Genomic DNA, 285,891 nt, shown 5'->3' with positions numbered 1-285,891 from the left:
AACTTTTTTTGTATGGAGTTAAATTTTTATGTATCGCAATACTATTTGTTGATTCAAATGGTTCAGAAGCAGAGAAAAAAAACAAAAGGTTCTTAGCAACGCGATTGCTCAGAAAACCTGTGACAGAATGCCAGGTGGGTTCACTCTGATTCAAATGAACTGAGCAAAAACAAAGCTTCACATCAGTCTACATTTGTCCGGTGGGTGTCTCTGTTTGTTTAACATCTTGACAGTCTATCTGAGCAATAATTAACAGGCTTAAATGTAACTGACACATGCAGTTTGAGTCCCCCTTGTAACATTTATATCTCTTGTACTTTTTTTAATCAGCATGTCATCCGTCTAAATGAAGCTGACTCTGTTTCGGATGTAAAGCACTTCAAGAACAGGTTTAAGATGTATAATTGTGTAAATGTGCGCTCTATCCTCATCGTACCATGCCAGTTGTATGGGTATACAGTGTAATGGTCTGTGGGTGCAATTTGTAAAAGCTAAAAGTTATTATACTTACATTTAATAAAGCAAATGTTTATCATAGAATCTGACATTTAGCGCTAATTTGGACACTACCAGGATATTGGATACACAACAATTTGAAAATTAAAGAAGGAACATTTCATGCTTCATTATCACTGCTTCAGCGATACAAATGAACCCTTTGAAAAGTGAGGATGAATATGATAGGCTTGTGCAGATTACTGAGCTAATGTTAAATATCTCAGCATCCTTAAAGAGATCTCGTTCCAGGACACAGGACCCAAGTCATTATGCTCCTCCATTCTTCAGCTCCCATTGACCTTGAGCATAATGTTGCTTCCCAGTAGACTAATGTTGCCATTATCAACACACCGTCCGGCCAACCATCTGCCTACTTCACACAGGGCCCCGGCTCCCCTCTTCTCTGAACACAGACTATTCCCTGCGCTCACTTCATAATCATTACCACAAAAAGCCCGAGCCAGTTCAAATAAACATCAGCTTTCACTATAACACTCCTTCACATTATTAAAAGCTCAGTGCTTTGTTAAGCTATGTAAATTGAGATAGACTGTCTTGAAAAATGCCTGGCGGGAAATAATGCTCAAAATCCATCATAATTTACTAATTGGATATTGAGAGTGGGGGCATTTATGTTCAATCACAAATAGTTAGTTGGGAAATGGATTTTCTCCTTATCCTTGAAATGAGAGAGCCATACCCTGGGCAATGCAACAATCACAGCATGACCTCTGAGGAAGCCTTGTAAGATTTACGAAACTGAAGAAACTGATCCCCACTGTACCTTGTAGGCAGGCCCCATATCAATCCTCCAGCTCACAAAAGGTCTTATCATAGCAGAACAGAAGTCTGACAAAATTCTTTAGGGATAAGTTGATATCTGAAAAAGAAACACCAACACTTGTACACATTAAGTCTGTGCCACAATCCTCACTTTAAGCATTAAACATTAATTCTTGTCCTTCCAAGATTTATCCAGCTCCATATAATTAAATAATTAGACTTCATGCTCCTCATGTTTTTACAGTAACACACAATGTCTGCACATTTTTTCTTCTTTTTTTGTAATCGTTCTCTGCATTAGTAACAGGGAGAAATACTGTGAGACTGTGAAGAAAAAGCCTCCCCAAGCCTGACACAAATAGCTGTCCCTCTTTTTAATAACAGCATTTTGTGCAAAAAAAAAAAGTATAATTCAACTTCTTTTTTTTTACCCAGCTAGAAATCTACTTGGAGATTTACATTTGAAGCAAGAGGACAGAAGTAATTTCAAGATTTAGATGTAATGCGGCAAACCAAGCAAAGGAGATAAAGAAATGATTCATTCTGGATCATTGAACAGGTTTTGCAAAGTGACCCGCTGAGTTTTGGAAACCTCTTGTCATGCATTGATATCAGCCATTTCTTCAGGCTGTCGGTGTTCCTGCTGTACATTGTGGTTCATCCTCTTTCCTCTCTTCCTCAGTGGGCTTCTGCTGCCTGAGGCTTTTACTCAGCAGTTCATCGCTGGGGGGCATCTCTCTGTTGCTCTCCTGGATCTTGGCTGTAGATATTGGCTCTGACAGTCACAAGTCCCTGGCCTCCTTCCTTCCATAGAGTTTGTAGTCTCGCGGTGTTGGACTGGACAGGAAACCCCTTTGAACAATGTGAGGAGCCTTCTTGTCTTGACATTCAGGTCTTCTATCTCCCTGGTAGTAACCAAAGTTTTTGTTGCTATTCTGAACATCTGCTATGCCCTTAATATAAAACAATTTTACTTCAATTTTAAAATAATTGACCTAATTTATCTCATCATTAACTTTCTGATATTGCTGCTGCACATCCAAGCAGGGGGAATCAATCTCCAGTCCTGCCGTACAGCTTGATGCCATTCACGTAAAAGATGATTGCTTCTGAAATGGCATCCCTGGCCACTTTTTATTATGGTGGCTGAGGGGGTTTCAGGTCAATGTCGAACAGCAGTGAGCACAGTGCATCTACTATTTACCTCACCTGAGATGAACTTATGGATCTGGCTTTGAAAGAGTCTCAAAAGTTTTCCTCCACCAGAATATTTTGAGGAAGGGTCTTAGTGCCCCTTAATTCTAAGCATTCTAGTTTCAATTTGTGACTTTCTTGTAATTTTTTTTTTATTATTTATAATTTTTATTTTCAAAATGAAGACAGGGACAATAAATAAAAAAAAGGTTAACAAAACCACATTTCACATAATGAAAAAAAAAAAAAAAAAGAAACATTACAATAACAAAAAAAAAAAAAAAGACAAGGGGGTGAGGGGAAGGGTTGGTACAGATAAACTTTAAGAATGATGGTGCCTCTAGCGTCAGTTCAGGTCCAGCTCTAAAAGAAGAATAAGTAAAATAGAATAAGCTGGTGACCAACACAACAGGTCATATTATTATTACATTATTCTCAACGTGACTTTTCTTGTATTTAATCCAAGCACTGTAAAGATATTTATGTTGGATTTTACAGTCCTAAATGACCGCAGCAGGTGCGTGGTTTTTCTTGTGTTACTTCTAGTTCCATTCTGGGTCCTGTTTATGTACAGAGACATGTGCATAGTGCCACTATATATGTCTGACAGGAGTTCACGCATTGTTAAGAGGTCAATTACGGATCAGTAATTGGATGGAATTGCCTCCTCTTGAGATCCTCTATGATCATTACTGTCAGGCTTTGGATTAACCACTCTGGATGGTTCCTGTCTTTTATCTGCTGGTTTATTTGTGCTACAAGACAACTTTTACTATAATAATAGTGGTTGCTTACTCTTGTTCTGAGAGATCCCATTCCATGTTAGCCAAAGAGCAGGAGTGTTACGTGATGCCTCTTCATGCTCTTCCAGTATTGTTCAGCCTCACACATGTGTGGGTCTATTGTTATCTCATTACTTTTCTGTGAAAAATCTGGTTTGGATGGTTAAGTGAAGGACATCCTGTTTAAGTTCCTGGCTTCTGCTTCTCTGGTGTGCCTTTTGGGGCAGGTAGCAAGAGCTTTGAGTTTTTTACAGTCTTACGTGCCCTCAGTATGGACAGTTTGTTGTATTTCTTAGGAAGTTATTTCTTCATTGTTCCTTTTCATTGCTCTGATAGTCAGTTTGATAACATAGATGACAGCATTTTACTGCACAGGTTAGAGCATGTTATTAGGATTAAAGGGACAGCTCTAGACTGGATTAAATCATATTGTATACCATATCATACAAGTTTGTTCATGTTAATGAGTTTTCTTCTGCACAGGCGAGGGTCTGCTACGTGTCCTACAGGGTTCTGTGCTAAGGCCAGTCTTGTTCAGTTCATATAATCAGCCCTTGGAAAATATTATCCAGAACCACTTGAACAACTTTCCTTGCTATGCTGATGATACACAGCTGTATGAGGCCAGGTGTAACGGACCGGTTAGCCAAACTTCCGGCATGTTATAAGGACATTTATGCCGCGTTCCATTTGTCCTCGGAAGTGGGGATTTCCCAGTTCCCAGTCGGAATTTTCAACTGGAACGCCCTCGAAGTGGGATTTCCCACTGGGAAAGTGGGAGAGTCTGCACCACCCCCGAGTTCACATTCCAAGATGGCTGCCCCGGTTGTAAACAGTAGAAGAGAGCTCTGTATTCGTAGCACTTCATTCTAGTTTTGGTCACACTAAATCAGTCGTATACAAGTATTGTTTGGCATATATATGCTGCTATTGTGTAATTTACATTTTTCATGTGGTATATGCGAACTACAAACTTGTTTACCTACTTTGTAACTGGAACGCTGATAACTCAGCTGTGACGTCATTCCCAGTTCCGAGTTCCGACTTCCGAGGTAAATGGAACGCAGCATAAGTCCTCGATGTCTAAGACCTTTTGCTTCTAGGCTCCAAAACAACTGAGGTTATCGTTTTTGGTCCCAAACACCATAGAAAAAGATTCATCGATTTTGTGCTAGCCACTAGTACAACTTTGAGAAAACTTTGAGTTATTTTCAACCGGGATTTGATATTTAGGTAACATATTGTACTTCAGCAATTTCTTCACCTCCGCAATGTCCCAGAGTCATGCTGAAAAACTAATTCACATGTTTGTGAACTTTTATAGATTGCTGTAATGTATTGTTAGCAGGGTGTCCAAGTAATTCTCTGAATAGTCTCCAGCTGATCCAAAAAGCAGCAGCATGGTTACAGGAATCAGCAGGAGAGATCACATCTCTCCTGTGTTAGCCTCCCTCTATTGGCTTCCCAGAAAATGTAGCATTGAATACAAGTTTCTGTTACTTGTCCATAAAGTCCTTAACAGCCAAGCTCTCCGTTGTCTACAAGACCTGACCGTGCCTCATGTTCCTAATAGAGGTTTCCATTCTCAAACTGTAGGTTTACTTGTAAATGTAGATGGTGTTTGGAGGACTTGTGCTATCAGGCGCCGTTAGTTTGAGTTAGTTATGCCGTTGTACAAAACTGGAGACAAACACGACTTCACAAATTACAGACCTGTCTCTCTTCTCCCACAATTCTCAAAAATTTTGGAAAAACTATTTAATAACAGATTAGACAATTTCATAGATCAACACAATTTACTATCCGACAGTCAGTATGGATTCCGAAAAACCCGAACAACAGCACAAGCGTTAACTGAACTCACTGAAGTAACCACAAATTCCATAGATGAAAAGAAATACGCAGTTGGTTTATTCATTGATCTAAAAAAAAGCTTTCAATACAATAAATCATGACATATTATTCAATAAATTGGAACTATATGGGATAAAGGGGTGTGCATTACAGTGGGTTAGAAGCTACTTAAAGAACAGGAAACAATTTGTGAAGATGTGAGAAAATCAGTCACAATGTTTGGACATTGAGTGTGGAGTCCCCCAGGGGTCAGTGTTGGGTCCTAAACTGTTTATTATCTATATCAATGAAATATGTAAAGTATCACAAATCCTGAAATTCATACTATTTGCCGATGACACAACATATTTTATTCTGGCGAGAATTTAAAGCAACTTTTGGACAATATTACCTCAGAATTTGACAAAATTTAAAAATTATTATATTATTTTAAATATAAAAATAATAATTATTATTATAAGTTATCATTAAACTTAAGCAAAACAAAAATGATGGTATTTGGAAACAATAAAAACAATCAAGCACAGGTACAGATTGAGGGTGTAAACATTGAAAGAGTACATGAAACTAAATGTCTTGGGGTAATTATAGACAATATAAGATTAGCTGGAAATCTCATATTAAACACATCCACAACAAAGTATCTAGAGGCATCTCAGTTCTGGCCAGAGCAAAGCAATTCCTGGATAGCAAATAACTCCACATTCTGTTCTGTTCCCTAGTTTTGCCTTATTTACTGTTTACAGGTTTAGAGAAATACGTATAAATGTTCACTGCAACCACTATTCATACTGCAGAAAAGAGCCATGAGGATAATTCATAAGGCTGGTTTTCGTGAACACACCAATTCCTTATTCTTCAATTCTAAAATAATAAAATGTTTTGACATAGTAGAATTCCAAACCACACAATTCATGTATAAAGCTAGGAACAACTTATTACCATCTCACTTGCAGGAGATGTTTTATGACAGAGAGGGGAAGTATAATTTAAGGGGTACTCGAAATTTTAAGACTCGTAGAACAGGAACAAGTATGAAAAGATTTTCTATATCAGTCAGTGGAGTTAAACTATGGAACAGAATTAAAACAATGTCCAAACATTAACCAGTTTAAAAACAAATATGAAAACATGATTTTCATGAGGTACAAAGAGGAACTACTCCTTTTTTGGCACATGTAAATCAAGATAGCAAGAGGCTGATATCACCGCCATCTTTTAAAACAAATGTAAAATGTTTCTGTTTAGTTAAGCCTACAATTAGTCTCAGCTTTAATGTGTTAGTGCGATTTGTCATATCTGCAACTTCAGGACAAGACTAGAGAAGCTCGTCTAAAACATAGCGTTGTCCTAGTTATGCTACTATAGACTAAAACTAAAACTACAACTAAAAATCCAAGAGAACGTGTAGCCATGCACACATTCTCTTGGATTTTATATTGGAATAAACACTGATAAACTGTGACAGAAGCGTCCAAACCTTTATGTCCCAGTAAAGCAATCCCTTACAGACCTTTTGAGTAGCAATAGTCATCACACCTACGCTGCAAGGGGACACCGACATGATCCACTGAGCGTTACCCCTCATCCTTTGTTTCTCCTCATATTCCCTCTTCTTCCTTCAGCTCAATCCACACTAATTAGAAGTAGCTCATAAACCAAACTGCACACCAGTGTTCTTGTAGGTGGTTGTGCTGGTCTGTCCCCCTCTTTTTCTCTTCTGTACATGCTTGCAGGTCAGAGCTTCCAGAGCTGCATGCTGACCTGCAGCCCCGCCCTCTGACCATCTCAGTGTTTACCTCCACCTGTCTACATAGATCTCTCTGTAGGATATTGATATCCTGATCTGCTGTCCTAACCTCTGACCATCCCCAGGTTTTCCATCCATTGATCTATAGGCCTCTCTAGCATATCTACTAGCATGCTGACCTGTAGTCTGATCAGTGTCTGCTATCTACACCTGTTTCTATAGTCACATCAACTAACCATGTCTCAGTCGTAATATAAGAACATAGACCTCTTTGTTCAACAGATAATAACTACCGTATTTTCTGGACTATAAGCCGCACCTGTATATAAGCCGCATCCGCTCTATTTAAAAAAAAAAAGATATGCAAGCCGCAGATATTTATGTTGTTAGATTAGATATTTACTGCATGTACAGAAGGATTTTGAACTGTAAATGATGTACATGTTTGTACCTAAATAGATCCTTTCCTAACAGTGTCTTTTAACACGGCAGCAACTTTGCTGATTAAAACGGGACAGAACCAAGAGAAAATACCCGCTATTTATTTATCTGTTTATCTGTTTGAAATCTGCTTCTACCTACTTCTATCTGCTAAAGAAGAAGTAGCGTATTCTTCTTTGCATTTATTTTGTCTTAGTTTTTATTCTAATTCCGGTTAGAGCGCCCGAGCGGTGGAAGAAAAATCCACAGAATAGCTGCACCTTTCTATAAGCTGCATGGTTCAAAACCTATCAAAAAAGTAGCGGCTTATAGTCCAGAAAATACGGTACTAATATATTTTGTTTTATGTCATTTTGACAATATATTTGTCTCTCCTCTCTGTTCTTCATCCTCTCGGCTCTCCCTCCCTCATCTTTTCTTCTTGTACCCAGCTGGTGTTCGTCAGGAGGGTCCCCCCTTATAAGCAGGTCCTGCTCAAGCTTTCTTCCCTCTTGAAGAGATGTTTTTTTCTTGCCACGGTTTGGCTTAAAGGTTTTTCTCTCTCTACGGGAGTTTTTTTTTTTACCTGTCATTGTTTCTTTAATATTTGCTTGGGGGTCATGGTTTGAGTTGCTGAGAAGCACCTGGAGACCATTTGTACTGTAATATACGCTATACAAATAAAACTGAGCTGAAATGAATTGAGTTGAGTTGAAATGATAACAGACTTACTTTCCTCTATATTGCCTTTATCTTGGTTTCCAGCCTCGTCCTCCGTGAAAGATACTGCCTCTTGTACCCCGTGGTGTTAATGTTTTGTTTTTTGCCAGGCATCTCTACAGTCATTGCTGTCATGGTTCTACATCAATATTGGTCTCTGTGATGGTCCCAATAAGCAGTACTCGAGTTGTAAAAAAAAATCAGGGGGGATGGTGGATTTGATCATATGGGGACAGATAATTTGTGCTGATTACAAATAATATAATATATTACAAATAATAGCACTGACCAAAACACCTGCAGAAATACTGCAGGAATGACATAGCAGCAGTTAAATGCAGCCTTCTGTAAGCTTTAAATATCCACTGGGCTTACATCAAATACATCAAAACACAACAATAAAAAACACTTTTCTGAACTTATCAATATGAATCTGTCCTTCACAGGATAAGTAAAATGGATCACTGCAAAAACTCACAATCTTAACAAGAATATTTGTCTTATTTCTAGTTAAAATGTCTCATTTTAGTAAAAAAATCTCATTACACTTAAAACAAGATTCATCACTGGAAAAAAACACAATTTTCACCTGTTTCACATAGATTTTCAATTGAAATAAGTAGAAAAATCTGCATGTGGAACAAGATTTTATTGCTTGTAATGAGAAGATAATTCTTGTCCCATTGGCAGATTTTTCTACTTATTTCAAGTGAAAATGTACTTGAAACAGGTGGAAATAGTCAAATAAGTTATTTTTCCGGTGCTTCCTTCAAGGGATGGAAAGGGGGGATGATTTTAACCGTTTTTATTACAGGGGGGATGCCATCCCCCCTCATCCCCCCTCAACTCCAGTACTGCCAATAAGTGCATTGTATTCAGAAGCTGAAAATACAAGAGGTTGCACATAAGTGACATACAAGTTATCCAAACCACACCCAACGGATAAGGAAGAATTAAAAATAGACAACTTAAATGTCCCACTGGACACATTGACTTTGATTAAAAACTAAGTTGGCAGTATGTCCAATTAGATTTGAGAATGCTTTCATATGGAACACTGTTAGAGATAACTTGGAAAAAGCGATGGGAGAAAATTACCTTTAAAAATTTCTCGGAAGGGCAGGGCAAGGATTATTAGAATTTGCAGTGGTGATGGAGACTCTGCGTGACTCCAGTTTATCATTAAAATAAGATTAAAAAGAAACATTTCACAGTCTGTATCACTTTCAGCTATATAGCAATAATCGGGTTTACAAGGTGATCAACAACCTTCAATAAAACTCAGGGGTTACGCTGATTAACAGAGACGAGATTAGAATAATACTGGGCTCTTGCAGTCTTTACGAAGTCATTGTAGTGGATTAGTGGCTCCTTCATGGCCAAGCAGTGCACTTGAAAGACATATTTCTTCCACCTCTGCATTGCTCTCCTTTGCTCTGACCTACAAATAATGTGGTTTATTCAGGGTTGCTTCCACTGTTTCATGGATTTTTCTGGATACACAAATCTTGACCCAATATTCTGCAACTTTATATATATATTTCAAAAAAATATATTTTCATGTAAAGCAGCACTGATCAAGCACAGCAGTGACCCTTTGTGGCTCAATTTGACTTACAACATCCAGCCCTCATCTGTATCTATACAGGAACAGATGGATGCATATTATTATCTTAAGATGTCCTTTGCCTCATCATATTTGGGGAGATTATACTTATCACTCAAATGTTCTACTTTTTTCTGGATCAAATGGAAGTAAGAAGAAGTCAAATGATCTGGAACAAAGAACACGAGCTTGTGTTTCCCCCCAGATGCTTCAGCATGCCATTAGTCTAGATGAATGTGTACAGTCAGACGCATCTCCCTTGTCTGCTGCGTGAGGACTTACACTTTGTGAGGCAGCCGCTTCGCTGCTTGAATCAGGCCACATGCGGGCCTGTGAATTGATGAGTGAAACAGGACTACCCACTGTATTTTAAACTCATTCATCCACAGTGACGCACATTCTGTCTGGTATAAGTTTAGCCTGCCTGTACCGCTTCTCTGTCTGCCATTTGATTTACCCTACATGGTATATTTAGATCTAATTAGAAGAAACTTAAGAAACTTTTTGGAATTGTGTATGTGTGTGTGCAAGTGTGTTTGTATGTGTGTGATTGTCTGTGTGTGTGTTGAGGGGGTACGCTACCTGTGGCATAAGGTATGCAATAAATAGCTTGCCATCTGTTTGAATTTGTGCACTTGAGATTCTTCCAAGGGACTCACCAGAGGCTTAATTAAAGTTAGAATATTAGTGTGGGAGAGGGATGTTTCTCCAGTAAAATGACAACTAGCAAGAATCTTTTTTTTCTTTTTTTAATATATAGATCTTGCTCTGTTGTTGAACATGCTTCTCCATATAGTTTTTTTTAAAGTGAATGCTTTTAACATTGGTTTTCATTTATCGTGAAAGGTATGCCTTTTCAATTCACATTAAAAATATTCATATCTAAATGATTGTTATGAGATATTCATATTTGATAAAAGAAAAAAAAGGGGGGAAATTATCTGTTTATATAATTGAATTGCTAATTATTTTTGTCATACAAGAATCTTTTGGTTTATTCAATACCTGACATGTTTCGGCGATTCCTTTCGCCTTCAGAGTCAGTTATCTGTATATATACTGTAGGTCTTGGTCTTGCACCATTCCAACCTTATCCAGCACTTTACATTGTGTTTCATTTATACTTTCTCAGACACACACACACACACACACACACACACACACACACACACACACACACACACACACACACACACACACACACACACACACACACACACACACACACACACACACACACACACACACACTTCAGTGCGTCTGTTACATAGCCATCCATGAACAGCAGCGCTTTGATTTCTACACTCACACCCCAGTGAGTACACTGGAGAGCAATGTGGGGTTCAGCAGTGTCTTGCTCAAGAACCCTTTGACATGTGATGGGGCAAAAGCATTGATCCACCAATCTTCAAGTCAAGGAACATCCAGCTCCACCCACTGATCCACAGCAGCCATGAGAATTGATGGGAAATATACTGAATATAGGAGATACATGCTACTGGCTCTTTAAACAAACAAAAAACTATGAATAATTAGTGTAAATAAATAAAAGCATTTTTGGAACAGATAGGATCAATGATCGTGGGGTTTCCATAAATTTGTGTTTACATCAAAAGTTGACAAATGGATGTCACAAAGCAATCAGCAGAAAAAAAAAGGGACTTTAGGAAATAAATCTCCATGTTTCAATGATAATAATGACATTTGAAGAATATAATTAGAGCCTTCTCACTCTCATTTATTCTAGTGTTGGAATATCCCCTTCAAATAACAGGCCCTTTTCATAACAAACAGAATATTAATGTGTAAACAGAGCTTTAAAAGGCTCTGACAAACTCCCTTGCCTTCAGGGTGCCAGCTGTCTAAGCTGTGGGTGGACATCAGGCCTTGTCATTGGCCTCATTATCATAGTAATGCCATAAGACAACATCAATTTTCATTATTATCATTTTCTCATGTGAAAGTAGGAAGTTCATAAATCACATTGGTCAAAGAGGTTAGACACAGACATTGACTGCAATTGAAATGCAGAAACCTTACATACAATGAACTCTGCGTGGTAATCTTAATGGTCACTTTTTAAGTATTCCACTTTTAAACTCTGGTTTAGTGTGGAGACGGCGCTGTGTTGTGGTGGTTAGTGCTGTTCCTGCAGCACCTTGGTTAGACTCTCAGCTGGGGTTTGAACGTTATTATAAATCTTATAAATCTTTTTTTCTTTGCTTGTTTTTTTTTGTGTTTATTTTCCATCTGGGTACTCCAGGTCTGAAATACACTGCATCTAAAACTGTCTCGTTTGAAACAAGGAACGAATCACATCAAACTGAAGTATGCTCTGATTGTAAATCCACAGACGTGGATTAAGTGTGATATACACTGTCTATACGTCTGTTTGTAGAGAAAGCACTTGGAAAATAAATAACATACTTTAGGCCTTGTCATGGGGTTACATGGCACATTAGTTGCACATAACAGAGCTTTTCTTGATTTATAGGTCTGTTTTGGTCAAAGAGTGCATGACAGAAAGCAAAAAAGCAGAGACTAATCCATTGTGATACGAGGTTCAAATACTCGTCGTGGCTGTTGTCTTTATGATGCCAGTCAGTGTGATCGCTGGCCTCTGGGATTACTCCAGACCGACAGCTCAGTAAGACAACTGATTAAATAGCAGTGAGACAAGAGAAAATGTTTAATTCAGTCACATTTAGTATTCATGTGGTTACAAACCATACAAGAGTTCACCTTGAGGGGTCATCAGGAGAGAAGGTCTGGAATCCCAAAGAGCGGCTCGGCCGAGTTTCCTCACAACACGCGGAAAAAACACAACTGATCGGGTCATTAATTGCTGTGATTATCAAGTTTACTTTGTCTGAATTGAAAATGGTAACGCAACATGTAGAGAAGTGACACCCTGATGTGCTTTCAGAGGAGCTCTGTTGTGCAGCTCCGGCGACTTTGTGATTTATTTACCACAATAATCAATGCTGCACCTCAAACAGCGAATATGAATGGATATAAATCCTCACTTATTCAATCTACTCCATCATTACTGACAACTGAAATGTGCTCGTGCTTTATATTATAGTGTTCTTTACATAAACAGGAAAAACAAATCATTACAAGGCTATATTTTTATTACAAACTTTGTTAACCGTTTATGCCATTACATTTATATGAGAGTGCATCTAATGGGCTAGAATAATTTGTGAAGAATAGGTGTGAAACTATCTCATATAAGAAAGATATGTAAGCCAAAACAAGTAAATACAATTAGAATGATTGACTATTTATATATTTTATTTTACACAATACAGTTTTTTTTGTTACTCGCAACAATTCCAGGCGACTCCAACGCTGTTCAGCGTGGTATAAAACCAGTGTAAATCTTTTTCACGAGAACATCAAGTATATTTGGAAAGTGTTCATCAAACCTTCCGCTCAGTGTTTGCAGAACAGAAATTCAAAGCAATACTTTCAGACTGGCTACACAGACACGGTGAAATCCCTACATTAAAGTACCTCACCATGACATTCAAAACTAATTCAATTATAGGCATGAGCAGTTCAATAGACCTAAAGAATTTGGTTCTTGTCTGAAATGGGAAAAAAAAAAATTAAAATAAAAAAATAAGAAAGAAAATACCAGCAAATCATGATGGAACAGAGAAAAATGTGAAAATCATTTTCAAAAAGAGTTACCAAAATGTGCTTAAGGATGAATGGTTGACAACTGATTTCTGCAGTCATCAACCAGGTTATTCAGTGCCATCAAGCGAGGCCACATCTAACACGAAACCGCCAAATACATTACATTTCAGCATGACTAGTCAAATAGGGAGAAAAAAAACTGAAGAAAGAAATATCCACAATACATGCAGTATACATCTTTGTCTTTTAATCATCATCATCTGAATAAATCAAAGCTACATGTTAAGGTTCCGATCAGAAGCTCATGGCATCAAACATAGGATGGGAATCCATCTGTGGTGAGAACAAACACGCGATGGGTTTCTTAATTAAAATCAAGAGATTCCACAGATTTTGTTAGTGGGAAACAGTCTCACAGTGAAAATTAATTAATTCAGACGCCCAAAGTTCTTTTAACAATTATGATTGTGAGCACAGAGGAAACAAGAGCAAACAATAGTCTCACCAACAATCCCAGCCTTTTTAGTTACAGGCATTCTTGATTTTCATTGAACATGAAAAAAAGAAAAACCCAAAACATCTGTTGACTGTTGATCTGCTGAACCATCTGAATGACACCAAGCTATAATTCACATCATCACAGCAAGCACAGTAATTGTCCTACTTCACTGCACCTGTATGGGGTAATACTGTGATAACGGATCTTGTTGAAAAGAGGTGACGGTGATATTTGCAGTCACTTCGGTTCTGTACTTGACCTAGGATACATTGCTGACTCCGAGCTTTAGAAACGTAGTTTAACTACAGTTTTTATACGTGGCATATAAAAAAATGAACCATATAGAAATGTCACCCCTTTCAGGGTTTCTCCACAGGAAATAGCTAAGTAGAACTGATAGGGCCACTTAAGTGCTGACGAGCCTGTCACCGTGTGACAAGCCAGAGCAGTAATGTCAGTAATGTTGCATTGATGTGATGTGAATTGATGGGAATGCTGTGTACGCCATTGACTCTGCTCTCATACCCTGAATAATGCTGTTTGGTGTATATGACTTAAATGTATGGATAGAGGGTAGCTTTATAACATAAAACGTTTCTTAGTATCCCAACTCTTCCTACTTGTCACAATGATAATTCATTAGGCTGACACTTTTAGCTGCACTAACTCACAAGTAAGCAGGAGCAAAGTGGTTTAGTAGGACATTTCAGCTGATGTGGACTAGTAAGGACAGGGTTTAAACCGGTGTGCCCCCCCCCCCCCCAATCTAACCTCTCGTGGACTGAACTGTTTATTTGTCAGCAGTACTCGAGTTGAGGGGGGATGAGGGGGGACGGCATCCCCCCTGAAATAAAAACGGTCAAAATCATCCCCCCTGTAAAACTGTCATCCCCCCTTTCCATCCCTTATGTCATTTCATCAATGAATGTGGTTTTACTGCTATTTCAACATTTAGAGTCATCACCAGAAAAATAACACCAGAAAAATTTGACAATTTTCACCTGTTTCAGGTAAATTTTCACTTGAAATAAGTAGGAAAATCTGCCAGTGGGACAAGATTTATCTTCTTATTACAAAAAAAATCTTGTTCCACTGGCAGATTTTTCTACTTATTTTAAGTGAAAATCTACTTGAAACAGGTGAAAATTGTTGTTTTTTCCAGTGATGAGTCTTGTTTTAAGTGTAATGAGATTTTTTTACTAAAATGAGACATTTTAACTAGAAATAAGACAAATATTCTTGTTAAGATTTTGAGTTTTTGCAGTGATCCATTTTACTTATCCTGTGAAGGACAGAGACATATTGATAAGTTCAGAAAACTGTTTTTTATTGTTGTGTTTTGATGTATTTGATGTAAGCCCAGTGGATATTTAAAGCTTACAGAAGGCTGCATTTAACTGCTGCTATGTCATTCCTGCAGTATTTCTGCAGGTGCTTTGGTCAGTGCTATTATTTGTAATATATTATATTATTTGTAATCAGCACAAATTATCTGTCCCCATATGATAAAATCCACTATCCCCCTTGATTTTTTTTTACAACTCGAGTACTGTTTGTCAGTCAGGGAGTTTGGGTGGCTGTGACTAAGGCATGCGGCCATTTCTCAAGCCATAAATTGTGTTAAAGCTTTATGTAGAGCAGCAGTTATTTTGGGTGATGACGATCACACACTTAAAAAACACAAGTGATCTCACTCATATCACCTAAACAAAAAGAGAGTGGGCAGAGGATGTTAATCTGCAGCCGTAAGAAAACAAGCACTGACAAACTACCTTATTGTTTAAAAATCAAACGTTCATTGAAAATGAATTCACCGCATGCCATTTCTGCTATGTATAGACGGCTGGGCTTTTTCCATCTACAGCAAGATGTGAAATGTGTAATGAAGATCTGAAGGGATGTAAAAGAATAAAAAACAAAAATCAATGACCAATCTTGAAAGTCATCTGGGCTGAAAACAAGAAATGAAACAAGTGAAAGATGTGGAGGAAAAGCAACCCCGTCTTGTTTAGAGGAACCTTCCTAAAGGGTTTCTTAAAAGTGTTAGCCAGCCGTGCTCCATGAGCCGATGCTTTATCAAAGCAGTAGTGATGTAATGTGCATCACTGTAGAAGTAATAATCAGGTCACGCTGACACTAATTCAAAATAAGCAGAATAAAATCACGCCAGCTGTAGTTGCTGCGTGGTCTTTTGTATGACTAATGGGTAGGACAGCACAGTGATTATGAAGACTTCAGCTGATTGATTCTGGTAAAAAAGGTCCACCTGAGGCAACTGAAGCGATATTAGACTCTAAATACTGAAGAAAGGGTTGCACCGAATCACTCACAATTATTTAAACCATTAAAAGTATCATTCAGACTGTAGTATGTAGAGAATTTATAGTTTTAAGACATCCAATACAATAAATATGGATGCAGGTCCATCTAAAAAAATAAAAACATTATGCTAATGCAACGATAACACCAAAGATGAAAGTGAGAAGTCCTTCCATAACATTCATAAGAGCTCTCAAAGCAAAGTGGGGGCTGCTTAACATCAGCAGGCTCGCACTGAAGCCAGAAACCTTGAACATCAGGGAATCGTCTCCCTGGACAAAGCAGGTATGAAACCAAAATCAACTTTAAAACTCTTGCTGTGACTCAAGGTAAAAGATACCAACACAAATAATTTACTCACAAATGAAAATATTCATACTATTTCCAGGCACGTGGTGAAGACATGTTTTATTTATTCATCATAGTTGTTCTCATGAAACTCTAAAACCTGAAAGTGTATTTAAGAAAACTAATATTCTCCCAGGTGAATGCGGTCCGTTCTGATGACAGCCAAGGCTGCTGTTTGCATTCTTTGATTATCTAATGCTGCCATCTGCTGAGCCTTGCAGCTCAGGCTGGCTTAAAATCACATTCAGTCCAGTTCATATATCTATTTTGCACTGATGTTGTCCTGCTGGGTTGTTTATGATTAACATATTAATCTTCATCCTCCACAAGTCTTCTGGTGTCGCTGTATTGCTTATGTTTGATGGACAGTTTTTCAAACAAGGAATCAGAAAGAAAAGCAGAGACAGACTTTCCATGTTATCGTTATACATGCAAATTAAATCATTAATTCCAAAAACATTGCTATGGCATATTGTTGACCGTCTAATACAATTATTATTATAATATCAAACTTGAAAATCTTATTATGATCTGGGAGTAATAAACAATAAGGCCAGGTTTGATCTGCAGTATAGATTAAATCTAAAATGCTAATTTAAGTAACATCCCTGAGAAAATATTTCATTTTTTTCATTTTATTTTTATTTATTCCGTATCATGGAAATAGTTCACATACATGTTCCATTCCATGATCGAAAAGGGGCAAGAAGAAGAAGAAAGCCTTATCTAACAAGCCCCTTTCTCAAAAAAAAATAAAACAATTCGTATGAAGATGGTTTGTCCGTCTGTTCAACAGTCACTACTTATATAATACAAAAAAAAAAAGAAATAATGAAAAAACAAAACAAAAAAATAAGAAAACATACACACTAACTCACCAACAATACAAAAACAAAAAACAACAAAAGATATTTTACCCGTTAAATTCATATTGTCTGATTGTGTTGTCTTTATACAATTTCTTGAACTGGTGAATATTTTTACAATCCTTTAAATCAGTTGTTAAGGAGTTCCATAATTTTACACCACATACTGAAATACACATTTGTTTTAAAGTAGTTTGTGCAAACGGATGTTTAAAATCAAATGGATAACATTGATCACAACTATAATGCCTTGACTTCATTACTTATCTTTTTACCTTTAGTCTGTCAAATGTTACACTTGAAATGAATAATGAATGCATTTGCAGCTCATTTTTAGGCAATGTTATTTACTCTCTAGGTCCGATGACCTCCCTTCAATGCCAAAATAAATCTGAAAGACATCACAACAGCCTCTCTCATTTAAGAACTGGTAGAGCTGTCCAAGGTCCATGTGATTCCCTCTACTCCCATGCGGGTCAAACATCGCCTCCTCGAAGCCCGTGAATTTACGCAGGGAGTCCATGCTCTCAGCAGTCTCCTCATCCTCACCTTGATGCTCAAGCGTGACATCCTCTCTGTGTCGAATCATTATCTTCTTCCATGTCAAAACCTTCACTCTGAAATAGGGAACGGTTTTGAATTAAACATGAAACCTTATTGTTGCATCAGCTATTTAAAAAAAAAAAGCAAACAATAACAGCTCAACGAACCTGGACCAAAACTCCTCACATGCAGATTGAGGACCTTCCACACACACGATACCCGGTTTCCCAGGCATGCTGAATCCTGATAGGCCCAACTCCTTGGACCACTCCAAGATGTTCTTCCTCTTGGACTTGTTGTAGATGTGGTGGCTGTAGATCCACAGCCGGCTGAACGCTTGCGGTGCCCGTGCAGAGGTGGGCTGTTTCCTGGGAGCTGCTGCAGCTAATAAGCTCTTGTTAATGAAAAGCTGCAAGCTGTCTTTCACCCAGTCCAGGGCGGCGAGCACGCACACTTCCCCGAGGCAGTTTTCCATGAGGTGTTTATTGAGATGTGCCTGGAGCTCCGTCTGCTGGGCCCTGCTAAGGCTGGAGCACCTGAAGCACGAATAAAACATGCAGTGAGAGGCTTTAAGAAAAAAGTTCAAGGCCATGTGGGAGTGGAGATTTCACGCACAACTTGAGGAAACAACTGTGTCCTATTTACACACTGCCATGGCCTGCAAACAGTATCAGAAAGTCAAAATATTGATAAGCTTAAATTTTAAACGATTAAACACCCCAAAAAATTGTTTTAGGTGACTTTTTACACTAGATCTAATCAAAGCAAATTTTTTCCACCAAGTTAATTAAAATCGAAAATCACATGTTAAAATTAAATTAAAATTAGAGCTGAACTGAAATATGTAAGAAGGTATAATTATCTGTCGAAAAAGCAGAATTCGCTCCAGCGACGACAAATAACAGCCATGAATCTAGACAATTTGCATGTAAATCTGAGTTCTCCAGTAAATTAATCTTCTGTCCCGTCTCCCCCACCAGGCTGACTTTAGCTCATGACATCATACTGGCTTGTGGGTAAAATTTAATGATGTAGATCTTAATTTGATAAGTTGATGCTTATTAAATGGGAAGTGTTGAGAGTCATCAGCAACTACCTTCACTTTCGAGACTTGGCGAGTGCGTCCCTCCTTTATATAACGTAGTCTTTCATATAATGTATACAGTTTTAGCACAAACTGTTTTTGCAAAAGTCATTGCAGCCATGGCCGCAAGTCTTTCTTTACTTATACTATAGACAATTGCTGCATCCCTCTTCCTTCAGCACAGGAAAATGTTGTCTTGCTTTAATTTTACAGCCTTTGCACATTACAATTATTAATCTGTATGCAGTGTAACATTCAACCTCAGTTCAAACAGACAAAAAAAAACGACATAGCAGAAAGTGAAATTCAAGTGGAAGTCCCTTTAAGCAGCTCTTAGATCTTTATCTGGGGAACTCTAGAGCGGTGTGGTCTTATCTAGCGCTTCTCTCTTGACAACCACAGATCACCTGAGAAAGGAAAAGGAAGAGGGGGTAGTGACTGTGCTCCCTGATAAGGCCATAATTACATTAATATATCTTCACATCGGAAATAGCTTTTTACTGCTGTATTAAAAGTAAAGATATAATAATAATATATTTGACTGAATTTAGGAATTGATTTAATCTCCAGTGGAACACGTCTTCATTAAAGATTCTGAAAATACATAGCAATTACTTTAAATACTTTTAGATATGGGAGCAGTTAGGAGACTGCCTGTAGGAGGATGTGATCTTTGAGCCTTCACCAAAAAGACAGGCCGGGCTCGGTGGAGGAAATCAGCCCATAGTGCTCTTCAGGAAAGCCCTGAGGAAAGAAGTCACTGCAAGTCGGATGGCCGATACAGATGCTCCACATCTGTGAAGGGGCGTTGACCAACTGAGCTGCATATGCTGCCATTCAGATATCTTGTTCATGTTTGTTTTTTAACTTCAGCACGACAATGGCAAACCATATACTGCATGTATGACAAAGGCAAAGCACATTAATAATGAAGCATGGATGATGAACCACCCAGTCTGCAATCCAAACCGGTCTCCCGTTAAAAAAACATTTAGATCAAACTATGACATGAAAACTACAAAAACGGATAAGGTAAAATCATTTATCAAGCATTACTGGGGAATCGTTTGGCTTAAAATTGGGCCTTTTTTTTCTTTTTAAACATCTAACTAACATCAATTTCATCAGCCACATCATTAGGGACACCTTAGGAGCACCAGGTTAGACTGCCTGTAAAATACTCCTGTAGAAGTTGAAGTATCAACTCAAGTTTTTTACTCAAGTAAAAGTATAAAAGTACTGGTTTCAAAACTACTTAAAGTATAAAAGTAAAAGTAATGTAAGGGGGAAAAAGCCATTAAGGACAAAAGCCATTGAAAATGAATGCATCTTAGTATAATGCAAATATATTAAAGAACCATATATGTGTACTATTGAGCACTAACATGTGTTTCAGAGAGCAGGAGATATGATGACTAGTTGCCTATAAGTATTGTAATGGTGCAAAAAGTCAAACTTCAGAGGCATGTTATCATTTATCCTAACCTTTATTGGAATGTACATCCAAGTTTAGTTGCAGGAATCTGAGGGAACAGATGTAAGAACAAAACTGGACAAGAACATCTGAAACAACCACAACCAAATTCACTCTATCCGGATGGAGCAATTTAACTGGATAGTTTTTTTTTAAAGGCCGAAATGAAATAGAGTAACGATGCTGTTTTTAAAATGTAAGGAGTAAAAAGTACAGATAATTGCGTGAAAATGTAAGGAGTAAAAGTAAAAAGTCGTCTGAAAAATAATTACTCCAGTGAAGTATAGATTTCTACTTAAGTAAGGTAACAAAGTATTTGTACTTCGTTACTTGACACCTCTGTTAATGGCACAGATCCACCAAGCTGCTGGAAACATTCCTAGGAGATTTTGATCCATACTGACATGATACATTTGTGTCAGCTGCACATCCATGATGTGAACCTCCCGTTCCACCACAACCCAAAGCTGCTTTATTGAGTTGAGATCTGGGGACTGTGGAGATCCCTGGAGTACAGGTAACTCGCTGGCATGTTCAAGAAATCAGTTTGAGATGATTTGAACTTTGACACGGTGTGCTGTCCTACGGGAAGTAGCAATCACATAATGGGTACACTGTGGTTATAAAGAAATGGACATGCTCAGAAACAATACCCAGGAAGGCTGTGATGTTTAAACAATGTTTAGTCGGGATTAAGCGGGTCGAGGTGTTCCAAAAAAAAAAAAATCCCATACACCATTACACCACCAGCACCAGCCTGAACTGCTGATACAATGCAGGATGGATCCACACTTTGATGTTGTTCATGCCAATTTCTGAGCCAACATCTGAATGTCAGATGAAATCATGACTCTTCAGACCAGTAAGCGCCTTTTCTTCTATGGTCCCATTCTGGTGAGTTAATTGTTCCCCCTTTTTTAACTGAATGGGGTAGCACCTGGTGTGGTCTTCTGCTGCTGTAGGCCATCTGCTTCAAGGTTCAAACGGTTATTTGAGTGACTGCTGCCTATATCATCTCAAACATATCTGCCCATTTCCCCATGTTACCTTTGATGACAACATGGCATTTTCATACAGACAACTGCCACTCCCTGGATATTTTCTCTTTTTCTCAAAATCTGAAAATCCCAGTAGATCAGCAGTTTCTGAAATACTCAGACCACCTCGTATGGCACCAACAACCATGCAACGCCTTTCTCATTCTGATACTCGGGTTGACCTCCTGCAAGTCCTCTGATCTGATAAAGCACTCAAATGTCTGCTTACTTTTTAAAATTATCCAAAATGCTGCAGCTCCCCCCTTGAGAAAACGTGTTACTCTCTGCTCTGAGAAGTCAACATGTATTGTATTCTCATGTATTGCAATGACTCAATGGAATACTCTGCCAACCGACATTATTTCATGTACAAATCCCCAAATCTTCTCACATCTGGCCAAGCGTTGGTTACTGTCAAGACAAGTGTGTATGAAGTGTGTGTGTGTGTGTGTGTGTGTGTGTCGGGGGGGCAGCCTAGCTTTAATCTTAGGTGCCAACATCTGACAGATCCCATGCTCTGTTGAATCTGCTTCCATGTCTTATTTATCTATTTTATCTATGGTCTTTTTGCTTTGTTCTGCTATTTTACTTATTTTTTCTTTTTCTATACTAATTTTTATGTAGTATTCCATCGACCTGCCCAGTAGTACTACATGTGAAAAATAACAAGTTGCTACAACCTGGCACCAGGGGCGTCAATTGGGTATGGCAAGGTATGGCAGCCGCCACACCTTGGCTTCAAGGGAAAATGTAAATGTTTGTTTTTTAAATACATTTATGGAATTACTCTGTGTCTCTTTGTATTGATTATTCTAACATTTAATACATATAAAATAACTACAAATGCAAATCAGAACAACATGATCGATTTCCCTAGTTATTACACTGCAAAAATTCGAAATCTTAACAAGAATATTTGTCTTATTTCTAGTTAAAATGTCTAATTTTTAGTCAAAAAAATCTCATTACATTTAAGACAAGACTCAAAAACTCAAAAAACAACAATTTTCACCTGTTTCAAGTAGATTTTCACTTAAAATAAGTAGAACATTTTTTTTTGCTTGTAATGAGAAGATACATCTTGTCCCACTGGCAGATTTTTCTACTTATTTCAATTGAAAATTTACTTGAAACAGGTGAAAATGGTCAAATAAGTTATTTTTCTGGCGATGACTCTTGTTTTAAGTGTAATGAGACTAAAAATGACCAAAAATGAGACATTTTAACTAGAAATAAGACAAATATTCCTGGTAAGATTTTGACTGGAGAGAGACTGGATTTGAAAAAGTTCCAGTTTTCTTGACCACACAGATGCTACATAGCAGACTTCTATGATGAGTATTTGCTGGGCGTGTTGATTGATACTCTAGTTCAATTCTGTGACTTGTAACCTTGCCATACCTTAGCTTTGACTGAATTGACGCCACTGCCTGGCACAATGCATATTCTCTTGCAAAATATGAATGTCTTATTGTGCACTGTTTTGAAATAAATAAATAAATTACAAATTGTGTTCACATGCACAAATGCATAGTTGTTTCCATGTTACTGGCTGATCAGGAATTTGTGTTGACTTGCATCACAAACACACAAACATCCACTAAACTAACAGATGGGGATCTTACCGTACTGTTAGATCTGGTAACACACTTGGATATTCAGATGGGTAGGAACAGGAGAGGACGACCTCTGTCTACATAAGACACCAAAGAAAAACAAGTGCATAAGTTTATAATAAACCAAACAAACAAACCAAGATAAAGGAGTTGAATCACAGTGGTGTAACAGAACAGCCTGCCATCATCACCTCCGGGCCTGGAGTTGGGAGCTTGTGTTTGATGAGGAAGTGTGGTCTGCAGGGGGGCGGGCTGCCTGCTGGGGCTGCAGCCTCCACGAAGCTGCGCAGCTCCGCCAGCGCCAGCTGCTCGCTGAGCTGCAGCTCCGCAGCAGAGAACATGCTGCTGAGCAGCTCCAGCTCTGAGAGCTGACACTCAGCCCACTCCAGGTAAGACATGGTAGAAAAACACTAACTAAATAGATATTTGCTGCTTTGAATAAAAAAAAGAACCATTAAAATTGCCTTTTCTAGCTTTTGTGACCGTGATGTCAGAGTAATCCACGTTGTCAACCTAACAGCGAGCGTGTAAAGCCTGAATTATGGTTCCGCGTACGGTGTGCGTCGCCACGTACCCTACGCCATAACGTCTGCGTTGGTGTTACGCGGAACCATAAATCAGCTCTTTGGGCTCTTCAGAATCTCGCACCGAAGAGAACGGAGGTTTGTTTCCAGTCGGACCCTTGGCGGCGCGGCACGCAGGAAACTACTGCAGCACTGCATTTTTTTGTTCCTGCATGTGTCATCTGCTGCTTTCCTGCTAAATGTCAGGAGCGAAACTGTGATTTTTCTCCTATCTAAACCCCGTATTTCCTCATTGTGGGAAATATCACGACTGGTTGTAAGTGAAAAAGTTAAGGAAAGTGAAGGCGATAACTGTTTTAGCCTCCGCATGGGACAGTAAATCGACTGTTTTGATTATTTACCGGTGTTTTACATGTTTTTCTTGTTTTCTATAAATATACAGACTTAAACAGAGTCGTTTCAATGTGATCTAGTATTTGGTCTAACGCACGTGTTGTTTTGGATGAATGCTGTATCTGTTTGTCATTTATTCCTCAGGTGAAAATGGGAAAGAAGAGGGGCAAGAACCCCAGAGATGAAGATGACTTTGACCTGATAGGTATAAATATATATTATTATATTTCATATTATGTAAAAAGTTGTGAAAGGCCCTTTTTTAATTCAATGGTTTTCATAGTTCCATCTTGCAGACATATCAAGAAGGGAACAGACCAAACTCTTATAAAGAAACTTGCTAGTATTTTGGATTGGACGAGTTGTCAAGATTGTAAACCTGTGGAGAATAAAGAAAATATCAGCACAACTCCACCACCGGACGCTGAAGAGGAAAAAGAAACAATGGGACTATGGATGTGCTTGAAATGTGGCCACAGAGTGAGTATATTCTGACCATTTATATTTTTATTATTTCAGTTTATATTTTTTGAAATGGCTTATACATCTTTTCCACAAGGGTTGTGGGAGATATTCTGAAAACCAGCATGCCGTCAAACATTATGAAACTCCTCGGTCAGAGCCGCATTGCCTGGTGGTCAGTTTGGACAACTGGAGTGTTTGGTGAGAATGGTGCTCAGTTTTCACACTGACAGAATGTAACGCACGAATTCAGTGCAATTAAAGTGAACAGATTTCAACTATTTTTGTTTGTTTGTCTGTTTGCTTTATGCATACCCATCCTGTTCAGGTGTTACTTGTGTGATGATGAAGTTGAGTACTCCAAAACAGGGCATTTGGCACAGCTGGTGACCAACATCCAGAAGCAAACTACCACGGAAGCCATAAACAGACCACAGAAGAGTAAGAACTTCTCAGTCGTTTAATGCATCAATGGATTTATACTTTCCATCATCATGCCTTCCATGTTCTCTCTTTTGTTATAGGAGTGAAAGAAGAAGTGGATGAGTTGGAAGCTGAGGAGGTCGCACAGACTGTGAATGTAGAGGAAAGTGAGAACAAAGAAAACATCAGCAGAAATAATCAAAAGAATACGAAGAAAGAGAAAGCTGGGAAATCACAAAGCAACAGCACAACTGTGGGGAATGGTTCTGTTCCTGTAAAAGGACTGAGCAACCTTGGAAACACGTGTTTCTTCAATGCAGTCATTCAGGTAAGGCTGCCCCTGTCTCCAAACTGGAGAAAAACATACATTCATTTTAATGTCTGCTGTTATGTTTTTGCAGAATCTTTCACAAACGCAGCTGTTAAGAGAGACTATCAACAAAGTGATTGAAGAGAAAACAAGTGTTGACATTAAACCTGTTGCTGCTGTCAATCTGGTGTGTTGTCCAGCTTAGATTTATTTTTAATTCAATTCACAATACATATCTGACCATTTGTGTTTTGTTTTTTTTTACTGGATGTTTAAACTCTGTTGTTTTTCTCCTTATCATTACAGGAGCCTTTAGTTGTGCAGTTAGAACAGCCCGGATCCCTGACTTTGGCCATGTGTCAGCTGCTCAACGAGATCCAGGAATCCCAGAAGGGTGTGGTAACGCCACGAGAGTTGTTCACACAAGTTTGTAAAAAGTGAGGATTTCCGCGGTGTATGCCAGAAATTGTTCTCAAGATGTGTGTAATGTGGGCGCCCTTGCTGTTGTGCATCACATGCTCATAGTTTCATGTGATCCGTGCAGGGCTCCCAGGTTCAAAGGATTTCAGCAGCAGGATAGCCAGGAGCTGCTGCGCTACCTGCTGGATGGGATGCGAGCTGAGGAGCATAAAGTGTGCATTGGGTTTTCAACTATGTATTCTACAATATTGAAAAAATGTCCATGTATAACAGTACACATTTATAGTAGCTATCTAAATGTGTATATATATTGCACCCCATCAAATTATTTTGACAACCAAACTATTATGAGTATATTGACTAGAACTCAGCTGGTGTGATTTGCACAACAAAATGATTCTTTCTCGGTAGTAAAAAGTCAATGCCAAAATGTAATCACAGATTGTGCATGAGATGAAAAATGATAGATAAAGTGCTGAGGTTTTTGGTGCCATCTCTATCCCACTACCCCGCCTAGAGAAGTGGCTTTAATGAGCAAAATGTATTGGATGATAAACTGAAAGTAAGAGTATAAGATAAGACTTTATTGATCCCACAAAGGGGGAATTTCTGCGTTATGTTATGTGAGCTTCCTTTTATTCCATCTACATGGTCTTCTCATCTTCTTCACCAGTGATTGTTCCATCATTCTTATTCAAAGTTTATTCTTACAGAGAGTAAGTACGGGCATAATGGACGTTTTGAAACAATCCAGTAAATGCACAGATGGAGAAGAGCTGAAAAAGATCGTCAAAGGTAGATAATTAAACAAATCTGTTCAAAATGCTGTATCATTACATCGCATAACATTAGAACTGTGATTCTTTCCTTGAGAAACATGTCTGACAAAAAAAAAATCTGTTTTCAGAGTATGAGAAAAATGGCTTTCCAAAGAACTTTGTTGACCAAGTTTTTGGTGGAGAATTTACCAGCACAATAATGTGTCAGCAGTGCAAAACGGTAGGAGCTGCTACCCTAAACCCTGCAGACAAACCGGTCCTGTAGACGTCCCTCTAACAGTGCTTACTGCTTCCTACAGGTGTCGGTAGTGATGGAGATGTTTTTGGATCTTTCCCTTCCTGTTTCTGATGAGGTAAAGCAGTTGTTGTTGTTTTTTATTTTATCAGAGATTTGTTTGAGTTTACATGTCTTTTCCCTCTCGTCACATCCTTGTAAAGGCATACAGAAAGAAGGGCCAAAAAAAAGCAGTTCAGAAGACCAGTGAGTCGAGCCAGGATGGCAGAAACAGTCCTGCTTCGACCAGCACCAACGATAACGTTCCCACCGGGACAGGCAGCAAGTACCAACAGAAAAAGGCAAAAAAACAGGCAAAGAAGCAAGCAAAGGTATTGAAATGAATTAATGTAAATTAGGGCTGTTCGATTAATCGATTTTAAATCGTAATCGCGATTATGTAATTAGAACGATGTTAAAACATAAAAATCGTATAATCGATTTTTCACTTTTTTTTTTTTTCACCTTGTTTGCACACGTATTAATGATTGATACCATATTAATGATTGATGGAAATCCCTCTCAATACCTGCGACAAGTGCCCCATGGGAGAGGCTCTTTAGTGTAGGAGGGGGCGTTGTAACATGCCACCGGGCATCCCTCAAGCCAGATGCCGTAGACCGGCTCGTGTTCCTTGCAAAAAACTTGCAAATGTAATGACTGACATTACACACCTCTACCTCCTTCATGGGTTGCATTATTATTTAGCATGCAAAGACCCAGTTTAGTTTAATTAGAAAATGTCTTGTTTTATTTAATTGGAAATATAACTTACTGTATGTTTGCAAGTGCTGATTTGCTGATTTTTTTTTTTCAGAGATAAAACTTTATATTTTATGATATTTTTTAAAACTTTTTTTCAACTTATTTTACAGAGTTTTGCACTTTATTCATTCATTTTTGGTTTAATAAGAGCAAAGTTTGCACTTAAAGCCCAATGGGGCAAATGTTCAATAAAAAAACAGCATATTTGAAATAATTTCTTTGCCTTTTGTCAATTCACAAAATAATCGTAATCGAAAATCGGATTTTGAGAGAAAAAAATCGAATTTTATTTTTGGGCAAAATCGAACAGCCCTAATGTAAATACAATTTCATTTTCTGCCTTAATTCATGTTTTGATGGATGCAAATAAACTAAATGATCAACATTTAACATGACTCACAGCATCAAAGAAGGCAGCAGAAGTTTGATGGCAGAGTCACTTTGGACAGTCTGACGAGCAACGCAGACAGTGAAAACTCAGACGTTACTGCAGATGTAAATGACAGTGAAGCGGCCAACGACGATGCACAGGAGGAAACCCCACAGGGTGAACAAAATCCTGCGGCGAGCAGTGAGTCGGAACAGAATCAGAGCACGGAGCTGGAAAAAGAAGAGGGGGACGATTCAGTGACTGACGGAGACTCCGCGGCCACATCATCGGTCAGCAACCGTTTTACGGCCTTGTCAGACGAGCAGGAGTCGCAGGACAGCACCTTATGTGATGAAATGTCCAACGTAGATCTGGAAGGAGAGGAGGTTACGGAGCTGATGGATAAAATGGAGCAAGTGAACCTGGAAGATGCTTTCATCGAAGACTCTAATGCTGAGGAACAAAGTGTGGAGAGTGAAGATGAAGAGCCAGAGGCTAAAGAATACACAGTAATAAACCAAGACCCGGAGCTGGCCTTCCACACGCTGGCTACCAGGACAACCCCGGAGAAACAGGAGTGCTCGGTGCAATCATGTCTCTTTCAGTTCACGGAGGTAGAAACCCTCACACAGAGCAACAGCTTGCTTTGTGTTACCTGCACGAAACGGCAGAAGAGAGCAGACAAAGCTGGAGGTATAAAACTATTCTCAATAATAACAATAACTGACCCACTGTTAATATACAATACATCAGTATCCCTAAAATCAATTACCTTTCCATTTTAGGGTCAATAAATGTATTTATCTATTTTTTTTTTGCTTCATTTAGAATCCAAGAAGAATGTCTACACTGATGCTTTGAACCAAATGCTGATCTCCTCTCCCCCAGCTGTCCTCACCCTGCATTTGAAAAGATTTCAACAAGTAAGAAAGTCGGATAAAAATATAATTTTTCTACATTTTTTTGATCCAGTTGACAGTCAGGCAGATTAATTTTTTTTATTTGCAGAGGAGAAAAACAAATATTCTAAAGATCATGTAAACTTTGTGTTGTCAGTCAAAATCTGTGTTTGAAATCGTCATGTAATTTCTGTTGTTTTTCTCTAGAATGGATACAGTATTTGTAAAGTGAACAGACACGTCCAGTTTCCCATGATTTTGGATATTGCTCCTTATTGTACCACTAAATGCAAGGTTGGTTTAAAAAAAAAAGATCAACCACTTGTAACCTTTTTGTAACTTGATTTCTGAGGAGTAACATTTATTTTATTTTTGACCTACAGAATGTATCAGAGGGGGATACTCAGATTTTGTACAGTTTGTACGGTATGGTAGAGCACAGTGGAACCATGAGGTCGGGTCATTACACAGCCTATGTAAAAGTTCGTCCTAATTGTCCTAAACCTTCATCCAATGGACTTGCAACAGAAGGTAGGTCTACTTGGACACGACTGACGAATGAAAATGATCATTTGCTCCTGAAAGGAGTTTATGCAATTCTTCATTTCCCTGCAGGGGATGCAGAGCCTCCTGTAGGATCCTGGTTCCATATCAGCGATACAAGTGTTCACCCCGTGAGCGAGAGTAAAGTCCAGAGCTGCCAAGCCTACCTCCTCTTCTATGAAAGAATCATCTAACTTAACTGTGCCTATATACTCAGGAAATTACAAATCATCCAAGACAACCTGCTGCTTCAGCTCCAGTGCACATGGAATTTCAATCAAGAGCTATGATGAAATTGTATAAATTTTGCAGAAGGGACATTTGAAAGTGTTGATTTTTCTTTTCTTTTTTTTTTTTTTGGCCATAGTGACAATGTTTCAGGTGTGATGAGAAAATGATAGTGTATGTGCAGCTGGACTCCAGATGGTCTTTGAACCAACTGTGATATACAGTAGGAGGTAATAGAATTGTTTGGGATCAAACATGTATAAAATATATCCATTTATAAGTATATGCCTTTTTTATTTTAATTTCATTAAAAACTCGAGAAACTGGAAGATTTGTCCTAATGCATGCTTTCTGGCGCACTGGGCATGCGCAGTGAACGCGGTTCCTGGTCCTGATGTCACATGACAGAGAGGAAAGTAGCGCTTCGGACGTCCAGAAAAACTAACACAATTTACAAATGTCAGTGTCACTTAGCTAACATGGCAGGTCAGTGATCATTTGCTCTTTTTAAATAAACCTTTTTAACAATGAAGTAACTGTTTCTGGAAGATTTTTGTGCCGGCGGGACAGACGGACAGGCGTGTTTCCTCATTATTCCCAGCTAATGATCTCGCCTCGCGTAGATCTGATTGATTTTAAACATGTGTAACTATTTAACGCCTCAGTGTCAACGTTGCTCATCCCACATGCTGTTAAAGTCCTCGCCCTGCCCGGTTATGGTTATTATTATTATTATTATGGTCGTTTCTCCGCCAGGCCGAGTTGAGTAAGTTGCTAAACATGAGTCAGCAGAATCAGCGTTTACTTGATGTCAAAGTTAAAGCTTTAACATTTAAAACATGTTTTTGTATCGTAGCTTTTCCAAGTCTGGTGTTGATTATGTCAAACCGCTGTCTCATAATCTTTGAGCAAGGAGACAATTAGCAGCTTGTTTTTAGCATAAATGATCAAACTTCCCTTTTTTTTTTTTTTTTTTTTTTTTTTGTTAAACTAAAGTTGAAAACAATAGATGTTGTGTGTTGCTTCAACAATGGACCACAATTATTAAAGTCATTATTTGTTCATTAACTACGCGTTTTTTCAACTGGGAATAGGCTTGAAAGTGTTTAATAGCGGGATACTTGACTCTCAAATAATTATATAACAAAAACAGTTTAAGTCCCTGATGCAATGTTTTGTAATATTGGTTGTTTTGGGTTGTTCTTTTAAAGAATAATCTTCATGCTTTATATAATAATGAGCTTTCCCCTGTTAGGTAGTCAATGAGTAATGCCAAGAGGCTTAATCTGTAATATTTTTCTAGGGATCGTCCATGAAAAGTATGAAAATATAACACTTAACATGCAAAGTGAACCTGTTGTATCAACAGCTGAATATCTGTTTTATCTGTTAAGCTTTTATAATAACTAACAGCTACTAAGTAGTTTATAGATTGTATAATAGTTAACCTTTGGTCCAAAAATGTCATAAATCTGGATAACAATAAATACAGGACTGTCTCAGAAAATTAGAATATTGTGATTTTCTGTAATGCAATTACAAAAACAAATGTCATACATTCTGGATTCATTACAAATCAACTGAAATATTGCAAGCCTTTTATTATTTTAATATTGCTGATCATGGCTTACAGCTTAAGAAAACTCAAATATCCTATCTCAAAAAATTTGAATATTCTGGGAATCTTAATCTTAAACTGTAAACCATAATCAGCAATATTAAAATAATAAAAGGCTTGCAATATTTCAGTTGATTTGTAATGAATCCAGAATGTATGACATTTCTGTTTTTTTAATTGCATTACAGAAAATAAAAATCTTTAACACAATATTCTAATTTTCTGAGACAGTCCTGTACATCCATCACCTAATCCTTACTGTGTCTTTCAAATACATTATTTTGACTGACTGACTGACTTAGCGTTCACATTTGCATTAAAAGTTGTTTCAGACCTTTTCCTTCGCTTATTAAAATTGTGACTTATCCGTCTGTTGGTTAAACTTGAAAACATGCGACTGCTGGTCTACGTTGATGGTCGGTGTGGTGCGACTGATGCTGTTCTGACTCCGCCATGCTTTCCTTGTCAAACAGGCTGAGCTCATAAAAACCATGACGCTGCAAGCCCCCCGCATGTCAGCGTTCACCTTTCAGTCCGCTGTGCACAGCACCCACGTTCTCCAGTGTCTGAACGACCAGAGGCAGCAGGATGTTTTGTGCGACGTGACCGTGGTGGTGGAGGACAGGAGCTTTCGGGGCCATTGCTCCGTGCTGGCCTCGTGCAGCAATTACTTCCACAGCAGGGTGACCAGTATCAACCGACAGAATCCTGTCGTCACCTTGCCCGATGAGGTTGGTGCCCTGATGTTTGGTTATGTCGTTTTGGAGGAAATCATATCTGCAAATCTGTGCTGATTATTTTGGCTTGTGCATGAATCTCTTAATTCCAGTGTCGCGAGGCTTGACTGTAATTGTTTCTTCGTAGGTGACCGTGGAGGGGTTTGAACCTTTGCTTCAGTTCGCCTACACGTCAAAGTTAAATTTCACCAAAGAAAACATCACCGCAATTCAGAGGAGTGCCGAGTTTTTAGGGTTTCACAACTTGGAGACGGCTTGCTTTGATTTCCTCATCCCAAAGTTTTCAAAGGGTAAAAAGAGCTCGCAGGTGGTCAGGCACCGAGCGTGTTGTCAGAGCTGGGAGCACAGTGCCAGTTTTGGCTCCGGTGTAGACAGTAGCCAAGCCGAATCATTTGAGTCGCACGGCTCAGCACCTCCAGGAGGCGATGAGCAAACAGGCTTCCCATCACAGTGCCCTCCGAGCACACAGGGTCAGGCAAACAGTGGGAAGGAAGGCTTTTGTTTGGACAACTGCGGGCCACAAATGGCTCCCTTATCTCTTGAGTTAGCCGCAAATGGTGTATGCCCCGTGTTGTCTCTGCCGTGCCCGGGCTCTGACAAAGTGGAGCATCCCTCTCAGTTTTGCGAAAGAGATATTTTACAAATGGAAGACGCGTGTAATCAAAGTGAGCTGAGTTTGGCAGGTTGCAGCTTACGCTGTGAGCTGTCAACAACGGAGGGTGTGAATGCACCGGAAACCATTGAGCCGGCAGGCGGAGATAATCGACAAACGGTTGAGATACTCGGTGCTGAAAACGACTGCGATCCTAGCTCATGTCCACTCAAGACATCAGGGACACAAGATGCTGCAGCATTAGAGCTCAGAGAAGCTGGCCTGGAGCAGGGGGATACAGGGGACCCCCCAGACCCCGCATTAATGCCCCTGAGTCCCCAAGAGGGATGTGAGGACCGGAGTCGTGTGGAGAGGGAGGTGGCTGAGCATCTGGCAAAGGGGTTTTGGTCTGATCTGTGTACGTCTCAGAGCGCACCACAACCCCCTGATCCGGGGAACCAAAATAATAATCTGGCAAAGGCAACGGACTTCCACTGGCTGAAGCAGCTGGACCTCAGCTCCAGCGTGGGAGACTGTCCCTTCCTCAGGGACTTCGGATCAGGTGACGATCCAGGTACAAACGCCGACAGCTTGTCCCAAGCCGAGAAGAGCCCCTACATGTCGTCCTCGCTGAATTCGGGGGATGAATCCGAAATGGACACGGATGGAGATACCGAGGCCAACAACAAAAGAGCCGCAGAGGTTACCGTGATACTCAACCTAATGCTGCTCTTCATTTACTGTATTTTCTGGACTATAAGCCGCACCTGTATATAAGCCGCATCCGCTCTATTTTTAAAAAAACAATTAAAAAAAAGATATACAAGCCGCAAATATTTATGTTGTTAGATTAGACATTTACTACATGTACAGAACCATTTTGAACTGTAAATGATGTACATGTTTGTACCTAAATAGATCCTTTCCTAACAGTGTCTTTTAACACGGCAGCAACTTTGCTGATTAAAACGGGACAGAACCAAGAGAAAATAACCGGTATTTATTTATCTTTTTATCTGTTTGAAATCTTCTTCTACCTACTTCTATCTGCTAAAGAAGAAGTAGCGTATTCTTCTTTGCATTTATTTTGTCTTAGTTTTGATTCTAATTCCGGTTAGAGCGCCCGAGCGGTGGAAGAAAAATCCACAGAATAGCCGCACCTTTGTATAAGCCGCACGGTTGAAAACCTATGGAAAAAGTAGCGGCTTATAGTCCAGAAAATACGGTACTTTATTTAATGAAATGAAAGAAATGTAATTCCTGATCTTATTTGCCACAGATTCACCTCCCGTTCCCAGTGGAGCAGATCTCAGAACTGAGCAGGAGTGCGTTCCAGCAGCTTCTGAGGGATCATCGTCTGACTCCAGATCAGCACGACTTTGTCCACGACGTCCGTCGGCGAAGTAAAAACCGGGTTGCCGCACAACGCTGCCGAAAGAGGAAGCTGGACAGCATCCAGCTACTCGAATGTGAAATCAAACGATTAGTAGGTCCATCTTTATATCCCGTATCCTGTTGATTTAGTTAATTCAACTATTAGTATTTTAATGCGTTTATTATTCACCTTAAACAAGACGAGCTTGTCTATTCGAGCAGAAAAGGCTTAAAAAGAACGGACCAATAACCAGTTTCTCTGTTTGTAGTTGCTGGATATTTCTCTCTATGTTGCCAGCTGCACTTCATTTAAGCAGCTTTGCTCTTGTTCTTTACAAAAGTCACAAGAAGGGGGCACGGTGGCGCAGCTGGTAGTGCCGTCTCACAGCAAGAAGGTCCTGGGTTCGATTCCCGCCGGGGACGCTGTGGGTGCTGAAGTGCGTGTTAGTTCCCCCATGACTTCAGCGGCCACACCCTGGGTGGGATTGGTGAAAGGGCCTTTCTGTGTGGAGTTTGCATGTTCTCCCCTTGTTACCTTGGGTAGCTAATGTGAGCTACCCTCACAAAAACATGCAACAGTCCTGGGCTATACATGCCCCCTCTGGCCAACCGGGGCACCAGATGGGGTGGGGAGGATCCGGCTGGAATAACGTGATCCTTCCACGTGCTACGTTCGGCCGGAGAAACCCCACCCTATCTGGTGAAAAGATGTGGCCTGCTCACTCCTCAGGTTAAGGAGGAAACCTGAGCTCAGTGCAGGGCCCTCCCAGGGTTGGTAGAGGGAGCAATGCCCAGGACTGTTACTTAGGTATTTGATTTGATTTGATTTGATTTGATTTGATTTGATTTGATTTGATTTGTTTATTTGCACAACATAAAAAAACGGTACAAAAGTTTAAATGAACATAAAAAGCATGAAAATATGTGCAGGTGAGAAAGGAAGCCCTAAATGGGCTTATTCAAAGTTCTCACCAAGAAAATACATTGTATTGAAATAATAGCAAGAACAAAAAACAAAAAACAAAAAAAAAAAAAAAAAAAAAGGTAGGAGCACTGGGTGATGAAAAATGGGGAAAAATCGGGGATAAAAATATATTTAAAAAAAAAGTCACAAGAAAATGGTGTAAGAATTTATTTTGTTGCTGAACAAATAACTTAGTTGAACTTGAGAAATGTTTGGCTTGTTAAACAATGTTAAACAAGTATAAACTGTGGTAGTAGTTTGAACTGTTTTAGCGGGATCTGTCACAACCTCATGTGCTCTGACAGTCAATGAGACTAATCTAAAGAGTGTGATAGACTGAGATCATGGGTGCGTTAAAAGACTAATTCTGCTGCAGGTGGTATATTTTAAAGACTGCAGATTTAGTTAGGGTGACATACATGTAGTGATAAACATCAGTACTGGCTTTAATGCTTTAAATCAAATCTAAATGTGATATGTAAATACATATACATTTTTGATACAATTATAAAGTAAAATGTTCTTTCAACTTTTAAAAAAAATTACAAAATGAATCACCTGAAAAAAGTGTTGACTGAAGCAAAAAGTTAAATGCTTATTATTCTCACCAAACATCTTTCTTTTTTATCTCAGAAAGCTCTCCCTGTTCCAATGTATTTATTACTTAATAATTAGAATCTATGATATTCTGTACATAAATGAGTCTTAAATGAGCTTTTTTGCCTAATCAGTTTGGTTTGGTATTTTAAGTATAGTTTATTTTTGTAGGCCAACTTTTACATAAATAGGTCTTCAGAAACGGACATTTTACTGACTGAACAATAATTTTAAACTGCGGAAAAGCTGTATTTAACAAGACGAGTGCTTCTACTGCTGTTTACTGCTCCGTATGTGCTTAAAGACTTGGTTTGGGGTATTTTCATCAGTTATTTCTCGTAGTTGTATTTAATTATGGATCAGTCGGCCTGTCTTTCACAGATAATGGTCATTTTTTAGATCAGAAGGTTTTGGGCCTCTTTTTTTTTTTTTGAAACGCTAATAATCACTTGATTTGGGCTCGTTGTCTTAGATGTGGTTGATTACTTCTCTCTCAGGACCAGGCAACCCTGATTAACCAGAGAAACAGACAGTAATGGGGCACAATGGGGGGGGTCGGTGTCAATCGATACTTGGCCCTCCCCCCTCCCTGTTTTTATGGCATTAATCACACGCACTCAACACCAGGGGCGGGAGGGGGTCCCACATCACCCGCGTTCCCTCACTGGCCTGGGACAGGTGGGTCGGGTTACCCGGGCCTGGCGGGGCCCGCCGTGCAGCCTGGGGTGCCTTCTGGCGGTGCTGGACCCCCCCGGGGAGGGGGAAACGGTGCGTGATTGTTTGTCTGTGTCGGTGAGAATGCGGTATGGAAGGGTCCTGCCATGGAGGATTTGAGCCTCCATTGGCAGGACATCAAAACTTAATAATTTATGAATATTATATTATACAAAGATGGTTATTATTATTATTATTATTATTATTATTATTATTATTAGTATTATTATTATGTATAGTATATTATATTATTATTAGTATAGGTATCTGATAGGTGAATGGATGAATGAATGGGATGCCTGGGTCTGGGGCCCTCCGTTGTCAGGCCTGCACGGGTGTCGCCTTGTTGGGGGGTTCCCTCTCTCCGGGCCCGTCTCCGGTCCCCCCCGCTGCCTCTACGGCGGGGCGCCCCTCTGGTCTTGGAGGGCCACTTTCGTGGGGGACGGGTGCGCCTGCCCGCGTCGGCGGCCGGGGCGGCTCTGTCTCTCCGGGCAGGCTGGACCCTGCCGGGTGGGGGTCGTTGGCCTGAAGGGTGAGGGCCTCCTGGCCGCGTGTCCGGCCCGCGTGTCCCCGGGGATCACCTGGGTCGCGGTCCGCCGCCGCGGGATCCCTGGCTGCTTCTTCCCGCGCCGTGGGGGCCCTGCCCGCGGGCCCCCTCGGCCGCCGCCGGGGGGGGGGGGGGGGGGGGGGCCTCGCAGGTGGTGGGTTGCCTCCTCCTACTTCTCCCCTCTGTGGGGTTGCCGGTGGCCTGGGTTCCGGGCTCTTCCGTGTCGGCCTGTGGTCTCGCGGGTGGCGGGGTTGCTCCCCCCCCTCCCCCACTATAGATACACTTCAGGTGGAGCTTTGTTTGGTTTATTACACACACACACACACACACACACACACACACACACACACACACACACACACACACACACACACACATATAGTCACTTAGTCACATGCATTTATACACACACACACACACACACACACGCATGATCATATACATACACACACACACACATAGATATACACACTGGCTTGTTCACCTGCATGCTGGCTCTCTAGTTTTTGGGTTTAGGTAGCGGTAGCGATAGCTTAGCTCAGACTGCGATCAGATCTCAAGATTTAGGTCGATTGCTGTTCGTGTTTTGGTTGGCTCCGTGCCGGTTTCGTGCTTTGTTTGTGGTTTTTTGTTGCAGATTTCCAGTGCTTGACGTGTGTCTCCGTGTGTTCCTGCTTCCTGGATTGGCAGTGGAGGTCGTCACCCCCCCCCCCCCCCCCCCCCCCAAAAAAAAAAAAAAAAAAACACTGGGTTTGTATGTGTATATTTATGTATGTGTACGCATATGTGTGCGTATATATATTAAATATAGTAATAATGCACACATATACACTTTTGGTTTCTACCGTCATGGTATCAATCAATAATATGTGTGCAGACAAGGTTAAAAAAAAAAAAAAAAAGATTTCTTGTGGCCTCATCACATCACAGCGAAGGTAGTCAGTCTGCAATCAGCAGAGTAGTGCCAGCTTCTCGATTTGTTTTCCACAATATCCTGCCAGTGCTTCGAGTCATTGTCCTGTAAATGAACCCCAAAAATATAGATTTTAGACGACTTCCTTCTGTTAACAATGAAAAAAAATAGAGCCATCTAAAAGTCTGTGCTTGGTATGAATATGCTGATCAGTGTATCTCACGAGTTACAGCTTGTTCCCATCCATTTGTGACTTTAAGAAGAGCTACTTTTTTCTACGGACAAGGAAATGTGCTCTTGCGTGAAGGACTTGTGCTACCGTAGAGATGTTAGTCGACCCGTAGTCATAAACAGTAATAAAGGGTGTTTGTTGCTGTTACTCTGTCAACAGAAAAGTGAGAAGGAGCAGCTGGTTCAGGAGCGAATAGAGCTGGAACAAAACCTGGACGAGATGCAGGAGAACCTGTGTGGCCTATGGAAAAGCGTCAGCATCGAGCCCGGCTCCGATCAGGACCACTTGCAGCTTCTCGCCAAGCTTCCGTCATCAGACTTTCCCATCTCCTCCCTCAGCGTTGCGGAAAAAAATGAAGAGTCACAGATCACCCTGGAAGTGGTAAATTCCTCGTCGGAGTGTGATCGGAGCGGCCTGCCTTCGGAGTTGGTGGAGACTTCTGCACTACAGGCCTGCACAGAGGATGCAAGCTGCCCTGTTCCTGCGTCTTTGCTCAATGCCTGTTTGGACATGACCAACAGCTTGTAAGTCGGCTCGGGTTGCACTCTCGTTTGGAGTTACAGAGGACCACAGAGCGAACTGCTGATCGTTACTTTATACTGTAATCCTCTTTTTGTATAGCCTGCTCTTTCTGTGTATTCCCCTCAGTAATCTTTAAGGCCCTGACACACCAAGCCGACTGTCGGCCGTCGATGAGCGTCGGTGCGCGTCTGTCGGGCTAGTTTCCCCGGATTCGACATGTCAAATCGGCATCGGCCGTCGGGCAACCAGCTCAGCTGTGATTGGCTGTTCAGGTAGCGAATCAGTGCACGAGAAGAGAAACGGAAGTGACGAAAGCAAACAAACAGCTTCCGGTTTTCCCTTGTTTTTGAGTGAATACAGACTACCGCTGCCTGCTGGTATGGAGGGGAATTACCTCTCACGCATGCGCAGAACGTACGTGCTAGTCGGCCGTTGGGTGTCGTCTTTGCGGTGTGTCTAGTGCTTCTTTTTGAGCCCGACCCAGCCCGACACAGGCGACGCGAGGCAACACAGCAGTCGGCCGACAGCGGGCGACGTCGGGTTGGTGTGTCCCCGGCTTTAACCCAACAGGAGTATTTTAAACAGACACAACTGTCAGTATAATTTCTTTTGCTGTGTTTCTAATCTGCATTTGACTGTAAGACACTGCAGGATACTGTATTCATCACTTTGAAGGTGCAAGAAATTTTCAGGTAATTTTTTTAGTTTCATTGATAAATTGGGACTTTTTAAAATGTGTTCTTAAATTAGGCTAGTTTTTCTCAGGGAAACTAATAGCCTGACTGTACTTTATGTCTTACTGCACAATCACACTTCCCACATCCAAACACTTACGCATAAAGACTTTCTATTATTTCAGCTGACAAATGAATTGCTATCATCATCACAGTTTGTTTTTTCTTCTAACCACTGAGCTTTGTGTTTTATTGAAGATGCACAGAACTAACAGGATTTTGTACAACAGCTGATAATCATGTGATTTTTACAACTAATGTAACGTCATTCACTAAATGCATTATTTGAATTCACTGTGAGCTTCCCCTGAAATTTAAGGAATGGTTCTTGAGAGTTTGAAAATGTTACAGGTTAACATAGGAATTTATGTTTGTTTGATTAATATGTGCCTTTTACTGCATTATGAAGTGTTCAAAATGAATACTGCAATTCCAAATGAAAAGTATTATTTGCAAGTCTTTGTCTCAAGCACTGTTGCACATTAACCCAAAACTAATATTGATGGCATTATTCTCTCACATTTAGATCTGTCTGCATGTTGAGTATTTTTTATAAAAGTCCTCAGTTACAGATTTAAATAAACATTTTATCGTTTAGTGCTTTATTTCAATCCACGGCAAATGGTAATTGTTCACTCTGTTATATATGTGCAGTTACAACTTTTGGCCGCTAGATGGGAGCAAAGCTCTATTTCACAATCTGCACAACTTTGAATGGAATTACGTAACTGCATGATTCTTAATGTCTTAATGTCTTCTTAGCTTTCTTTTGGACATTTTTATGCAAATTTATACAACTCTTTCAGAACTTTAAAAAAATGACATGTAGGATTGTAGCTTAGTTGCAATCCTACATCGAAAAATTACATTTTAAAATATAAAATAAATAGTTTTTGAGTTAGTTTTACTGATCTGCTGGTTTCAGAGTGGTAGAGCAAAGAAGTGTAATTTAGGGTTAAAAATAGACTCAAAGATGTGAAAAAGATTCAAATGAAAGGTTAATTTAGATGACTGTGATGAGTTACCTAAATGATGTAAAAAGCAAAGGTGCCCTGTAATTGGGATGTAAGACTTATTGGTGGTAGCCTTGTATGCTTTTATTTATTTAGGAATATATACATTTCACGCACCTCACATGATTTATTCTGCAATGTACACAGATGGTGGCACTTGATTTTCCTTCATGGTGAATATTGTTAAAAATACTGTTGAGATACAATAAACGGTACATTCAGATGCTCCCAAGGTGACCCCATGTTTGGAGTGTTTGATGATATGACTCTGATCACCACACTAACGCAGCGTTTATGCAAAAACCCACACTTTTAATGCACAACCCCTTGTTGAGATCATACAAAGTCATGTTATATTTAACACAAAGTGAAACAAGAATATTTCAGACGCGACGTAAAATGACCACCTCAGGGATGTGTCCCTCTGTTAACGACTGAGAGTTTGCGGTTTGGAGTACAGCCTTGTCAGCTTTTCCAGAGTTATGGCATTGGCAAAAGAAGAAAAACAAACAGGAAATTGTGATTTTATCTGGAGGTAAATCTGTGACCTTCGAGATATGACGTTTTTGTTGTTTTTGTTGTGTGGTGGCAGTGACTTTAACTTGTCACCTCTAAATTGTGTTTATCGTTGAGTCCAAGTGAACATTTGTCACTGAGTTCCTTCAAGTTGTTCCTTAGATGTCATTTACACATAAGACAGAACATAAACAAACTGCATGTGGCTACAGCTTTCACCGGTACGAAGATGTTTAAAAATATTATTGATGCTTACACTATTATTACTTGTCACATTCCACACAATATTATCATTTTTCTACATATATATAATTAAATTTAAACCTCTGCACATCTACACATTCAGTGATTTTGCTTTGATTCAAAAGTTCATTGAAGAAAAACAAGATTGATGATATTAATACAAAAGGTTGCTGGTTTGATCCCCACTTTCCCAATTCAAGTGTGAAAATGTCCTCGGGCGAGATACTGAAGTCCCGTCGCCCGTCACGTGTGTTCCCTAAACTAGTATTGGTTACAAGGATCTGTCAATACAATGTAATGAGCCCATCAAATGATTATTAAATAGAGAACAACCTTTTTTTTTAGAGGTGGCATAGATTTGACCTGATATCAGAATACTCAAGGATAAAAGGATGCAGATAGAAGGGATGCTCTGTTGTGCTACTGTGACATCAATTTAAAAAAAAAAAAGATCAATTAAAATAAATCACCTTCAATTAGCTGGTCCTATCTATGGTTTTCCCTCCCTAAAGATTTCTCCCCAGTGCTTATATCTTTTATACAGTTTATGTCTTAGAGCATTGTAGTGCGAAAGTAAGATTATCCTCTTTTGCAAGCTAGACGGGGTGAGAGGCTTGATTTGAGGCGGGAGCAGCTGTGCAGCAAAGCAAGGTCAAAGGCCTGTAATCCGCGGCCTCATTCATGCTAGATTAAAAACCTGCTCCGAGTTTTGATTAAGAACGCAGGGTTAGAAGATTAAAGACCAGGAAACAAAATGAAAGCAGTTAAAGCCCAATCCTGGAATTCATCAGAATACCAAAACAGTTATAACGTGAGATTAATGCAAAGCCTGCTGTATCTGTCTTGTATCTTCTGTGTCAGAGCCTTCAAATTTATCTTTTTTTCCCCCACAAATCTGGAAAATCTTTCACCTCATAGTGCATTGTCACTATTCAGCTCCATCTCTTCTTTTTTTACTGCTCACTCATGAGTTTTGTAATTACAAGTTTACAGATGTTATTTATATATTTATGCTTTTGCTCACAGTAAACGATTTTGTTTAACCATTTACCACGCTAATAACCGTGTTTGGTAACTAGCATAAGCTTACATACTTAACAATTTTAATAGAAAAAAGAGTTTTCCAGTAATATTCTCCAATAATCATCATCTAAAGTAAAATTTTACAAAATGCAAGTGTTTTATTCACTGCCCTATAAAAGGTTAGGAATGTCACTTTTATATAGAATTTGAAGTGAATTGAATTGAAATGAATTGAATTGAACTGTATGGAGAAAATAATAAAATTAATAAATGAAAACATGTGGAAGTTTGTTTTGAAAAATCAATTCTCACTAAAGTTGAAAGAATGTGCGTGCTACAAAATGACTGTTTCACACGTTATTACCTGATGCGACACATGGTTTTTACCTTTCAAGTCTGGAATGATTCACACATTGCATCAACATTTTCAATTTTCAAGTTGACTCTTGACTTTTAATACATTTTGATTATCATGGAAAAGGCAGTAACTTACAGTAAAAGCAGAACCTCACAAATGGGTTTTAAATCTCATGTTCTTTTTCCCCCAGCGGCTAAAAAAACTCAGAACGTCTTCCAGAAAACGTTCAGGTTTCAGGATGCAAGGCCAGAGATTATTAAGGGTTATAGTGTCGCACTCATGAATTGGACTCACCATGAAAGCAGATATTTTTTTTACTGACCCAGATACAAGTGTTACCTAATATGTCCAGTTTAAGCTGCAGCGCCACTTTAAGATTGAGAAAAAGATTTTTCCTCATGTATCGCCACCTTATTGGGGAGGACGGGACAGACAGACTGACTCACTTACTCACTTTCTTTTTTATTCTCAAACTATGAATTTCCAGTGGCAAGGTATCAGGCACACAACATCCCCAAAATAAATAAATAAAATGTAAGAAAAACAAGTAACTATGTATAAATAAGTGTATTTGTGATCGTAGGAGTTTGCCCCTGGTCGGCTCTCCCTGAGCAGACCGGTTCTGGGTGAGATGCCAGACAAAGAGTAGTTCAAAGAAAAAGAAAAAGAAATTAAAACTAAAAGAAAAACCTTAAAATAAGTTCATCAAAGCACCAACATACTTGGCCCAGAGTAGGAAAACTGGAGGCCAGAACAGTGCTGGCTGGTTGGGTCTCTGCCTGTGAGGCCCGGCTAGGAACAGCCAGACCTCATGGATGGATAAATGGATTATGGCGCCATGTCCACTTTCATTTTGAGACAAGATGAAGAAAAAAAACATTAGAACAATATCAAACAATATTTGATTTCATAACATTGGCCTTCACCCCAGTAAATAGCAGATCATAGCCAGATACATCAGTTCCGTTTAAGTTGTTATACATAAACAGAATAGTTGCTTTTAAACCCTTGCAATACCATTCTCTGCAACGTGCAATTATGTAAATAACATCTGTAATTATCCATCTGTTATTCTTTTTATTCTTTTTATATACTAGTATTTTTTTATTACTATCTTTATTCTCCTTCTTCTTATTATTATTATTGTATATACTGTTTATAGTGTTTTTTATTATCATTATTATTATTATTACTGTGTGATCTTGATGCCTCTTGTGTTTTTGCACTCCTTTGCTGCTGTAATCTGGAAATTTCCTCTCTGTTGGACTATTAAAGGATTTCTTATCTTATCTTATCTTAGAATACTGAATCAAAAGTGGACTGGACATCCATATATTATTGACTTTTTTCAATAGTCAAAAGTCAATAATATATGATGATATTTCATATATGACCAGATTAAGTATTCATTTCCCATCCAGTATCTTGTTTAAGTTTCAGTTCACTTGTCCGCCTGGATCAAAATCCAAGTGAGGACAATACTTAGTCAATCTCTTCTCAACTTAAGTTCTGTCCCTTCCTTGCAAAGTCTGAGCTACTGTGTCCCTAATGACTGCTGGCCAAAGTCCCTATGAACTTCACTTTGGGGTAGTTCTGAGAATGGAGTTGTATCCCCTTGACAGGATTATACGAAGCAGAGCCACAATACTGTAATCTCCAAGATAAATGAGAGAAAGCAGGGGGCCGGCCGACCCCAGATCACTGGAACCCTGATCTGCAACCGTCGGAGTAGCAGCTGGCTGAACAGTAGCAGATTACACTCCCATTAATGTTCTTGTTTTAACAATCCTCCTTGTATGCCTATCTTGACTAAAATCTCCCGGAGTAGTCCTGCTCTATTAAAGTAGAATGACTTAACAAGTCATGTTCACATGGTTTGAATTCATCAGTATCAAAAGCGCTCTGAAAAAGTAAACACGATGCCTTCAGTTGCCAAGAGCATTAGTTTTAATTAAATTTGGTATTTTGAGCTTAAAAGTCAGCAGTGAATCATTTTTGTTTTCAGTTTAAAAGAAAAGAAAGAGAAATCATCACCCTTCAAACACAGCACTGCATAGGTTATTTGTGCATTCGCCACCGATTCCAGGTCCTCCATGATTGAAAACACAATAGAAGAATGTCTTTGTAGCTATCTGGGGTTCGGTAATATCTTCATCTGCAGGGAAGAGTTTCATTTGGACGTTTTCTGAGTTTTTCCTGGTGTAATAATGAACTCAGACAACTGCTGCTTGTCCGCTGCATATATTAAGATGTGAACATGCACTGAGGATTAATTGAAAGTTTAGCAGCAGATTAAGGTTTAATTTCAGGTCCATTTTCTTAATTGTTTCCTCTTCTTGTTGGTGGACAATCGCACTTGGTTACAATTAAATTGTGTGTTTCCTAACCGTGGCTGCAGGAACAGTTTAGCCCCTGACTTTAAACATAATTGTTTCTTCACCAGACTATACAGCACAAATACAAATATGACGATTGAAACTGCAGGGTCATTATGTGTCTACAAGAGATTCCTCGAAAAACTGATACAGGAGCAACATTCTTCTGGCCTTAAGATCCAACACAGCATTACTGTCTAGGAAAGCTCACCATGCTTGATCATACTTAACTTGCTTCACTGTAGTTAAAGCTCCAGCATGTCCATGTGGGCCCTGTCTGGATCCAAACTGGGATGTTTAGGTACAGAGTGGGTTTGGGCTTTTACATTTCAAGTGGAGCGATTCCCTTCTGGTTTCAGTATTATGGGCACCAAATGAGAAGTCTAGGTTGGGTAAATATAGGGGACCATTTAGGTACTAAAAGGTTATGGGCTAAGAAAAGGGCACATTGTGTGGAACCCATATATATATATACCACATATATATATATATAATATAGTCCATGGGCCAGACTCACTCAAGGTGACCAGACTTACTTATGATTTTTGAAAAGATCCACGTCTATAGATGATATTCTGGTATGATAACCTTCCTGAGTGGCAGCTGGATCATAGTTATCAGCTCATGAAGTTACCCACCCCCTTAAGGTTAATTGATGATTCTAAATTGGGTGTATTATACATTTCCTGAATCCTTATGGTCCTGTGAGTATTCCAGTTTTTGTATTTTTTTTGTTGTATTTTTTGTATTTTGTGTCTCTAATGTTTATAAAACTAAGCTGGTTCCTTATCTCATTGTTATGTCCTTTATGTTGTGTATTTGCATGATAAAGACCAGTTTGTGACATTAACCTAGTGGCTGTTATAGTTTCATAGGAGCCTAATGATGCTCTTCTAGTTTAAGGCTCACAATGACCTGTAACAATGATATAGTAGGGGTATATTATACATTTCCTGAATCCTTATGGTCCCGTGAGTATTCCAGTTTTTGTATTTTGTGTCTCTGTTGTTCCTAGATGACACAGGGATAAAAGATAGTATATAATTTAGGCGAAAATTGTGTAAAAATGTGTGTTGTTTATAGTTTAAAGAGCTGCAGTGACCTCTATGTTGGTCAGAAAGATTCACATCTTAGCTTGAATGAATGCTTCAAAGGTCCCCTTTAAAATGATACCAAAGACAATATTGTGAATATTGACAGATTTCCTGTACATGAGTCTAAACCAGGATATGCACCAGCATCTAAAATGTAATTTTCTGAAGGGGGTGGTAACTTCATGAGCTGATACCATGGACCCATTTTGCAAACTTCTCTTGGAGCTCATTTGGGCCCACAGATGAATGCTGGCCGGGTTCCTGTGCACTGAGGTGATGATTAACAGTCCTGTGTCACGGCAATACTGATTTCAGTCCTGGCGTTACCCTGACTGTGGCACAAATCCCAAACTATAACGAGAAAGATTTGCTCGCTGTTTTATAGGATAAACAATTTGATACAATTTCCAGGATTTTCTAATCTATTTGGACAGCTACATTTTTTACAGGTGTTCATAATGTGTGTTGATCTACTACCTCATGCGGATGCTTTGTGGAGGCAGATTAGATTGTAAGCCCGATTTTCATGTCGCAGACAAATTTGGAGGTCGCCATCAAACGGCCCAGATTTGAGGCAACACGGCGTCTGATCAGCGGCGGCCAATCACTGCGTGGGACTGCTTCACAGATGTAATTTGTGACCATGCTGACATGTTGCAGACCCTGACCAGATATTGAGCATGATAAGTGGATATTCTGGAGGAATCGGGGCCAGTAACTAGCAAGAACTAACAAGGAGGAAAAAGATGGAGTGAAAAAAAAACAAAGTAAAACCTCAAGACAATCCAGACAAACTAGTGAGAGGTGAAGTCTGGTGTATAATTTAGTCACTTTTCATCTTGCATCGTGTGAACTCACTACTGCTGCAAAATGTTATATTACAAGAAAAACCACATCATGTCTTGTGCAGAATACAACAACTGGATTACGTCTCTAGTTTGAAATTGTCCTAATAGTTTGAATAGTTGTTTAAATTAATATATAATTGTGTCTGAAATACCATTTACCATCATTTGCCCACAATATCATGACATGACAATGACATTCTTTCACACAGGACAATGTTTAATTACAAAGAAAGAAAAAAAAAAAAGCAAGGCCCAGGTGGTCAAGTGTCACAATGTCAGAAATCAATAACTATCACTTGTCAGAAAAAGGGGTTCGTATGAATTCTTCCAATCAATACTAACATGCTTTGTGCTCTACATTAAAAACTACAAACAAAACAAAAAAAGAAATTAATTCTGTGTTAAATGTTTTGATTGTAACAATGCAGTTTATCATATTCAGATTTGTATTGGCCCACCGGTTACTGTAGTCGAGATTGCAAGAAAACAGTAACACAAACGTGTAGCGGGTGCAGAAAAAGTCTCCGAGCCCCGTATTGTGTTAATACTTGTTGTGCCATTCGCACTGGCCGACGCTTACCTCTTCGATGTCCAAGTTTTTTCTGGATTTGTAAATAAACTCCCCGATTGCGACAAAAACCGACAGGACTAGTCCAGCTGCCAACACAATAAAGATCCCCCCGATGTTTTCCACACCCAGGGCACTGGCCTCCTTGCTGTCCTCCTCCGGGCAGCCGTTCCCTCTCCACCATTTCTCCTTCATCATGTGCAGTTTCCCTTCTTCCTGAAGCTGTAAGATAGCAATGGTGACCTTGTCTCTGTAAGGTGAACCTACAGCGGGAAACACCAGGATTATGATGAGGCAAGGGTTGTAGTTTGATGAACAGATGGAAGCAGCACCAGTCTTATATTGATATGGTCTACTCTGTTAATCCTCTGTCTTACCTATTGGAGTTCCCACACCATAGCCCTTTGAATCTATCAAGCCTCCAATCTGTGTGAGGTTGCAGTTGCGCTGGCTGATGTACTCAATGCTGGTCGACTCCATCAGAAGGGCATAATCTGTGGTGAGGACCCTCTGAATCCCCTCCCGATTGTTTTTCACCAGTGCCGTGTTTTTCCTGCTGCTCATAAATGCCCACATTTTCTCGTAAGTCGAGATCTTGGATTTCTGTTGAGTCAGAATTTACGTTGATTAAAAACTGTGGTCAGCACAAGGAAGGCATTATTAACTGGATCAGGGCTCGGCAACCCGCGGCTCTAGAGCCGCATGCGGCTCTTTAGCGCCGCCCTAGTGGCTCCTGGAGCTTTTTCAAAAATGTTTGACATTTTTTTTCCTTTTTTTCTTTTCCTTTTTTTCTTTTTCTTTTTTTCTTCTTTTTTCACTTTTTTTCTCTTTTTTTCTTTTTCTTTTTCCTTTTTATTTTTAGCTTTTTTTCTCCTTTTTTCTTCCTTTTTCCTTTCCTTTTTAATCTCAACATTTTGACTTTTTTCTCTACATTTTGACTTTTTTCTCTACATTTCGACTTTTTTCTCGACATTTCGACTTTTTTCTCGAGATTGTACTTCAACATTAGTCTCATCATTTCGAATGTTTTTCTTGACATTTTGACTTTTTTCTCAACATTTTGACTTTTTTTCTCGACATTTTAACTTTTTTCTCTCGACATTTCGACTTTTTTCTCAACATTCCGACTTTTTTCTCAACTTTTCACCTTTCGCCATTTGCCTTCATTCTAAGGCTTATACAAGACTTTTCATTTTTTCCGGCTGCAGACATATTTGTTTTTTGTGTTTTTGGTCCAATGTGGCTCTTTCAACATCTTGGGTTGCAGACCCCTGAACTGGATGATGTCTGTGTATATATATATCCGGCACTTGTTTTTTGAAAGTGAAACAGCGTTTGCTTCTGACTGCAGCCAGTGTTTTGATGCACGGCAGGAGACGTGACGTGACCGGTGTGCACAAATTGAGCCCATTCAATTTTCACCATGTAGACAGATAAGCTGCAGGACGCGCTTCAGGCAGGATAATAAATTGCCTGCAGCCTCTTATTAACCTGATGTATGTGAAATTGTCTGTACCACTAACTTTTAACCTTTCCTTTGTTTTAATCCTACTCCGTTTACTGTCAACCCATCAAGCCACGCAAGGCCGAGGACGGGTCGGTAAAAGCTGCCTTTTTAATTGAAATCAAAAGTAGATGTCTCGCTTGCATCCCTCCCCAACTGCTGTATCTTCACTATGCTATTTCCAATAAAAAAACTAAAAAAACAGGGTTACCTTAAAGAAGGTCATGGTGGATCCATCTCTTACAGCCCCATACTCTATTTTGGTTTGCTTGGCCAAGTCATCTGCAGAGTCTATCGGCGAGTCCATTCTCTCCACGGTGAGGAAGGCAGCCAAATTGGCAGTATATGAGGATATTATAATCAGTGTGAAGAACCACCATATTCCACCAACTATCCTCGTTGAGAGGGCCTTAGGCATCAGTTCAGACCCTTTAAGGAAAAAAACACGTGGTAGTTGAACGATGGGTACATGATTCGAGCCGCCTGCTTCACGTGTTGCCCTACAAGCAGTACTGGAGTTGAGGGGGGATGAGGGGGGATGGCATCCCCCCCTGAAATAAAAACAGTCAAAATCATCCCCCCTGTAAAACTGCCATCCCCCCTTTCCATCCCTTATGTCATTTCATCAATGGATGTGGTTTTACTGCTATTTCAACATTTAGAGTCATCACCAGAAAAATAACACCAGAAAAATAACTTATTTGACCATTTCCACCTGTTTCAAGTACATTTTCACTTGAAATAAGTAGAAAAATCTGCCAGTGGGACAAGATTTATCTTCTCATTACAAGCAAAAAAATCTTGTTCCACTGGCAGATTTTTCTACTTATTTTAAGTGAAAATCTACTTGAAACAGGGGAAAATTGTTGTTTTTTCCAGTGATGAGTCTTGTTTTACGTGTAATGAGATTTTTTTACTAAAATGAGACATTTTAACTAGATATAAGACAAATATTCTTGTTAAGATTTTGAGTTTTTGCAGTGATCCATTTTACTTATCTTGTGAAGGACAGAGTCATATTGATAAGTTCAGAAAACAGTTTTTTATTGTTGTGTTTTGATGTATTTGATGTAAGCCCAGTGGATATTTAAAGCTTACAGAAGGCTGCATTTAACTGCTGCTATGTCATTCCTGCAGTATTTCTGCAGGTGTTTTGGTCACTGCTATTATTTGTAATATATTCTATTATTTGTAATCAGCACAAATTATCTGTCCCCATATGATAAACCATCCCCCCCTGATTTCTTTTTACAACTCGAGTACTGCCTACAAGCCATAAGCAGGTTTGTACATTGCTTTTAAAGGTACTTTTGCCAGGTGTTAAAATGAGATATTTTTGTAACTGTGAAACAGCAATGGAGCCCACCTTGCTGCATAAGTGCTCCAACTCCAAACCAAACACTGTTGATTAGAGTGAAGTTGTTTTCCACCACGTCTGAGTCTGGGTTGCAGGGGTGAGGGTTGTACCACTCATACGGAGTGAACCTGGTGGGGATAAATGCAATGGTCATAATGGTTTAGAGAGAAAAAAAAAAGAAACAATAGCTCTGCGGGAACGACTGACATCTACTCATTCAAATGTGCAATTAGTGGCTTTTGTCGGCTCTTTTTCATGATATAATTCAAACATATAAATCCACTGCTCAGCTATCAGGCAGCCCGACCTTTGCTGCATTCCCAGCGCTACATCTCTTTTCCTACTGTAACATTATAATAAGGCCAAACCCACCCTAAAAGGGATTTCGGACTCATTTCTGACAAAGCCTAGAGAAAGTACAAGAAAGTTCACACAGAAGCCACAGTGCACTTGAACAGAAAAATGTAAAAGAAAAAAGAAGAAATATATTACAGACTTTGCAGGTCACAGGTCATGGTCAGCATGTCAAAGGTTAAAGTAGAATTTGAAAAAGTAATTTGAACAAAGTCTGGCCATACTGCACGGCGCCATGGTTCAGACGAGTCAAGCTTAAGATATCAGCACACCTCACATCAGTCAAGCACGTCAAGCACAGCGATTGAGGGCTGATAACTGGGCTTGCTCCGAAGCCTCAGGCCTTTGGCACCTTGCAGTGACTGAGCCGGCCATGAAGTCTGCTTCTAATCATTGCCCATTTTGTAGGACTGATCCAGTTTTATGGAAGCAGAGGCCATGAACTCTCCTCTTTTTGGGTCTGTTGACGTTTAAAACAGTCATTTATTTTGATAAAGCTCAATTCCACCCTGTGCTGAGTTGAATTGCCATTTTGCTGCAAACACATATCACACCTTCTCTAAATAATGGCCTGAGTCATATTTTCTCAGGTTTTTCAAAAAACAGAATAAACTGAACCAAATATTTGCTTTTAGTTTTAAAGGAGCATGAGGCTCCTTTTAAGAAATTAGACTCTATAGCGCCACCCTTCACCACGACGGCCGTTGGGGGTACTGCAGCCAACAGTGAAGCCGGCACGGGAGAACGGGGAGAACCTGCATGCAGCGTCATGTGACGTCACATCCGCAGGACAGCGCGGGAAATTCCGGCCCGGAATTGCAGCACATTTTGCAGCAACAGCCTGTTCAAGGCAATGGAGAGATACGCTAGAGGGCTCATTTGTTTTGGTTTGGAACGCTTCATCTGACATTATTACTAGAAAACTTAAAAGGTTTATGAATTTTCTTCATAAATCCTGCCTCAATCCTGCCTCAAGCTCCTTTAAGAGAGGGGCGATATTCTGTTCCCTCTAAAATTGGTTTGATTCATGTTGTTTTGGTTCCCAATGCAAGTATACAATATATACCATCCAATAATAGACCTGGGGTTGATTTTACTCTGGGATGTTCCTTGAAGAGAGCTGTGCATAAACAAATCCCTGCTAAAACCAATAAACCGAAGCAACATTATAAAGACGAGTGTGAGTTGTGTTCATGCAAATTTTCAGTAATTGCGGCTAATGTTGGTTCTGCAGGCCATTAAGGCTATGTACACGTTAATACATTTTACAATGAATACATAAACCTGCCATCCACACTACTCTGACGAAATCAGCCTTCAGAAATGAAAAAAATGTGACGCACTGCAGACCCGGCCTCGCTTTGCAAACTCCACTGTTGCAGTCTTATGTGGATCAGCTAAAAGCAAACATTTGGAAGTGACTTAGCTGTAGTCACTTCCTGATTTCTTTTTGTGGGTCATCCATATTTGCAAAGCCTATAACATGTGGCCATCGCCAGAGAATAACACATCCATGAGCCTTAATGATGGTGTAAACAACAATGTGGAGACGGTGCTTTTTTTGCCTCTTGTATCGGCTGAACCAAACTCTGTATTTAACAGAACTGCAACTGCTTACATGTGCTGGAGGAAAGTTTTTATATGAGCAATCTGAGTTTTCTACTGCTCAGTGAACATAGGTGCTTTTGCGGTGGTGTTCTGTGGATGAGACTTTTTTTCTGGCACAACAATAAACTTTACTCTCCTTCATTGTCACTTAGTCTTTGTTATTCAGTAAGTATTAAAAAGTCAGAGGTGTCAAGTAACGAAGTACAAATACTTTGTTACCTTACTCAAGTAGAAACTTTGGTTATCTATACTTCACTGGAGTCATTATTTTTCAGACAACTTTTTACTTTTACTCCTTACATTTTCACGCAATTATCTGTACTTTTTCCTCCTTACATTTTAAAAACAGCCTCGTTACTCTATTTCATTTCGGCCTTTAAAAAAAAAACTATCCAGTTAAATTGCTCCATCCGCATAGAGTGAATTTGGTTGTGGTTGTTTCAGATGTTCTTGTCCAGTTTTGTTCTTACATCCGTTCCCTCAGATTCCTGCAACTAAACTTGGATGTACATTCCAATAAAGGTTAGGATAAATGATAACACGCCTCTGAAGTTTGACTTTTTGCACCATTACAATACTTATAGGCAACTAGTCATCATATCTGCTGCTCTCTGAAACACATGTTAATGCTCAATAGTACACATATATGGTTCTTTAATATATTTGCATTATACTAAGATGCATTCATTTTCAATGGCTTTTGTCCTTAATGGCTTTTTTCCCCCTTAAATTACTTTTACTTTTATACTTTAAGTAGTTTTGAAACCAGTACTTTCATACTTTTACGTGAGTAAAAAACTTGAGTTGATACTTCAACTTCTACAGAAGTATTTTTAAACTCTAGTATCTATACTTCTACCTGAGTAATGAATGTGAATACTTTTGACACCTCTATAAAAAGTGAAACACCTTTTACACTTTTAACGCTAATTAAATTCATTAATTTCCTTCCCATTCCCATATAAGTTTACCTGGCAATAACAAACAGCACACAGCTGACACCAAGGCATGCCAGCAACACGTACATCCAGATGTCGGGAGAGAGCGGGTTGAGGAAGGAGAACACTCCTGGATTGGTGCCGTTGGGTTTGTGGTACAGGATGCTGATTCCCAGCGTCATGAAGGGCTTGGAGAAGTCGATTACCTTTTCCCTCACATATGTGATAGTGAGAGGCGCCACAGCAAGGTCAGCCACCTGGGAGAGAGCACAACCTCATTCAGCTGATGTCGTGGACGCCTTCAGTCTCCTCCGTTTAATAATAAGTGATCAGCCGTTACGTACTCACATGATCAATAAGTTCTCGCACCATGCCATTCCACTCCCCCTTGTCGTTCTGGGCTCCGTATTTCCCATCTGAAACCAGTTTTACCTCGTAGGAGAAGCCTAAAATGTTGGAGAGCTCTTTGAGCAGGTCGAGACAGTAACCTTCAAAGCGATCATTACCGTATAGCGGCTTATCGGACTTCTTATACATGACGTAAGGATTTTCCTGGTAGAACACAGAAGAGATGCAATATTTCAGTGCAACAGGATTCAGACATGCTGAGAGGAACTATAGCGCCAGTGATGAATTAATTTCTGTTCATACCAGAATGGTAGTGACAACAAGGGTCCTATTGGACATCGAGTCTGTGATATTTGTGGACGAGTCCTTGTTGGTTTCCGTTAAATTAAGGCCTGTCTGAGAGTTCCAGACACCAATCTGTAAAGAATAAAATATCCAGGTAACAACATAGACGGGACAAAGATTGATTGCCCGAGGGATCCTCTTGAGATCAAGGAAAGTAATACAAAGAAGGGAATAGAAACAGGAAGCACATTATTTGACCAGCAGAACAAACAGAGATGAGATAGTCATAAAAGGAAAAGCACAGGGAGGGGGACGCTGAAGCCAATACCTTATAAAAACTTTACAAGTGTATTATGAAGTGTTGGACATTTCTTCCCACCAGAACCAACACGCTATTTTTGAGGAAAGGGGGAGACGTCACAGAGAGCTGCAGGTATAGTAAATTACAAAAGTCCAGTATTCTTTTGAATGCTGGGCAGCTAAAATACAGACCTTTTTCCACACTTTGTTTAGGCGGTTGCCTGTCAATGTCTTGCAAAAAACAATAAGGAGAGTACATTTTAATCACAGAGTCCCGAGTTTAAATGTATGCACAACAATGTTGGTGAATCCTGTATTTAATGCATTTAATAGAATAACTCCTCTAGTTACAGCTCGGATTTAGTTTCTGGTTTTAGTTTCTGGCTTTTATTGATTTTTGCTCCAACTGTGTAAACTTGACTTAAATTTCTTTGTAGTGACGATAGCATCAACTCCCTGATAAGCTGCCAAAATGCAGCAGCGCTGTCAGTGTGATTAAAGGAACTTTCACAAGCCTACGACCTTAAATGACAGCTACAGCTACTGCAGATTTGTGTCAAAATGCTTACACAAAATCCCTTATTTGAGTTATTATTTGAACTCCAGCTATCACGATTTCAGTATTTCTCACTAAATTATACCAGTAGTAAAATAGCAGATGCCTTCTGGGTGCACAAGTTCACCTTCTCCAAGCCATCCTCCTTTAGGCTGATGACATCTAAATCAAATTCCTTCCGAAGGCCGTCCGTCTTGTTTATAATTATTTGCCCCGTCAAACCGCTCCATTGTGCCTGCAGTAAAGAGAGGACAAGAAAAAATATATATAAGACACTGCAAAATCAAATGGATGCCGAACAGAACTGAAAACCGTCCCTAGAAAATGAATAACAGATTTTTAATTAAAGAGGACCCTAACAAAAGAGACTAACTGCATATCAATGGATATTATCTGCATTGGGTGGATCCTGGATGGAGATATGAAATGCATCTAAATCTGTAAGGTTGTGGACGATGATGTAAATGAGGCAGGCAGACATGGACGCCGTCTGACTGGGGAGCAGCGGGTGGGCAGCTTTGCTCAGAGATATTTGAAATCACTTGATAATGAAGTGAGCTCAACTGATTAACAGTCACGTTAAATCTGTGTCAGAAAGCTCAGGGAACTGAGCTGCATAAGAATTCTGCCCTCACAAAGGATGCACGGAAACTTGTTCCTCCAAGAGAAAGTTGGATCTTTACACAACTATATATATATATATATATATATATATATATATATATATATATATATATATATATATATATATATATATATATATATATATATATATATATATACATATATGCATTTGGAGCGACAGAAATCCCACACTGTCAAGAATATCAGGATCAGTCAGTTTGTGATTCGAATTAATTCCTTTAGCTCTGCTGGAAACAAGATCAAAAGTATCATGTGAAGTAAAATGAGTAAAAACAAGATTAGTAAAGAATTTAACTGAAGAAATCACACTAAATCCCTGCAGAACTTAAACTAATAGTGTTACAAAGTGCTTAACAAAGCAGATAATTCAATTCAATTCAGCTTTAAAAAGCCCACAAAACACTGAATTAAACCCCATTAGTCCAATTAATATAAAGTCAACAAAAATAACAATAAAACTAATTGCCAAGCTAAGGAAACCAACAGACATCCTCACAGCTTTGCTCTGATCGATCCCCCAAAGGAAAAAGCCCCATAAATGCCCTTTGAAAAAAAAAAAAAAAAAGCTTCCATGCAAACTGTAAGAGTTAAAGTTTCACCTTAACACCTCACAAGGAAAGTCATTATCTTTAACATCTTTCTCAAGGTATCACTCTTTGCCACGGCTCTCTGATTAGACTGCTTCGCCCAATCTGCCTGCACACAGCTGTGAGATCTACTTGACCCCGAAGTCCAGAGTGATTCTTGTCATTAAGTCTTGTTTTAAATCCTCACCAATCAAAAGCCTCTCTTTCTTGACCATGTGTTGGCATCATTACCGCGCACGCAGTGATAACACGGATTTAAAATGGATAAGAGTCTGACTTGAACACACCACTGAAGCCTCGCTACCATCGATCATCATTGAGTTACATAACGGATAAAGATCACATTAAATAGCAGTAATTTAGTTTTTTTCTCTTCTCACTATTCTCTCTTTTATCCAAACACATCTTTCACATGAAAGTCGTGCAAAAAAAAAAGTTATTATATTTAGCTTATCTGTTGGTTCTTTATAAATCTTTCTTGACTTCAGATTGCAGAGCTTTAAATGATCATGCACCACCTTACATTAGAGACCACCTGCAGCCTTACGACCCCTACAATCACGTGACCAGGGTCTGCTCGTTGTGAAGCAAACACGGCTGAAAACTAAAGGTGACGGAGCCTTTGCAGCTGTGGCCCCCTCCCTCTGGAACTCCCTTCCTCTCTGAGATCTGTAAACTCTGCAATCTCTTTTGAAAAGCAGCTAAAAACACGTATTTTTAAACTTGCCTTTCCTTAGTTTTTAATTTTTATATATTTTACAATTTGTCCTTTGTTTTATTGTAAAGCACTTTGTGATTTTTATCTTGAAAGGTGCTATATAGATAAAATTATACTTACTTAATATGCACTTGAGCAAAAGTGGAAAAGGTGTGCTTATAAAAGGAAATTGGGATAGTAACTATCAAACAGATGAGATGTTTTTCCGTCCGTCTATAATTTGACATTATTTATTTGTCAGTGTTTTTGTCTCATCTCTTCTTTAAACAGTTTTGCAAAAACTGGAATCTGAAATGTGTTAATAAATTTGAACCTGCATTTAACAGACAAATGTACAGAGAAAATACATTTCAGTATCTTTATTGACCAGTTTTGCTATATTTAGAAAATACGGACAAATAAAGAATTTGATGCCGACAACACACCCAGAAAAACCTGAATCTTTACTAACCCCCTTTGTGACTCATTCCATCAGTTTGAAAAAAAAGCAACTCTCGGTACAACATCGCAAAGAACGTTGGTCCTTCAACATCTGTGGTTCATAATCATGCCTGCGTAAATCTCAGTGCATAAAGGCCAAGGTCACAAATCCCTGTTGTCCTTGACCTTTTAGCTCTCAAGCTGCACTGGATGAGAAATTGTAATTCCACAAGGGCTCTGAAGTACTGTGGAAAACCATTCTCAACAGAATCAGTTCTGGTATCCGGAAATGTTAGTCTGAGGCCATAAAGCAACAATGTGCTTGACGTGTGCGTGACAACGGCTCCACATGCAAGTTCATGTGCTTGGGCCTGCCTGGAGTTTGGTTGTGTCTCCTGATGAAAATCAATGATGCCTCATGATGAACAGAATCAGACAACAATGAAATCTTGCCTTCAGCAAGAACAAGCACAGGTCCCTCTTGCAAAACTGCAAAAATCTGTATTCTCAGTTCCAAAATGATTAAGTAGGGTCAATAAAATGGTAGGATGATGTAACATACATTAAATGTCTGTGGCTGGCATCAAATTCTAGTTCTGTTTATATTTCTGTTAACTACAATAGATCTTTTCAACGAAGATCATTATGGTATATATGTTTTCCTGTTAAAAAAAAAAGAGGTTCAAAGAGATGAACAAATAACAGATGTGAGTTTTTCTGAACATAAGCTTCCTATTTTTCATATATTTACTTTCAATTCAATTCAATTCAATTCAATGTTATTTGTATAGCGTCTAATATAACAGATGTTGTCTCTAGACGCTTTCCAGAGACCCAGAACATAAACCTCCGAGCAGTTATTACATAAACAATGGCAGGTAAAAACTCCCATAGTGGGAGAAAAGCCTTAAGCCAAACAGTGGCAAGGAAAAACTCCCCTTTAGGAGGGACGAAACCTTGAGCAGGACCAGGCTCATAAGGCCAGACTGGGGGAGTCGGGGACGTCAGCAGCAAACAGCAGGCAGGTGGAAGCAGCAGCGGGATGCCCAGAGGGGAGGGGGGGGGGGGGCGCAGGCAGGTGGATATCAATCATTTCAAAGGAACATTCTCAAACTGATTATTTATATCTTTACCAGGTTGCCTTAAGTGTTTTTACAAAAACCATTGTCGCTCAGTGGTCAACGCTCATATTTCACAACCCACTAATCTGACAAACCTCCAACATGCTGCAAATAACATCAACAATCACCCCCTCGTGAGAAAAATATGATGTCCAGACTTCATTGTTTTTACTGCCGTACCAAAGGAAACGACGGAGCAAGTAGGATGGATGCATGGATGGATGGATGGATGGACGGACGGACGGACGGACGGACGGACGGACGGACGGATGGATGGACGGATGGATGGATGGATGGATGGATGGATGGATGGATGGATGGATGGATGGATGGATGGATGGATGGATGGATGGATGGATGGATGGATGAACGGACGGACGGACGGATTGCCGCGTGCCACACATTCATAAACTTAACTCACGTCTTTCAGCGAGTTCATGAAGCGTGATCCGAAGCGCCAGGGTTTGTGTCGGTGGCACTGCAGGGAGCTGACAGTGATCGGGGAGGTGCGTTGTGAGGCAGCAGCCACCATATAAACAGCATCATGCATCAGAGCTGCTTCAGTCTGAAAGAAAAACACATTATAATCCCTCACAAGGATCACATTAGGACGGCTGATCTATGTGCACAGCACCATCCGGTTACTCATATCAGATCAAAAGTAAACAGTCCACATCACAAAATCAGTCACAGGCGGCATCAGCAGTCTTCATACATAAAGGAAACAATTTAGTCATCTTGAATGTCTATTGTTCTGTTCACAAACAGACATTTCATATCTTTGCACTTACTGAAATCACTTTGGTTTTTTTTTTTCTGAGAATTCAGGTGCTGCATCTGGCACATAAAAATAAGCCCTCCAAGACAAACTTGTGATTTGTGGTGTAAGACTGCATGCACAGCGCGTCCTAGAACACAGGCCTTAAACCTTTTGAAAAAACAAAGGTCAAATGAAACTCACAGTCATCATCCCCTCCATCATTCCCGTCTCAACTTTGGAGGGAGACTGCAGTCGCTCCATGGCCCACCTCTCCAGCACTGAAGCCACTTTAAGATTGTCTGTGTTGAGCAGCCTGAAACCCGTCATGTTGACCCCACTGTAGCGGTACGGCTCCAGGTCAAGGGCAAACAAGTCCTGTACAGATCAACGAGACCATCGGGGAAGAATTAAGGTGACCCTGGTTCCAATGGGCTCAGTGTAGTTATAACTTACATATCAAGGATAAAGGAATGTTTGATTAAACAGTGGAGAAATATGCAATGTAATACCATGGAATTATGCCAAGGACACTGGAAACATCCAGCAATCTGATTATAAAACAAACCACAGATCTTTGAATTCATCTGCATAATCTTTGCTTAATAGAATCTCCGGGTGAGCAAATATCATCACCGGCCACTTTCTTATATATCCATACTTGTGTGAGATGAAAGGAGTCTTACTTATGACCTAGGAATAGAGTGCAATTATTACAAACAGATATTTATCCTTTTTTCTTCCTCCATTATTCTTTCAAAGGGAATCCGTTCCTGTGCACATACCAATAAACTATCTCTCATGAGTTCTTGACAATAGAGATGTGCTCTTACCAGTGTGGTGAAGAAGTAGTGATAATATTCGGTCATCATTCCCATGGACAGGATCTAAAATGATAACAATAATAATAATAATGTAATAATAATAATTTAAGAATTTCTGAGCTTTTCTTCAGCCAGAATAAACAGTCCTCTCTCCCACTAAGACCAACTCATCACATCTTTAACCACACCCTGAGAGTCTTCCAAATTAGTTCTTCCATTCATTTTTCTTAATAATTTCATTTTGTATTGTTTGATTTGCATGAAAAATAATCCATAAATGCAACAACTTGCACAAATTACTGTTGTGTTTCTAATTAATCTCCTGCCATTGTTGTGGTTCTAATTGTCTGGATCAGAACTAGGCTCTGACTGGATTTGGAATCAAATACAGGATTATTTACCAGAAGCGAGGCATAAAAACAAAAAACAGCCTGAAAACTATTTTCCGTTAAAAAAAAAGTACTGCTTGAATTCTGGAAAGAGCAGTAACTTTCAGGTGAGAAGCTGTGACTGAAACGGCTTGTATTAAAACCCTTCTTTAATGCTACAAGCTGATTGTTTGTGTTCATCACCTGCTTGAGAACGTCAGCTGACGTTTGGTACGAGCAGTCGAAGATGACATAAAACTCTTTTCCTTTCTTCATCTCTTTCAGTAGGGGCCGGGCGTCTTTGCTTCCTGTCGGAAGCTGTCGGATCTTGATTTTGATGCTGTATCTGGATGGAGCTTTGATCAACTCTTGCAAGCGAATCAATCCTTCCATTGAAAGAGTAGAAGTTGATTAATAAAATTATTTGGTACAAGAAAAAAAAAAAAATTATAATTTTTTTCTTTATGGCTTTTAAGTGTTCAGTCTAAAATGGTTTATGATCTTTATATGCTTTTTGTAATCCCAACCAAGAGCACCTCATAATATATATCAAAGGCCTATAAAAATAACCCTGCACTCCCATTCTCTTATCCAAATACAAATGAATGCAGTGTGGCATTAGACAGACTGTATTTAAAATATTTGAAGTGTGTAATTGTGTCCACCTATTGTGTCCAAAGTTAAGTTATAAACTAAATTATGCTAGTTTCCTCATCCTGCCTTTGTTCATTAACGGTCAGCTGTTATAGTAAAAAAAAAACTGTTCAATAAAAGAATAAAATATTGTTGTCCAAGATTTAATTTATAATGGAGGGCCGACAAATGTATTACCTATCATAGCTGTAGATTCATAGATTGTTAAAAACAGTGGAAGCATTAGATCACATGACCCATTGGTTTCTGAACAGTGTTTTGAAGCCCATTTTTCTTCCTACAGGCCATATTTCTTGGGAAGCCGACAGGAACACACCTGCTGTATGTGAATCAAAGTTAGCTTTGGCTACCAACTCCTTCAGCAGATCCCCCTTGAAATAGCTCCAGAGCTGCCGGCTAGGGTTGCCACCCGTCCCGTAAAATACGGAATTGTCCTTTATTTGAGAAAAAAATGTTGCGTCCCGTATTGAACTAATACGGGACGCGATTTGTACCGTATTTTCATTAACTTTTACACCATATTCTAGTTGAATTATTGAAATAAATTAACTTTTACACCATATTCTAGTTGAATTATTGAAATAAATTAACTTTTACACCCTATTCTAGTTGAATTATTGAAATAAATTAACTTTTACACCATATTCTAGTTGAATTATTGAAATAAATTAACTTTTACACCATATTCTAGTTGAATTATTGAAATAAATTAACCTTTACACCATATTCTAGTTGAATTATTGAAATAAATTAACTTTTACACCATATTCTAGTTGAATTATTGAAATAAGTTAACTTTTACACCATATTCTAGTTGAATTATTGAAATAAATTAACTTTTACACCATATTCAGGTTGAATTATTGAAATAAGTTAACTTTTACACCATATTCTAGTTGAATTATTGAAATAAATTAACTTTTACACCATATTCTTCACCTGTAGCTATATTATACATCTGGGCTGATGTGGACATACGTAGCATAGGAGGATATTTCAGTTGCTAGTATGGTTGGCTGTCTGTACAGTCATGACAGTTCAATGCTATTAAAGCACTTTAAACTTTAAATCAAAGCATTTAGTTTTTTCATATAAAATAAACACCTTTTTATGCAGTTTAGAAGTTTTGGGGCTTTTTTTTTTGGCTCCTGCGCTGCTGAAATCAGGGCGTCCCTTATTTCTATTTCTGAAAGGTGGCAACCCTACTGCCGGCAGACGCCTGCCGTAGAATATACTATAACATGTTCTCAGTGGTAAAATCACGTTTGACCAAAGCTGGGTTCATACAAATGGCTGGTTGTTTAGCTAAGAGTAGTAGCATGAGGATTAGCCTATAGATGAGGAAATGATAGCGGCTAGACTCTGGCCAAGCCAATTTACAGAAAATAAATGTACTGCTTTATATAAATTCTCCTGATCCGGTACACAAAACTTCAGCCTTTTCAGAGTTTTTTCTTTCTTATTTTTAAAACTAGGCTCTAAATATATTTATTTCTGTTCTAAGGTTTTAACATGGCTGTTGTTGACATTCTTTTGGAGCCAGCCTCCAGCAATTTATGTAGCCTACTGTCAGTGCAAGCACGAAATACTATTATCCTTTTATAGAATAATTTAGTTGCCCAAACAGCTGTATCATTTTTATTTTTGCCTTTCAGCATGCTTAACTTTGATTAACTTGTTCCTCAACCCAGTGTGAGCGGTGAGTAGCGTCACTGTACGTCACTGTACCCATAGTGCGAAATACGGGCGGGTCCGACCCCCCCTATTAACCCTTGAGCCCCCCTGAAGGACTCAAAAGCCAAATTTAGGGGGGGTCTCAATGTTGTCAAAAAAATAAATAAATTAGGCTATATAATATAATGTGATAATTTGATTGTCACTAATGGTCAATTAAATATGTTTAAGAGATCATCATATCAAGTATTCACAATTCAAAACTTTTATTGGTTTAACACAAGTCCTGCACCTTTATGTATGCAAATTAGCCATGTGCGCCAGCACAGCGCAATGACTAGGCCGGCTAGTTGAGATGCCACAATAACATGGCTAAGCTGAAGCTAACTCAGAGTGTGTCACTTGCACACTTTGGGTTCACATCAAAAAAGGTGTCAGTGTGAGCCAGAGATGAGGAGAGAGACGATGTCACAACAGGGTCCCGTTCCTCTCCCCCCTCTGGTGAAGGAGGGTAAGTGGAGGCCGAGTGCTCCGGGGCAGATGCTACTGCCCCGCTGCTAGCAGTGACTTGCTTTGACTTAAGGTAAGAGGCCTGAACTCACCTGAGAGCTAATGTTTTTTTAAATTACTGTTATTGTTATTTTGCGTTATGGCCTGTTATGAGTGTGATTTGTGAATGTGTAAGCTGCGCGAACCCACCTGTTGAGACCCATCATGTTTTTTTTATTTTATTTTGCGTGACTACCTGTTATGAGTGGAATTTGTGAATGTGTTCACACAGCTGTAGTCCATGTTCCAGACCAGATATCAGCACCACTCTAGGTGACCAAACTAACTTATGATTTTTTTAAAGATCCATGTCTGATATTCTGGTCTGATAACCTTCCTGAGTGGCAGCTGGATCATAGTTATCAGCTCATGAAGTTAAAACCCCCTTAAGGTTAATTGATGATTCTAAATTGGGTGTATTATACATTTCCTGAATCCTTATGGTCCTGTGAGTATTCCAGTTTTTGTATTTCTTTTTTTTTTGTTGTATTTTTTGTATTTTGTGTCTCTAATGTTTATAAAACTAAGCTGGTTCCTTATCTCATTGTTATGTCCTTTATTTCCTGTATTTGCATGATAAAGACCAGTTTGTGACATTAACCTAGTGGCTCTTAGTTTCATAGGAGCCTAATGATGCTCTTCTAGTTTAAGGCTCACAATGACCGGTGACAACAATATAGTAGGGTTATATTATACATTTCCTGAATCCTTATGGTCCTGTGAGTATTTCAGTTTTTGTATTTTGTGTCTTTGTTGTTGAAAGATGACACAGGGATAAAAGATAGTATATCATTTAGGCGAAAATGGTGTCAAAATGTGTGTTGTTTATAGTTTAAAGAGCTGCAGTGACCTCTATGTTGGTCAGAAAGATTCACATCTTAGCTTGAATGAATGCTTAAAAGGTCCCCTTTAAAATGATACCAAACACAATATTGTGAAACATTGACAGATATCCTGTACATGAGTCTAAACCAGGATATTCACCAGCATCTAAAGTGTAATTTTCTGAAGGGGGTGGGTAACTTCATGAGCTGATAACTCTGATCCAGCTGCCACTCAGGAAGGTTATCGTACAAAAATATCATCTAAAGACATGGATCTTTTCAGAAATTATAAGTAAGTTTGGTCACCTTGAGTGGTTCTGACAAGTGAAATTTTGGGCTCTGGCCCGTGGACTACTGTGTTAAAACATAATTTCCTGGATGGTTACATAAGGTTAAATAATTATTCAACATTGTGCAGGCTGAGGATCTGTTTAAGTGCACTGATTGCACGTCTCCGATAGTGGCATTTGTTGTTATTACTGTTATTTGAATGCACAATTCATTTTCATTGTATTTTTTTTTTATTTATCTAAAAAAATACATTAGCCTACTTTGTTTGTTTATTCGTTTCTGCAATGCGCTGGTCGTGCGCCAGTGTCCTATACATGGCATTTATTCATTAAGTGCACTGTGCACCAGTGTGGTGCCAATTAATGTCTTTTATTTATTTTAATTATCAGATTTAATTTGTAAATAACATTCTGCATCGTAATGCACAATTTTGCTTTCTGTTTGTAAAACAACGTTAATCTAAAATGGTTAAAAGTGTGCGTGTATTTGTCATAGGCTATAGTAGGCTGATTGTATTGGTTTATTGCATAGGGCCACACTGTTTAAAAAACAAAAAACAAAAAAAAAAGGCGAGTTAGGGACCCCCCCCGAATATGGATGGGTATTTCGCACACTGCCTGTACCGTAATAATAACAGGGGGTTTTTAAACATTTGAATCATCCCTACGATAACCTGTTGCCTAGCAACAAGCATCCAAAGTCAAATGGACATATTTTTTTTTATTGAACGTTTAATATCTCAAGAACTGTAATAATTGGCATAATGAGGTTGAAAGATCTTTTGTTCCGAAGTGACCCGAGTCTGGAAACATTTGAATGATTTTGCTACGATAAAGTTCGGCAGAGCAATAAGCGTCCGAATTTTCGCCTTTTTTTTTTTGCTTTTTGGCATCTAGCATTGCCACGGTAACATTTTTGACTGAGGAAAGTAATGCTCATTGAGGCACGATGGAGATGCATCTAACGATGTATGCTATGCATGGGTGCACGTTCCGGTTCAGGCTACGTTAACGGATAGGTTTTTCTTTCACCATGGTAAAAAGCCCCATCCGAATGAATGGGGCCATTTGGCATGGATTTTGACATAAAATTTCCTTAAATTTTTTCCTTAAATTTTATTTTACAGCTTCATGAAATTTGAATATGTTGAAGTCCACAGCGTGCTGAGTCGGGGAACATTTGTACGATGTCTCTACGATAACCTAGGCAACCCTAGCAAAAAGCGTCCAAAGTCAAATGGAATTTTTTTTTAAATTGAAAGTTAAATATCGCAAAAAACGTAATAATTAGCATGATGAGGTTGTACGGTCCTTTAGGGCCAATTGGGTCAATCGGGCCGAGTGTTAAAGTTCGGCCGAGCAATAAGCGTCTGAATTTTTGCCTTTTTTTTGCTTTTTGGCCTGTAGCGTTGCCACGGTAACACTTTTTTTTATTTATTTTTTTATATTTTTATCCCGGTTTTTTCCCATTTTTACCACCCCGTGCTCCTACCTAAGTGACAGTCCTGGGCATTGCCATCCTCTACCAACCCCGGGAGGGCCCTGCACTGAGCTCAGGTCTCCTCCTTAACCTGAGGAGTGAGCAGGCTGCTTCGTTTCACCAGACAGGGTGGGGTTTCTCCGGCCGGACGTAGCGCGTGGAAGGATCACGTTATTCCGGCCGGATCCTCCCCACCCCATCTGGCGCCCCGGCTGGCCAGAGGGGGCATGTATAGCCCAGGACTGTTGCATGTTTTTGTGAGGGTAGCTCCCATTAGCTACCCAAGGGAACACGGGGAGAACATGCAAACTCCACACAGAAAGGCCCTTTCGCCAACCCCACCCATGGTGTGGGCGCTGAAGTCATGGGGGAACTAACACGCAGTCATGGGGGAACTAACACGCACTTCAGCGCCCACAGCGTCCCCGGCGGGAATCGAACCCAGGACCTTCTGGCTGTGAGACGGCTGCACTACCAGCTGCGCCACCGTGCCCCCCGACGGTAACACTTTTGACTTAGAAAAGTAATACCCATCGAGGCACGATGGAGACGCATCCAACGATGTATGCCATGCGTGCACGTTGCGGTTCGGGCCGCATTAACGGACAAAAAAAGCGTGCAGAATAATAATAAGACTTCCTGTTCGGTTTCGGCCATGGCGCCAATAGACTTTTCTTTAAGTTGCGACATGATACAGGTGTGTACCGATTTTCGTGCATGTACGTCAAACTGTATTGTGGGGCTTGAGGCACAAAGTTTTCTACGGGGCGCTGTTGAGCCATTTTGCCACGCCCATTAATGCAAACCATTAAATATCACATTTTTGACCAGGCCTGGCTTGCGTGCAAAATTTGGTGACTTTTGGGGCACATTTAGGGGGACAAAAAGGCCCTCCTTTTATCTGAAAAATAAGGAAAAGAAAAAGAAAAAGGAAAATTCTTACAGATACAATAGGGCCTTCGCACTGTAAGTGCTCGGGCCCTAATAATAATAATCATAATAAAAGTGACAGCTAAATGATTATTCCCCAAAATAATTATTTTGTTTGATCCCAGCCAAAGCCAAACACAGTCTGGTAGTCAAAACAAGACGTTAACAACTTGAATCTACTTAGATTTGATTCAAATCTGACTGATGTGGGTGAGATTTTTGTAATATTTAGGCTTTGCGGATGCTCAAATAAGGAGGGGAAATGCAAGTTAAAAAAAAGAAACGCGTAAAAGATGGTTTTGTTTACCAATTTGTGTTGGAGAACACTATATTAGGACAAACACATGGTTTCCTTGGAGTGGTAATCTTCAGCACTTCATAAACTAGATTCATTTATGAGATCTCATCGGTTCATTTACAGAGTCCGGAGGAGCAGTTGCAGCAGTCCTTATAAAATGGCAGAAATATTGACATCGCAGCAAAATAATCTGAGACTGAATATAATATTTGATGAAGAGTCACAAATCAGGAATGATTATAGCTTGGTACACTACCAATTTGTGCAGAGAACTGTAAATTCTCGATTAAACAACATTTTTTATTCTAAATAATCAATCAGATAACTATGTTTGAGTATTGAAAATGCCAGTCTAATTTTAAAAATTCAACAAACTACTATGTATGGCGATCAGTCAGTTTTCAAAGCAAGAGAAGCAACATGTTTTTGCATTTAAATGATATACCGTACATGGAAAATGCAATGTACGTGATTAGTAATAGTGAGTTTAACACTTTTGAAAGTTTGACGGCAGAAGATTTGGTTTTCTGACCAAATGATTATGCATTTAAGAGTTTACCACTAAGTGTGAACTATATTATCTTGCTATTTAACTTTATATTTTGCAGCTTCAAAGGTAATGGTAAACGGCATAATTACTAAAAAAAAATATTCAGCAGAAATGATTTTTATCAACAGAAATGATGTTCCATGTTCGGTTGCCAACAGAAGTAAGATTGCTTCTGGTATTTATTTTTAAAGTTAGGCCATAACAAACATTATTTATAGAGAATCTATAATGAATAATTTCACCCCAAAAAATGTAAAAATCCTTTTTTCGTCATCACCTGTGTAGTTGTGTAGTTGGTAGCATGCCAATTAATCACTAAAGTTCTCTTTATACAAAAATATTAATACTAATTTTACAGGTAAAGATGGTCCTTCCTGCCATGTCTAACTCACAGATCACATTTCCTACAGCTTTCTGGGTTTTTATTTATGCATATTGCCAATGATGGGTGCTGGAGAGCCCTGCGATGGACTGGCGACCTGTCCAGGGTGTAACCCCTGCCTCTCGCCTGAAAATAGCTGGGATAGGATCCAGCAGAACCCTGTGACCCTGCAAAGGATAAAGCAGGTATAGATAATGGATGGATGGATGGGTGCTGGAGAGTCCTGCCCTGACTCACCAGTTGCATCCTCATAGACCACAGTGACCGTTTTCCACTTATAGAACTGCACAATGTCCAACACGGCTCTGCTTATAGAGGCATATTCTGGATGGAGATTAATGTAGAAGCTGTCTTTGTTGTCCACCGAGGGGTGTTTCCAGCGGGTCTGGATGTGAGGGACTTCCAGGGCATTACAGATAGACTGGACAGCACTGACGGACGAGCTGTGTGAGGGGCCAAAAACAGCCCCAACTCCCAGTGCCAACTGGTCACAGGCTGGAGTAGCAAAACACAAAATAAGAAATGACAAACGGCATACACAGTCAGCTCCATAGTACACCAGATGCATTAATAATGCTCATGCATTAAAACCATGCATAAATGCTTTCGTCTTGCTCCAAAAACGGTATATACATTATATAAAGGAAGAATATGTGTGAATTTGCACACCTCACACATTCTTTACACCATGTGTACATGAGATTTGAAGTTTAAACTGAAATAAAATAAATGCAGACCTTGTATCTTAGACTGACTAAATAAGTACATTTGCATTTTAAAACCCCATTTAAAAGCAAAACCTCTTTGCATCATCAATAACATTTCAATTTTGTGTTAAAAAAAGATCTCCGTCCATATTAAAACCAGCACAAACACACATCACACAGACCTCCCTGCCTACTGGGCATGCGTGCATTAGTGAAAACTGGATGAAATCTCAGTTGGAAACAACCTTTGGTGAAGATTGCTCCCGCAGCTGCTTTCTCCTGCACATGTATGCAGTTGTACATTTAATAAAGACCCTGGCTGCATAGCAGCTGATACCAAGGACAATAGTCAGCTGTGTGTCTCAAAGTCGTTGTATACACTTCTGTTAAGCCTTCCATTGAATTACATCATTGTTTCCAAATGCTTTTAGTTTTATCCACCCACTTCAGACTGCTACAGTTGCATTCACAAACTGAACAAGAGTCTACAACAGATAAAAAACACACTCTCCAAAGGTCTTATCCACTGTGTGGTAGTAGTGTGGATGGGCGGTGTGGCGTAAAAAACAACAACATTGTTTTAAAAAGTTGTAGCCTACATTTTAAAATGAAAATGTATCAATGTGGATGTGATGTAATTTGTTTTTTTTGGTATTAGTTCTCAGAAACGCTATGGGCCTATCATACTGCCACTACTTTAGCTGAGGTCAAGATTTTAACACCATCTTAAGCTTCTCTATGATGTAACAGTCACATGACTTCTTAGACCCTACTGCACTCATGTATGGGTTAACCCACAGCTGACGTTTAGTCTAATTGTAATAGCAGTGTCCTGAAGAATAAAAAATAAATAAATAAAAAAATAAACCACTAAAATACTATTTTCTTACATGTTTGCTCAAACCTGAAATAGGAAAGTTTTAACCAGAGCTGTTCTTATACCAACACCAGTATTGGAAATACTTTAATTATAAATATTGCTCAAAATAAGGATCTATCCGTGATTTTATACTCACAGGGTTTTACAAGTATTCACAGTCCGATACAACCACTAGAGCGACAGATCTGAACCTTCCTGAATGCAATGATGCAGACAGTAATGCCAACTTTGATTAGATAACTTTTGACACACTCCAAGATGCCTCCTCAAGACTCCTTGCATAGCCAATAGACACAACTCATTGCTGTCCATAGAAACGGAATGGGATACTTGCGATGCGAGCGATTTGTTGCGCACAATGGACACCCGCCGTGAGAGCAAGCTTTCTGACACTGGACAGCACCTTTCAGTCCAGAATACCTTGATAGTCAAGTGATTTCATTGTACCCTGCACAGATTGAAAAAAACCCTGTACCGGACGCAGCAAAAGCAGCACCGAAACATAACCGAGCCTCCTCGATGTTTCACAGCAGCTAGTCCATAGGCCATAGTGTCCTCTCTGATTTCCTCAGACAACATTGTCCTTTGTTTTCTCTGGCCCCTGTTTAGTGTGGTGAACACCATGATACTAAACAGCAGAGTGCCGTACAAGCATGAAGACACCTGTGTTGCTAATGTCAGGACACGTTTTAGTTTAACATGTCAGGGATCATTATGGGTTCTTCAGTGGAAGGGTAGCAACAAGTTTTTCCACATCTGTACTTGCCTTTATGCCTACTTAGTGGTTTTTATTGTTTCATGCATCCGGCCACACAACTTTAACAAACATTGAGAGAAGGTTTCAGAATTAAATCAGATGAACTTTACCTCTTCTTGAGGCCTCAAAACTGTCAAACAGGTTTATTCTCTGGATGTCATAGGTCAGCGTGGTGTTTGGCATTAAGGTCCGGTTCCTGTTTATGTTGGTTACAGCAAACTTAAAGGCCAGTTCTTCAACACTTATGGGCTCATTTTCAAGTGTCTCAAAGATGCCCCCTATGAGAAGAGAAGAAGCAAGGATGGAGATAATCACACAAATGTAACAGCATAGACAAATTCATTTTAACTTGCAAAACTATTCAAGATCAGTCCAGTGTTGCTGTTTAATTAAAAAATACGTTTTAAACCCCAAAGGGAAATTAATTGTTGCAGCAGTCATGATGTAAGTTGCTTCAAAGAGTCATGGTACAGGGTTATTGCTGCTGACAGGAAGGATCTCCTGTAGGAAATCTGAAGACGCCTCTGATTGAAGACACTCTGTTGCTGGGAAGAGGATGCTCGAGGATGATGTTCTTCATTTTATGAAGCATCCTCCCTTGCTCGATCAGCTCCAAAACAGTCCCCAGAACAGAGCCAGCCTTCTTTATCAGTTTGTTCATTTCCTTTTGGTCACTTGCTCTGATGCTGCTCCTTTAATTATGACTCTCCTAAAATCCACATCATTTCCTTTGCCTTATTCACATTCAGTGATGATATGACTGTTCCCACACTATGCCACAAAACAGTCCACCAGTTCTCTGTACTCAGACTTTTGTCCATCACTGATACACCCCACAACTGCAGAGTCATCTGAATATTTCTGCAGGTGACAGGACCCAGACTTGTACTGGAAGTCTGAGATGTACAGGGTGAAGACAAATGGTGAAAGTGGTGATCCTGTGCTGCTGACCATCTGGTCAGACACACAACCGCTCAGTCTGTTTGTCAGGTAGGCAATAATCCAGGTGATTGTTGAGGCATCCCCCTGTGTCTTCTGGGGTGTCTTACATAGTAATGCAGGCTGGATGGTGTTAAATGCACTGGAGAAAAACATGATTCTCACAGTGCTGCTTTGTCCAGATGACTGTGGGTTCTTTGAAGCAGGTGTATGATGGCATCTTCAACTCCAACCCCACAGCGATAAGCAAAAGGCAGTGGGTTCTAGAAGGGCCAATAAAAGTCTGTCCGCGACTTTTACGATGTGGGAACTACATTTTTCTTAAAGGGGACCTATTATGAAAAACAAGTTTTTTCTTGCTTTAACATATATAAAGTGGTCTCCCCCTCAGCCTGCCAACTCAGAGAAGGAGGAAAGCAACCAAATTCTGCAGTGTCTGTACAGCCGCCGGGATGAGCCATCCAGTGTCATGTGACTTCTACGTGGCGTTCAGATTCTGCTCCTGTCGTGACGATGCGTGAAACCACGCCCACAACTAACTCCGCCGGAACAAGAACTCCATTGTTTCGTAGCGGTTCATCATGTATGCTAACCACTTTACCTCGGGCTGTTTCAACAACGAGGGACAGTAAAAATGAGGTTTTGCATCGACACTTACCCTCATAAAAGGATCAGTACCAACAGTACGGACCCGGCAACTGCACACGAGTCAGCGGTAAGTGACGTTCATTTTTTATGTTATTTATATTTTTCTCAACAAGTATGACCTTTGCATGGGCTAAGTATTTAGCCGGAGCCACCGGAGCCACTGGAGCCACTCACCGGAGCTCCAGTGTTACCCGTTAGGGGTGACATCGGATGCTCTTTGTCCTCACTGAAACCGTTAAACAGTTAGGACAGTCCAATAGAAAATAAAGCAATGGAATTGATTTTGTCGCCGACGCTCGCCCGCATCGCATGGGAGTACGCAGCCGGCTGCTCTTCTGCCCAGAGCGATGCTTTGTGCCCTCCCCTGCTACACGTCATTCAGGCAGCCAATCAGCACAGAGCCTCATTATCATAGCCTCCCTGCCCACTCAGAATCCCGCATAGAGAAGGAGGTTAGAGAATGGGAAGATAAAGACATGGTTTAGAGGCTGAATTTCTAATTTATTTAGACAAAACAATCAAAAGCTTGTTTTTAAGACATTCAAGGCCTGTTTAAAATAGATATCACATGCCATAATAGGTCCCCTTTAAGTTTTAGTCCCAACTGAATTCTCAAATTTGCATCATGTGGCCCAGTTTTCAGTGTACCTCAGCTCAGCCAATGAAGCTCTTCAAAGGACCCAGTCAAGATCACCAACTTGAGCCTATGTACTGTATATGTATATTTCACAAATAAACACAATAGCTTTTACAAAATTGTGCTTTAGATGCTTTGAATACCAAAAATAACACGATATATCAATTTAATGTATTCACACATTAGTAGACAATTTACATTAAGAAAAGGAGAAATTAACATATGCAGAAATACATTACTGAAGAAGGGGTTTATATTTTCCACCATTGCTAAATACACCCCCAAGGAAGTTGTACTCACATGTGCAGCCAACAGATTGCTTTACTTTATCATGTAATTACACTGCAAAGCATTCAAGTATTTTTTTTTTGTATAATTGCATAATTAGTTAGTGGCTGGCTGTAAATGTTTCTCTTCACTGAGAGGCTTATTATTATTACAACAGATAGTTGACTCAGACAAACACTTGATTGCTGCTTTGCTTTGTTTCTTTTATCTGGTTAGATGATATCTTCAGATAGACTTTGCAGTAATATTTATATTACTGGGAGACTACCGGGAGAGTCCCGGGCTTCCCTGCCCCCATGACCCACCCCACGGATAAGTGGAAGTGGATGCATGAGATTATTTTATGACTCTCCCAATAGAAGATTATGTAGAATCTATGACTTAAAGTATCATAATGTTCTTATCTTGGCATAGTCAAAGAGTATTTTTATATATGTAAGTTGTACTAATGTAACACTTCTTCATCTATAACATGGAACACTTCAAAATCATAACAAATCGCCAATGAAAAACCCCAAGAAAATGTAAAGCGAATGTCTTAGTTGTCCCTGTTACACCTCGTTTCTACTGGCCATCTATCATTCTGTATAAAATATGGACTCTGCCCATAAGGAGATACAGTTCTTCATTTGGCTCATTGCTAATGCTAATAAAGTTAAGGCTGCTAACTCCAAGTTGTAGCTGCCGTGCGAGAGAAACTATTCTCATTACAGCCCACACTAATAGTCTATACCTCTGGGCCCCACTGAGAGTGACAGCTCTGCGGTTCAGTTTTGCAGCAGTTCTCGCGTGTGACTTCATGTCTGAGTGTTTCAGAGCAGGCAGCGCTTGCAAGCACTGCCTGCTCAGCTGGATTTGTGAGATTATGAGTTTACCCAAAGGTTTTGAGATCCTGCGAGACTCACACAGTAGTCTGCTCATTTAAAGATGTCGCTGGAGACTTGTGGTAGGACCATGCTCACTGACTGGAAGGGCTGTCATTTTCAGTGGTTGGCACAGCGCAGCCAGTTCATTGTCTTTCTGTTACTGGGGTAAACAGTTTCCCTAGAGTATATGATTTCCCTTTATGGTCAAACCGGGAGAAACAACTAAGCTCATTTTGTGAAGGACTGCTTGCTCCAATGTGTTATGTTAGCTCAACATAAACATTCCCTCTGAAATCCACTGCACAAGTTGAACATTTTCCGCACACGAAAGACAATAATGCTTCACAGCTGCATCAGAAATTACAGAGGTTCACATAGGTATGCATGGGCTTCTGGGCGTATCACATGAATGCATAAAAGCAAGAGGGAACAAGGCATTAATGGAGAGTTTCTTTCTGCCTCCTTGGACGGTCAAAGCTCCCGGAAGGACAGGGTAACAGAGTCATCTGCAAACTTATACCGGTAGTAGCCTATGTGTGTGATGCTGTGCATTTTGGGTTTGGCAAGCATCTAAAACAAATAAAAGTGATGATAAGATGCGGTGCTGGTATGATCCACTGGATGATGAAAAACCATTAGATAAAACTCCATTGGCCTTCAGACACTGCAACAAAATACACCACGATAAATGTTGTTAGTGGTCTTCAGTCTTTCTGCTAGAATACAATGGTGAATACAGTTGAAATCTGAAGAGAAATCAGTAACACTTGATGAACCTTTTGAACTTAAATCAGTTTTCATAATTGTCAATTATCTTCAGCTGCCCTCATTTCAAAAACCCTCATTTGCAGAAGTAAATAAGGGCAAAAGTTACATGACTGCATTCTTGCAGTGCTGTGGAAAAACCAATTGACTTGGGGGTACTAGCCCAACAAAGACACATCCAACTAGGCACATCCAAATGTTTAAACAGCACACAAATCACTTAATCTGCACCCCCCAACCACACAGTAATGGGGCATCGATATTGGGCATATGTGCACAGAATATAATTATCAAGATGAACAAATCAACAGCATGCAGGGCCAAACTGCCCACTTTGTTAAGCAGGGACACCGTGTGCAGAGACTATGGTCCTCATGCAGGCTGCCAGGGTTCATTTCCAAGCCTGTGGCTCTTTGCTCTGTGTCCTCCCCCTCTTGCTCTGGCTCAAACGTTCCTGTCAAGCTACTGTCAATAAAGGCCACTACAGCTACAAATTTTGAAGCTAAACATTCTGCGTCATTCTTGAAAACATTAAACATTAAGACAGCATCACATCAGTTATGATGGTTAGTGTCAAATAAGTGTCAATAGGTGCAGCAATAGTATTTCAAATTGTGTATCAAACACCTGCCCCAATTTATTTATCCATGACACATAAAATGTTGCCACATTTGGGCCAGTGTGAGTGCTAATTTTAGATGCTATGTGGACAGCACCTCTGCAAACCTCTGCAACTATGTAAACTAAAAAAGTGTTAATAACACAAACTACCAGAACAAGTGCTGCTTGATTTGTATACTTATTGAGAGAATGGTGGGCACAAACAAATAATAATAATATAATGAGTCGCTGAAATTTTGTACAGCCTCTCTAGAGTCAGCCTATACTATTACCTAGGCAGTAAACACTCACTGAGGCGAGAGCACTACGATTTGAAATTTATGTCAAGATATAGCTCTCTGTTTATTCACCTTTAAGCTACAATAGCTATGTTTATCAAGACCACAGAGGAGAAGGAGGGAGCTGGTTCAGAGTTGAGAAAATCACTCTGAAAACGATCCAAATCTTAATCCAGCCTGCTGCCCCAGAAAGTCGGCTGGTCTGCCACAGCTGGCAACGTGAACATGTATAATTCCAGTCGTGCATGAGTGTTACATACGATGGTTCACATAACGTATCTGAAAAAAAAAACATTGGGATTAAGACCAGAAAAATGCTTGTTTGTCTCATGATTGCAACCTGAGCGAAGGCACTGACTAATCAGTTCCTCCAAAATATATTAAAGGGAAAAAAAGCCAATGAATTGTTGTATTAACATATAACATAAATCGTAAATATATAAGTTCATATACATGCAATTCCAGTGTGACAAGTGTTTACCGCTGACTTGACTTCAGCACTGAGCATACAGGAGGCAATAAGTCATTTCACTCTCTGAAAGTCTTTGAAGAACTGCTTGCGAAATTGTGATTGAGTTGGTGGGAGAGAAGTCCTTTAAAAAGCTCCCGTTGAGACTTTGATTGTGAATGACCTTTTTCTTTGGTGTAGCATAGCCTGAAACCCCTAAACTGAGAGGGCCTTGTTTGGACTCTGTGGTCACTCAAAGCGTGCTTGAAAGTGCCAATCCTAATTATGGTTACCAAGCCTCAGTGAGCAGCTGCTGAGTCCTGTTAAAGTCCTTAGTTCTATCCGCTGAAATATATTATTTTTAGGCAAAAATACAATTATCATTTTCTTGAAAAGTAGCCGAAGACGTTTGTTCCACCTTAAAGTGGTTGGCTTTTTTTATTTAAAAAATGGGGAAATTAGTCTTGCCAGAGCTGCAGCTTTATTTGGGATCTGAAAACAAAACCAACTGCACGTGGTAGAATCTGTAGTTTAGGTTTTCCTTAAACTCAACAAAGGTCATGAAAATAGATTTTCTCTATATGTGCAAGAGTCAAAAATAGCTGCTCCTGTTTACCATTTTCTCTTTCATCCAAATTGAGGTTTGAAAATGCACATTAATACAATTAGGAGGAAGATCATTCAGCTGTTTTATTCTGTGAAAAGAAAACTTCAGGTAGAATATTATTTTACATTTCACAGCTTTACTTTGGATCTTGTGAAATATGCCTAGAAATAAAAAACAAAATGCTGTAAACTTGCTTTCCTGCGCAAGTAGAGGGGAAAATATATAAACACTCAATCATCAATGAAAAAAGAAAATGTTGAGCCACTGAGCCATACCCCCTTATGATGTCTTACATCCTTGAGGTATATGACTCATGGAAAAATAGCACAGATTAGATTTGTAGCACAACGCATTGTCGCCAACTCTTCGTGTTTTTAAAGTATCATGTGTGGGCAGTCGTACCTGACAAACAAAAACCCCTCATTTACATGATTATAAGAACTAAAACCGAAAAATAAACTTTAATACTGATAAACTACAGGGACGTAATACGCCATATCTGTGGCTAGTTAGTTATTCAGTGATGGTGCAGACATCCAGAAAGGAAAAACAGGATGCTCCCTTGACCCAATTTAGGCGCTACCATCCAAAAGCAACCACATGGCATGGCTCATAGGCTTGTGTTCAGGCAGGTTTCATCACAGCCCAAAGCATAATGTCACAAATACCGATTCAGGATCGTTTAATTCATGTGCCAGTCTTAACAATACTCTTTAATTGATCTTCAAATAACTGACAAAGAAGCCATTTTCAGTTCAGATATACATAAAATGAAAAACCACTATCCGAGCTCTCTGTTTACAGATGAAAAATGGAGCGATTCCCTCCTTTCAGCAGGCAGTTAACATGACAAGATGGCAACATCAGAACTGTCAAAGTTAATTCATACTTGTGTATCTATCACTCCGAAATATATTCCTATTCATTTAAATCTCTTTGAATTAGAGCTGAAACTACTTGACTTGCTGTTTCAGAACAACCTAATTTCTCATTTGTAAACAAGAGAATTAAAATGTGAGTCTTCAAAGGGAATTTTAATATTCTACAAATAACTGTATATAAATGCCAAACTTCCTCAGCAAGCAAAACTTCTTCCCCAATTTCCCTTTAATTTAATTTTTTTCCATCACAGCTTGATTAATTTAATTATAGCTACCATTAATTAATTTCCAATTCAATAACAACCAGTTTCCATCTCATCTACTAGGCCAAATAATTCTGTGGGGCGAAAGGAAAGAAAGGATTTTGCTCACGCTGAAGGCAAATGCTGATGAACCTTTAGGCAATGCCCTTCATAGGCTTCTGTTGTTTCCCTTGACAGAGTAAAAGGAATATAATTATATACTCTTGATAACTGGATGGACTTTTTGCATTCCAGACACTCAACCAATTTGATTAGGTAAATTATTTTTAAAATCGTGTTTTTAATCCTTTGCTGTGATTTTGAGACTTCAAATTCTCACATGATGATGTTTTTTTGAGGCAGAGGAACACAATGACATAGTGTTATCTTTCTCTTCTCTTCCCCCGTTCTGGGCCGGTACCCAGTGAGACCCCCCCTTCCCCCCCACCCTCATCCCAGTAGCACCACCACACCAACCTGGGCCCGTGCCAGACTGTGAATGAATGGGGGGGTCCTAAACAGTCTACTATACCCGTTTGATGTAGAGCACTGTGGTTTCTCTCTTTACCAGGAAAAAAAAAACAGTTTAAAGCGACTGAAAACAATCAACATCTTCTCTGTTAATAAAAACTGGAATAGCAGAGATGTCTACAGAGGGGTTCCTTTAGATTGTTTTTCAATAACCAATAAGGAGGTGGTCACACTTTCGTGACATGGATCAAACAAATCAACAGATCAAGTATCATCTATGAAAGCAAGAGGGGAAAGAAATGAAAAGGATCTTATCAACCAGGAGAAGAGTTGAAACCACAAGCTGTTGCTTTATAACCTCCCCAGTGATGAGATTTGGTTGCTGCCTAAGTACCATATTTAGGGGAAAGACTTCGGGATAAAGAAGATTAGTATTAGTTGTTTAAGGGCTTGGGGGAGAAGATTTACCATTATTACCAACCCCAGTGAAAAGAGTAAAAGCCGGTCACAATCTGATGCAAGCGCTTGCACCAGACAGAAAATGTTAATTGAGGTAAGTCCTGCACCATATGGGAGAGATTAATAATGTGTGGGGTCATGGAGGGAGAGACAAAGATTAGGTGAACTTTGAGAGTGATAGATGATTGAGAGAGATTAATAATGTCCTCAGACGGGAACCGCTGAGAGAGGGAGGGAACGCCGGCCTGCTAGCCTTTAAAGTTATGCAACACCTCATTTATGAAGTCTTTGGAAGTAAAGGAAATTCAGAAAAATACCGAGATGCTATGGGCACTAAGCAGAGAAAAAAAAGTCCTGAGGACTTCATTTTAAAAAAGCTTCTTCTTTTTTTTTTTTCGCGTGATGCAATTTTTTCTAACCCATGGGAGGAACGGATAGCTAATGAGAAAGTAGCAAAGAGCAGAAAGAATTAATTCACTTGCCAACAACAGCTAGTTGTTACAAAATTACATCAGAGATCAAAGGGAATCGTCGGAGTAAGAGATTTGAAATTCATATTCAGAGTTGTCACTTGCCATCGCCGAGTATTGTGGCTAAAAGACTTGGGAGCATCTAAGGAGCTCTGAAACTGCCTACTATTTATTCTGTTCACCATGTCAGTTTTACATCATCATTTGGCAAAGAACCCACACTGACAATAGCACGCACTTTCAGATGTAATTGTAATTTAATCGCCCTTTACCCATATGATCCATGCTGTCAGTGTGGAAGGAAAAGAGAGAGAGATGAGGGTATTAGCTACCCCAAATGGATTAACATGACTTGGATTAAAAAAGAAAAAAAAAAGCACTTGTTTCATTTAAATAAGCCAGCGCTCTATCTTCTGAACACTATATGAAAAAGAAGAAAAAGAAGAATACTGAAACATAAAAGGGTACAGCAAGAACTTGATGAAAATTGTAATTACAGAAATGAATTTCAATACACTTTACATGGACACCTGCTTAGACAGCACTAGTTCTATTATAGCAAGTAACAGAAACGTGGATGTTGTGGTAACACAGTTACAAATGAAGCCTTCAACAATCCTAAGTAGTGTGGTTGGGGAGCTCAGTAATTTGACTCTCTATGGTGACTGTAAAGGAATATGAATGTAATTTATGTTTAACAAACTTGGGCTTGGACTCACCTGCGGCGATTAAAGCCCCACGGATACTGATGCCTGTGGGTGTCTCCACAGGTAGAATAACAAACATTATGGTAAAGACACTCAAATAACTATTGTTTTCCTTCTTTTGCATCATGCAATGCTAACCTCATTGTGAGAACTATATTAAAACAGATGATAAGAGCACAGTAGAAATTACATTCAGTAAATAAATAAATACATCTGGACAGTTTCACAACTCACCAATCCTCAGGACCTGCTGTGAAGTGAGCCAAAACTCTGCAATAAAGTACAGCAGTGAAAATAACAGTCCTTTCCTCTTCACCATGGTCATTCCTCCAGAGTCAGATTTAACATCGAGATTATTTGTTTTTGCCCTTAGTGATTCATTCTGATAACTTGCCAGTCCGTGTATCCGTAGTGAAGATAAACTGGCATCTGACCCACATCCATTCTCCACACATTGTGACAAGAAAAGGAAAAAGGAAAGACACAAAACTCCACGTGCAGTTGCCACTGATCAAAAGATCTCCGGTTTTCCCATTCTAGGATCCTTTAGATGGCATTGAGGTTTTGCCTCCCATGTTCAGTCTCCAGACATCCTTCTTATCATGTTTCCCGGTGCAGACTTGAACTGTAGGATCTAACTGAGGAGGAGGACCGTGCACTGTGCTCCTTCCGTCAAGTCTACAAGAACAGACAACCTTTTCTGTTGGTTGCTTTCAAAATAAAAGCTGAAATATTGCTCGTTGCGAATAGAGAAACAGATCATCTTGATCTTTTAATGACTGATACAATCTAAATGTACCGCAGGGAAATTTAAGTATACTTTGCATCTTTCTTAATGTGTCTGATCGATGAGGCTAGTTTTCACTCATTGCCTGTTTATTATTTATAAAACACACACAAACAGGATCCAAGTCAAATCAACTTTATTTATGAAGCACATTTTAACCAAAGTGCTTCACAAAACCCTTTGCATTCATAAGTGCACTCTCCCTGTTATTATTCTGTGCTTTTATTTTGAAATCAATGTTTCAGTTTTCTCTGTGTCTTTTCCTGACTTGACTCACATGGGTTCTTCCCCTCAACCTCCACCACCAGCAGCAGCAGCAGCAGCATCCTTCCAACCCCCCACACAGCCGCTCAATTGAGGACGCAGTGAAGCCGATGATCCGCAAACATGGATACGGCCTGCAGATTAACTTCAAATCTGGCAACAGTTGACCTCGACAACGTCTTTGCTTTGGTACACCGAGGAATGATTAAATCTTTGCTCCAGTCCTGATGGAGACCAAGATTTAATCTACAAACTGGTTGGTGACGCTGCCTTGGAGATGTACCGTCTCAAAGTGTTTATCCGACAAAACCACGCAGGTCAAATAAAATGTGTCCATGTTACCTGAACTCACTTTGCTCTGTACCTTGAAACAGCCGTTCTGGGTCGGCGTCAGAAGTTCCCTCGGCTGCTCAGTTTGCACCAATCAGGAACTGACTTTAAAGCTCCAGACAACATCCCTCCAACTAAGAGAGAAGTAGCAGGATTGTGTAATGCGTTTCTTATAGGATTAGTGTCAACTTAACTGTTATTTGATTCCCCAGAAGATATCTAAACTACAGACTGATGCATAATTACTTCCACGTATATTGTAATGATAAATCCATCAACTTTAACAGGGAAAAAAAGTCTTGTCAAAAGTTTTCTTTGTATTTTGTAGTTTTTTCACCTGATATTTCTGAAAACCCCATATTGAAATAGAGTATAAAAGTTCTGTCTCCACTGTGTTCATAGTTCCCTTTTAAATGTAAGCCTTATTTCAATGTTTTCATTTTATTTTCATCTTTTTTATCAAGCGTTCTGCATTCCAGGTTCACAGGACCGATTTCCCTCTTTAGTTTCATGTTAAGCTTTGAGTTCAAATCTGGAGAAGGTTCTGGCTAATGAACCCTGGTGGAAAGCGGAGATGATATTTCTTATACCTGCAGTTGTTTGAAAGCGTGGGTTATTTAAGTCCCTAGTTTTAGATGTTTCTTTGCTTCAGCACACTGTGCTACAAATGACTGTCATTATCAGACTTGTGCAGACCTTGATGACATGCCGATGATGACCACTAATTAGAATCCGGTGTTTTAAAGCAGAAAAACATACACCAGCCCATGAGGGCCGGAATTGAGGATCCCTGATTTAAGTGTTTGTGCAGAGTAGAGTAGAGTAGAGTAGAGTAGAGTAGAGTAGAGTAGAGTAGAGTAGAGTAGAGTAGAGTAGAGTAGAGTAGAGTAGAGTAGAGTAGAGTAGAGTAGAGTCTTTTAGATGTTTCCTTGCATCAGCACACCTGATTCTAACTAATGGTCAGAGGTGTTAAAAGTATTCACATTCATTACTCAGGTAGAAGTATAGATACTAGAGTTTAAAAATACTCCTGTAGAAGTTGAAGTATCAACTCAGTTTTTTACTCAAGTAAAAGTATGAAAGTACTGGTTTCAAAACTGCTTAAAGTATAAAAGTAAAAGTAATGTAAGGGGGAAAAACCCATTAAGGACAAAAGCCATTGAAAATGAAGGCATCTTAGTATAATGCAAATATATTAAAGAACCATATATGTGTACTATTGAGCATTAACATGTGTTTCAGAGAGCAGCAGATATGATGACTAGTTGCCTATAAGTATTGTAATGGTGCAAAAAGTCAAACTTCAGAGGCATGTTATCATTTATCCTAACCTTTATTGGAATGTACATCCAAGTTTAGTTGCAGGAATCTGAGGGAACGGATGTAAGAACAAAACTGGACAAGAACATCTGAAACAACCACAACCAAATTCACTCTATCCGGATGGAGCAATTTAACTGGATAGTTTTTTTTTTAAGGCCGAAATGAAATAGAGTAACGAGGCTGTTTTTAAAATGTAAGGAGTAAAAGTAAAAAGTCGTCTGAAAAATAATTACTCCAGTGAAGTATAGATTACCAAAATTTCTACTTAAGTAAGGTAACAAAGTATTTGTACTTCGTTACTTGACACCTCTGCTAATGGTCGCCATCAGCTTGTCATCAAAGTCTGCACAGCTCTTTTAATAACACAGTAATTTGTGTCAGGGTGTGTTGATGCAGGGGAATATCTCAAACATGCTCTCACTGGTTCTCGAGGATCAGGAATGAAGAGCACTGGTAGAGTTGTGCTTATGAGCACCCACAATGTGTGCTCTGCTGCCATCTAGTGGCGACAACTGGAGGGAGCGTCAAAAACTCGGGGATCAATCATGCTGCTGCCGTTTTAGGGAATTTCAAAATCAAGCATGTGATTATAACTTATATAATAATCACCATCATTATAGTACCTAATATACAGTGTTATTGTTCATAGATGAATACAAGCCTTGATGGAATTTGATATTTTTTTCTTCAGCTCTATTTTTGCCTGATAAAAATACATCAAGGTTTTGAATGGTAACTTTAGTATATTCTTTGAAAGTGTTTACTTATACTTATTTATTTAACTGTTCTGTATAGCGAAATGCACATTACAAATGCAGCAAACATGAGACCAATTCAAGAACGATTCATACCATGTTGACAAGTTTAACAGGTTCCCACACTCTTTGTTTACCTTATCTTCATAATCTGATTCCTCCAAGCATCCACACCCAGCTATGGTGGTTCTGGTTCAGCTGCTTAATTCTACACAAAACACATACATCTATGAAGCAACTTTGACTCAGAACTTTCCTTTATTGATAATAGTGAGAGCAATAACAAATAGAGTAATGAGTAATAATGTAATTATTGATACAATTGTATCAATAATTATGGTAATTATAGTAATAATAATAAAATAACACAATTATAAGAAATAAAATATGAGGCTATCATGTTACAATTAGATGATGTCTTGTAATAAAAAAAAAAAGAAATCCCTACCCATGCTTTTAAGAAAACAATTTCTTCTCATGCTTAGTTACACTAATAACAGCAGTTATGTTCAAGCTGATAACATAAACCATATAATTTAATTAAATTAAACATGGCATTCTACAAGGTTGGCCATATAAATAAGCAGAAATAATGATTTCATCATGTGAGAATAAAAGAATAAGAATGTGGAGAGTTTTGTGTGTAACGTGTGATCGACTATAAATCACTTTTTTTATATGTACATTCCCCCGCTGCTCCCACTGTGAGTCTCTGGATGAAGCCTTGACTCCTTATATGTTATAAAAATAGGAGTTTGTGGAACTGGATGAAAGCTGGACTGATACGATGACATAGGATGGCCAGTATAAGTTGAATATGGATTGGTATTTTGGCTCATGTACAAGGAGTTTGCTGGAGTATACAGGCTTCCAGCAGGGTTAAAACTAGGTAGTGAAGAATGGTGAGCCATGCTTCCTTGACGGAACAAGGAAGCGTTTTCAGGAAGAGCAGGGTTATAGACCATAGAGGGGTTTATCATGGCTCCGTCATTTGTCATTACTTGTGGGATATTTTGCAATGGCACCGCAAGTTGTTGTCCGATGGAAGCGTTGTTCTGCAGAGAGTTGTGGTATGGAGTTGACCGGAGGCTGGAAAGAGTGGAGATGGGATGGTACCTCATCGGAGCTGGTTTGTTATGTGCTGTCTTGTAATCCATCAAGTTGACAGGGTGATAAACATCAAATGAGCCTTCATCCTTGGGTACACGGCGGCAGAGAAACAACAAGGCGGATGCAAAAAGGAAGGCGCCGGTCACCCAACCGATGTAGAGAGCTTCTCCCAGCTCCCTCCTCTGGGCATCGATCAGCAAAGGATTGTAAAAATCCGTAATGATGACGTGACCAGTCCATGACACAGGGATGAAAACGCAGATGCAAGCCATGAACTGCATAAACCCTGCTACAATGAGAATAATGGTTTTTGACCATTTGCTGCCCTGGAAACAGGAAGTGCATCTCATCCCGGCAAGAGCCACCAAGAGCCCCAGCCCGGACAAGGCCAGAGAGCTGCACATCAGACCCCTGGCGGCCTGGAGGTCCGGGGGCAGAAACAGCAGGGAGTCGTACACTTTGCACTGCATCCTGATGTTGGATTGCCTGAAGCAGTTCATCCACAAGCCCTCCCAGCGAGTCTCCATCACGATGATGTTCTCCCCGATGAAAGCCGTCACCTTCCACATGGGCAACCCGGTCGTGGCCGCTGCACCGACCAACCCGATGAGGCCCACACACACTGCAGCTAGCTCAGAAACACCTTCAATCATTGTTGGGTATCCTAAACTCCTGCTGGCAGGTCCAGAATTAGATCAGCGCACTTCCACAGCAACTCAGACATGTAACGTACATTTGAATCAGATGTGTGTCCAACGCAGTGAAGATCTTGTCTGACACAGCTGATTGGCTGAAAAGAGACGTTTGTTGTGAGAAAGAAGTATTTCAACGAGCTGGTTGGCTCAGAGAGATGGAGGTAAAGAGGATGTCTGCTTATTTTGTGTTTATGGTTTCTCAGGTAATGGTGGTGTACAGTATCACCGACATCAGCTGCTCCAGGAATAAACACAAAACAAGGTAAAACCCACATCAAAAACAACACTTTTGGAAGTCTATACAACTTACAGTATTTCTTTATTTTCTGTATTTATATATTTTATATTTTACATTATATATTTGTGTTGCAAAAGAAGCAAATGTGATTATACACAGAAGAAGTCCTGCAGTTCTTACGTTGCCCACATGGGAGCAGAGATGACCTTCAATGTAATGAAATGACAAAGAGTTCACGTCACACAATCCAAACATTTATCAACTGCTGTGCACATTTTTGAGCTACCAACTTTGTTCGTATTTCCCTCAATGGATCAACATTTATTCTGCATTTGTGTTTAAACAGCAAAGAGGAAAAAAGACCCATTGGAAAATTTCTGGTGTGACACCAAAAGTGAAATGAAGTGACCAACTGATATGTGAACTCCTTTACCTCACTAAAATATATACATACATATGTTACTTTGCTCTGACATGTTGAGCAGGGATCAGCAGATTCAAAAAAACAACAACAAAGTTTTTTTCTGAAGCACTTTGTGTTTCCATTCAAAATGACTTGCAAATTTGGATCACATGGTTGTGCTTGTCAGCTTGTCAGCTTGTCAGCTTGTGTGGCTTCTTCATGAACACTAACCTCTTTGGTAAAGTTTCCTCTCAGTCCACACCCTAAAAAGCCGGATCACACCACTGTTACGTGTTTATTCTGCCACTTCCTGGTCGGTCACCAAGTAAACACCCCATGACATAAAGCGAAACTTAAACATAAACTTGCTCATATTTTTTTTTCATTGAGACTGAAATGTATACAAATATTTTTTACTCACAAAAATCTGATTAAATTCAATACATCGGGAGACCTATTTACCTTTTATTTTCTACGGTCATTATGTCTTGTTAAACTGGTTAAAATATCTACAAGTGATTCAAACTAAAAAAACATTCCTAAGACCATTTTATTTTGCAAATGTGCAATCTTTAAAAAAATATATTTGATCACACAGTTAAAACAGAACTAATATCAGAAGTGAACTGTGTTTAGGACCTCCCGAATCTGACATGTCCCGGCTACAATATATATTTTACAGAAAATACAAATAGTTCACTTTGCTAAGTTGTTGAAAATTGTAAAATCAACTCATGTAGTTTACATATTATGTAAAAAATATAAGTAATGGAGTATATGTATTCCATCATACAGTTTAGTACCTTTTAATAAAGTACTGGAGAAAATTATCATCAAAAGTGTACTTTTAAAACCAAAGAAACTCTTTCACAGTCTTTTCCTTCACATTAATCTCATGCATTGATGTGTTTTTTTTCCTCTTCTTTTTTTACCTGAAATGTGAAAATTGTGCTGATTCCAACCCATGTTGGAAAAGAAAAGTTCTTGCATATAAGGACCTTTCATGATTATGAAATGCTCAGAGATAAGCGACTCCGCTGCGTACAGAGGGGTATCTTGAGTGGTAGCTGTAGTTAGTTGATGGTTGTCTTGACAGCATGGGCTGAGGTTGAGGTTGAGGTTGAGGGACTAGCACCAGCTGCTGGGGCTGCAGAGGCAGCAGAGGCTGTGGAGTAAAGGCCCTGTAGTCCGAGTTCCTGGAGTACGCGTACATCTCTGACCCTTTGCCTTCAGACTGAATATTACAACAGATAAACATGCATCCGCCAGCAAATAAGAACGCAGAGGCTACCCAGCCGATGTAGAGAGCTTCTCCGAGCTCCCTGCGCTGGGCGTCGATCAGCAGGGGGTTGTAGAAGTCTGTGATGATGACATGGCCGGTCCAGGACACGGGGATGAGGACACAGATGCAAGCCAACATAACCATGGTGCCTGCAATGATGAGGACCAGTCGCTTTGCCCTGTCATTGTTCACAATACAAGATGTGCACTGCATCCCAACTAAGCTGATCAGCAGACCGATCCCAGCCAGTGCGAGAGCGCAGCACATCAGCCCTCTTGCTGCTTGCAGGTCAGGGGAGAGGGCCAGGAGAGAGTCGTACACCTTGCACTGCATCCTGATGCTGGCTTGCCTGAAGCAGTTCATCCACAAACCCTCGTAGCGAGTCTCAAACACTATGATGTTCTCCCCGATGAAGGCTGTGACCCGCCACATTGGCATTCCGGTGCTCGCAGCTGCTCCGATCAGCCCGATCAGGGTCAATAAAAGAGCCACTATCTCCAGTGCTGAGTTGGCCATGTTGTCGCCTCTCACTCATCCAAGCTCATAGGTGCAATAATGTGCTATAACCGTGTCCGCGGCAGGAAGCAAACTCTCCTCCACACCGCTGCTTTGAATCCAGATGGAGGAGGAGCAGGTTGATATTCACCTGAGCGGACTCTTCCCTAGGGATATAACAATGGTGTGAGAGGGGGTGGGAATTTCAGCTTGTTGCTAGGAAACCAAGCCCTCTGGGCCTTTTCTTTTTCTTTTCTTTACACACCACCCTCAGGAGTGTCTGTGAGCTGTCGCTTTGTTTATTCTGAGGTATCGATTTACATCCTCACATGTCACTTTACTGAGAATCTTTAAGAAAAACTTGAGGTTGTTTGCTAACAAGCTAAATATTTTTATAGTTGATTAATTCACTTGTTCTGTTTTTTAAAAACGTTGCTCTTTTTTATACCTTTTTATACCATATATATATATATATATATATATATATATATATATATATATATATACAGTATGTATATGTATGTATATATATATATATATATATATATATATATATATATATATATATATATATATATATATATATATATATATATATATATATATATATATATACAGGACTGTCTCAGAAAATTAGGATATTGTGATAAAGTTCTTTATTTTCTGTAATGCAGTTAAAAAAAACAAAAATGTCATACATTCTGGATTCATTACAAATCAACTGAAATATTGCAAGCCTTTTATTATTTTAATATTGCTGATTATGGCTTACAGTTTAAGATTAAGATTCCCCGAATATTCTAATTTTTTGAGATAGGATATTTGAGTTTTCTTAAGCTGTAAGCCATGACCAGCAATATTAAAATAATAAAATTAAAAATTAAATACATTTTTGTTTTTGTAATTGCATTACAGAAAATCACAATATTCTAATTTTCGGAGACAGTCCTGTATACTGTACATAGGTGTCTGCTAACAAGCTAAATATTTGTATAGTTGATGTATGTATGTATTATATGCAAACATGTTGTTTCTATAAACATTATATTATTATTGCCACGGCAATTTACCACAACAGAGTGACCATAATAAGAGGCAGGACCACAAATTACTTTTATGAAAATAGCTATACCACGGTTTGCTCAAAATGGCATCAAAAGGAGTACTTTACTTTTGTCTTGTTTTTTTTAATGGCTTTTATTTCAAAGTGGCAAGACCGAAAAGTGGACCGAGTTAGAAGGGCGATGACATGCAACAAAGAGCCAGAACCTGGGACCTTGACCAGCTACAGGGAAAACCTGCAGCTTTTGTACATGGCATAACTACCCAACCAGTAGAGTTGTCCAGCGTGCCATTATTTGATATTTCCATGTGTTTTAATGTTGGAAGCAGGGCCCCCGTGTCACTGTTTGTATCCTATTTCTTCTCTGGTTCCGTTGTGTTGGTCTGCACTCAGGAAGAAACTGGTAGGAGCGGCTCTAACTTTGAAAGGAAATCTTTTTGTATGGTTTGCATAGTGGGTGGACACGTGTGAGCAGCCTGGTTTTACCAGTTCAGGTGCATTCTCACCAGGAACAATGGAGACAACAGCTCTCCAACTATAAAATCATAGTTTAAATTCCCAAACGAGTCTTTTGACAGAAATCATACATAGTCATAGGAATAAAGCAAAAAATAGACAAAAAAACAACGTTTGTCAAAGGAATCATTTATTTAAAACTGCTATTGACATATATATATATATATATATATATATATATATATATATATATATATATATATATATATGTATATGTATATGTATATGTATGTATATATATATATATATATATATATATATATATATATATATATATATATATATATATATATATATATATATATATATTATATATATATATAGGTCAACATTTCCAGAATTTCATTTCAGAAATTCATTTTCCAGAATTATTTATATTTACAACACAATCTTAAAATTTCTCAAGTTTTGTCACAGTCATTTATGTTATCTGTAAAGTGTGGGAGCAGAACCTGCCAAGTCAGGGATACAAACATATACAAGTTGTATTTTTAGACTAAACTTATTCAAGCATATTAAAAGAAGCTTACAACAGGTCAACACAATTTATCATGATCGAAACACAGTGCAAAATTACTTTGAACATCTTTTATTCACAAGGCCCACTTGGAGAAAGCTGGGAAGCCTGGAGCCAGTTTCAGTGATGGCCTGTAGGTCAGAGTCATTTAAGTCCAATTGTTAAAATGAGCCAAATGTTAGCAAGTCCCAAAGTTGCCTAGTATTGACTCGGTGTGTACACTACCGATGCTGGTGGGGGTGCGGAGTACGCAGGTTGGTATCCTGGCTGGTACGAGTATGGCTGGTACGTGTAAGCGGGCTGGTAGAGGCTTCCCCCGGGGTTGTACACGACCCTCTGCTCCGCTTCCTGGGCACGCGGAGCGTGACGGCACAGCAGGATCACCCCAGCAGAGAAAAGCAGGGCAGAGGTCACCCAGCCGATGTAGAGAGCCTCCCCGAGCTCCCTGCGCTGGGCGTCGATCAGCAGGGGGTTGTAGAAATCTGTGATGATGACGTGTCCGGTCCAGGACACGGGGATCAGAGTCGTCACGCAACCCAAGAGGAAGAGACAGCCTCCGGCCACGAGCACGATGTGCTTCGTCCGAGCACGATGGTCCACCACTTTAGTGCATTTCATCCCCACTGCCGAGACGATGAGGGCAAATGTGGTCACAGCCACGGAGCTGCACATCAGACCCCTGGCGGCCTGCAGATCCGGGGGCAGAAACAGCAGGGAGTCGTACACCTTGCACTGCATCCTGATGTTGGCTTGTCTGTAGCAGTTCATCCACAAGCCCTCCCAGCGAGTCTCCATCACGATGATGTTCTCCTCGATGAAGGCTGTTACTTTCCACATGGGCAAGCCGGTCACGGCCGCGACTCCGATCAGTCCGATGAAGCCGATGACGAGGGCCACAACCTCACAGCAGATGGCATTCCGACTTTTCCTCTTTTCAAGTTTCTTTTTTTCCTCAGCCACGGAGTCTTGGTAGTCTGTATATGCCTGGTCCGGCTTCTCTGGGTAGTAAGTCCCCGGCATGTAAGACATGGGGGGTTGGCTATAGCCGCTGTAGGCGGTGTAAGAGGCCATCGTGGCTCTAAAACCAAGAGGGTGCACTCCTACAGCTCCTGAGACAGATCTGAGGAAGAGGACAAGTCAAGGAACTTATACACCCACTAAAAAATGCAGACACTGCAAAGCAGATCTACAGGTTAGACTGCTCACAGCCAAAAGATAAATGGGGATGAACCAAACAGTGCTGCTCTGCTTTGAATTCAAGTGAAACTGCAACTCTTGTGAGTAAGTACATAAACAATCTTCATCAAAAACAAATTCTTCCTTTGAAATAAGTCACAGCTGATCTTCATGAACATATAGTTACATTGATTCATTTATGTATTTTTCCATCTGTGAACACAGAACCAGATACGATCAGACAGCAAACAGGATCAGACACATGAGCTTTAAAAGGAAAATCAATAAAACATTGTATGCAAAATTTAATTCATGTTACTGGATATACAGGACTGTATCAGATTAGAATATTGTGATAAAGTCCTTTATTTTCTGTAATGCAAAAATGTCATACATTCTGGATTCATTACAAATCAACTGAAATATTGCAAGCCTTTTATTATTTTAATATTGCTGATCATGGCTTACAGTTTTTGAATATTCTGGGAATCTGGGAATTCTGGGAATCTTAATCTTAAACTGTAAGCCATAATCAGCATTATTAAAATAATAAAAGGCTTCCAAAATTACAGTTGATTTGTAATGAATCCAGAATGTATGACATTTTTGTTTTTTTAATTGCATTACAGAAAATAAAGAACTTTATCACAATATTCAAATTTTCTGAGACAGTCCTCTATATATATATATATATATATATATATATATATATATATATATATATATATATATATATATATATATATATATATATATATATATATATAAGCGGGAAAATAACTGCATTTTCAAATGGGTGCAGGCTCATGGCTCAGTTTTTCGCACAAACTGAAAGTAAAAAGGATCAGATGTCAAACTCCGCAGCCTCTGCAGGTAACGTGAGCTGCCTAAAAAAGGTGTTGAGCCCAGAAACCTGAGGAGGATTGATGACAACACAATCGTCATCGTCATCGACATCTCAAACACATGAACTACGTGCTTGTATATAATCGGTGCATAGTTAGATGTAAACATTCACCGCATGATTTTACATGTGTGTACGTCATCACGTACTGCAACAAAAATAATAGATCTGAGGGGTTGATTTATTTCAAAGGAAGAGTAGAACGGTTGTTGGATCTGAACAGGATGATGATCCCAGTGATCTGTAAACTACCACACATGTCCAGTTAATGTAGAGGCTCTCCCCGAGCTTCTCAGCATCTGACAATGTTGGATTATTGAAGTCGGTGCAATCCACCAGAGATGAATGTGTTCTAAAAGAGAAGACGGTACAAACTCCCTCCTAAAGCCAGAGCCATATTATTGTTCTTCATCTTGTCACCAGCTGCTCCTCTGGTTCCCACGTCCCGTGCCACTTAAAGAGGCAACAGCCAGGGTTGTGGAAGCGCACGTTGACCCCCCTGAGTCATCAGCCTTGCACTGCATTTTACAGTTAGGATGTCTGTAGCAGTTGATCCACAAGCCTTCCCAGAGTTCCTCCATGACAATAAGACTTTCCAGGCAAGCAGCAAGGTATGCGTTATTGTCAGTACTCGAGTTGTAAAAAACAATCAGGGGGGATGGTGGATTTGATCAAATGGGGACAGATAATTTGTGCTGATTACAAATAATATAATATATTACAAATAATAGCACTGACCAAAACCCCTGCAGAAATACTGCAGGAATGACATAGCAGCAGTTAAATGCAGCCTTCTGTAAGCTTTAAATATCCACTGGGCTTACATCAAATACATCAAAACACAACAATAAAGAACAGTTTTCTGAACTTATCAATATGCCTCTGTCCTTCACAGGATAAGTAAAATGGATCACTGCAAAAACTCAAAATCTTAACAAGAATATTCGTCTTATTTCTAATTAAAATGTCTCATTTTAGTAAAAAAAATCTCATTACACCTAAAACAAGACTCACCACTGGAAAAAAAACACAATTTTCACCAGTTTCAAGTAGATTTTCACTTAAAATAAGTAGAAAAATCTGCCAGTGGAACAAGATTTTTTTGCTTGTAATGAGAAGATAAATCTTGTCCCACTGGCAGATTTTTCTACTTATTTCAAGTGAAAATGTACTTGAAACAGGTGAAAATTGTCAAATAAGTTATTTTTCTGGTGTTATTTTTACTCTAAATGTTGAAATAGCAGTAAAACCACATTCATTGATGAAATGACAAGGGATGGAAAGGGGGGATGATTTTAACCGTTTTTATTACAGGGATCCCCCCTGTCATCATTTCACTCAAGAAAACTTTATTAGTCTTTTATGTGTCTTGGAAAACCAAATAGGAATAATGAAATTGGCATCACTGCTAACTGTGCATGTTTTAACTTCTCATTTAACACATAGACTTGGTCATTGCCTCTTTTAATGTAACTGCATATATGATCCAGAGGAGCAGCTGCTGTGGTGACCCTATGAAGGAGAGAGTTTGTGCCTGCTTTCCCTTTTTTCACCAAACTCATCCCTGGTAGCTGGTTGGGTCACATTATTATTAGAAACTTCAACAAAGATGAGAAAAAGGAGAAAAAGCCATGTGTGACTTAATGAGAGAGAACATCTAGCATCTTCGAGATCATAAACAAGCCTGTACTCTGCTGTCATGAAAATGACAGTTTTTAATGTTCTTTAATTAAGACCTTAAAATAAGCCTCAGGTTGATATTTTAAACAAGTCGCTCGCTGTGTGTGAGATATCCTGTCAGCATGTCCTTTTTTTATATTGTGAACTTCACAGTTTTAACACCAACAGCACTTTGACGTTTTTCTTTTGAATCTCATTGTCTTTTTTTCTTCTGTGCATGATGCTTTTCTTTATTTTTTAGCTACTTTTATTATGGTGATTGTTTTTGTTTTTTTTCATTGACTTTTTTTTCTTCTCTACTGTGCTTGATGCCTTTCGTTTTAGCTACTTTTATTATTGATTCACATGTCTTTTAATTACTTTTATATTGACATACTTTTATATGTCAAGAAGAAGGGTATACACTGTATATATGTATTATTGTTGTTATTATTATTATTGTTATTGCTACTATTATTCTTTTCTATATCGGATACTCTTATATTGCAAGAAGGGGCCGGACTAGATAAGCATTTGCTTCTTCCTGTCCCTTCTTGAACAAAACTGGTTGTGCTTTATTATTATTGTTGATGTATGTGTTTTAAATTGTTTTGTTCAAGATGAATAAAGATCAAATCAAATCAAATCAAATCTGAACTTATTTTTTTCTTTTATGTGCTATATTGTGTAATTGAACCTCGACAACAAGAACGAGCTGATGGGTACTGTGAAAGTGTGTGTAAAGATTGCAGGTGTGAACATAAGAGATATAATCAAACTTGACAGAGTCAGGACTTCTGGGCTGATTTTGCTTCCTTTCTGGTCTCAAATACAGTATTTCAACATTCACCTGTTTCTGCTGTCATTGGCTCTTTGAATGAGTCTTTGATGATGTGTGTTCAACTAGCCATATGTTTTTATGTATTAGGTGGGTAAAGAGTGTTGCTGGCAACCCGGCCCCTCGGGGTAAGAAAGATACCTCAGTGCAGACAGAGAAGAAAGTGTTTCAAAACAGATCTCACAGTAGTTTAAAACAGACAATCCTCTGCTGACCCCTTATTCGGTTGGAGGAAGGTGACGCCCTGTTGATGGTGTGTTTCTGAGAATTGTAAGAGAGGAAAGAAAAACCAGAGCAGGAGAGATGGGGGCAGAGATAGCTTTAGGTCATCAGGAAGTGAAACTGAGAAACCTGTTGAGCAGGTTCGTGTGACACCAGCATCACATCAGCAGCTTTGAATGTAAACAGATGCGGTCACATCGGCAAAGCAAACGTGGGGAATTATTCAGAGCAATCAAGCTTGTCCTGGGCAACAATTTCTGTTATTTGCTACCATTGTCGTGTGTTAATAAAAATATGTTGATTAAACTGAGATCATAAGTAAGCAATTATGAGACTATGTTGAGGTGCAGTTTATTGTTTTGAGGTAAAACGAAACGTGGAGAACAGATTGTGCCACCTGCTGTTTGAAAGTGTAACTGCACATTTCTTATACAAGGCTAAATATTCTTATTTTACAGTGTTGACCACTTAAAAGAATTTATCTGAAGGTAATATTTATTTATTATCCTACAAAAGCTTATGTGATTCTAACTCTGCTTAGAAACGTCTATCATTTTAGAGATGCCAACAGCTAAAAACGCCTCACTTCATTCTTAATCATACTGCGATACAAAAGATTAAGCATTAAGTCTCCAGTGATCTTTCCCTTTTTTTATCTGAAGAAAGATGAGTGCTTTTGTGGTGGGAGCGATGACTGACAGGAACGAGTGCTGGTTGGGAATACAGAGGAGGAGATAAGGCTGTGAGAAACATTGATTATATTGTCTAAATGATGTGCAGCCATGCTTCCCTGCGACAGCTTGAAAATTTCCCCCGGGAGCACAGGAAAGCATGTTCATAGGAATTTTAGCCCCACTAAAAGACAAGAAAATAAACTGTCTTGCAATGTATTTATGTAAAAAAAAACTTGAGTGGAAAAGTAAGAAGATACCTTATATTTTAAAGTGTTTTTGAGAAATGCAGATCATTCAAAATACAGAACAATAAGGAGTTTAAAAACACACATTAACTTTTAAGCTGCTTACTTCCACATCATAATAATAATAATAATAATACATTTTATTTATATAGCGCTTTTCTGGGCACTCAAAGACGCTTTACATTAAAACAAAACACATAATACAAATTACAATTACACAGGACAGTACAAAAGGACACAACATGAGACAGGACATTAATCACACATTAAAAGCAGTTCTGTAAAGGTGAGTTTTGAGATGGGATTTGAATGCTGGGAGGTCTGTACAGTCACGGATGTTTTTGGGGAGGGAGTTCCAGAGGGTGGGTGCAGCGATGGAGAAGGCCCTGTCGCCCCAGGTCCGGTGCTTGGTTCTGACTGGAAGGGACAGGAGGTTGGCGTCAGAGGAGCGGAGGCTGCGGGAGGGAGTGTAGCGGTGGAGCAGTTCGGTGAGGTAGCAGGGGGCCTGGTTGTGGAGGGCTTTGTGGGTGAGGAGAAGGATTTTGAAGTGGATCCGTTGAGGGATGGGGAGCCAGTGGAGCTTCTGGAGGACTGGGGTGATGTGGTCTCTGGAGCGGGTGTGGGTGAGCAGGCGGGCGGCAGAGTTTTGAATATATTGGAGTTTATTGAGGACCTTGGAAGTTGAACCGTAGAGGATGCTATTGCAGTAGTCGAGTCTTGAGGTGATGAAGGCGTGGATCAAGGTTTCAGCGGTAGAGAAGGAGAGTGATGGACGGAGACGGGCAATATTTTTCAGGTGGAAGAAAGCAGTCCTTGTGATGTGGTTGACATGGTGTTGGAAGGAGAGGTTACTGTCCAGGATAACTCCGAGGTTGCGGATGTGAGTGGAGGGAGACAGAATGGAGTTGTCCATGGTGAGGGTGAAGTTGTGAGCGGTTTTGGTGAGGGATTTTGGGCCGATGATGAGCATGTCCGATTTGTTGTAGTTGAGTTGGAGGAAGTTCGAGTGCATCCATGACTTGATTTCGGCGAGGCAGTTGGTCAGGGTAGAGTGGGTTGCAGAGGTGAGGGATTTGGTGGAGATGTACAGTTGGACGTCGTCGGCGTAGCAGTGGAAGTGGAGGCGGTGGCGGCGGATGATGTTGCCAAGGGGGAGCATGTAGAGGATGAAGAGTAGAGGACCAAGCACCGAACCCTGGGGGACGCCTTGTGACAGAGGGGCAGTGGAGGAGGAGCAGTTGTTGATGCTGATGAATTGATGTCTGTTGGTGAGATAGGATTTTAACCAGGAGAGGGCGGATCCGGTGATGTAGAGAGATGATTCCAGGCGGGAGAGGAGGATGGTGTGGCTGATGGTGTCGAAGGCTGCTGTGAGGTCCAGGAGAAGGAGAATGCTGAGGTTGCCGGAGTCGGAGGAGAGAAGGAGGTCATTGGTGACTTTGATGAGGGCTGTTTCTGTGCTGTGACGTGAGCGGAAACCAGATCACTTTTGAATTGTTGATATTTTCTGCAACTGAATTTCATCTCTTGCAAATGTTGAAAAAAGGGAATCACAACCAGATGTTCACCACCAATCAACAACACACTGACAAGTTTAAGAGCTGCTTTATGTCTGGTGTTTCTCACTGCAGTCAGTCTTGGGTGACACAGATGACTCCCCATCACCACCCACAGTGTGAGAGGCTCTCTGGCTCAGAGAGACAAATCTGAGAAAAAGGACAAATCAGGGAAAGCTTGTTCTCACACTACCTTAGTCATGTCGCCTGGATGATTCTGTTTCTCTCAGAGCTCCTGTAGGAGTCACTGCATAGACCCTGAACCTGCTCCAATGCCATTGGTTTGGTATGTTTTGTACCAGTGGAAATGGCTGCAAACGGGAGAATTTTCGTGATGTTAATGGCTCCGGAGAACCGGACTGGTAGTGAGTAGCTTCTCCCACATCTTAAATACAGGACTGTCTCAGAAAATTTGAATATTGTGATAAAGTCCTTTATTTTCTGTAATGCAAAAATGTCATACATTCTGGATTCATTAAAAATCAACTGAAATATTGCAAGCCTTTTATTATTTTAATATTGCTGATCATGGCTTACAGTTAAAGAAAACTCAAATATCCTATCTCAAAAAATTTGAATATTCTGGGAATCTTAATCTTAAACTGTAAGCCATAATCAGCAATATTAAAATAATAAAATGTTTGCAATATTTCAGTTGATTTGTAATGAATCCAGAATGTATGACATTTTTGTTTTTTTAAAATTGCATTACAGAAAATAAAGGACTTTACCACAATATTCTAATTTTCTGAGACAGTCCTGTATCTTTTGCAGGAACGAAGTACGCCGCTGAACAAAACCATGACAAATAAATCATTACAGAGAGGCGTTTTGAAGCAGAAGTAGGAAACAACAGTATTTATTATGATATTAATCCATTTATATATACACAGTAATAAAAATGTAGCTTTAGTAGCACAATGGGATCTTCTTCCTAAGTCTTTCCCCTTGATTGCATGAGCAAATTTGGACTTTCTTTGTGGGAAAAAAAACCAACAAAAAAAAAAAAAAAGAAAACAACTCATGTTTGTTGCTAACAAATTATTTACATATGAATAAATAAAACCACTGCATTACAAGTAAACAATCTTTTAGAGCACACAAGACCTTCTAAAGAAGCTGATGTGTAACTTATCTACAATACAGTGTGCGTGTGACGTGTCAGTGTATGTGATACTCAAGAGCAAATAGGTCAAATTCAACAAAATAGTTTCACAGTAACAAAAGCATGAAACAGCAAATGCAAATTCAAGTAAAACAGGATTGTTAAATTAAAAACAAAAGGAAAATCCTCTCATTTCAGTTCTGTGAGGGCTATTACACAAATGTGTTACTGAATAAAAGAAATCAAAACAAAGTTCCAGACTTTATTTTAGTCTGTAAAAAAAAAACCAACATGAAATCCAAATCATAATAGAAGTCAGTGTGTATTGATGTGAAACTGTACACGTAGCCTACAGTACGCTATGCAAGACAAGACTGTCAATTGCAATTTATTATTCTATGTTTATAAGGACGAATATTATACAGCCCTTAACTATAATAATATCTCTGAGTTTCACCAACAAAACAAGTAATATTGTTCTGACAATACTCAAATTTGGCAACAGCAGGCAGGACTATAAAATGCTGCCCAAATGTGCAAACCATGCCAATCGAAGCAACTGATTAGATTCCATGATTGTACCGTTAATTCATCCGTCAAAGGTTAACACGACATTTATGAAACAGCATCCGATCTGAGATGAAGCGCCCTCGTTCCGGTTCCTTTATTGCTCCACAAATGACCTTACCTGTTCAAAAAGCATTCAGCAATAGTAAGGTTAAGAAGGATATAACGTTTCTTCTACTAACTGTGCGATATACATCAATGATCATGCATTGTTTGTGATGAGTGATCTTAACGCCGGCTGGGTGAATACTGTGCGTGCCGCCCCCCCCTTCAGCTTTCATGTGTCGCGGTCTGGACACGACTCGGACGGATCCCTTCGAACCCAGATCTCACCCTCCCCCGTTTTACGCTGATCCTCCACAGAACCGTCTGAAGCTCTCTCCTCCGTGGCGGACGGCTTCACATCCTCAGGTGTTTCGCTGGCGGTCGGGGACTGAAGGCTCTCGCTCGCTTCCGTTTCTGCACCGTCCAAAGACAGAGCCGTCATGGGGCCCTCCAGGTCTCTCGCTCTGGGATCCCGGCAGAACTCCTCGTCATCGTCGTCGTCGCTCAGGATGTCCGTCTCCTTCACTTCCTCCTGGTCTTCGTATTCCTCGAGGTCGAACTGCTCCTCCACCCAGCGATCCGTGTCCCCCGTTAAGTCGGCCTGCTGCCGCTGGTCCGTCTCGTCCTTCTGCCGCTGCTGCGTCTTTGAGTCGGACTCCTGCGGCGATGCGGGCTCCTGCTGTTCCAAGTCCCCGTCAAAAACGATGTCCGTGTCGATGGTGAAACGGTTGCGCACCAACTTTCTTCTGCCTAGTGTCCTGGATGGGGCTGATGCTGCAGGAAAGATGATCAGAATTAGGCTACAAGACAACATGATCAGAAGGTACGGTAATCAATCCTTTTCTTGTTCTGCATTTAATTTCAATTCTTAGTATTTTATTTTGCTGAAGTTTTGTGACGTTTCCGGTTATTTTCACTATTTTTAAATTTTCTTCTATTGAAATATGTTTTTTTGTTTTTGTTTTTGTATTTGCCTCATTTAGTATGCACTTATTTATCTTTAGTTGTACTTGGATTTATCTTTAATCTATCCATGTTTTTGGTTGTTATTTGTTTTTGTTTTTTTGCATTTTCATTTTTTTCATTTAGGAAAATTCATTTTCTTTTTTTCATTGTTTTCTGCTTATTATTATCTTTAGTTTTTATTTGTTTTTTGTTTTTTTTTGTCTTGTTTTTCTTTTTAGTTGTTGTTCTTTGTACTTGTTATCTACTTTGTTTTATTCTGTTTAACTAACATTTTATATTGTACTGTAAAAGTTTTATAGAAATGTATATTTGTACTGTTGGACCCCAGGAAGAATAGTGGCTGCTGAGGCAGCAACTAATGGGGATCTGAAATAAATAAATAGAAAATAAAAATCCTCTGGTCACGATGAAATATGACACTATCCTAGATTAACTTCTCATCAGCAGTTATAAAGCCCACTTAACTATTGACTATTAGCGCTCTACCAGTTCTTTGCATAATGGGCTAGATTAGGAAATCTGACTTCTTCGTGGTCTTCTAACTTCTCTCAGTTGTAAGTCAGAAATTCCAGGTTCCAATTTTTCGTTAGAAGCATAAAAGTGGTTTGGCCATTACAGAAACAATCGTCAGTAAAACATCTCCCCTGTAACAGCTCTTTTGTCTCCAAGAGCTTAACCAGAACACAGATGTACAGTCTCAACAGTGAAACCCGGTTTATGGAGCCTGTATGTGAGATCGCCAACAGCGGACTGGCTGTTAAATGTTGATTTTATGTACTTTTATTCTAGGAGTTTTTATTAGTATTGTCTTGTTTTTATCGTATTTCTATTTTTATTGTAGTGTTTAATTCGTGTTATTATTGATGTTGTTTTATTTTTTGTGAAGCACCTTGTGACGTTCCGTTGTCTGTGAAAGGTGCTATATCAGGGGTCGGCAACCCGCGGCTCCAGAGCCGCATGCGGCTCCTGGAGCTCTTTCAAAAATGTTTGAAAATGGAAATGGATGGGCGAGGGAAATATATTTTTTGTTTTAAAAAACATGACTGTGGCAGGTTGGAGAGGTGGATGGGACACGCACCTGTGTCCCATCCACCTGAGTGGCTGGTTCTCTCCACCTGCCTGCCTTATAAGGCGGAGCCGGACAGCAGCAAAGGGGTCGGAGGAGCTGCTGTCAGGCTGTAATGCTTGTGCACATGTGGGTGTAAGATAATAAAAAGGGTCTGCACGATTTCTCTGTGTCTCTCCGTCCTTCGGTCGGGCCCCCGTGGCACGCACCCTGCCACAATGACATTCTGAACGTTTTCCAATACTGTAAAAATGTGTAGAACTATTACATTTCAACATTTCTGTTAACGAAGATTTGTACGGAAGAGTATCAGGGCCATGCAGGACAAAAAATATTTGAGAGGGGAAGATTTTTTTCCATTATGCACTTCGAGAAAAAAGTTGAAATGTTGAGAAAAAAGTCAAAATGTCGAGATTAATGTTGAAATACAATTTGAAGAATAAAGTCGAAACTCTGCCTTTTTTCTCAACAATTCGACTTTTTTCTCGACATTGTCTTTTTTCTCAACATTTCGACTTTTTTCTCAACATTTCGACTTTTTTCTCTAAAATATTATTTTTATTTTTCTCCTGCCTGGCCCTAATACTCTTCCATAGATTTGCGTCAAAACAAAAAGAGTCATGTGGAAAGACATTAGCAGCTACATTTGCAGCCAAGTAGCCAGTTATAACTAACATAGATAAATGCAGCATGTGTTATCTTCATTCTAACCCTGCGTTCACACTGAAAGCGTCACGGGCATCCCGACGCCAGCATCTCGCCGCTTGGTGCATTCACACTGAAAGCGTCAGTGCCTGCAGCGGGGCGGGGGTGGGCGGGGTTTCAAGCTGCGCTGCAGAACTGAAGGGAACAGTGGGAACAGCCTACACATATAGCGTACACATCTTAATTTTCCTATTTCACCATAGATCACACTTTGGGACGCCTTCTTTATATTTTAGCGTTATTTCCGCGTAGATAAGAGTGAGTTTGATGCTCCTTAACAAGTTTGGTCCGTGGATTCAACATCAACCGCCAGAGCCCGGTGAACCATAAATCCGCCTAGGCTGATTTATGGTTCTGCGTCACACCAACGCAGAACCGACGGCGTAGGGTACACGGCGTAGGGTCAAACCAGCAAAGATTTTCATTTTGCTGGATGAAATATATTAATTCCTGATAAAATAAGTTTGTTAGTGCACAGCTCTGCTCCTGTACGCATGTGAATGAGTGTACGTTTGTGTCTACATGAAAGTACAATCTGCATTGAGGCTTCTCGCTTCGGGAATCCCGGTGTGTGATTGGACGACGCCTCGGCGTCGCCGCTGCTCATTTGCATAAAGTTCAGATTTTTCAACTTTTAATTGACGCGCCGCCGCCCGAAGCTCCTGCCGCTCCCGCCGGTCCCGCCGCCTCTCGACGCCCGTTTTTCATAGACAATGAATGGCAGCCAGACGCCTATGACGCCCGTGACGCTTTCAGTGTGAACGGGGGGTAAGGCTTATACAAGACTTTTCATTTTTTGCAGCTCCAGACATATTTGTTTTTTGTGTTTTTGGTCCAATATGGCTCTTTCAACATTTTGTTGGTTGCCGACCCCTGTGCTATATAAATAAACTTTACTTACTTACTACATATCTGCAGTGTGGTATCTGAACCACCTGGAAGGCATGACTCAGGGCCAGACTGTGCCGAAAAGAGGCATCAGTACCACATGTCACTAGTTGAGTTACAGGTGGAGGATATTTAAGAATTTGCTGATGAATAAGCAGTCAGAATGTTTGTCACTGGTTTTGACATCGGCTGGGGTGATATCTGGGGATTATACTCAGTGCTCTGTCACAAGGTGAGTATGTGCTTCAGAAGGTACTTTGTGTAATCTGTGTCACTAAATACATTCACATGGAAGCTCTCTGCATCCTCTGGAACCAGCTGCTGCAAAGACGTGTTTAAACAGGCACAACGTGTCCCTGACATTTCATTTAGACCTCAGGAAACTAAGCAGACATTAGGGATGGACTAAAAAATGTATCACGATAATTTCTGGCATTTATCCCGATAACGATAAAAATGACGATAAAAAAAAACAATTCAACTCCACCTTTTCAACTATAAATCTATCTCACTCTCAGATCCGCCATGTTTGTTACACAAAAACGTCATCAACGGGAATCTTTCTTTCTTTCTTTCTTTCTTTCTTTCTTTCTTTCTTTCTTTCTTTCTTTCTTTCTTTCTTTCTTTCTTTCTTTCTTTCTTTCTTTCTTTCTTTCTTTCTTTCTTTCTTTCTTTCTTTCTTTCTTTCTTTCTTTCTTTCTCATTTCCTTCCTTCCTTTCTGGCTCATTTCCTTCTTTCCTTCCTTCCTTTCTGGCTCATTTCCTTCCTTCCTTCTTTCCTCCTGCTCTCTCCTTTTTTCCCTTCCTTCTTTCCTCCTGCTCCTTCCTTCCTCCTGCTCTCTCCTTTTTTCCCTTCCTTCCTTCCTGGCTCATTTACTTCCTTCCTTCCTTCCTTTATTTCTGGCTCATTTCCTTCCTTCCTTCCTTCCTTCCTTCTTTCCTCCTGCTCTCTCCTTTTTTCCCTTCCTTCCTTCCTTCCTTTTTCTCTTCCTTCCTTCCTTCCTTTTTCCCTTCCTTCCTTCCTTCCTTTTTCCCTTCCTTCCTTCCTTCCTTTTTCCCTTCCTTCCTTCCTTCCTTTTTCCCTTCCTTCCTTCCTTCCTTTTTCCCTTCCTTCCTTCCTTCCTTCCTTCCTTCCTTCCTTCCTTCCTTCCTTCCTTCCTTCCTTCCTTCCTTCCTTTTTCCCTTCCTTCCTTCCTTCCTTCCTTCCTTTATTTCTGGCTCCCTTCCTTCCTTCCTTCCTTCCTTCCTTCCTTCCTTCCTTCCTTCCTTCCTTCCTTCCTTCCTTCCTTCCTTCCTTCCTTCCTTCCTTCCTTCCTTCCTTCCTTCCTTCCTTCCTTCCTTCCTTCCTTCCTTCCTTCCTTCCTTCCTTCCTTCCTTCCTTCCAATCAGCTTTACACAAAAACATCATCAACAGGAATTTATCATTTTTACAGTGAGATGACAAATTCTTATCGTGAGGAATTTTTTTGACGGTTTATCGTGAACGGTAAAATATCACCCATTCCTAGCAGACATGTACAAAAAGAGAGCATAGTGACCACATACCTAGCGTATATGACTTTAGTTCTGTTTGAAATAGATGCCGCTATCGTAACAAACTAATTAAATCATTTTGGTGTATGGAGGTAAATGAAGAACCCAGATCGTATCTGTGTCAGTGAAGAAGGAATTGGGACACTTTGAGCTGAAGGGTGAATGCAGCCACAGACTGGCATTTACCGGCTCTATTTATGGCTGGACGGGCTCCCTTCAGGGCACAGAGTCTTTTTCCTCCAAATGGCACGTACTGCTGGTTGAGGGGTAAACTCTCTGTTTTCAGGAGCTGCCGGCGATGCTTCTCCCTCAGGATGGAATGGACCGTCCTCAGAAAGTCTTTCCTGCTATCTGGAGAGCTGCGGGAGACGGAAGGAGGGGCATGTTATCAGTTTGTCCACAGCGGCCGGCGGGACCGTGTCAGTGTGCACGCAGGATTTAATCTGCGGTGAAACGTAACCTCCGTCAGCGGAGATCCTCACCTACAGCACAGGTGAAACGTCCTCTCGGGCCTCCCCTCCGACTCCGACTTTGTGTGAACAATCTCACACACAGCAGAACCCTCGCCATCTGTGGGACACGCGCATCGAATTTTCACAGCAATCTTGTATGATTTTCTGGAATAAACGGCTTTTCTTATCTAGTAATCGGGCTGTGTTGATCGTGTGATCTACCTGCATTGGCCAGGGATCTGACTTGAAGGGCGTCTGTCGGGATCATGTGTCGGTATCGGAAAGGGTCTTTATCTTCCGACGCCACGGACACTCGGTGGGAGCCACCCTGAAATCAGATATTCTGTTTAGGGCTGGGTGATATGGACCAAAAGTCATATCTCGATATCTTTTAGCTGAATGGCGATACTCGATATATATCGATATTTTTTCTGTGCCATAATTGGGGTTTCCCCCAAAGCATTATAGCATAGCATCTCTGTTAGCTTCATCTTTTTCTGAGGCAAACCCTTAAAAAAACAGTCAGTTTTAATACAAAGCCTCGTGCCAAATGTCACACAGGTTCCTTTATTAACAGAGGCCTGCACAATATCAAAATATATAAAACAAATGAAATAAAAATAAACTGCCTGCATATATAGAATAAAAATGCTTCTTGAATAAAATAAAACACATATCCCTTTCCTGCATAACAATTAAATTAAAATACACTGTGCAATTAATACAATGTAGACAGTAACAGGCAGACTTTTCCACTGAGCTTGATAGTTGTGCAAATAACAAAACATTTGTGCAAATCTCAAATAAAACATTCAAGTCAAATTGTCACAAAATAAGCTATATTAAAATCATAATTTTTTTTTTTTTAAATCGATATAAACGATATTGTCTCGTACCATATCACGTTTGAAAATATATCGATCTATATTAAAATCTCGATATATCGCCCAGCCCTAATTCTGTTGATAAAACTACATTTGGAATTTAACTTTGATTTAAGTGTTATTTATGCAAGTGCAGATTCTTAAAACAAAGATCTGGTACGGCATTGACGTGAAAACCTACCATTTTCTTCTTCTGTTTGGAGCCTTCTTTACATACGAAGACCACTGCTGTTTTGAACACTGAAGAGCGTTGGGAGGAAACAAAAACCCCATCAGTTATCCGTGAAGACTCAAGATGACGTTTCCACCACGTTAAGAGTGTAACCATGGTAACATTTCCTTTACATCTATGAATCGGTTTACTCTTGGATCACAAGTAAACACAGTTCTAGCCGGTAATAATCCTCAGCCTTGGCGTACCGAATGTAGACATCTGTGGTTCTTTCTTCCATTTTCCCAGGGAAGCAGGTGGGTTGATCCAGGTCACAGTGTTGTGGAGAAGCAGGTCGCCCATCGACAGATCGGCAACCTGGCGATCGTGGTGAAAAAATATTAAGCGAAACCATGTCAGGCTGACGGAACAAAATTAAACGGCTTTGGCGTCATCCTACCTCTTTCTTTTCACTGCTCTGCTCGGTGATGAGCTGGTCGAACACTGATCCGTACTCCTCGTGGATCTTCTGCATCTCGTTGATGTGACTGGCGACCTTGTTCATGGCTTTCATGGCAACTGAAGTCAAGCAGAAAAAGCACGCCAGGTTAGAGCTGAGCGGCTGTGACCGTAGATGGAAATCATTTCAATAAGCCCCTGTCAGAATGATTTGGACTGGGTCTTACCGTCCAGATGGTAGTGCTCCTCACTATCTGGATCTGTGAGCGAGTGCAGCTCCCTCAGAAGGAGCGGGTACTTCAGCACCCTCTGGATGGGTTTGATTAAGTACGATTCAAGGGTGGACGAGTGCTGCTGCTTGGGGTTACGCTCGTCGAGGAAGGCCTTGAAATCTGGATCAGTTTTGGCTGGAAAATGGATAGAAAACATTTGTGTTTGTCACTGAAAACAAAAAATATTATTATTAAATATCTGAAATTCATGTATTAACATGTTGTGGGTGAACAGAGAAGAGAGAAGGGACGAAAAGACACCTTCCTCTTAATTAACCAATTCCTACAGAGTAGGGATGGGCGGTATGGACTAAAAAATGTATCACGATAATTTCTGGCATTTATCCCGATAACGATAAAAAAAATACCAATTCAACTCCTTTTTAACTATAAATCTATCACCACATTCAGTCTTTGGAGCCCCCAAATCACTGCTCTAAAAGAATACTAAATGATAATAAAACTACACCAATTAAATTGAATTAATAAAAACCAATTAAATGAGTTACACCTGTACTGCAAAACTGTAATGACTCAAATGAAACAAGTTTGAAATGTAAGAACAGATTCAACATTTATTCAAACTGTATGGCCTAAACAGTGGGATAACAGTGCAAACAGCAAAAGTACCTTGTCCTTCAAGTTTTCTTAGCTTATAAAATCACAAAGTAGAAAAAGATACAACCTGATAAATAAAGAAATAGGACAAATAAATACAAGTTCACTGAAAATAAAATCCTATCAGTGATGACTTCTTCTAATATAAATAAAATGTGCAAATTAACCTGTGGTTGGAACATGCCACAAATTAAATACTATTGCAATATTTTTTCATAACAGTCAAACGTTATATCAAAATGTAACAACCATTTCCTTCTGTTTTTGCAGACTCTGCATATAATAGATGATGTTTGCTCCTCGTCTCTCTTTATAAATCCAAACCAGTTCCAGATAACGGAGCTGGAGCCTCGTTTAACAACGAGCTCCTCGCTCTCAGATCCGCCTTCCGCCATGTTTGTTACACAAAAACGTCATCAACGGGAATTTATCGTTTTTACCGCGAGATGACAAATTCTTACCGTGGGGAATTTTTTTGACGGTATACCGTGAACGGTAAAATATCGCCCATTCCTACTACAGAGACTCTTTTTTTTATATACACTACACAAAACAGAGCGTCTGAATTGCATACACACACATGCACATGTTTCCATCACACCTTCCCCTCTTAATGTGCGCACCGGATCAATGCACGATCAAATGTTCGACCTTTCAAACCAGCTATTATCACCATCTGTACAGGGCGGTCTCTCCTGCTGCTGTTCTTTGTTTAATCACAGAAAAGGAGACGTGGTGTCAGAGTGTTAACAGAGATCCCAGTCTAACAAGTCTGTTGCAGCAACAGAAAAACTCCTATCTGTGAAACGATCAAGGAAAAGTGGGGGGGGAACCTCTATATCTGCACTCAATATAATAATGGAGTCCAATAATAGTGGATTGGATATCTATGACAATTGACATTCTGCAAGAAAACAACAATTTGTCTTAGTTTTCTAGTTTCGGCCATCATGGCCGACAAAGACATCCACACAGAAGTTTTAAAAGGTGTGGACAGTTAAAAACAATAGTCCTGTTTACTCTTTTTTGCAACAGAGGAGTCAGTATTTCCATTGAACTGTGTTTAGTTCTTTCTTCGTATCACACCCTGCGAGACTTCTCTCCAAAACAATGAAAAAGAAAATATCCTCTTTGAAAAACATGGACAAAAACATATTTAGTCTTTGACAAATTATTATGATTGCTGCCATCACTGTTGAGATAATAGTGAATGGAGGATTGAGGCAGCAGATCGTTCAAATGATTATCCAGAGGCTAAGCCCATATGCAATGAGGTAATGGATAATTAAGTAGTGTTATAGCAAAACTACAAAATAATTGCTGGATGCTACATTTTGATGACTGTAGATTGACAGGCTACGTCCCATCCAGCGCTTCCAGAGATGTAAAAAAGTGCAAAACGCGTTTCCATTACAATTTAGCAATAAACTGGATCATTGAGGCCTCTGAAAAACCACCTTGTGAAAACGTAAAAAGGTTTTTGGAATATTTGGTAGGTTTTTTTTCAAATTTGAGGCATTGGCATTACAGGGTTTTTTGTTTTTTTTTCCAATATTTAAGTTTTGTGCAAATTTAAGGATAATGGAAATGTGACTAATATTACACATCCACCCTGGGCTTTTCACACTTAAAGCCTCCAGGTGGAAACTGGGCCGGCTATCGGATGGACAGCAGCGTGGCAGACAATAACTCAGAGAACAATAACAGATGGTTGACTGTTAAAGCCTCTCCTTTGAGAATGTTAAGAATGTACTGTTAATTCTCCTTTGAGACAAGAAGGAGAGCTTTTGGATCACAGGAACTAGTGATGCACCGAAATGAAAATTTGTGGCCGAAACCGAAACCGAAAATAATAATAAACACTTGGCCGAATACCGAACAATACCAAACATGGTTCTTCAGCAGTTTTTCATTTATTTTGCCAATTTTTTCACCATTGCATAAATCAAATACATTTGATTTAGGCATGCTTTTCAAAGAAAAAAATCTTTTACAAAATTACAAGGTAGAAAATATTTATTGAACATAAAAAAATGAAATTTTTTTTAATTTCCCAGCATTATGTTGTTTTGGTTCCACCTCCTGGTGAGTAAAATTCTTATGGGGTTAGTTTTTGGTTGGCCAACGATTTATGTAGTGCGCAACGTTACAGGACGAAGCTGCCAGTCTATTTCCTTATTTTACAACGCCGTTAATTGTTTGTTTTTTTTCCCCACTTATTCCACCGAACACCGAAAGTGTTTTTTTGACATTTTCGGCCGAACAATTTCGGTTACCGAACAATCGGTGCATCACTAACAGGAACCTTTTCAAAGTTCTCATAACCATCTTAATTTCTGTGTCCCTGTTGCAAGAGCTACAGCCAATGATCCTGCTCCTGGCTGGTTTATATCATTGTTTTTTTTTAGTGACTATGAGCTTTGCTGGCATTAAGGGAAGCGTAGAGTGATTGGTGGAAACGATGACGCTGCACAGGGATTCGGTTTGACAGCTTGTATATTGGTTGAACATACAAGTATAACCCGCCCTTAAATGCATGCATCTTTTAGATGACAGTGATGCTCAGGGTTTATTGAAACAAACAACAATAGATGAATTGTGTGATTTCTTCTACCATCCAACGACTGGTAGTGATGTCTGTACATTGTTCTCATTCGTTGTGAAAATGCTCCTCACTCTCGATAAAATGATTTAGGTGTAAATGCACCCATTTACGTACCCTTAACGAGAACCTTTGGGACTTTGGTGTGGCTGGCACAGAAAGCGCTGTAGATTTTAAAACGATCTGCATAGTAGAGGAAAGAGCCTCCCAGAGAGAAGAGTACTTTCTGTAGAAAAAAAAAAAGATAAAGATGGGCGGTGGTTAAAACAACAAAAAAGAAGCTCATATGTCATCTGGATGCTTGCTGCTGGACATATCTTTTGGTGCATGTTCACAAAGAAGAGCAAAAGAACCTTAAACTGATCCACTCTCTCCAGCTTCTCCAAATCTGGAACCAGTCTGGTCCCGTCTTCCAGGGTCTTGAGAAACTCCACCTGAAACTCCACCATTTCTGCCAAGTTGCCGAACAGAACATCCAGCTGGAAAAAAGAGCAGTTTTATAATATTAAATAATAGCGTTCCATAATATTTCCAAAACTCGTTCTCAGTCCCTTGGAAACGGCTAAAGCCTGGAAACTCTCCAAATGTAAAACAGCCTTATAAATGTCATTGTTGCCAGTTCATGGAAAACATCTCTCTAAACAGTTCTCTTGTCCCACACAGCTGCACTTCACATGATTATGTAACCAGCTTTTATATCGGAGCATTTCAATAGAGCTGGGCTCTAAGAGTCACCTCCCAAAGAAAGACCGGAGCTTGACATTTGACTTACCTCATCCTGAGTGAGGAACGTCTCTTTCTGCAGTGGGGTTAAATATCTCCCAATGAGGCAATTGAGATCCTGCAAAGGAAGAGCGGACAGGGTTGGATTCAGGCCTGGAGAACTTCTGAATACTGACATGAAAAGTATATCCATGTGTTAGTTAGGTGTTGTTGCTTATTCGCGGTTGCATTAGGGTAGTTTTAATACCTGGTGAGGAGCTGATTTTCTTTTCTTTTTTATTATACAGGACTGTCTCAGAAAATTAGAATATTGTGATAAAGTCCTTTATTTTCTGTGATGCAAAAATGTCATACATTCTGGATTCATTACAAATCAACTGAAATATTGCAAGACTTTTATTATTTTAATATTGCTGATCATGACTTACAGCTTAAGAAAACTCAAATATCCTATCTCAAAAAATTAGAATATTCTGTGAATCTTAATCTTAAACTGTAAACCATAATCAGCAATATTAAAATAATAAAAGGCTTGCAATATTTCAGTTGATTTGTAATGAATCCAGAATGTATGACATTTTTTTTTTTTTTTTTTTAATTGCATTACAGAAAATAAAGAACTCACAATATTCTAATTTTCTGAGACAGTCCTGTAAGTACATCTGAATATCAAACGTCTTGGAAAAAGGTTCCTAAAGGTTTTTGATGCTCAGGGTATTGCATGAGCCTTTCCAGTTTGAGATCCCTGGTTGTCTTATAGAAAAACCTGAAGAACGTGGCTGGCCAGTCAATATGTTCTGATATCTTCTGGCACTGCAAATGTTCATAAATAGATATTCTCTTTTCCTTCACATGCTCCCCGTTACTGCCAGGCTTGTACAAAACTACGCCTACTTCTCAAGCACAAACATTTAAGACGTGCTTTTCAGTGTCCCCACGGTAATCAAGAGTCAGCAGTTAATTGCAAGCAGTTAGTAAATCTTTCCTTATTAATTCAGTCAGTCTGGAATGATACATTAAATAATAAATAGATAAAAAAATCCTATCCTTATACTGTTTGTTCTGGAGTGGAAAAAAAAAGAGACATATCCTACCAGGCCAGATACAAAGATCAGTGAGATCTTTAGACATTTTTTTAGGGGCCAATTACCACTGTGTGCAAGTTTTCCTACTTCACACATTCAAAATGGCAGTAAACGTATTGGAAACCCTTGGAATAAACTGGTTTTATGTATTTGGTTGACGTAAAATCTGAATTTATATATGTCATCCGATCTTCATCGAAGCAAGGATGATCAGATCACTTTTGGTGCCAAAATAATAAGGAACATCAATTAAATCACGGGGTTCTCGTATATTTTCGTGTCACTGTATTGCAAAAGTACATAGCATTTCAGCAAACTTTTACTGTATCTGTAAGATAATGTATTATATTTTGCATCCCAATGTTGGAAAAGTAGTGTTTATGTCAAGTCTGAAGCTCTCAGTCCCTCACATACATTAGTGGTATCAGCTGATACATAAAGTCCTCTGTATCAAAAAAATAGCTTTTTTAAACCTTAAAACGGAGTCAGAGAAAATCTGGCCCTAAACAACCAGAGGTGGGAAAATAAATGTCAATCATTAGATTGTTGTATTTTATAGGTTTTGTCTCAAAAACCAAAATATGATGTGGCAACCAAGAGCTGCATTATTAATGTCCTTTGCGAGTAGACACTTATTAAGTTTTCGGGGAAACCCTTTAAGGGGTGTGATGGCTTGTTTAATCATTTTTGACTATATTTAAATAGTGACATTGCCGTTGAAATCCTTGCCAGTATCGTATTTTGCCGAAACAACAGCAATTGAACTGCCAGTGCCGTTTATGCAAATAAAACATAACACTAATGACGGTGTGGTTACTGCCAACTAAAACAGATCATGCAAAAAAGAGAAAAAGGGAGAAAAAAAAAGAGAAATCAATCAAAGCATGCCTTTAAAGGTTGTACAATACACAATCAATCAAGCATAATAGGATTTCCTGATAAATACATTTGCGCCCACTGAAATGAGGTATTGCGTTTTATACCGCCTTGACATTATCCCATTTTACACCATCGCTAACCCAGTTATTCCACCGAGCCAGATATATACCAGGCAGGAGGAGATTAAAAAATATCCACGAAAAAAGGCACAGCTGTGCCCCCCCCTCACGTCTCAGGAGACACTGAGATGAATATGGATTTGTTATATAGAATAGGTTACATGTAGGCCAAGCGTGACCCGGGACAGACAGAACTCAGACGGATGGACGGGAGAACACACGCACTCAAACCCCATCTGCCCCGTACAAAGTAAAGATGACTCGTACTGACTTTGACATATGTGCGTTCCGTCTCCACGAGTTCACAGATGACTTTGCGGAGCTTGTCGGCATCAGACAGCTGCCGGAGCGTTGTGGAAGGTGGAAAGGGTGAGTCCGGGCTCGGCGAAGAAGAGGACACGCACTCCGAGGGATTCATATCATGGAGACTGCGGCAGAAAGCGGCGACCTGCTCTGTACTCTGCAAAAAGTATTTTAAAAGAGAGACAGACAATTGTTTAGCTTCAAAATCCTTACATCACGACACCAACCTGAAGTCCTGAGAAGAAGAAGAAGAAAAAAAAAATGCATACGAGGTAATCAGTCTTCACCTTAGATACTAATCGAGCAAGCGGCACCTTCTACCTACTGATGAGTAGCGAATCATGACTGTGCAGAGCGAGCCTGGAAAGAGGCAGCGGCAGTTCTAAAAATCACTCGCACTAATTTGGTCTATTTTCAGTCTATCATAACGCTGACTTTCTGACTTTCCTCCTCTCCCTCACGCTCTCTCTCTTTCACTCTCATCCCCGCTGTTTCCTTCCCACTGACGGATCAGTGGCGTGATGGTTCAACTCTTTTCTCGCAGAATCAAAATATACACACAACACTGGCTGTCCACAAAGACTATGGGTTGCCATGGTAACCGGCCCTGATGTGCATTAGACTATTATTTTGGACAGAAATAGACTCCTCTCGACAGAGTCCTCCATGCCTGAACAAATACGGTTACTTTGTTGGCAACAAGTTCCAGTTTTCAGCCTCGGGTGAGGAAAGAAAAAGAAACAAAAAAGAGAAAGAAGTCAAATGCTAGTTAGTGATAACACCAGCAAAAGAACATCCCTGTACATATAATAACAATAATAATAATATCCACCTCAAAACCTGATTTCACCTTTAAAAACTTCTATTTTATAAAGATTGGCTGAGATGGTCACACACAGCCCTCATAGCTACAACAGGCAGGTGTAGATGCCACAGAGGTTTATATGAGGGGGGCTGAAATGTCTCTTGATCATGATCCGTGAAGTTTAATGGATTTGGCAGAGGCAATTTATCCTGTCAGACCTACAGGTTCCACTGGGAAATAATAAAATTGATAATGACAATAATAGGAATATTTATAAAAATATAGTCTCCACACAGTTGAAGAGGAAGGAACGGTCTGAGACATGTCAGGATTTCATAATAACCCCTGTGTGTGTGTCATATACTAATATATATATATATATATATATATATATATATATATATATATATATATATATATATATGAGAGTCTAAAAGTGGATGCACGAATCAAACTGCATAATTAATTTCCTAGATGCCGTCCCACCCACCTGCCCCCAAGATCAGTCAGAAAGTACTGTGCATTTTACAGCAACAGTAATTAATGATAAGTCTTTCATTAAAATGTCTACAAACGCAGTTGGAATTGTGTCTACAATGTCATCTTTTTTGATTGAAAGAGCGGACCCAATGAAAGCATACAAGTAAAATCGTTCAGAGGATTTCTGGAGTCGAAAATCTTCTGGGGAGGACGGATTTAATCCATGGGTGCTCCGTCTCAGCGGTCATGGTATGACTGCATTACTGGTACACTTTTTAAAAAGGCAAGTTTTCCCTAAAAAAAAAATCCTAAAATTACCACTCTGCAATGATATAGTTTTTGTTGGAGGGTAATAAGTGGTCTGGTCCATCGCACGACCGTGACCGCAGCTAGTGTTGATCATAACATCTCCTAGATTTCTGGAATTTAATCCCTGACAAAAAAAGAAGTCCGTGTGCAGCTGGTATTCCTCATGGTTCATTACTGGGTCTTATGTCTTTGTGCTTGATTTTATATGAACATATACATTTTACTTTACTACACTTTTTATGATGATGGTCTCTCGTATGCCATCTGTGTCCCTACAAACACACCATGAACTGCTGTCACCGTTATACAGATCTCCCCGTTTTATGTATCCATTTTTATCTCCTTACTTTGAATAGGGATGTAATTGAAACAATTTTTTATTAGTTTGAATGTCAATGGTGGCAAAAGTAGGAAATTGCGACTGCGTATTTATAAAATATTAATCTGACAAGGAAGCGATCTTATCTCTGAAAATAGTCTGTGCAGTTTTGTGAAAAATGTGATGGGAATTGTTAATTAGAAGTGTAAAGAATACATTGCGTTACGTAAGACATTGTGTAAAGTTAGTTTTCTTCCTTAATGTGGTCATGCTATTCTTTATACGACAGCTCTGATCCACCTCATCCCCCATAGGGGCCACGGCTGGGCTTTATTTGTCAACCTACAGTGTGGTCCAGATGATAAATCATGTCTGGCTTCAGCATCACCTGAGCTGACATTAATGCAGTATGAGGGGAAATCACAAAGCTGAATTTGTTTGTGTAAATTAACTGTATATAAAAAAAACTTCAAGCTTGAGCTTGTGCAGCTAATGACATGATGTAACTGTCAGATGCTCAGTCAAATTGCACAATATATCACGATTTAAGTGCCTCATGCTTAATAGTTGGAGGTATAAATTCTCCTTTATGCTGCTATTAAACAACAGCAAAACAAGGGAGCCAAGCTGATGACGTCAACTACGACAGAGAAATGTGCAGTTGTCTGCAAAGCAGTTTTTATCTCATCCAGGTGGTTTTATACATGTGACTGATTCAACCCGACAAACAGATTCTGCGATGCTCAAATTATCGAAGGCAGGAAATAATGATATTTACTCACTTTGTCTTAAAATTAAGTTTAACTCAATCCTAGATGAAGAAGAACAATGCATGTTTCAGTGGTATTATTAATTTAATGAATACAAAACAGAGTTTTTTTTGTTACAAAATTTCTTCAGTTGATTTAGAGGTACAGTTGCTTTAAGGTCCTTCCACAACATCTTTATGATGATTATCTTGATCCTGAGGTCTTACATTTCTGTAAGATGTGGTGAAAATCCCTCAGATGTACAGAACACTGCAAACACGCCTTTTGTATTTTCAGCTTTGTTCACAACATCCTGTTTTAGGAAAGTGGAGTGTGCTGCTTCTTTCTCCCTCACCCTCTTTCTTCCATATGGTGTGTCAATGTTGAAAATGTAGTGGAAGCTTTGTGCTACCCACTTGTGTGCTGCGTGCAAATGCAATATGTGAAGTATCAAAGTAGTTCAGTAAGTCGTTCAGATATCGGAAGGACTTACTGAATGAATGAAACATTTTTAAATCTAAGCTGCTTTAAACCAAAAGTTTAGTTACAGAGTTGGTAGTCACTTTTAACAGTAAATAAATTGTCTCAAGCCTAGAGAGAGGGAAAAAAAAAAAAAAAAAAAAAAATCATAATTTTCACAACGTGTCCCATTTAAAGGCCGGGACACACCAAATGGATAATCGGCCATCGGACTCTGTCGGGCAGTCGGGTCGGTGTGTCCCGTACGCTCACCATCGGCCTCTATGACCAATCTGATTGGTGGAGTGCTAGCCCTTGACTAGCGAATCAGAGGTAACTGGAAATGACGATGGTAAACATACTAGATAAAGGGCAATGACACAGACGCTACACTACACTCTATCATGGCATGGGTTTGGGTTTGGGTTGTATTATATTTTCATTATTATCCATCGTATTGTCAATCCTTCTTGACTTCTATCAGAAGTGAAAACACTGACCGATGACGGCTCTGTTCAGAACTCTATAGAGCCATCCATCATTTCCAGTTGTTCTTCTTTCCTTTTATTTTCTGGGCGACATCACAGATTAGCATCGCCTGCAGTTATGGGGACGTATTACGCCTCGCGCACGTGCAGAACGTACGCTCCAGTCGGCGTCCGGTTTGGTGTGTTGGGGAGTATTTTTTGACCGACTCGGGGAGACGGGAGCCGACTTTCAGTACGACTTTTTTTCTCCCGGACTCGTATTTTGACAGACATAAAACGTATTTAGGCCCAACATTTGCAAGCCTAAGCTTCATCTGCCTTCATCCTTTCAGAAAGATGCTTTTCAAACAAGCCTTTTTCTTACTGAGCTGTCATGAACGTTGACATGCAAGCTGAGGCTTGGAGAATGTGAGACATGGCTCCTTTGTTCCGTTTGTGATTTCTCTCAGCTCTCCATATGACCTTGGGGTGACCTTGTTGGGACATCCACTTCTAGGAAGTTTGACACCTGTCTTGAATGTTCTCGTCTTGTGAATTATCGTTCTCACAGCACAATCGTGGACTCCAAATCTTTTGGAAATGGCTATATGAAACTCTTTCCAGAGCGATCAACAGCAAAATGCTTTTTTTTTAATTTTTTTTTTTAATTTTTATTTTTTTTTATTTATTTATTTTTTTATCCCCGATCTTTTTCCCATGATATCACCCAGTGCTCCTACCTAAGTGACAGTCCTGGGCATTGCCACTCTCTACCAACCCTGGGAGGGCCCTGCACTGAGCTCAGGTTTTATTTCACGTTTTATTTCATTTTATAATTTATTTTTTATATAACACAATTGCCTGTCCTTAAAAAATGAAAAATAATGGACAGAGGTTTATTTATTTATGGATTTATATCTATACTGACTGATCACTGTGCCTGTCCTTGGTTTTAGTACCCATCTTTCTTGTGTTTATTATCATTTGCCACATAATTAAAGCAACCTCATACTAAATTTAATGTTAATTTCATATGATGTAAATAATATGAAAAACATATACAAATATGTTGTAACTTTAGCTTGTATAGTTATAATAAAACATTGTTTTGACTCAGTTTGTCCCATGAATTGTCACTATAATCTGATGAACGTGCAACTCGGATTTTAAGATCCATCACTATCATCTGATGTACATATATACAACTTGGATTTTAAGATGTGTAATGCATTTTTAAATTTTTCGGTGAACTATGTAGAATATAATAATCGGGATATCGCATAATCGGGATATCGCAATGCGTATCGTATCGTGGCTCAAGTATCGTGATGCGTATCGTATCATTAGGTCCTTCCCAATACCAACCCCTACTTCTCTAAGATGATTGCTTTTCTCTTTCCTTCTTAGCATTGTGTTTAGCGACTAGCAAACAGGTGCAACATCCGTTTTCAAAGTGGTCACAATTGCTAACAATCAATTGGTGCATTCTATTCATGATCTGGCAAGTAACGGGTCACCAAAATACTAAGCAACTGCAAACCAAAATCAAGTCAGAAGCACAACTGCAAAGACGGGAGTGTTTTTCTAAACGAATGCAAAAAGAATTATGTAAATAAATGTTTTCTTCTTTCACGCCCCACCGGTCAGCTACGCTCACCAAGTTTTACTACGCCCAGGAGAACATTCACAATCCACTCAGTCTTCACAGTCTTGACTAATTAACACCATTGCAGTTTTGGGAGCAGGGACACTCGTGACATGGCAGAGAGAGGAAAGAACAGAGAGAAGAGGAACAGAGCCTTTCAGTACTGCATTAAATAAACTATGTGTATATTAGAGCCCAACTGGGGTTAAACTGTGAGATGCCAGAGTCGATTATTTCCCCCGGTATATTAAAATATAGATCAAACAATGTTAGAAAGGATGAAAGCACCAGTGAAGTAGGGAGATTACACATCTACCTTCTAAGACTGAAAGCTTGAAATCCCCTTGAGACAGTATGGGAGAGAGAAATCTTCAACAGCCTATCACTGCGACCGCGCTCGGGCTAGTTAGGCATCTAAAAGTTCACGTTATCAGGGGTTATAATCGGTGGAAAAATGAGCTTCTGCATGCAGTGCTCCATCTCCTTATTATCTTATGGAGCACTCCAGTTATTATGGGGCAACTCTGCGACACAACAGTGACTCACAGTTTCCTGTCTTTAGCAGCCAAGAAGAGATGGGAAACAAATGCCCCCCTCCCAAGTTATACAACAGTATCATTTATCTCAGCAGCAGCAGCTGCAAAAAAGGGGCAAACCAGGTAAAGAAAACAAGGAAGGAATCTCACCAGATGAAGCATGTCACAGATGGAGTCTGAGGGCTTTCTGTGCTTGCTCCACTTCAGGACAGACATGCCCCAGTACAGGTTGACAGTCCAAATCAATTCAAGTGCCAAAGAGAAGATTGAAATCTACACCTCGCCTCTCCAGCACATTTGTCTGCCCCCCTTTTGTCTTCCTTGTTTTCAAAAAAGAAGGTGCTGTGGTGCTTGTGATGAAGGATGAGTGAAACGCTCAGCCTCCTCCTCTCCGCCCACCAGCACTTTACAGCCTTCCAACTCCCCTTCTTCTGCGCTTTCACGGTCTGCTGTTGCTCCGGCGCTAATATTCTGCTGTCTCTCCCTCTCCCTCTCTCTCTCTCCCTCTTTTATCTACAAGCTGGGTAAACTCTGGCGCACAGATTGAGTGTGAAGATCTGGCCAATCCTGCCACCATTGTAAATGAGTGCTGATAATCCTCATGACTGGACCGAGAGCAGAAAAACAGCGGGAGGGAAGGATTCTCCTCCTCAAGGTTGTGATGGAGCAGGATTGGCTGGGGGAAGCAACACAGCGACAGAATATAAATGCAGGATTTCAGGCTGAGGGGAGCGGGGCGATGTAAAGGAGCCGACTATAGAGGAAGATGAACGGGAGAGAAACTGCTTGGAAGATTTTTGCAGGATTGGTACTAACTTGTAAGAGGAGCTGGAACCTGTGATCACGTCACCAGTCCAAGAAAACTCAAACTTCTTTCAGTATATGACATAAATATTCATCAGATATGTGTGTTTTTATGCAAACATATGTTTTTGCCTTTTTCTTTACCACTATCGTTTAGTATTATATGAATGTATTTGAGAATTATAAGTGAAAAAATTACTAGACAGGTTAATCATTTTCATTTTCCTTTTTATATAACTAAACACGGCCAGTTTTCCCTTAGATATCGCGGTGTACAGATATGGAACTCCAAATCTCACATTATCAAAAGCTCTGCTTCTCTAGAGATTTTTAAAAGAAATGTATCATCATTTAATTCACATTTAAAAAAATGTCAAGTTTTCTTTGTTTTTTTTGTTTTTTTTGTTTGTTTGGTTGTTTTTTTGTGTGTGTGTTGATGATCTGTAACTATGTAGTCAAACCTTCTTTGTTTTTGTTTATAGTCTTCGTCTTGTTGTTTTTGTTTTTTGATTTTTTGTAATTACTGTTTTACTTCCTAAATTGAGGGGAGGTCCGCTGCATAAGCCTGTTGGCTTTTTGACCTCTCCTGTCACATTTGTTTTACTATTTTGATTGCAAGTGTTAATTTTATTGTGTGCAAACTAATAAAATAAAAAATAAAGAAAATGTCAGGTACACACACCTGCCAATATCCTCACACAACTAGATGTCCTACACTTCTGAGCTAGACTCAAAAACCTCAAATGAACCTTATAGTTTTTCTAAATTAGTCATTTCTAATTTTTCCAGGAATGCTTCGTATATGCTGTGCCGTTCTGTGCCTCAAGCACAACATTTAAAGATCTGTTGTGTCCCCCTCCGATGGTCGCAGCAGGATCATAATGATAATGAAACTGCACAATGGACTGTCTGAGTTTGTCGATCCAGATGAATGATAATCACACACGGCTAACGTGGCTGGCTTTCAGCTGGCACCGTCCCAGTCGTGTTTCCACTGCTGCAGATGCACAATCCCGGTATGAGTTCACCTGCACTTGCCTGGATATGTTTATTCCCCCTACGGCAGACTCCAGCGGACAGGCGGTTCTGTGTTCAGCCAGCCAGCACATTTTACAGCCAGCTAAAGAAAAAAAAAAAAAAACTGATTCTGTACAGCCTTGGGGAGCTAAATGTGTTTGGAGTAAGCGGAGGGTTTGTCAACCCAGTGGTAGTTTGCTAGATTTTTCTTCTGTGAACATGTAATAATAAAAATGTGAACAATTATGTGGCTTATCTGAAAAAGAGTCAAGTCTAATGACAAATACATTTCAGAGCGGGTTATCAACGACCTCAGTTGACCAATTACTTAGAGATTACAAATATATTTATCAATCATCACACTTAGGTACTTCAGTATAACTCCTGAGGGGAAAACGTCCACCTGACTCATGTGAACTAGGAATGGGTGATATTTTACCGTTCACGATATACCGTCAAAAAAATTCACCACGGTAAGAATTTGTCATCTCGCGGTAAAAACGATAAATTCCCGTTGATGACGTTTTTGTGTAAAGCCTGAATTATGGTTCTGCGTTAAATCCACGCGGAGCCTACGGCGTAGGGTACGCATCGATTTAACGCAGAACCATAAATCAGCCTTAACAAACATGGCGGAAGGCGGATCTGAGAGCGAGGAGCTCGTTGTTAAACGAGGCTCCAGCTCCGTTATCTGGAACTGGTTTGGATTTAAAAAGAGTGACGAGGAGCAAACATCATCTATTATATGCAGAGTCTGCAAAAAAACAGTGAGTGCAAAGGATGGCTTTTATGTATTTGTCCCGTTTCTTTATTTATCAGGTTGTATCTTTTTTCTACTTTGTGATTTTATAAGCTAAGAAAACTTGAAGGACAATGGTACTTTTGCTGTTTGCACTGTTATCCCACTGTTTAAGCCATACAGTTTGAATAAATGTTGAATCTGTTCTTACATTTCAAACTTGTTTCATTCAGTTTTGCAGTACAGGTGTACTAATTTAAGTGGTTTTTATTAATTCAATTTAATTAGTGTAGTTTAGTAGCATTTATTATTCTCTTAGAGCAGTGTTTTGGGGGCTCCAAAGACTGAATGTGGTGATAGATTTATAGTTAAAAAGGTGGAGTTGAATTGGTATTTTTTCTAATCGTCATTTTTATCGTTATCGGGATAAATGCCAGAAATTATCGTGATCAATTTTTTAGTCCATACCGCCCATCCCTAATGTGAACTTAAACGGACAAAGGATTAATGACCCAGGAGTTACAGGAAGGCCAATGCTCTTCTAGACGGAAGGTCAAATGTTCTCAAGAACCAAATAAAGGACTTCCAGGTGTCTCGATTCAAACCTCTGAGAGTTACCATGAGCTGGAAGACAGACTCCACAACAGTGATGTTCACGTCCAAGTCCTTCAGGTTTGAGATGTTTCCCTGCTTCAATACACCTCATTGGTGGAATAAATGCTGATCCATTCACTGAAGCAGCAACACATCTCAAACATGCAGGACAGCGGCCCTCAAGGCCCAAAATGACACGTCACTGGTCTACAACGCACTGAGGTTCTCATTGCTGCAGAAACATCTGTTGTATTGAGAACTTGTGATATGCACAAGGGTGACATTTCACAAAGCACAGCCAAAACCCAGATCAGCTAACAAACGCCTGAGCTATTCTGCTCTGTGCAATTTGGACATTGTGACCACATTTCAGGAGGCGGACATCAAGTCTGTACTCTTGTCTGAACTTCTTGTCTGAAGATTGTTAGAATATTTTTTTAATTATATATTTTTTACTTTTTTATCCTTTTTCTGTGCATGTGTGTGTTGTCTGTACTGTTGCTGCTCAATGTGAATTTCCCCACCGAGGGATGAATAAAGGACTAGCTAATCTAAGCTAATCTAATGCTGCCTCTAGTGTTGATGTATCAACAGTTTTCACTGCAACACCGAGAAAAGTCCTTAATTTAATAATGTATCATTTACTAAGCAACTAATAAAAGTGTATCCAATAATTGATAAATTGCTGCTCGCTCTAAAGGACAAGTGGGTTGTGGACAGTCCTGCAGTGACCAGTCAAGTTTGTCCAATAAAACGTAAAAATACTACTCGAGTGCCGTCATAAGAGAGACCAGCCGTTTTTGAAAAATGTCACAAAAAGATTACCGGTACAGAGTAAGAAACCTTTGGCATCTCATCAGCCAAACCAACATGTCAGGACTTTCAGATTTTTCTTTTTTTTCTTTTACAGTCATCTTGACAATCATCATCGTTCTCAGTTTCATTTTCCAGTTGGTGTCCTGTTAATAATTTAGAGGTTAAAATTAATGCACCACCTGCCACTGACTCCTAAACACAGAATAAAAAACCATCTGACACCAAATATGCACTTTGTTCAACTATAAAGGAGATTTTGAACATTTTGCTCCCATTGATATCAGAGACTAATTAATTCAGAAATAGTTAAAAGTCACAAAAGGCAAAGAAAACCCCGACAAAGATTTGTACTGTAAACTATCACTGATGTAAATACGGAGGGAAACTGCACCACTTTCATAAACGAGACAAAATGAGCCGGTAACAGATGGCCGCTCAAACTGTGCTGCAGATAAATGTTCATAAACACGTTTTTTTTCTTTCTTTCATAACAACACGAAGCTGACAGGAATGCTGCGAAGCACAAGAAACAAGTGAAGATGTAAGATGTGCTGTCACGTGTTTTCTGTCATCTTACCTTCCTGCACTCATCGAACTCGCTGAAGGTCTCGGAGTCGTCCTCCAGGCTGTCTCCCGAGCTCTCGATCAGAACGCCCACACCCACGTCCAGGATTTCCTCTGCATCCACATCAAATGGAGAACAGTGTCAAACGGTTAAATGATGGGTTTTTTGTAGGTAGGTTTTCTCCTGCAGGTGACTGGTGTCACTTTCATCTTGAAGAATCAAGGATGAATTGTGATTACAAAATAAAAAAAACAGCCATCTGTTAACACCGTGGAGGGGATTTTCACAATCTAAAGCAACTCAAACCTCATCATTTTTACACCAGTCAATAAACCTCCTCACTCCATCTTATGTGTGTCAGGCTCGTCACAAACAGGTCTGTTACGTGGAGCACAGTCCTGTTACTGTCCACTGCAAAGGTGACGCATTAAGCCTGAATTATGGTTCTGCGTCAAAACAACGCCGTGCCTACGCCGTCGCGCCGGCGCCGTCACCGTGACGCCATCATGAACCCTTCAGACTTCTCCGTCACTCCATTTCTCCGCGGTGCAGTACGCCCCGTGACCGCTAATTCGCAATCTTTTCCTAAATGGTTTATCCGACTTTTTCCGGTCACAGTGAATCAAAGTGATAAGGACAACTATTGTGCAAAAAAAAAAATAAAAAAAAAATAAATAACACATACACGAAGAAAAGAGCACTGAAAGTTCAGGACTGCTCAAACCGGAAACCGGAAATGCGTTGCTTCCAAGCGAACCAATCACAGCCTTCTCGTCTGCCTCGCCTCGACGCGTAGTTACAATTTTTGGGAGGTGCACGTCAGTGACGGCGTCAGTGACGGCGTCAGTGACGGCGTCAGTGACGGCGTCAGTGACGGCGTCAGTGACGGCGTCAGTGACGGCGTCAGTGACGGCGTGTGGTCTGCGTTGACGTGTACCACACGCCGTAGGCACGGCGTCGTTTTGGCGCACAACCATAACTCAGCCTTTAAAAGTCCATGATGAAGCTCTCAATCAAGTCACTTTCAAAACGTATGAGGTTTGAGTTGTTGTAGATTGCGAAAACTTGCTCATCTATGGCCTTCTTTCTGATTAGATATTAACACAGATCCCTGTCTGTATTTCTGATTCTGCAATCTGAGAACATTTGGCCCCTTATCTGCTACAGTTGGGCACTACTCAATGTTAGTTAATGTAAATACGTCACACAAGTCTGCCGAAAAAATTAAAAACCCCATGTATATGTTGCTGAGTACATTTTGTTTTGTTTATTTTATCTGGACCCCAGTCAGAGGAGCTGTTGTTTTATCATGAGAAAAATCTTATTGTACAGCAAAACTTGTTTTTTTACTGCAAATATCATGAAAACTGAATTGAATTTAGAAATCTTTGCTGGTGCCGTGTGAGCTGATAAACCATACTGTGCATAAATGTCAACTTTTCAGTTGTTATTCTTATCTTTTTTAGAAACCGGGCCTTCAGTACTTTGAAAAGGAAAGGAAACATTAGTCCACACTGGTCTAGGCAGGTTTTCTCACCTTGACTCTGGGAAAAGATGTCAGTGTAGAGATCCTCTGCAGCATCCGAGCGGCGCGGTGGCAGGTAGCAAAGCTGGCGGCGCTCGACTGAGGGCAGGGTGTTGACAGTCAAAGCCAGCGAGGGTTGGGAGAATGCCGTCTTCATGTCAGAGAAATTGAGACTGTGAGAGTCTTTTCCGTTCAGCTGCAGAATTTCATCCCCGGCGTTCAGACCTGAGACGCAGGAACACCACCAGTTAGGATTTACTCTCCTGTCATCCATGCATGCACAAGCTCAACATTTCCCTCTACCGCCATAAAGGGAGGATGGCAACATTAGTTTAATCTCAAGTGACGATTGACATTGAAACTTGTAAAACAGCAAGAGTCAAAATTCAGCTCTAAAAGCATTTCTTCGCCTTTGAAACATATGGAGCTAGAACAGTCTCATAATTTGCAAATGCACACACCGTTTCACAAATGCACAGGACAAGTTTCACAAATGCACACACCGTTTCACAAATGCACACACATACAGACAACAGACACCTGTAGTTCAAATACAGAAATATCTATAGCTATAGCTGTTTCTCATCATCAGTTGCTGCATCGGCAGGACTTGGAGTGCAGTCTTCTGAAGGCTCTGGTTGAACGGCCCGACAAACCATCTCCGATCGCGCTGTTTTCTTTACCGAGATCACAAGAAAAGCAGAGCAGTGATCTCCTCTCCATCCCGTGTTGCTGTCTTGTTTATTTATCTTTACTCCACCAACTCCAAATATTAATCACTTTTCTAAGCGAACGGCGCTAACGCAGTTCAAACAGCAGGTGTATCCGCCCCTTTAATCTGATTGGTTTAGAGTAAATCGTCCGCCACGTGGGGTGCGCTCTTATGATTGGCTGAAACAAAGGAAGACATCTGATTGGTTGCAGATGTGTTAAAGAAAACTTATTTGCGGATCAAGTCACGTCAGGAGAGTCTCAAAAGTCACACGCAAATCCAGCGCAGCTCACAGACAAAAAAACGTTTGTAAATCAGGTTATATTTGTGTCTGCATCAAAAATACATTTGTATATCTTGTCCTACGCACGTGTGAATTGTTCTGTGCACGTGTAAAACGGTGTGTGTATTTGCAAATCGGTGTGTACATTTGTGAAACTTGTCCTGTGCATTTGTGAAACAGTGTGTGCATTTGCAAATTATGAGACTGTTCTAGCTCCATAGAAACACACCAGCATGACTCAGCTGTGTATGATTTGTTAAGAGGTCCGATTTGGTTATCTTATGTCGGATACTCAGCATCACTTAAAGTCCTGCACTGGGACCGACTTTAGCGGAATAATTGGGCATCACACGACCCTGCAGGCTAACGCCACTGCAGGGCTGGCGACGTGAAGCAGCTGCTTAACTCCGGTCATCTCATCATCCTTCATCAAGGCAAGTGAGAAGAAGAGTGTTTATGATTATAGTCATCAACACCCTTTGGAAATACCGTGTCAACTTAACGCCTCCCTACCTGTTGGGTAAATATGTGCTTTATATGCATTTTTATACTGAAGCAAGGGGGAGTTTATAAAACACTGAGAAATAGCTGATGCAACCCGTCTTTTTTTTTTGCTGTAACGCGACAGACGCATTAAGTGGATCAGATGGCAGCTGTTCTGACAAAAAAAATGAAAGCGTAATGAACCTTTAGCAAAGGCTAATCCCCCGGCCTTCACATCAGTGATGTAGAGCTGCTGTACGCCATCCTCCTCCACCACCGAAATGGAGAAACCTGTGGAGGAAAAGGAAAACAAGTGCTAATAACAGTAGGTGGGAGGAGGAGGAGAAGGAGAGAAACATGACTAATATACAACAGTGGAAATGCTCGGAAAAACGGGTCAGGCGTAGGTCAAGGAAAAAGAAATGTATTCCTTCCAACAAGAGCCCGGCGACGTTACGGATTGACAACAAAAACGGTTTCTTACCGTAGCCGATCATGCAGGATTCATCTCTGTCAAACTGGATTACTTTTGTTATCTTGGAGCAGAGCTCAATTTCTTTGTAAAGCTGTGAACGACAAAAGGAATTCATTATTATATAAATCAGAAAAACTCCATCCGACTAAAGTCTCGGTGCAGTGGGTGGGTTATTGACAGCAGGAAAAAGAGAGCAGCAATTTGCTGAGCTCCAAGACAAAGCAGCTCAAGCAGTGTCTTTCTGCCCTGCACTGTCTCCTGACGACACGATGCAAATATGAAAAGGGCATCAGTGGCATATTTATTACAGGTCTCAAGCAGGATCTTCCCAGAAACCCAGAAACCTAGAAAAGTTTAACAGAAATACAGAGCCTACTTAAAATGCATCATAATGCACTCTCTTTTCAAATCACTGGGGTGATTCATACACATAATAAAGATGCAGTTTCTGGGATTTAAATCTATGTCTTGACCTATACGCAAGCTTAAGAGGCTGATCTATATATAGAGACAAAATAAATCATGTTCCACCAGCGCAGTGACATACCAAGTCGCACACATCCTCTTCTGGTTTGGGAATGTAGAATTGCACTTGGTTTTCGATGAGGAATTTGAGTCGCAAGTAGTGTTTGGTTGGATCGAGGTCATGAGCCTGTGGGACAAGTACAAAAGATTTGATTTCATTTTTTTCTCCCCCAGAAACTACAAGACAGTTTTTTGGAGTTTTTTTTTTTTCCCTGAATAAATGCTGTCATGAAGAGCCACGCTGCGTCCTGGGATGCAGATGCTCGCAGAGGACACCTCTGTCATGTAAAAACAATGCAAACCGGTTCACGGCGCGGCCGCCGTACCTTGCAGATGGACTCAAGGACCCACAGGGCAGACTCCCCCGGCTGGATGATGGTCAGGACGGGCTGGTCGTTTGGCAGGCAAACCCAGGAGGGCGTGAGGTGGTCAGGGACCCAGATGTCACTCTCGGCGTTGGGTCGCGGTAGACTTTTCACAGCTCCCTCCTCGCTTTTCTTTAAAGAAAAAACATACAAAGTGTGAAATTTTTGATTTCTATTACTGCGACTCCGATTTAAAATAAATCACTTTCCGGCTCCACTGCTGTGTCTTTATCAGTCCCTACAGGAAATTCTTTATACCTTTACTTTCCATCTAAACTACTAGAGTTCATATATGTCCATGAAGTAGTTGTAATTCAATTCAATTTTATTTTATTTGCATGGCATCTAATACAACAAAAGTTGTCTCTAGGCCAGGGCTCAGCAACCCGCGGCTTTTTAGCGCCGCCCTAGTGGCTCCTGGAGCTTTTTCAAAAATGTTTGACCTTTTTTTCTTCTTTTTTTTTTCTCTTTTCCTTTTTTCCTCTTTTTTTCTTCTTCTTTTTTTCAGTTTTTTCCTCTTTTTTTTCTTCCTTTTTCCTTTCGTTTTTAATCTCGACATTTCAACTTTTTTATCGAAATTTTGACTCCTCGTCATTTCGACTTTTTTCTCAACATTTCAACTTTTTTCTCGACATTTCGACTTTTTTCTCAAGATTGTACTTCAACATTAATCTTGACATTTCGACTTTTTTCTCCAAAATTTCGACTTTTTTCTCGAAATTTCGACTTTTTTCTCGTCATTTCGACTTTTTTCTCAACATTTAAACTTTTTTCTCAACATTTCGACTTTTTTCTCGACATTTCAACTTTTTTCTCGAACTGCATAATGAAAAAAAAAATTCTTCCCCCAGTTATAACTAATATAACATGCAGCATGTGTTGTCTTAATTCTAAGGCTTGTACAAGACTTTTAATTTTGTGTGGCTCCAGTCCAGACATATTTGTTTTTTGTGTTTTTGGTCCACTATGGCTCTTTCAACAATTTGGGTTGCCGACCCCTGCCCTAGGCGCTTTCCAGAGACCCAGAACATGACCCCCGAGCAATTATTACATAAACAATGGCAGGTAAAAACTCCCCTAGTGGGGGAAAAGCCTGAAGCTAAACAGTGGCAAGGAAAAACTGTAAGGAATACATTTTTCATGGAATAAGGTTCATGACTATATTTTCTTCAGGCTTGAAGTAAAACTGAATCCTCTAATATGCCTGAGTAGATCCCATAATTGTAAAGAGAGTATACAGTACAATGGGATGTTATTTAATTGATGTCAATCTCAGCTCAAGGTTTATTTGAATAAGGTCCACCTGTTTTTTAAGTGACTCCATCCTCGCTGACTAATTCAGGCCAATAGATAACGAGTGATTCATCCTTACTGAGTTTTCCTTGACGGAATCAAGATATATCCCATCTGCTGGCTTTTTCTCTGGTTCTTCGCCATCAGCAAAGACCTGCTGAGACAGAAAAAGAAGTCAAGTACTCACAGAAAGACAAGGATCACCGTATGTGGAAAGGGCAACAGCAATCCTGAAAAAAAAAGAAAATAAATCGTAGAAATCTAGAAATGACTGAGAGAGCAGAGGCCGGCGCTGACCTGGCTGACTGTTGGATGGGCTTTGTTCTTCTTCTTGGAGGTGGTGTCCAGACCCCAGAGGGAAGAGAACCTGCTCTTGCGCTTGCTGCAGGACCGGGACATGGCCTGAGCACGCCGCCTCACTCCGGCCTCTGTGCGAGCAGCCACCTGCCAAAACACGCGAGCACAGTCAGGACCAACACGGAGCCAAGTCAGGGGGACAGCAATCTGTTTGACCTCGAGTCACGCCACATTTCGCAAGAACGGCGATCTCTGAATATTTTATTAGCGTAGTATGAAAAACACCACTAAATTCTGCAAGAGAGCATGATAATAATAATCATCATAAGGTCAACTTTTTTATGATCGGGGAGATTTCAGAGAGAACAAAGAAAAAACAGATCCAAAGGCATGTCAGTGGAGGCCACATGGGTGTTATAATATGTAGCCTGTACAACCTTGGTGCACTTTACAAGACTCCTAATTGGCAAAAAAAGAAAAAAAAAGCCTGGTTTGACAGTTTCTGGGATAAACTCTCATGTTAGGGAAATCACCAGGAGCACTTGGAGATGCCAAAGTGTATTAAAGGAGATGCATTGATGATGCAGCAATTAAATTCAAGGAGCTGAAATTCAAATAGAAGTACAGTTCATCACACAACTACGAGGTTACAAAGCTGGCAGTTCCCAATATTGACATAATGTCTGTCGCTCAATATTCATCGGTTTTAAGCCACATTTGTGAGCACCAGCTGCAGGCAAAAACATGAGTGAAGGCATAGCTGCTTTCAACTAGGGCTGGGCGACCAAAAGTCATATCTCGATATTTTCTAGCTGAATGGCGATACTCAATATTTTTTCTGTGCCATAATTGGGGTTTCCCCCAAAGCATTATAGCATAGCATCTCTGTTAGCTTCATTTTTGTCTGAGGCAAACCCTTAAAAAAACAGTCAGTTTTAATACAAAGCCTTGTGCCAAATGTCACACAGGTACCTTTATTAACAGAGGTCTGCACAATATCCAAATGTATAAAACACATGAAATAAAAATAAACTGCCTGCATATATAGAATAAAAATGCTTCTTGAATAAAATAAAACAAATATCCCTTTCCTGCATAACAATTAAATTAAAATACACTGTGCAATTAATACAATGTAGACAGTAACAGGCAGACTTTTCCACTGAGGTTGACAGTTGTGCAAATAACAAAACATTTGTGCAAATCTCAAATAAAACATTCAAGTCAATTTGTCACAAAATAAGCTATATCAAAATCATAAAAAAAATAAAATTTAAAATCGATATAAACGATATTGTCTCGTACCATATCGCGTTTGAAAATATATCGATATATATATATTAAAATCTCGATATATCGCCCAGCCCTACTTTCAACACAATAACACAAAAGCAATTCACGAGCACAAAGAATGAAGAAGAGGATAGCTACCAGTGCATGGAAGGAAGAGACTGAGAATATGCCCAGCCGGCCCATCGCCAGCTTGGTGGGACGAGAGGCAAAGGCCAGGAGGCGTTTGGGGTTGGGCAGCTCTCCTCCTTGCAAGCTGGCCAGGTAGCATCTGAAGCGAAACAGATCCATGTGAAACTGCTCCAGGTTCTGCTCCCACAAGAAGATCTGCAGGACGAGAGAGAGGCACAGAAACGCATCCACGTGATTGTTTATCCAGGTTCTCGTTTGTCAACTTCAGATCAAGATGCTGCATCTCTTCTCTTTCCTCCAGGAGCTCCGGTAAGCTCTGGTTTTTGTCAAAGTGTTGCCAATCTGGCCCCCTCTTCGCCTACTGGCTGGATGTTTACTGGGGCATTAGAGCAGGTCATGGTGATTATTCACTGGGCCGTCCCCTCCCAGTCACGGTCCTGATGGGCTGTTTGGAAGAGGCGGTCAGCGCGGCGCTGGAGGGCTCCGTTTGGCTGCCAAGAAGCCCAGCGACCGAGAAACAATACTGCACATTCCACTGGCAGATAGAGGATGGGAGCGCTTGAGCTTTTCAAAAGGAGCTGTCTTATATCCATTCAGCTCGGCACAAATTGAAACCTGACACTGCCAAACAGAACAGCTCCGACCAGGCACTACCTAACCGACTGAACAAAGACCATTTGATCTCTGCTCTCTGTAAACAGAGCCCCAGAAGACAATATGAACTTTGCAATTAATGGAGAAAATGGAGGGCGGCTGACCAGCGCCAACTGTTTATCAAGTTCAAAAGGGGAAGCATCAGCTGGCGTTTTTTGGTGAGAGATCTCAGAAATATCAGACTTTATTTGATCATACAGCTCTCTGCTTCTCTAAGCTCTCTTTTCTTTAATATTAAGTAGTTTTTGTGCTGATTTACATTTCGCATTGATACTTTCATTAATGTGTTACGAAGTAAACGCATGTCTCTTTTCTTCACAGCTGTGCACCCTTTGACCTTCCCTAAAGCTTGAGCTCACTAACGGCCAGACTTTGTCACGGTCAGTCCGGCTCGAGCCAAGATGACAGAAAGGTCAAACCAATTCAGCTATCTGGAGGCACTTTGGGAGGAAGATGCAGACGAAAAAAAAGAGGGAAAAAAAGCAGCGATGCTTTCAAAAGGTTGTAAACTATCAAATGAAGATGTTTTTTCCATGAAACTGCTTTTTCTCTTAAGTTAAATCCATTAAAAGGTCATAAAAGTAAAAAAAAAAATTTAATAAACCACATTCCTACGGAGCCCCTAAAGGGACACAGATTTTTTTTTTTTACAATGAGTTTTAAGCGTGCGCGTGAAACCTTTAAGTGAGCACGTAAAGTTGTTTACTTGCAAGCAAAGTGGTAATGTCCTTATAATGGAGTCCCAGGTTAAAATATAGCTCAGCTAAATCCTGTAATGTCATTTCCATTCATAAACAGAGCAGGGCGCAACTGGAGGGTCTCCTGTTCCAGAAATACTCCCCCATGTACTTGTTTTTACGTGCTCACGTAGAACAACTTTTAGGCGCTCACTTATAAGTTTTGCGAGAGCGCGTGATACTTTTTAGTGAGTGCATAAACGTTTTACGTGCTCACGTAGAACAACTTTACGTGCTCACTTAAAGGTTTCACGCGCACGCTTAAAACTCATTATATATTTAAAAAAAAGATCCGTGTCCCTTTAGGGGCTCCGTACATTCCAATAATCCAGTGTGTAAAACCTTTTTCAGGAAACCTAAAGTTTTTGGTGAAATTGAAATAAAATATTTTCACCATCATGGAGATTTACAACAAGCTGAATAAATATTAGCTGCAAATGTTCCTATCCCAGATTTTAGGAACCTTCTCAAGCAGTTTTGCCTCTTTCTGGATGAAACCTACTTGATCCAGGATGGTCTTCCTCTTCTTCGTGTCGGTGACGGCCGACAGCTGCATATCTCCCATCTTCTTCATCTTCTCGTCCATGTCGATCTTCTGCTCCAGCTTCTTGATCTCGGACCGAAGCAGCCGGACCGTGTCTTCTCTGTGATGCTGGCGGGCGACGGCAGCGGCGCAGGCTGAGTGGATGGCTGTGATCCAGTTCTCCAGCTCCGTCTGGCTGCAGGTCTGCACGGGGCACAAAAGCCAGGAGTTTATTTATTTTTTTATTTATCTATTACAGATCCCCATTAGTCCTCACTGCAGTGAAGACTATTATTCCTGGGGTCCAACATTGCACACATAAAACAATAAAATACAATCCTTACATAACTTAATCTAAACAAAAATGATTGTAAAGGAATTCAACCCTTAAATTGTTGAAACCAGCCAGAACCAAACAACAAAAAAATATTCCATTTTACACACTCAGAATTTCAGAATAAACCAACTAACTAAAACTGATTTCCTTACTAAGTACTGCATTTCTTAATTTGTTTTTGAATCTAGCTTTATTGTTTATCATGGTTAAATGTGGTGGAAGCTTAGAGTTTAGAGCTTAGAGAAGTTTAGAGGTTAAACAGGACAAGTGACCCCTGACATTTAAGATGAAAAAAAGCAGGATATTAATTATGATCACATACTTCGCTAAGAAATGCATACTTTTTCTTTGGAAAGATGATTCCCCTCCAACTTTCAAGTTTTTTTTTAATCAAATTTCAGTTTTTTTTACCATTGGAAAAATTAACTTCATTAACGTCATATTTTTCAAGAATTTTGGTTTCCATTATTTTCAAAACTGGAGAATTTTTCCAAAGGGGACCAATGAGTATCTCTATTTTCGAACTTGTGCCTTATATGTATGTATGTTTGTATCTATGTATGGATATATATATATAGTTTGATATTGCTGTTGCTGCCATTATATATTTTTTTTATTTATTTATTTATTTTTTTAATATTTATTTAATTTTGTTCTCCCTTAATGTATGTTTTTTTTTTGTTGTTTGTTTTTTCCCCTAGGGTAATTATGGACAGGGTAGGAATGTGGGTAGAATAGAAATCGTGAATGTGAAAATGTGAATTGTGAAAATTATTGTGAAATAAAAAGAAGATTAAAAAAAAAATGACAGCAGATACAGTTCAGGGTAATGTTTGTCGATCATTACTAGTGTATATCACCATAGAAATCTTTGTTGTACTTTAGAGTTAGTTCAAGGCAATTGATGAATGAATGACGGACTAGTCCTGGAAATGATGCCACTGTTTGTAGATCTGAGCTGTTTTCCTTACCTGGAAAAGAAATGCGTCTCCCAAAGAGTTGCTGAGGCAGAACACAAAGTCTTTTTTGGGATGCTCTGGCACAGCCTGGACAATACTGTTCTCTACCCACACGGCATGCTTGGGAACACTGTTGTTGTCGATCCCCGAGCGTCCGTCAGTCTCGTAAAAGAAAAGCGTGCATCCTGCAAAATTAAAACAATCTATTACTTTTCATGACCGACTCTTGCCGGCCTCAGTCTCAGAGGAGCAATTACAATGACACCGTTGATGTTTCTGGGGTTTTTTTTCCTTAAAAAACCACAGACTCTCTCCAGCAATTTCACTCTGCTCTCCAGTGGCCGAGCTAAAGAAGTGCACCACAGCTTCCTTAGCAGAAGGCTTTCGTTTCATTTTAAATCTGACTGAGTAAAGCAGTATTAGGATTATAAAGTGTGTTGTTACGGCACCTTTCAAGGAAACCCAGTAGCTCTTCCACTTGCGTCTTGCGGCCGATTCCACCTTCTTGTTCTTCTTGTGCACGAGGAAGTTCTTGACGGATAGCCTGCCGGCCTTGCGGACCATCCCCTGGACGACGCTGAGCAGCAGGTCGGACTGGTAGGCGGAGCTCATGGTGCTCTGCTCGTCGCTCAGGGCGGAGCTCGCCTCCTCCAAGCTCTCCGTCTGGCAGGAACTCATCTCCAGTTCCTGGCGGAAGTTCTCGTACACGCCCTGCGCACACTCGCTGGCCCCGCCGCCGCCGCTGCTGCCGCTGTCGCTCCCCGCGAACAGGGTCCTGCCGTGCATGGAGCACACGGAGAAGGAGGCCGACATGGTCTTGTAGCGCCGGGACTGGTGCTCCGCCTCCACCATCGCCCCGTCGATCCCGCTGTCATCATATTCGCTCCCCTCTCCGGCCGTGACGTCCTGAATGGTGGCAGAGGCACAGAACAGGTGAGATGGCATGGTAAACACGTCTTCATCACTAATGGCGCTTTTACACTAGCACCTACTGCACCTACCCACTCCCCACACCCCGGTTTTGCGCTTCTCCACTACGGGCCGAGGCGGGTGGAGGCGTGCCGAGTAGATACTTTTTCTGTATCTATTCTGCCGAGGTTCTAAGCGTGCTGAGTCGGCCCTGTATCATCAGACGTTTGATTCAGGAAGCGGGATATCAGTGCAAGAGCAACGTCTGTTTCGTGATCCAACTCTGAGGTGCAGATTAGGCCTGTGTTGAAAAAAATCTCCCAATTCTAAATCGATTCTCATATTAATTCCTAAAAATTGATTCATATGTCTAAAGATCGATTTTTTTTTTTCATCATTACATTACAACTTTTGGTTATTTTTTTGTTTATCCCCAAAAAAGGAATGTTTTGTTGGACATGAGAATAACTGGTGCCATGTTTTTGCCTTTAAATATGGTTAAAGGTATGAAAACATTAAAGTGTTAGGTTATAATTGCATAAATTGTCTATATTTCATTACTTTATATTCTGTCTTGGGGTTACATTTGCAAAAAATGCTAAAAACCAAATGCTCAAAAATTAAAAACCAAAATAGACCGAAAATGGAACAAATAAAAACGGAATGTGGGAAAAAATAAAACCGATTTCATCCGTCTCCGTTTCCTCCCTGGATCTGTTTGATAATTCTGCCCCATGATGTTTCTGAAAGCAGTTCTATCAGCATTCTGGGAGCTGATTGGTCCTTACAGCATCATTAGCTGCAATACTTGCTGTTTAATCTCAATATAATACTAGTAGTAATATTTTGCATAACTACAGTCATATAATTCATGCAACAGCTCAAAGAGTGGTGGCTGAGGAGAGAATTAAAAAAGGGATCTAGACGGGCGATAAGGAACGACCAGATCTACCAGGAGCTCTGTCACTTCATAGCTGCTCGAGCCTCCCAGCTGACTTTTCAGCAGCGCCGACACAAACGAACAAAAAAAAAAAAAAAGCGTCGCCACTTGAAGCTTCTCTCACTCTCAGTTTTTAACTTGATATCGAACACAAGTCACAGACCCAGCAGCACATCTATCATCTCCTCCAGGTTCTACATCTTTAGTGTTGTTGTCTTCTTCATTTAGATCACACAATCAAATACGTCACAGCAGCTTCTCTCCAACCTGCCTACTTCTCACCTGGGTGTCTAAAAACAAACGAGGGCAAGGCGAGTAGAGGCGAGACGAGGCGTGGCGAGTTGAGTCGGGCTGAGTAGGTACTAGTATAAAAGCACCATAAGAGGTGAGGCACTCAATGAGTGCTCTCAATCTCTGCAGATACAGGATAGTAGAGCTGGGGATCGATTCAAATGTCAAGAATCGATTCGATTCCGATTCCGATTATCACCATTTGATTCGATCCGATTCGATATTGATTTGGGTTAGTATTACCTGGATTATATGACTGTAAAATAAAATAATAATTTCACAATAATTATTGTGAAATAACTAAGAAATAAATAACTCAAATAGGCATTTCAATATCCATTTAAAGTGCAAAAAAAGAAAGAAATTGCAACAGCTCAAGCAGTAAACAAATTATTTTAGCTTGTCTGATTCATTCTGTCACCAGACACACAGCTGGACATGAAGCACCCGGCATTTTTCAGGTATTTCATGACAAACCGTGTCCGATAACAGAGAAACCTATTATCTATTAAATATAGATAATATGAACTTCATTGAACTAATATAACATTTAGAAATTTAAGCTGAAATGTCCAGCATTTTCTGTAAAGAAAAGTTCATTTAGTTCAGGAGTTTTCAAAACTACTGGGACTACTGGGATTAAAGTTCACCAGGCAAAAATGTTATGATGAAAAATAAATAATAATAAAATAATTTTTTTTTAAATAAAATAAAAAAAAAAAATCGATCTTTAGACATACAAATCGATTTTTAGGAATTAATATGAGAATCGATTTAGAATCAGAAAATCGATTTTTTCAACACAGGCTTACAGGATAGGCACATTTTTGGGGCACAAATAGAAAAAATACAATTATTTATGCCCAAAGAGACTGCTCGTCGCCTAATTCTGAGGTTCTGTTTAAAAGGAATGGCACAGCTCCTGCGGTTGTACGGGTGCAGCCTGCCCTCCCTGTGGCACCACAGGGTCGGCCCTCTCCTCCTCACATGGCCAAAGACTCCTGGGAGATGAAGGGGTTTATACTGAGCCCGGTATCTCCATCTGTCACATGACCCAATCATGCGCTCCCAGAGCTCCATTCACCAGGGTTGACGGTGCCCCGCCGTGACAGGGCCACCACACACGTTTTACTGTTACACTTTTCCACAAGCCTTCCCTCATTATCATAACAAAAGCCCGGGGCATTTCTGTCGGGGAGTGACTTTGAGCTGTGCTCGCCCCCCCCACCTCTTCCCATCACCGCAGACTCTTCTCTCAAGAAAAACAAGAGTTTCATCAGGAGACAAAATGGAAACACTGCAGCTTTCTCTTTCGCATTTTGTTACAGGAGCTTATTTGCGAGCAGGCTGCAGTAGAGGAAGTGCTCTGCAGCAATGAGGGGGTTCAAAGAGAGAGAGAAAAAAGAAAACATGACATCAACTGTCTTCCTGGTGATGCCTCGACTACACTGAAAGTCTGCACCGCCTTTCATATTCTGTCCAAAAACAGGTTCTAACAGAGCTGTAACAGGTTTTTGTGTTCTCAAAGACTGAGCATCTAACGGACGTGAATGTAGTGTTTGTACAAGTGTGATCTGGTTAAGCCGTACCTGGATCGTCTGTGCCCTCCTGCCCTGCATGCTAGCACACGTGGGGGTTTGGTTGCTGCCCAGGCCTTCGGACAGGCAGTGGGAACGTCTGCAGGGAAGGGTGTACGCGCCGTAGGAGTTCCCGTCCTCCTCCGACGGGGAGAGCATCTTAGCATCCTCTCCCTCCCGGGAGGACCTGTTGGTAGGAATGGGAAAAATTAATACATAAACGTACTTGTACTGTCCAGTAGGAATGAGTGATATTTTACCGTTCACGATACACCGTCAAAAAAATTCCCCACGATAAGAATTTGTCATCTCACGGTAAAAACGATAAATTCCCGTTGATGACGTTTTTGTGTAAAGCTGATTTATGGTTCAGGAAGAAAGGAAGGAAGGGAGAAAAGAGGAAAGAAAGAAAGAAAGAAAGGGAGAAAAGAAAGAAAGAAAGAAAGAAAGAAAGAAAGAAAGAAAGAAAGGGAGAAAAGAAAGAAAGGGAGAAAAGAAAAAGAAAGAAAGAAAGAGAAAAAGAAGAGAAAAATAAAGAGAAAAAGAAAGAAAAAAAAGAGAGAAAAAGAAAGAAAGAAAGAGAAAAAGAAAGAGAAAAAGAAAGAAAGAAAGAGAAAAAGAAAGAGAAAAAGAAAGAAAGAAAAAAAGAAAGAGAAAAAGAAAGAAAGAAAAAAAGAAAGAGAAAAAGAAAGAAAGAAAGAAAGAAAGAAAGAAAGAAAGAAAGAAAGAAAAGGGAGAAAAGAAAGAAAGAAAGGGAGAAAAGAAAGAAAGAAAGAAAGAAAGAAAGGGAGAAAAGAAAGAAAGAGAAAGAAAGAAAGAAAGAGAAAGAAAGAAAGAAAGAGAGAAAAGAAAGAAAGAGAGAAAAGAAAGAAAGAGAGAAAAGAAAAAGAAAGAAAGAAAGGGAGAAAGAAAGAAAGAAAGAAAGAAAGAAAGAAAGAGAAAAAGAAAGAAAAAAAGAGAGAAAAGAAAGAAAGGGAGAAAAGAAAAAGAAAGAAAGAAAGGGAGAAAGAAAGAAAGAAAGAAAGAAAGAGAAAAAGAAAAATAAAGAGAAAAAGAAAGAAAAAAAGAGAGAAAAAGAAAGAAAGAAAGAAAGAGAAAAAGGAGAAAAATAAAGAGAAAAAGAAAGAAAAAAAGAGAGAAAAAGAAAAGAGAAAAAGAAAGAGAAAAAGAAAGAAAGAAAAAAAGAAAGAGAAAAAGAAAGAGAAAAAGAAAGAAAGAAAGAAAGAAAGAAAGAAAAGGGAGAAAAGAAAGAAAGAAAAGGGAGAAAAGAAAGAAAGAAAGGGAGAAAAGAAAGAAAGAAAGGGAGAAAAGAAAGAAAGAAAGAAAGAAAGAAAGGGAGAAAAGAAAGAAAGAAAGAGAAAGAAAGAAAGAAAGAGAGAAAAGAAAGAAAGGGAGAAAAGAAAAAGAAAGAAAGAAAGGGAGAAAGAAAGAAAGAAAGAAAGAGAAAAAGAAAGAAAAAAAGAGAGAAAAAGAAAGAGAAAAAGAAAGAGAAAAAGAAAGAAAGAAAAAAAGAAAGAGAAAAAAGAAAGAAAGAAAGAAAGAGAAAAAGAAAGAAAGAAAGAAAGAAAGAAAGAAAGAGAAAAAGAAAGAGAAAAAGAAAGAGAAAAAGAAAGAAAGAAAGAAAGAGAAATAGATAGATAGATAGATAGATAGATAGATAGATAGATAGATAGATAGATAGATAGATAGATAGATAGATAGATAGATAGATAGATAGATAGATAGATAGATAGATAGATAGATAGATAGATAGATAGATAGATAGATAGATAGATAGATAGATAAATTCCCGTTGATGACGTTTTTGTGTAACAAACATGGCGGATCTGACAGAGTGATAGATTTATAGTTGAAAAGGTGGAGTTGAATTGGTATTTTTTTTATCATCATTTTTATCGTTATTTGGATAAATACCAGAAATAATCGTGATACATTTTTTAGTCCATCCCGCCCATCCCTACCTGTTGGTGTTGTGCCACTTGGCGTAGCGGGCGTGGGGCGGCCTGCGGGCGGGGCTCGTGCTGCTGTACAGCTCGTCCAGGGAGTTGGCCCTGTCCGAGGCCTCGGCGGGGTCCGTGAAGTCCCTCTCGTTGGCGATGTCGATGATTTCTTCCGTGCTGGTCAGGTGGTCCTGACTGACGTCGGACAGTGAGAACTCCAGGCTATCGTCTCGCCACATGTCTGCAGATTTAGATCTCTTTTTGAAGCTCACGGTCTCTTTGGAGCAGTCCATCGTCTTCTGGAGGTATTTCACCTCGGTGGCGTAAACGTCGTCGTCCTGCCCCTCCTCCGCGGTGGGGCCGGGCAGCGTTATGTGCATGGTGTTTATCTGCACCGAGGGATTGGCCAGATCGTTGTGAAAGGAGACGGGCCGGAGACTCATGGCCACCCGGTCCACCCAAATGGGGCTTCCGAAGTCCGGGAGGACATTGGTCTCGTTGAAGGGCTCCAAGCCATTGTCGGCCACGGACTGCGGGATGCTGGGCGTGCTGCTGGAGCGTGTGCTCGTCTCAGAGTTCCTGTGCTCTATCTTTCCTGACGAAGCGTGGCGAGAGCGTCTGGACTGCTTGTTGGAGATCCGAAGAGACCGAGACATGTGCTTGCGGGACAAATAGCCACGTCCGTTACTGTAGAGGACATGGTCCCTGTTTTGGCTCTCAACATTTCCCATGATTCAGAGCCTGAACGAAAAAAGGATATGCGGTTAAAATGGATTTGAAGATGTTAATTATTCAATAGCTATGCTAAAAGCAGAATTTTGTAAGTGTTGCCTTACCTGCAGGTTCGTAAGTATTTTCCAAGCATTGTGTCACTGGATTTCCAGACAGTTTGAACCTCCAGCAGCTGGTACCGTCCACAGAGCTCTGAAAGATATATATTTAGATTAGTCAACCACAAATTTGAGCCATTAGTGCTAACATTTGTATATTTACTGTGTTATAGGGAAAAAAAAGTTCAAAAGGTTTATGATTTGTTACCATGGTGAATAGATCTTGGTCAATTGGTCATGTTGCCCATGAAAACAGCCCATTTAACCCTTTAATGTCGGACATTTGGAAATAATACAAAGAAAATCCTTTAAAAAAAAAAGTTTACTATAATTGACATCACCCAAATATCGTCTTTCTAACAATGATAAATACCTAAAATATATATATATATACATACATACATATATATAATGAAATAAGGCCTATATATTTGAAGTACTAAGATTACCCACTGTATTTATCATTGTATATTTGTTTTCATATATATACACGTTTCTTTTAGAGATAGATTTTTTTAGGTGGTATATATAGAGCACTTAAATCATATTCAAACTGTGAAAGCAAAAGAAAGAAAATTTCATATCAAGAATGTTAATTTGTGTAATTTCTTAAGGACATAATTGTTTGCAGGAATGACTTTCATTCTCTTACTTTCATTCTCATATTGTAGAGGGACAAAAAAAGAAAAACAAAACAAATCAAAAAGGAGCAGAAAAACAAACGTGCTTCACCCGGCTTACTGCGCTTGTTCTTTTTTGACTTATTATTCAGAAAGCTGTTTCCATTCAAACCAGTTACCGGTACATAAACCATGGGGTCTCCTCAGCCTCGTTCAAAATGCACAAGGACTGTGTGAAGCAGAGGGTATGTAATGACAGCATGAATACGGCAACAGCCTGACTGAACACGAGTTATTCAGAGCCAAATTGAACAATCAAGTTGTGTTATTGTCATGTGTTCTAAAGCACGACCTCCTGCAGGAGTGAGGACTGTTAGCAGGAGGAGGTTTCCATCTACCTGCCTGCAGGCTGGACAGCCAGCCCTAAATAAGGTCCTGGTCCATGCCCTCAGACCATCAACAGATGGAAGCAAAGATTTACTATGATAAGCCTCTTGTCCCCCCTGATGTGTGTTCCTCGTATTTTAGGACGGGCCATTTAGGTGGTGAGATGCTGCGTGTGTGTGTGTGTGTGTGTGTGTGTGTGTGTGTGTGTGTGTGTGTGTGTGTGTGTGTGTGTGTGTGTGTAGCTGATGCATACGAGTGTGAGCCCAACCCTCTGCTGGTGCAAGCACTCGAGCTTACATTAAGCGTTACATAAACTGGAGCTGACCCTGTTTTTTCTGCCTTCTAGATCCAGTTTCTCCTTTTCCCTCCATCCTCTCATCACCACTCTCTGCTACTGCAGTGCACAATATTCGATTTGTTGATGAAGTTCATTTATTTTTGATTAGGACCCAACAGTTTATCAACCGTTCCACTTAATCTGGTTTGGTAGAGATGGACAAAGACAAGGAGGGACACGATAACAAAATACCATGACACTCTTTACTAGGAAAAAAAAAAAAAAAAAAGGTTCACCAACCAACAAAACCATCCTTACAAAATGCAAATGCAACCAACACCAGAGGCAGAATTTCTGCATGGTTGCACTCTTTCCCACACAATACCTTTGATTTTTCATTCGTTCAATGGTTAAAATTTAATTGCTCTGCAGATGTCCCCCCTGGAGGGGAAGAAGAAGTTGTGCTATTTATAAGGGAGTTGTAATATGCTACAGTTAATATCCTGTCAAACTGAACAGTTAACTAATGTTTCATTATGGTTTAATCAAGATTTTAAGCAGTGCAGAAGTGCTGAACTAGCAGAATAAGTCATTCAGAGGCCACATTAGTCAGTTCAGGTAACACACTGCAGTGACCTTATGGCGCTTTTACACTAGTACCTACTCAGCGCGACTCGTCTCAACTCCACCCGCCTCGTCCTCGTTTGTTTTTACACACCCAGGTGAGAAGTGGGCGGGTTGGAGCGAAGCTGCTGTGACGTACTCGATTGTGTGATCTAAACGAAGAAGACATGAGAGTGAAAGAAGCTTCAAGCGATGTTTTTTTTTTTTTTGTTTGTTCGTCTCGGCGCTGATGAGAAGTCAGCTGGAGCCGCGAGCGGCTGAGAAGTGACAGAGCTCCTGGTAGATCTGATCGTTCCTTATCGCCCGTCTAGATCCCTTTTTAATTCTCTCCTCAGCCACCAGGTTTATGAACATCTGCACCTCAGAGTTGGATCACCAAACAGACTTTTGCGCTGCCATTGCCTGTCGGATAAAATGAGGAAGCCGCGAGTCGCTCTTTCGTTGATTTCCGCCTCCTGATTCAAACGTCTGACGACCCCCCGACCCCCTGACCAATCCGTGGCCTGTATTGTGATGACATCACAGCCTGACTCAGCCCGCTCAGAACTTCGGCAGAATAGATACAGAAAAAGTATCTACTCAGCAATCCTCCACCCCTAGTGGAAAAGCGCAAAACCGGGGCGAGGCAAGTCGAGTCGCGCTGAGTAGGTACTAGTGTAAAAATGCCACTACTACTGTGCAGGGCAACGCCACGGGTTCAGGTGAGCCCTGAAAACAGGAATCAAGTGGTCATCCAATCCCCAGAAGAACCAAACCAAGATATATGATGAGTATCATTAGACAGCATGATTTTACATTGCTATGCTCATGATACTGTTATGTTGACGTTGGTCCACCCAGGATAAACTCCTCTGGGAAGGCTGTCCACAAGGTTTAGGAGTGTGTTTATGGGGGATTATGGGTGCAGCTGCTCGGCCACAGAAACCCTCTGCTCACAGTTCCTGAGCTAATCTGAAGGCCACGTGAAGATTGGAGGTCTGTGCCCGCTCCATCAGTTTACATGGCCTACCATGACAGTTCCCAAACACTCCCACGTTCTTATAATACAGCCGACAGTTGGCTGTGGAATAACAGGAGTGAGGAAATGTCACGACTGGATTTGTTGCACAGGTGACATCCTATCACAGTCCCACGCTGGAATTCACTGAACTCCTGAGCGACCCACTCTTTCACAAGTAGTTGTGTGAAATCAAGCACCTAGACAGGCAGACTGTCTTCACACCTGTGGCCATGGAAGTGATTGGAACAGCTGATTCAGATTATTTGGATGGGTGAGCGAATACTTTTGGCAATATAGTAGGGCTGGGCGATATATCGAGATTTTAATATATATCGATATATTTTCAAACGCGATATGGTACGAGACAATATCGTTTATATTGATTTAATTTTTTTTTTTTTTTTTTATGATTTTGATATAGCTTATTTTGTGACAAATTGGGGGAAACCCCAATTATGGCACAGAAAAAATATCGAGTATCGCCATTCAGCTAGAAAATATCGAGATCCATATCGCCCAGCCCTACAATATAGTGACCTTTTTCGACCTTACACAACTCATCTCACACTCACCAGCCTCCCTCCTCTCCTCTCCACTCGCCTGTTTGTCCTCAACGGGCTGTAGACCTTTCAGCTGCTCTGTCTTACTACTCTTCCTTAAGGCCTCTCTACCTTTGACTCTCTCTACATCTTTAAATCTCGCTTTAAAAATCTGGCATCTCCCACCATTGTCATGTCATTTTGCTAATGTTTTAATCTGTTGTTCTTTTGTTGTTATTCGTATAATCGATGCTCTCTGTGAGTTCTCCTTAAGTGTTGGGAAAGGTGCCTATAAATAAAATGTTAATCATTATAAGACTGCTGGGAAACCTCCCATGATGCACCTCTCCTCACTCTATTCTCTTCCACTCTTCCAACTCTTTTAATGACATCATTGTTGTTGTTATTGCCCTGTGTTCCTTCTTCTCAGCAGGAGTTCCTGATCTGTTGTTGCTGTTCCCCCTCTTTCCTGTCCTCTCAACTCCCAGCCGGTTGGTGCAGATGGCCCCCCCTCTCTGAGTCTAGTCCTGCTGGGGGTTTCTTCCTGTTGAAAGGGGACTTTTTCCTTTTGGCAGATGCCTGGTGCTTGCTCAGGATGGGGGATTGCATCGCAGAAACGTTTGGATGCGATGTGTTGGTTACCTTAGCAAAGCAATAATCATTATTTTTATTGTATTCATTTTTGAGTCATTTGGAGTGAGTTGAACTGTATCGTGCCTTGAGATGGCATTCGTCATGATTTTGCGCTGTATAAATAAAGCTGAAATGAACTGAATTGAGTCATTTTGAATATTTGACTGTATGAGCTTCCCACTATTGCAATTATATAACTGTTTTCCTTAGTATTACATTTATTTTAAAAATGCAATGGTGGAAAAAAAAAAACATAAAAAGTAAGAAAAAAGTAAGAAACAAATCATATCACAGGAGTCGGTCTGGAAAACTACCAAATACATATATATACTCAAATTTGCATGAGATCCAAATGAACTTAGTGATGCATTGAAGATTAATCTGTTGTGTGTCACTCAAGAGTCGGCTCATTTATTCATATCACCTCATTTTAGAGGAAAAGGAGAGCTGAGATATCCTGTATTATTTGCTGGCTCACCTCTGGGAGAATTTCTTAACAGTATAAAATGATGCAAATGATCAAAATTATGTTTTAATTGCAAAACACTATGTTCTCTTATGCTGCAAGGCTGGTGGTGCCCATCACTTGCTCTTTATAAATAAATGAAACGAGGATGTCGTCCCACCACCAGCCCTCTCCTGTGTTCACAGAATCAAAAAAAAAAAAACTCCACGCCTAGTTCTAAATTTGAGATTACTATTAACACTTTTTTTTAAAAAACTGTGATTTTTCTTTGCTTGAAAGGAACCTGAATAATGCTTTTTGTTCCACTTTGCTGATTTACGACAGAAAACAATCATGGTTTTGTCGCAGGCTGTGCTCACTCCCAAAGTGAAATGACAGACCCTTTGACCACATCTAAAAACTTGTGCGGCATGAGACTATCAAATGATCATAACATGTAATCTGGCTGAACAAGCCACTCAAGAACAAGAGCCGTTGTTTCTCACGACACTGGCCTCCACAAAAGAAATATAGCTCCTTGGATGAATGTCACGTCAGTCCACAACTGTGCATCTGCAAGAAACAGCACTGCTCAGATCCTTGCATCACATAAGGTATTACAGAGTTTTCTCATAAGCAAAATGATAGCAGCAGTAGACGGAAGAGAGGTAAAAAAAAATGTGTTTTTTAAGCCTTTAAGCCTTTTGAGCAGTCACTGCTTAACTTGCTCCAAAGTTAAAACAAGAAAAAAATCCTTGTTACTTCAGGACACTATTTGTCTTATGAGAAGGCACAAAACTCTGTAAGTAATCATTTTTACAGTTTCTTAGCCATAACATTTCATATCAACCCAGCTTCAGCTGCAGCTCAAACCATTTTTTGGCATAATTATCTGTTGTTCATTTGGCTTCATATTGTGAGGAAAAGAAAAGAGTATTAACTCCATCCATTTACGGATTTAACAAAGCAGTGTGTAGGATTCCTCTGAATATCCAGTCATTTGTTAAAATAAACTACCAGAACCGAGTGCCAGTCAACACACGAGCAAATGCTTCCCCTCGTATAGGAGCAAATAAGTCGTCAGGAATCACCAAAGTGACTGCTGAGTCGTTCAGGGTGTTTTCCTGCCTGTTGGCTGAGAGACAGCTGGGATCAACGCCAGCAGACCCTGAACAGGAAGAGCAGGATAATGGATCAATGGAATCAACATGTGGTGACACGAAGCTGTCCAAGAACACAGGACAGATGCACTCATAAACGACTTACATAACGGGCCCTGGAAAAAGTAGGTCCAGTGACTCAGTTTAAAACCGCCTCCGCCGAGTTGCTACAAGATCTCACCGGGGACGGTAATTCATCACAGCTAACTGCATGAATATGTAAACACTTTTATTTCATTGCAACTTTGAACAAGGCCATATATCGACTCGTTTTCATATGGGACTTGTTCCTCCACAAAGAAAAAATATTAGATGAATGCTTGTAAAATTATGAGTTAATGTTTCTTAAAGGAAGTTTTTTTCCCTGATATTTCCCCTGTGCTTAACACTTTAGGCATTACTTGAATAATAAGCTTTTACATTTCGTTCCATCCCAATGGATAAGATCTTGTTTTATTGTAGTAATCTTTTTTTTGCACATATACCATCTAAACAAAATCTCTCTAATTTCTTCAGAACTGCTGAACCATAAATGTGACACAGTCAGATTGAGGTTAAAAAAAATGCTATTTCAAAACAAAGCTGATGACATCTGAAACCGTTTTAGAGGAGGGAGGGTGGGGTGTATTCAAATTTCTATGTCATGTGCAGTTGAGTGGGGTTTTGTCAGCCCTGCACTATGTGAAGGGTAGATTTAAGGTCCTTTGGTTATTAAAGAACATTTAGAACCACAACTTATACTTGAAAAATTCCTGTGCCTGCTGCAACAAGAAGAGACTCATCTCCAAACCACCACCTGCCTTTTTACCCTAGATCCTAGGGCATAAAAACATCAATTTGCTCATATCTTTGAGGAAATGAAAAAAAAAAAAAAAAAAAAAGCCCCACAGGTCTGTCAAAAGAGAAAAAAACAAAACAAAGAAAAATAACTAGTCATGCATTTTGAAGTCAGTGTAAAACACTATAAATGTAAATCTGTATCTAAAAGAAACATCTTGGTTGAAAACTCCTTTGAAGTGAGACTCAATAAAGACACACACAAAAAAAGAGCCTTTATTTGTTGCTTCAACTGTTGACACACATTCCTGCCATTTAACCCAACTATACTGATGAAAAGAAGAACGCGTTGGGGCTGGATGGTTACAGGCTCTGACACAAAACCCTGTAATCAGAACACTCCCGGCTCCACATAATAACACAGGTAGTTGCATGGAGGAGAGGAGGAGGTTTTCCACAGAGAGACTGCACTCCCTGCAGCTCACATTATCCAGCTCATATACTCATATGTGTCCGTGGAAGTGGAAGTATTAAGCAGACGCCGACCCTCGTCCTCGTGACTCGTTTCTGCTCTCAAGAGCACACAGCTGTAGTTTGGATTCTCTTTAGACAGAAGGAATTTAGCATCAGAAATAACTGGTATTTTTTTCCACTAAAAAGTTTGTAAACTCTGTCACATTTGTGTTATTATTTAAGACAGAGGACATCAACCAACTTGATTTACTCTATGATTTGGTGCAAAAGCAGCAGCTACAAAAGTCTATATGGGACGAAGATCTCTACTTTGTCAATAAATGCAGTGCAGTTTTTAAGAGCAATGTCGTGCAAAGAGCCACTGAAAGAGAAGTCTATATTTCTCTCTGTCTTTCATGAGGAGTTTTGAGGGATTTTGGTGGAGAATAAATGCCAAAGTATGTAAGCCGAAGATGAAAAACCTTAATATCTCAGAGGGCACAGAACCATGAACGCATCATTCACCGAGATCTTCCATTGGGGAGGGGGGGGGTTAACGTAATCCTGTGTGCGCCGGGCCAAAGATGAAAAAAGACATCCAGGCTGTTAGAAACATCATGTCCTTAGCCAGGGTCTGTGATGGTATAGGGTCGCATCTGGGCCCTTGGTACATATAAATTACGCTTGTATGGCATCACACACTGGACATAAACCTAACATAAACCTAATGTTCCCAAATCTAGTCCAATTGTCTTATATTAAGCAAAAAATATCTCTTTAAAAGGGGGGAGGAAACTTTTCACTAAACTAAAACTAAATTTCTGAACAAAATTAGCAAAAGAGTCCAGCCACTAGACAAAAAAAAGCTATTTTCTTGTAACAAGAGTTTTATTTTTTTTTACTTTCTTAGAAATTAGTATTTGCAGCACACACAAACACTGCATTGAAGATGGCATCTTTGCCAAGATGTCACACTCTGCACACATTACAAACGGTATGGCTGATGAAAAAAGGTTTGGAGGTGCTGGACTGCCCTGCCACCTTAAAAAGGCATGGTTGCAGGAAGAATGTAGAATAAATAAACAAAGACACACCAGCTGCAACACTTCACCTTTTGGTGTCTTCAAATCAACAGAGCCATTCCTGTGCCGTGTTATTCCAAACGCTACTTTATACATTCATTAACATACATCACAACACCACACAGTCACCACGCTGACTGCACCCATCACTATCTGGTCTGTTTTCATACTTTTCTGTTCTTTGTGTCTCACACACTTGTGTCTTCTTTGACAGAATCAGGGGTTTAGGGGTTAATAAAATATGGTAACTGTCAAGAGGGCTAATGCAGGACAAATTCTCACTTAAACCCATGCAAAAAATAAAAAAATCTGTAAGGTTTTGCCAAAATCGCTACTAATCATTAATGTGTATGCAGACAGCTAGAGAGAAAAAATAAATAAATAAAGCCAGAAAAGTGTAATGGTAACAAGTTAATGGCAGAAGCTACGACGGAGTATTAGGGCCAAACTAAGACAAAAGAAATGGAAATTACGAGAATAAAGTCATAATATTATGAGAATAAAGTCGTAACATTACGAGAATAAAGTCGTAATATTACGAGAATAAAGTGGTAATTTATGAGAATAAAGTTGTAATATTATGAGAATATAATTTATGAGAACTCTAACAGGAAGAGCCGTCTTCTCCCTGTGTTAAAATGAGGAATATTGAGCATCTTGTGAAGTTCTATTTATATATTTATAATATATTTAATATTACGACTTTATTCTCGTAATATTACGACTTTATTCTCAAAATATTACGACTTTAGTCTCGTAATATTATGACTTTATTCTCATATTATTATGACTTAATTTTTTTTTTTGTCTTAGTTTGGCCCTAATACTCCGTCGTAAGAAGCTGTACTGTTGTAAGTTTTTGGAATGTGTTGCAGGTCTGAAATAATATCAAAATATAAATATGAATATCAAACAACTGGAAAACCATGTCTTATAATGACGCCATTCATATAGAAGTCTGTATATTAGCATCACGCTAGAAGAAAATACGTTTTCAAATAACAAAAAAACATCTGTAAGACAAACTGTACTGTCACTTTAGATGTTGATTATGTTTCTCAGGGAACACAAAATGCTGCAGCTTTATGTGACCCGTCTGACCCCATCAGGAGGGGCTCAGGTGGCCGAGCGATACAGAGCATCATTAATGTCCACGAGCCTTCATAACAATCCAAAACAAGCAGAATAATGGCCAACAGTACTAAGGGCTTATTTTGCTTTCGGGTATGTGGGCAGATTGTTGGAATGTTTTGCCTTTTGAATGTTTCACAACTTCCTACGTACAGCATTATTTTTATCCTTTGAAGTGAGACCTCTTGCCCGGATGAGTGAGCTGGTTATTGTCCTGATTTTCGTGATTCAGGCAGACCAAAATATCATGTGAGCTTCCCTGCACACACAAGTCGTTTTTAATATCTCAATATGAAGAGAACACTAAGCCACTGTTTTTTCCACCTCACTAAACTGTTATTTACTTGGGGGAACACTTTAAATACACACACACACATAAAAAGAAAAAAGGTGTCTCCTTTTAACACGGGGGGGTTTCCAAGAGTCTAATTTTCAAAAAGAGCTCAACATACATGACCTAGATGCATCATTTTAAAAGCAAAAGATGCTCAATGATGCAGTGGAAGCTTCTTTTTTTTTTATAGCCTCTCGCAGCAGCAGCTGGTGTTGTTTAGCCTAGTGACACCTTTCTATCTGCCAGGCTTTTCTCCAGGGCATCACTATGTGCAGAGGTCACTTGTGCAAGCGTTAAAGCGGTATGGGGGTTTGTGCACAGCAAACGCTGCAGCTTTTGTTGGGTCAACATCTCATTTTCACCCTTAAAAATCTAAGAATACTATGATCTCAAGTACATATTGCACTGCTGTCCCGTAATGAAAGCTTCTTTTGTGGATCTTTCTTTACTACGCTGCAGCCCTACAATGATACGTGGATATAATATTATTATAACAAGATAATAAATACAAGATCAGATTAATAGAAATCTCAGAATTATGCAGTTAGATCCAAAGACAAGATAAACAGTTTTAAAATTGTCTACGCTTACACAGACTGATGGTTCGAGATCCTTTATCGCTCTCAGCAATTTCATTGTCCAGTTGGTCACAACTGAAGGACCATCAGACCACTTCCTGTTCACAGCTCCTTCGTTCCTCACTGACAACCTTTGAAGTGCTAAAACAGCTGCTCGTTGAAGGCAAACATAAACCGCAAGACTGTGGTCCTGATTTAAAGGGGGAGAATACACGTATAGGTCCTGTCGAGGGGGAGGGGGGGTCTGCATTTTTTAACATGATCGAAGGCGTTGAGATATCTGTCGGAACAGCAAATTACTTGCCTGTGCAAATTTAAATGAGTCTGTATTGAGGTCAGTTAGCAAGTGATGCGCTCACAAGCGGACAGATTTATAGCCGCTCAAAGCAGTGAAACGCGATCTAGAAATACCTCAGCTGTGCTCATCTTTTCATGATTCTGCAGCCGTTCGCTCTTGGTGCGCTGCGAAGCCACATCTACATATCATACTAACTTGTTGCAACTTGGGGAAAGTCTTTGCAACATGTGACAATCAGTAAAATGACCAAACCTTCCGTGACAATGACAATGTTGCAAAAATGACCAAACTCCAAATCTATAGGAGGACCCTCTGAGCTCAAACTTGCCTAATGGATGAAAACAGCAAGAGGAAACTTGATAATCTGTACCATGCTCAAGCACAACTGACCCTTGAAATCCGGCTCATTTGGCTGACGTGAGCGCTCTGGTCCGTGCTCAAGCAAAAAGTTAGAACCAGGACACACGGGGAGGCGTCATGCCCCGTTTACACATAGCCGGGTATTTACAAAAACGGATATTTCCCCCTCTACGTTTTGAAAAATTCCATCGTTTACACGAGATCGTTTTCAAAATCTCTTCGTTTACACGAATCTGCATAAATAGGCTGTTAACGTCATGCCAGCCAATCAGAATCCTGGAAAAAACATCAACAAATGACACGTGTAACTTCCAGTTAAGGCTGATTTATGGTTCCACGTTACACCAACGCAGAGCCTACGGCGTAGGGTACGCGGCGAAGCACACCGTACAGCGCGCATCGCCGCGTACCCTACGCCGTAGGCTCTGCGTTGATTTAACGCGGGACCATAATTCAGGCTTTACTTCCAAGACGGAACGAGAGTCTTTTGTTTGGAGTGACAGAGAAGTGGAGTTACTTTTAAGTGTGACTTTAGAATATAAAACAGGTAAAATACAAGAAAATATTGACGGTGGCCAAACAAATTGTAAACACAGGTCGCACACATGACGCTGGTGACGTGTCTGGTGCATAATGTGACGTTCTGAAGCCTAAATCTCTGTTTTCCTCTGTTTAGACGCAAACGTGAAAACTGAGTTTTTGAAAATCTCCACTTTGGCCGGAGTTTTCAGAAATGATCGTTTTTGGTGACTTTGAGCTCCGTTTTCGTGTAAACAAACGGCAAAAACGCATGAAAACGCCTCCGTTTTTGCTCCGTGTAAACAGGGCCAATTATGATCCCCGATTGTGGAACAGCCTCCCGGAGAACCTCAGGGTCGCAGAGACTGTCGATGTTTTCAAAAAGAGGCTCAAGACCCATCTCTTTAATCAGGCTTTTAACTGACTCATTTAACTCTTTTACATGTTTTATGCTCACCCCTATTTTTATTGAATCTTACTACTCTGTTTTATATTAATCTTTAGTTTATCCTGTTTTATCACATTTTATTTTCATTGTCTTATCTCAATGTTATATCTAAATAACATTTAGATGGGGGGGCAGGGCATTAATACGTTTTATGTTTATTTGTTTTATGTTTATTTGTTTTATGTAAAGCACTTTGTGTTGCATTTTATGTATAAAAGGTGCTTTATAAATAAAGTTTGATTTGATTTGACTCTTGGTTTCTGGCATAGTTGGAAGACGTGTGCTTGAGAATGATATGGTTACATATGCATGCTGAACAGGGTGCGTACCAAATGTGTGCATGACTTGTAGATGCAACAGCTTATAACAGTGCAATCCAGGGATTCAAAAATGTAGGAGGACTGTATCCAACCAGACAAACTAAAACAACAACTAAAAAACACTGTAGTATTGCAGTCATATTTTCCAGGCTGTTTTCCTTTGGGCTGATTCTCTTCGACCGCGTGATGAAGATAATGTACAAGTGTGTTAAGCACAACTAAGATTTGAGCAAAGCAAGAACAGGCCTGCGGGGCAACGGGAGTGGGGGGAGTCGGTTGTGTTTGGGCATGGCACTAGTGTGAGTGCGCTCTCAAGTCTAAGCTTTCCTGACCAAAAATAAATCCTTTGGGAAGCCACTAAATTAGAAAGTAGTTTCATTTTTGATAGGATGCAAATAAAAAGATCAAGACAGACTTTCAGAAACTGACCTTCTCATATTCTGTAACTGTCACCAACTGTGAAAAGGTCTCTCGTGGCTACATGCAGTATTAACACTACTCTGATTTTAACACTTCACATTTGGAGCTAGTACCGTATTTTTGTGTCCAGTGGGACTTCAGACTGTGGAGTCAGGTGAAAACCTCAGATCTGTGATAAACAGTATCAGTGTGGGGATCCAGATACCATCTATTATCTCTGGACTATTGGCACAAGTACTGGTATTTATGTAAAAAGGATAAAAGTTTGGTAAAAGAACTTCAAAAACACAAAATCTCTATATTGAGACCATGTGAACACTGGGATAATGGTTTACGTTAATAAAATTTCATGTGTCAAATGTTTCAACGTCTCCTTCCAGGTCGGTAAGATAAAAGCCAAGCGTGCCTTCAGTTTGAGTGTCTTTCCTTTTATATATCACCACAAGCACATACAGCACTCAAAATCCCATCTGGGTCAATGTCAAGACACATTTTTGTCTTTTTTATTCCAATATTAATGGAAAAACTTTTTAGGTGTACAGAGCACGCCTATTTCTGGTCGGCCGGGCCGTGAGATATTGCATTTGTGTGTTCACACTCATCATTGATGCAAGAACCCCCCCCCCAAATGTAAAAATAACAGGGGCATGTCTTTTTTTGGACCGCTGTGGTCCTTTATCAGATTAAAAACACAAAGATTTAATCTTTGTTGTATTTTTGAACGCTGTCTGTCCATCTAGTCACCCATGAGCACCACCTCAACCACAACACCCCTGGAGCTCCTGGCTCCGCTGCGTTCACTGTGTTCTGGAGCAGAAACAAGTTGGATCCTGACACACATGACTACTTAAGCAGGGTAAAAAAAAAAAAAGAAAAGGCTATTTCCTCCTGTTTATAGATCCAGTTATAAGCCTCTTTTATTGACCTCTGGTATGTGGCTTAAAACATCCCCTTACAGCTCGATTCCAGAGCTTTAACTCAGAGCTCAAAGTACAAGAAGGTTTTCAACCAGTCATAAATAGGAGGTTAAATATATTGAAAACTAATGTTAAAAAAAAAAAAGTCTTACTGCATTAGAAAAGATATTTCACAAAAGGCTGGGCTTCTGCAGTTTCACAAAGCTCAGGTGATTGCAGGAATTTGATAGTTTGGTTTAGGGCTGGGCGATTTTGGACAAAAATAAAATCCAGATTTCTTTCCCTGAAAACCCGATTTTCGATTTCGATTTTTTTGGTAAAACTATAAAAGACAATGCAATAAATTGTTTCAAATATTTTATCTTTATTTTTAAAGAAAAATAGCAAACAAATTTCCCTATTGGGAATGAAGTGCAATTGAAAGATTTGAGTTTAGTAAAGTGACAAGTGACAACATTTACAATTTTCTTGACCAAACAAAGATGACTAGACGAGCTCTGTCTGTAATGCAGCCAGCTGCAAAAAAGGAAAATCGATTTTCCGATTTCCTTTTTTTAACATCGATTGTGATTAATAAATCTGATTTAGATTTAAAATCGATTAATCGCACAGCCCTAGTTTGGTTAAACATCTACAGTGGCATTTCACCATTATAATAATACATTTCTCTCTGTAACTCATTTTTGATGATCATCACTCCCTTGGATGTATCTAATGAAAAAAATAAAATAAAAACACTCTTTTTGAGCTTTTGAGCTGCACCTGAAGCTCCAGCTGAATTCTCAGTTCGACACGAATGTTGGCGGCAAAAAAATTGCACGTGTCTAAGAAAATCAAAAGAACTCGTGTTTTGTTTGATGGTGCAGACACTCATTTAGCAGTAACTACGGAGAGACTCGTGGGAAATAACAGTTCACAGTTGATAACTAGTACGCTGCTTCTTCTATCAACCTCTTTCATCCACGTTTGTTTAAAAACATCATTAGATACTCGGAATGAAACTGCAAAGGATGTGATGCAACATGATGTGAAAAAACTGAGATTCATAGAACTCTTTAGTGAATACGTCACATAGACATGTATGTGAGGAATATGAACAAATAAATGCTTTAAACAGATTTACGAAGCCACAAAGTGTTGCATGTCTGAAAGAATTTGTTGCCAAATAAGAAAATGCATGTCTTCTTAGATTCACCACAGGTAACGACAAAATGGACCGATGAATAAAAATGAAAATAATAGTCAAGAGATAAAGTATTTTTCAGCTAAAGCTTGTCGTGCTCCCTGTTGTAAACCACAGAAATGAGTATTTGAATGGAGATCCATCGTCATGCAGCAAAAACATTATCTTTTACAAAAATCATTGAAAACCCCAGTAGGTTCACACGCAGTATCATGACTGGAAAAACCCTATTATTGCTGCATGTGTCATCATACTAAATTATGCCGTAAGCATCTGAATTTTTCTCTTTTTAAAAAAAAAAAAAGCAAAATTAAAGTATCTGAAGGACCACATGATGTAGGCGAATGCTCGTGGCTTGTAAAGAAACAATATAGGCTCTGTTTATCCGCACACTGTACTTTGTAACTTCTGACATAAGATCATGCAAAACAATCTGTGGTTGTTAGTTATGCTGAAAAACAATTTTGACAATCAAAACAAATCATAATTTTCATGCAAGACTTAGAAATGTTCATTTCAAATGTTATCAAGGCTCTTCTTCAATCATAACACTGCAAAGATTTAGAGGCCTGAAAGCCAGAACCTGACGTCCTGTCCTGCTGAGCTTTGAACGGGCGAAACATTACCATATCTATGACACCAGATGACCATTTCTCACCCGTATCCCCACCGCAACAGTCACAGCAGCTTCCCCAAACACAATGCTCTGATTTTAAATGAACTCAGACATCATGAAGTCCTGCGCTACCCCCCTCCGGGATTCGCTCTGGGAATTCTCTTTGACTTTGACCATCTCTCACATTTGCAATTCATCATTTCTCTCCTTCTCAGCATCACAAAACCGCCACCACCAGCGCTGCTTTGTCATTACAAACGACACAGACACAAGCTGCATTGTTTGCGGCTGGCAGTCAGTGGAGGGCGATACAAAGGCTTGCTGATTCCACTTGTAGATGAAGTCGTGCTCTACACGGGAGCGCTACAGGTACAAACTGGTGGAAACCCCGCCCTGAATACTGTGAATGCAAATGCAGACACCAATGGAAACCACTGTGTAAATGGCATAATTTAACTTGCAACAACTTTGACTCCGCTAGAGAGAAAAAACAACAAAAAAAAAACAGTAGTTTGCATGTGACAAAAAAGCAAATAATAAGTCCTTTTGAGAGTAGGAGGTTTCTTCAGCCATGTATTTGTGGCAAAGACATACATGCAAAAAGAAAAGCTTTACCTTACTATGTTTAGGCTTGAAGTGTTCTTTTTTCCTCCATGCAGCAAACACAAGAAATCCCAGGAAAAATGAAAAAAAAAAATCAATCAAGGGGAAGAATTTCAAGATCCACTTGAGGGGATTACTGACACTCCTGCAAGTCCACGGCAGAATGACTCCTACATGCAAGGAAGAGTTGAAGAAGTGAGGGAGAGGAGGAGGAGGAGGGAGTGACTCTTCTTAACCCCACACACCCACTCTCCAGCTGACTCTTTCACGCTCTTTTACTCCCTCCCTTTCTGCCTACTCCTTCATTCTAGAACTCCATCCCCCTAAACTACAAACCCACTGGCAGCAGGAATGTGTGTCTCCTCCCTCCACAGTAATCACCCCCTTCACCCCCCCTCCCTTAGAAAGAAAATGATATTTACACTGAAGCTTCCAGCCTTTTTATTGCAGAAAAACAACAACTGCTCTAGAAACAGTCTTTTCAGTCTGAATCTGTAGAATATTAAATGTAATCATGACATCAGCAAGAAATTTGAATTGATGTCTTTTTTTTTTGCAGTCTGAAGCCACTATTTGTAATAACTGGATTCTGAGCAATGCAACTAATGGTTCTACTTTTAAGTCACATTCCCTGTGTTGCGAGTAATTCGAAATATCCAGCGACAGCCCACGGGACTAAATGAGAGAAACGCAGCGTGCGCTGCCGTTGTGTGGCTATCAGATCAGCAGTGGCATCTGTGCAGGATTCATTTGGAGATAATGGGACTGCAGAGGACACAAGGGAGAGTTAAAGGGCAAGGATGCAAGAGTGAGGTGACGGCAGCGTCTTGCTCAACTGCAGCCGGCATCATGTGCTCTGCAGAAACATGTGCACAGTGAAAAACAATAAAATAAGGCCTGAGCAAGTTCAGAGCAAAGACGCCCCAGCAGCCGGAGAGAAGAGGAAGGGAGAACACTGGGCTTTGTTTGAAAGGAATTCAGAGACTGAAAGGATAATTTACCATGTCTAAACTTTGGAATGAGCACAACTAAAGTAAAAAAAAAAAAAAAGCATCCATCACACTGGTCTAATTGGTTTTCTCAAATACTTGAAGTAATTTTGTGTGATTGTGCAATGACGTGACATTGTTATTCAAACGAAACACGTGGAATTTGATCATAAAGACCCAAGTGTTGTCCAAAGAGACATGACCTGACTTTCTAATCATCTCTCAGCGCTCGATTTGGTGTTGCTGATTTGTTTGGTCTCGAAATACAAATTCCACACTTCAAAATCCCCGACTGCATGAGCCAGTTTTATTTATCAGCGAAGCAGTTTGCTGGGTCCAAAGAGACAGTGCGAGAGATGTTAAAAGAAAATTGCTTAGAACGTATTCAAGCAACTGTGACTCACAAAGCCGAATCCCTGAAGTGACTTTTGCTCTCTCAAAGATAACCTTAAGCTTTTCTAACTGCAAGTCCCAGTTGCAAGAGAGGAGATGTCCTGATAAGTGCATCTCTGCACCTCCTCCAAGGCAAAAAAAAAAAAAAGAAGCAGAAGTGCAATAAATGCATGTATCACTGAATTGTGGGTTAACGCTGACTCCAGGTCTGCAGTCACCGCAGGCATTTCAGAAATGTAGTTTGCTTGCGTGCAGCTCTGCTAAACAAAAACAAAAAAAAAAAAAAAGCGGATTTCTCATTACTGGCACAAGCCTATTAAGCCCAGCGCCATCCACTCTCCGGTCCAATACATGGACTTGATACCGCTACAGCAATTTGGCACGTGAGGCTACAGTCAGAAATCCAAGGCAACACGTTGGACCGCCGACGCAATCCCGGTGTCACGACCAGCCAAAATCACCTTCAGCTCCAGGGAGCCAAAAGAAGAGAAATAAAAACAGCAAGCTTCTGAACTCAATTACAAAATACTGTTGTTATTTTTTTGTTAATCTTGGATAGGGCTGTTCGATTAATCGATTTTAAATCGTAATCGCGATTATGTAATTAGAACGATGTTAAAATGTGAAAATCGATTTTTTTTTCACTTTTTTTTTTTTTACCTTGTCTGCACACATATTAATGATTGATACCATATTAATGATTGATGGAAATACATCTCAATACCTGCGACAAGTGCCCCATCGGAGAGGCTCTTTAGTGTAGGAGGGGGTGTTGTAACATGCCACCGGGCATCCCTCAAGCCAGATGCGGTAGACCGGCTCGTGTTCCTTGCAAAAAACTTGCAAATGTAATGACTGACATTACACACCTCTACCTCCTTCATGGGTTGCATTATTATTTAGCATGCAAAGACCCAGTTTAGTTTAATTAGAAAATGTCTTGTTTTATTTAATTGGAAATATAACTTACTGTATGTTTGCAAGTGCTGATTTGCTGATTTTTTTTTCCAGAGATAAAACTTTATATTTTATTATATTTTTTAAAACTTTTTTTCAACTTATTTTACAGAGTTTTGCACTTTATTCATTCATTTTTGGTTTAATAAGAGCAAAGTTTGCACTTAAAGCCCAATGGGGCAAATGTTCAATAAAAAAACATCATATTTGAAATCATTTCTTTGCCTTTTGTCAATTCACAAAATAATCGTAATCGTAATCGTAATCGAAAATCGGATTTTGAGAGAAAAAAAATCCGAAAATCCGAGCCCTAATCTTGGATTAAGGTCATTTATAACCTCAATCATTTCCCATATATCTCCTCCCTTTTGCTAGTTAATTAGATGAAACTACCACAGAGCTGAATCTGCACAGGTACTAAAAAAAAAAAAAAAAAAAAAAAAGGCTGATTTGCTACCTCAGTCCCATTGTGGGTTTCCACATAGAGATCAGTCCCATAATTTCCTGTTTCTTTGTTCTGCAGAGAGTCTGTTCACACCACAAGACGTGGCAAAAGTCAACAGGGTTCAGCCCGTTCTCAAGACAGAAGGGCCTGGTGTGTCGCACTGCTCCCCAAATACAGCGGGGATAAAAAGGTCAGTTAATAATTGGCTACACAATATTTATTAGAACTATTGTGCACTGACCACAGGACGGCATGTTATTGAAGCCGTGTAGTTAAATTGATCTGACATTTTTAGTGTAAAGGAGTCGACACAAGACACTTCAGCCCACGAGGTCAGACTGGGCCTGAAGGATTTAGTTCTGCACTAAACAGTTAAATGATCAGGCAACACAAGCAGCCTTTCCCCGAGGATTAGTCTTATTAATATAATGGCTGTCACAAAAAAAAAAAAAAAAAAGTGCTATAGAAAAAGTCAAGAACAATGAAACTAATAATCTCTGTCAGCAAAAAGTCCAAACTACAAAGCCAATAGGCTTTCTCGTCTGAAACGGGTTAATCTCTTCATTAGCATACACGGGACAAATTAGCCTCAACTCTACGACGTAGTAAATGTGAATTTCCCTCTCAGAAGCATCTATATCAAATACGCTGGTTTATACCTATCAAGTTGATTTTTTTTTTTTATTATTCAAACAAGGCATCCGCCGCATGTGACATGTGGTTCAGAACTGAAACGAGCATCTATTTCTTCATCAAGTGCTCCTATTTATTCTGTGGAGTGTCTCCTCAACCCTACCAGCGCCATCCCCGCCCGTGACCTTCAGAGAAGGGAGAAGAGCCGGCCATTGTTGCGAAGAGCGCCATGTGCGACTGATATGTAAAGAGAAAAATTCAAGTGTTACACAAGACTTGAAAGCGGTAACCCCAGCCTGGGCTAGAGATCATTAGCAGAGGATCTAGTGGTCTCCAGCAGAGAGTTGCCTCTCCAGAGTCGACATCAAAGAAGGTGCTATAGAGAGGGAAATATTTAAGAAGGCAGGAAAAAAAAAAGAAGACCAGGATTTATTCATCCGGAGTGAATCCATATAGCATTGGTGGCTCTTACGGATCAGATGCAATGAGCATATTAAAGTGCAGAGTTCAGCTTTTCACAAGCTGCTTGGCTGGGTCACCTGTAAGCTGAGCTTCTTATGCAAAACACGCCACCACGATTTGACCTTAAAGAGCATTAGGAATAAAATGGGATTTTTTTTTTTTTTTTTTAAATGAGCCAGTTTCAGTTGGGAAATGTTGAGGTGGCGGTGTAACGTAGCTGGACAAAACCAAGAGCCTTCAGAAGCAGTAATGGAGTTGCACAGAACTTCTCCCTGATCTGCTCTTGCAATGGCAGATCTCTGATTCGCCAAGTCTACATCACCAATGCAGGCAGATAAAAAGACACGCCAGTCAACGCCACGCCCAAATGATGGCATATACTTTGACGTGAAGACTTAATAGCAGAAACTCCTGCCTTTGTCCTCACGTTAAAAGTATGCATCTAATAATACTTGCATGTGCAGGAGGAAAGCCATTATGAAAGCAGGTATTAGTGGCATTTTCAGCCACATGATGGAACTCCGGTTTTGGATTTGAGACTATGGCTGCAGAGCAAGGATGGTCACGTGACACAGATTTATGGCTCTGAATATTTTCTGATTGAGTTTATAGTTCAATGTTTTTAAGGCAACAAAAACACCTCCATTTTTTATTTCATGCAAATATACATGAATAAAACACAGTTATGAAAAACATGACACAATGAATTCCTGCCAGTAGTTCTGTTTAAATTTGACATTACGATTTAGGAAAAAAAAATCCTCATATTTGATATGTTGAAGTCTGCATAACTAACTTGCATGAATTGAATGAATGAGTTTAAATGGAAAAAAAAAATGAATTTGCTCCTTAGAGTTGGTACCTTTTATAAAACAGACATCTGGTCAACTTTTTCCCACTTATAGAACAGTTTAACCTTGAGGTCAAGGCATCTCATGACTGGCACATGAAATAAATATAAACTGTGAGATGCCAAAAATATAACCAATTGCTTTTATATGCTTCCTAAGAAATTAAAATGAGAGCCTTGGGAAGTTGTAGTTTGATTGATGGTGTGGTGAAGTTAGCCTAAACTCTACTCTCCCCAAAGTGAGTCATAGCCTCAGCAGTTTTGTGCACTTAGTATCTATTATTCATCCAAAACCACGAGACTCGATCAGCCACGTGGAGCTGATGACTCTCCCCGTGTACATTTTTGACAGCCGGCCTTATGTTCTTGCACACAGTTCAAAAATAGGTGGAACTGAGCTTTAATGAGACTTTTGAATGCTCATTTGTCTTTTTTTCCTAGACCTCATGACCAGCAAGAACAAGAGTGCCACTGAATATTGTTTACTAGGGAATTAAGCACAAAAACAAACACACAGGCCCTTCCCTTTGGAAAAACTTCCCCCTGTAAACTGAGTAGAAGTTATTTCAGTTCAATTTTCTGAGGTGGTACGAACTTAAAAGAGGCTCTGATGCTTCAGAGTGACAGCGTCGTGTCAACTCGAGATGTTCCGATCACATTTTCTTCCCCCCCGAGTCCGACAGTAGTCCTGATGTAATACTTTGGCAATGCACAAAAAAAGAAACAGTGGAAGTGGCTGTATTGCCGTCACTGTCCACTTAACTTAATATCACTTAACATTTCCAAAACGCCGAGGAGCCAGTTTCATTTAAGCTCACTAGCTGCTACTGCTACTCCCCGCCTGACATAAATTGTACTTGTTAACGGTAAAGCTTAAAGCAGCACTATGTAACTTTTCCACCTTAATATCATATTTCCAGAGTCATTGTGATGGTACATCAACTTCCAACAGGTTTAATGACACCTCTGTCATGGTCTGAGGGGTCTGTATCGCCTTCACTGGCACTATGTAACTTGGAGGAGCATGGTAGGAACCCTTCCACACAAAAAAAACTACACATTTTTACGGCTTTGACTGCTTTACGGCATACGTCACTTCTCCCTCCTTCTCGATTCGTAGTCGAGACGAAAGCTGGGCGGGACGTGGAGCGCAGAGCTCAGCAGAAGCTGGTATCATGGCCGAAGCAGCGGAAAAATCGAAGAAAATAAAAGTTTTATCGGAGGAGGCGAAAAAAGAAAGCGGGAGAGTAACAAGCTAAATGCCCGGACAAAAAATAAAAATAAAAAATGCCCGCACAAGAATAAACATTGGCCCGGCTCTTTGCTATCCATCCTGCAAACGACCGCTGAAAACAGAAAAGTAGTTTTGAAAGTCCGTCCCGTCTTATTTCATTCAGTATCAAAACAAATGCACACGACGGGGACAGGATCTTTCCGGCAGTACGCGCTGGTGCTCATGGGAAATGTAGTGTTCTTTCTGGTAAAGCACTACCACTTTTGTCCAAAGGAGCCGCCAAACTCAACAAAAGCTGAAAGTTACATTGTGCTGCTTTAAGGATAGACAGTAGCCTAAATGAGCATATACTGTAATTTAGTAAAATAAAGTCATTTCCACCTGATCCTTCTCAAATTATGTGATTGGCCCTGATTTCCGATCACATCATCTCTGGTGTCAGTAGTTGTTTTCCCACTATCGAGCCAAAGCCAAGAGCACTGAGACGAAGCCGAGGCGGGTCCTTTCCTGTCCCCGTCACCTCCAGTGCCTGACAGAACCGATGCAGGTCACCCTGAACCCTGATTTCTAGTCTGACTTTTCTGTGCAGCCAAGCAGGGTTGAGTGGAGTCAAGGTACATTTTACAAATAAACATTTGCCCTGTTTATTTTATGACTTTTGATGTAGTCTTTATGATCCATTTGAAAGCCTGTCTATTCATTATAACTTTAAAACGTCTCTGCAGTAATGTACAATTTGACTTCAAGCTGGAAAGTGCTTTGGCTTCAGCCCTTTTTTCTAAAGTTAATGGAAGAACACCAGTTTTCACACATTTTTTGGAGTGCATTGCACTATGCGAAGCATTACCCTCTGGAAAGCATCTGGAAACAAATTCTGGCAAGCCATCTAACAGATTTTGCTGACTGTCAGCACATCGTAAATTCATCTCACTGTCAGATACTGAAATATGTGTCAACCTGTGGAAATCGATAATAAATCATGACATCTGCATTTGATGTATGGTCTCTGTGTTTAGGGTGTTTAGGAGCATAAAGACCGGAACAGAGCAATACTGCACTCCCTGGTGCGTACAATGAGGGCGATTGTGAAGAAACGTGATTCCTTTTTACCCAACTCTCCAAAGATGGCAGAGGACCAAAAGATACAGCAGCACATCAATGGCCTTCACTAATGGAGATGAATGTCCTGTCAGCAGAAACAAGGGAAGGGTGAGCCCTTGTCTGAAACCGATACAACATGGATGTAAACAGAAGCAGAATGACAAACGTGCTCATCCTTAATCAATTAACTTGAAACACTTGTGCCCAACATAATGCGAGTGTCTGAAAAACCTGCTAAAAAATAAATAAATAAAACTATGCAGTTTGGATTATGTGTTGCTTGGAGAAAATGAACCTGTTGCTGTAATCAGGAAAATGCTAAATAAGTCTTAGAAAATAATCTTGGAAAACAGCCTTCAAAAAAGAAAAAAAAACATTTGACACAAGCCATCTGATTGAGAAGCATATAAAATATATGGCTGCATTACGACATGCAGCAATTGTATCTGAACATTTTATAGATACAAACTGATTATTAAACAAGTAATGTAAAATAAGTAATAAAAAGTTATTTTTTCACATTTGAATGTTTGTAAATAATAGACAGATCTAGAAGCTGTTCAGGAAGAGCTCCTGTTTACGTACCGATACAAACCACTTTATTCATGTATTTAAACAACTACGTAGCCCAGCCTGCCATCCTGACTCTAGATCTCTAAAATACAAAGAATTAGGCCCCGTTTACACGGAGCAAAAACGGTGGCGTTTTCATGCGTTTTGGCCGTTCGTTTACACGAAAACGGAGCTCAAAGCCCCCAAAAACGATAATTTCTGAAAACTCCGGCCAAAGTGGAGATTTTCAAAAACTCCGTTTTCACGTTTGCGTCTAAACAGAGAAAACTGAGATTTAGGCTTCAGAACATCACATTATGCAACAGAAGCGTCACCAGCATCACGTGTGCGACCTGTGTTTACAATTTGTTTGGCCACCGTCAATATTTTCTTGTATTTTACCTGTTTTATATTCTAAAGTCACACTTAAAAGTAACTCCACTTCTCTGTCACTCCAAACGAAAGACTCTCGTTCCGTCTTGGAAGTAACTGGCAGTCCAGGCTGATTTATGGTTCCGCGTTACACCAACGCAGAGCCTACGGCGTAGGGTACGCGGCGGCGTGCACCGTACGTAGGCTACGCCGTCGATTTAACGCGGAACCATGTTATTCAGGCTTCACACGTGTCATTTGTTGACGTTTTTTTCCAGGATTCCGATTGGCTTGCATAACTTTACGCTTCTCGTTACACTGCCCCCTGCAGGTTTGGATGCTTATAGCACCTTAACAGCGTTTTCATGCGGGTTCGTGTAAACGAGGATATTTTTGAAAACGTAGAGGGGAAAATATCCGTTTTTGTAAATACCCGGCTATGTGTAAACGTGGCCTTAGTCTGGCTGCTCTGGACTTGATTTTTCATTTCCAGGGTGGCAGGAAAAGGCCGGAAGAACCCGACTCTGGACACTTTTGAAAATTTAAACAACCAATCAGAGAAACGAAGCATGTGACGTAGGCAGAGCTTACTAGACGAGTATCAACCTTGTTTCATACAGTACTCTATGGTATCAACAAAATACATAAACACGGTGTGCAGAATAAACACCAGTGAATGACTGTGGGTTTCTGTAAAAAATGTGTTGATATAAGATGTTATTGGCACTTCTTCATCTTGATTAGGACTGGGCGATATGGACCAAAAGTCATATCTCGATATTTTCTAGCTGAATGGCGATACTCGATATATATCGATATTTTTTCTGTGCCATAATTGGGGTTTCCCCCAAAGCATTATAGCATAGCATCTCTGTTAGCTTCATTTTTTTCTGAAGCAAACCTTTAAAAAAAAAAGCCTCGTGCCAAATGTCACACAGGTTCCTTTATTAACAGAGGTCTGCACAATATCAAAATGTATAAAACAAACGAAATAAAACTAAACTGCCTGCATATATAGAATAAAAATGCTTCTTGAATAAAATAAAACAAATATCCCTTTCCTGCATAACAATTAAATTAAAATACACTGTGCAATTAATACAATGTAGACAGTAACAGGCAGACCTTTCCACTGAGGTTGACAGTTGTGCAAATAACAAAACATTTGTGCAAATCTCAAATAAAACATTCAAGTCAATTTGTCACAAAATAAGCTATATCAAAATCATAAAAAAAAAAAAAAAAAATTTAAATCGATATAAATGATATTGTCTCGTACCATATCGCGTTTGAAAATATATAGATATATATTAAAATCTCGATATATCGCCCAGCCCTAATCTCGATACTAGATGCAAATGAGTTTGGCTCGCCAGGCTAACAACTTCCAATGTGGTGAATTTAATGGTGCAAAATGTAGTTGTTTAAATGTTTAAGCCTGATAGAAAAGTAACTGATATTATCACCCCAACATCTCTGTAGAAATGTGTGTTAGCGCTAAACCCCTCGCTCGTATTTGCATATTTAACGTCTTGACGGCTTTGGTGGCCGTTGACTTTGAATGGGACAGAACTGTGGACCGACTGTGGCTGCGCAGCCATTGGTTATTGGCCATTGAAAACGTTAAAAGGGTGCAGGACTAGGCCAGAGTATTCATGTTGGTTTGGTTGTGTATTAGATGGGTTGTTTATTGCCCAAAAGCTTCAGACTCAGCCATCGTCAAGCACCGCTACAATGCTCCTGTGCGAGTGTCCTTCAATCAACGACGCTACACTAGTGGCAGCTTGCAGCAGCAACCCTGGCCATACTGGGTTGGTTTTTTGAATCTTTGTATCTACTGAACTTGTTTTGAATTAAAACATTGACTTTTTTCCTTTACATATTTTCACATATTGGTTTAGACCAGGGGTCGGCAACCCGCGGCTCTTTAGCGCCACCCTAGTGGCTCCTGGAGCTTTTTCAAAAATGTTTGATCTTTTTTTTTAATTTTTTTCTTTCTTTCTCGAAATTTAGACTTTTTTCATGAAATTCTGACTATTTCCTCGACATTTCGACTTTTTTCTCTAGAGATTGTACTTCAACATTAATCTCGACATTTCGACTTTTTTCTTGAAGGGCATAATGAAAAGAAAAATCTTCCCCCGGTTATAACTAATATAGAAACATGCAGCATGTGTTTGTCTTCATTCTAAGGCTGATACAAGACCGACCCCTGGTTTAGACATATTGTTCAGATGGGTTGGGGGTTTGTATTGCAGCTACCTGTGGCACATTCATTACATATGTTTTGCAGCCATCATAATGTAAAAGTTATTTACCTGTTGGAGCAGCTGACTGAGCTTTCCGAAGCCAAAAATAAAATGAATTAATAACAATACTACTACTACTAATAAATAATAATAATGTTCAATATAGGACCCAAAACCAAGATGGGCTCAAAAGGATATGTTGTGAATGTTGGACAGGACCCAAACAGAAAGAAAGAAGGAACTTTAAAACAGCTCTTCCCTCGAAAAGATCAGGATGAGCTTGAAGTGCTCACAAAAGCCAAACAAGAAATATTGGGAAAACAGTATTTGTTTTACTAAGACATGGCTGCAGGCATGAACTCTGACTCTGTGCACATATTTCAGACAATCTAGGTATTGAGAGACAAAAGGCATCTTGTACAAGTCTGTACAAGTTGACGACTGATCTCAACCACACCTCTTCCTCTTCCAACAGTTTGTTGACCAATTCAGTTTGAACTTGATGTCCCTTGAGTGTCTCATAACTGCACCTTTCAAATCAATGTATTCTCATGTCAATATCTACACATCCTCTTCTTCACTGCTGACTTTTTACACGTGTGGTTTGAGAGTTCCACAGTGGGATGCAAATTATGTGATACTGTATATATCAAACCAGAACTGCAAAAGTTATAATTCAAATAGCTCCAAGTGATAATGGTATATTTGTAGTTTAATACATGGTCAGTGTTAGTATTAGCACACATGACTGTGTTATTCACGTGGTAATAAGCAAAACAATAGAATGTCTACAGTGTTTACTTTGCAAATGAAAGAGAAGTTATGTGCAAGTGGGATGAAAAATGAATAATTCACAAAGAGCTCTTGAGGGTTAAATTATGCACATTTCAAGAAAACAAGTTTCGTAGTACATTTCTGTACATGTGAAGAACAAAGTCAGCTATTGTACCACAAAGACCAACACATTACCATATGGAAGCAGAGACATCATTTCATGAGCAGACAAGTTGTTCCAACATTCAAGATCTGAGAAACACACTGACTTGAATATCATGAACATTAACCTGTAAGACAAACTACGATTTAACCCAAACCGTATGAGGAGAGATAAAGAGAGTGAGAGGATCTCTGTGCAGCCATGTCACACACAGAAATTCACATTACTACTTAACATCAAAAGGATTTCGCTGGAATTTCGAGTCCCATTTCTACTCAACAGCCAACACATTCAGGCTGCCAGCCCTTCAGCCATGACAAAAAGGTCAAGCATCTTTCAAATTTTCTGGTTTAAAGTTTAAACCATCAGAAAATAATACTGAGGAAAAGAACTGGTCCATGCCAGGGTTTAAAATGAGTAAAACCTCAGATGAACAACAGGACTTGGAACTTTACAGCATATTATCTATTTTAACAAAAACTAAATGTGTAAATATCCTCTCTCCTCATTACAACCCAGCTAAAAAGTGAGTGATAAAATAATGTTTTTAGTGGAAAATACAAGGGGAATAATTTCAATTCAACATTATATACTAGGGATGATCCAAATGCAGGATGTTGGACCCAATATTCTGTATATAGCTGGAATGAGTATCTGATAATGAGATACATCCATGAGGCAGATCTAATCTTCAGCTATATTTTTTTTTTAACGTTAGGAAAGAAATGTGTATGTGAGACTCTTCCACACATATATACTATCTGATCAATATTGACTATCAGCTGATATGCAAAGGCCAAATATGAATATCAGAAATGAAAAAGTAGAATTGGTGCATCCCTAAACTATACAACTACCATGACTTATTAATGGGGAAGTCAAGCTCTATAAAAACAAGCTGCTGACTGTTAAAACGCTATATTAGCTTCCCAAGAATGAGATTTATGTTGAAAATGTATTCCCCTTAGTCAGTACTCGAGTTGAGGGGGGATGGCATCCCCCCTGAAATTAAAACGGTCAAAATCATCCCCCCTGTAAAACTGCCACCCCCCCTTTCCATCCCTTATGTCATTTCATCAATTAATGTGGTTTTACTGCTATTTCAACATTTAGAGTCATCACCAGAAAAATAACCTTTTTGACAATTTTCACTTGTTTCAAGTAAATTTTCACTTGAAATAAGTAGAAAAATCTGCCAGTGGGACAAGATTTATCTTCGCATTACAAGCAAAAAAAATCTTGTTCCACTGGCAGATTTTCTACTTATTTCAAGTGAAAATCTACTTGAAACAGGTGAAAATTGTTGTTTTTTTCGAGTGACGAGTCTTGTTTTAAGTGTAATAAGATTTTTTTACTCTCTTTTTACTTTTTTACTCTAATCAGCACAAATTATCTGTCCCCATATGATAAAATCCACCATCCCCCCTGATTTTTTTTTAAAACTCGAGTACTGCCCTTAGTACAGAATGCAAATTGAGAATAAATAAAGACGTTTCTAATAGGCAAATCGTGCACATCCATAGACTAAACCAGACACAGCCCTGCATCATCTTCAGCCTCTAGCTGCCAGTGCAGGATATTCATCACAGATCCCAGAAAACCCCCAGAAAGAAGCCACTTTCAGCTATAGACTGTGGCAGTGACGCTGCAACAAAAGGCAACACCATAAGGTCACTGGAGTAAAGCAGCAGCTCAAACGAGCCCTTTTTCAGTTGAGTCACCTGCACAGGGTTTAGACACATTGTACCTACTGAATATCAACAACAGCCGTGGATTACCTCCACTGCAACAGAAAAGAACGACGCAATAAGTCAAATTACATCCCTCTGAGATGCAAATGTTAAAATTAACCACTATTCTCTGAGTCAAGCGATTTTTTTTCCTCTCCCGGTGATTGACGTATTCATGCACTAGGATGAAAATGCATCTGTCTTGACATGCATGTGTTAACCCCGAAGCCTCCCCATCATTCAGACACATCACAATTTTTATTACCAAAACAAACGATGGGGGGCTGGATTGTTGGACACCAATTACACAAGAAAATCATATTTACATGTATGTTCAAGGAGCGCATGTTGTCGGGCTTGTCTGTTGAGCCGCATCGGCCGCTCCGGTGCGCCAGCGTGTCACCTCCACTAAACTTGTATGATTGAGTGTGAGACGCTCATACGTGTGCCCGGCGCTAGGACCCCGCGGACGCATCGCGTGTCGTCGGTCGGGCTGGTTTTTCCTTCATGCTTCTTCTTCCCTGCAGCGTCACATGCAAACACACACACACGTACCTGCTTTCAGCTGCACCGGGATGTGGCCGCTCCGGCCCGGACTCTGAAACATCCATTTTTTTTCCCCTCCACACTCCAGCCTGCTCCTGCCTGCCGCTTCTCCGAGGTCTGCCCGCGTCTGCGGACCACGCGTGTCTGACAGGGGCGGGTCCCGCAGCCCTTGGAGACGGCGTGCAAGTGGATCATGAGAATGCCACTTATGTGTTGTGAAAGCCAATCACATGCAGCCCGAGTCAAACCAGCCTCCCTTCACTCGATCAGCTGCGTGTATCGGTTTACAATGACAATAGTGGAATAAATAGGAAATACCCAGTACTGGAGATCAGGGGGGATGAAGGGGGATGGCATCCCCCCCTGAAATAAAAACTGTCAAAATCATCCCCCCTGTAAAACTGCCATCCCCCCTTTCCGTCCCTTATGTCATTTCATCAATGAATGTGGTTTTACTGCTATTTCAACATTTAGAGTCATCACCAGAAAAATAACACCAGAAAAATAACTTATTTGACAATTTTCACCTGTTTCAAGTAAATTTTCACTTGAAATAAGTAGAAAAATCTGCCAGTGGGACAAGATTTATCTTCTCATTACAAGCAAAAAAATCTTGTTCCACTGGCAGATTTTTCTACCTATTTTAAGTGAAAATCTGCTTGAAACAGGTGAAAATTGTTATTCCCAGTGACGAGTCTTGTTTTAAGTGTAATGAGATTTTTTTTTTTGCTAAAATGAGACATTTTAACTAGAAATAAGACAAATATTCTTAAGATTTGGAGTTTTTGGCAGTGATCCATTTTACTTATCCTGTGAAGGACAGAGTCATATTGATAAGTTCATAAAACTGTTTTTTATTGTTGTGTTTTGATGTATTTGATTTAAGCCCAGTGGATATTTAAAGCTTACAGAAGGCTGCATTTAACTGCTGCTATGTCATTCCTGCAGTATTTCTGCAGGGGTTTTAGTCAGTGCTATTATTTGTAATATATTATATTATTTGTAATCAGCACAAATTATCTGTCCCCATATGATAAAATCCACCATCCCCCCTGATTTTTTTTTCATTATGCACTTCGAGAAAAAAGTCCAAATGTCGAGATTAATGTTGAAATACAATTTCGATAAAAAAGTCGAAATGTATTTCGACTTTATTCTCGAAATTTCGACTTTATTCTCGAAATTTCGACTTTATTCAGGAAATTTCGACTTTTTTTCTTGAAATTGTATTCCAACATTAATCTCGAAGTGTACAATAAAAAAAAATCTTCCCCTCCCAAATATTTTTTCTCCTGCCTGGCCCTAATACTCTTACGTAGTGATCTGATCCATTGCTCTTCACATTTATTTAAGCAAATAAACGTAAGAAGAAAGAGACAGTTTCTTCCCCCAAGCTGTTGCTCTGATGAATTCTCAACATTGAGTCTCAGAGAAATCAACCACTGTGCAATAATAATAATAATAATAATAACCTCAATCATATGCTGTAACAATGCACCTTTTCATTAACCATGACTACCTCATTTTGCTGCACCTTTCACTTAAAAAAAAAAAAAATTGTATATATGTTAATAAGAGCCATTTGTCTATTTACTGTACAGTGAGCGAAATAACCAGAGTCAAATTCCCTGTCTGGCATGTTCAAACTTGGCCAAATAAACCTGATTCTGATTCTGAAATTACTTAAATTTAACAACCCTTGTTATTCAATACCTAAAACCTGTAAAATCCCAAATCATTTATGTCAATAATCTAAAATTGAGATTGCTTTTTTTTAACAGGGTAATATTCCAAATATATTAAGAAAAAAATATATATTTATATATTTTATTGTACATATTTATTGTACTGTTATTATGCAATTTTATATAACGTTGTTTTTTTATTTCTAGCACTCCCCTTCCGCTCTCCCCTCAAAGTGCTTATGCTCTTTGTTCAGGCTGCATTTGCAAATACAAATTTGTTTTTAAATTGCTTGCCTGGTAAAATAAAAGGTTTAAAAAAAAAAACAGGTTTAAATTCTGAGTTATGAGACCTTTCACACAGAGCTTTTTACCGAGCCTTAAAAAAGTTTCACAGACAAAGAGTAACACAAACAAACCACTTGAACAAATGGCAATTACTCTTTTTTTTAATAATCACTGCATATGATCCCACAAGGTGTGACCTCAATGCACAACAGAGGTTGGCCACAGAAACAGGGTTGACTCTGCCCTCTACTGGCAGGACATGGAACCTTCATTAAATGAACTCCAGTTTTTCTGGCTAAAAGGGAAAGGTTAATGTGATACTAAAAACGAAAATACCAAAAAAGACTGATTACTTTTTTTTTCTTCCATAGACAAAAATTATGAAAAAGGGAATAAGTTCAAAAAAACACACACTTTCCTTCTGTGGTTATCGGTACCAATACAGATAACAGAGTCCATCATTAACTACACAATTATAAATATACAAAGAGATAAACATCTACGAGCACAAACAGGATGTTCGGCAAAAGTTCTTCCTCTGATAGACATACAGGAGCATGTACCACATTCAGAGCTGTGTTTTGTTTTTCAATGTTAAACAGAGAAAAGGTTTGGTGCTGAAATCAGTCTGAACAAAGCAAATCACCACAGTTGCTATCAACAATTATTGTTGAACCAGATGTTATTATTCTTAGTCATACATATCCCAGAAATTCAACAGTCCATCCCTTTAGCTCATCAATGAATCTACATCCTCTCCCATCTCCCTCTTTCGAAGGGTGGACATCCAAACCCCGGCTGACCATTCTGGAAATGCCTGTCCTCCCCATCATTCATGCTCTCAGGTCCCATTGGTGGATATCGCTGGAAAGGAGGACCGCGAGGAGGAAAAGGCATTTGCATTCTGAATCTGTTAGACGGAAACATTGGCCCTGCTGGCATCATTTGCGGGGGCATGTGTTGCATGTTTGGAGAGGGGAGGAAGGGAGGTGTGTGGGGACTGAGCATGCCCGGAGGAGGCTGCATAGGCGGCATCCCGGGTCTAGGGGGTCCCTGCATGACTCCGGGTTTGGGCAGGGTCATGCCCGGTGCTACTGGAGAGCCCAGTTGGTTTCCGGTGCCGATATCAGGGGAAAAGTGTTGATCTCCCAAGATATTTTCAGCGGATTCTTCTGGAAGTTTGATACCTCCTGCTGTAAAAGAGTATATAGTGATGTTTTTAGCATTCCTAATAAGAATAAAGTATCAAAAAAAAAGAGAACATCTCAGAAGAAGCAACATCAAGAGAAACCTCACTTTATTTTCTGTCTAGATGCCATTTGAAATATGCTCAAAATGTGATTCTATATAACTTACCAGCTGCCATATTTGCTGGATCAAACTTTGTGGGCATGAAAGGAGCTTGTCTAGGAGGCATGGACGTTGGGGAAAACATGATGGGACCAGGGAAAGCTGGTGGGCTTCCAATGGGTTCTGTCTGTTGAATTGTTGGTACCTGGAAGATAAAATAACAAAATAGCATACTTTTTGAGTTTCAAGTTAACTGTTAAAACGGTATGAGAGTGTTCTTATTCTTAAGCATATATAGCTTCATGTGGAATAGGAAAAAAAAAAAAAAATCTGAACATCACTGAAGCGTTACTTCAAGATGACAGATGTCCACAAGAGTAAAATATTGTCATACACTTCTGAGATATTACACACAACAAATATATGTGATCACAAATGATGAAAATGTAATAGAATATTCAGGAAAAGGTTAACCACAGAGGAAACAGGAGGGTAGCACTCTCCTAGCACATTGCATTTTAAGTGAATGCAGAGTTTGTCAATTTTTTATTTGACACATTTTGCAACAGTGTTTATCTAACTTGACACTTAATATAATTTTATTTAACTAATCATTTTCAGAGAGGTTTCTATACTATAATACTTCATCACAATACATTTCAATTGGATGATCTCAGGCGTCTTAATTATCCCCAAGGGACAATTTTCTCCTCAGCCAGTAGAAAGATATACTGGTTTGTATTTGATTTAATTCACCCTTGAGTGTTGGTTGTTGAGGGTGGGGGGAGGAGGGATGTTTGGGATGTCACAGCTCTTGACATTTTGTTTAAAGCATAGTAAAACATGTTCTTTCTGTTTAAGTCTAATGATGGACTAGAGTATTACACTGATGATGGCCCTGAAAGGGCTGCAAAGAAAGACTTTTTGAAGCTACACAGAAATATTTGGAAAACTGTTTGTGACTGTATGTTCTGTCAAAAAACGAAAATCAATAAACATATTGTTAAAAAAAAAAAAGAAAGATATACTGGCCACATAAAACAATAGTGAGATAAAACCACACAAATGTCAAGAGTTCTTTAAAAGGTCAGTGGCATCAAGAACAAGTGGATTTGTAGATCTGTTTGTTCTGCATTTTGTCAAACAGCAGACTGCAGCTGCGACCAGATGCAGGGCATGAAATCGTTGAAAACAAGGTGGTTTGGTACTGCAGCAGCGTGCACTGACCAAAACAGAGTTGCATGGGATGTGGCTGTGCTGTTAGTTGTGTTTTTCTCACAGTAACTGTAGTTTATTTATTTATTTCTAAATAAATTGTATTGTTTTCACCGCCGGCATCTCAGCTGTCATGTGCTGAAAGGTGGGTTTCACCCTGAAAAGGTCACTCGTCCAATAATGACGATATGTGTAAAGATCTTTGGCATTTCGTAAAATATTTGTGGCAGGAAGTGAAATATTTGAAACAGTGGAGCTGTCAGGGGCCGCTATGGGAGAGAGATATTTCTGTAGTGTATTATATTCACCACCACTGAAAAATACGTTAAAATAAGATAAAACAAAATGATAATATATCCTGATATCATAAATAAGCAATGATTAGTAAATATACTGATGTGCTTTGAGAGGAGGACATTTAACAGATTTAACTATGTAACTAGAATATATAAAAAGTTCAATAAGATAAAACAACTGACTCCAAACTGTTTAAGACCCTAATATAAATTAGTTATTACTGTATGCTTTTATGTTCACTAATAAAAAGCCAAATATTATGGTATTATAACAAGGCTTTCCCTCTGTGATGACAGAGGGAAAGCATTCCTTTTTAGAAAAGCTTTTATTGTGGTGTGAATATTGTTATTAATTTTAGACTTGGTTATTGCCGTCTTATGTTCTAATCCAATATGCACTGTATTTTATTGTTCTTGCACTTTGTAACCAAGTTTATTATTATTATAAATATTGTTCTATATTTGTACATTTATAGTACTTTTACACTTATCTGACACAAAATAATACCACAAAATGACACAAAGCAATGCTAAGATGATGCAGCATTATCCCTTGTTATACTGCATTTAATAAGTACTGTTATTGACACAAACTAAAGCTCACAAAGCAAGGATGTTTCATCTTCACTCACATGGATTCCTTCAATCATTTACTCAAAGTCAACCTACTAGACTCACATTAATTAACATTTCTCCGTATAAATTCACAACTGTTTATCATCACTACTGGAGCCATGTGTCTACAAATGAGCATCACATTGTGTGTTTGAAAAATAGAAATGTTTCTATGAAATCAATAGTTTTCTCAACTGGATATTACACATTAATGTACAAAAGTACAATCTAGCCACGTGAAAAACAAATAAAAGTACACCTGCTATTTTCAAAGGTTTTACTTTACAGGACCTTTTCAGCATTTATTTATTTGGAGCCTACTCATGTACTGTCATGTACTCATGATTGTATTGAAGAAAATGTTTTATGCAAATCGTTGCTTTCCTTAGAGAGGCAATTATTATTTTATTGGCTTTGTATTAAAGGACCTTGAGGCTGGATTTATGAGAAAAAGAATTGTATACATTTTAATTTTTCTAGTAATAATGTCAGATGAAGCGTTCCAAACCAAAAAGAATGAGCCCTCTAGTGTATCTCTCTGTTGCCTTGAACAGGCTGTGTGCTGCAAAATGTGCTGCAAAATGTGCTGCAAGGCTGGGGCCGCTTTTCCCGCGCTGTCCTGCGGATGTGACGTCACATGACGCTGCATGCGCGTTCTCCCGTGCCGGCTTCACTGTTGGCTGCAGTACCCCCGACGGCCGTCGTGGCGAAGGGTGGCGCTAGAGAGTCTCATTTCTTAAAAGGAGCCTCATGCTCCTTTAAAGAAAAAGAGGTTTTTTCTTGCTTTAACATATATAAAGTGGTCTCCCCTCAGCCTGCCAACTCAGAGAAGGAGGAAAGCAACCAAATTCTGCAGTGTCTGTACAGCCGCCCGGATGATCCATCCAGTGTGATGTGGCTTCTACGAGCCAATAAGATTCTGCTCCTGTCGTTATGTAACGATGCGTGAAACCACGCCCACAACTAACTCTGGCCGGAACAACAACAGCAACTCCGCCGGCCGGAGCTTCCGCCATTTTCTACGCATCATCCAGGCAGCCAATCAGCACAGAGCTTCATTATCATAGCCTCGCCCACTCAGAATCCCACATAGATAATGAGGTTAGAGAATGGGATGATAAAGACATGGCTCAGAGGCTGAATTTCTAATTTATTTAGCAAAAATAAAATCAAAAGCTTGTTTTTAAGACATTCAAGGCCTGTTTAAAATAGGTATTAGATGCCATAATAGGTCTCCTTTAATTGGACTAATTAGGAATGAGTTGAACTGTATTGCTGAAGTGCCTTGAGATGACATTTGTTATGATTTGGCACTTTATGAATAAAGCTGAATTGAACTCAATTGAACACCAAATGATTTAGTTCTTAACAAGTCCTAAAAATAGGAATGAACAAGAGCAAAATATGGTATATACTCGCGTCATTATTTAAATAAAAAAAGAAGCAAAACCAGCAAGTAAAAAAACGTATCAAATCCCATGATTCAGTAGTCTGTAAAAGCAGCATTAGCAACAATAAGATAAAACCCACTGCAACACGTTCCAATCTTTCTTTGTCCACTGTAGGTGCTGCTGTTGCTGGTTTACCTCGGACGGTCGACCTGTTCATGATCCCATCTCAGCTGATCTTTAGCCATTGGACAGATGATCGCACATATGACACAAGAACACACTGGCCAACAGAAAAGTTTGTGGTCAACTAATTGACTCCATGGTGCTCAGATGCATCAACACTGATCTTTACAGCTGTCACGAGGTGTTTGTGCTGATGTTCTGTTCTTAGTTTTCACCCAGTACACACCATGCATTGTAAACAAACCATCTGTTCAAAACACCATGTCCCAAATGTTTTGCAGCTTGTTTGTTTATATTTAAAAAACATTACTTGTGCAGTTTCTCTAGAATCTCTGATGGACTTTGATACTTACAATGTTAACTAAGACCTGTAGAGTCTGAGTCACAGCCATTTTAGTTAGTAGTTTTTAGCAGGAATATTTGATCTGACCTTTACTAAATTTGCTGGGGCTTCAACTCATGAAAAGATTAGCAACAGTCTTAAATCGTTTCCACTTGTGAATGATGGACTTAAATTGTCTGAAAAAGGTCTTATAACACTAATCAGTCTGAAGGCCAGCAACCTTTGCTTCATTAATCATCTAATGAAGTGAATTTGGTTAGCAGCACCTGGCTGCTTTCTTAATTTCTGTGGAAGCAGTAAGGGTGAACTTAGTTTTTCCAAATTAGCATGATTTATTAGAGAGAATGGAGGGGGTGTCATTCGTTTTTCACATGACAGCGTATTTCTTTGTGTATGTACACATATAACCTGAAATGACAGCTAGTTACATTCCAGGGAAGTACTTAATGTCAATGCATTTACATATAAGTTCAAAAGTTCTTATCCCAAAAATGTAGCTTTACTTACGACAATTCCCTCGCCAACTCCACTAAGGTTGAATTGTAACTTGTATTGTTTGTCCCTTTAATCCAGGGGTAGCCAACCCTGGTCCTCAAGAGCCTGCATGTTTTAGGTGTCCCTGCTACAGACTTGTGCAGACTTTGATGACAAGCTGATGACGACCAGTAGTTAGAATGGGGTGTGTTGATGCAAGCAGACATCTAAAACATGCAGGACAGTGGCTCTGGAGGACCAGGATTGCCTACCCCTGTTTTAGTTTATCTGTATGCACTACTATGGGGATCCTCAGGACAATTACTGAACTGTACTTTCATCAAACACAGTTTTGAGTAGTGGGGAAGATGATTGTGTTTTTCCTCATATAATTTCAGCATGATAATAACTAAACTCCTACAAGAGTTAGACACCAAATTAAACCAACTATGATAGGAGAGGAGAGTTCATTTAAAAAAACTTTTCAAATCTGAGGTTGCCTGAAAATCTTAAACTTGTCCATGAAAACGTTTTATTCTTCGACCTCTAAAGAAACTAGAAACAGTATGAAAATAAAGTTGGAATTTAAAGCTACAGAATTTATTAGGGCCCGAGCACTGACAGTGCGAAGGCCGTATTGTATCTGTAGGAATTTTTCTCGTTTTTTTTTTTCCCTTCTTCCGACGAAATGAGGGCCTTTTTGCCCCCCTAAATGTGCCCCAAAAGTCACCAAATTTTGCACGCAAGCCAGGCCTGGTGAAAATTTTGGATTTTTAATGGTTTGCATTAATGGGCGTGGCCTAATGGCCCCCTAGAAAACTTTGTGCCTCAAGCCCCACAATACATGCACGAAAATCGGTACACACCTGTCACATGTCGCAACTTAAAGAAAAGTCTCTTGGCGCCATGGCCAAAACCCAACAGGAAGTCGGCCATTTTGAATTAATCGTGTAATTTTGGCGCAATTTATGCCATTTCTTCGGCAGTTAATGCGGCCCGAACCGTAACGTGCACCCAGGTGTGTTATACATCAAAATGTGGCATTACTTTTCTCAAAAGTCAAAAGCGTTACCGTGGCGACAATAGAGACCAAAAAGCGTGCCCCCCCCCCCCCCCCCCCCCTTAATCTGGTTGGTCCATATTTCATAGTTCCTACTTTCTGCCATACCTTTTGAATGGTTTGACATAGAGAGTCGTGGGTGGTGTCATCGAACTCGGTTTTGACTTCTTCACCTTAATTGGTGCAAATTAGCCCGGCCCCTTCTTTTGATTGGTCGATATTTGATAGTCCCTATTTTCTGGCATAACTTTTGAATGGTTTGACATAAGGAGTCATGGGTGGTGTCATCGGACTTAGTTTTGAGTCCTTGACTTTTATTGGGGAAAATTGCACGCGCGAGGGCCCGTTCATCGCTGCTAGCAGCTTTAATTTTCTTTGTTTTTGTTAACTGATTTGGTTCTTTGGGTCTCACAATAAGAGACAAACACATTACAACTAATTCATTAAATCTATGTAAATATGACACTTTCTTTCATAATGATCTAATATGATAATAAAATTGTGTTTATGTTTTAGGACCACCAATCAATCACATATTGGCAGCGTACTCACACTGGTCACTAATTAGCATAAATTCCCAATCATGGACAACCATGTAGGGGGCTGGTTATTACTATGTGAAGATGAATCCTAATCCTGTGGACATGAGGTCATTTTAACCGAAATGGAGCAAAGAAATATTTTATTCTGCTCCTCTAGTACAGGCCTGACGGGCACTTTCAAGGCTCAGGCTTAGAAAGAGGTAATTATTGCGTTAGTGCAGTGACTTCTGTACAAAGACGCATTTGAGAGCTGAAATGAAAAGGGTCTGATATGAATATGAAGTTGGATGCAAAAGAAAAAAAAAAGCATATAGAAAAAACATCCAAAGGTAAAGTCTCTGCAGCAGACAACCACATTGCCTTTATACATGGACAGACCTCTTAATCAGAAACCATACCTGATGGAGACACCCACATGCCTCCACAGGCGTCAAATCCAATGGTAAAGTTTCATTCTGCTTTGTGCTGAATCCCTACGCCGCTGGATTGCTTTTAACAAGTTTTAAGAAACACAATACAAAGTTTCAATATGCAAAATGTCCTTCAATGAAGATAACCATGTCAGATTTCTAATTATTCTCATGTTTAAAAGACGCATTTTAAAAGTAATTGCATATTGTTGAAAAAAAAGAGACTGTATAACGCATTAATGGTGTAAAGTCCGATGCTGAGAAACCATTTACACAAGCTCTACGTGTGGTCAGAGGCAGGAGTAGATTTTGTTTGTATCTTCTAACATTTTTATGAATGCAAAAACCCATACATTTTTCTTTGTTAATTTTGGGACAAATTTGTTCTGCTCACATCTTGTGAAGGAGGCCCACTGTGGTTGATAATACATGATAATTGCTTGTGCTTTATTAAACAGACCCACTAAACATCCACAGGGATGGAAAAAAAAAAGAAGAAAGAAAAAGTAAATGCATCTTTCAGAACCCATGCTGATATCAACTTGAAGGACATTTTGGTAAACTTGCTTTACCACTGGACTAGTTATTTTATGTTGATAAGCTGTGCTTTTTCTGTGCCGTACAAAATGTTGGAAAGCTGTGGCTTCCTCGACACTGTCACAGACCACTTTAAATGTTTGAGTGTTCGACAGCCCGTCTGTTTAAAGACTTGCACATGGTAGACTGATGAACAGAGATGTTCATCAGTTCCAGTACGTCTTCAAGTCTAACTATTACTCAAAAGGTTCTTTCTTACCTCACTGAGGATTCTTTGTTGCGACTTTAGAAACAGCCCATTTCAGAGCAGGCGTGTTTCTAAACTGTCTCTATAGACAACCTAAGTGAGGACTGATTCATGCCTCGTCACTTTGAACCTCTCCCTTTTCAACCTCACAGAGGTCTACTATTTCTGAATACTTTCATTCAGATGTCATTTTTTCCTCATTTCATTAACTGAAGTAATTAGTCCAGGGGTTAACTTACTTTTTCCTCCAGCCCTGAGTATTTTTTGAGTTATCGGCTTAAAACACATTTTGTCTATTATGAAGCCTTACTTAGATGAAGATCAGATTCAAATTAATGCAGGAAACCAGTGAAATCCAAAGTGTTGAGCTGCTTTTTCTTGCCAGTGTGTAAAATCTAAGCCTTTTTTCCTCTAAAACTGATCATGTGTCTTGAAAGTGTCCCACTCATGCTGCATCAGACTTAAAAAAAAAAAAAAAGTAAAAGCAAGCAAGCACATGTTGCATCTAAATTAGTTAACAGGTGTCACAGACATGGAGACTAAAGATATATAATGTACTGCATACGTCACAGACATTAAGGCAGATTTTGAACATTGGTGGGTTGGAGAACTCTGGAATCCCCCCTGGTGTAATCCTCCACATGGAGGTGGCTCTCTTGTTGAAATATTTTGAAGTATTGATGATCTTACCACAACGCGCACCCCTTTTCTCCCTCTGTGCGCCTCGTATTCTCTTGACAGAGTCTTGACAGCCTTGTGTGAATATTTATGGATGCAAGTCTCGACTAAAATGTGTAACGTTCTGGCTTTTTTTCTCCACTGAGTTAACTGCAGTCTTTTGTCAAAAAGATTCTCAACAAAGACATCAGATCAGAGTGAAAATGTCCTCTTTTTTTCCCAAGATAAGAGACTTGTGGGTTGAGGGCCCCGAAAAATTAGTTTTATGTTCAGTCTTCATTCTGTTTTAGTCCAAGTTGCTGCGGCTCAAATGCATTTTCTATGATCTTACATTAAATTAAAAAATGCAAGCCGAAAAGAAAAAAAGCAAGATATTAAAAACAGAGGTATGATACCAATCTGAAAAGTTTAGCTATCGATAACATCATCATCATCTGAAATAACATATCTGAATACACAATTACTCTAAAACTACTGAGGCACTTACAACTTAACCTACAAGCCCTTCAAGCCCCCAGGACGGCAACCAAAATATACCCCTTTGGGCCCCTGAGCAAGGCAGTTAACCATAATTGCTCCCTGGGCGCTGGAATAATGGCAGCCCATTGTTCCTAGTCTAAGTAGTGATAGTTAAAAGCAGAGGACACATTTTTGCGTGTTTCCATGTATACTGACAAATAAAGATGATTATTATTACTATTATCATTATTGTTAACTACATAAACTACAGAATGTACTATATTTGTCAGTGTTACTGGACATGTGCACTTTGACACTCCAAACTGAAGTGCCTAAATATTTGATTTGGGATCAAAACTGGTTTTGAAACTTCTAATTTGTTTAATCTAGATTAATTTTCTATTTGTATATTTCGGTCTTTTTCATAATTAATTCTAATAATGCTCTTAATTTTTAAAAAAAGTGCTTACATTAATGTCTGGATTATACATAAAGTTCATCACTAACTGCCCTGGTTTAAGAGGTAAAAAGGGAAGTTACAGAATTGAAGTTCTTGAAAACATCTATTTCATCCCGCTTCTTTATTATTATAATATTATTCCTTTTTTTTTTTTTAATTCTATCAATTCCAACATTTTGATATAACAAAAAATAGGGATTTCATGCATACCTCATGAACAGTGTCAACATTTAAAACGTGCACGAATGCGAGCGTGAACAGGAGTCCAAGCATGCTTGCAGAGCTTAACCTGGCAATAAACAGAGTCTAACAAGAGAGCGGCCACTTCAAACAATGGGAAACTCCTTCAGATTAACAAGTCAACAACAAATGTAAAAAAAGATGTTGTTGCAAGTCAGTAAAGTTTCCAAGTCATCAAGGTAAACAGAGGCATACCAGGAAAGATGTCAAAAACTAAAGTCATGTCTTGAAAACCTGAACCAACAAAAGAAGAATCACAGCACAGAAAGAAATTGGCTATGAACGGTTTCTATATACAGGAAAGCCAAATAAACTTACCACAAAAAGTGAAGAAATTTGTGTTTGGTAGATTTCTTTGTTATAACAATGCTTCTCGGCAGCAAATCTTATACCATTGCAAAGCCTGTTTATTTCCCTTTGAAATGGTGCCACATTTGTAAGGGACATGCATGTGCGGGATGAGCAGCAGAGCTGAGTATGTTGGTCGTGCCCAAGAAAATTTGGCCAAATCTTCTTCATGGGCTGCCAGGAGGCTTCCCATGACTGCCCTTCACCGTCAGCCCCGTGTCTGCAACACGCGCACTAGAACCTGAACATGTGGAGCAACATTATGTTCAGTGAGGAGTCCAGATTTGCCTACAGCTGTTGGATTATATTAGGGGCAAAGTGTGGAAAAAGACTGCTCCACTGATGGAGTAAGGTCTTTTCGTGGAGGCAGTGTGATGGTGTGGGCCAGCATCTCCCTCACTGGAAAAACGAGGCTGATCGTCATTGGAGGCGATGCAGAGAGATTTCCAAATGAGATTCTGCAACCAGTGACGATCCAATATCAGTTTGAGCGTGCTGTTTGTGGTAGATATCAACCGCAACATGAAAATTATTGACCTTGTCATGCCAATAGTCAGCCATGGCTATAGATAATCTATTGGCTGATTTCACTGAGCTTGATGCACGCACAATGTCTCCTCCTTGTTTCCAGCTGTGCAGTTACAGTTGGAACTTTGATTGACAGACTGATTTATTTAATTTAATGTTATTTTCAACTTGAAACAGTTGGTTCAGCATATTCTTTTTTTTTTAAATAAATTGTTTTAAATAAATCAAGTAACAGAGAAAATAACCACAAGCTGGCTAAATAAGAGGATATCTAAAAAAAAGAAAAAGAAAATAAATTTGTCCAAAAAGGTTGTATCATACTGGCACAAAAAACATTGGCCATAATTATTTACATAGCTAATTTAAACAGGTGTGGATGTGGAAGCATGTTATCTGCGATACACAGACTGGTCATTGGTAAACTAATTTTCATGTACATCAATAGTGCAGATTCCAAAGACATCAAAAAAAGTTTTTCACTTAAAGTAACTAAGCCCCAGGGTGTTAGCTAAAAGCTGGAGTTGTAAAACCACAAGCAAAGTGAATTTCTGAATCAGAGGTTCAGTTTTATGGAAGTCTGATCATGTCAGTGGCTATGTTCACATGTACACAATCATTTCATCTGATTATAAATAAGGCAATATTCCCTGTCAAGAAACAAGTACTACTCAGGATATTCCTTCACTCCATTATCCACAGCAGTCCTGTTCTGCAGCTCTGCTGAAGCCTGGAGGTTTTGTGAGATTGTGCAGCAATGAGCGTGGAAAAATGTAGCAAATGCTTGACCACCGTCTTGCAATGAAAGTGAACATATTTAGATGTCTCCATATTGGAACGGAAATCTTTGCCAACTTAATTTAATGCATTTGAATTTAATGAATTGGATATAATATCATATCATGATTTAAGCAGACAGGAAATACTGTTTACATGAATACTCCCCAAATCAAAAAAGGAGTGTTAGTCCAAGTGTTAAGTCCAACACCATGTTAATTTTAACATGAGGGTGAAATTAACTTTAGATACATGACAAACAAAGTATGCTCTGCAACACCATGAAGCATAACTAAAAAAAAAAAAGAGGTAAAGAAATAATTTCATAATTAATCATTCCTAATTGAACTGATGTATTATTATAACAAGGTTTTATTCTAAATGCCAGTGTTTGGTCAAATGACTCAGGCTTGTAGGGAAACACAAGTTTCATGTTAGTTTGTCAAAAAGTTAACACCATGTATGACCACAGTAAATTACTTAAATGTACCTTACTGTGTGGAAAATCTCAAGTATCCCTAATCTTGTTGCCTTTCATAGTTTTAATGACATCCATAATAATTTTCTAGTCTCAAAATGAAAGCAGAATAGACTTTCGTGCACTGTTGTAGTTATACAATTATAATTTCTCTGCCTTCAGTAATGTAATCAATTAGATTAAAAATGCTGCATATCATTAAAAAAAAATACTTAAAACTGCACAATAACTTATTATAAGCCAATGAAAGAAAAGGGGCCTAATAGGACAAATGGCCATCGAAGAGCTGACAGCCACGAGTCAGGCAATAGATTTCTGATCAAGAGTGATTCTTGATGGGTTTATTCTGTGTTTTTAAGTCAGTATATTACTTTGCTCTTAATTTATTCTGGTTACTAAACTGATATAAGCAGAAAAATAAGAAATTAAATAAAAGATATGACGGCACAGCAGTAGAGCTACAATAAACTGGGCATCAGACCCGATTAATCGTAAAACAGAAGAGAAAAAAGGTTCATTTATTATTAATGAACCTTTTATTACCTTTTAACAATCCCACAGTAACATCCAGGAAAAATAATCTGGATAGCCAACAATCTTCTCCCCCACTCACCTTTGTGAGGCCTCATGTGAGTGTGGTGATGTCCATGGCTCTAGGCCAGCGTTGTACTGCTTTATGTAACTGAAGAATCTCCCCTTTTCCTTGAAAGGTCACCTCGTTTGAACACAACTGACAGAGGAACACTGCCAAACTTTCATTAAAATCCAAGTCATTAGTCCCCGTGTTAAATTAAGCTATCCAATTGCTCACATAAATTCTCCACGTGGCTCCGACTGGTTACATCTCCAACAAACAGAATAATCAAAATATAAACTTATATTGATACATTCACAGCTAGATGAAGTACCCCAAGCTTTTGCAACACAGTCACACTCAGTCATTTTAATTTCCTCTCCCATCTCCAGTTTAGTCTTAAACGGTCCATTTCTCTCAACTAAAGCAGGTTCAAGGATGTTTAAAATGCAGTTTTCTCAAAAGTCACCTCTGCATAGATGTAACATATCACTTTCAATTACTATGATTCATCAAAACTGTATCTACTGAAAAGCTAATTCTTTCAAAATAAAAGCCTCCTTACCACTTACATCTCCAAAGAGCAGTGATTTTAAGGTGATATATTACAAGTATTAAAAAAAGAAAAATGTTTAGGCATCCGCATCACCTACCAGACCGTAAAAACATTTTATTCAACCACTCAGTCCGTGTTGAGGATGCTGCCCCAGCCAGGACGACTGGAAGAAATCGGGCCGTTCAGATTCTGGTCCCGTTTCACGCTAAAGCTTCGTTATAATAACCAATAGTGTTTCATAGCAGAGTTTCACAGCCTTGGCCTGTCAGCACTGAGCCGTGATTCCAAACACGTCACATTGTTGTCTTCACAAGCAGCAGTCAGACTTATCACACACAAAACTGGAAGGCATTTGAAGTGCTTATTGTTGGCTATGAAGGCCAGCACAAAACTTTAAATTCCCTGCCATTCACAGACAAAGAAAGAAGGTTAAGTCTTGCCTACGGTAGGCAAAACCCTGTCTGCCCCAACTGGTCATGACAAATCCACCAATGAAATTTTTTATTTTTTATTTTAAAAACTTGACGTCGTGTATTTTTGGAGTCGCTTAGAAAATACTGACAGCAGATGTGGTGTCAATATGAAGTTAAAAATAATGTTCATATTGGCATTAATGCTGTTGATTACCGGAGCCCCCTGCACAGGAGGCAGGTGTGATTGAGAGCAGAAGCCTGACAACAGGCTGGTTAATAAAGGGTTAAATATTTCATCCACACACCTTAATGAGGAGAAACTAAACTGAGCACAGTGAAGGTGAGTTTATCATGTTTTGTGTGCATTATCACACACCCTCAGGGTTCTTAGATAACAGTTTTTGCTTTACAGTCTGTGCCAGTCTCCCTCACTTAGTGTGGGCCCCACTCGTGTACAGTAGGGGGGGGGTGGGGGGGGGGGGGCGGGGGGGAGACGCCTTCACTACTCGGCTGCAGAGCAATCAAATGTGCAATACCAGTTATTTTCCGGTCCACTTCAACCTCTCCTATACATCGCCTGGCAGTCCTTCCCCCTGTGCCCCCCGCATACTCAGTGGCCTCCTCATTTTCTGTGTCTGACGCCGGTTCAGACGTGTAGGACTGAACCTGTGTTTTCAAACCTGGCAGTCATGCTTTTCTCTGCAAAAGATTTAAATGAAAACAGGGAGGGGCGCGTCGTTCCCACTTCGTCTCCCACCATCAAGGAGAAGAGCAGGCAGAGAAGTGGCTCATTTGATTTAAAGCAACAGGCACAAAAACGCTGCTGATCTGAAAAGGGCAATTTACACAGGGTGAAACGGCAGGAACAGGTGATCCTTCGAACAATACATGCCACAGACACCTACATTTGCAAATCCCCAGAATTGTAATAATTATGTGCTGAAAGGTTAAATATTTCACCTTTAACTCTGACTTTTTAACTCTTAATTTTAAATCTTAATCCTTGAGTTATAAAGAGATGCAATATGATCATACCTGTCAAGTCTCCCATTTTGGCCGGGAAACTACTGTATTTTACCCTTCCCCCCGTATTAGTATTTTCCCTTAAATTTCCCATTTAAATTTCCCATATAATAAATTTTAAACTGCAAACTGAATTGTCACTAGCCTCGCGAGAACTGCCACCTGCTGCAGCCCGGGTGGCAGTTCTCACGAGGTTAGTGGGGACAACGGGAGAAAACTCTGAACAAATCCGAGATGGATGGATGGATGTAACGAAGAGGAGGCATTTCTGCCCAAAACTATGTAAATATCTGGGAAACTGAATTCACTTTCCTAAAGAGGAGCAGGAAGGGGCTCAGTTACCCGTTCTGAAAAATTTTGTAAATGCATTTTTAGTGTCTCTCACGGGGGAAGGAACGTTGTCCATCAGCTCCACCAGGGCGGCGCCAGAGAGCCACACGAATGAAAAATGACAAATAAAAAGAAAATGTAACTCAATGTGTATATAAACTGAAAATATTTTAAATAAATAAATGGCCTTTAATTCCCCTTTGTGAGTTCATTAAGGCTCTATTATAGGAATTACATACATAGGATGTCCACAGCATTTTAGTGTCAACAAAGGTCGGCCGATCCTGAGCACATAATTGTACTTTGTAAGTGATTGACAGGTAGTTATTTTGGATTTCTCCTAAATCTGTTTTAAAATGTTCTAATGGTTGGGCTGGTGGGACAGCGGAGGAAAATTTCTCGTATTTTTAAATCCAAATTTTGACAGGTATGAATAAGATATCTGAAAATGTTATTATGGATTACATTTTCCTTCGTAAAAAGGGGAACAGTGCATTTGAAGAAAACAAATTAATGGAGAAAATACATTGAACAGTCATTACAAAAACCTGCATAATACACATTTTTTCAAGTGTGTGTATGGAACAGGTGTAGTTTGCATCTCTGGACCGTTCCTTTGACTGGGATGTTGCCAGCCGATCTTTTGGGTCCTGTATGTGAGGTCTCTGTGAACCACTCTTTCTGGTGTTCCCACAGATGCTCAATCCAATTGGGATCTGGGGAGTTTTCAGACCAAGTTAACTCCTTGTGTTATGCATTGCTCACCTGTTAGACAGCCACTAAGTCTTTGCTGCAGCTGGACGTGGATCAGGACTGACCCATCGCCATCATCTGCATGTTACCACGCTCTCAGATGAGTATCTTAACCTAACTCAATGTCTAGTGAAAGTACTGCAGCCTTTATTTATTTATATCGGAAGGCGATTCGCATCTACTTCGGTTTATGATAAAACTTCAGAAAGGTCTAATTGGACTTTGCATGCACACAATTTTATATTAATTGAAATGTTAAAAAGAACCATGCATACATGAATCTTTATTAATTTCACCTAAGTCACAGGCCCTTTGTAAACTTCAGTTTTCAATAGCAGTCGCTAGACATGTTTACAAAATCCAGTCCAGCAACAGGCTGCTAAAGGTATTAGTGCTTAAGTGAGCCACTGCACAGTGACCTTTTTATATTAAAAAGAAAAAAGGCCAGTCCTTTTACTTTGAGCATTAAACTTTAAATTCGTGTTTAAGTGCCTTATTTTATACTTTTCACTATTAACCTTTGCATGTCTTTTTGCTGCTCTTACTTCCTCAAATACTTTCTGCTGCTCTTCCTGGGGATGGCCGACAGTGAAGTGCCATCAAGTAAATACAATGTACACTCACAACATATTAGTGGAAGAACAATTTGTGGTACCCATGATGCAAACCATGAAAGGCCAAGAAGATAGGGGTGATCTGAGGAGCAAATGTGATGGAAATTGTTGCTTCTTTGGAAAGCTGATGTAGGTTCATGTTGGTAAAGGAACAGCTAACATTCTAAGGCGTCCATATGTACCAAAGCACATTTTGTAAGTGATATTATGCAGAAGACAAAACACCCAAGTGTTGATACAACTCCTACTGCATTTTTAGCAAAACCTTTACTGAGCAAAACAACACAGGAGTGACTCATCAATCCTACACTGCTCTGCACAAGCTAATATTGAAAGAAGCAATGTAACTGAACATAGGATTTACCAAAGTGTGCACTTACAGTAGATCCTTGTATGCAAATAGGCGTGTTCTGTCGAGGATATATATACATACGTTCTGACCTATCCAATTACAAGTGGACAGCATAAAGTAGAGGTGCAAACACACTCCAGACAAATTCAGGGTGGGCTGAGAACAAATTGCTCAGACCACATTTGTAGGTGGTTTGGATACGAATAGCCACAATTCTTCAACAGTGTAAATGCAAATGTCTCCCGAGGCACATGTCATGACCACCTACTCACCTCAGATGCCTCCACGCAAGCAGCCGTGTTGCTTTTAGGGCTTTTTCTTGTTCTTCCAGTATGCAGGAAAAATATTCCAAGTAAAGATGAATCCACATGTGTCAGGATGCGCCTTTCACAGAAAACCTCCAGCTCAGCTTCCGTTTCATGTGTGACGGTCAACCAAAATATACCTGAGGAAAGTGTCAGAGCTTCGGGTCCGCAAGCAGTGGAATTACTTTTTCCTTTTGAGCCCAGCAGTTTACCGTTTTTCCAACTGTTTTCAGGCTCTTGTTCATTTTTCAATTCAGACAGGGCCGTGATTTAAAAAAAAGCAAAGAAAAAAAAAAGATTTGAAAAAAAATGATAAGGCTTAAAACTTTCAACTTCTGTCTTAGCTCAGCTGAACTGTGTTTCCATTACACTCACCAAAAAACAAAACAAAACACAGCTTTATCATATTTTTGTTTTGCTTCCTTCATACATAACATTATGTAGATGTATAAAAATGGCTAATGTCACTAATGATACAAAGATTTAACAAAAAATAAAGTTTCATGTAATTATTCACAGTAAGCTCATTCTCAAGGAACATTCAAGCCAGACTATTTTTGAAAGTTGTGCTCAAAAATGCCACATCTAATTTAAAATGCCAAAAGTGAAAATAAGTTGTATTTAAATAAATTTGGTATCAAAATAAAGGCAACTCCTTTAGGACACAAAAGAAGCGCAAGATTAAGTCGATATTACACGGTCAATAAAGTAAATAAAAATGGGTAACTACAAAAATAATTTAGAAATGTATACGTAGGACCATGTTGGGTCTCTTTGGAATAATGAAGTGAAAACCTAAAGACTTTGGACATAATTTCTATAAAACTTCAGCATTTAACATACCATGACCTATTTTGTTATTGTGCTATAAATTTTAAGAGGGTTTTTGTTTTGTTTTTTTAAAGAAGAACATCTAGGCAGATTTCATGAATTGGTCAGTTTGGCACAGTTAAGCATATTATTGCCATTAAGGTTTTACCAGGTACCACATTATATAACTTGTTTGATACAAGTGTCCCTGTGTTGACTCTTATCTGTTTTGGGGTATTTGCATCTCTTGACTTCAGTGTGTGTAGTATGCACCCCCATGTGGTACAGGTGCATTGTTCAGTTGTTGGTGCTCACAAAAACCAATATATCAGGATTTACTTGACAGATTAAGTTTTTTCAGGCATGAAGAATGATGAAAAAAAAAAAACACCCAACACCCCGATAGCAGGGGGTGCTACTTATTATAGGTTTAGTTACATTCCCTGAAGGTATTTTGATCACAGTCATTATTGACCATATTTAGATTTTATTTTTACTACACGCGTCTTTCTTTAACTGTAAACAGGCATTCATGAAGAATATAAGGAAGTAATCTGTCAAACTAGACAATATCCATTAGATCTTTTCCTGCTCGGTCATTGCTCAGAAACCAAGTCAGAGGACAGCATGAAGAACCATCCATCTATCATCTATACCAGCTTAATCCTATTCAGGGTCACAGGAGGCAAACAAGGTGTACCTGAGAATTGTTGATACCTACCTATTAAAAACCAACACGAGTTGTTGGAGTAATTTTGTTGATGCGACAGTTGGAGTAATATTTCCTCAACTGAATTGGGAAAGACCATTTAATTTCCAAGTCTGTCAAAGTTGAGAAAACATTTAAAAATAACAAACCTGCGTTCTGTGCCCCACAGTAAGGCTAATTATTTTACTATAAACAAAAGTTATCTTTTGGTCATTAACAAAGTTATTAAAAAAATTATAAATTCCGGTCCAAAATCATCACATGTGGCTGGTCTGGCTTACCTTACACTTTGACATTCCTCTTCCAAACCAGATCTTTAAGTCCAACCAGGAGCCACCAGTCTCAAACTCTCAACCGCAAGACATGGGCAACTTTTTTTGTTTGTTTTCCCAGGCCAAGTGTTTAGTTTCTTAGTCCGGCTATGTGTGGAACTGCAGACAGTCTGTTTTATTATGCCTATTTTGCTTGACCATTGTTTTTATTTGTCAAAGTCATGACATAATTTTTTTAAAGCAGCAACATTTCTGATTCAAATTTAACTAGACTTAAAGGGGACCTACTATGAATAACACGTTTTTTATCTTGCTTTAACATATTTAAAGTGGTCTCCCCTCAGCCTGCCAACTCAGAGAAGGTGGAAAGCAACTAAATTCTGCAGTGTCTGTACAGCCGCCCGGATGAGCCGTCCAGTGTGATGTGGCTTCTACGAGCCGTTCAGATTCTTCTCACTTTCGTTACGTAACGAAAATGCGATTTACATAGGTTGGCCTCCGATGCGTGAAACCACGCCCACAACTAACTCCGCCGGCCGGAGCTTCCGCCATTTTTTCGTAGCGGTGTATCACGTCATTCAGGCAGCCAATCAGCACAGTGCCTCATTATCATAGCCCCGCCCACTCAGAATCCCTCATAGATAATGAGGTTAGAGAATGGGAAGATAAAGACAGAGGCTGAATTTCTCATTTATTTAGCAAAAATAATCAAAAGCTTGTTTTTAAGACATTCAAGGCCTGTTTAAAATAGGTATTAGATGCCATAATAGGTCCCCTTTAATTTTGGATGCTTGGAGATGTGTTTTTCAAACCCGTTTGAATGTTATTTATTTAGTTTGACCCACTGAAGCTAACTTTTCTTCTCCTATCTCCAACCATGACATTTTCATCATTCAAGCATGAGTGAATAGTTGGAATATTTCAATGTAATTAATTTCTATAAGTAAACATTTATTGATGATGTTACCACAACAAACATTGCCAACAGACATCCTCTAGCTTCCTGAAACTTAGTTCCTGAACACAGAAAGGATAACAGAAATACTTCCCTGCAGACATACAAGAGTGATAGATTTTTTTTTTTTTTTTTTTTTAATTCTCATTTTATTTAAGTAAGATAGATGACACAGTACAGGGTTAGATGTGGAGAGGCAATTACTTTGAAGGAAAGAAAGAAGAAATCGATAAATGATCACTGTTGAATGTAATGCATACCAGCAGAGGAGCCTATCTGAATTTTAAATCAATTTAAATGAAAAATCTGAAAATTTGACTGCTTTTTAGAAAATGGTGGCAAAACTACAAAAATAATTCCCTTTCTCACAGTTAATATGCATCTCTTCACTGAGAAAAACAAGTCTTATGAACTGCATTTCATAAGATAATGTGCTCATAACAAGCTGTCTGCCTCCTTTGAGACACTGACACAACACGCGTTGCTTAGTTCCCAACACAAAATCCAGAATTGGCGACCACAAGACCGGAGCAGCATCTAACTTGATGACAAGTGAGACTGTCAGTGTTGACAGTAATTGGTCAATAGCATTTGACCCTTGTAATTACAAAGGCTAAAAATAAATTGTCTCCAAGTAAAACTAAGAGACACATCACGATTGAACTAAAATAGGAAAACCCAGGCCCTGTCACAAGAGCTTTCTTTGTTCCCCCTGACAACTAAGTGTATTCATTTTTTACATTTGGAATTCATGTAACTGTAATTCATGATTTTACATCCGTTCATTTTCATGTCACAGTTACAATATAAAGATGCAAATATTCAATAATTTGCACAACTATTATTACAAATATGAACTAAGAGGTACATTTGTAGTTTCCTAGCCAAATGTGATCTGGATCTGACCTTATATTTGATACAAGATCAACTTCCATACAAGTAACAAATAAATGGGAATCATATTTACTGACTGTCACAAAGGTGTAAAGCATTCTTGGAACCAGAGCTTACATTTATATTTTTTTAAAACATTTTCACGGACAACTTGATGTGTTCTGGCAGACATGTTTAGAATTGTCTTTCATTCCACAAATACTATTCACAAAGTTAAGTGAATGATTCAAATGAAGAATACAGATTAATTTAGTATATCCGATACGCTGAGCATACTTTTGGTTTACCGTATTTTCCAGACAGAAGTCGCTCTGGAGTACAAGTCGCACCAGGAGTATAAGTCGCGTTTTTGGGGGAAATTTATTTTATAAAATCCAACACAAAGAACAGACATGTAATCTTGAAAGGCAATTCAAAATAAAAATAGAATAGAGGCAACAGGCTGAATAATTGTACGGTCTGCTTATGTTACATGACACCACTGAGAACGTGTCTGGTATGTTAACATAACATATTAAGAGTTATTCAACTATAGCATAAATAACATGCCAAGAAGTTTACCAAACCATCCGTGTCATTCCAAATAACCAAAATCAAATGAAATCTTCATCCTCTGTGTCACTTTTAAACAACTCCGCTAACTCCGGAGGTAGAAGATGCAGCGCTTCCTCTTTTCGCTTCCTCTTCTCGTTTCTCGCTAACTCCAAACTTTCTTTATGCTGCTCAATTGCCGTTTTCTGCTGCATATTTTTCTACTTGTAATCTGCAGAATATGATTTTCTTTTCAGTGACATTTTTGTTAAGCCCTCTCAGTTTTTTTAAAAGTTACCGCCAATGGTGAAATTATCAACACAGGCCTAAAGCGACCTCTTGTGGTTTAATGTGAAAATAACATGTGAAATGATATACTGGTATTAATGTGTTAATCATTTTACACATAAATCGCTCCAGAGTATAAGTTGCATCCCGGGCAAAACTATGAAAAAAAACGTGACTCCGGAAAATACGGTACATGAGATGCTACTGAGAGGGAGGAAGCGCTATCTGGAACAACGAAGCATTCTTCTTGAAATGTAAATTGAATCTTTTTTTTTTTTGTTGAATGGCACAGTATCATTTCCTATGTGGCTATCCAATATGTAGGGGTTAGGTGCCATAAAGGTGTAGGACATTAAAATGATTTATTAATCATATACTAAAATATTATGGATTTCACAAATCATCTTGTTCATGTTCCATGAACACAATTCTAATGGACACTTAGCCAACTAGAACCTCCCTAATGTGGGAGCAAGTGATTCCCTTTCTTCCATTCTTATTATAATAAGCCCTGGCAGAAGCTTTCTAAAGCAAGCAAATTTTAAAATATTTTGAATACCGACTTTTTTTATAATAAAATCTAATTTAATTTTGAAGTGTCTTTAAGTTTTAAAAGAAAAAAGGTGATTCAGATAAGCTCCACTGCTTGTATGCAAAAATAATGTTTTCCTATGTCGATCCATGAGAGAAAGGGTCCTCTCCAAGCCCATAAACCAACAACTTACAAACACCTGTGAAATTAAAGAGAACGTGTTTAAGGACCGCATTAGTATTACCTGAGCGAGGGCAGTGACAGGTCCATCCTGTACCCTTTCCATTGCTCCATTTACAGCTGCCTTGTTGTTGATGTCTCTTGCGATATTCCACTCTGGAACAAGTAAAATTACAACAAAAAATTAAGAAAAACTATTTCTTACAGCATCAACCAGTGATATCAAGATCATGCCAAAGAATAGATATGCATTTACCAGGATTTAATGAGTCTGCATCCAGCACACCCCCTTCCCGATAGCTCTCCAACTCCTCAACTTTGACTTTGCTCCAGGGGACGTACGTAACTCCCCGTTCCACATCCCAGAACTTTTTGTGTGCTGCTTTTATACCTTTGTTCAAAGCCCAGGCAATCTACGAAAGAATGACAACAAGTGAGAGGTAATCAAGCAACTCTAAAAAGAATATACATGCAGTTACGTTACTTTTGGTACGTGTTTTTTTGTCATATTTGATGAACTTAATACTAACTTCAGATAATGTTAAATGAACTAGGTAATTTGAGAAAGAAGTCTGCTCCTTTGGCATCATCTGCAGCGAAGTTTCGACCACTCCAGTTGCAGTTCCTCCAATCAGAGGCAGTTTACATGTCGATCACAGTCCCAATGTCAATCAGCACATGCTCCAGACAAGTTCCCCACTTCCTCCGCTCCAGCCTCACTCTTCAAGTTAACTATCACAAGCTACTGTTGTATTTATGTATAAATCTGATATTCTACTAGTACTATTTGTTAGATTATTGTTTTTTTTCTCCAGGTAGGTTTGTTCTCAGATGTTCTCTGATGCCTAAGTTCTCAACGGCAGCTTTAATGTATAAACGTACTTTAAGTATGAAAACAACATACCTTCACAGGTTTTTGGTTGACTTTGTATGACCCTCTTCTGAGTTTGCTCAAGGCTGTATAGGCATCCTGCCTGTGAACCATAACAATATAGGCACAGCCCCTTGGAGGAATCATCTGGACAAAAAGAGCAAAAGTTAAAAGTTAATTTGAAAATTCCATTCGCTTTGGATTAAAGAGGCAATTATCTCTGAGGCAAATTGTCCACACTTACATTGATGGACTCAATCTGGCCAAACTCTTCCAAAACCGACATCAAATCCGCCTGCTGTGTTTTCTTGTCTAGCTGTCCAATCCAAAGCGTAGTACTGCAAACTACAAGCAAAAAAATACAAACAAAAACATTTTAATTGAGCTAGTTTTCATTCTTAAATTTCTTCAAACAAACATGAGGTGTAGAAAACAGATTCTTTTTTTTTTTAATGTTTTGTTCCCTTCTCAACCAACACAACAGTCCCTTTATTCAGAAAAACTAGGTCTTAAATTCACCATCATAACATTATCTTGGCATAAGTGCATGCAACTTTCTCAGGACTGAGTCATCCAAAGAGCTGGACAAATCTAACTCCTTGTAATGAGCGGAAAAGTTAACGAAGGGTGCTTTCAGACCTGTGGCCCGTTTGTTTTTTTCCGATTCAGGGGCTAAATCGATACAGTTGTTTCGTTTCTCGTTCGTGGGGTTTGTGTTTACAAGGCAACCGTCTGTAATGGTTCAAAGCTGTTAACAAATGCCATGCGCGAACCAACTGTTCTCTGATTGGTCAGAAATGAACGTGGACGGAGTTTCCTCTTCCGTACCCCGAGGAAACAACGAGCCCCTTTCACAGAGAGGGCGCGAAGCGCAGACCGCCGCCGGGCGAGAGGCCGCCGGGCGAGAGGCCGCCGGGCGAGAGGCCGCCGGGCGAGAGGCCGCCTGCCGAGAGGCCGCCTGCCGAGAGGCCGCCTGCCGAGAGGCCGCCTGCCGCCAGGTTTGCGCTGCGCAAACCCTGCCCGAATTGAACAATTTTTTAATTTCACCGTGCCGCGCTATGAGAACATCTCGGCACGTCCAATAGGAGAGAAGGTGGTGGAGGCTGCGCCGACTCTTCTCCTTGCGCCGCGGTAGCACATACACATGAATGGAGTTGTGTCGGTTGCTGTGTGGATTATGTTCTCACTCCAAATAAAAAAAACGCACCGCTCCAGGTCTCGAATGGAATCGGGCCGAGTCCACCTCTCCTAGGTGATCTCGGCTCGCTTGTTTTGTGCCGCATCCGAGCGCGATTGCTGTGTTCATATATACCAAACGATCCGATCTTTAGGGGGAAACGTTCCCTGTTTCAGAACAACTGCTCTGAACAGGACAGGTGTGAAAGCACCCTAAATGTGGAAGTCTTTAGCTTGCTCTTAAAAGTAGGTAAGGACCCTGCAGATCAGACAGTTTGGTAGGAGTGAAACGGATCTGAAAACTCAGATTGGATCGTTTATCGGATCTCAGTCACAGATTGTATCATTTTTCAGATCAGTAAAAAAAATAAATAAATAAATACATAAACAAACAAGTTGTCTTTTTGTTTATTAACACTTAAATTATTGAATTGAAATATATAAAAATCTATATATATGAAAATGAAAAACAACATAAGAAGGCAACATAAGAAGGCAAGTCATCTTCCATGGATAGTGAAATAAAGCCTATGCCTACATCAAAGAAGGACAAAAGAAAGCAATATAGATATAGAGAGATATAGAGAGATAGAGAGAGAGAGTCCCCTGTCTGCACCTGTGATGGCCAGATTGTGCAATGGGGGGCTGTATAAATGCATGATATGCGGTTGTTGAGCAGCCTTTGTTTTTGCTCCTGTCACTGAAACACGGGGTGATTTTGTTTCAAATGCGTGGCCATGCTCAATATGTTTCCCCTGTCATAGCTTGTGCCACAGTGCCTACACACTTCACAGTTTTATCCAACCAACCTCTTTCTTTCATCATTATATTTGACAGGGAAGCCAAAATGGTCCCATACAGGGGATTTAAATGACGCAGGGCGTTCAAGCTTCGCAGCTCCTCCGGTTGCCATGACCACGCTTTGTGTGGACTGAACATGCGCACAACTTTTCTTTTTTTTTTCTTCATAAATCAATCCAGGGATCACGTGTGTGCCGAACCGAAGATAGTGATCAGAAAGGATCGGGGACCAATGACGATCCGTAGCACCACTAGAGTTTGGTAGGTCATTCCACCATTCGGAACAATAGAGGAAAAGAGTCTGCCTACTGATTTCACACCACGTTGTGGTGGGAGCCCCGGGCGTCTTTCACTGGCTGCGCGTAACTGTCGAGAAGGAGTGTAGCTCTGGATGAAGGAGTGAAGGTGAGCAGGAGCCGTTTGGGTAATCCCTGGTAAACCCGAAGCAGAGCTTTGAACTTGATGCGCGCTGCAACTGGTAGCCAGTGCAGAGAGATTAGCAGGGGAGTGACATGAGCTCTCTTGGGCTGGTTGAAGACCACATGTGGAGGTGCATTCTGAATCATATGCAGAGGTTTAACTGAGCATGCAGGGAGGCCGACCAACAAGGAATTACGGTAGTCCATGGGTGACATGACCAGTGTCTGAACCAAGAGCTGTGTCATATGTTCCGTCAGGCACGGTCTGATTTCCCTGATGTTGTAAAGAGCAAATCAGCAAGACTCGGGAAACAGAGGCAACATGGTGTCAGACAGCCAGCTGACCTTTAAGGATCAAGATTCCTAGCAGAAGACGTGGGCACACGATGGAATCTAACTGGCCCTGCCTGAAGCCTGACTGATGTGCATCAAATAGGCAGTTGTCGTGAAGGAACTGTGAGACCTGACTGAAGACGGCACGTTCTACAATTTTAGACATGAATGGGAGCAGTGAGACCGGCCGGTAGTTTTCAACTGTGGGTTTTTTCTGTAGTGGGGTGAGCCAAGCTTGCTTGAAAGCACAGGGAAAGATGCCAGATTTAAGAGATGAGTTAACAATGTGGGTTATTGCAAGTTTGATGGTAGGTATAATGGTCTGAACTAGTCCATAGGAACTAGTAAGGCTGCTTATAAAAAAAAAAAAAAGAAATTCCTAAAAACACCAGCATGACATGGATTAGACATAATGGGGATGAATAACTCATGGTAAAGTGTAAGCCTGAAGTTCAAATTTGAGTCAGAAAACAAGACAAAACTGTTTTTGTTTTTTCTTAAACTAAAGTCCTATAACAAGTAGTCAAGTTCACTATGTATTTTTGCTGGATTTTTTTGGAGAGTTAGAAAACTATATATTTTTGAAAAGTATATTGTATAAGCAATCAGAAAACCAATGTTTCCATTTGCACAGGTGTCTGTATGGCGGCCATATTGGATTTTTCAAAATGGCGTCCAAAAAACCTACATTTTGACATTTCTCAGCTTCTGAATAAGCTAGAACATTGATAGTAACTTCTAAACCTACATTTTCAGGGACAAGGAATCCAATGGCAACAACAAACATTGGATAGGTCTTAACAAAATGGATTTTAATACAGATTTTTTCTTTTATTGATTGTTTTACAGACATGCGCACATGGTCAGTGTAATGGAACGTCACACATAGGAAGGAACATGCCCTTTTGACAGTCTCTACACCTCATCGTCATCATCATCATTGTCACTTTCGTATGTGATGTCTTGAGAGTCTTCATCATTCTGGCAGTGGCTGCCACACTGACAGAGATCTGTACAGGCTAAGTTCTTTGTTCTGCAAGAGCACCTAGCAGAGGAACAGTCTGATTTGCACTGACATCTCACCATCTCAACAATGGCTTTTGGAGCTGGAAGGACCTCTGTGGTGGTATTTTTTAGCTGACCATCTGAGTCTTTGAAGTACCCATTTTCCAGAGGATCCAACTGTGGAACCTGCTGAGCGATGGCTGCCTGTCCCCACACCCGTGTTTGGATATGGACTCTCAAGATGTGCTGTTTCAGAGCTCCGATTGTTGGAGGGAGCTTGTCACCTTCTGCCATATGCTTGCAGAAGAGATGCCAACGTAGGTCAGGGATTGTCTTGATGCTGATGCCCTTGGGTGTGTAGGCTGTACATACAAAGGTAGCCAGTGTTGAAAGCATTCCCCCTGTCACATATGCTTCCTCCAGAAGCATCTGCAGAGCATTGATGACATCCTCATCAGCTTTGAGGTACACCTGGAACCATGTTGTCTTGCCTATGTGAGAGAACCTCCCAGTGTTGTCAGCCCCTGTGAAGGCATGGAAGGCAGGCAAAGCCTTTGCTCTTTCTGGACTTAGAGCACTCCACAGTGGTTCAATTTGCACAACACCAGATGCCATAGAAATGGAAGTGTTCTTCAACAGGACATCATAGTTTGCTATGACCAGCACCAAGACATCTGTGTCTGGTGAGAAGAACACCAGCTGTGCATCAGATGGGTTTTGCTGTGACGCCAGCACTGCCTGGTGGATCAGCAGTGTGTCTGCTTCTTCGTGGTTGTTGTCCTCAAAGAGCAGGTCTTTGTTGCTCCTTGTGTGCCCAGAAGCAGATGTGATGATCAGCTTGGTGGATCCCATGTTGTACTCTAGGATTTTGGCAGCAAGGTAGCTGGTCAAGTCGGCCTTTGTTTTCTCATGAGAGAGGAACCTGCTCATTGGGATGTGCTTGATGTTGGTGTCATCTCTGACTTGGTACTGGACAGGAGCTTTGCCTTGTCTTCGTTTGTCTCTGGTAGCACTCTTCAGAGAGTCTTCTCTGTAGGTGTCAAACACGAGAAGGATCTCATCATAATCTTGTGTTAGAGACATCAGGCGGTCATTGAAATAGCCACTCAGATCCTTGACTGTTACTAAAGTCACTGTTTTTTTGGTCAGCGTCTTCACAAGTACCATCCCATCCACAAGTGCAATCTTCCGGCTTGGGGGAACATTAGATATGGAGTTTGTGATTCCCATGTCCCTTGCATCTTGGCTGGTGGCATTCTGAGACTGCTGAGAGTCTTTCTCAGGCATGTCTGTTATTGCCAGCTCATCCAGGAGATGGATTAACTTTGACTTGTCATGGCATGGCAGGACTGTTCCATCAGGAGCAAAGAGTGCCCTTGGTGTTAGGGTGAATTCATAGTTCCCAATGGCCTCTTTCTGGTTGATGTCTCTGTTTGACCTGGCAAGTACCATCAGCATCCCATATAGGTCCTTGGTCTCCTTCAGATCTACAGTCTTGTCTCGGAGCTTAACTGTTGTATTCTTATTCCCAGACAGGAACATCTTGTTGTTCTCCTTCTTCACTGACCAGACACTGACATCTCCATTGATCCTCTCTGCCACATAGTCTTCATACAGCTTCTGGCCAGTGACATCTGCATTCAAAATCTGTGGTACATACTCATCTGGAATGTAGGCATGGGTGATAATGTTGTACAGCTTGTCACCATCAGCTGTAAAGGGGGTTCCATGACTGAGTATGGCTGCCTTAATCTTGTCGACTGCATGATGTGCCCTCTTGACAGCACTTGGCCCAAGCTCATGGTGCTCTGTGGTTCCATCAGTTTCCATGTGAAATTGGCTTTTGAACTCCTTCGACAAGCGTGCAAGTTCTGGTGTCACCATGAAGAATCTCTGTCTGGCATTGGCATTGTTGGAGATTCCTATGAGTCCAGAGTGGACCTTCATTAGCCTGTTCAGCTGTTCACATGCGTTAAATCTAGCGACTAAGTCACTAAATCGACAACACTGATTGAACACTTGTTGACACTCAATACATTCACTATGTGGCACTGCTCCTGTATACTGGGTACACTGTAGTAGTGAGCTTTGCACAGGCAAGCTTGGACATGTAAAGCAAAATGATGGACATGTAAACTGCACCAGTTTTGCATATTCCAGCAGAGATGTTTTGTATGGTGGGCTTGTCAGACATGCATCTACAGTACTTGTAAATACTTTATATCACCAGGGCAAAGAAATTAGTGTAGTAACAAAATGTCTGAGAACATTAAAACTACCACCATTGGATTCAGTGGCCCTGAAAATGTAGGTTTAGCAGTTAAAATCAGTGTTCTAACTTATTCAGAAGCTGAGAAATTACAAAATTTAGTTTTTTTGGACACCGTTTTGAAAAATCCAAGATGGCCGCCATGCAGACACCTGTGCAAATGGAAACATTGTTTTTCCGATTGCTTATACATTACAGTTTTCAAAAATGTATAGTTTTACAACTCTCCAAAAAAATCCAGCGAAAGTTAAAATCCAAACGTAATGGACTTGACTAAAGGTAGGGCTGTGCGATTAATCGATTTTAAATCTAAATCGGATTTATTAATCAAAATCGATGTTAAAAAAGGAAAATCGGAAAATCGATTTTCCTTTTTTGCAGCTGGCTGCATTACAGACAGAGCTCGTCTAGTCATCTTTGTTTGGTCAAGAAAATTGTAAATGTTGTCACTTTCAGGATTTACAGTATCTTTCAATTGCACTTCATTCCCAATAGGGAAATTTGCTATTTTTCTTTAAAAATAAAGATAAAATATTTGAAACAATTTATTCCATTGTCTTTTGTAGTTTTACCAAAAAAATCAAAATCGAAATCGAAAATCGGGTTTTCAGAGAAGAAAATCGGGATTTTATTTTTGTCCAAAATCGCCCAGCCCTATAACAAGGTCATCTTTAATCTTGAAAATGTTCAAATAAGAGGTTACATGACCAAGAGGCTGAGATGAAGAACAGGTGTTGAACCTTGACTGAGTGATCACACTTTTCTGTAGTAATGCTAAGAGCTTGGCTTTGTCAACATTATTCACTTATTTTGGGAATGTTTTTTCACCATTTGCTATTACTTTTCTCCATGGTTAATAGCGCACGGAATATCAGAAGTTTCAACAACAGTTAGCAAATCCTATCAGAAGAAGAGTACCACAACACCACAGTATTTCACTTAAATTGCCATTGGGGATTTAAATAAAAAAAGCAATACACTGATTTCTTTAAAATCAGAATATACAAATATAAACATCACACTCAACAAACAGAACACCATCTTTACGCTACTTCAAAAACAGAAGGCGTTTCTTTAAAAATGTCAGGTTTACCTACCTTCCAGTCCTACCAAATTTTATCTTTAACTTATGGTCTTTCGTCACAAAACGTTCTATTTTTTTAAATAATTATCCAAGTTCCTATCTCTTAGTTCAAGACCTCAAGATGTGGTATGTGCCTACTTATCGTTTGTGTTGCAGTTGCATATATGATGGCTTGAGCTGCTGTGTAGGAAGCAAGGATGATCAATAGAAGGTCAGTGATCTTGTTAAACGTATTTTCATGGCCGGTGCAACTTTTAGGACAAAACATCCTCAGCACTGCCCTTCAAGACTCTGCTTCACATTTATGAAGCTCATTTTTAAACATGTCTGGGTCCTGCAAAGCTCGTTACCAGGGTTTTCTCATACAAACATTCACACAAATGCTCATATTGTGCTCATCATAATATACAAATATAAACTGCATGTAGCACATTGTTTCATCAATCACACCCTGATGTACAAATATGGGGTCAATGCACAGGTTCGGTGCAGAACCTGGTTAAAATAAAAACATGATACAAACATAATAGTCAAAAATATACTGCTTCAAATTGATCTCCATTAGAAAGTTTCCATTATATTTCATATTTATTCTAAACTTTTTTTTCCATCTTTGTGTCAGAATCTTGTTAGTCTCATGTGACTCGAACATGTCGGGTTGAAGCAAAACACGGCAGAGACATGTATGCTCAGGTGTATGGAGCATGTGTCAAGAAAAGGTAGAATACTATGAAAATGACACAAACCTGGACAGAATTAGAAAGAAAAATATCATTCAGAAACACTTAAATTAGCAAAGACATCTGAACCTCTTCTAAAAGCATTTGGAGACAAATTCTCTACATGTCCAAACTGTAACAGAAGCTGTAGCAACATATGCAGGAGTATACATTCACACATCACTATTAAAAATTAGGGATTCTAGGAACTCATTAACATGCTGCAATCAATCTGCAGCTTACCAGCTCACAAACATCTGAGTGAAGTAATGATACTAAACATATATGCACAAGCAAAGCATACAGCGGGATATCCATAACAGATTCCAAATTATCCCATTTCACTCGATACCACCTGGTGCCTTGAATCTCATGTGCTGTTATCCAAGTAATTACCTGTGTGGTGATCAACATTTGCATGGTCGTGTTATGGCATTACGGTATACCGCAATTTGACGTATGTGTTATTTGTGATCAAAGTTATGATAGTGCAGGACTCATGTTAAGTTATGTGCAGTGTAAAGGAACATGACCCGTACCCATGAGAGGATGATGGTGCATTATTTGGCTTTCATGGTGACCAAGGAAGAGGAGTCACAGGTGCCAATTAAAAACAAGCAGAAAAAAGATAAATCAGCATGTGTGAGAATTGTTTTAGTTACTGAAAACTCAACAACAGTGTGACGGGGAAGGCCATCCAACCTGCATGGCATATTTTAGAAGCTTGCCTACAATAGGAGGCAATACCCCACTCTTTCACCAAATTTAAGGCTATTTGATCTTAAAATGTATGCATGTGTGCCCAAAAAAAGAAGAAGCATGTAATATGGTTTATCAACTAGATTCACTAGTTTCCCCCAACATTACGTCACAGAGTCGTGATGAGCAATGAAGTGATAACATTAGGAGTTTTTAAATTAGATCCCATTAATTTCTCTGGACTAAGAATTTGTGTTTACACCATGCTGGGCAGTGTAAATGCAAGGAGTGTTTTTGCCTCCCTGGTGCTCGAAGTTGATGGGAGGGCAGAGGAGTCGGGAGGCGTCATCAAGTAGTACTGTTTAATATGCAGGCCTTGCTTTAGGTTTAATTCAACAAAATGGCAGGAGCAGGCTCATGCAGCACTGGGTGCAGGAGATAGAGCTGGTGGCAGATCCATGCTACCCTGAAGAGCAATATGATCTGCTGAGTGGCTGCCCCCTTAGATCGTGTAGCACAAATCAAAAATCCAATCCAATCCAGTATTTCTCTGCCACTACTGCCATTGATTGCATACAACTTCTTTCTAAGGTTCTTCAAATTGTTAATGACCTGAATTTCATTTCTTGCTAAGTCTGTTATTTTACTAGCCAATTGCATATAATAAATACGGTACATAATAATAATAATAAAATAATAATAAAATAATAATAATAATAATAATGTTATTTTTCCTTTATTAGTCCCACAATGGGGAAATTCTTCCTCTGCATTTTAACCCATCTCTAGTCAAACTAAGAGCAGTGAATTGCCATTTGTACAATGCCCAGGGAGCAGTAAGGGTTAAGGGCCTTACTCAGGGGCCCAAAGTGATTATCCTCGGTTGCAATTCAGGGGCTTGAACCTCGTTCCTTTAGACACCAGCCCCCCTCTGTAACCAGCATATTATGGCTTCTGTAATATGCTTATTCGTGGTGTTCTCTGCTCCGAGGATGGGGAGCTTGCTGAGTCTGCTGTGTAAGTGAAGATTCAAATCAAGCACTCGCAGTGTAATTTTTTACATTGAAATCATAGCCTCTCTGGGAAGTATTACCCTAAGTGGGAACTGGAGGTGCTGGGTTGAAGACAATAGGCATAAAAGCACCAATGCTAGATTGAAAAGGTAGTCACCCATTAATAAATACAAATAAAATTACCCTAAAACTCTAATTGTCTTCCCATGACTCTGCTCTCAGTCAAATAATACATTTTAGAAGTGGAGTACAATGACATGATATTTTGCTGGAGGTAATTGTGCAGTGAGATTATCATAACCAGTGAAGAGAACTGCATAATTGTTTTCCCACTAGAGCACAACATCAAGTCACGAGCTCAAGGAAGAGCAACAAGGGCTGGAGGGGCTAGTACATAAGCTGCCATCTGATGTTGTGATCAGTGGAACAGCAGGCTAGAGATTCCATGTAAATATTTTGGACAAATGGTGTGCATTTAAGCAAAAAATGATAAAATAACCACACTGATATACTCCATAGCTAAGAAGACCAGAATCTTTCACCAACCTGAGCTTGTAGATGAAACACAGTCTCTCATGTCCCATCTGCTGCTGAAGCAATAAGATAACATATCTTCCACCTCATCTAGCATCACTTGCACCCCATTGACTTCATATCCACAGCACAAAGGAGTTGCAACTTGATGCCAACAATAACCAGCCTGGTGTGCTCTCTCCCTTTTATACAAAGTGTACAAAGTATGTGCGTGCCAGGCCATGACAGTCCATTCTGCCAAGTAGTGAAAAGCTGCTTGTATGACATACAGGGATACTGCTTGATACAGGGCAGCAGCTCTGGCCACCACAATACTTATAGTTTCAAATTCATATCAATCAAAGATATCTATCAATATTACCAAGATAACCTCTATGTTAGTTAGTGGTATGTACAGCAGTATTACAATATGGTGGAAAGGGAGTTTTGTTCATGTATCCTGTGGTATTTTAACCAAAGCATAAACACTCAATTGGGGGAGCATAATATGAATGCTTTAAAATACACTTTGCATATAAAAAGATGGATCTTTTACCCAACTGAACCCTTGTTCTTCAAGTAAGAAGAGAAAAGAAATTGTAATTTAGCACCTATGGTTTTGTCGATAGAGCTCCAGACCCCACGTGACTTCCGAGACTAATTTTTCTGCGCATATGAACCCAGAAGATAAAAGAAAACTATATTGCTAAACTTGAAAGACTCGATATTACTGACAATTACAATGATCCGGGAAGTACTTTTTAAAAGCATCGAAACTGCAATGGAGCTGCCAGACTTCCAATATCCCGACATCTATGATCAACTTTCCTTCATCCTACTCCAGGGATTCTCCTAAAAATGACAAAAGACTGGGAGGGTATATAAATGGATGCTATGCCCTACAAGTATGAACAACATCCCGCTTTGGAATCTTTCAGCAAAGGATTATATTATAATTACTGGAAGGGTGAGTGGCGCTTCATTCATTTAATTAACAGAGGCGCTAAATAAAAGGCACAACACCTAACAGTCAGTCATTTTTTTTTAGGCGAGTCTAGGGCTGCAACTAACGATTATTTTAATAATCGATTAATCTGTCGATTATTTTTTCGATTAATCGATGAATCGGATAAAAAAAAAAAAGCATTAAATTCCAACCATTCGAAAACAGAACTGACAGTGCAAATTCACAGTGCAGATAATCTTCAGAAAGTTCACAAACAGGTTGCTCCTTGAACATCCCTGAGCTTTTAAAGTATTGATTAAAAAAAAAAAACTAAATGGACTAACACAGAAAACATACACATGTATGCTTTACATCTGCCAAATATATAAAACTAAAGTGCACAAAAGAGGTATACTTTGTTTAAAAGGGACCTGAGCTGTCAGAACAATAAATAAATAAAAAAATAAAGAAAAATACAAATCAGAAACAGGATTTGTTTGAACATTACAATTTGTTCTCTCACTGCCTTCACTCAAAAAACTAAGGATCTTACCAAGAAGTTTTCTTATTTCTAACCTAAAAATGCCATTACACCTGATAACACACATCACTTAAAAGGTTAGGTGTTTTTCCCACGTGTTTAAATGTATGTTTCATTTGTGTCAAGCAAAGTGAGTGACGTAATAATCGTAATAAAACGACATGATAATGGAATTCGTTGCCAACGCTTTTAATAATCGATTTTTATCGATTTTATCGATTCGTTGTTGCAGCCCTAGGCGAGTCATTCATAAACACTAAGGGCCAATCCCAATGTTCACCCTACTCACTACCACTAGCCCTCACCCACTACCACTTCACCCTCAAAATGAAGCCACAAGGGGTAGGGCTTTGTAATCTTCCCTAGAGATTGGGACACCACTTGCTACGTCACTGCGTGGTTTACGTTCAGGTACGTAAGCGACTGCGTAGTTACGTTTGCACATGCGTCACACCGTATCAGGAAGCCGAGAGCTAAAAGCTGTTTTAATTTCCGCTGTAGCGCTGTTAATATGCCACTTTATTAAGTTTTAATATTTTTTCAGGCGTAAAAGTAACCGTTAAGATCCCCAACCTGGGCTCAGTTTATCCAAATAACGCCTGTTAAGAAATTTGCTCCGATATTTTCGGGGATGAGAAGAACCGCTGGCTCGGGCGTAGCAGCAGCTCACGGCCGGAGTACAGACGTGATCGCTGGGTCAACCCACGCCGTCGTCCCGGGGAGAAAGTGATCCAACGAACTGACCTGCAGCTCTGTGGCTGAAATAAATCATTAAGGAAGATAAATGTTGGTTTAATAGATGAAATCTAACAGTTGTTAGATTTTCCAGATTAGTTTGTCTGAATATAAAGTGAAGCAATAAAAATTATATAATATATTATAAAGTATATTATAATATATATATTATATATTATAAATAATAATATAAAGTGAATATAAAGTGAAATTTTCTCTGGCCCTCCAGAAGTTGCGAAGTTTTTTCAGATCTCGCCAGAATAAAGGCTGATTTATGGTTCCGCGTTAAATCGACGCAGAGCCTACGGCGTAGGGTACGCGGCGACGCGCACCATACTTAATTGATTTACAGAAAATAAAGAACTTTATCACAATATTCTAATTTTCTGAGACAGTCCTGTATGTCTCCATCACCAGGAACGTGGCCTTCAGGAACCTTTACAGGGTGAATGTACTCTGTAGTAGGAGAGGTACTCAGGTTGACCAACAGGAACATCCTGGTGGGCGGGCTCTACCAATCAGGATTTCTAAATTACCTTCAGCACTCTCACGTGTCCATAAATCATGTGACCACAAATAATTTAGGCATTTGGACCAGAGACAACTGCTACCAATACATTTGATACAGTTAAAATACATGAAAAAGTGATGGATGGACCAACAAGTCAGGTCTTGTTGCCATATTACACCAATATAGAGGTCCAGCAGGGGGGGGTTCTTTTGATCTCAATAGCTACAACTGCTGTGTATGTCAAACAAGAAAAAATGCAAGTAGCATCCGTTGTTTAGGTGTTTCTTCTTCTCCGCCCACCTGGTGGTTGGCTGTGCTACTGTTTCAGACAAAGGTTATTGTGTGGTGCTACAGTGTAGTGGAGACACACCGGCTGAAGGGCCAGAGACGACGTTCAGCCCCGTTAGAGGTTCCTGTCTGGCAGATTTACCCTGAACTCCTGCTAGTGGAAATACGCCCTCTGTGTACCGAGAGTAAACTGCGTTTAGTGTCTGGAGCATCTTGGAAGAGAGAAGCTGGGATTGGGACGCAGTCGGTCAGCAACATTCTCTTCCTCCACAGCAATGTAATGGCCACGTGATTAAATTCATTTGTTTCATTCGTTAACTTTGTTTATTTTATGTTATTTATTAGTGTTATTTTAGCCACTCACAGCCTCGTTGCTATACCCACAGTCACATAATTGATGTGTACGCGAAAGGCAAAAAAACGTGCGATGATGACAATGATGGATTATCCATCCAATTATCCATCAAGCTCCACAATGATCATGTTAACCTTAAATCAGATAGATTTGTGTAGGACATTTTTCTTGTGGGACAGGAGAAGACACAAAATGAATGTATCTCTATTATTGTGCGGCATGAATTCTCAGAGTTTTGCGGGAGCGGTCAGAAATTCAGCGGGGGCGGGCAGGAGCGGGATGAAGAAAACAGTCCCCTGCAGGGCTCTAGTGTAAATCAAAACTGTCTCCTTTTATTAGTGCTATTTAATGATGTAAATCAAAAGCAGAATTTACTGATTATTCAAGGTCAACAGAACCGTGTAAAGTTCAAAAGTGTCATAGCACATACCGCTGAGTGTGTGGTTCTTTATACTGGGAAGACCTTTCTGTCTCCTTTCTCTGTCCCTCTCTCTCTCCTGCTTATCCTGTGATCTAGAGCGAGACCTCCAGCGTCGTTCTCTGGAGCGAGAACGCCGATGCTTTGGCCGCCTTGACCGCGATGAAGATCTTGAGCGTCTTCTCCTAGGAGATCTGCAATGCAAACATTTAATACAGTTGAATAAATAGCTATTTTCAAGATAAACATCATCATTTAATCTATATGGTGTGAAGAAAATGACATGAACAAAGGATGCACTGACTGTTGCACAATACTATTAATTATTTTTAAACCAATGAAACACTACATTAAGTGTCACTTGCATCTGATTATTAGAACATTTCAACCACCAGCCTAAAAATTGTGCAGGTCCTCCTTTTGCAGACCATAAAGTTGATTCATGAAGATTTGGTCACTGCAAGCCTTCTAAATTTGTCTTGTGGTGTCTGCCACCATAATATTAGCAACAGATTCTTTCAGTCATGTAAGAACCACAGAGACTGTCTCACAGATGGTTAGAGGTTTTATTATGTGAATAATATTTCTAAACAAAATTTAAAAAGGGCTGTCAATCCCTGACTTCCTAAATATGCACGTTTTGTATTTTCTGAAGTTTTAAACATCTTAAAATAAAATATACATAAATTCTGAGCACTTATTCTATAAGACCGCTGCAGCAATCCTGTAGATTACCATCATTTATACTACAGGTGGTCCCAGCTGCACATTTCTTGATGTACATTGGAGATTGTTTACAATTCATTATCACTGGATGTTTTCGCGGTTCAGTGCACCCCCCCCCCCCCCCCCCCCCCCCATTTTATCCTTGTTTTTCCTTATTTTACGCTCTATATCCAGATCTAAAAAAGGGAAAAGCCATTAAGATCAGATTTGGAAAGCTAGCAAACACACAAACAAAAATAGATGTGGATAGTGGAGAAGAAATTTTCCAACTTTTGCAAGAAATTAGTAAAGGGGAGTGATAGAGGAGCACACCATCCTCACTATACACAGATTATACACATTTTTATCATTATTAAAAACACCAAAACAAAGTAAGGACTCACAAAAATAATAACACTATAAACCCAATAAATCTAGACAGAATCAAGAGAACATAAGGTTTATCCATGGGCACACACATTCACCGTCGTTTGTGTTTGCATTTCCCTCAGGATTAATAAAGTATCTATATGTATCTATTCATCTATCTCTCATGTGTGTAAACTGTAGGGGTGTAACAATATATCGTGCCACGAAATTTCGTCACGTTACGTGTTGTGGAGGTGACAAACTGTAGTACGATATTAGGACCAATTTATCCAGTCAATACAAGCAGCAGACGCTGATTTCTTTTTCAATGTAGTGATTTTGTTTTAACGCAAGAGGGCGCTCTGAGCTAGTGGGTGACTAATCTGCGCCGCACCTCCCTCTCCCATCTTTTAAATGCTCGTTGTTTCAGTGGATACACCCTTAGTAGACTGTGTGGGGGTTTTTTGCATGTAGTTTGTTGAAATAATATGTATAGGAGTGTGCTGGTGCCATGAACATATTTTATATAAAACTGAACATTTCAAACATTGAAACTGAACATTTTTTACCCTACTGCATAATCAGTAATACATCTCAAATAAAAATTGACGCAATTAGTTGCGATATCGGTCCCCCCACGCCATCCGCACAAAATGTGAAGTGCTAACACAAATTGTTCCATTTCAAAAACTCATTTCTGTACCCTAACAATGAAATTACATCTGTCGGTCTGTGAGACGGCTACAGCTCTTTTTGGAGGGGGTATAGAGAGCTGGTGGTTCTAGTGTTATATCTAATTTGTTTTGTACCTATACTTTTTAAAACAACACTCTACATATCTGTAGATTCTTGACCACTTTGTGCAGTGTGGGACGGTGCATTTTCATGATGAAAGAGCCCTCTGTCATAAAGAAATACCATGGCTATGAATCCATCCATCCATTATCCATGATATGTGATAATGTTTAAGTTGGTGATTTGTATCCAAGTAACACTGGTAAGATCCAAGATTTCCTAACAGAAACAAAGCAGCCCAATAAACTGCCTCTGAAAGCTTTGTATTTGCTCACAATGCATCCTGCAGTTACCTCTTCATCAGAGAGGTATAACCCTCTCTGATGACAACATTAGCACAAGAAAGTAAATTGTAATTTCAAAGCGACATATGCTGCTTTCAAAGTATCATCTTCTACTGGTATGCCCAGATATTCTTCAACAAGATCAATTACAATCATATTAAACCATGGCTGAGCAGAGACGGTGATGGCACCGTAGTGGTCTGCCTACAGCCCTGACAGGGAATGTGTTGACAATTTTGAAACACAAAATTTAGAAACATCAAATATTTGAAAAGCTAGATAATAATACTGCCTACGCACTTTTTTGCAATTAGCCTCAACAATAAGAGGTACAAATTGTAAAGGATAGTTCTGGGAAAATAACATCAGATGTAAATGGGGGGAAAACTATTTAAACCTCCTTTTATCTACAGAAAATGTTTGTGATAATGCCACATACTCTCAGGATGTCCTGAAAACACTTATAAAAAATGTATATACATTTCCTCAATGTTATCTTATCTAGACGTTTTCTGCACTTTTTTTTCCAATTCATATAAAATAAAATAACACCTGGAAGTTGTATTCTAGATTGTCCCAATAACCACAAATTTATATTTAACAAGATTTAACAAAAGAATATAATGCGTTGTATGTAATACTGTCTGAAATTAAGTCAACAATTGGTAAATTGTGCGTTGTCTCTCTGAATTTAACACTCATAGCATTGTCAAAAGCAATTGATTCGTAAATAATTTTACATAATAAGTCAAAACCTCAAATCCTTTGTTTAATAGATTATTTTTTTTCTTAGCTTATGATGTATCTTGATGCACCTGAATAGCTGCACACATTTTTAACTAAAACGCTACCCATTAAAACAATTGCATGAACCAAGCTCACTATCAGTGCTGTGAGAATTTCTGCTCTGTTTTAATATAATCTTAATATTATGAGCACATTCCCTCCGGGCAAACCACAACATCTATCAAGTTCAATATCTGTGCTTTGATTTTGGCCATATTTACAAATGTGATGCATGACCCAGAGAGAAAAAAGAAATAGAATGTTGAGATAATTTCCGTCAGTTCAGTCTCCTAACAACAGTAATTCATTAGTAAATCATAAGCTCAACCCCGTGCTTATTATTTGTGAATAGTGAACACAATAATGTGTATATGCTAGCAACTCTGGGACAATGCTACTGCTTCTTTCTGTCAGTCACCAAGTACAATGAAAGCAGGCAGACCTCAATCTTCATGGAAGTACAAGGTGTGTTTGTCCTAAAAGTTTACATATTTATCTTTGTTAGACAGATCTGTAAATGAGCGGTCTAAAAATGTGTTAAATATAGCATCTAATCAATCAAGTCTGACTGTGTGTATATCATCAGCTATCCCAATGAATAACATTTTTTAAAGTAGTACATTTCTTTTTTTTTTCTCTTCACATTTACTGTACTCAGTGAAAAACTTCCACAACACACTCCCAGTAAATGTGTTTAACTGATGTGCTCACTGGTGTGGAAATGAAAAAAAAAAAAAATTGACTTCTCAGTAACATTATCTTTAGTGCACGATCATTTGTGATGTATTACCTGGAACCAGTTCTGGATCTGGAACTCCTGCCATGGCCTCTCTGGATGCCATCCTGCCTTATGGACAAGTTTTCACTCGAGTTTGCCTACAAAACAAGGATAATCAAAAAGATTTTTTCCCATGATTAAATGATTCCAAGTTGCAGTTTACAGAAATTACAATTGACTGTGGTATTTATGCCATAACAGTCCCAGAGAGAATGAAAGATAACAATGAAATACTTGCCTGTGACTGAGAGCGAGTCTCATTTGTTGAATGATATCGATCTGGTATCAAATGATGTTCTCCATGACTCATTCCTCCTCCGTGCTGTTAAAGGAAGACAAAGAGGTAGGCTTTTAAAAAGTTTTTTTTTTTTTAATAATAATAAAAAAAAAAAAGTTTAACCCTAAATTTTCTTTTTAAGATAACTTGCATCCACAAAGTTTATAAAAACAAATGTTAACTGGCGTGGTTTGTTTACGTGAGTTAATGGAATAATCCCTCTGATGTGGTTTGACTGCCCTTTTGTAATTAATACCCAGTTCTTTTTGGCCATTTAAAAAAACGGCAGTATAAGCTTTTACAATTTACCTATAAGTTTTGTAATAATTGTAAGCTGTTAACTTTAACTTCACACGGCTTAAGTCGGAAATTTTATATCTATTTTATATTTTTGCACAAATATTTCTGGGCTCATATCGGGACTTCCGAGTCTTGATTTGAGAGGGTATTTCTTTCTTTATTTATATCTACACGTTTTGAGGTGCTAATTTGATATATATCCATGATACGGGAGCAAAAGCTATTAGTGTATAGGACAGGAAGATGCGTTATTGCACTTTGTTTTGAAGAGCTTGCTGTTTTTTTTTTTTCTTTTTCCTCTAGCAGCTGTCTTAGTTGGGGTGGGTGGGTTGGGGGGACATGTCACTGCCAGAAACTTTGCATTAACTCTTTTCAACTCATTATTTAATATGGGTCACATTTAATCTCCTTTCCGTTTTATTTGCCTAGGTTATTGTGCTCACCTCCTAATTTTCATTGATAAATATTATGAATAGATACATGAAGCTGGTGAGCTGTTAAGGGTCTGAATCACCCTGTTAAAAAGGAAAAAAGGACTTCTCACATCTAAAAAATCTCAAAACAGAAATAGGCTTCCTACAAGAAATTCATATTCGCAGTTCTAATAGCCACCTGTTCCGGGCAGGGATTTCACTCCTCCTTTCAAGCTAAGGCCGGAGTTTCAGTTCTCATCAGTCAGGATGTTTCATTCATGTGATTTCTGACAAGTGGTCGTAACGTGATTGTCTCTGGGAAATTATACAATAAATTGGTCGTACTTGTGAACGTCTATGCCCCTAATTCGGATGATGCAGTCTTTTTTGAACAACTGTTTTCACTGCTCCCTGATATTAATACACATTCTCATACTTGGTGGTAATTTTAACTGCTGGCTCGACCCAGTTTTAGACCGATCCTCTACCAACCCCGGCATGGCAAGTAAGTCAGCCTGTCTTATTCAGGCGTTCCTTTCCGACTATGGTGTTTGTGATGTGTGGCGCTATTTTACGTCCATGCGACAGAAAATACTCTCTCACAAGTTATTATTTTTTTTATTGATAATCAGCTGGTTCCCCTGGTTAATTCCTGTTCTTATCAGAGCATTGTCATTTCTGACCACGCTCCTGTTGTCCTAACAATGTCCCTTCCTGAGCTACTTCAGAGACAGACAGTGGCGATTCAATTCAACTCTGCTGTCGGACAGACATTTTGTTAAATTAATGGAAACAGAAATAGCCTTTTTCTTATCCACTAATATGACTCCAGGAATGTCTAGTTTAACTGTCTGGGATTCCCTCAAGGCTTATCTCCGGGGACATATTATATCTTACACTGCTAGGGTGAGGCAAAAATCCTATAGGGAGCGATCAGACCATGCCCGTCAAATCTAAGAGGTCGATGAAGAATATGCTCGGACTAAATCCCCAGATCTTTACAAAAAGCGGCTGGAACTTAAAACCAAATTTGACCTGCTTACCACTCACTCAATTGAGTCACTTCTGAAGTAAAATCAGGTTTTATGTTCATGGAAACAAATGTGACAAATTATTAGCCAACCAACTTAAAGGCTCTACGGCTAAACAAAATATTTCTAAGATTCGATTACCAAATGGCCATGTAACTACAGATCACTTAATAAACGAAGCATTGAGGGACTTTAATACCCAGCTATACACCTCGGAATCTCAGACTGATCGAGATGAGATTGCTGACTTTTTAAATGGTCTCAGCATTCCCAGTCTTCCACCAGATCTAAAGGAAGAAATTAGAAGAGCCGATAAGAGCTGAACGATTAATTGCATTTGCGATAATATCGCGATGTGATAAAACAAGATTTTCTAAGGTCGCAAAGGCTGCGATTTGACCAGTCATGTGATCTGGTCACGTAATGTGCGAGTGAGCAGAGCCGGCGGGGGAAAAAAAGTCAACAGTGCCACGTAACCATGGCTACCATGGCCACAGTGTTGGGGCTCGGCCGGGCCTCGCGTTGGGAGCGGGCTGCGGAGGAGATGTATGAGCGCGGAGTCGGCGTGGCGAGAAGCTGCACGAGCCGGGCGCGCGCTGGTGGACAGTGGAGTCGCGCTGTGAGCCACACCTGCAGCTCGTCAGGAGGAGAGGTTAAAGAGCGGGACTGCCAGTTGTTCATTGCTGGATCGTTTTGATAACTCTGAGCTTTGTTGGTTTGTTTGCTGGTGTTTTTTTTTCTCCCTGTGATTTTTTTGTTTTTTTTTCTATTAAACTACACTTCGTTTTGGCTAAAGTTTAACCCGGTTTGGTGTCGTGCGATTGGATTCAGAGAGAACGACCCATAACACTCGTGTGTACAGACGTGTGTAGACGTGTTAAAGAGGTAAAGCCACAGATTTGTTTTCTTTATTGTCGTAATCTGTGCTTTAAATAAATCTGACATTGTTTATGAAAACAGACTGATTTATTGCTTGTGTAGTTGAAAAATACATGAGAACAGGACCTTGGGGGGAAAAAAAAAAAAAAAAAAAGAAAAATCGCATATTAAATCGCAATATTGAGGGGAAAGGAAAAGGGAAAAAAAAAATCGCAATTAGATTATTTTCAAAAATTGTTCAGCCCTATCCCTGATGGAAATAACTAGCCATTTCTTCGCTGCAGTCGGGTAAGTGTCCTGGCCCTGATGGCTTCCCGGGAGAATTTCTAAAGAAATGTTCTACTCTGCTTTCCGCATTGCTATCTACAGTTCTTTCAGAATCCTTCAGCCACGGTTCCCTCTCTCCTTCCTTTTCAGAGGCCTATATCAGTGGTTCTCAACTCCGGTCCTCGGGACCCCCTGCCCTGCATGTCTTAGATGTTTCCCTGCTCAGCACACCGTGATACAAGGAGCTGTGTCATCAACAGAACTGTCCAGACTTTGATGACAAGCTGGTGACGACTGTTAATTAGAATCAGGTGTGTTGATGCAGGGAAACATCTAAGACATGCAGGGCAGGGGGTCCCGAGGACCGGAGTTGAGAACCATTGGCCTATATCACCCTCATAGCTTATAAAGGGAAGGATCCAACCGAATGCGCCTCCTACAGGCCCATCTCCCTCTTAAACACATATGCTAAAATCTTAGCTAAAGTCCTAGCCCTTAGGCTGGAGATTGCCCTCCCCACAATTATATCTGAAGACCAAACTGGCTTCATTAAAGGTTCATTAAAGACAGTCTTACTTTAACACAAGGAGACTGTTCAATATTATCTACTCTGCCTCCGAGGCTATCCCTGAATGCGTTGTCTCTCTTGATGCAGAGAAAGCATTCAACCGCGTCGTATGGGATTATCTCTTTGCTGTGCTGGACGGGTTTGGTTTTGGTCCAAACCTTACCCTAAGGATTAAACTTCTCTATTTGTACCCAACAGCCTCAATTCGTACTAACTCACAACGGTCAAGATCATTTAATCTGCATCGTGGAACCCGTCAGGGTTGCCCCCTTAGTCCCATGCTTTTCGACATGGCTATCGAACCACTTGCCACAGCGCTCTGATCTTGTGAGGATGTGTCTGGTATCTGGAGAGGTGGCAGGGAACATAAGGTCCCGCTTTATGCCGATGACCTCTTACTTTTCATCTTTCACCCTCTGGCCTCATTACCCCCTGTGCTCTCGCTTCTCAGTCAGTTCGGTAAACTCTCAGGCTATAAACTGAATCTCAGCAAAAAATGAGCTTTTCCCTACCAATCTTGAATTGCGTGCTTTAGACCTTTCCAATTTTCCCTTTAAAATCGTAAATGACAAATTCTCCTATTTAGGCATATCTGTGACAAGGAAACACAAAGATCTGCTCCAAGAGAATCTTATCTCATTGTTAAATAAGACCAAACAAATCATAACACAATGGTCACCCCTGTTAATGTCTCTTGTGGGTCGCATCAATTCAGTCAAAATGACCAGTCTACCTACATTTTTGTACCTTTTCCAGGCCTTACCACTCTTTATTCCAGTCTCTTGAGTCAGTTATTTCTTCATACTTATGGCGGGGTAAACGGCCACGTTTGAACAAGACTCACCTTGACTCACTCACCTCAGGTGGTCTGGCCCTCCCAAACTTATTATTGGGCTGCTAACCTGTGCTGCCTTGCATTCTGGTCCTTCTACCGTGGCTGCGCTGACTGCCCTGACTGGGTGGCGATGGAGTTACATCCAACTGATAATCTGTCAATTCCTGCCCTACTCGGTTCCTCACCTCCCTTCACTTAAATCAATCAAAAACCCAGTAGTTATACATTCTCTTAGTATTTGGGCCCAATTTAGGAAGTGTTTTGGTTTTCACAGCTTCTCACTTCTTAGCCCCTTTGAATCAAATCACCATCAAACCATCCTGTGAGGACCCCCACCTTCCAGGAATGACACAAGAAGGGTATAATCCGTTTTAAAGATTTGTTCATAGACAACACCTTGGCATCTTTCGAGCAGTTAAGTAGGAAATTCAGCCTCCCAATGTCAAATTTCTTCAGGTATCTACAGGCTAGACATTTTGGTCTTTCCCAGACATCCAGCCCTGGTGCATCAATAGGCTTGACCATAGTTGACAAAGTTCTTGCCACAGACCCACTTAAAAAGGGGCTCATTTCAGCTTTCTATGGCATATTACTGGATCTTAGGAGTGCCCCCACAGATAAACTCAAAGCAGCATGGGAGCAGGACTTAGGGTTCCCCCTATCGGAGGATACCTGGGAGTCCATACTCAAATTGGTTAATTCAACCTCCCTGTGTGCACGTCACTGCTTAATTCAGTTTCAAGTAGTACACAGGGCTCATATTTCCAAAGCAAAGTTATCCTCCATGTACCCAGATATTAGTCCATATTGTGTAAAATAAAAAAATGTGCAAAAGCCTCTCTCATCCATATGTACTGGTCCTGCCCATGTCTAAACAAATACTGGAGGGAAGTCTTTCACACTCTCTCTCCAGTGCTTAAAAATCAGATTAGAATCACAGGAATACATTTAATCCCAAAACCAACTGTAAATTACAAAAAATGTTTGCTTTGGATAAATGTGGTCGGGCAGACTCGTAATTCAACCCTTCCACCATGGTATCAGCTAAATCAAAAGATCTAATTTTTGCCGAAAAGCTCAGTTTTTTTAAACTACACGATATCCGAAGTGTTCCTTTTTATTTACATCTAGTTGCTGTTGAATTTCTTTGGTACAATAATTAAAAATAAAGTGATGTAAACCCCCATTTTTACAATGGAAGTGGATGGGAAAGATGACAGTTTTGTCCGACTTAGCAACAGGGTCATTTCCTCTTCGCCATTTCTATATAAAGCTCATCAGCGATTTAAAAGCACTGTTGCTTGATGAAATATGGACCAGTATTATCAGTTACCTGATAAAAACAGGCCCATGAGGATGAAAACATGGTACCTTGTGTTTAGGGCTGGGCGATTATACGATCTCGATTTGTGATCACGATCAAATTAAGTTCGATCACGGTGATCAGCTGTGGGTATACTTTCTCGATCACGTGCAAAACATGCTGCAGCAAAGTGCACGACAACTGATCACAACCCGCTTTCCTGGCACCGCGCTGTCTGCATTAATTGATCATGCACGACATGCCGCGGCAAGTTGCATGACCATAGGCAGTAAACTAGTCACATCTGCCTCCCCTGCACCGGTGGGAGCAAGCGTGACCAGAGAGAGAATAAAACTACAAGACAACAACAATGGCCGAAGGTGGGAGCAGTGAATTTGAAGTTGACATGGAGGAACATGACATGGAGGTGTCCTCCGAGACTGAAGTCATTGTCGATAAAAAAGGTTACTCAACGTCAGTGGTGTGGCGGTGGTTTGGATATGGCCAAAGTGACACCCACCAGACGAAGCCGGTATGTAAGATATGCCGGCGACTAGTGTCTTCTAAGACTGGCAATACAACGAACCTTTTTAAATCACTTAAAAAAATACCATCCAAGTGACTACTCGGATAGTATGAGAATGCGAGCTCAGCCTGTGCGTTCAGCACGCAGACCTGGTACCAGCGGTGCAGCCACAGGACCGAAACCTCAACAACAATCAATTGTGTCCTCCTTTGCAGCCATTACGCCGAACGAGAAACAGTCCAAAAGGAATAGAGCAATAACATACGCAGACTCTTTTTGCCTAGCCAAGGATATGATGCCGCTCTCAACAGTTGAGCGAACTGGGTTTAAATATCTGCTAAACGTGCTGGACCAGAGGTACGAAATCCCTAGCAGAAAATATTTTTCTCAGACTGCCATCCCACGGCTTTATGAAAAATGCCGTAACAAGTTGGAAACCCGGCACCAAGATATCAAGCATTTCGCGTCGACCACCTCTGACATGTGGTCTAGTCGCACATCTGAGCCCTATTTGAGTCTGACGATACACTACATTGATGAGGAGTGGGCTCTGCAAAGCACATGCCTGCAGACGGTGTATTTTCCGGACGACCACACAGCCGAAATAATTTGCCAGGGACTTGAGGATGCACTGGAATCTTGGGGCCTTACTGAGACAGCGGTGCAAACATCGTCAAGGCCGTAGCTCTGAAAGGATGGACTCGCTTGCAGTGCTTCGGTCACCGGCTAAACACAGCTATTGGTAAATATACCCTAAACGAACTTTTGAAATATATTGTAGCCTATCTTTATTTTTATATTCTTTCTGATGCTATATCACAGTGTAGCAATAGTTGAAAATAAAATGGTAAAATGATTTTAGGTCTGTTAGTAGCCTTGTCTAAATCAAATCAAAACAAATGTTTATAATTTATTTATATTTATTGTACATGGTACAATCATAGTGAAATGCTTGGTCTGACTCCAATGACTGTGTGCTTCAATGAAAAGTAAATAATGAAATTAATTACATTAAAAATAGTAAAATAGATCAGGAAATGATAGTTAAAGTACAACCTCTCACGATAGGTTAGCTTGGCTAGTTTTGCATATTGTTATGATCACCCTCAGACATGAAAACATTTGAAGTATGTAATATCCTCTGCTACTACTTAAATATTAGAGCCTATAATGCCACCTACAGGTTAATAACAAAATAGCATTCTCATTCACTACATTATTCTTATTCACTACAAAGCGCCAATTTATTTTCTTGTTGTTTGAAAAAAAAAAACAGCATTTAAAATTATTATATTGAGTATTTCATAACTGATTGAATCTTTTCTTTCTTTTTTCTTTCATTCTCCTCTAGAGTGCAGTATGAAGGACCGGAGAATTGACAGGGCTGTCAGCATTTGCAAGAAAGTGGTCAGTGCTTTTTCTTACTCGTGGAAAAAGAAAAGAGCACTAGCAACTGCTCAAGATGACCTAGAGCTCCCTAAACACAGGTTAATCACCGAATCTCCTACCAGGTGAGGGTCCCGTCATGCCATGATAGCGCGAGTACTGGAGCAGGAGAAGGCTATTGCAAAAGTGTTGTCTGCTGACAGAAAAAGCAGGCACCTCGTTCCCACATGGCAAGATGTTGAGGTATTGGAATCTGTCCGCAAGGCCCTAAATCCACTTGCAGACTTCACTAACGCCCTTTCTGGTGAAGCATATGTCAGTGTCTCATGTGTGAAACCGGTCCTTCAGCTTTTCAATGAGGAAGTCTTGAAGCCAGAAGATGATGACGCAGAGCTTACCAAGGCCATCAAGACTGCTGTCATTACATATTTGAACGAGAAATTCAGTGATGATGCTACTGATGACCTCCTAAGCATGGCGACCCTTGTTGATCCTCGCTTTAAGACCCACTACATCCAGGCTGACAAAGGCTGTGCGGGTCAATCCGGTCTTGCAGATACTGGATGAATGGAAGAGCTCACAGTCTAGCTCTAGCCCTAATGCTCAATCAGAAGCATCAATTTCAGCTGCACCAGTCATCCACAAAAAGACACTTGGCAGCTTTTTCAAAAGGCCAGTTGCTACTGCTGGCCTCACAGACCACCAGGCTGTTGAGGCTGAACTGAACAGTTACTTGCAATCTGCAAATGCAGACAGTAGGGCTGTGCGATTAATCGATTTTAAATCTAAATCGGATTTATTAATCAAAATCGATGTTAAAAAAGGAAAATCGGAAAATCGATTTTCCTTTTTTGCAGCTGGCTGCATTACAGACAGAGCTCGTCTAGTCATCTTTGTTTGGTCAAGAAAATTGTAAATGTTGTCACTTTACTAAACTCAAGGAGGATTTACAGTGTCTTTCAATTGCACTTCACTCCCAATAGGGAAATTTGTTTGCTATTTTTCTTTAAAAATAAAGATAAAATATTTGAAACAATTTATTCCATTGTCTTTTGTAGTTTTACCAAAAAAAATCGAAAATCGGGGTTTCAGAGAAAAAAAATCGGGATTTTATTTTTGTCCAAAATCGCCCAGCCCTAGCAGACAGTGACACCAATCCTCTGGAATGGTGGAAGACCCACTGTACAGCATACCCCAAGGTGAGCCTTGTTGCAAAGCGGTACCTTTGCATACCTGCCACTAGCTCGCCCTCAGAGAGAGCTTTTAGCACAGGTGGCAATATTGTTACCTGCCACAGGACAGCTTTAAAGCCAGATGCTGTGGACAGACTTGTCTTTCTGGCCAAAAACCTCACAATAGATCCTGAATGATGTGCACTAGATTCAGTTTAGTCCTTGCATGGCACTGACTACTTGTTAATATATTTGCACTTTTTCCAGTTGGTAAAACTGTTTGTTTACATTTTTGAATACTGATCAAGGAGGTTTTGCTGCCCGCTAATACAATTTGATGTGAGATGTCAGAGCTGTTTTTTTTTTCAATACCTGTTACCTATGAATCAGAGTTGTTGATAAGGAATACTTACTACTACTGTAGTCATTTCTATTTATAGATTTAGATTTAAGATATTTGCTTGGTGTTCTGAGTGCTGTGTTAATTCACAATTCTGCAGATTTTGCATTTCACTTCCCTCTAGGAAGCACAACTGTTTGTTTACATTTTGAATATTGACTATGGTGGAGATTTTGGTGGCTGCTAAAATAATTTGATGTGAACTGTCAGAGTTGTTTGTTTGTTTGACTATCCATGTTGCATATGAATACCTAAGTTAAACAATATTAGTGGCTTGATATTCTGTGCACTGTTTTTGTTCACAGTTCTGCAGGTTTTACAGTTCACTCACTTGCACTTTTTTGGTTGGTTTACATTTTAAATGATCATGAACATTTTTTTTTGTCTGCTAAAACTACTTGAAACTTTTTTAAACTGCTTAAAACTACCTGTTTGTTGTGCCATTTTCTATATGGCTCTTGTTAAAACATGCTACTTGCTTTATTTGTTAATAATAAAAAAAAATAATCTCTGGTTTCTTTCCATTTTATTTCAGAAGGGAGGGAGGATCTTCTGATTTAAAAAATCGAGATCATTCAATATGGGAAAAAAAATCGTGATCACTTTTTTTGCCATAACGCCCAGCCCTAATTGTGTTCCATTTGACACTACACAAGTACAACCAAAATAACTGCTCTACTCTAAGACGATGAACAGGACATCCAATAATATGGCAAAATTAATTTGTATTTGTTTTGTTTTGTTTTTTTTTTTAATAAGGCAAATTCTCTCAGAAAATAAATAAAAAGGCATTTTGTTCGAGACCCCAAACTGGATGGTAGTTTGTTTTAAGTACTGATGCAGAAAGTCATGTGAACTTAATACTTGTGAATGAGCCCCAATGTTTTGAGGGGAAATAAATGACTTCTGTTCTGATAAATGCATGCATTTTTTTTTCCATAGCAACATTTTGAGCTAAATTCTGTGGCACTATAGGTTAAAGACATTTTCCCATAAAGGATCCAACCCTACGTATTGCAGGATTTTTTAGCAGCTATCACAACCCATTATGATTTGTTAGCAGCTATCACAACCCATTATGATTTGTTAGCAGCTATCACAACCCATTATGATTTGTTCATTATCCCCTTCACCAAAGAGATGACGATTGGAAACCATGAAAAATGATTTTCCATATATACTTTTAGTTTTGAACTGTTAAAGGAAGAAAAAAGTATCAGAGATAAACTAGAGATTTTGTGATTTAAAAAATACTTTTGTCTATATTACCGGTACCTTAAAAAAAATCCTAAAGGAAACACTGATGATGCAAACATTTTAGTAACTCTATTAAATTAAAATATTTCAAATAAAGAAATACCTTTATATCCCCAGCTTGCCTCAGCATATCAGGATGAACATTTGTGTCGAGCATCTGTCCAGGATATTGATTTGATGCATTTTCCGGAACGCAGCTATAAAGATAAAACACATACTAGGCATTACAAACAGATGCAATCAATTGCATTAAGATCCAATGACAACTTCTCCAGTCAATGTTTGGCGAATGAGATGGCACATCACACACAAAAGGCACAGAAGTCTTTATAGTTAGTTTTTTCATAAGGTACATGAAGCAAATATGTTGCATTGTCTTAAATAGCAACGGGTGGGAGAAAGTGAGTGTGTTGATATTTACAAAAAAAACCTTCAGCTGTAACTCAAAGAATTAACCAGAATTTTGTTGTTCATTAGGCTATACACCATTCAGTTTAACTACCTTTCCTCATACTTACTGGGACTGAATGTGGCTTTCTGGAACATCGTCAGGTTCATCATCGTAGTCAAATCGATCAAGGAGTTTCTAAGGAGATAGGTGCTAAATTAGTAACTTCACAAAAAAGTATATCATCAAACAAAGTTATGTTGAGATACCAAATAATGCCATTACCTCAGCTAAAGAGCTTTTCTTTTCAGTTTTTGTGCTGTTAAAATTGAACTGAGTTGCTGGTATCTGAGATGAATTTGGCACATTTCCAATGCTGGTAGGCAGAACTGTCTTATCTGCCTGCTGAAAGTTCTGGAGCATCTTCTGCAGCTGGTGGAGAATGATAAAGGTAATTGAGAACTAATAATTTCCAAATAAACACTGAAGCACCTAAAAAAATGAATTATTTCTTACTTCGTGGGGAGATTGGAACAGCTGGGCTACAGCAGCTAAGGCATCAGCACTAGGTAGCTGGGGCTCAGCAGGGACAAGAGGAGCAGTAGCACCAGGAGGTTGACCATCTGGTTTGGAGCTAGCAGGGACTGTGCCGACACACACAAAAAAAAAGTATATTTTAAAATGGCAAAAAACAATACTGATAAAAGTTCAAGCATCAACATAACAGTCACTACATTTAATACTCGATTACAAATTCATCAAATGTACTTTTATTACCTTCCACAGCAGAAAGAGGTGCAATGACACCATTAACCATATCCATCAGAGGCTGAAGAATGCCCATGTCGAACACACCATTCTTCTGCCACAGGTTTAGGACGCGAAGTATCTTATTCTAATGAGAACAAAAATGTCATCTACTTAGATTCTTCAAATCCTTCAATTTAAATAACATAATATTGAAAGCATGGAGAAAGAAAATACCTTATCATCTTCTGGACAACGATAAAGGTTTTGGAAGGTATCTGTGAAGTTTTTCAAGAATCTGGGTCCAAAAACATCCTTGTCTACCCCAAACTGGTGGCGTGACTGTCGCACAATGGAATCAACCACATATAAACCAGGGACTTTTAAATCTGGTTTGCACTGAAGAAGAGAAAAAAAGGGAAAAAGATATTTCAGTTGTCCCATCACAGTTTGTATTAGTACAATGCACCGAGCTCAAATGCTTATATTTTACTAAGCATACAGTAAAAGGCTTAATGATACGTACCTTCTTGATGAACTTTTCAACAATCTGGACAACATGTTTATAAAGCTAATTAAAGACAGAAACAAAAACTATTATTCATAAAGAAACATTTAATGTCAGAACAATTCTAAGATAGTGTCTTAATGATCCCTGCCTCACAGAAAACTTTTTTTTTAATAAAGCCTTGCAGTTGTAGTCATTTTATTTAACTTTAAGCAAAAATGTTGTTGGGAAAAAAATAAATAAATAAAAATCTGTGTGAAGGTACAAATAAATAATATACCAAGTACAAATTATTAGATGATTTAAGTTTCTGTCTCATTTATTTTGTATAAAAATGTCTCATATGTAAACTCCTGTTTGTTGTGATTGACAGAGTTGACGGTGCAAGTATTCGTGGAAGAAAAAGAATCTTGAAAAATTTAAATGTACCTTTATAGCTTTGATGGCTGATTTTGTAATGGACATCATTTTGGCACGGGATATTGGAGGCTTCATGTCAATCATGGAAAACAGCTGAGGAGTTTTGGAAAGGACATTTTGATTAGTTGATATCAGAAGTGGTGTAAATTGGTCTACAATGAATCAGAAATCTTGTAGAGTTCCTTCCACAAAAATAAAACATTTGACACTACCACATTTTTGTGCAAAAAGACCCAACAGAAAATTCAATAACAGTGAACACTCACTAAATCTCACCAATAAGATATAGAAATTCTATTCACTCATGCATGACATTTAAATGTTATAACATGAAATATGTATCTGCAAAAAGAACAAACAAAAACTTGGAAAAACTTGTTCATGCATTCATTTTCAGTAGGTTGGATTATTGCAATGGCATCTTTACAGGCCTTAACAAGAAATCAATCAGGCAGCTGCAGCTGATCCAGAACGCTGCTGCCAGAGTCCTTACAAACACCAGGAAACTGGACCACATTACACCGGTCATGAAATCACTACACTGGCTTCCAGTGAGTCAAAGGATAGAGTTTAAAATCTTACTGCTGGTCTACAAAGCACTGAATGGTCTTGGACCAAAATACATGGTTGATCTGTTAGTTCCCTATGAAGACCTGAAGAACAGAGGGACTGTGGGGGGATCAGTCACTCAGTCTAACCAACAACAAACTCGACTGTGCATAACCAGGACAGTGCAATAACTTTGTACAATATTACATGACACTTTGCTATCCCTATAATTCTTTTTATGGCACCGCAATTTTTTTTACTTTTACCTTTTACTTTTATTTGTATCTTTATTTTTCTTATATTTTTATCTTTATATGGGTATTTGGCTTTTGGGGTGTTTGATTTGTAAATGACAGTGCTATGAGTGAGATGGAGATGTCAATTTCCCCGAGGGAACCTCCCAAAGGGATTAATAAAGTCGTCTTAATCTGAAGCACCCAGACCCCTGAGGTTCATCTGGATCTGGTTTATTGTTTGTCCCAAGAACCAGAACCAGAACCAAGCAAGGTGAGGCAGCGTTCAGTTATTCTGCTCCTCACCGGTGGAACAAACTAACTTAGCTACTCTTAAATTAAATACTTACCTGCTGTACTCTACTGCCCTTACTTTTTAACAACTTGTGCTTTTAATATTTTACCTCTTTTCTTCTCATTTTATTTGTTATTTACCGTTTTATTGCGTCTGGCCGCTTTTAATGTTGATGTAAAGCACTTTGAATTACCATGTGTTGAATTGTGCTATACAAATAAACTTGCCTTGCCTAATAAAAGCATAAACAATCACCTCCCACTCAGATTTTGACAATAATTTCTGAAGTTTGGTAACATTTCTAAGCTGAAAGAAGCAATTCCTAGTTGATACTCTAGAATAATGTTTAAAAGAGTAATAAATAAATACATAGAAATAAACTTGCCTTGCCTACAACACACACTAACTTTATTAAAAAGAGTTGTTTTGCAGAAGTGTCAAGTAACGAAGTATTTGTACTTAAGTAGAAATTTGGGTTATCTATACTTCACTGGAGTCATTATTTTTCAGACGACTTTTTACTTTTACTCCTTAGATTTTCACGCAATTATCTGTACTTTTTACTCCTTACATTTTAAAAACAGCCTCGTTACTCTATTTCAGGGGTGTCCAAAGTCGGTCCTCGAGGGCTGCAGTCCTGCATGTTTTAGGTGTCTCCCTGCATCAACACACCTGATTCTAATTAACGGTCGTCACCACCTTGTCATCAAAGTCTGGATAGTTCTGTTGATGACCAAGCTCCTTGTATCACGGTTTGATAAAAAAAGGGAAACATCTAAAACATGCAGGACTGCGGCCCTCAAGGACCGACTTTGGACACCCCTGCTCTATTTCATTTCTGCCTTAAAAAAAAAACTATCCAGTTAAATTGCGCCATCCGGATAGAGTGAATTTGGTTGTTTCAGATGTTCTTGTCCAGTTTTGTTCTTACATCCGTTGCCCTCAGATTCCTGCAACTAAACTTGGATGTACATTCCAATAAAGGTTAGGATAAATGATAACATGCCTCTGAAGTTTGACTTTTTGCACCATTACAATACTTATAGGCAACTAGTCATCATATCTCCTGCTCTCTGAAACACATGTTAATGCTCAATAGTACACATATATGGTTCTTTAATATATTTGCATTATACTAAGATACATTCATTTTCAATGGCTTTTTTCCCCCTTACATTACTTTTACACTTTAAGTAGTTTTGAAACCAGTACTTTTACTTGAGTAAAAAACTTGAGTTGATACTTCAACTTCTACAGGAGTATTTTTAAACTCTAGTATCTATACTTCTACCTGAGTAATGAATGTGAATACTTTTGACACCTCTGTCGTTTTGACACTAGTGATGTGTGACTTATCGAATGCGTTGAACCTAAATTAACTCCGGCATTACTATCCAGTACAAAAGAACCCAAACAAATATGACGTATAACTTCAATTTGAAGTAAATTGCATGTTCAGAAACGTGATTGACCTCGGGGAGTTTGGTTAACACAGTAAAAGAGCAGCAGGCCGCCCCGGACTGCGGTAATAAATACAACCAAAACACACTAAACAGCATGACACTTTCAGCCTAAAATAGTCACGACGGGGGTTTGAAGCAGAAACTAGGTACAATTTCAATTCAGATTGTCCGAGTAATCCTTCATAAGGTGGCGTTAGCTTCGGGATTTAGCATGTGATCAACTTTACCTCCATGTTGAACGCGTTCACCGCGTCCATGTCGGTGTTCGGTCGTGGAAACCACACCAACTATCACGTACGATTCTGTTACCTTAACAAAGATAAATTATTTCCATGTATACGACTGACAACGTCGCAATAAGGAAAGTAAAACAAGGGTTTAGTTGTTTTTGTTGGTGTTAGCAGTGGCTGTGCTAAGCGGCGCTAGCCTCCACCCTGCAGACGACGGCCGTGACGTCAGCGGTTGCTTCTTCTTCGTCTGTTTTCATTGCCGTTACATCGCAATGTTGTTGTTTTTTTTTTCTTTGAAACAGGTTTACAAACAGTAATGGCATGATGGTATCATCAGTACTCGAGTTGTAAAAAAAAATCAGGGGGGATGGTGGATTTTATCATATGGGGATTTGTCTTATTTCTAGTTAAAATGTCTGATTTTAGTAAAAAAAAAATCTCATTACACTTAAAACAAGACTAAATCTTGTCCCACTGGCAGATTTTCCTACTTAGTTCAAGTGAAAATGTACTTGAAACAGGTGAAAATTGTCAAATAAGTTATTTTTCTGGTGTTATTTTTCTGGTGATGACTCTAAATGTTGAAATAGCAGTAAAACCACATTCATTGATGAAATTACATAAGGGATGAAAAGGGGGGATGGCAGTTTTACAGGGGGGTGATTTGGACCGTTTTTATTTCAGGGAGGATGCCATCCCCCCTCATACCCCCTCAACTCCAGTACTGGGTATAATGTGGTATAATGCATGATGGTATAATGTATAAAGCACGTAGGTAGGCAACAGACAGTACACAAAGTAAAATAGAGAGTCAAAGGAAATATGGAAATTAAATGATGAAATTAAATAATACAAATAAAAAAAATAAAGAAAATAAATTAAAAGAAGAGAGCTAGGGGTAGAATGGAATAGAATAGAATAGAATAGAATAGAATAGAATAGAATAAGCTGTATTGGTCAGGTATGAACATGCCAGACAGGGATTTTTTTTTTTTTTTCGCTCACTGAACCCAGATTTAAACAGACCTTGAATGTCTTAAAAACAAGCAGTTAAACCGCATAAACGGACCAATTATCTCTTTTCCACGCCATGACTTGAAGTTTTCGACATTAATTTGTTTTAAAAACACCATCTTTATCAGATTTTCGGAAGTACATCAAAAATAACGGGTCAATACATTTTTCGCCGTTGGTCGGATGGCGTAAACAGGCGAATGAGCGGCCGTATGGAGCCAAATCAGGGCCAAAAGTTTTGCTAATTTGAAAATAAAATTTGAACCTGAAATTTTTTTTTTACAGTTTCAGTTTTATTTTTTTTCAGTATCAGATCTTTTTTTCAGTTTCAAATCTTTTTATTTCAGTTTCAAATCTTTTTTTCAGTTACAAATCTTTTTTTTTCAGTTTCACGTCTTTTTTTTCAGTTTCACATCTTTTTTTTTCAGTTTCACTTCTTTTTTTTTCAGTTACAATTTTTTTTTCAGGTTCAGACTTTTGGCCCGGATCTGGCGTGGGGGGCGTGGCATCAACTGAGAGGGGCGTGGCATCATGAGTGACAGCAGAACAGAGAAGGCGGGGGACCTTCCTCAGTCATGTTGCCTTCAGGAAACGTAGGTTGCAGAAGTTATCAGTAGAAGTATGAATCAACACTGTATATACACCATATTCACGTGATTGGCAGTGGAAAAAACTGATATTAGTGACACATTTCTGTTTAAAAAGCTGTTTTAGACCGTACTTGGCACCAATCGCAGTATAAAAGCAATAAACTATGCCAGACTGTACAGTTCAACAGCCACACTTTAAAGTTTGACATTTCCCACTTCTACATACTACCAAGTACGGTCTAAAACAGCTTTTTAAACAGAAATGTGTCACTAGTATCCGTTTTTTCCACTGCCAATCACGTGAATATGGTGTATATACAGTGTTGATTCATACTTCTACTGATAACTTCTGCAACCTACGTTTCCTGAAGGCAACATGACTGAGGAAGGTCCCCCGCCTTCTCTGTTCTGCTGTCACTCATGATGCCACGCCCCTCTCAGTTGATGCCACGCCCCCCACGCCAGATCCGGGCCAAAAGTCTGAACCTGAAAAAAAAATTTGTAACTGAAAAAAAAAGAAGTGAAACTGAAAAAAAAAGATGTGAAACTGAAAAAAAAAGACGTGAAACTGAAAAAAAAAGATTTGTAACTGAAAAAAAGATTTGAAACTGAAATAAAAAGATTTGAAACTGAAAAAAAGATCTGATACTGAAAAAAATAAAACTGAAACTGTTAAAAAAAAATTTCAGGTTCAAATTTTATTTTCAAATTAGCAAAACTTTTGGCCCTGATTTGGCTCCATACGGCCGCGGCAAACGGAAAAGGCCGAATGTTGCCGGAAAAAGCCGAATGAGGCCGGAAAAAAACGAATGAAGCCGGAAAAGCCGAATGAGAGGCGGCGATGTAAACAAGAAGCCTCCTCTGCCAAGTTGTCACGCACACACACACAAAAAATAAATATTTTTTTTTATTTTGTATTATTATTAGTCTTCTATCCCGTCATTGACACACTTGTTGGGGCCTGTAACAAACGCTTCTCAGAAGAAGCAATACAAAAAGTGTAGATGCTGTGTTAAACTGCGACGCCGATGGCGCAACTGCGGTCAAGCCAGCCGTCATTCGTACTTACGTGGTCAAATCAGCCGCTCCTAAATTTCATGTGCGCTCTTTACGGCAAATGAATGAAAGCGGCTCAAAAACAGAAAGATATGAAGTAGGCTACTGAGTTTGAGATAATGCAGATATGTTTTTTTCATAGATTTCTTTCATTACCTTGATTACACCCAGACTTCCACGGTAATATTTACACACTCTTACTGTAAAAGAAAAGGATGAAACACTTTTCTTTGTTAATATTTCAATATTTATACAGTAAAATTGTTTGAAATTCACTGTGCCTGTAGTGATTGTAGTTGTGAAGACGGCTATGAGGAATTGGGTGAAATTATGGGAGAATTCATTTTTATAGTCCCTGCAAAACAGAAGCTGAAGTAAAAAAAAGAAAAGTGTTTCATCCTTTTCTTTTACAGTAAGAGTGTGTAAATATTACGGTGGAAGTATGGGTGTAATCACGGTAATGATAATGAAAAAAACATATCTGCATTCAGAGCCGTCTGGGAGATTTGTGAGGCCCTGTGCGAAATGGCCGGGGGGGGGGGGCCTCGCAAAATTTTGGGGTTTTTCGGATCGGATCAGTGTCTATATGCGCAATTTTAACTCTCCATTTAGCAAAATACTGGATACCTTCCCCTGCCTCATCATCATCTCGGCGTGCCTCGACGCGGGGCCCCGCGGCTGCTTAAGACCCAGTCGGATCGGTGATTTTTGTAACAAATTTATCAAACGAGCTTTTTAAAGAGGCATTAAACACTTTCATTTTCTTTAGTTTTTTTCTTTTTTCATTCCCTGATGGAAATTTCCTGAATCTGTCTCGTTCTCTCGACATTGTGTGACAGTTTGTTACACACTCCACCCGTCTCGATCAGAGCACCTTGTGTCTGCGCTTGGTCTGACGCAGTTGTATTCAGTACTCGACTTGTAAAAAAAAATCAGGGTGGATGGTGGATTTTATCATATGGGGACAGATAATTTGTGCTGATTACAAATAATATTATATATTACAAATAATAGCAGTGACCAAAACACCTGCAGAAATACTGCAGGAATGACATAGCAGCAGTTAAATGCAGCCTTCTGTAAGCTTTAAATATCCACTGGGCTTACATCAAATACATCAAAACACATAAATAAATAAAAGTTTTCTGAACTTATCAATATGACTCTGTCCTTCACAGGATAAGTAACATGGATCACTGCAAAAACTCAAAATCTTAACAAGAATATTCGTCTTATTTCTAGTTAAAATGTCTAATTTTAGTAAAAAAAATCTCATTACACTTAAAACAAGACTCATCACTGGAAAAAACTTCAATTTTCACCTGTTTCAAGTAGATTTTCACTTGAAATAAGTACAAAAATCTGCCAGAGGAACAAGATTTTTTTTGCTTGTAATAAGAAGATAAATCTTGTCCCACTGGCAGATTTTTCTACTTATTTCAAGTGAAAATTTACTTGAAACACGTGAAAATTGTCAAATAAGTTATTTTTCTGGTGTTATTTTTCTGGTGATGACTCTAAATGTTGAAATAGCAGTAAAACCACATCCATTGATGAAATGACATAAGGGATGGAAAGGGGGGATGGCAGTTTTACAGGGGGGATGATTTTGACTGTTTTTATTTCAGGGGGGGATGCCATCCCCCCTCATCCCCCCTCAACTCGAGTACTGGTTGTATTGAACAACAGACACGCGCATCATTGCACATATATTTATTGATATGCACAGACTAGTACACATTTAGGTGTGTAATGGAACGTGACTGTTGATATTTATAAGGGAAAGAAGGAAAAAAAACAGCCCTTGGCCCTTATCATCTATACCAGGGGTGTCCAAAGTCGGTCCTCGAGGGCCGGTGTCCTGCATGTTTTAGATGTCTCCTTGCTTTAACACACCTGATTCAAATTAACGGTCGTCACCATTGCCATCAAGGTCTGGACAACTCTATTGGTGACGCAGCTTTTATCACGGTGTGCTGAAGCAGGGAAATATCTAAAACCTGCAGGACACCGGCCCTCGAGGACCGACTTTGGACATCCCTGGTCTATACAAAGCCAGCACCATTTTATTTCTGACGCTCCGTTGGGCTTGCAGAAAATATTTACCAGTATGACCCACAGAAGCGCTAGAGCGCCATCTACTGACCAGGAAGGGTAAATTCCCACTGTATGTAAGTCTTTTTAGTTAGTTCAGCTCTCAATAAGGTCACTTAAAAATAAAAATGGGGGGGTGGGGGGCACTTTTTTATGTTAAAACACATAAATGACAATATTTCTCTGGAAAAACTCTGGACCTGCTGCAATTTGCCTACAAGTCATGTCTGGAGGTTCAAGTTCAAATCAAGTTGACTTTATTAGTACCCGTAGGTAGATTTGTTTTGCAGTAGATAGAAGAAGGCATCTCACACACAATCTTTACAGTCATTCATTTGACACAGGACAAATACAGAGAACAGGTTTACGACAACACAAGACAGACATGGCAGGTACTCACAATGCTCACTGAACAGGATAAAAGTAGATATTGCCCACAAGGCAAAGAACAATAAATAGAGGTAAAACCAAGGTCAGGGTTTCTAATAAATAGAAATAAATAACTTAAAAGCAGGATAGACCTCAGCAATAAATAAAATGTGTTAAGATTTGTTTAAAAGAGAGACAGCAGCAGGGACAAAGCTGTTCCTATAGCGTGTGGTCCTAGTTCTCAGGACTATGAATCTGCGTCCTGATGGCAGTAGCTGGCACTCACTCGCTAAGGGATGTGAGGCATCATTTGAAATGGAGCTGGCGAGCTGCTGCAACTGCTTCACGTACAAGACTCCAGGCCCAGCTGTGTTTCCCCAATCAGCCGACCTGACCATTTAATGACCTGGTTGAGTGAGCTCCTTTCTTTTCGGGGCAGGTTTCCGAACCATGATGCTAGTGAAAAAGTTTAAACAGATTGAATAAAAGCATGATAAAAAAAAAGTGTCATTATGGTCCGCGGGCTGAAGAGCCAAAGCGGGAAACACCACGTCACTCGTACAAACAACTCAGCAGACCGGTTTCCCTCACCTCACATGTGATGAAGGTGTTTCAGAAGCTGGTTCTGACCCTCCTGCGGTTGGAGGTCAGGACATCTCTGGACCTGCTGTAGGTTAAGGTAGATTCTACCATAAAACAACTCTGAAACTCATCATTTCAGTAGGATTATCTTTCTGGACATCTTCACGTTTTATGACGGCTGATACAGTTTGTTCCTGCCCCATTTCAATGGTATTTGCAGGATATCTAAAAATAAGTAAATACAAAATGGAATTAGACCAATTATAACAAGTGAATGTGTACTGTTTGTTTGAATATCTATGACACATTAAAGAAAGTGTTAGGGTGAAAATGTTTAACTCTTCATGCCTTTTTAACATTCCATGCCATCCACTTTCTTTGATTTGTTATTCCTCAGTATCTTTTATTTTACAGGTCAAATATAACAATCAATATATTGATACATTCATCTGTGTTTACCTATAACTGAATGGAAATAGAAATGTTGAAACAAAATTGACAATTTTATTTTAAGAGTAGTTTAAGAGTGTTTGTTCGGTGGTCATATTTTCCACTGCTTTGCATCTTCTTTCAGCTGGGAAACTGAGCAGATCAAAAGTTGTCATCTCCAAAATGAAATGTTTTCCTTTTCCTCATGAACGTCGATCTCAGCTCACATTTCAGAACGTTAGCTGGTATCAAGGCGACCTTGTTGTGTGTCCACTGACCAGGCTAGAAGACTCGGACACGATCTGAGGTTTATGACAAGAAAATCTCTGCAGTTTGTCTACAAGCAGAGCCGGATTAAATAAATGGACTACACTAGGCAGACTGTGATTTTTGGGCCCCCCTCCATCGATGTTATTTATGAAATCTTAAACTTACCAAAGTTACTAATAAAAGTTAATTCACATTTTACATAGCATAGTCATAGTCAAGTTGGTTCTTTGTATTCCAAAATAAGTCATGTGTTGTATATTAAACAGTCTATCAGACTATTTTTAGATTTTTATTATTTATACGTTATAACAACGCTCTATTAAATGCTATTAAATTATCCTTATCTTATCGATTGTGAGCATTTTGCCGAAAATCTTAATTAAATGTGACCAATAGAATTTGCAGTAAGACAAAGTGTGCTGTAGTATGTATGTCTGTATGTGTATATGTATGTATGTGTATGCGTATGCAGAGCCGTCTGGGAGATTTGCGAGGCCCTGTGTGAAATGGCCAGGGGGGCAAAATTTTTGGGTTTTTCGGGTCGGATCGGGTGTCTATATGCGCAATTTTAACTCTCCAATTAGCAAAATACTGGATACCTTCCCCTGCCTCATCATCATCTGGGCTTACCTCGACGCGGGGCCCCATGGCTGCTTGAGACCCGGGCGGATCGGTGATTTTTGTAACAAATTTATCAAACGTGCCTTTCAGAGAGACATTAAACTCTTCCATTTTCTTTTGTTTTTTTCTTTTTTAATCCCCTGATGGAAATTTCCTGAATCTGGCTCGTTCTCTCGACATTGTGTGACAGTTTGTTCCAACTCCACCCGTCTGGATCAGAGCAGCTTGTGTCTGCGCTTGGTCTGATCAGTTGTATTGAACAACAGACACGCGTCATCATTGCACATATATTTATTGATATGCACAGACTAGTACACATTTAGGTCTGTAATGGAACGTGACTGTTGATATTTATAAGGAAAAAAAAAAAAAAATTGGGGAAAAAAAAAAAACGGCCCATAGCGCCAGGCCCCTTGGGGCGCCAGGCCCCTTGGGGCGCCAGGCCCCTTGGGGCGCCAGGCCCCGTGCGTTCGCACGGTTCGCACATCCCTTGCGGCGGCCCTCTGCGTATGTATCCGTATATGTATGTATACTAAATATAGTAATAATGCACATATATATATGCCTTAGGTTTTTACCGGCATGTTATCAACCATTAATATGTGTGCAGACAAAAAAAAAAAAAAAAATTTTGTCCCTCTGTCTGGGCCCCCCCCCTGTCGGGCCCTAGGCACGTGCCTAGTCTGCCTTTGCGTTAATCCGGCTCTGTCTACAAGTCACGTCTGGAGGTGGACGATGCCCTCATCTTCCTGCTGCTGAGAGCTCACTCAGATCTAGATGTTGGTGGCAGCACTGTGAGAATCACTTTCCGGGGGTTTGTGTACTGCTTTCAACACTATGCAGGCAATGTTGATGAGTGAGAAGATGCAGCTGATGATCACGGACACCTTCATGATCTCCTGCATTGCTATTTGGTTGACAGGCATCAGATCATCCACCTGGGTGGTGTTCTGTTGGATGTAACGGGCAATGGTAAGATCCTGATTCCTGACAACTTCATACACCTGTGACTTTCAGTGTGACCCCAGGTCACACTGAAAGTCACAGGTGTATAAAATGTACAGTACATGTTGAGGAGGGTGTTACGTTATTCTAAGCGTATTTATCTTAAAATAACGAGGTAGAGAGAGAGTGACTTGCCGTTAAAACGTTTACTTCAGCGTCCATAGCAACAGTAACCATCGACAACCATCCCGGTCCTTATATACTAACAACCAGCCCTCTGATTGGCTGAGACATAACCAGGCTTACAGGACTGTCTCAGAAAATTAGAATATTGTGATAAAGTTCTTTATTTTTTGTAATGCAATTAAAAAAAACAAAAATGTCATACATTCTGGATTCATTACAAATCAACTGAAATATTGCAAGCCTTTTATTATTTTAATATTGCTGATTATGGCTTACAGTTTAAGATTAAGATTCCCAGAATATTCAAATTTTTTGAGATAGGATATTTGAGTTTTCTTAAGCTGTGAACCATGATCAGCAATATTAAAATAATAAAAGGCTTGCAATATTTCAGTTGATTTGTAATGAATCCAGAATCTATGACATTTTTGTTTTTTTTAATTGCATTACAGAAAATCACAATATTCTAATTTTCTGAGACAGTCCTGTATACTGTACTGTAAGGGTTGGATTAACTTTACACAACAGAGGGGGGGAGCAGAAAGCCCTCAGCTGCGTGCGGGTGAAATGGTGCCATCTGCTGGACGAATTAGCACACATCAGAATAAAAGGTAAATTTAAATTTATCAAGAAAACACCATATTTTCTTCACTTTCTTACAGATGTGGGACTATATGTTAAACCAACAACAGACTATTAATAAAACGGCTGTGAGAACCATTTGTATATGTAATATTTTACGTGCGTTTGTCTAATTAGCACGCCTGGCTATCTGTCTGTTCATTCTCTTGTTTACTCTGTACTTGCATTCGTATAAATAAAGCTTTTTTTTTTTCCTAAGTTAAGCAACGGATGACGTCACCATGTTCAAAGTCTATGGGCAAGAATGCAGACGTTGTCCCATAAATATTGCATATCTAATAAGGCTAAAGAAGTAACCTCTACATCAGGGGTCTTCGTTCCTGGTCCTCGAGAGCCCCTGTCCTGTACGCTTTAAAAGTTTGTGTTCCAGCACAACCAGATACAAATGACTGTCAGCAACAGAGTTTTGCCGACCTTGGCGAGTTGGTGATGATCATTGATTAGAAGGAAGGAAACCATGAAATCTGGACTTCACTCCCAAGATATTTATCACAGAAGTGGAGGGTAGAAGTACATGGGTGAAGAAAAAAAAAATGCATGGGTCTGTATCTGAAAGAAAGAATAAAACAGGTGTCAAACTGAATCCCAGAAGGGCCGGTGTCCTGCATGTTTTAGATGTTTCACTGCTTTAACACACCTGATTCTAATTAATCATCGTCACCAGCTTGTCATCAAAGTCTGGATAGTTCTGTTGATGACACAGTCACTTGTATCATGGTGCAATGAAGCAGGGAAACATCTAAAACCTGCAGGGACACTGGCCCTCGAGGACTGGAGTCCGACACTCCAGAATAGGAGGATTATTCTTGTATCTTAAAAAGGGAAATATTGTTTAAACAAAACTAAGGATAAATTGTTGGCCAAAATAAACTTCTTACTAATTCTGCCACCCCGTGAAAGTGAAAGTGAGACAATGAGGGATGTGTTTAAATAGGACTAGAGTGCACAGGTGAACTAAATCAAACTAATGAACCAGCCAACCAATTAGTGGGAAGGAAAAGTGACTACGAACACAATGGATAGAAAAGAAAGTTAGAAATAGGCAAAATAATAATAATAATAATAATAATAATAATACATTTTATTTATATAGCGCTTTTCTGGGCACTCAAAGACGCTTTACATTAAAACAAAACACATAATACAAATTACAATTACACAGGACAGTACATAAGGACACAACATGAGACAGGACATTAATCACACATTAAAAGCAGTTCTGTAAAGGTGAGTTTTGAGATGGGATTTGAATGCTGGGAGGTCTGTACAGTCACGGATGTTTTTGGGGAGGGAGTTCCAGAGGGTGGGAGCAGCGATGGAGAAGGCCCTGTCGCCCCAGGTCCGGTGCTTGGTTCTGACAGGAAGGGACAGGAGGTTGGCGTCAGAGGAGCGGAGGCTGCGGGAGGGAGTGTAGCGGTGGAGCAGGTCGGTGAGGTAGCAGGGGGCCTGGTTGTGGAGGGCTTTGTGGGTGAGGAGAAGGATTTTGAAGTGGATGCGTTGAGGGACAGGGAGCCAGTGGAGTCTCTGGAGGACTGGGGGTGATGTGGTCTCTGGAGCGGGTGTGGGTGAGCAGGCGGGCGGCAGAGTTTTGAATCTATTGGAGTTTATTGAGGACCTTGGAAGTTGAGCCGTAGAGGATGCTGTTGCAGTAGTCGAGTCTTGAGGTGATGAAGGCGTGGATCAGGGTTTCAGCTGTAGAGAAGGAGAGTGATGGACGGAGACGGGCAATATTTTTGAGGTGGAAGAAAGCAGTCCTTGTGATGTGGTTGACATGGTGTTGGAAGGAGAGGTTACTGTCCAGGATAACTCCGAGGTTGCGGATGTGAGTGGAGGGAGACAGAATGGAGTTGTCCATGGTGAGGGTGAAGTTGTGAGCGGTTTTGGTGAGGGATTTTGGGCCGATGATGAGCATGTCCGATTTGTTGTAGTTGAGTTGGAGGAAGTTCGAGTGCATCCATGACTTGATTTCGGCGAGGCAGTTGGTCAGGGTAGAGTGGGTTGCAGAGGTGAGGGATTTGGTGGAGATGTACAGTTGGACGAAAATTTGTGAATCTTTACAACATTTACATTGTTTTCAGTAAATTCTGTTTGTTATTTAATATAAAATACCCCAAATTCTAAACTGAGACCCTAGATCAGTGTTTCTCAATCCTGGTCCTCGAGTACCACTGTCCTGCATGTTTTAGATGCTACCCTGCTTCAGCACACCGTGATACAAGTACCTGTGTCATCAACAGAACTGTGCAGACCATGGTGACAAGCTAATTAGGACCTTTAATTAGAATCAGGTGTGTTGGTGCAGGGAAACATCTAAACATGCAGGACAGTGGTACTCGAGGACCAGGATTGAGAAGCACTGCCCTAGATGAAGAAGACTTTTACTAGTGCGGCAGCTAAGCTCATATATGGAAGGTATTGTGCATTTTATGATAGAAGCATGAAACTTTGTACACAGTTTCTAGACACCATGAAGTTTCTTTTCTGAAGTGGAAGCACTTCAGGAGGGACATCTGGAACTTATCAGAGGAACACATTTAGGATGGTCATATATCCGTTTTTTAAAAGATTGTTCTGTGCAGTTCTAAGGCCTTGCACCAGATATTGGCTTGATATGCTGCCCGCTTAATGTGCTGGACAAGTGCAGCCTTTGTTGGTGGCATGTTCTCCAGAGTTCTGGATTTGTGCGTGAAGAGCTGTTGTCTTGCTTCATTCACCTGTGAATGAATGAGAATGCCATTGTCAAGCATATAGGATGTCATTGTAAGCGACTGCTATTTTTAAAACATAATAATGCATAATAATATAAGTTATTACCTCTGTGGTTTCACTTGTCCTGTCATACATCAGTACAACAAAACGCTCCAGCTGTGAATTGACCTCCTCACTCACATCTGCTTGCATCTGCAGGATTTCATTGAAAGCCTTGGTCACTTCAGGGAAAGCCTTCCAGGTCTCCCATGCCGTTTCCTTTCCTCTTCCTGCAAAGGCTGAGACTGTGTCACACCCTGTGAGTGCATGAAACAACGGGAAAGCAGCGCAGGTACTGGGATCCAGCTTGTTGGCTATTTTATGAACACTAATATGTCTGAAGCTGGTGCCTCGACCAAACGCAATCCACATTTCCTCTGGCTTGATCTTCCTAAACAAGGCTATGGCCAGGACAACAACATCAGTGTCCACGGTACGAATGGTAACCTTCTTCAAACCCTTCTGAACAGCATCTGTTACGTGCAGAAGCAAGCGCGTGTCTGCTTCCTCATGAGTGCATGGAGTGAGACTTGTTACGTCACAGTGAGCAGGAGAGCAAAGCACCATTTTGCCATGTGTCGTGTAAACTTCTTTTCCCTCTTCTACTGGGAGCCCCATGACTTGCTGAGAGAGGAATTCAAACAATTCAGTTTTGTTGTCATCTACACGGAGGAAGTCTTTCCATTGCTTTGGCAGCACAGTGGTTGGCATCACTCGTCTCCGTATTCCTTTCCCTCTCTTCTGTCTTGTGGTTCCTTTCAGACTGTCTGAGATGTAGACATCCCAGATGATATCAAGACGCCATGTTTTCTCAAGCTGAGATTTTACATACGGCACAAAGACGCTGTCTGCATAGTCCTGGAAGGTTTTTGCTGTGCCAGGATTCAGCATCTGGACCACTGCTGCACCATCTAGGAAAACACCATCAACCATAGGAGCGGGTTGTGAGTCTGTGTCATCAGTCATTATGCACTTCAGAAGGTCTGCTTTTGTACCAAGCCGCATCTTCCCTCCCTGAGACAACGATGGTGGTGCTTCCTGGTTTTCGTGGCTGAAGAATTTCCCAAGATTTCCATCACGTACTTGGCAAGACACATACAGCCGTGAGAAGAGATTGCAGTCACGCCTCAGTGCCTCAAGTTGTATTTTTGGTTTTGAATGTGTTTTCACTGGTGGGTGGCTGAAGAGTGGCATCTTGTTCCTGTGAATGGTATCTGTGACAGGCTTTGTTCTCTGCTCAAGCCGTTCTTCTACAAAGGTCTTGTACTGTTGTGCACCCAAGGACTCTACATTCCTCACTGTGTCTGCAACTGCTGTAGTCATGATATCTTTGGTGTCGAGCACCAGAAGATCCTGACTCTCTTCAAGAAATGGATTCCCCATCTCTTCAATCACTGCTGTGAGGGACCTAACCTGCTTCCTGAAGGCTTCTTGCACTGCTGGCTTCTGCTCGTGGTGACGGTTTTCCCCTGGGGTGCTGTCATTCTCAAAATCTGTTGTCATTCTGGCAATTTCTGGACCTGCCACCATCCAACGATGCAGTGCCCCAGGATTCTCTGTCAGGCCAACTGCTCCACCAGAGCCTTTGATGAGAGCGTTGTTCTGTTCATGGCATTGGTCAATTGCCATGGCTGAGAACTTGTGCATTGTTTTGTGCACAACAAACTTTCCAGCACAGAATTCTGCCAGTATTGCCGGATGTTTGTCAGAGAGGACCATCATGTCACGAACATGGACAGAGAGCCACCTGGAGTAGTGAGTGTGATCCAAAGCAAACATCCAGGGTAGAAGTTGTGTGAGTGTTTCTACATAGAGCTGAAAGTTGCCCTCCCGCAGTGATCTGATGTACATAAGCAGGAGGAGCTCGAGTGAGAAGGTTTTAAACCAGTAGTCAAAATGCACACTTTCCTTTGCTCGCTGTACACACCATTCCTCCAATGTTGGAGGAGAGACTCCTTCAGATGTGCAGTGCTGATTGTAGGCCTGCTGGAGTAAGATGTACAGGCTAGCGGCTGTAAGTTGGTGGGCATGGCGGGTCTTGGTGACATGCCTGGCATGGATAAAAGACTCTGCAGTGCCGGGGCTCGCGATCTCCGCTTGTATAAGAGCATTTGTCCATCCACTGTCTTCAAGCCAGTCCCCCAGGAGCTGCAAGCACACAGAAAAAATTGTGTTGACGTTGCAATCTAGCTTACAAAGAATGCACTCACAACACCCATGTACCGTCATCATTTCACTTTCATACTTGTACAACAGAAATGTACAGTATGTTGATTTTTATCTAACAACAGTGACACGCTATCTTTACAGTATACTAAAATGACAGGTCCTACCTTCAAGACAGCCATCTCGATGTGGAGCCCACCGAACATGATCACAAAGTGGTTCTCTCCATAGCTGTCTGGCCACGTCCATTGGATCTCCTTGGCTAAGGCATAGAGAGGTTGGTCTGCAGTAAGAACGGGCACCTGCCCAGGGTTCAGGTGATGAACTGCTGCTCTTACAATGTCCATTGAATGTCTTATCATGGCAGCAGAGTGTGCATTGTCCTCAAATAATGGCAACAGTGCATTAATGGCTGTGGGGGGGATTACTGTCTGTTGCATACCAGCGTGGTAGGCAGACCATGATATCCAGCTTCCCTTGTTTGTTTCCTGATCCTCCAGTGCTTCCATCACTGCCCTCAGCCACTCATATTCTTCATTTCTTTTTTGTGCTGTCATCTGGAAGTCGACGGGTCTTACAGGACCTTTTACTGGAGGGGCTATGAATTGCTTTGTTGTTAGAGCAAGTGGTGCTACATGTGTGTATGCTTGTGGCAGAGGCATGATTGACCTTGTAGAAGGAGTGGACTTGTTTATGACAGGTACGCCACGGTCAGAGCCTCCACATTCATGCGTAGGGTGCTGTATTACAGAAATACTAGTGCCATGAAAGGAGCCTTGTGAAGTTCCAGAGCTTGGATTGTGGTCAATATTGTCCACTGCAGCGGTTGTGAAGAGACCATTGCGCATTTTTGATGGGCATACAACATCTTCTTGCTTGAACCGTTGGCAGACTCCATTGGCAATATCGGCGGACACCTGCAGAAGGCGATCATATGACACACACATTCCCAGATTGAAGAGAGTGTCAATTAGTCCTCTGCTACGTGTGACGGCATGGATTTTCAAGGCTATGTACAGTGGAAGTGGAGTTTCCCTGTCACGGCTGTGACGCACTGCTGTTGACTTTGCTGCTCGTGTATGTTTGACACTGTTGAAAACCAACAACTGTGAGACTGTGAGTGCGGCACTTGTAGTATCTGTTTCCTGAAGCTGATCCTGGTGTTTGATGTTTGCCCCATCCAGGATCATGTTCACCAAAGCCAAAAGCGATGTAGGTACAGACTCCTTCTGAGCATTAGGATGGAAAGTGCCATCAAAGCTGAACTTGGTGGAAAACATCTCTCTGCGTACTACTTGTGCTGCTCTCATCAAATGCATGCCATCACTGTCGTAGTCACAGGCCTTCTTAAGGGCATCTCCGATATCATTCTGAAATGTCAAAAGTGTGTCTCTTCCCTGTGAATGTGCCATTAAACCAGGTACCTCTGAGAGAAGCCTGTTCTTTAGTCTGGTTGTGTGGATCCGATTCCCCACTGGTGCACCAAGCTGTTCAAGTCGAATTTGGTACAGGTTACGCAGGTCAGACAATTTGAATACTGGAGCAGTGTCCTCCTCACTTCTTCTTTCCTCCATGAAGGCTACCAACTCTGCAAACGCAATACCAAGTAGCTGAGCATCTTCCTTGTGTTCATCCTTTGATATAGCCTGTCTTGCTTTGTTATATAGCTTCTGGAGGCAGTTTAGATGATATTTTGCTTCAAGGGCTATCATGTCCGCAGGTGCAAGTTTAGCAAGCAACTCAGTGTCTTCTGTTTCCACGGCAGCTTTTCTAACTTTGGCATCTAACTGTTTTGTTGATGCCATATTGAGCACTTCGGACCCAGCAGGCTTGTTGCAGAAGAAACACAAAGGGTCTTTTGGGTGGATATGACTGTGAGAAGACCGTGTGTGAACCATGGCTACATCACACTGTTCCAACTTTTCTAATGACTTCCGCCGTCGTTGCAGTGTACTTTGATTGTATTTTACTCTACAGGCCTTGTGCCACTGTGCTCTGTTGGTCCTCAGCGTGGCCTCTATGCCATTCCCATCATCCAGCCTGTCCAAGTCCAACTCAGGTGGTATTTGTCCAATTTCTTGGAATGCATGGAGATCCCTGGCCAATGACACATAACCACTGTCTTCTGATGGCTTGTTATGCCTGGTGGGGCATTGCAAAGCTTCTCCTGTTTTTATTTGACAAAGAGCACAGACTTCCCAGTTAATAGAGCTACTAAACTTGGAATTCTTAGATGTAAAAGGCTGAATTGGATCAACCAGTAAATGGCGTTTTGACATGATGCAGGCAGTGTTGACTTATCGCAATTTTGAAGGGCGCTGGAGGCTAGCTGACACAGGCTACAGAGGAATCCTGAAAGAACATAACACATTGTGTAAATTTACTATTACATCTGTTAGATAGCTTTAATTCATCAACAACCAGCTAGCAAGCAATTTTATTTAATTAATTAACAGCTAGCTATATCTATTTTATTTAGTTCACTAACAGATAGCTAGCTAGCTAGCTAGCAAATGATTTTATGTAATTCATCAACAGCTAGATACAGCTATTTTATTTCATTCATTAACAGTTAGCTAGCTAGCAAGACATTTTATTTAATTAATCAACAGCTAGCTAGCTAGGCTATTTTGTTTAATTCATTAACAGTTAGCTAGCTAGCTATTTAATTTAATTAATGAATAGCTATTGTCTTTCATCAGATGGATGGGGATTAAAATACTCACCTTTCCTGACAGCAACATCACACTCTTTCTGTCATAGTAAATGGTGCTGCCAGCTTCCACCTGCCAACTGCCAACTGCGAACTACTGCCCTCTGCTGGTCAGCAACAGTATTGTCATATACAAACTCACACAAAAGGCCATGACTGAGCAAAATTTTCTTTATTATAACAAAGACATATTTTTTTTTTTAAATGATGTACTTATTATAATGGAGAATGAAGCGAAAATAATGGAAAAATGCAATGCTGAGGTCAATGACCTCTCAAGGTCACCAGAGGTCAGACCCAAAGTGCTTCCACTTCAGAAATTAATCCTTGGGGGTTGTAGATGATATGTAGAAAGTTTCATGCTTCTATCATAAAATGCACAATTGGTTTGCTTATCTGCCACACTATACCTCTGGAAGGCACTTCTATGCCAAGGTCACTTAAAAAAAAAAAAAAGGTTATAAAACTGCATTTACTCCATTGCATAACAAATAATGGAGTAAGGCTATGGAACAGACTGATTGTGGATCTGAAGCAATGTCCAAGCATCAACCAGTTTAAAAACAAATTATTTTTTACAAGATACAGGGAGGAGGGGGCTTGAGGGGGTTTTGGTTGCTTTTGGGGTGGGGCTCTGCCGTTATGAGTTGTTTGTTTTCTTTTCTGTATATTTTTGATACTGATATATTAATTTATAAATGGGTATATATATGTGTGTGTGCGTGTGTACATATATATATATATATATATATAAAAATGTATTTAGATTATAATGAAATAGAGTTTAGGGGGTAGGATTTAATATGTTTTTACTTCTTCCTACTCCTTTTCGAGCATGTTAATTATGATGGATGCATGTTTTTATTTATATTTTTATTTTGTTTTCTTATTTACATTTATTTATTATTGATTATTATTGTTTTGTTTTGTATTCACTACTGTTTCATGTTCGAAATAAAATTTCAATTCAATTCAATTTAACGTTGTAGTGCTGTTCCCTACCTGCTCTGTGACTATGGTCCAGAGAAGCATGAACTCCTGTGCAGTGAGTTTCTGGGGTATCAAACCATGGCAGTGCCACAGCAAGAACCAAACCATCTTCAGAGGGGGTGTTTCTGGGCCAATTCACATGTCCTTGATAAATTGCATGTGATAATCCTTCTAAAACTATTAAGTAATTTTATTAAAGGTGATTAAATATAGCCAGAGATATAGCCAGAGATTTAGCCAAACACAGCAGGGTAGATCCTTTCATCTAACCCAGTGCTTCTCAATCCTGGTCCTCGAGTACCACTGTCCTGCATGTTTTAGATGTTTCCCTGCACCAACACACCTGATTCTAATTAAAGGTCCTAATTAGCTTGTCAAGCAAGGTCTGCACAGTTCTGTTGATGACACAGGTACTTGTATCACGGTGTGCTGAAGCAGGGTAGCATCTAAAACATGCAGGACAGTGGTACTCGAGGACCAGGATTGAGAAACACTGCTCTAACCTGACTGTGATCAAGGCCTCAAATCTCACATAACTGCAGCCACAATCAGTCCAGGGACATGAGGAGATGGATTGCACAAAGCAAAGTAAACGCAAGTGTTCATAATTTAAACATACCAGTTTATCTAATATGTAGAGTTTATCAGTTTATCCGCATTTCTATGAGATGAATATCCTAAATTGGAAGGGCGAGCAGGTGGATGGCTGCTCTACAAGACCACAGGTAAGATGAGAATGAGTAACATGACATTTGTTGTAATACCCTGCCAGATTTAATTTTTCCCCAAACAAGCACATTCAAAATGATCTCAAAATAACGCATTTGCAAGTGGTCAGGGTAGAAAAAGACTAAATATTATTCATCCTGACTCTTTTGGACCCACCAGGAACTGTTGCTGTCTGGAAGATTATATCAGCAAATGTCCTTCTTGATCTGATTCTATATAAAGGAAGATAATTACATTTAATTTTCCGTTAGCAACCTGGATTTAAAGTCCTTAATGGGGAAGCTTCCAGTTATCTACAAGACCTGATAACATCTTATTTTATGCATTGTTTATTCAGTAGCTGCTCGGGGTAGGGCTGGGCGATATGGACCAAAAGTCATATCTCGATATTTTCTAGCTGAATGGCGATACTTGATATATATCTCGATATTTTTTCTGTGCCATAATTGGGGTTTCCCCCAAAGCATTATAGCATAGCATCTCTGTTAGCTTCATTTTTTTCTGAGGCAAACCCTTAAAAAAAACTGTCAGTTTTAATACAAAGCCTCGTGCCAAATGTCACACAGGTTCCTTTATTAACAGAGGTCTGCACAATATCAAAATGTATAAAACAAATGAAATAAAAATAAACTGCCTGCATATATAGAATAAAAATGCTTCTTGAATAAAATAAAACAAATATCCCTTTCCTGCATAACAATGAAATTAAAATACACTGTACAATTAATACAATGTAGACAGTAACAGGCAGACTTTTCCACTGAGGTTGACAGTTGTGCAAATAACAAAACATTTGTGCAAATCTCAAATAAAACATTCAAGTCAATTTGTCACAAAATAAGCTATATCAAAATAAAAAAAATAAAAATAAAAAAAAATATATATATTTTTTTAAAATCGATATAAACGTACCATATCGCGTTTGAAAATATATCGATATATATTAAAATCTCGATATATCGCCCAGCCCTAGCTCGGGGGTCTTGCTCTGGGTCTGAGTACTGTCGACAGAAGAAAGCGCCTAGAGACAATTAGTATTGTAATAGACGCTATATAAAACTAATTTAATTTAATACAGATAAATCCTCTCCATGGTTAAGCTTAAATAATTTTTTTCCCACTTTAAAAAGACACATGGGGACTCAGAATTGACCACTAGTTATTCAGGGATGAATAATAATTTTCACAAAACAAATAGTGTTGCAGGATGTCCAGCCCATACAAATGTAGTACATGCATGAATAAGACAAATAAAGAATTAAATTCTGTTATTAATATTAAAAACAATAAAATATGTTTTTATCTTTCTCTTTATGTAAGGAGAAAGAGATAAAATTCACTGCTGGCTTCTCCCTAAAGACAAAAATAACTAATTTATCAGCCCGTCCCCAACAGTTTTTCTTCTCTTACTGAATGGGTCTATTGCGCCCCCTTGTGGCCAAAGTCCGCACGTGTCCTGCGTCTCCTGAAGCACGCAGTCGCTAGAACTTTCAACACGAGAAACAACTGCGGAGGACGAGGAAAACTAAAATGTAGGTAAGAATTAGACGGACATTGGGCTTGCTGAAGTACAATATTCTCCGTGACATATCCTCTCCCACGTTTGTGTCGCTTTTCCTCCGTTTTTAGGAACGGAACAGCAACACCTCTTTTCAAAGATGACACATTGGCTGTAACGGAGAGCTCCAGCGACCCTCAGTATGAATGGGAGTACTATTATGATTACCTCGATCCCGTTATTGTGGACGAGAGCAAGCTGAAGTACAACAAATGTAAGCACTTTTGAGTCGTTTTGTTCTTGTCTCTCGTATTACACAAATATAATGCTCTTTTCCACTCAGATTTAATAGTCATAATACTTTGGATGACTTTGGCTGCATTTGTGGGATTCCTCTTTCTCAGCTTAAATGTAATGTCTCTCAGTGGGAACTTGCCAAAGTAAGTGTGATACATCCTTTGTCAGAGTTTAAGTACTTTGAAAGAAAGGATGAGAGCTTGTGTAATAAAGATGTGTTATTCTCTTTCAGGAGACACAAATCCAAAAAATGAGAGTAACCAGAGCTTCAACTGCTTGACCACACACTAAATGGGAAGGTTTGTGCTGTTGAATAAATAGTAAAGTCACAAACTAACCAGGTTGAAATAAAAGAAAATGTGAAATTATAGGATTTGTTGCACCATAAAAACAAAAATGTAGCAAATGATTAATCTTTCCTATTTCATCCACAAAGTGCAAGGCTGCCAAAGTTTCCTAATGTTGCATAACATTTATCTTGTTCTTTAAACTGCTGATGTGTACAAGAGAACCACTCAGGCCAGGATATCTGTATTCATGGGATTCATTGGGTCAACTAAATTGCCATTGATTGTTAAATATATCGGTTCACATTTTCATACCTGTATGTTAGGAGACACTTGTTCAAGGGTTGTATACAAAAGAATTTGATGTCAGCAACACCAAAAAAGTTGGAGGCACATTTACGGTTGCATTACGTCACCCTTCCTTTTAATTTTGAGATATTAATCAAAGATTTAGGAGCTTCTCAGTCTGTTGTAATTGTCTCATTTAGATTTTTGTTACCCATATTTTGATATATATATACAGTATATGTATGTATATACTAGGGCTGTGCGATTAATCGATTTTAAATCTAAATCGGATTTATTAATCAAAATCGATGTTAAAAAAGTAAAATCGGAAAATCGATTTTCCTTTTTTGCAGCTGGCTGCATTACAGACAAAGCTCGTCTAGTCATATTTGTTTGGTCAAGAAAATTGTAAATGTTGTCACTTTACTAAACTCAAGGAGGATTTACAGTATCTTTCAATTGCACTTCATTCCCAATAGGGAAATTTGTTTGTTTTTTTTCTTTAAAAATAAAGATAAAATATTTGAAACAATTTATTCCATTGTCTTTTGTAGTTTTACCAAAAAAATCGAAATTCGGGTTTTCAGAGAAAAAAAAAAATCGGGATTTTATTTTTGTCCAAAATCGCCCAGCCCTAGTACACACACACACACACACACACACACACACACACACACACACACACACACACACACACACACACACACACACACACACACACACACACACACACACACACACACACACACACACACACACACACACACACACACACACACACACACACACACACACACACACACACTTTTTTTGCACTTGTGTTAGATAAAGGTTTATACTTTACTGGAAAAGATCTTAATCTTAATCTTACTTACTATTAAAATTTAAAACAAAAAAAATCAGGTTTCACAAGAAAAGAAAAAAAAGAACTTTACAGCAGAAATAGATTTGGATATTTTTGTTTATCACAAAATTGTTCTACAAAACTTTACAAAATATCTTGACTTACTTCAGAGATAAACAACAAAACAAAGTAAAATGTAAACTTGTGACATCTGATGGGCCTCAAGAAACTACTGTGATATTTCGTCTAACTCGTCATGCTGATGATGTCATCACAGAGGGCCCTGATGGCTGTCTGAGTCTTTGACGACTTGGATGCTTTCGCTCGTTTGCTCTTTGTTTCGGTCACCAAATGGATGTGAGACGTAAAAAGTTCTGCTGAAGTTGCTCCACTCCACAACTCATGAACCAGCAGATTCAACAGAAACAGTCCAGCTTCTGAAAAGGAGAGAAGAAGAAGAAGTTAATTCTGCTGTCGTGCTGCTTAACATGGTCTTATCTCAAAATAATAAAACCTGTATATGCACTTTTTAAAAATATTGTATTTTGCGTGAAAATACTTGAAAATCTGAGATCGCTGAAGAGCTTTTAAGTGCCAAGTTATCGAGGTAGACGGTCCGTGGGTTGTTTTAACTATCCTTTAATTTGATGATATGTAGCGTTCCCATTCGGAGTCCCAGGGAATAAGTGAATAAGTTCTCAGGCTCTTACCAAGTCTGGACGGATCATGAGCAGGTTCTGGAGAGCAGGCAGAGACAACTGCCCGATGGAGCTCTGTCAGGTGGCCTTGCATCTCTAGTAAGCGGATCATAATGTTGGTAAAAAGCTGGATGGTTTCTGCATGGCACTGAGCTTCGAAGGTGCGATGGTAAAGCCGGAGTAGATCTGCTTTCAAGCTCGGATCGAGCGTCAAGGCATTCCCGATCTTCCTGTGTTTTATCACAGCCTTTTCAATCCAGAGCAAAAATTCCTTTGCTCTCCTTTCCTCGTACTCGTCCTCCAAGAGCCACCTCAGAGACCACTTAGTGAGCAGGTGTGCAGTATCGCTGTCCAACTCACTGGGATCCGGCTTATCTTTTGGCTGAGCCGACTGGGATTGTGAGAGGTGGAACACAGGCTCCCAGTGAACAAAGATGCTGCTGAGGTGAGATTTACACTCTGCCAGGAGACCCTGGTCTTGTTTCTCCCTCTGCATGTCCTCTGCTGGGTTCTCTTCTTGTATACGGGCGTGGGAGGTAGAGCCCTTACCTCGAACCTTATCCTTCCCCATCCCTGGAGAGGAGGATAAATAAAGCTGATGATTCCTGGTACCAATCATAACAATGCTCAAAATTTAACAAATGAACAAAAAGGCTTCAGTTTTTGGCCCTAAAAGCCAAATACAAAATATTAACTTCAGCTTCTTTTGTTCTGTGTGATTAAAATACTGAAGTCACATCACTTTAAATTGATTTTAAAATGAACAAAATCAAATGAAATTCATTAAGTACTCACTTGCGACAATCTATAGTTAGCATATTTAACCACATGTGTTTTTTATATAGATATTTGTGACTCGTGGCCCTACAAATGAGCCAAAGATCAAAAGTCTGGAACTGAAAGGATAACATTCCTGACTGGTTCCAGGGACACTTCCTCCAGGCAGTGTCACCATTCATTACTTCTTTTTCCTTTAAAAGTTGAAAATTCTTTTATTTTCTATCCAAGCCTTGGAGCGATAAAAAAATCGTGGCAATTGCTCAACTTTCATTGCATTAAGGAATTTGTTTAAAAAGGGACTCACCCATCAATTCCTTCACTTTGTGCTTTTCAGACAAGGCTTGTATTTGAGTGAGGAGGGCTGTGGTGCCGGACAGGGAGGCCCAGCAGAGGAGCAGAGCCAGGGCTTCGGAGCACGATAGTGGCTGTGGGTGCAGCGTGAGGCGGTCAGCTTGTTTGTTTGCACTGAGAGCTGTTCCACGCTGCCTCAGCACAGAGCAAAGCGTCTGCACAAACAAGCTGAGCTGAGTGGCCTTCACACCCAACCTGGCAGGAGGAGATCAAATAAACATGGGCATCCTTGAATAAGGAAAAAAAAAACATCTACCTGGGAAGTAGGGCTGGGCGATATATCGAGATTTTAATATATATCGATATATTTTCAAACGCGATATGGTACGAGACAATATCGTTTATATCGATTAAGAAAAAAAAAATAAAATAAAAAAAAAATTTGATTTTGATATAGCTTATTTTGTGACAAATTAACTTGAATGTTTTATTTGAGATTTGCACAAATGTTTTGTTATTTGCACAACTGTCAACCTCAGTGGAAAAGTCTGCCTGTTACTGTCTACATTGTATTAATTGTACAGTGTATTTTAATGTAATTTTTATGCAGGAAAGGGATATTTTTTTTATTTTATTCAAGAAGCATTTTTATTCTATATATGCAGGCAGTTTATTTTATTTCATTTGTTTTATACATTTTGATATTGTGCAGACCTCTGTTAATAAAGGAACCTGTGTGACATTTGGCAAGAGGCTTTGTATTAAAACTGACTGTTTTTTTAAAGGTTTGCCTCAGAAAAAGATGAAGCTAACAGAGATGCTATGCTATAATGCTTTGGGGGAAACCCCAATTATGGCACAGAAAAAATATCGATATATATCGAGTATCGCCATTCAGCTAGAAAATATCGAGATATGACTTTTGGTCCATATCGCCCAGCCCTACTGGGACGTGACTAAAAAGTCTGATAGTTATGGTGCTTTACCTCAGGCGTCTGCTGACGGCTAATGCCGCACACAGGAAATCACTGATGAGTGGGAGCGGGAGACATTTCACCGAGCCTCCTGGTTCCCCCCCTTTAGCAGATGAGGTGGTGATGGTTTCCTCTACCGTCTTGTCCTTCTGACCGAGGTTAGTAAACCACAGCGCGTGGAGCAGCTCGATGACGGCACATAGAAGCTGCTGGTTTAGATTCCTGACGAGTACATTAAAAACAGACTTCTGTGACGGATGAAACAGGCTGAAACCATTATTGAAACGCTATGAAGAAGAACAAAATTGACAGCTGAAAATGTAACACCTTACCTTTTTTCAACTACTTGTATTATCCAAGTCAGGAGGCCGCAGCTCTTCGTGAGGTTGTGAGCCGCTTTTGTCACACGGGAAGCCTGACACAAAACTCTGACGACCTGCACCTGTGAGGAGGTTTACATTTAATCCGCAGAAATAGGATAGTTTTCATTCTTAACTTTATTTATACTTTCATTGTGCCTTTTTCACAACTGAAATATTTAAATTCTGGCCTTGACTAAAAGGATTCATGTGTTAAAACACCTCTGTTTCCAGAAACGTGTACCTGGAAGTGATCGTCACACAGGGGGCTGCTGCTGAACACTAAAAGGACCTGGAAGATGCCTTGTTGGTTGCACAGTTCATAGCAGTACCCATCAGTTATCCCTTCTTGTAAGACATTAAGGATCCACTCACGCTCCATCTTGTGCTGGATAAGAAAGAAAAAAAAGAAATTGAAAAAAAAAGAAAGTCATAGTCCCACAACAAAAAAAACCCCGCCTGAGCTGAGCAAACAAAGATAAAGGTTATATGTTGTTGACACAAGAGAAGTTTACTTAGTTCTGTTCAGACTAAAAATCAAACAAAAAAACATGAGTTTCCTTTTCAAATGTACCTCTAACTCAAAGCCATAAAACAGCTTGAAGAAATCAGGGACTCTTCTGAAATCCAAACTCTGGTGGGACAGCAGGAATCTGTTTAACACCATGTACATGTGATCCTCTGGGAAAAAACGGGAAAGACAACGTCAGTCACCCACTAGCGCACTATTATGCACCGAAATGCATCAGTAAATACTGAGAGTTGAATGACGGTCGTCAGGGGCTAAATCAAGTGTTTGGGGGTTACACACCAGGTTTGAGCATCTGCTGAGCCACTTTGGTGATGTATGTGGTCAGAACAAATGGAAGTCTTTGATTCTGCTGTTGCATCCCATTCTTGACCATGTCCATCACGTACAGCAGCTGTGGGACAAGAACGAGTTCATAGTAGGGCTGGGCGATATGGACCAAAAGTCATATCTCGATATTTTCTAGCTGAATGGCGATACTCGATATATATCGATATTTTTTCTGTGCCATAATTGGGGTTTCCCCCAAAGCATTATAGCATAGCATCTCTGTTAGCTTCATCTTTTTCTGAGGCAAACCCTTAAAAAAACAATCAGTTTTAATACAATGCCTCGTGCCAAATGTCACACAGGTACATTTATTAACAGAGGTCTGCACAATATCAAAATGTATAAAACAAATGAAATAAAAATAAACTGCCTGCATATATAGAATAAAAATGCTTCTTGAATAAAATAAAACAAATATCCCTTTCCTGCATAACAATTAAATTAAAATACACTGTGCAATTAATACAATGTAGACAGTAACAGGCAGACTTTTCCACTGAGGTTGACAGTTGTGCAAATAACAAAACATTTGTGCAAATCTCAAATAAAACATTCAAGTCAATTTGTCACAAAATAAGCTATATCAAAATCATTAAAAAAAAATATATATATATATATTTTTTAAATCGATATAAACGATATTGTCTCGTACCATATCGCGTTTGAAAATATATCGATATATTTTAAAATCTCGATATATCGCCCAGCCCTAGTTCATAGGTGTTTTGGGAAGAAATTTCAAAACACACAAGAAGTCGGTATGCGTGCTTCAGGTTACCTGTCTCTTCTCTCTGACACGGGCTCCCTCCAGGTGTTGATAAAAGCAGCTCAGGACATAGTAGGCTGCTGCTCTCACGTTTGGGTCATAGCTGCTCAGAGCCATGACCGTTACTCCGAGAGCGTGCGTCGACACAAACTTGAGACAGTCGACAACGCACTCTGCCACAAAGAGGGAGAGAATAAAGCAGCTGCAACACTGTTGACCTGTGAATATTATTCCCAGTGATCACAAAAACTTACCTGGACTCAGTATAGCGCTGTAGAGAGGCAGGAGAAAACATGGATCATACAAATTCCCAAGGTCCTTCACTGCATTATTACTGTACAGCTGCTCTGTATCATTCTAAAAAAAAAGAAAAGAAAAAAAAAACAGGAAAATTGTTTTTTTTTATAAATTAGTGATCAGAAAAGTGTTGCTTGTATCTGTTGAGTCTGTGGTTTTTCTTCATAGGGGATGCATTCATGTTGCTGGAGAAGCCAACGGGAACACGTCCAGTGCATGTCAATCAAAGTTAGTTTTGGCTCTTATGCAAACTAAAATGTGTTGCAGTTCCTCGACTGGCCGCTAGAGGCGTACTCAAAAGTGAGTCAATCTCCAACGACTCCCATAACTTAATACGTCCAACTTTAGAAAAAAATAAAGATTTATGCAGTCTGCTTCAGAAAAAAAAAAACATTTTGCTCTTTATCATTTGATTCCACATCTGTTTGTATTAACTTAGCCTCGGCTTAACACAACTGTTATTTTTGACAATTTTTTATTTTTAACAGTCAACATGTTAAACGGTGTATTCCCCTGTAGTTCTAATTAAAGGAGCATGAGGCTTCTTTTAAGAAATGAGACTCTCTAGCGCCACCCTTCACCACGACGGCCGTCGGGGGTACTGCAGCCAACAGTGAAGCCGGCACGGGAGAACGGGGAGAACGGGCATGCAGCGTCATGTGACGTCACATCCGTAGGACAGCGCGGGAAATTCGGGACCGAATTGCAGCACATTTTGCAGCACACAGCCTGTTCAAGGCAAAGGAGAGAGACACTAGAGGAATCATTCTTTTGGGTTTGGAACGCTTCATCTGACATTATTACTAGAAAACTTAAAACGTATACGAATTCTTTTCATAAATCCTGCCTCAAGCTCCTTTAAATCTAGAGTGTATTTTTAATCCCTTTTTTTTTTTCTAAAATCCCAACTTTATCACTCTGTCCTACGGCATCCATCACAATTATATATTAAATGTAAGACAGTGGCTAAGTTTCTTACAAAAGGAGTTGACAACACTGGCTGACGTTAGAGTAAATGTGAAGCTCCTCCTCAACATTTGAGAAATGATTGCAATGTGGAAATATTTCAAATTGGACAGCGAAAGCAGTGCTTCAGCAGGTTCTATTGTTTTCAGTTTGGAAACTGTTTATTTGTTCTTGTTTTTTGTGGATTGCCAAAGTATGGGACGGGAAAATACTTTATTAATCCCTGTATTGATTAATTTCATATCTACTGGCAGATATTGGTATTAGATAGAAACAGAAAAAAGCGGATCTCTGCATCTTCAGCAGAAACTTCTTAGTTGTTAAAAAAAAAAACATCAATTTGCGAAATTTTGCAAAAATGATCAATTGCAATGTAAACCTCTATATTACCACACACAAGCTTTATATTGCCATATTCAAATAAAGCTGAAATATCTGTGCTTGAAACCAAAACTACATGGTTTGAAGCACACAGAGTGATTTGAGGGTTCTTCTACTTCATAATTTCTCTGAACAATCAACCTGAAAACTAAGAGATTCCCAGTACAAACCTGCAGGATGAGTGTGCGCTGCTGTGGGAAGTGTGAAATGGTTTGGAGCATCGTGTCGGCTTTCAGCAGGGCCAGGACGTCGTCTGAGCTCGCCTGCTTCCACAGAGAAGCTCCCAGGCTTTTCCTGGTTTTATAGTGCTCCACGGCCGCAGGGCCCCACAAAAATGATCTGCACATGAAAACCCACTGTGAGTGATTGCATCATACAAGTGCACATTTTTAAGAGCACAACATAAAAAGAAGAAACAACAAAAAAAAAACTGTGACATACTGGAACTTCAACAGGCTGACGTTGTTTCTCTCATATTCCTGAAGTAGTAGTAGCAGCTTTTGATCTACAAAGCAAAAGATGCTGTTAGTTGAAAAGACAACAAATACGCGAGTCAGGAAGAGCATCATGGTTCGTCTGTGAAGGATCTATTTTACCTGAAGTGCACAAAGTAGCTCCATATGCTCCCAAAAGTACAACAAAGTGACTGGTGTTACAGACCGCCGGACACTTCTTCACCAGAAACAGCAGAAGAGACACTAAAGCCTCTGGAATGACAAGAGAATACTTGTACTTGTGTTCAATAATAACACACACATTGAAGGATTTCATGTCATTTGTATTTATTTATTTTTAAATGGAGTGCTACCTTTAGCTTGAGCCCTGCTCTGCTCTTCGTTGGACTCCAGCATGGTGTCCAGGAACTGGGAATGGCTGCTGGTCATCATGTGAAGGGTGGATAACGGTATCAGATCTTTCCGGACTTCACCGTCATCATATATAACTTCCAAAAGATGACTTAAAGTGTTCAAGAAATGGTGATCTCTGTAGCGACACCTGGAGTATTGAAGAATAGTTTTAGGTCATTTGTTTTCACATGAAGTTTCTCTGTTGATTAAACAGCCAAATAGTTTAAGATACAGCTCATACTTCAGTCCATTTCTGACAAAACTGTTCCAGTCGGATGCAGGGATGTCATCAGCTGATGTCTGTGTGAGAGAGATAAAATACACGATGCTAGATAAAAAACCCAACCAAAACTCACAAATGAACAACGTGCACAAGGCAAGCAAACCCACAATGAGCCGATGGAGCCTCTTCAAGATGCTCTGCTCCGGCTCTGACGGGGGGGCAGCCTGATCTTTGGAGTGGCAGAATGAAGCCGTTAGGAATTTAACAGCAGCTCCAGCCACAGATCTCCTCCACGTGTCTTGCTCCTCGGGGGAATCAGCAAGTTTCTCTGTAATAACGTCTACCAGCTGCCATCTAAAAGAAGACGAACAAAACAAGTGTGAACTTCAGAAAAATTAATCATCTGGCTTAGATAAAATTACTGTTGACCGTACCTTTCGAAACTCTCTACACTTTGAAGAGCATTGGGGAGTTTGTTGCTTAAATCCCTGATGTCCTTGATATCTGCAGAGAGTGTGATGAGACTGGCGACGGTCTCTGCCAGGCAGGCTCCGGAGACATCCGTCTGGTTCCCCAGAACACACTCCGACAACCTGGCCAGCAGGGCTTGCTTGAAGGCTTTCAAAACTCCTTTTTGCACTAGAAAATAGAATTGGAGATTAGGAATGGGCGATATTTTACCGTTCACAATAAAATTCCCCACGATAAGAATTTGTCATCTCGCGGTAAAAACGATAAATTCCCATTGATGACGTTTTTGTGTAAAGCTGATTTATGGTTCTGCGTTAAATCCACAGGAGGGAAGGAAGGAAGGAAGGAAGGAAATGAGCCTGAAAGAAAGGACCCAGAAAGAAAGAAAGAAAGAAAGAAAGAAAGAAAGAAAGGACCCAGAAAGAAAGAAAGAAAGAAAGAACCCAGAAAGAAAGAAAGAAAGAAAGAAAGGACCCAGAAAGAAAGAAAGAAAGAAAGAAAGAAAGAAAGAAAGAACCCAGAAAGAAAGAAAGAAAGAAAGGACCCAGAAAGAAAGAAAGAAAGGACTCAGAAAGAAAGAAAGAACCCAGAAAGAAAGAAAGAAAGAACCCAGAAAGAAAGAAAGGACTCAGAAAGAAAGAAAGAACCCAGAAAGAAAGAACCCAGAAAGAAAGAAAGAAAGAAAGAAAGAACCCAGAAAGAAAGAAAGGACTCAGAAAGAAAGAAAGAACCCAGAAAGAAAGAAAGGACTCAGAAAGAAAGAAAGAACCCAGAAAGAAAGAAAAAAAGAAAGAAAGAAAGAAAGAAAGAAAGAAAGAAAGAAAGAAAGAAAGAAAGAAAGAAAGAAAGAAAGAAAGAAAGAAAGAAAGAAAGAAAGAAAGAAAGAAAGAAAGAAAGAAAGAAAGAAAGAAAGAAAGAAAGAAAGAAAGAATAAGATACGTGTTTGTGTAACAAACATGGCGGATCTGAGTCATTCCAGTTTTGCAGTACAGGTGTAACTCATTTAATTGGTTTTTATTAATTCAATTTAATTGGTGTAGTTTAGTAGCATTTAGTATCTTTTAGAGCAGTGTTTTGGGGGCTCCAAAGACTGAATGTGGTGATAGATTTATAGTTACAAAGGTGGAGTTGAATTGGTATTTTTTTTTATCATCATTTTTATCGTTATCGGGATAAATGCCAGAAATTATCGTGATAATTTTTTTAGTCCATACCGCCCATTCCTAATGGAGATATCAAAATCAATATATTCAAAACAAAAGAGTAATTATTTTAGCACACGCACCATCTCCGGGTCTCGCCGGGTCTTCTCTACGTGCGACCTGTAAATAGGAGCTAATCAACGGAAGGAAGGCCTCCGTCTCGTCTGACAGCGTTCCCATGTTTGTGGCTTCCAGACACCACAGCTCAAAGCGGAGGCGGTGAGCGGAGCAGTTCTGCAGCAGCAGAGAGCCGATGGCCAGAGAGTCCGGGAGAGGCCGCTGGAGACAGTGCAGCAGCACGTCTGTGTGGATGAGGTTGGCGCTGCCCGGCTCGCTGGAGAGAGTCTGCAGGAGGAAGGCCTCCAGCTCGGGGCTGGAGCAGGACAGTAAAAGGGTGCCCAGGCCGCGGAGGTGAGCGTGTGTCAGAAAGGTGTCGTAGTCCTGGCGAGACGTGCATTTCCCCTCGGTTAAGATCTGCAGCGCTGCGCGGCCGTAACTGCTGAGCTCGGGTTGCGTCCCGCTGCTGCTGCTGGGACAGACGAGGAGGTCGTGAGAAAGAAGCAGCAACCTGGAGACCACTCCCCTCAGATCGCTGGGGTCCATGTATCTGTGCAGAGACAGGAGAGCCTGAAAGGTCTTGGAGTGTGTCTCTGCTGGCTGAGAACCGCTCTCCTTCAGTTCTTTGAGAGCGGCCCGTTCTAGAGCCCTCGTGTAGTTACAGAGAAGCTCCGGGCGACCCAGCTCGTGAAGAGCGGGAGCCCCGATCTTCAGCAGGGCCAGAATGTTATCGGTCAGCTGAGAAGACAGCCGCTTTAGTCCGACAGGGTTCAGCGAGTGTGGGGGCAATGCAGACAGCTCCAGAGCCAAGAACCACTGCTCCAAGCACGGGTGCTTGAAGATGGAGCTCAGAGCTGCAACCAGGACCTAAAAACACAAACCGTGTCGTATCAGAATCAGTTGGCCATTAAAAAAAAACTGAAATATTTGACTACGTTTACATGCAGTCAAAATTCGGGTTATTGCTAATATTCCGGTTACTGAAACATTCGGAATTAGTGATGCACCGATTGTTCGGTAACCGAAATTGTTCGGCCGAAAATGGCAAAAAAACACTTTCGGTGTTCGGTGGAATAAGTGGGAAAAAAAACCGAACAATTAATTACAGCGTTGTAATATAAGGAAAAAGACTGGCCGCTCCGTAACTGTTGCATCACAAACATAAATCGTTGGCCAACCAAAAACTAACCACATAAGAATTTAACTCACATTCACCAGCAGGTGGAACCAAAACAACATAAATCAATCTATTACAGGTGCGTTTAGATGGCGAAATCAAACAGCGAAGAGCGTGGAGTGAAGTGGTGCGGTGCAAACATGTCAGCAGTGTGGAAGTATTTTAGAGTGGCACAGAATAATACAAGAATGGCTGTTTGCAATGAATGTTCTGCTCAAATATCTAGAGGGGGCACATCTGCAAAGTTTTTCAGCACTACAAGTTTGATTTATCATTTGAAATGATAAAAAACCCTGAGCGCTTTAATGCATTTTTATTGTTTTAAGGCCTATACAATGTTCAGTCAGCCTAACGTAAGCTCAAAGATGGCCGAAAAACTTTTTTTGCTAATTTATTTATTTTAAGTTATTGTTCTTTGCTGGTATAATATCTGCTGGAATATTTAAGAAATGCTGGGAAATTAAAAGATTTTCAGTTTTTTATGTTCAACAAATGTTTTCTACCTTGTAATTTTAGTAAAATTAAATGCCTAAATTACATGCCTTTAGCATGCCTAAATCAAATTTATTTGATTTATGCAATGGTGAAAAAATTGGCAAAATAAATGAAAAACTGCGAAGAACCATGTTCGGTATTGTTCGGTATTCGGCCAAGTGTTTATTATTATTTTCGGTTTCGCCCACAAATTTTAATTTCGGTGCATCACTATTCGGAATATTCCGTTTAGTGATGCATGTGGTTGAATCATGTGGGATATCTGGATCAAACCAGCGACGCGCGGAGACCGTCATGACGCAATTACCGTCATTTCCGCTTCTTCTTCCTGTATCCAAATTCAAAACAAATGCATCTTCGCGCAACTTTTCGCTCATCTTCTTGTAAATCTCGCTATCCCGGTACTTTCCACCGTCTACAAATGCAGAAATGTTCATATCCTTCATTACATTTATGAAGTGATTAGTCTCCTCCTCACTCCAAAAGTGTGGCGTGGTCTTGCGTTTCTCCATGTTTAGAATTACGTCCTGGACTCAAAAGACTAAGATTTCTTACGAACAGAGCATGCGCAGAAAACAAATTCATGTTCCGTTTGATGGGGATATTCCGTTTGGTGTTTACATGACCCAATATTCAGGTTTTAAAAGGAGTAACCCAGGGCTCATATTGGGGTTTTTAAAAACCTGAATATGAGCAAATTCGGGTTATTCAAAGGGGTTATTGGTGTTTACATGGCCGTGCAAATTCGGGTTATTGCCAATATTCGGGTTTTAAAAGGGTTATTGACTGCATGTAAACGCAGTCTTTGTAGCTGTGAAAGAACAACATTTCTTTTTGTCCCAACCTGCTCCTTTTTGGCTTCAGCTTCCGGGGATCGGTTGACTTCCACAAAGAGGTCTGATCCTTCCTGGGGTTTCTCCGGTTCTGGCTCAGCGGTTTCAGTCTCCTCAAAGCTTTGAAGTTTAGCCACTATATCCTGGAGTATTTCCATCTGAGTCCTCAGGAGAGCAGTTCCGGTAGTTTTGGAAAACTGTGGTTGAAGAGAGAAAAAAAAAAAGGATATAATGTGATGCATTTGCTGTCTTATCATTTCGATGCTGAAGATATACCGCTTTACTGCTTTATTAAACCTACTGAATTTGAGACGTTGTCATCTTTGATGAAGTGTGTGCGATTAATCGATTTTAAATCTAAATCGGATTTATTATTCAAGACGATGTTAAAAAAAGGAAAATCGGAAAATGGATTTTCCTTTTTTGCAGCTGGCTGCATTACAGACAGAGCTCGTCTAGTCATCTTTATTTGGTCAAGAAAATTGTAAATGTTGTCACTTTACTAAACTCAAGGAGGATTTACAGTATCTTTCAATTGCACTTCATTCCCAGTAGGGAAATTTGTTTGCTATTTTTCTTAAATATTTCCTAAATATTTGAAACAATTTATTCCATTGTCTTTTGTAGTTTTACCAAAAAAATAGAAATCGCAATCGAAAATCGGGTTTTCAGAGAAAAAAAAAAAATCGGGATTTTATTTTTGTCCAAAATCGCCCAGCCCTATGTTTGACCATCATCAAACTCTGGTTTTCTGACAACTACTTTAAGCTAAATTGAGAGAAGATGGAAACCCTAATTAATCGCCCCTGAAAGTCGTCTCTGAAATAAAAAGCAGCACCTCAGTGCATTAAGCTCGTCCGTCCAGCCAAGCCTCAGAAAGCTCAGTGTTATTTTTGACTCTGATATGTCTTTTGAACGTTATTTTAGAGTATTAACCAGGAATAGCTTCTTTCATCTTAGAAATGTCACCAATCTTTGGAAATGACTGTCAAAATCTGAGTGGGAGGTGATTGTTTATGCTTTTATTAGACTATTGTAACAGCCTTTCTACCGGTTTAATCACAAAAAAGACCATGCCTGTCTACAAGCAGGTCGAAGACTCCTAAAAAACACAAGAAAGATGACACACACCCACTGCTCATTTTAGAATTAATGTTCAAATTTTAGTCCTCACTTTCCGAGCCTTTCAAGCTCCCACCTACACCTCTGAGCTTTTTTAAATGTGCAGTCTGAGGTCTTGTCAAAGGCTGCTGGTGGTGCCACGCACCCATATTAAGATGTTTCTTGTTTTATGTTTGTCTTCATGCTTTCTGTTTTATCTGTTTGTGTGTGGCTTGTGAGGCACTTTGTGGCATTGAGATAAAAAAAACTTTACTCGCTTACTTTTCTCTTAGAAGCTTACTGAAAAGTGAGCTTTGCTGTGTTCTTACCGTGCCAAAGTTTTCCACTGTAGATTTGATGTAAAGCAACGTCTGCTGGACTGCGACTGGAAACTCGGCCAGTGACATGGAGCCGAGAGCCTCTCCAGCATTTCTCCTGAAGGTTTCCTCGAGCAGAGCGCCGGGTCCTTGGATGTATGCAGCCTTCATTAGTGCAGAGTATGAGGCGGGGGCTGGCGATTCCTGAGAGGGCCGTTCAGAAGACTTGAACTGCAACACAAAGAGGACCGCTCTGAGCTAGGGCTGTTCGATTTTGCCCAAAAATAAAATATCGATTTTTTTCTCTCAAAATCCGATTTTCGATTACGATTATTTTGTGAATTGACCAAAGGCAAAGAAATGATTTCAAATATGCTGTTTTTTTATTGAACATTTGCCCCATTGGGCTTTAAGTGCAAACTTTGCTCTTATTAAACCAAAAATGAATGAATAAAGTGCAAAGCTCTGTACAATAAGTTGAAAAAAAGTTTTAAAAAATATAATAAAATATAAAGTTTTATCTCTGAAAAAAAAAAATCAGCAAATCAGCACTTGCAAACATACACTAATTTATATTTCCAAGTAAATAAAACAAGACATTTTCTAATTAAACTAAACTGGGTCTTTGCATGCTAAGTAATAATGCAACCCATGAAGGAGGTAGAGGTGTGTAATGTCAGTCATTACATTTGCTATTCACATTTGCAAGTTTTTTGCAAGGAACGCGAGCCGGTCTACCGCATCTGGCTTGAGGGATGCCCGGTGGCATGTTACAACGCCCCCTCCTACACTAAAGAGCCTCTCCGATGGGGCACTTGTCGCAGGTATTGAGAGGTATTTCCATCAATCATTAATATGGTATCAATCATTAATATGTGTGCTGACAAGGTAAAAAAAAAAAAAAAAAAAAAAGTGAAAAATCGATTTTACGAGTTTCACGTTTTAACATCGTTCTAATTACATAATCGCGATTACGATTTAAAATCGATTAATCGAACAGCCCTACTCTGAGCATAGAAGCTCTCAAAATTACAATTACGTTGTACGTTTGTAATTTAAAAAAACTGACCAGTTCCTCACGGGACTGCTGTGGTAACCATCTTGAGTAATAATGATGGAAGGATATGACGGATGGATGAGTGGAAGTGGGGAGTCCGGAGGACACGAGCTCCTTATCGTACTGCAGTAAAGCCAGACAGAGGGGCAGCGGCTCCCGCTGGCAGTGCAGCACATCCGAGAGCACGGCAGACAAGTATTCACACACCATCCCTGCAAGAGGAAGAGACTCGCAGCTGCTTTTATTTTGAAATAAACTCATTTTCAACACTGTGGCAAATCGAGTTGACTTTGATGACTAGTATGGGTTTAATGTGTGTACCATTTGTTTGATCCTTGTCCGCTTGCAGTTTGTTTCGAGCGACCAGAGCAGCAGGGATCACCGCGCTGAAGGGAAAGGTTTGGATGATGAGGTCTTCAGTCAGAGATGGTCCAAACTCCTCCATCTCACCATCGTTCCCCTCCATAATCACATCCAGCATGTCCAAGACATCTGAGAGATATTCAAGTCCAGGTCAGGTCTTTTTTTTTTTTTTTTTTTTTTTTTTTAAAAAGCTTAGCAAAATTCTTAGGGTTGGATTAAAAAAAAAATAAAAAAATTGACTTTTATTTTATATTTTCATGCTCACCATCTATGTGTGAGACTGGGATGCTGGCGGTGTCGCCTTCCTGGTTGCTCAGGTTGGCTTGCAGATAAGCTGCCTCCTGGACGAGGCTGGCGACTTTATCCGTGTATTCGTGGGAATTGCACACCAGTTTAACCAACACCTAGAACAAGAGACAACTTTTACTTACAGGGTTTAAAACGTTTTCCATTTGTCTTATTAAATGGCTCCACCAGCCGAAATACAGAGGGTGCACAGGCGGACTCACCCTTTCCAGGAACTTGATAACGGTCTCCTGCTGGCTTTGATCCAGCTCGGCAAGCCGATTAAGCCAGAGATCAAGCTCAGTCAACGTATACTCAAACACCCCGGTGTCCTTAAGCACCTGAATGTATGACAGGAAATAGAGAATTGTGGTAAATATTGTTAAGTTTTAGCAATATCTAAAGAAGTAGCGTAAGATTTCTGCATGAGTTGATCTCAGGAAATAAATATCCTGACTAGGCCTGTGTTGAAAAGATCGATTCTCTGATTTTAAATCGATTCTCATATTAATTCCTAAAAATCGATTCATATGTCTAAAGATCGATTTATAAAAAAAAAAAAAAAAAAAAAAAAAAATTCCATTATTACATTACAACTTTTGGTACTTTTTTGTTTATGCCCAAAAAAGGAATATTTTGTTGGACACGAGAATAACTGGTGCCATGTTTTTTGCCTTTAAATATGTTTAAAGGTATGAAAACATTAAAGTTTTGAGTTATAGTTGCATAAATTGTCTATATTTCTTTGCTTTATATACTGTCTTGGGGTTACATTTGCTAAATGTTAAAAACCAAATTCTCATAAATGGGGAAAAAATAAAAGCGATTTCTTTTGTCCTCTGTTTGCTGCCCTGGATCTGTTTGGTAATTCTGACCCACGATGTTTCTGAAAGCAGTTCTATCAGCATTCTGGGAGCTGATTGGTCCTTACAGCATCATTAGCTGCCAATACTTGCTGTTTAATCTCAATATAATACTAGTATTAATATGTTGCAGAACTAGACAGTCATATAATTCATGCAACAGCTGAAAAAACAGTTTTATTAACAGTAACCCAAATCATCGAATCGGATCGAATCAAAGCGTGATAATCGATTCTGAATCTTAAGAATCGGAATCGAATCGATTCTTGATATTTGAATCGATCCCCAGCCCTAATCCTGACGCTTCAGCTTTCTGCAGTCAATATAGAAAAAAAAACAGCTTTTCATACTTTGAGGACTGAAGCAGCTGAAGCACTGTTGACTATATAACATAACTATATCCTAACAATCAAATTAATTAAAATCCCATTATTATTACATGTAACTGTTATGTAAGTTATGTAATTGGTGAGTACATTCCTTTTCAACCTGGAGGGAAGTATTATAGTTATTCCAGGCATGTTGCATCAGGTCATAAATGGGTATATATTTAAATATAGATATACATGTTGATACAGGGGGTTTAAAGGGTTTAAAGCATATGCACAGTAAAGAATAGGAAGTAGTTTTTACTTTTAAAACTAGTTTCTTCATGGAGGATCCCAGGTGGGTGCTGCTGCTGCTAACAAACATCTTGAGAAGCAGGTAAAGCACCGACTTCTCTCCAGATGCCGATTCTGTGTCTACATCCTGTCCAGACAAGGAATACACAACACATTAGGTCCCCTGCTCATTACAAAGCAGCAAGACACAAATAAACCACAGTCAAGGGCATGTAAATAATAAAATTAAACTTGTTCACCTGAATGCGGAACCAGGAAAATTTGCTCGCAGGAAGATCTAAAGCCAACTGCAGGATCTGATACTGCAGGACCGGGGGGACTTCTTCCCTCATTCCTTTCTCTGAGACGGCGCCTTTAAAGATTCAAGATGGCTTAGCCTTAAAATACTGTTATTTACAAGCTGTCAAATCATTAACGACTATGGGATCTAACCAAGAACAAACCATTACCTTTTAGGAGCTTGCTGAAGTCAAATTTGCTTTGATTGACCAGATGTGGCACCACTTTCTGGTAGAGAGATATGACCTGAAGAATCAGAGCCTTCAGCAGAATCGCCTCCGCTGTTTCCGCAACTGCTGAAAAAAAATTAATTGTTTTACAGGATTCGTTTGGGAAAGAAAACAACAAAAACAAAAGAAAACACGTTTCCTACCTGCCAGCTCATTGTTTTTATCCGTCACCTCGTCACTCCCCTCACTTTTGGTCTTTTTGTCATCATCATTAGCTTTTTCCTTCTTGCTCAGTGACTGCCATGTTGAAACTATCCCCGTCATGTCGGGCAAAATCTGGAGCCAGAAAGTGAAGAAACCAAAGCAAACAAACAAAGGAGAGTTGACTATCTGAATGTGCATTAGTTCCATTTGCACGTTTTAACAGCGAGCTTCCCGGAGCTCACCTTGCCGAGCGTTTCCCTGTATTGCTGCACCAGCTCCTCCATGGCGTCGGCAGCGTACACGTCAGACCTGCGCCACACGGACTTGTCCAAAAGATGCTCCATGTTCTTATTGGCTTTTTTCAAGATGAAAGTCATCATTGACGCAGTTGTAAGCTGCACTGTCGAGTTGGCAAGCTGTCAATTAAAAGGACTATATGTTAAACATTTATTTATCGTAGGACTTAGGGCTGTTCGATTTTACCCAAAAATAAAATCTCGATTGTTTTCTCTCAAAATCCGATTTTCGATTACGATTATTTTGTGAATTGACAAAAGGCAAAGAAATGATTTCAAATATGCTGTTTTTTTATTGAACATTTGCCCCATTGGGCTTTAAGTGCAAACTTTGCTCTTATTAAACCAAAAATGAATGAATAAAGTGCAAAACTCTGTAAAATAAGTTGAAAAAAAGTTTTAAAAAATATAATAAAATATAAAGTTTTATCTCTGAAAAAAAAATATCAGCAAAACAGCACTTGCAAACATACAGTAAGTTATATTTCCAATCAAATAAAATTAAGACATTTTCTAATTAAACTAAACTGGGTCTTTGCATGCTAAATAATAATGCAACCCATGAAGGAGGTAGAGGTGTGTAATGTCAGTCATTACATTTGCTATTCACATTTGCAAGTTTTTTGCAAGGAACACGAGCCGGTCTACGGCATCTGGCTTGAGGGATGCCCGGTGGCATGTTACAACGCCCCCTCCTACACTAAAGAGCCTCTCCCATGGGGCACTTGTCGCAGGTATTGAGAGGTATTTCCATCAATCATTAATATGGTATCAATCATTAATATGTATGCAGACAAGGTTAAAAAAAAATAAAAAAAAAAAGTGAAAAATCGATTTTACGAGTTTCACGTTTTAACATCGTTCTAATTACATAATCGCGATTACGATTTAAAATCGATTAATTGAACAACACAAGGTTAAGAACTTACATTGAGGCCCTGCGTGAAGAAGGCCTTGTTGCAGACTGGAGGCAGTGATACGACCATGATCATGGAGAGCAGGCGAGGCAGAGGGATTGTCTCCCGAGTTTGAAAGATCGTGGCGATATCTGGCTGGGCCTCGTAGATCTTATTAAAAATATCAAGAGAAAAAAATTGAAAGACACCCACAACCAACAAAAATGTTAATAGATAAACAAATACAGCAATAATATCTACCTTTTTGAGTAGCTTGACATTGTCTTGCCAAGCACTTCTGATGCGTGGGGAGTACGAATACTGAGTCTCCTTGAAGTACCTGGACAGGATATCGGGGCTGGCTTTCAGCACATTCACCACCAGCTCCGCCACCAATTCATCCTCCGTGGCCTGCTTGAGCCCAGCCAAGAACTGAAGCAAGACAATGTTGCCAGCTCTGCAGAGAAGTAAAACAATCTCATGTACATGGAGTTTTTTTTTAGGGTGATTAAATGACAAGTTGAAATATGAATTATTTACCTTCCAGCGGTGCCAAAGCTGGCATCATGAAAGCTGATACCATGCTTGCGGGAGCAACAAAGGTCGAGGAGAAATCTGTGAACTAGGTCGCGGACGACTGATGTCCCAGCTGAATCTGAGTATTCCTACAAAGATGTGACAAACATATAACCCACACTTTCTACATTTGGACGACTGCATTGTTTGCTTCAATGGACAGAAATCAAAAAGCCAGTAACTCACTTCATCATCATCAGTGGTCGCATCTGCTATCCCACTCCATTTGTACAGAGATGCGATGCTGGCCAATACAGCTGGCGTGAAGAAGCGCACTTTCTGTGTTTTACTAATAGCTTTGTTAATTACAACCTACACAACGAAAAAAAAAAAATCCATTAATAAATAAACTCACTGCATCTGTTCAGATATTTCCAGGTAACCGTGTGAACGCTTCAGCACTTACTTTAGTTTTCAGTGTGGACAAAATCAGATTGACTGTGGACATCCTGTCCTCCTTTAGACCGGTACTCAAGATGTGAGGGAGAAGTTCTGATCCACAAAAGTCAAGATGTCAGCCACACACCACAGATAGAATAGCGTGTTGTGAATTTTAATCTAAATATCATTTTTACCTTTAACCTCTAATATGTGTCCAATGGTTGCACCATCTCCAGACACCAAAAAGGACAGCACAAACTGGATAAAAGCCAGGCGCACATCAGGTCCACCCTGGAAATTGATTGAAAAGACAGGAAATGTCAATGCAATCCAAATGTTTCTTTTTTTAGTTACAGTGTTAAACGAAAAGTCAAACGCCACACCAAACCTTTTTATCCTTTCTCTTTGCGAGTCCAGTTAGAGTTTTAATGTGAATGTGACTCCAGACCTCTCGAGCAGCCTCCTCCCGCTGGGACACCATGGCAGATAGCAGGTTGAGGCACTGGCGGACAAACCTGCTCATGACAGGAAACGCAAGACTGCGGTTATACAGGACTGTCTCAGAAAATTAGAATATTGTGATAAAGTTCTTTATTTTCTGTAATGCAATTAAAAAAACAAAAATGTCATACATTCTGGATTCATAACAAATCAACTGAAATATTGCAAGCCTTTTATTATTTTAATATTGCTGATTATGGTTTACAGTTTAAGATTAAGATTCCCAGAATATTCTAATTTTTTGAGATAGGATATTTGAGTTTTCTTAAGCTGTAAGCCATGATCAGCAATATTAAAATAATAAAAGGCTTGCAATATTTCAGTTGATTTGTAATGAATCCAGAATGTATGACATTTTTGTTTTTGTAATTGCATTACAGAAAATCACAATATTCTAATTTTGTGAGACAGTCCTGTACAGACAGATATTGTTACTTAGATATTGTTTTGAAGCCAGTAGACTGACCTGTGATTCGCAGAGTGCAAAGACCCTTGCAGATGTTTCATGCAACCAGAAAGAATCTTTTTCACGACTGCATTGCCAACCATGTTGAAGTGGGAGAGGTCGCTGGCTGTCCTCAGCAAAACCACTTCCAAGCTCTCAAAAATCAGCATCATCTGGGCAGAAACAAGGTTTGGTTGGAGGGATCTGCAGAAGTGTCAAGTAACGAAGTACAAATACTTCGTTACCTTACTTAAGTAGAAATTTTGGTTATCTATACTTCACTGGAGTAATTATTTTTCAGATGACTTTTTACTTTTACTCCTTACATTTTCACGCAATTATCTGTACTTTTTACTCCTTACATTTTAAAAACAGCCTTGTTACTCTATTTCATTTCGGCCTTTAATAAAAACTATCCAGTTAAATTGCTCCATCCGGATAGAGTGAATTTGGTTGTGGTTGTTTCAGATGTTCTTGTCCAGTTTTGTTCTTACATCCGTTCCCTCTGATTCCTGCAACTAAACTTGGATGTACATTCCAATAAAGGTTAGGATAAATGATAACATGCCTCTGAAATTTGACTTTTTGCACCATTACAATACTTATAGGCCCGGTTTCACAGACGAGGCTTATATCAAGCCAGGAGTAGGCCTAAGTCAGACTAGTAAAGCTAGGTCATTTAAGTGGCTTGCATGAGCGTGGCTTATATTTGTCTTAGTTAGTCCCAGACTGTGGAGTCCTGGAGTAAGCTTAAATGAGAACGCCTCATTAGCCTAAGTGGGAGCACAGTCTGTTAGCCTAATGGTGTTCATAAAAACCTGGAACGGAATTGAGGACAGTTTTGCTGGAGGGAATTTTGACACCAAACATGGCTGAAGGTAAAAGAACACGCTCAAAGAACTATACTGAGTATGAAAAAAAACTCTACTTAAACACATTTTGGGAAATCATGCTGTTATTGAAAGTAAAGGGCATAGTGCTGCTGTTGAACATAAGAAGAACTATGCGTGGGCTGCCATTTGCAGTGAATTCAATGCAAATGAAAATGTAACCACACTTTTGTGTCTAACAGTGTTCTTTTCCCAGAGGATATTATTCTAACCCTGGTGGAAGAGCCAGTGCACAGTGACTGTGCACCCTCCACATCTGGCATGGCATCCCAGAGAAAAGATGCTGTCAAAACCTTCCAGCAGAGACCAAAAAGGATGTCAATGCATGAAAAGTTAGCCTTAGAAGTTCATGAGCAGAAAATGAAATATCTGAAAGAAGAGCATGACATGAAAATGAGAATTCTACAGGTCGAATTGGATATGAAATTAGAAGAGAGAGTTGTTCAAAGAAAGATGCATGAGATAGCTATGTAATGTAATGAAATACACTTGACAAGAGTGTGAGTATTGTAGTCCCCCCAACCTAAATTTTAGGACAGCCTTGGTTGAGTTTCTCATTTAATTTTTCAGCACACTATTGCACTGCAATATTGCACTGCAATGTGAAAGCAGCTCTGAGTGCAAGTCCTTGTTGGACTGGCATGGGCACATCTGAATCATTCTGGTCTTCCATTGGAGGGTCAGGACAATTATACTGCTTTAGGTAGTTGTGCAGCTTCAGGTAGTTGTGCAGAACAGTTGTAGCAATGATCACCTTGCAGCATCTTCTTGGCTCAAAACGAAGTGTATTGCATAAACACTGGAATTGATTTTTCCACACCCCAAACATACGCTTGATCATCCCTTTAGTGCGAATATGAGCTCTGTTGTATCTTTGCTGCTCAGTTGTTGTGGGTTGTGGCCAAGGTGTGAATAAATAGGAACTCTGCGCATATGCACTGTCACCAATTAGTATTCCGCTATGTTGCCCTCTCTCAAACTGAGCACACAATGAAGAGTTGTGAAAAATCCTTGAATCATGTGTTGCTCCCTTCAAACGGGCAACAATGTTTGAAAACTCTAAATTGGGAGTTCATACACCCTGAACATTGATGAAAAAACAGTTCTTACGGTTCCTTTACTCCTCAGCATCAGGAGTTGATGGACACTTGATTTCAACATGACATCCATCAATACAGCCAATCACTCCTGGGAAGTTCCCATATTCGTAGAATCGCGATTTATAGTTGGCTTGCTCAGCAGCATCGGGGAACTTAATGTACAGATTTCTCAGTTCACAAATGGCACTGCAGACATTGTGAACTATTCTACACACTGTTGCTTTGCTGACACCACACAAATCACCAGTTTCACAATGAAAGGTTCCAGATGCCAAGAATCTCAAAGTGATCAGAACTTTGAGAGAACTGGGTACAGGCCTTCCTCTTTGAGACATGGAGGAAAGTCTAGGCTCAAGCAAAGTAATTATCTCCAGTACATCTTCTTTGTACATACGAAAGCGGTTTCGGAAAGTTATTTCATCAAACTGATTCAATGGATTACTCCTATCACAAGTATTTGTCTGGCTGGCCTCTGTAGCGAATATTGGTCTTCATTTAGATATTCCAAATACTCCATGCTCCCAAAACATCTGTGCTCCCTTTCACAAACAGTACTAAGCTGAAGTTAAACCTGCCTCTTTGCAGGATTAATATAAACTTCAATTTAGTCCTAGAGTAGCTCTAATCCACCCTCTTGCAATTGGCTTTGTTTAATCCAGAACAGACTAAATCTATGACTATTTTAAGATATGTCTGTGCAAGTGACTTAAGGTTAAGCCAGCTCAAACAGCATTTTAGTCCGAGACTAGGCTTAAGCCTTGTCTGTGAAACCGGGCCATAGGCAACTAGTCATCATATCTCCTGCTCTCTGAAACACATGTTAATGCTCAATAGTACACATATATGGTTCTTTAATATATTTGCATTATACTAAGATACATTGATTTTCAATGGCTTTTGTCCTTAATGGCTTTTTTCCCCCTTACATTACTTTTACTTTTATACTTTAAGTAGTTTTGAAACCAGTACTTTTATACTTTTACTTGAGTAAAAAACTTGAGTTGATACTTCAACTTCTACAGGAGTATTTTTAAACTCTAGTATCTATACTTCTACCTGAGTAATGAATGTGAATACTTACCTCACTTTCTAGGTGCTTTTCTCCTTCTAGCAATTTGAGTATTTCGGCACACTCCATTGATATTTTGATGTAACCCTCGACCACGTCATACACGTCAGAGCATGGCAGCTTCCTCGCAATTGATATGAATCTCCGCAGTCCTGCAGAAAACAGTTAAATCACTAAGCTGAAATTGATATGATGAATAACTTTGGTCTTAATGTCTCTTCTGTAAATGGCCTGACAATTTGCTCCAGTCTCATGTGCACTTACCCTTCATGGCTGTGGTGGGACTCTTCAGCATGGTTTTGAAAACAGTCCCATTGAACTCAGCAGGTTTCTCCTTTTTCACCGGAACGTCGGACTCTGCCGAGATTTCGCCGGGGCGTTTTTTACCCATGTTGATATAGAGTTGAAACCGATATTAATGGGTAGTCATTTAATTATTATGCTCGAAATCTTTCCTGAAGTTGAGGGAAACCCACGTTTTTGGTGTAAACAGAAAAAAGGTTCCCTTGAAATTGTCGTCCGAACGGAAACGTCCGCTGCTAAAACATAGTTCCGCCATCACTTCGCTTATCGTTCCGACCTTTCCACCTTCACAGCAAAGACTGAGTGATAAAATAAAGAAATAAAAAAATACACCTGAGGAAGTTCCAAATTCTCTAATATGGATCTGTTATATAAAACTGAAATGGATGTTATGAAATACGCGGTACCCAATAAACTTTAATTTAAAGATTTATTTATTTTTAACCTTCATGAAGTCCAAAGGAAATAGTTTTTTAGGAACTCTTGTCCCTATTCTAACACACACACACACACACACACACACACACACACACACACACACACACACACACACACACACACACACACACACACACACACACACACACACACACATATTTCATGAGATGCTAGAACTGTCTCTAAAACTGTGTTTCTTGAATTTTACAAAAAAATAAATAGATAGATAGATAGATAGATAGATGTTATTATTACGATTTTGCCTTTAAATCTACAACAATATAATTTCAATAGAAACATGTAATAATAACACAGCTACACATGTTTGTAATTCATTTGCCAGCTTAAAATTGTCAGTTTGTAAGAGTAAACCATACCCTAAGTGTTTTTTTCTTTCTTTTTGGGATATTTTCATGCAGTTTCCAGGCTGCCCTGGATGCCCTGGTTTTCCATAAATGTCAGCATAAAACATTAGGGAAAACACACAGTTCAGCGAGACTATAGACATAGTTGTGGTATAGCGTTGTAACCCATTTTAGGGGGCAAAAGTTGAGCCATTTGTTGGTTTTTTTCTTTAACAGACATTTGAAGATTGTGCCTGACCATGTCTAAAAGCTGATGTTTAAGTGGTGACAGACAACATTTTTATTCAAAAAGAGTGGGGTTCCCATTTTTGAAAAGTCACTTATCTTTATAATCTTGCAGCATCTTTTGGATTGCAGTTTTTCCTTTGTTAGATTATAATAACATTCTCGACTGGTAACCAAATTCAAAGCTCCCTCAGAAAATCTGGAATCCTTAAAAAAAATACGGTACAGTTTTAAACAGCATGCATCTTCTATGACTCCCAAGACAGACAGACAGTTGTGTGCGTGTGTGTTTTCCCTAATGTTTTATACTGACATTTAGGGAAAACCAGGGCATCTGGGGCTTCCTGGAAACTGCATGAATATATCAAAAAAAGAAAGAAAAAAAAACACTTAGGGTTTGCTCTTACAAATGGACATTTTTAAGTTGGCAAATAGATTACAAAAAAGTTTTAGAGACAGTTCTAGCATCTTGTGGGTTACAGACTTATGAAATGTATGTGTGCCTGTGTGCAGAGCATACAGTAAATTAATATAATGTGAATGAAAGCTATAAAGTCATTTCTTTCCCCATGCACAACTTTCTTTAATCTTTTTGTTGTTCACTTGTACGACCAGCAGGGGTCGCTTATGTCAGATTTGTTACACTCAAACTTTGCACTGATGCCTGGCAAACAGCAGTTCTATAGATAATCTGGATTCATTGATTAGCTATGCTTTACTATGCTATATAGCACTTAATGCACATGGCATGGTTTCTTACTTTACCCTCAGCTTGAATGCTTGCCTTCACTTTGATCAAGAGCAACTGGACTGGACAGCTTCCTATATTGAATTTCAGCAAAACCTCAGTATTCACTATGGAAAGACAGAATTATTCAGTATCTACTCAGGGGTTGGACTTTCAAAGTATACTATTGTCTGGAATTTCACTTCATATTCTGGTAACGTAATTATAGTTCACAATGAATGCTGTAAAACCCATCTGCCAGTGGAGTAGAAACAACTAAGAACTACTCAAATGGGATATCTGAATAAAGGTCCAAAATAACTGATAAAAACGAACAACCAAACAAACAAAACCAACAGATTCTTGAAATCATGATTTAACAAATTGCCCCTTTATTCCCCAAAGCCTCTAGCTTTCATTTGGTTTGATTTGATTTTCCCATCAATCCATCCATCCTTCTATCTAAACCCCTTTCTTCCCATCGATGCTCACAGCGATCTGCTGAACCCTGCCCCTTCATTTTATTTGGTTTGGTTTTATTTTACTTTGACCATGTGTCAACTCCCGTCTCGGCTGCCAGCTTGTCCACTGCGACTGAATGATGGTAATATCTTGTTGGGAATCAATGTTTGCAAGGCATTTCAAAACAGATTCAAACATATTTAAAGGAGCTGTATGTAAGAGCAATAATAAAACGAATCATAAAATGACCCCGATATGTCAACAGACATTTAAAAATCATGTTCATTTCAAATACTTATGTCACTGACAACAGCACTCAAGCCAGGATATTCCAGTTTAAAAAGAGGAGTTGCAGCCCTCAACTGATGTTTATGTTGTCATTTTTTGTTTTGGCCTGAAGCTCCACCCTCCACCTATCTCCCAATCACCAAGTCAGTATTGTTTCTGAAGCTCCACCCTCCACCTATCTCCCAATCACCAAGTCAGTATTGTTTCTGAAGCTCCACCCTCCACCTATCTCCCAATCACCAAGTCAGTATTGTTTCTGAAGCTCCACCCTCCACCTATCTCCCAATCACCAAGTCAGTATTGTTTCTGAAGCTCCACCCTCCACCTATCTCCCAATCACCAAGTCAGTATTGTTTCTGAAGCTCCACCCTCCACCTATCTCCCAATCACCAAGTCAGTATTGTTTCTGAAGCTCCACCCTCCACCTATCTCCCAATCACCAAGTCAGTATTGTTTCTGAAGCTCCACCCTCCACCTATCTCCCAATCACCAAGTCAGTATTGTTTCGGCATCCGGGTTGCCAGCTCGGCTCTAATTATCGCAGCAGCCGCTACGAACGTGTTGGATGAAAAACCTGGCAACCTCTGGTCGGGGGGAGGTGGGGGAGGGTACACGCCGCTCAACAATATTTTGAAAATGACTGCAGTACCAGTTTTGGCCATTTCTTACAGACGGCTCCTTTAATTCAACACAGACATGTAAAAACCAAATTTGCATGCTACAAACTTAGATTGCATTTAAATGTCAATGTACCAAAATAACTATATGTTCAAACAATATGATATAGCAAGTTATTGTAATGTTTTCATCTTGGTTTGTGGCTTATCTTTAGACTGGGGTTTAGGAATCACAACCGCAGGTTAGGTTTTGGGAGAAATTGTGGCTTGGGCATAAATACAATGCTGTCATCACAGCTCCAGCCATTTTGGAGGTTTCCTTGTTGACATTTAAACAGGACATATGAACGCACTTGCTTGCAGGATCACTTGGGGCGATGTAATATATAGGTGCAGTTTTGAAAGAGCAACACATGTTATTTTTGTTTCTTTTTTCCTCAGTTACCCACAAGATCAATCACACGGCAAACACAGGACACTGTTGTTACGTATCTCTGGATTCTTGAAGAACTCGTCCAGTTTTCCCTCTTCTTATAGGTCACTAGTTTGTGTCTTGATCCTTAAAGTGTTTATGTTTCTGCTTAGAGACTGCTGTGCTCTCTGTTGAAGGACATTCTCTGTGAAGCAACATTTCTTAAATTCGGTCTGAAAACGGCTTCAGAATCGGATGGGAAGGCAATTAGTGTCCGACCACACAGTTTTTTGATAACAGCTGAAGTAGGGGTGGCACATCATTCTGGCCAATAAACCTTGGGTTTGTTTTTGAAGTTTTCGGCCGAGTGCGCACCATATCCTAAAATACCATGCCTGTGAACTCACAACGGTGGGCGTACAAAGCCCGTCACAGCTCAGACAGGGATGGTTAGGCCTTTATGGGCTGTAGGAGTAGGATGTTCAGCAGTTCAAAGAAGATTTAGTCATGTGTGATCAAGCTGGGACAAACTCTATCCCTTTATTTTGTGTTTTTTTTGCAGTGGAAGAATGAAGAGGTTATTTATGACATTGGTCGCTTCCATTCCACAATGTGCTACACCGATTTGTTTTGATACGGAAAAAGTTTGCAGGAACTGAGTTGAATATAATAACACAGATGTTTTTTTTTTTCACTTTAAAGATTTAGAGAATTTTTTCTTTTACAGTAGTTTAGATATTTTTATATTGTTCTCTTTAAAAACTCATTCAAATATTACAATCCTTCCTGTGATCTTTCGGCCCAACTGTAAATCACAAGGTTATACTATACATATGTTGACTTCCTCTGTTACGGTGCCAGTAGCGCAGCTAGGTCTGACCAAAATCTCTGGGTGGTTTCCAAAGCTCTTTTCCACAGCTGAAGCCACTTTGCCATGCCTGTTTTCTCCACAGCGAACCACAGGCCCTTCTGTGAGGTTGCTGCGCTTCCGTTGTGTGCCTCTCAAAGCATTTCAGGCCCTGCTCACCATAACACTACAGCCAACGCCGCTGACGGATCAAAGATCACCTCCTGCTTAACAAACAGCTAGATACTCTGCCTATCAAAAACATCTGGGAGTGGTTGGCTGCAGCTGTTGGTGTATATGCCCACGCCCCTGAAACAATCGGACCAGATGTGGAGATCATCTCACGTAAGGTACAGATGTTTCTGCTCCTCGGAGTCATTCCCCACAGGGTGATGGAGGATGCTTTCTGAAGTCCTATTAAATTTAGACTCTTTGTGCCGCGACCGGATTGGGTTTGGTGTTTTGGGATAAGCCATTGGCTTGCGGGTTGTCACTACGACAAGAATGCTGCTGAATTGTTTTACATGTTTCACATAATAAGCACTTGTCTTGCCGTTCTAGAAATACTCAGCCTAAATCTGATGATTGTGGAAGCAGTTTTATTTTCACCACATGACACTTTGTAATATCCCATAATTTATCAACGTTAAATCCCAGCATCTCTGCCTGTTTTATTGGGCTTTTTTCCTTTTTTTTCTTTTTACTGTGGCTGCGTTGCGTGTGTAGGGGAAATATGGAAAAGAGCACAACATCAAATGTTTGCACAAGAATCTGACATTTATTTCAAAGAGCAGTAAAAAAGTAAGTATTAGCAATGAAATGTATAAAATGTACGTTAGACTCGTTAAAATGTTTATACATTAATGTGTCAGCTGGTTAAGCAGGTGCTTTTTTTTAATACATTAAAGAAGAAGGGGGGCGTTTCACACATTTTTAACAATGTCAACTTAAATTTATGAGAGGCTGATATTGGTAGATGGGGCAGCTGCGGCTCAGCAGGTGGAGAAATGAGCTCCATTTGGGATTTTCTACCTTCTATGTGGAAGTGTCCTTGGGCAAGAAAATGAACTCATGCACCATTTTAATGATTTCTGATAGTTCGTGGCTCGTCTTAGTTATTATCATTGCTTCGTTTTTTATGGCTTTACCAACTCTTTTCCACAGCTACAGATAAAACATGGTAAAAAATAATTTCTAAGAAAGTAAAAAAAGCCTTTATTGAAGAAAATGAAATGACTATTTGTAGAGGTTTTTCCAGTTTTAAAACTTCTAGTCAAGAAAATATTTCTTACTCCATTGACAAAGATCATTTTGGATAAAATAACGCAATTCTGACTGGATTTATGAAATATTCGACGTATTTTGAAAGAGGCTGTTTTTGCAGCATACCTTCTGCTGTTGGTCGAAAGCTATTATAACAAAAACTCACACACAGTTTTATATGTAAAAGGAGATTCACACTATCAATGTCAATCCAAGTATTTATTTGACTGTTTTTCACTTCTTTACACAACGTATTAGGGGTCTCTATGGAAATGTAAAGGTGAAGACACACAAACATGAAGACACCCACAGAGTGATCGCAGAACCAATGTAGTAATGCAGCAGATATAATGTTAATACCAGACCTGAGAGGACCTGGAGAGAGCTTCCTGCTCCTGCAGACTCCCTTCGGTGATTAGAAAAACACTTGAGTCAGACTACACCATGTTATTCCATTCTCGTGCTTGTCTCAGCCTGTTTTCTCTCTTGGCACGCCAATGAAACAACACACTTGGTCCAGGCTCAAGAACCTTGACAACAGGAATGAAATGACTCCCTCATTTATATCAATAAAGTGGTTCATTCTGTTCGTCAAAGGACGATATACAGCTTTTACCGACAGCTGCTCCATGTTTAACGCCTTGTAATTCCTCACTTCTCTAAAAGTTGGGCAAAAAGAGGAATAGATACATAAATAATAATGGAAACAGTTATCATTTTTATTTAAATGCATCTGTGTTTGGTCTCAAATGTTTTTCGCAGTCATGTGTGCTTTTCTGTTTATTCCCATTACTTTGTCCTTCAAAGTGCATGAGGCTCCTTTTAAGAAATGAGACTCTCTAGCGCCACCCTTCGCCACGACGGCCGTCGGGGGTACTGCAGCCAACAGCGAAGCCGGCACGGGAGAACCATGGATCTATTATAAAGGGGAGAACAGGGAGAATGCACATGCAGCGTCATGTGACGTCACATCCGCAGGACAGCGCGGGAAATTTGGTCCCCGAATTGCAGCACATTTTGCAGCACACAGCCTGTTCAAGGCAACGGAGAGATACACTAGAGCAGGGGTCGGCAACCCGCGGCTCTAGAGCCTCATGCGGCTCTTTAGCGCCGCCCTAGTGGCTCCCTGGAGCTTTTTTTTTTTTAATGTTTGACCTTTTTTTTCCTTTTTTTCTTCTTTTTTTCTTTTTTCCCTTTTTCTCTTTTTTTCTTCCTTTTTCCTTTCCTTTTTAATCACGACATTTCTACTTTTTTCTCGACATTTCGACTTTTTTCTCGAAATTCTACTTCAACATTAATCTCGACATTTCGACTTTTTTCTCAACATTTCGACTTTTTTCTCGAGATTGTACTTCAACATTAATCTCGACATTTTGACTATTTCCTCGACATTTCGACTTTTTTCTCGTCATTTCGACTTTTTTCTCAACATTTCGACTTTTTTCTCGACATTTCGCCTTTCGCCATTTGTCTTCATTCTAAGGTTTATACAAGACTTTTCATTTTTTGCGGCTCCAGACATATTTGTTTTTTGTGTTTTTGGTCCAATATGGCTCTTTCAACATTTTGGGTTGCCGACCCCTGCACTAGAGGGTTCATTATTTTTGGTTTGGAACGCTTCATCTGACATTATTACTAGAAAACGTAATGTATTTTTTTCTTCAAAATGGCATTGGGCTAAGTACTTCTGAATATTAAGTGTCTTACTTACTTACTACTTACGGTAGACTGCGGTCACACTTCTCTCAGTTTGGAGAATCAGGGAGGAACTGTGATGAAGAGCTGGCGAGCAGCTACTCAGAATGAGGCTCATGAAAGAGTGAGATTTCAGCATCTAAAACAGCTGAAACGCCATAAATCTAATAGGGTTTCGTCGGAACACCGTAGTAACTAATATTAACAAGTCACTTTTACACCAGATAGGAATTCATATCAACAAGGTCTGTGGTCTGCACGCCACAGTCTGAGCTGCAGAACAGCACAGTGGGACTGTTATGTGGAGTTAGTGTGTGGTAGCTCACAGATGCAGCAGTGACATTATAGAGTTCGCCTGAGCAGCTGTGAAAGACTTATTTTAGACTAGTAAAAATTTGCTCCTCAACAGCCCTGAAAAAAAAAAGAAAACGAGAATCTCTCTAATGCAGCAGCTCCCCTAACCCAGAGGCCTTAGATCTTAGGTAATGGTTAGTTGTTAGATGAATGCTGAATTCATAACCCATAAAATTTTTAATCCACTTTAGTAGATATAGGAGGAACTCACTTTTCTTGGAAAATGATTAAGTAAATGTGCTATAACAGCACTTTCTGACTAATATCTTGCAGAGTGAACTAACTGTTTTTTGTCATTGCAGTTATCACAAGGACATTTAAATATTAATATGATTCAAAATCAGCTTATAGTAATGTCTGTCATTTATAATTGAGGTTTCTGGCTTTTTTCTTGATGATCTCGTCGTGTGTTTCACTCGAAATTTTCCTTCTCTTCAGTCAGTCACATTCTCCTTCACGGATCACTGAGTCTTTTTTTCCTCTCGTGGAGGTTCTTTGACTGCGAGCGTTGAGCAGCAGTGTGTGAATGAGCTTTTCAGTCGAATGCTAGAAAATCAGCTTTAGTAACACTGATTTCGCACTGGAAAGTGGTCCATGACCTTGACATGCAGAAAGCAATGCGCTGACGGCATCTTGAGCCGTCAGCTCAGCTTTTTTTTTTTTTTTTTTTTACACTGCCGTGATCATACTTTCACTTTATTTGTTGTGACAACCTTTGCATTTTTTTTTTTTTTATTATTTGGCTCAAGAAAAGTTTAAGTTAAAGAGACAAAAACTGTTTTGGTTCAAACCTTATCATATCATCACAGAGAAAATCCAGATGTGTGGTTGTTTTTTATTAACTTACAAAAGGGATTTTCTTCAGTATTAAAATGGTTGTACATTTATATTTATTTGTATTTTCTGACTTCAAGTTCAACAGTTGTATTTTAGACTGCTACTGATTGTAGTGTTTGTGCAAAGCAAAACCCATATGGCTTTGAGAGTATGGCAGAGCTCCCTTTGAACATCTGTGCATGATTAATACTGAAACATGAAATACTGATGAAGGATCGTCCCAAGGGTCCTTTCTTATGTTAAATTTCCTCTCCATCACCTTTGTACTCCATCTTCCTTCTCAAGTGTGCCATACATTTCTTTGGCTTTGCTATTTAGCATTGTTCCTAAACTTCTGACATGCATTTTTTATGTTTCCCATGGCGGACTTATTTTACACAACAGGTTATCCTGCATGCTGCAGCAGTTTTTCGGCAGAATGAGTTAAAGTCATAGATTACAACTGACATGTTGGCTCCACCTTCAGATGATGGATGTGCCTGGTCACACCTGTGTGTTCTTGGCTTTTGATGGCACTGTATTCCTGAGATTCTTGCTGCGGGAATTTGATATAAGATTCCTGAAGCTGACCAGACCCTGAGGGGATTTGGGGGGTGGGTTGACCATGCCAATACAGTGTAAAGGAAAATATATATGTAAACCCTGTGGAATAACCTTTGTGTATAATTTTGCAATAAGATTTATGTGATCCACATCTAAGTCACAGTAATAGACAAACACAATGGCACACTAGCAGGAACACAATATGATTTCTCATGGCTTTATTGAACACTTTCATTAAACATTCAAAGCGCCGGTGGAAAAAGTAAGTGAGCTAGAAGCATCTGCTGATATGAACCATGCCTCGGAAAAACTCTCTGACGGCATACAGTCAAGAGTAATCACTCAGCATGAGGTTGGAAAGGGGTACAAAGTCATCTCAAGTGTCTCCACAGTTAGACAAAATGTCTATTAATGGAGACAGTTTGGGACTGCGGTGAGCCTTCAGAGAAGTGGGTTCTCAACCAAGGTGACTGCAAAGGCACGAATGTGGCGGATAAACACAGTTTGCCAACATCAAAACATCAAGTGTGACGTAGGGAGCACCGGGACTTGGACTTGCCTCACTGAGCCTTGAGTTCTGGCCCAGTGATTCTCAACTGGTGGGTCGGGACCCAAAAGTGGGCCGTGGACCGGGTTTCAGTGGATCGCTGGCTTTTTCCTCAGGTAAAGGTGAAGCTATATATTTTCTTGAGTATTTTCAGAACTACTTCTCAGTTGTTTCACTTTTTTATTTCATGTGTTTTACAGGAAAACACCAGCTGAGTCTGTTACAAATTGCTGCTATGTTTTTTCTGTCAGCATTACGTTTAAAGGGGACCTATTATGGCATTTAATGTATATTTTAAACAGGCCTTGAATGTCTTAAAAACAATCAAAAGTTTGTTTTTTCTACATAAATCAGAAATTCAGCCTCTGGGCCATGTCTCTATTTTTACCGCTTCTAACCTCCTTCTCTATGAGGGATTCTGAGGGGCGGGGCTATGATAATGAGGCTCTGTGCTGATTGGCTGCCTGAATGACGTGTAGCAGGGGAAGGAACAAAGCCTCGCTCTGGCAGAAGAGCAGCTGGCTGCGTACGCAAAGCGTGTCCCATGCGAGTGAGCTTCGGCGACAAAATCAATTCCATTTGCTTTATTTTTTTTGTATTGGATTGTCCTAACTGGCCGCGAGTTTAACGGTTTCAGTGTGGACAGAGAGCGTCCGATGTCACGCAGCTCGACGCGACAGTTGGACGCTTGCATGCAGGATCTTAAAGCCTGAATTACGGTCCTGCGTTAAATCGACGCGTTCCCTACGCCGTAGGCTCTGCGTTGGTGTAACGCGGAACCATAAATCAGCCTTTAGTTACCTGAAGGGGGATCCGGTTCACCTCGTCTTCACACTAATTCACACAGGAAGATTTAATTGAATTCTAAACAGGTACACCACAGTTATTTACTCCGATTCCTCATCATTTCATTTCTTATGTTACAAGACAAATTAATCATGTTAACTGTAAATAAATCACAACACTGAATGTTCAGAAATGACAACTTTATTGTTAAAAAAAATAAAATAACATAAGTTGTATATAAATAACATTTATGCACTATTGCTGGCTCAAGGAAGGACCGTGCGTCTTCTGAAGGTGTCGTTGAACAGCTTCAGGTGCATTGCTTGGAAGATCTGAAACCATGAACAGAAGAAAAATGTATTACTAATAGAGCTCCAGTGTTCCCTAACACTCCGTTAGGGAACACTGGAGCACCGGAGCTGCTCACTGGTCCGGTCCGGTGAGCAGCTCCGGTGCTCTGGAGCTAAGCTAAATACTTAGCCCATGCAAAGATCATACTTGTAAACAAATATAAATAACATTAAAAAAATAAAGTCACTTACCGCTGACTCGTGTCCAGTTGCCGGGTCCGTACCTTGGGCACTGATCCTTTTATGAGGTTAAAGGCTGAATTATGCTTCTGCGTCACACCAACGCAGAGCACACGCCGCAGCCGTGACGCCGTGCTGAACCCTTCGGACTTCTCCGTCTCTTCATTTTGGTCGCGGTGCAGTACCCCCCGCGGCCACTAGTTAGCGATCTTTTTCTGAATGGTTTATCCGACTTTTTCCGGTCACAGTAAATCAAAGAAATAAGGACAACTATTGTGCAAAAAACAAAAACAAAAAAAATCACACATAAACGAAGAAAAGAGCCCTGGAAGTTCACTACTGATTCAAACCGGAAACCGGAAATGCTTCGCTTTCAAACGAACCAATCACAGCCCTCTCGGTCTGCGTGTGGACGGCGTCTCCTCGACGCGTAGTTACAATTTTCAGGAGGTGCACGTCAGAGACGGCGCAGGTGACGGCGTGTCGTCTGCGTCGATCCAAACCACACGCCGTAGGCACGGCGCCATTTTGACGCAGAAGCATAATTCAGCCTTAAGTGTCGATGCAAAAACGGTCCCTCGCTGTGGAAACAGCCACGACTTCTGAACAATGGCGGAGTTTTTGTCCCGGCGGAGTTAGTTGTGGGCGTGGTTTCAGCAGTGGAGGCCGACCTATGGAGATCTGCTCCCGTCGTTACGTAATGACGGGAGCAGAATCTGAACGGCTCGTAGAAGTCACATGACACTGGAAGGATCCTCCGGGCGGCTGTACAGACACTGCAGAATTTTGTTGCTTTCTTCCTTCTCTGAGTTGGCAGGCTGAGGGGAGACCACTTTATATATGTTAAAGCAAGAAAAAATGTGTTTTTCATAATAGGTCCCCTTTAAAGCTTGGTTATGTGAAGATAGTTTTACTAGTACATGTTATATATTCAATTAGTGGATATTCAGCTAAAACTAGATATTTTTGAATATTTTTGGAATACCTTCTCAGTTGTTGAATGTTTTTATTTCACGTTTCTGCATGAAAACACTGTTAATTCTGTACAATCTGAGGTTTAAACTGCACCATCTCTTTGTTAAATGTATTTAAGTGTTTGAAAATTTTCGACAAGTTAGGTCGCAGCTTGTCATTAAGGGGTGAATGCGGGTCCCGAAGCTGGGCCAGCCGAGAACCAGTGTTCTAGCCATCATCAAGGAGAAAAATGAATTCCCAAGTTTACCAAAATATCCAACATGATCATGTCAGAGTGGCTGTTTAGTTAGTATATTAGTAAAAGTCAGGGGATCCATCACGACTATAAAGAGTTAACGTAAGTCCATGAAGGCACAGCTGAGAGTGACCCTCTCAGAACCAACCTAACTCACACAGAAATGTTGCAGAATGACCTCAAGAGAGCTGTTCACACCAGACATCCTACAAATGTAGCACTTCTAAAAGGAAGAGTGACAGAAAAATATCCACCTTTCGTTGCATCGGCCTGATGTTGACCATTCGAAAGGGCTTGCTTAAAGTCTTTCTGGCCAAAAGAAGGTTTAATTAAGGTTTAAGGGTTTTATGTCTTCCAGCATTATGTTCATTGAGTATATCAGACAGGAGACAGGAGAAATAATATTCATTTCTGAGTTATCAGCTCAAACACATTGTGTTTATTGCTGTTTCATGACAATTTTATGGAAAAATCCATTAAATTTGACACGGTTCACATACTTTTTCTTCCTTCTGTAAATTGCTGAATAGTTTTTAAAAACTTTTCCCTTTACATTTGCAGTAATCTACTGTTGACAGCCTTATAAGCAAAGCCCTGCATACTGACCTACTTAGAATTGGAGTCTAATGCCGTAAATACATGTATACCAGATCATTACAGCAACATAATCCACTTTTCCAGTAAATAACTAATATTTACAGAGCTTAAATTAGCTTAAATCAGCAGTATGCCATGCGATTATCAGGGCCTGGTACTGCAACTGTCCCATCCCAACAAAAAATGAAATATCCTTAGGATGGTTAACTGTCCAACACAGGTCTATAACGCAAAGAAATGGAAAAGTTATACACTTATTATTATTTAAAATAATCAATTCAGACTGCATGCCTTTTGAATGCAGCAGGCAACCCGAAGCACTTGCAGAAAAGCCTCAGGCGATAAGCAGACGTGCTGGTCCCTTCGTGTGAACCGCAGCACATCATCCTGGCCCAGGTTAGATAAACAAGAATGAAAATGTGAGCTGCAAAAACAAACTTCTGAAAGAAAGTAAAAATGTTTTCTGAGCTTCCTGCTGCCTTGCAAAGATGTTCAGCTCCAACCAGTTGTACAAAAATGAATGAAAAGTTATTAAAAATAAGATTTAAAAGTGATGTAAACCTGGCTGTGAGAATGCCAGAATCTGAACATTCAGTGGAAAGCAATCTGTTTTTGCCTCAATTATTCATCTAGACCTTCTTTACTCTCCTCTGGGTCCAATCATAGGGCACAACCTCCATCTCCACTCTATTAATTCCTTTCCCCCCCTTTAATTTTAAGCAGCACATATAAAAGGCTGTAATCTTCAGTCTCATGTATTCATTTAGATGGTTTTATTATCTCCATGAGGAAGTGTTTCAAACAAACTCCACAAGGAATCTAATGAAATAAGGTTAAATAAACTCCATAGCAAAGTTTATCATTTCCAACTCTCCAGCCCTGTTTGTTGCTCTGTTGATGTTCGCTCAGGATCATAACCACATGGATGATGGCACCCTCGAACAAATCTTTGGTAAAGTTGAAAGCACTGAGAGCTGATGCCTTACCCTAATATATAATTGGAAAAATCCAATTAATTTACTTTATTTGCAGAGCTAACTCACAACAAACGTTATCTCAAGGCACTTTACACAGAAAGCAAACAAGTTCAATGCAATCCAATGAAGTAAGTCCAATTATGTCTAATAACATTCAAATTCCTAACTCTGTTACAATCCAATAAATTTCAATTGAGTCCAAATGTAAAACGTATATAAATCAGATTGCATTAAATCTGCTGACTGGTCACTGTCACGACAGCCTCAGTTTAATAGATTTACTCTACAGTTTGTGAATATGAACATTTTCTGATTTAAACAACGTTATGGAAACCTTTCTGCACATTTTAATTTACTTTTTTTATTCTCTTGTGACAGGCTTGGAATAAAATGAGATGACGTGCCATAAATAGAGAGTTTACTTGATAATAGAGGGTGTGGGTCTTCCGTGTTTCCTGTGGAACCAACCAAAAGCTTCACACCTACCAAAGGAAGTCATCACAGCAGCTAATACAGAGCAGGGGAAAAAAATAGTTTCCATGGTTATATATATTATTTCAGCTCATCCTGTCACTCCATGATGCTTTGATGAATTTGTGTTGTTGACTTGAGATGTGCAATTGCAACAAAGTTCAGTAAGCCTACCATGGTGAGGAGATGAAGGAATTCACACCGGTTTCTGTGTGCTGACCCCGACAGTGATCGTTCACCTCAGTGCCAAAGCTTTTTTGCTTTAAGCTTCAAAATGACGAACTAAATAGTCAGTAAATTCTAAAAGTTCTCAAGTGACAGCAATGAGAAACGCGGAGTAATGGGATTAGAGTCGCCTTTTTATACCCACGTTTTTTTCTTTCTTGAAAAAAGTGTTTGGTTGAGCAATTTAATTGTTTTGGG

At 39.7% G+C, this 285,891-nt stretch overlaps 11 protein-coding genes across 20 annotated transcripts; 3 read left to right on the top strand and 8 right to left on the bottom strand.

Annotated features, from left to right (window-relative positions):
• Positions 1-16,468: 16,468 nt before the first annotated feature.
• rwdd2b (RWD domain containing 2B) lies at positions 16,469-23,587 on the bottom strand. The gene is made up of 4 exons (XM_061719737.1): positions 23,233-23,587; positions 23,051-23,118; positions 17,998-18,366; positions 16,469-17,904 (listed from the first exon to the last, which is right to left on the bottom strand). The coding sequence occupies exons 1-4, from the start codon at positions 23,437-23,439 to the stop codon at positions 17,631-17,633; spliced, it is 918 nt and encodes a 305-aa protein (XP_061575721.1). The 5' UTR covers positions 23,440-23,587; the 3' UTR covers positions 16,469-17,630.
• Positions 23,335-30,117, top strand: usp16 (ubiquitin specific peptidase 16). 3 transcript variants are annotated; one of them, XM_061719734.1, is made up of 18 exons: positions 23,335-23,430; positions 24,103-24,163; positions 24,242-24,438; positions 24,518-24,621; positions 24,749-24,861; positions 24,945-25,171; positions 25,245-25,340; positions 25,460-25,590; positions 25,698-25,785; positions 26,287-26,368; positions 26,481-26,572; positions 26,652-26,705; positions 26,791-26,958; positions 27,794-28,454; positions 28,590-28,684; positions 28,868-28,954; positions 29,044-29,191; positions 29,276-30,117. In XM_061719734.1, the coding sequence occupies exons 2-18, from the start codon at positions 24,109-24,111 to the stop codon at positions 29,395-29,397; spliced, it is 2,520 nt and encodes an 839-aa protein (XP_061575718.1). In that variant the 5' UTR covers positions 23,335-23,430; positions 24,103-24,108; the 3' UTR covers positions 29,398-30,117. The 3 variants fall into 3 exon arrangements, with proteins under 3 accessions (XP_061575718.1, XP_061575717.1, XP_061575719.1); XM_061719733.1 differs by lacking the exon at positions 23,335-23,430 and adding an exon at positions 23,756-23,881; XM_061719735.1 differs by lacking the exon at positions 23,335-23,430 and adding an exon at positions 23,818-23,900 and having other exon boundaries at positions 24,104-24,163.
• On the top strand, positions 29,809-41,991 carry LOC133441934 (transcription regulator protein BACH1-like). The gene is made up of 5 exons (XM_061719736.1): positions 29,809-29,917; positions 31,523-31,780; positions 31,914-33,080; positions 33,658-33,864; positions 37,879-41,991. Exons 2-5 carry the CDS (start codon positions 31,541-31,543, stop codon positions 38,245-38,247), a joined length of 1,983 nt encoding a protein of 660 aa, XP_061575720.1. The 5' UTR covers positions 29,809-29,917; positions 31,523-31,540; the 3' UTR covers positions 38,248-41,991.
• Positions 41,992-45,069: 3,078 nt separating this feature from the next.
• On the bottom strand, positions 45,070-79,636 carry LOC133441932 (glutamate receptor ionotropic, kainate 1). Of its 3 annotated transcripts, XM_061719730.1 has the most exons (16): positions 79,240-79,636; positions 69,789-69,956; positions 67,572-67,829; positions 59,908-60,089; positions 59,345-59,398; positions 58,716-58,889; positions 58,176-58,319; positions 54,391-54,498; positions 53,900-53,938; positions 53,426-53,539; positions 53,123-53,326; positions 52,808-53,031; positions 49,884-50,002; positions 48,729-48,946; positions 47,391-47,616; positions 45,070-47,276 (listed from the first exon to the last, which is right to left on the bottom strand). In XM_061719730.1, the coding sequence occupies exons 1-16, from the start codon at positions 79,328-79,330 to the stop codon at positions 46,987-46,989; spliced, it is 2,613 nt and encodes an 870-aa protein (XP_061575714.1). In that variant the 5' UTR covers positions 79,331-79,636; the 3' UTR covers positions 45,070-46,986. The 3 variants fall into 3 exon arrangements, with proteins under 3 accessions (XP_061575714.1, XP_061575715.1, XP_061575716.1); XM_061719731.1 differs by lacking the exon at positions 53,900-53,938; XM_061719732.1 differs by lacking the exon at positions 47,391-47,616 and having other exon boundaries at positions 47,071-47,276.
• Positions 79,637-82,441: 2,805 nt separating this feature from the next.
• On the bottom strand, positions 82,442-84,411 carry LOC133442433 (claudin-8-like). Its single transcript, XM_061720425.1, has one exon. It carries the CDS (start codon positions 84,225-84,227, stop codon positions 83,139-83,141), a length of 1,089 nt encoding a protein of 362 aa, XP_061576409.1. The 5' UTR covers positions 84,228-84,411; the 3' UTR covers positions 82,442-83,138.
• Positions 84,412-85,474: 1,063 nt separating this feature from the next.
• cldn8.1 (claudin 8.1) lies at positions 85,475-86,822 on the bottom strand. Its single transcript, XM_061720423.1, has one exon. It carries the CDS (start codon positions 86,706-86,708, stop codon positions 85,929-85,931), a length of 780 nt encoding a protein of 259 aa, XP_061576407.1. The 5' UTR covers positions 86,709-86,822; the 3' UTR covers positions 85,475-85,928.
• A 1,759-nt stretch (positions 86,823-88,581) lies between these two features.
• cldn8.2 (claudin 8.2) lies at positions 88,582-89,905 on the bottom strand. The gene has a single exon (XM_061720422.1). It carries the CDS (start codon positions 89,852-89,854, stop codon positions 88,982-88,984), a length of 873 nt encoding a protein of 290 aa, XP_061576406.1. The 5' UTR covers positions 89,855-89,905; the 3' UTR covers positions 88,582-88,981.
• A 6,913-nt stretch (positions 89,906-96,818) lies between these two features.
• On the bottom strand, positions 96,819-168,150 carry tiam1b (TIAM Rac1 associated GEF 1b). Of its 6 annotated transcripts, none has more exons than XM_061719723.1 (28): positions 168,044-168,150; positions 138,867-138,954; positions 138,052-138,771; positions 136,103-136,277; positions 132,823-133,279; positions 132,386-132,558; positions 131,057-131,281; positions 129,173-129,358; positions 127,742-127,888; positions 127,524-127,601; positions 126,113-126,283; positions 125,809-125,913; positions 125,271-125,352; positions 124,991-125,077; positions 123,321-123,533; positions 121,796-121,896; positions 111,448-111,636; positions 109,143-109,211; positions 108,724-108,849; positions 108,488-108,596; positions 105,106-105,285; positions 104,880-104,998; positions 104,689-104,797; positions 104,450-104,508; positions 103,607-103,712; positions 103,415-103,502; positions 103,119-103,291; positions 96,819-98,548 (listed from the first exon to the last, which is right to left on the bottom strand). In XM_061719723.1, exons 3-28 carry the CDS (start codon positions 138,759-138,761, stop codon positions 98,007-98,009), a joined length of 4,779 nt encoding a protein of 1,592 aa, XP_061575707.1. In that variant the 5' UTR covers positions 138,762-138,771; positions 138,867-138,954; positions 168,044-168,150; the 3' UTR covers positions 96,819-98,006. The 6 variants fall into 6 exon arrangements, with proteins under 6 accessions (XP_061575707.1, XP_061575711.1, XP_061575710.1 ...); XM_061719727.1 differs by having other exon boundaries at positions 127,524-127,598; XM_061719726.1 differs by lacking the exon at positions 168,044-168,150 and adding an exon at positions 167,815-167,842.
• Positions 168,151-170,110: 1,960 nt separating this feature from the next.
• Positions 170,111-226,742, bottom strand: LOC133441929 (SR-related and CTD-associated factor 4-like). The gene is made up of 18 exons (XM_061719722.1): positions 226,521-226,742; positions 223,763-223,846; positions 223,352-223,396; positions 223,063-223,224; positions 222,856-222,973; positions 222,595-222,722; positions 222,364-222,510; positions 222,209-222,276; positions 221,794-221,887; positions 211,315-211,398; positions 211,089-211,174; positions 207,372-207,553; positions 193,779-193,879; positions 193,568-193,681; positions 192,920-193,076; positions 192,728-192,819; positions 171,361-171,499; positions 170,111-171,197 (listed from the first exon to the last, which is right to left on the bottom strand). The coding sequence occupies exons 1-18, from the start codon at positions 226,548-226,550 to the stop codon at positions 170,752-170,754; spliced, it is 2,277 nt and encodes a 758-aa protein (XP_061575706.1). The 5' UTR covers positions 226,551-226,742; the 3' UTR covers positions 170,111-170,751.
• A 17,898-nt stretch (positions 226,743-244,640) lies between these two features.
• Positions 244,641-247,150, top strand: LOC133442569 (melanocortin-2 receptor accessory protein-like). Its single transcript, XM_061720576.1, has 4 exons — positions 244,641-244,663; positions 246,297-246,439; positions 246,509-246,605; positions 246,695-247,150. Exons 1-4 carry the CDS (start codon positions 244,641-244,643, stop codon positions 246,714-246,716), a joined length of 285 nt encoding a protein of 94 aa, XP_061576560.1. The 3' UTR covers positions 246,717-247,150.
• An 830-nt stretch (positions 247,151-247,980) lies between these two features.
• On the bottom strand, positions 247,981-271,466 carry urb1 (URB1 ribosome biogenesis homolog). The gene is made up of 39 exons (XM_061719721.1): positions 271,239-271,466; positions 270,987-271,126; positions 267,937-268,088; positions 267,358-267,484; positions 267,164-267,260; positions 266,995-267,080; positions 266,775-266,900; positions 266,553-266,677; positions 266,274-266,469; positions 266,046-266,183; positions 265,063-265,236; positions 264,820-264,952; positions 264,617-264,739; positions 264,407-264,519; positions 264,178-264,294; positions 262,906-263,022; positions 262,662-262,800; positions 262,355-262,525; positions 262,046-262,245; positions 260,989-261,207; positions 259,570-259,755; positions 257,080-257,920; positions 255,758-255,962; positions 255,491-255,677; positions 255,342-255,400; positions 255,061-255,248; positions 254,849-254,959; positions 254,694-254,757; positions 254,423-254,591; positions 252,863-252,965; positions 252,621-252,781; positions 251,795-251,906; positions 251,558-251,664; positions 251,228-251,371; positions 250,957-251,066; positions 250,637-250,846; positions 249,664-249,905; positions 248,592-249,152; positions 247,981-248,318 (listed from the first exon to the last, which is right to left on the bottom strand). Exons 1-39 carry the CDS (start codon positions 271,363-271,365, stop codon positions 248,128-248,130), a joined length of 6,771 nt encoding a protein of 2,256 aa, XP_061575705.1. The 5' UTR covers positions 271,366-271,466; the 3' UTR covers positions 247,981-248,127.
• Between the last annotated feature and the right edge of the window lie 14,425 nt (positions 271,467-285,891).

Source organism: Cololabis saira, chromosome 4 (genome assembly GCF_033807715.1).
Source record: "Cololabis saira isolate AMF1-May2022 chromosome 4, fColSai1.1, whole genome shotgun sequence".
Taxonomy (NCBI): Eukaryota; Metazoa; Chordata; class Actinopteri; order Beloniformes; family Belonidae; genus Cololabis; species Cololabis saira.
Note: the sequence above shows the minus strand (reverse complement) of the source record. Positions and strands in the feature narration are given on the sequence as shown.

Bases quoted from the DNA above. Each gene is read 5' to 3' on its own strand.
- rwdd2b (XM_061719737.1), bottom strand. From the start codon at position 23,439: ATGTCTTACCTGGAGTGGGCTGAGTGTCAGCTCTCAGAGCTGGAGCTG. The intron at 23,119-23,232 runs GTGATGATGGCA...TGTCTTATGTAG, and splicing joins TCCCAACTCCAGGCCCGGAG to ACAGAGGTCGTCCTCTCCTG. The intron at 17,905-17,997 runs GTTCGTTGAGCT...TCCCTATTTCAG, and splicing joins TGTGAGGAGTTTTGGTCCAG to AGTGAAGGTTTTGACATGGA.
- usp16 (XM_061719734.1), top strand. From the start codon at position 24,109: ATGGGAAAGAAGAGGGGCAAGAACCCCAGAGATGAAGATGACTTTGAC. The intron at 26,706-26,790 runs GTAAAGCAGTTG...ATCCTTGTAAAG, and splicing joins CCCTTCCTGTTTCTGATGAG to GCATACAGAAAGAAGGGCCA. The intron at 26,959-27,793 runs GTATTGAAATGA...CATGACTCACAG, and splicing joins AGGCAAAGAAGCAAGCAAAG to CATCAAAGAAGGCAGCAGAA.
- LOC133441934 (XM_061719736.1), top strand. From the start codon at position 31,541: ATGACGCTGCAAGCCCCCCGCATGTCAGCGTTCACCTTTCAGTCCGCT. The intron at 31,781-31,913 runs GTTGGTGCCCTG...GTTTCTTCGTAG, and splicing joins TCGTCACCTTGCCCGATGAG to GTGACCGTGGAGGGGTTTGA. The intron at 33,865-37,878 runs GTAGGTCCATCT...CTCTGTCAACAG, and splicing joins AATGTGAAATCAAACGATTA to AAAAGTGAGAAGGAGCAGCT.
- LOC133441932 (XM_061719730.1), bottom strand. From the start codon at position 79,330: ATGACCATGGTGAAGAGGAAAGGACTGTTATTTTCACTGCTGTACTTT. The intron at 60,090-67,571 runs GTGAGTCAGGGC...TTTCAATGGAAG, and splicing joins GGTCTATGAGGATGCAACTG to GATTGATTCGCTTGCAAGAG. The intron at 53,540-53,899 runs GTCTGTATTTTA...TATTCTTTACAG, and splicing joins TAAACAAAGTGTGGAAAAAG to ATTGGTGTCTGGAACTCTCA.
- LOC133442433 (XM_061720425.1), bottom strand. From the start codon at position 84,227: ATGATTGAAGGTGTTTCTGAGCTAGCTGCAGTGTGTGTGGGCCTCATC.
- cldn8.1 (XM_061720423.1), bottom strand. From the start codon at position 86,708: ATGGCCAACTCAGCACTGGAGATAGTGGCTCTTTTATTGACCCTGATC.
- cldn8.2 (XM_061720422.1), bottom strand. From the start codon at position 89,854: ATGGCCTCTTACACCGCCTACAGCGGCTATAGCCAACCCCCCATGTCT.
- tiam1b (XM_061719723.1), bottom strand. From the start codon at position 138,761: ATGGGAAATGTTGAGAGCCAAAACAGGGACCATGTCCTCTACAGTAAC. The intron at 111,637-121,795 runs GTAAGATGACAG...TACTTTTTGCAG, and splicing joins AGTTCGATGAGTGCAGGAAG to AGTACAGAGCAGGTCGCCGC. The intron at 108,597-108,723 runs GTTCTTTTGCTC...TTTTTTCTACAG, and splicing joins AGAGAGTGGATCAGTTTAAG to AAAGTACTCTTCTCTCTGGG.
- LOC133441929 (XM_061719722.1), bottom strand. From the start codon at position 226,550: ATGGACGCGGTGAACGCGTTCAACATGGAG. The intron at 223,225-223,351 runs GTACGTATCATT...TCTCTTCTTCAG, and splicing joins TTGAAAAGTTCATCAAGAAG to TGCAAACCAGATTTAAAAGT. The intron at 211,175-211,314 runs GCAAGTATTTCA...CTTGTTTTGTAG, and splicing joins AGACTCGCTCTCAGTCACAG to GCAAACTCGAGTGAAAACTT.
- LOC133442569 (XM_061720576.1), top strand. From the start codon at position 244,641: ATGGCTGCTCTACAAGACCACAG. The intron at 244,664-246,296 runs GTAAGATGAGAA...CTCCGTTTTTAG, and splicing joins GCTGCTCTACAAGACCACAG to GAACGGAACAGCAACACCTC. The intron at 246,440-246,508 runs GTAAGCACTTTT...TTTTCCACTCAG, and splicing joins CAAGCTGAAGTACAACAAAT to ATTTAATAGTCATAATACTT.
- urb1 (XM_061719721.1), bottom strand. From the start codon at position 271,365: ATGGGTAAAAAACGCCCCGGCGAAATCTCGGCAGAGTCCGACGTTCCG. The intron at 251,907-252,620 runs GTAACCTGAAGC...CTTGTCCCACAG, and splicing joins GTGTCAGAGAGAAGAGACAG to CTGCTGTACGTGATGGACAT. The intron at 251,372-251,557 runs GTACATTTGAAA...TTTCTTATCCAG, and splicing joins TTTATGGCTTTGAGTTAGAG to CACAAGATGGAGCGTGAGTG.